This window comes from Scyliorhinus torazame, chromosome 10 (genome assembly GCF_047496885.1).
Source record: "Scyliorhinus torazame isolate Kashiwa2021f chromosome 10, sScyTor2.1, whole genome shotgun sequence".
Classification (NCBI taxonomy): Eukaryota; Metazoa; Chordata; class Chondrichthyes; order Carcharhiniformes; family Scyliorhinidae; genus Scyliorhinus; species Scyliorhinus torazame.
The window spans coordinates 34159484-34447841 of NC_092716.1; the positions used below are offsets into that span (position 1 = coordinate 34159484).

General features: G+C 46.6%; 1 protein-coding gene across 2 annotated transcripts; it reads right to left on the reverse strand.

Moving 5' to 3' along the window:
- Nucleotides 1-79490: 79490 nt before the first annotated feature.
- Nucleotides 79491-209782, reverse strand: vps9d1 (VPS9 domain containing 1). Of its 2 annotated transcripts, XM_072517939.1 has the most exons (16): nucleotides 209631-209782; nucleotides 194292-194375; nucleotides 191693-191765; nucleotides 191407-191499; nucleotides 187844-188003; nucleotides 181124-181235; nucleotides 176781-176843; nucleotides 175042-175094; nucleotides 169493-169580; nucleotides 168974-169059; nucleotides 157712-158298; nucleotides 143034-143163; nucleotides 131519-131724; nucleotides 127415-127499; nucleotides 105167-105271; nucleotides 79491-85878 (listed from the first exon to the last, which is right to left on the reverse strand). In XM_072517939.1, the coding sequence occupies exons 4-16, from the start codon at nucleotides 191492-191494 to the stop codon at nucleotides 85797-85799; spliced, it is 1845 nt and encodes a 614-aa protein (XP_072374040.1). In that variant the 5' UTR covers nucleotides 191495-191499; nucleotides 191693-191765; nucleotides 194292-194375; nucleotides 209631-209782; the 3' UTR covers nucleotides 79491-85796. The 2 variants fall into 2 exon arrangements, with proteins under 2 accessions (XP_072374040.1, XP_072374039.1); XM_072517938.1 differs by lacking the exon at nucleotides 194292-194375 and having other exon boundaries at nucleotides 209631-209775.
- Nucleotides 209783-288358: the final 78576 nt, after the last annotated feature.

Consider the following 288358-nt stretch of genomic DNA (forward strand, 5'->3'; position numbering starts at 1 on the left):
AGTGCAACCTCCAAAGTCTAACTTTCAAATTCGGCGGCCCTACTCTCCCTCTCACTGTCTGCAGCCTCGCGACCCTCAAGGTCGATCCGCCTTCCCTGTTTGCGAACCTCACCCCGGACTGCAAACCCGTCGCCACCAGGAGCAGACGGTCCAGTGCCCAGGATCGAATCTTTATTAGGTCAGAGGTCCAACGGCTACTGAGGGAAGGAGTCATTGAAGCTAGCAACAGTCCCTGGAGAGCTCACGTAGTGGTGGTAAAGACCGGGGAGAAGCATAGGATGGTCATCGGCTACAGTCAGACCATCAACACGTTTACGCAGCTGGACGCATGCCCTCTCCCCCGCATATCCGACCTGGTAAACAGGATCACGCATTACAAGGTCCTCTCCACGGTGGATCTTAAGTCTGCCTACCACCAGCTCCCCATCCGCACCAGTGACCGCAAGTACACTGCCTTCGAGGCAGATGGGTGGCTCTACCACTTCTTAAGGGTTCCCTTCGGTGTCACTAATGGGGTCTCGGTCTTCCAGTGCGAGATGGACCGAATGGTTGACCGGTACGGTTTACGGGCAACATTCCCGTATCTCGATAATGTCACCATCTGCGGCCACGACCAGCAGGACCACGACACCAACCTCCGAAAATTTCTCCAGACCGCAAAGATCCTTAACCTTACGTATAACAAGGATAAATGCTTGTTTAGCAATGACCACCTAGCCATCTTCGGCTACGTAGTGCGAAATGGAGTTATAGGCCCCGACCCTGAACGCATGCGCCCCCTTATGGAGTTCCCCCTCCCTCACTGCTCCAAGGCTCTGAAGCGCTGCCTCGGGTTTTTCTCTTACTATGCCCAGTGGGTCCCCAACTATGCGGACAAGGCCCGTCCCCTGATCCAATCCACAGTTTTCCCCCTGTCGATAGAGGCCCACCAGGCCTTCAGCCGCATCAAAGCAGACATTGCAAAGGCCACAATGCGCGCTGGTGTGTTGGGTGTTCTGGATCACACACAGGTCACCAACACTGGAAACAGTGCAACACTATTTTATTGAATGATTAACTATTTAAACATACTCAAACTGTGGCTTAATGCGATATTAGCTTTAACTAAAGATCTTTGCCTTGTCCTAACCAGTTGATGCACTCAGCACATGGTGAATGTCTGTGTTGCAGGCCGTGAGCTCTGTGCTCATAGCTGGCTGCTACTCAAATGAGCGGGAACTCTGATGCCCCCTGTCTTTATAGTGCGTGTGCTCTCACTGGTGATTGGCTGCGGTGTTGCGTATATTGATTGGTCCCACTGTGTGTCGATCAGTGTGTGTTTGCACCATGATATACTGGTGTATATTATGACACGCGCAATCGACGGGTCCCTCCCTTTCCAGGTCGAGAGCGACGCGTCTGACATAGCTCTGGCGGCCACCCTCAACCAAGCGGGCAGATCCGTGGCCTTCTTCTCACATACTACTCCTCAGTTGAAAAGGAGGCCCAGGCCATAGTAGAAGCTGTGCGACATTGGAGGCATTACCTGGCCGGCAGGAGATTCACTCTCCTCACTGACCAACGGTCGGTCGCCTTCATGTTCGATAATGCACAGTGGGGTAAGATAAAAAACGATAAGATCTTGCGGTGGAGGATCAAACTCTCCACCTATAACTACGAGATCTTGTATCGTCCCGGGAAGATAAACAAGCCTCGTGATGCCCTGTCCCGTGGCACATGTGCCAACGCACAAGTGGACTGCCTCAGAGGACCTCTGCCACCCAGGGGTCACTCGCTTCTTTCACCTTATCAAGACCCGCAACCTGCCCTACTCCATTGAGGAGGTCAGGACAGCCACCAGGAACTGCCAAATCTGCACGGAGTGCAAACCGCACTTCTACAGGCGGGAGAAAGCGCACCTGATAAAGGCTTCCCGTCCCTTTGAACGCCTCAGTATGGACTTCAAAGGCCCCCACCCCTCCACCGACCGCAACACGTACTTCCTGAACGTGATTGACGAGTACTCCCGGTTCCCATTCCCATCCCCTGCTCCGACATGACCGCAACCACCGTCATCAAGGCCTTCCATAGCATCTTTACACTGTTCGGGTTCCCCGCGTACATACATAGTGATAGGGGGTCCTCCTTTATGAGCGACGAACTGCGTCAATTCCTGCTCAGCAAGGGCATTGCCTCGAGCAGGACGACCAGTTACAACCCCCGGGGTAACGGACAGGTAGAGAGGGAGAACGGAATGGTCTGGAAGACCGTCCTACTGGCCCTACGGTCCAGGAATCTCCCAGTCTCCCGCTGGCAGGAAGTCCTCCCAGATGACCTCCACTCCATCTGGTCACTGCTTTGTACCACGACCTACCAAGCACCTCACGAATGTCTCCTTATCTTCCCCAGGAAATCCTCCTCTGGGACCTCGCTCCCGACCTGGCTGGCAACTCCCGGACCCATCCTGCTCCGAAAACACGTGCAGGCGCACAAGTCGGACCCGTTGGTCCACGCTAACCCCCAGTATGCCTACGTGGCGTACCCCGATGGCCGGCAAGATTCGGTCTCACTACGAGACCTGGCGCCCGCCGGATCCCCACGCACACCCCAGCCACTAGTCCCACCTTCCTTCCCACCGGTGTATCTTACAGCTGCCCCCTTCCCAGGAGGATCGGTTCTTCCGCCGGCCCCGTCTAGGCTCCCCGCTCACCGACGCACCCCACAGATGCTTCCTTCCCAGGTCAACCGGCTTCCCCATCAGCGCCGTCTAGGTGTGTTGAAGCTGCCACAGAGATCGAGGCCATGCTCCCGGAGTCACAGACGCCCGAGCCTCCACCGGCGTCACCACCAGAACTTCGACGATCACAGAGGACGACCAGGGTCCCCGATCGACTGATTGCTTCATTTTAAAGTGTATATAGTTAACTGTGAAATTGCAAATAGTTACGACAATAAGACAAAATACTGTACGGCGGTATTACGGTACCTTCATACTATAACTTCTACCACGTTACCATGTTGTAATATCAAGCCGCCACCCCACCGGACTCTTTTTTAACAGGGGGTGAATGTGGTAGTCTGTGTAGAGGTATTACGGTACCTGATAATGCTGGAACACCATTGGTAGATATTGTATGTTTCCTATTGGTCAAGCTGTATGGTAGCTCCGCCCTGCAAGGCGGGGTATCAGACCCCGTGCTGCCCCAGTAGCCTTCTTTCTGTACCTGAGCTGCTGGGGGAAACATCTAGCTTATTAAAACCTTCAGTTGGACTACAACCTTGCTTTAGTAGTCATTGATCGTGTATCACCGCCAAAACAGCATGTCGCACAATTAAGTTGTCACGTCAAATGTCTAGCCTGTCACCCCCCCTCCGCCCCAGCTCCCAGCTCCAGGGTGTTGCTAACTTTGCCTCAGTTTAATTGCTCTGTTTTATCACCTTTGCTCTTGAGTCGCCAGGTATCTCTATGATACCGCCACATGGTTCAAGTCCGAGTAATGATCAATAATCCAATACACCGCTTAGTAAGATTTAAATCAAAGCACATTTATTATACACAGTAATCACTACTCATGTACAAATTCTACATCTAAGCTACTTCTACAGCTAATAGGCCAATACTTAACTTGGAACTGGCCCACCAGGTCAGGGAAACAAATGGCCTTTCGTTCGGGTTCTGAGCCTGCGGGATTCGAAGTTGGTACAGATTGGTAGCTAGGAGCGCCTATCTCGTAGCGAGCGTTGAATTAAGACTTACAGTTTTGAGCGGCTGTTGAAGAGTTGGAGCTGAGGAAGAGCTGGAAGCGATTGAAGAGAGCTGGAAGAGAGCGCCTTGAACTTGGGGCTCAATTCTTATAGTCCCCAGGGGCTTCCCGCCTTTCAGGGCAGATGCTGTACCTGGTCCCAAGTGATTAGACTTTGTCCCAATCACTTGGTTCGATTTTCTCCAATGCTGGAGCGGTTCCCTGATCGATGGGTGGTCTTGAGGTGGTCGTTCACCTCCTTTTGTGTAGGCTTCTGCTGGCGCCAAAGAATCTGGTTTTGCTTTATGTGTCTAAATGTTGCCTATTGATCCCGGGGATTGCTCATTAGTATGCAGATGGTTGGTGTTTTGTTATGCTGATGGTTGCTGGTATCGATCTTGTTTGGCCTTTCCAGAGGTAAAGACACAGTCAACCTGCAGCTGCTCGTTTTTGTCCTGTTGGCTGACTTTCCCATCAGCCTTTGCCGTTCGCCATTTAAAATCGGGAGTTAGCCATTTTAAGGGGCTACAAGGGGCACTCCAAATAGCTGCAGGGCTACCTACTTTATACAAATGGCCTCATCTCTGGGGCTTGGAATCAGGTCACGCCCAGGACAGATGGCAGCGTACCATTTCTGTCCCATATTTTCACGGCAGGGTGCAACTTCAGGAGCTTTGGGCACAATAAATCCTGCATTCATTTTCACACTGGCAGCTTGATGGCAGCCTGAGTGTCCTTATGGATAGCTGGGAGGTTTACGCGCGCTATATTTTACATTCACATTTTTAGTTGTGGGTGTGCCGAGCTGGCAGGGGGAGACATTTTTAACTGAGAGATTGGCAACCTCTTGGGTTGCAGCTGAGAATATGGAAAGACCTCATGCTGATCAACTGGAACAGAATAGAAGGCAACAGATGGAACTTTGGTCCCCACTTTGTGGTATCCAGGAATTCATCTATTCTAAAAATTCATTTCATCGGGCCATTTTGTTAAATTTTAGGCCCCTTTTGTCAGTTGTCTGCTTCAATGCGTAATAATATACAGGAGGATCTCAGACTCAAATCAATGATCTGCATTTAGCAGTTATCCAAATCCATAAAACCCCTACAGTACAGAAGGAGGCCATTTGGTCCATCGAGTCTGCAGTGACCATCCAAAAGAGCACCCTACCTGGGTCCACTCCCCCGTCCATCCCAGTTATTCCGCACATTGATCACGGTCAATCCATCAAACCTGCACGGCTTTGGAACATTGCATCCAGTTAAACCCATGCAGACACGGGGAGAATGCACAAACTTCACCCAATCACCCAAGGCCAGAATCGCACCCGGGTCCTTGGCGCTGTGAGACAGTAGTGCTAACCACTGTGCCGCCGTGCCACACTATATTTCATTGACAATTACGAGGGAATTGCATACTCATTTCTGTACAGGTTGTTATTCTAAAAGGTAAACGTGCACAGAACAATTCAAAATCAACTACAGCTCTTCCAGATTTTTATTAACATTGCAGCACTAAAATTCTAAAGCTCGGAGCAAGGATTTGTTCAGAAATCCTACTTTTCCTGTTTTATTAACACAATCTGTCCAGTGGATTGTATACTGCAACTCTTCTTTTATCCCTTGAAAAACATTTTGAATACTTTCAATACTTTTAGTAGTGAAGGGAAAACTGAAGGTTTATTGATGCTGTATATGACCTAATCCTCAGCAGAGCAAACCTCTCTGATTATGTTTGCGTGCACACTAACAGGCTCACCCAACAGTGTAAATCTTTTGTGTTGAATTTCTTCCTGTATCTAAATTCTGTACAGTTGCCAGCACATCATTAAAACTGTTGCCACACTGCATGTTTCACAGCAATTATTTTACATGTGTTTCTGTGAGCAAACATGGATTGCTGAGTTCCATTCAGCAGCATTGCTCTCTAAATGTCACCACAGTCCCAGAGGACCATCGTCTGCTCCCTCCTTTGAGAGCTGACCGGTGGTGATTTAACCTGAGGGTCACCACACCTCAGGCGAGGGGCAAGGTTGGGAAGGTGGGGCCTTCATGAATGGTCTCAGCCTGTACGGGAATTAACCTGCACTGTTGGCGTCATTCCGCATCACAAATCAGCTGTCCAGCCAACTGAGCTAACTGACCTCCAAACATTGCTATACTTGAATTCAGATGCTTCTGCCGTTATCAAACAATCATGTGACATTGCCTTCAAAAACGTTCTGAAGACAAAACTTTAAAAAAATTAATTTATTGCCAATCCTTAGTTGCTCTTCAGAATGTGGTGGTGAGCTGCCTTCTTGAACCGCTGCAGTCCCTGAGGTGTTGGTACACCCACAGTGCTGTCAGGGAGGATTTTGACCCAACGACACTGATAGAACTGCGATATATTTCCAAGTCAGGTTGGTGAGTGACTTGGAAATTTCAGGTTGTGGTGACCCCAGGTATCTGCTGCCCTTGTCCTTCGAGATGGTTGTGCGTTTGGAAGGTGCTGCCGAAGGTACCTTGGCGAGTTCCTGCAGTGCATCTTGTAGATAGTACACACGGCTGCAACTGTGCTTCAGTGTGAAGGGATTGAATGTTTATGGAAGGAGGAGGAATCAAGCTGTTTTATCCTGTATGGTGTCAAACGTATTGGGTGTTGTTGGAGCTACACTCATCCAGCCATGTGGAGAGTGTTCCATTACACTCCTGACTTGTGCCTTTTAGCTGGTGGACAAACGTTAGGAAGTCAAGAGGTGAGTTACTCGCCACAGTATTCACAGCCTTTGACCTGCTCTAGTAGCCACAGTATTAATACGGCTAGTCCAGTACAGTTTCTGCTCAATGGTAACCCTCGGGATGTTGATTGTGGGGGACTCAGCGATGGTAATGCCATTTAATGTCAAGAGGCAATGGTTAGATCCTCTCTTGTAGGAGATGGTCATTGCCTGGCACTTGTGTGGTGCGAACGTAAGTTGCCATTTGTCAGCCCAAGCCTGGATACTGTCCAGGACTTGCTGCATTTGGACATGGACTGCTTCATTATCTGAGGAGTCGCGAATGGTGCTGAACATTGTGCAGTCATCCGCAAACATCCCCATTTCTGCCTTTAAGATGGAAGGAATGTCATTGTTGAAGTAGCTAAAGATGGTTAGGCCTAGGGTACTACTCTGAGGAACTCCTGCAGTGATGTCCAAGAGCAGAGATGATTTATCTGCAACCACCGCAACCATCTTCCTTTGTGCCAGGTATGACACCAGTGGAGAGTTTTGCCCTGATTCCCATTGACTCCAATTTTGCTTGGCCTCCTTGATGCCATACTCAGTTAAATGCTGCCTTGATGTTAAGGGCAGTCACTCTCACCTCACCTCTGGCATTCAGCTCTTTTGTCTACGTTTGAAGCAAAGTTGTAATGAGGTCAGGAGCTGAGTGACCCTGGCGGAACCAAACTGAGTGTCCGTGAACAGGTTATTGCTGAATAAGTATGGCTTGATAGCACTATTGATGACTCTTTCCATCACTTTACTGATGATTGAGAGTAGACTGATGGGGCGGTAATTGTCCTGTTTCTTGTGTGCAACACACACCTGGGCAATTTTCCACATTCCGGGTGGATGTCAGTTTTGTAGCTGTACTGAAGCAGCTTGGCTAGGGGTGCGACCAGTTCTGGAGCACAGGTCTTCAGCATTATTGCTGGAATATTGTCAGGGCCTATACCCTTTGCAGTATCCTGTGCCATCAGCCATTTCTTAATATTATGTGCAGTGAATTGCATTGTTTGAAGGCTGACATCTCTGAAGCTGGGGACCTCCAGAGGAGACCGAGATGGATCATCCACTCGGCACTTCTGCCTGAAGCTTGTTGTGAATGCTTCAGCCTTATCTTTTGCATTGATGTGCTGGGCTCCTCCATCATTGAGGACGGGGCATTTATGGAGCCTCCTCCTCCAGTGAGTTGTTTAATTGTCCACGGCTGGGTGAGGCAGGACTGCATAGCTTAGATCTGATCCATTGATTATGGAATTAGCTCAGTCTTGCTGCTTCTGCTGTTTGGCACGCAGGTAGTCCTGTGTTGTAGCTTCATCAGGTTGACACCTCATTTCTAGGCATGCCAGGTGCTTCTGGCATGCCCTCCTGCACTCAACCAGGGTTGATTCCCTGGCTTGGTGGCAATAGCAGAGTGGGGAACATGAGGTCACAGATTGTGACAGAGTGCAATTCTTCTGCTGATGATAGTCCAGAATGCCTCATGGATGCCCAGTCTTGAGTTGCTGGAATGTTTGAAATCTATCCCATTTAGCATTATGATAGTGCCACACAACACGATGAAGGGTATCCTCAATGTGGAGACAGGATCTGCACATCTTTTTGGACACTGAGGGGCAATTTAGCATGGCCAACTCACCTAAGCTGCACTTATTCTGCTCCTCATGACATCTGAATGGGTAGAATGCCTCATCAGGCTAGAGGGTGCTTAACTATTAAACTTCCTTTTTTCTTTTCTTATTCAACACAGAGTCTTCCCTGTAAGGTGTGAAAAGCAGTGAAAGCAATATAATTGAAGGGTAACATGGGCCTCAATAGAAGTAGACAGTTGTGTACTTGCTGCTATTAAAATGTTTAAAAAGAAAGTCAAATTAATTTAGGAGTCCAACGGAAATCTATTATCGATCAAGCTGTTGGAATACAATGATGAAGTCCAGTGCACAGAATATTGTGTCCCCTTATGGAGAGGTAGCACAAACAAACCTTCTGATCCAAATTAATTTCTTTCCTTTTGAGTATCAGAAAGATGATGGAACTTTAACCTCAGTGACAGGAGATTTCTGAGAGAAGGGATCAGATTCCATCTCCAGGTGAACATCCTGAAATAGCAATGCTGGAACTGAAAGATGAATGGAATGTGATTCACTTCACAGCTTTGGATGTTATTTGGAGCACGAAAACGGAAGGAACAACAGGCGAGTCACCAGCATTCCAAATTCTCCTCTGGAAGCTCCACCTTGCTGCTGCTGCTGAATATCCAGCTGGTAAAGAAGAAAACCTACCCAAACAGGTCTTCAATTCTCTGCAGTAATATACAGGTGAAAGTAGGTATCTGCAGTGATCGCAGTTTTGCCTCCGAGTCAGATTGTCTTGGGTTCAAACCTAATGCCTGGACCTCTTCCCCTTCTGAAGGTGCTGGCTCATGCTGCTATTCAGTTCCATGGACACTGGTAATACTCTGGTACCTTGCCCAACTGGCTAATCTTCATGTAAGCACTTGGCCAGTGAATGTCAGTGGGCCAGTTACCCGCGGAGACTACCACAGCCAATCCTCATGTGACATCCACATGCACACATCACTTACCAAGGATTACTGAGCAGTAACCAGGTGCAGAAAGTCAGTGGCGCAATGTCCAAACCTGTTACTCAATAGAACGAACACAGCACAGATGGAAGATTAGACCTAAGTTACAAGCATAAAAACGTACAAAATAAGAGCAGAAGTAGGTTATTTGGCCCCTCAAGCCTTCTTCCATGAATGACCAGCACTTCAGGAATTCTGTGGGTGCTGAAGGAGCGCCTTCACTTCTCAATGGTTGCTTTCAATGGGGTGGAGGCCATCCTCTGTATGTCCAGCAACTTCGCATGGGCTGATCTGGTTGTGTTTCAAGTTTTGCATTCACATCTATCCTTAATAACCGTTGTCTCCATTGCCTAACAAGAACTTATCTACCGTTGGCTTAAAATGATTCTGAGGCAGAGATTTCCAAAGTCGCGCAACCCTCGGGGAGAATAGAAATCTCCAGATCTCTGTCCAAAAAGGTCGACCCCTAATTTTAAAGTGGTGCTCCTTTGTTCTGGACTCACCCACAAGAGGAAACATCTTTTCCATGTCCACCTTATCAAGACCGTTCAGGATCTTATATACTTCAATCAAGTCAAGCTATTCCTAGTCTATATGATTCAACACCACACTGGGCCATGCACTGAGAGGGATAATAACCTATTTTTATTTCCATGTTTAGTTTTGTTGTCTATTGGATGTTGATGGTAGACGAGTTGTGACGGATGCATCCAGGTTTCGGCAGAGTTGGGAATGGGCTTGATGTATTAGAATTGCATAATGGCCGCTGCATTGCTTTTCTTTGAATGGAGTAAGATATTGTTAATCTGATAATCCTCACCCTTATGTGACTCTAATGTTAAACAGTATTAAGTATCATACAATCATTATTCCTGTTCGTTTATTGCAAATGTCCTACAGTATCAGTCAGTGTTTCTGAAACTGATGGGTTTCTTACACAAATTTGCTTTTGGCATTATAAGGTTGTTTTTCCCGCCCCACTCACGACGCAATTACCAATCCAGGCATAGGGCCAGGTTGAAGCGGCAACCTGCTGTGTAAGAGTGACTCACTCTCTTATTTTCCTTTAATTTCCATGTCCTTTAACTTGCACATGCCCCAATGGCACAGCCAAAAATTCACCATGTGCAGATTATCAAGGCCAAAACATATCAGAGCACCGTGTGGTTCGATGGATCGGAATGCCAAAATGTTGGCACCATGCTGTTCGCTTTTCCCAGTTAAACAGAAAATCAAGGCCACCATATAGCTGTAAGACCCATTCTGTACTTTGTAGCCCAGGTTCATGGCGCATTGTTCTTTGTTCTTTATTCATTGAATGCTCAAGCATTCCAGTTGCAATTGTAGAACAGAAACCCGAGCCAGATTTCAGTTTGAAGGGACAGGATTGGAACAAGCACCATTTCAATTGCAATAAATGTGTAAACAAGGTGCACCTCACCATTGAGATGCATTAACAATCTCAAAAATCTATGTGTAACATACAATTTTGCAATTCTTCAGCTTTTGACATGTGATATTCAATTCATATGGTATATATTATCCCCATTAATATCTTACCATCTGGCTGTTAATATTATAACTATTCTCTGAATGGCACTTTTATTGCAGGTATTTATGACACAGAAATTTATGAAATACCTACACACCATGGAGCTATTTACAGATTGGCTTTGTTGTTTCCAAGTGAATTTTATACAAGAGCATCCACAGAGATTCAGAACTGGTCAGAGTAGCTTCTATCTTGTCAGGAATTGGGTATTTCACAGGGAGGACCTAAAAGAGTGGAAAAGTAACAAAATGGGGATTTACAATGTGACTGTTGATTGGAAATTAGAAAGGATTTTGTTTTGATATGCCTATCTGCCATCTTGTGGAATCACGTCAGAGTTAAAATGTAGGACATTGGGAGCACAGGAAACCTGGGTCTAAAGAGCAAGTTGGAATGTAGCAAGGTCTGCAGATTTGGGGCAGGGTTAGGCCATTAAGGAATTTATAAGCAAAGGTGACAATTTATAAATTGATGCACTGAGGAACGGGGAGCAAATTTAGATCAATGTGGATAGACCTAATAGATGAGCAGCGTATAAGACAGATGTAGACCGAGTGGTCACGTGATGGTGCGGCTACTCAAATGGTCATGTGACAGGAGCGCAGGAGTACAAGCATGCAGTGCTGGATAAACTATTGCTGTTCTAAGTCCTTGATCACCAGTTATTGGAACCCGGCACTTCCGCAATAGGTGAGGATGTGAGTGCTAGAATTAAGGATGAGTTGGAGTCTGTGTGGGAATGTGCACCAAACACTGGCAAAGAAAGCACTGGAAGAAACTTGCCTTGAGTGGGCAGGCAGGGGGTTGTGGAGTGGTGGTGGTGGTGGGGGGGGGGGGGGGGGGCTGTGGTGAAATAGGGACCAAGGCAATCAATCTTCTGTAAAACCCAACACCCAGTGCTAAATGTACCTCCATCGTAACATTGTACAAAATAAACACTTGGTCAAGCATCAATGGTGCACAAAGGTGAAAATAAGTTTCCAATTTCTACTGATCATTGTGTCAGAAGATCTTTTTGATTTTGCTCCTGATTGGCCTCGCTCTAATTTTAAGATTATGTCCCCAGGTTCTCTTGATCCCCTCACCAGAAGAAACAGTTTCTCTGTTACTACCCCATCAAATCCGTCTGATATTCTAAACACTCCGATCAAATCACTCGGAGATCTTCTATATTCAATGCGAATTTATGAAACCTGTCCTCATAATTTAATCCTCCAATAATGATAATCGCTTATTGTCACAGGTCGGCTTCAGTGAAGTTACTGTGAAAAGCCCCGAGTCGCCACATTCCGTCGCCTGTTCGTGGAGGCCGGTAGGGAAATTGAACCCACGCTGCTGGCATTGTTCTGCATTACAAGCCAGCTGTATAGCCCACTGTGCCAAACCAGCCCCGATTCCAGCCAGCCAGTATCATTCTGGTAACTGTGGTCCGTCTAGGGCCAACACATCCTTACTGAAGTGCGCTTCACAAAACTGAACACACATCTCCAGGTGTGTTATTTTGTTGTATCTATTTTTAATAGCAAATGCAATTGTTCGCCTTCGTGTTCAAGATGTGTAACTTGAGTGGGCATATCATTCATACTAAAAAGCTTTGTTTTCCAGTGTCTCCTTAATCCTTTCTATGTGCTTTCAAAATTACAGAAATTTAGTTGCTATATCAATGTAAATGGAACGTTTCCGAGCTTTGTACTAGGTTTATTCGTATATGCGACAGAATATACTGTTCCTATTGAAAATTAAAAACTTGATCATAAAATCCCTTGGGCAATTAATTTCCTTATAGCTATAAGTTTTGATATGTGGTAGACTTCCTGTTGTTACCATCTTGTAAATGATCAATAGTCTCTTAATAAATTCAGTTGGATCCTCAGTCTTGCTCCCCCTCAGGGATCCCAAAAATCCTCAGATTATTTCAGCATCCCTGAATAACCAGGTCAGTCACAATCTGACAGCTGGACTTCATCCCTTCTTGTAGTATCAGCCATTTCCTCCTCCTTCAGCCACCTTCTTCACCGAGTCACAGAGAGTGCAGCATAAAATCAGCACATTCACCTACTTGACATTTGAAGTCTCGCCTGTCTACTGCTGCATGAGCTAAAAGTGTTTTGATATTAGCTTGTACAACTCCTGGACAAAACCTCCAGTTGAATCCAGTCAGATTGTTTTTTTGTCTCCTACTGTGCCCACTGATATTGCTGTGACTATGATTATATCATCATGCTTCAATTCATTTGTCCCTGTCCAGCCAGCTGTTTGTCTGCACAACGCTCCCAATCTTTATATTTTGTATATGTGACTGGAATCAATTTTATCTGACTTAACATGAGTGCGTATTCTCCCATTGTAAAAATCTGAGGATCCTTGTTTTGGGCAGAAATAATATGATTGTGATGGTTTCGCTCCTGCCCAGTAAGGTCTCCCAGCTGTAGGTTGAAAGGCTGTTGATTCAAGTGCATAAATTATGTCTGTACCTCTCTGTACTTTTAGAGGTGCCAACTTTCAGATTAAATGTTAACACCAAAGACCTCTCAGGTGAATGTGATCGATCCCACCACACTATTCGATATAGAGCAGCGGCATTCTCCTGTAATAAAAGCAAAACAGTGCCAACGCTGGAAATCTGAATAAAAATAGAAAATGCTGGCCACAACCAGCAGGTCTGATAGCAACTGTGTCGGGGGGGAAACAGACCGGCCCCGCTTGCCATGGGAATTCATTGCAGGCAATTTGACGGGCCATCTAAAGGTCTGTTGACCTCGGGTGGGAATTTGGGGTCGCGGGGTAGGCGTGACTGGAAAATCCCGCCCACTGTTAAGGTTTCTGTGGCCTTTCACCAGGATTGAGAAATGTTTGAAATGTAATGAGTTTTGGGCAAGTGAGGGCCAGCGATAGAATGTTCCATTGCCCAAAGCCAAAGAGAGCGGGAATTGGACAAGTGAAGACACATGAGTAGCATTCTCCTGGAGCCTGTGCCAATATTTATCAATCGACCAATATCAAAATCAAATGAGTTGACAATTTATTTAATTGCTGCTTGTCAGAGCTTGATGTGTGCAAATTGACTGCCACATTTCCAACATTACAACAGAGACAATGCTTCCAAAGGGAGTAGTTGACTGTAAAGCTGTGATGCCTCGATGATCTGAAAGGTGCTATGCAAATAGAGGTCTTTGTTTCTTGAAGGAGTCTGAGGCATTTCCAGTTTAGGGACTGCAATTACGCTCCCCTACACTGGCATTGCCCGAGTGTGCCATGTGCAAAAAGACCATGAAACCTTGCACCCATTTTAGATTGCGTTATCTTAGCTTTATTCTTTTCACGTAATTTGTAGATTTCAATTCAGTTGTCACATCGGAGCTGGATCCATGTTTTCCCAGGCATTATATTGCTTGAGGTCAGTTCTTTAAAAACTGGGATAAAGTACACTTCCTGGAGGTGCACCGCCCCCGTATGTACCCTTGTACGTATACAGCTTCTGTACACACTCCTGTCGGTGTGCAGCTTCTGTACACACTCCTAACGGTGTGCAGATTCTGTACACACTCCTGTCGGTGTGCAGCTTCTGTACACACTCCTGTCGGTGTGCAGCACCTGTACACACTCCTGTCGGTGTGCAGCACCTGTACACACTCCTGTCGCTGTGCAGCACCTGTACACACTCCTGTCGGTGTGCAGCTTCTGTACACACTCCTGTCGCTGTGCAGCACCTGTACACACTCCTGTCGGTGTGCAGCTTCTGTACACACTCCTGTCGGTGTGCAGCACCTGTACACACTCCTGTCGGTGTGCAGCACCTGTACACACTCCTGTCGGTGTGCAGCTCCTGTACAAGCTCGTGTCGGTGTGCAGCACCTGTACACACTCCTGTCGGTGTACAGCTTCTGTACACACTCCTGTCGGTGTGCAGCTTCTGTACACACTCCTGTCGGTGTGCAGCTTCTGTACACACTCCTGTCGGTGTGCAGCTTCTGTACACACTCCTGTCGGTGTACAGCTTCTGTACACACTCCTGTCGGTGTACAGCTCCTGTACACACTCCTGTCGGTGTACAGCTCCTGTACACTCTCCTGTCGGTGTGCAGCTTCTGTACACACTCCTGTCGGTGTGCAGCTTCTGTACACACTCCTGTCGGTGTGCAGCTTCTGTACACACTCCTGTCGGTGTGCAGCACCTGTACACACTCCTGTCGGTGTGCAGCTTCTGTACACACTCCTGTCGCTGTGCAGCTTCTGTACACACTCCTGTCGGTGTACAGCTTCTGTACACACTCCTGTCTGTGTGCAGCTTCTGTACACACTCCTGTCGGTGTACAGCTTCTGTACACACTCCTGTCTGTGTGCAGCTTCTGTACACACTCCTGTCTGTGTGCAGCTTCTGTATACACTCCTGTCGGTGTGCAGCTCCTGTACACACTCCTGTCGGTGTGCAGCACCTGTACACACTCCTGTCGGTGTGCAGCTCCTGTACACACTCCTGTCGGTGTGCAGCTTCTGTACACACTCCTGTCGGTGTGCAGCTTCTGTACACACTCCTGTCGGTGTGCAGCTTCTGTACACACTCCTGTCGGTGTGCAGCTTCTGTACACACTCCTGTCGGTGTGCAGCTTCTGTACACACTCCTGTCGGTGTGCAGCTTCTGTACACACTCCAGTCGGTGTGCAGCTTCTGTACACATTCCTGTCGGTGTGCAGCTTCTGTACACACTCCTGTCGGTGTGCAGCTTCTGTACACACTCCTGTCGGTGTGCAGCTTCTGTACACACTCCTGTCGGTGTGCAGCTTCTGTACACACTCCTGTCGGTGTGCAGCTTCTGTACACACTCCTGTCGGTGTGCAGCTTCTGTACACACTCCTGTCGGTGTGCAGCTTCTGTACACACTCCTGTCGGTGTGCAGCTTCTGTACACACTCCTGTCGGTGTGCAGCTTCTGTACACACTCCTGTCGGTGTGCAGCTTCTGTACACACTCCTGTCGGTGTGCAGCTTCTGTACACACTCCTGTCGGTGTGCAGCTTCTGTACACACTCCTGTCGGTGTGCAGCTTCTGTACACACTCCTGTCGGTGTGCAGCTTCTGTACACACTCCTGTCGGTGTGCAGCTTCTGTACACACTCCTGACGGTGTGCAGCTTCTGTACACACTCCTGTCGGTGTGCAGCTTCTGTACACACTCCTGTCGGTGTGCAGCTTCTGTACACACTCCTGACGGTGTGCAGAATCTGTACACACTCCTGTCGGTGTGCAGCTTCTGTACACACTCCTGTCGGTGTGCAGCTTCTGTACACACTCCTGTCGGTGTGCAGCTTCTGTACACACTCCTGTCGGTGTGCAGCTTCTGTACACACTCCTGTCGGTGTGCAGCTTCTGTACACACTCCTGTCGGTGTGCAGCTTCTGTATACACTCCTGTCGGTGTGCAGCACCTGTACACACTCCTGTCGGTGTGCAGCTTCTGTACACACTCCTGTCGGTGTGCAGCTTCTGTACACACTCCTGTCGGTGTGCAGCTTCTGTACACACTCCTGTCGGTGTGCAGCTTCTGTACACACTCCTGACGGTGTGCAGCTTCTGTACACACTCCTGTCGGTGTGCAGCTTCTGTACACACTCCTGTCGGTGTGCAGCACGTGTACACACTCCTGTCGGTGTGCAGCTTCTGTACACACTCCTGTCGGTGTGCAGCTTCTGTATACACTCCTGTCGGTGTACAGCTCCTGTACACACTCCAGTTGGTGTGCAGCACGTGTACACACTCCTGTCGGTGTGCAGCTTCTGTACACACTCCTGTCGGTGTGCAGCTTCTGTACACACTCCTGTCGGTGTGCAGCTTCTGTACACACTCCTGTCGCTGTGCAGCTTCTGTATACACTCCTGTCGGTGTGCAGCTTCTGTACACACTCCTGTCGGTGTGCAGCTTCTGTACACACTCGTGTCGGTGTGCAGCTTCTGTACACACTCCTGTCGGTGTGAAGCTTCTGTACACACTCCTGTCGGTGTGCAGCTTCTGTATACACTCCTGTCGGTGTACAGCTCCTGTACACACACCTGTCGGTGTGCAGCTTCTGTACACACTCCTGTCGGTGTGCAGCTTCTGTACACACTCCTGTCGGTGTGCAGCTTCTGTATACACTCCTGTCGGTGTGCAGCTTCTGTATACACTCCTGTCGGTGTGCAGCTCCTGTACACACTCGTGTCGGTGTGCAGCTTCTGTACACACTCCTGTCGGTGTGCAGCACCTGTACACACTCGTGTCGGTGTGCAGCTTCTGTACACACTCCTGTCGGTGTGCAGCTTCTGTACACACTCCTGTCGGTGTGCAGCTTCTGTACACACTCCTGTCGGTGTGCAGCACCTGTACACACTCCTGTCGGTGTGCAGCACCTGTACACACTCCTGTCGGTGTGCAGCTTCTGTACACACTCCTGTCGGTGTGCAGCTTCTGTACACACTCCTGTCGGTGTGCAGCTTCTGTACACACTCCTGTCGGTGTGCAGCTTCTGTACACACTCCTGTCGGTGTGCAGCACCTGTACAAGCTTGTGTCGGTGCGCAGCTTCTGTACACACTCCAGTCGGTGCGCAGCTTCTGTACACACTCCTGTCGGTGTGCAGCTTCTGTATACACTCCTGTCGGTGTGCAGCTTCTGTACACACTCCTGTCGGTGTGCAGCACCTGTACAAGCTTGTGTCGGTGCGCAGCTTCTGTACACACTCCAGTCGGTGCGCAGCTTCTGTACACACTCCTGTCGGTGTGCAGCTTCTGTATACACTCCTGTCGGTGTGCAGCTTCTGTACACACTCCTGTCGGTGTGCAGCTTCTGTATACACTCCTGTCGGTGTGCAGCACCTGTACACACTCCTGTCGGTGTGCAGCTTCTGTACACACTCGTGTCGGTGTGCAGCTTCTGTACACACTCCTGTCGGTGTGCAGCTTCTGTACACACTCCTGTCGGTGTGCAGCACCTGTATACACTCCTGTCGGTGTGCAGCTTCTGTACACACTCCTGTCGGTGTGCAGCTTCTGTACACACTCCTGTCGGTGTGCAGCTTCTGTATACACTCCTGTCGGTGTGCAGCTCCTGTACACACTCCTGTCGGTGTGCAGCTTCTGTACACACTCCTGTCGGTGTGCAGCTTCTGTACACACTCCTGTCGGTGTGCAGCACCTGTACACACTCGTGTCGGTGTGCAGCTTCTGTACACACTCCTGTCGGTGTGCAGCTTCTGTACACACTCCTGTCGGTGTGCAGCACCTGTACAAGCTCGTGTCGGTGTGCAGCTTCTGTACACACTCCTGTCGGTGTGCAGCTTCTGTACACACTCCTGTCGGTGTGCAGCTTCTGTACACACTCCTGTCGGTGTGCAGCTTCTGTACACACTCCTGTCGGTGTGCAGCTTCTGTACACACTCCTGTCGGTGTGCAGCTTCTGTATACACTCCTGTCGGTGTGCAGCTTCTGTATACACTCCTGTCGGTGTACAGCTCCTGTACACACTCCTGTCGGTGTGCAGCTTCTGTACACATTCCTGTCGGTGTGCAGCTTCTGTACACACTCCTGACGGTGTGCAGCACCTGTACACACTCGTGTCGGTGTGCAGCTTCTGTACACACACCTGTCGGTGTGCAGCTTCTGTACACACTCCTGTCGGTGTGCAGCACCTGTACAAGCTCGTGTCGGTGTGCAGCTTCTGTACACACCCCTGTCGGTGTGCAGCTTCTGTACACACTCCTGTCGGTGTGCAGCTTCTGTACACACTCCTGTCGGTGTGCAGCTTCTGTACACACTCCTGTCGGTGTGCAGCTTCTGTACACACTCCTGTCGGTGTGCAGCTTCTGTACACACTCCTGTCGGTGTGCAGCTTCTGTATACACTCCTGTCGGTGTGCAGCTTCTGTACACACTCCTGTCGGTGTGCAGCTTCTGTACACACTCCTGTCGGTGTGCAGCTTCTGTACACACTCCTGTCGGTGTGCAGCACCTGTACAATCTCGTGTCGGTGTGCAGCACCTGTACAAGCTCGTGTCGGTGTGCAGCTTCTGTACACACTCCTGTCGGTGTGCAGCTTCTGTACACACTCCTGTCGGTGTGCAGCACCTGTACACACTCCTGTCGGTGTGCAGCTTCTGTACACACTCCTGTCGGTGTGCAGCTTCTGTATACACTCCTGTCGGTGTGCAGCTCCTGTATACACTCCTGTCGGTGTGCAGCTTCTGTACACACTCCTGTCGGTGTGCAGCTTCTGTATACACTCCTGTCGGTGTGCAGCTCCTGTATACACTCCTGTCAGTGTGCAGCTTCTGTACACACTCCTGTCGGTGTGCAGCTTCTGTATACACTCCTGTCGGTGTGCAGCTCCTGTATACACTCCTGTCAGTGTGCAGCTTCTGTACACACTCCTGTCGGTGTGCAGCTTCTGTACACACTCCTGTCGGTGTGCAGCTTCTGTGCACACTCCTGTCGGTGTGCAGCTTCTGTACACACTCCTGTCGGTGTGCAGCTTCTGTACACACTCCTGTCGCTGTGCAGCTTCTGTACACACTCCTGTCGCTGTGCAGCTTCTGTACACACTCCTGTCGGTGTGCAGCTTCTGTATACACTCCTGTCGGTGTGCAGCTCCTGTATACACTCCTGTCGGTGTGCAGCTCCTGTACACACTCCTGTCGGTGTGCAGCTTCTGTACACACTCCTGTCGGTGTGCAGCTTCTGTACACACTCCTGTCGGTGTGCAGCTTCTGTACACACTCCTGTCGGTGTGCAGCACCTGTACACACTCCTGTCGGTGTGCAGCTTCTGTACACACTCCTGTCGGTGTGCAGCTTCTGTACACACTCCTGTCGGTGTGCAGCTTCTGTGCACACACTTGTCGGTGTGCAGCTTCTGTACACAATCCTGTCGGTGTGCAGCTTCTGTACACACTCCTGTCGGTGTGCAGCTTCTGTATACACTCCTGTCGGTGTGCAGTTTCTGTACACACTCCTGTCGGTGTGCAGCTTCTGTACACACTCCTGTCGGTGTGCAGCTTCTGTGCACACACTTGTCGGTGTGCAGCTTCTGTACACAATCCTGTCGGTGTGCAGCTTCTGTACACACTCCTGTCGGTGTGCAGCACCTGTACACACTCCTGTCGGTGTGCAGCTTCTGTACACACTCCTGTCGGTGTGCAGCTTCTGTATACACTCCTGTCGGTGTGCAGCTTCTGTGCACACTCCTGTCGGTGTGCAGCTTCTGTATACACTCCTGTCGGTGTGCAGCTTCTGTACACACTCCTGTCGGTGTGCAGCTTCTGTACACACTCCTGTCGGTGTGCAGCTTCTGTACACACTCCTGTCGGTGTGCAGCTTCTGTACACACTCCTGTCGGTGTGCAGTTTCTGTACACACTCCTGTCAGTGTGCAGCTTCTGTACACACTCCTGTCGGTGTGCAGCTTCTGTGCACACTATTGTCGGTGTGCAGCTTCTGTACACACTCCTGTCGGTGTGCAGCTTCTGTACACACTCCTGTCGGTGTGCAGCTTCTGTACACACTCCTGTCGGTGTGCAGCTTCTGTACACACTCCTGTCGCTGTGCAGCTTCTGTACACACTCCTGTCGGTGTGCAGCTTCTGTACACACTCCTGTCGGGGTGCAGCTTCTGTACACACTCCTGTCTGTGTGCAGCTTCTGTACACACTCCTGTCGGTGTGCAGGTTCTGTACACACTCCTGTCGGTGTGCAGCTTCTGTACACACTCCTGTCGGTGTGTAGCTTCTGTACACACTCCTGTCGCTGTGCAGCTTCTGTGCACACTCCTGTCGGTGTGCAGCTTCTGTGCACACACTTGTCGGTGTGCAGCTTCTGTACACACTTCTGTCGGTGTGCAGCTTCTGTACACACTCCTGTCGGTGTGCAGCTTCTGTACACACTCCTGTCAGTGTGCAGCACCTGTACACGCTCCTGTCGGTGTGCAGCACCTGTACACACTCCTGTCAGTGTACAGCTTCTGTACACACTCCTGTCGGTGTGCAGCTTCTGTACACACTCCTGTCGGTGTGCAGCACCTGTACACACTCCAGTCGGTGTGCAGCTTCTGTACACACTCCTGTCGGTGTGCAGCTTCTGTACACACTCCTGTCGGTGTGCAGCACCTGTACACACTCCTGTCGGTGTGCAGCACCTGTACACACTCCTGTCAGTGTACAGCTTCTGTACACACTCCTGTCGGTGTGCAGCTTCTGTATACACTCCTGTCGGTGTACAGCTCCTGTACACACTCCTGTCGGTGTGCAGCACCTGTACACACTCCTGTCAGTGTGCAGCTTCTGTACACACTCCTGTCGGTGTGCAGCTTCTGTACACACTCCTGTCGGTGTGCAGCTTCTGTATACACTCCTGTCGGTGTACAGCTCCTGTACACACTCCAGTCGGTGTGCAGCTTCTGTACACACTCCTGTCGGTGTGCAGCTTCTGTACACACTCCTGTCGGTGTGCAGCTTCTGTACACACTCCTGTCGCTGTGCAGCTTCTGTACACACTCCTGTCGGTGTGCAGCTTCTGTACACACTCCTGTCGGTGTGCAGCACCTGTACACACTCCTGTCGGTGTACAGCTTCTGTACACACTCCTGTCGGTGTGCAGCTTCTGTACACACTCCTGTCGGTGTGCAGCACCTGTACACACTCCTGTCGGTGTACAGCTTCAGTACACACTCCTGTCGGTGTACAGCTTCTGTACACACTCCTGTCGGTGTGCAGCTTCTGTATACACTCCTGTCGGTGTGCAGCTTCTGTACACACTCCTGTCGGTGTGCAGCTTCTGTACACACTCCTGTCGGTGTGCAGCTTCTGTACACACTCCTGTCGGTGTGCAGCACCTGTACACACTCCTGTCGGTGTGCAGCTTCTGTACACACTCCTGTCGGTGTGCAGCACCTGTACACACTCCTGTCGGTGTGCAGCACCTGTACACACTCCTGTCGGTGTGCAGCTTCTGTACACACTCCTGTCGGTGTGCAGCTTCTGTACACACTCCTGTCGGTGTGCAGCTTCTGTACACACTCCTGTCGGTGTGCAGCTTCTGTATACACTCCTGTCGGTGTACAGCTTCTGTACACACTCCTGTCGGTGTGCAGCACCTGTACACACTCCAGTCGGTGTGCAGCTTCTGTACACACTCCTGTCGGTGTGCAGCTTCTGTACACACTCCTGTCGGTGTGCAGCTCCTGTACACACTCCTGTCGGTGTGCAGCTCCTGTACACACTCCTGTCGGTGTGCAGCTTCTGTACACACTCCTGTCGCTGTGCAGCACCTGTACAAGCTCGTGTCGGTGTACAGCTTCTGTACACACTCCTGTCGGTGTGCAGCTTCTGTATACACTCCTGTCGCTGTGCAGCACCTGTACAAGCTCGTGTCGGTGTGCAGCTTCTGTACACACTCCTGTCGGTGTGCAGCTTCTGTACACACTCCTGTCGGTGTGCAGCTTCTGTATACACTCCTGTCCGTGTGCAGCTTCTGTACACACTCCTGTCGCTGTGCAGCTTCTGTACACACTCCTGTCAGTGTGCAGCACATGTACACACTCCTGTCGGTGTGCAGCTTTGTACACACTCCTGTCGGTGTGCAGCTTCTGTACACACTCCTGTCAGTGTGCAGCACATGTACACACTCCTGTCGGTGTGCAGCTTCTGTATACACTCCTGTCGGTGTGCAGCTTTGTACACACTCCTGTCGGTGTGCAGCTTCTGTACACACTCCTGTCGGCGTGCAGCACCTGTACACACTCCTGTCGGTGTGCAGCCTCTGTATACACTCCTGTCGGTGTGCAGCTTCTGTACACACTCCTGTCGGTGTACAGCCTCTGTATACACTCCTGTCGGTGTGCAGCCTCTGTACACACACCAGTCGGTGTGCAGCTTCTGTATACACACCTGTCGGTGTGCAGCCTCTGTATACACTCCTGTCGGTGTGCAGCTTCTGTATACACTCCTGTCGGTGTGCAGCTTCTGTACACACTCCTGTCGGTGTGCAGCTTCTGTACACACTCCTGTCGGTGTGCAGCTTCTGTACACACTCCTGTCGGTGTGCAGCTTCTGTACACACTCGTGTCGGTGTGCAGCTTCTGTACACACACCTGTCAGTGTGCAGCTTCTGTATACACTCCTGTCGGTGTGCAGCTTCTGTACACACTCCTGTCGGTGTGCAGCTTCTGTACACACTCCTGTCAGTGTACAGCTCCTGTACACACTCCTGTCGGTGTGCAGCTTCTGTATACACTCCTGTCGGTGTGCAGCTTCTGTACACACTCCTGTCGGTGTGCAGCTTCTGTACACACTCCTGTCGGTGTACAGCTCCTGTATACACTCCTGTCGGTGTACAGCTTCTGTATACACTCCTGTCGGTGTACAGCTTCTGTATACACTCCTGTCAGTGTACAGCTTCTGTACACACTCCTGTCGGTGTGCAGCTTCTGTACACACTCCTGTCGGTGTGCAGCTTCTGTACACACTCCTGTCGGTGTGCAGCTTCTGTACACACTCCTGTCGGTGTACAGCTCCTGTATACACTCCTGTCGGTGTGCAGCTTCTGTACACACTCCTGTCAGTGTGCAGCTTCTGTACACACTCCTGTCGGTGTGCAGCTTCTGTACACACTCCTGTCAGTGTGCAGCTTCTGTACACACTCCTGTCGGTGTGCAGCACCTGTACACACTCCTGTCGGTGTGCAGCTTCTGTACACACTCCTGTCGGTGTACAGCTTCTGTACACACTCCTGTCGGTGTGCAGCTTCTGTACACACTCCTGTCGGTGTGCAGCACCTGTACACACTCCTGTCGGTGTGCAGCTTCTGTACACACTCCTGTCGGTGTGCAGCTTCTGTATACACTCCTGTCGGTGTGCAGCTCCTGTATACACTCCTGTCGGTGTGCAGCTTCTGTACACACTCCTGTCGGTGTGCAGCTTCTGTATACACTCCTGTCGGTGTGCAGCTCCTGTATACACTCCTGTCAGTGTGCAGCTTCTGTACACACTCCTGTCGGTGTGCAGCTTCTGTATACACTCCTGTCGGTGTGCAGCTCCTGTATACACTCCTGTCAGTGTGCAGCTTCTGTACACACTCCTGTCGGTGTGCAGCTTCTGTACACACTCCTGTCGGTGTGCAGCTTCTGTGCACACTCCTGTCGGTGTGCAGCTTCTGTACACACTCCTGTCGGTGTGCAGCTTCTGTACACACTCCTGTCGCTGTGCAGCTTCTGTACACACTCCTGTCGCTGTGCAGCTTCTGTACACACTCCTGTCGGTGTGCAGCTTCTGTACACACTCCTGTCGGTGTGCAGCTCCTGTATACACTCCTGTCGGTGTGCAGCTCCTGTACACACTCCTGTCGGTGTGCAGCTTCTGTACACACTCCTGTCGGTGTGCAGCTTCTGTACACACTCCTGTCGGTGTGCAGCACCTGTACACACTCCTGTCGGTGTGCAGCTTCTGTACACACTCTTGTCGGTGTGCAGCTTCTGTACACACTCCTGTCGGTGTGCAGCTTCTGTGCACACACTTGTCGGTGTGCAGCTTCTGTACACAATCCTGTCGGTGTGCAGCTTCTGTACACACTCCTGTCGGTGTGCAGCTTCTGTATACACTCCTGTCGGTGTGCAGTTTCTGTACACACTCCTGTCGGTGTGCAGCTTCTGTACACACTCCTGTCGGTGTGCAGCTTCTGTGCACACACTTGTCGGTGTGCAGCTTCTGTACACAATCCTGTCGGTGTGCAGCTTCTGTACACACTCCTGTCGGTGTGCAGCACCTGTACACACTCCTGTCGGTGTGCAGCTTCTGTACACACTCCTGTCGGTGTGCAGCTTCTGTATACACTCCTGTCGGTGTGCAGCTTCTGTGCACACTCCTGTCGGTGTGCAGCTTCTGTATACACTCCTGTCGGTGTGCAGCTTCTGTACACACTCCTGTCGGTGTGCAGCTTCTGTACACACTCCTGTCGGTGTGCAGCTTCTGTACACACTCCTGTCGGTGTGCAGCTTCTGTACACACTCCTGTCGGTGTGCAGTTTCTGTACACACTCCTGTCAGTGTGCAGCTTCTGTACACACTCCTGTCGGTGTGCAGCTTCTGTGCACACTCCTGTCGGTGTGCAGCTTCTGTGCACACTATTGTCGGTGTGCAGCTTCTGTACACACTCCTGTCGGTGTGCAGCTTCTGTACACACTCCTGTCGGTGTGCAGCTTCTGTACACACTCCTGTCGGTGTGCAGCTTCTGTACACACTCCTGTCGCTGTGCAGCTTCTGTACACACTCCTGTCGGTGTGCAGCTTCTGTACACACTCCTGTCGGGGTGCAGCTTCTGTACACACTCCTGTCTGTGTGCAGCTTCTGTACACACTCCTGTCGGTGTGCAGGTTCTGTACACACTCCTGTCGGTGTGCAGCTTCTGTACACACTCCTGTCGGTGTGTAGCTTCTGTACACACTCCTGTCGCTGTGCAGCTTCTGTGCACACTCCTGTCGGTGTGCAGCTTCTGTGCACACACTTGTCGGTGTGCAGCTTCTGTACACACTCCTGTCGGTGTGCAGCTTCTGTACACACTCCTGTCGGTGTGCAGCTTCTGTACACACTCCTGTCAGTGTGCAGCACCTGTACACGCTCCTGTCGGTGTGCAGCACCTGTACACACTCCTGTCAGTGTACAGCTTCTGTACACACTCCTGTCGGTGTGCAGCTTCTGTACACACTCCTGTCGGTGTGCAGCACCTGTACACACTCCAGTCGGTGTGCAGCTTCTGTACACACTCCTGTCGGTGTGCAGCTTCTGTACACACTCCTGTCGGTGTGCAGCACCTGTACACACTCCTGTCGGTGTGCAGCACCTGTACACACTCCTGTCAGTGTACAGCTTCTGTACACACTCCTGTCGGTGTGCAGCTTCTGTATACACTCCTGTCGGTGTACAGCTCCTGTACACACTCCTGTCGGTGTGCAGCACCTGTACACACTCCTGTCAGTGTGCAGCTTCTGTACACACTCCTGTCGGTGTGCAGCTTCTGTACACACTCCTGTCGGTGTGCAGCTTCTGTATACACTCCTGTCGGTGTACAGCTCCTGTACACACTCCAGTCGGTGTGCAGCTTCTGTACACACTCCTGTCGGTGTGCAGCTTCTGTACACACTCCTGTCGGTGTGCAGCTTCTGTACACACTCCTGTCGCTGTGCAGCTTCTGTACACACTCCTGTCGGTGTGCAGCTTCTGTACACACTCCTGTCGGTGTGCAGCACCTGTACACACTCCTGTCGGTGTACAGCTTCTGTACACACTCCTGTCGGTGTGCAGCTTCTGTACACACTCCTGTCGGTGTGCAGCACCTGTACACACTCCTGTCGGTGTACAGCTTCTGTACACACTCCTGTCGGTGTGCAGCTTCTGTACACACTCCTGTCGGTGTGCAGCTTCTGTATACACTCCTGTCGGTGTGCAGCTTCTGTACACACTCCTGTCGGTGTGCAGCTTCTGTACACACTCCTGTCGGTGTGCAGCTTCTGTACACACTCCTGTCGGTGTGCAGCACCTGTACACACTCCTGTCGGTGTGCAGCTTCTGTACACACTCCTGTCGGTGTGCAGCACCTGTACACACTCCTGTCGGTGTGCAGCACCTGTACACACTCCTGTCGGTGTGCAGCTTCTGTACACACTCCTGTCGGTGTGCAGCTTCTGTACACACTCCTGTCGGTGTGCAGCTTCTGTACACACTCCTGTCGGTGTGCAGCTTCTGTATACACTCCTGTCGGTGTACAGCTTCTGTACACACTCCTGTCGGTGTGCAGCACCTGTACACACTCCAGTCGGTGTGCAGCTTCTGTACACACTCCTGTCGGTGTGCAGCTTCTGTACACACTCCTGTCGGTGTGCAGCTCCTGTACACACTCCTGTCGGTGTGCAGCTCCTGTACACACTCCTGTCGGTGTGCAGCTTCTGTACACACTCCTGTCGCTGTGCAGCACCTGTACAAGCTCGTGTCGGTGTACAGCTTCTGTACACACTCCTGTCGGTGTGCAGCTTCTGTATACACTCCTGTCGCTGTGCAGCACCTGTACAAGCTCGTGTCGGTGTGCAGCTTCTGTACACACTCCTGTCGGTGTGCAGCTTCTGTACACACTCCTGTCGGTGTGCAGCTTCTGTATACACTCCTGTCCGTGTGCAGCTTCTGTACACACTCCTGTCGCTGTGCAGCTTCTGTACACACTCCTGTCAGTGTGCAGCACATGTACACACTCCTGTCGGTGTGCAGCTTTGTACACACTCCTGTCGGTGTGCAGCTTCTGTACACACTCCTGTCAGTGTGCAGCACATGTACACACTCCTGTCGGTGTGCAGCTTCTGTATACACTCCTGTCGGTGTGCAGCTTTGTACACACTCCTGTCGGTGTGCAGCTTCTGTACACACTCCTGTCGGCGTGCAGCACCTGTACACACTCCTGTCGGTGTGCAGCCTCTGTATACACTCCTGTCGGTGTGCAGCTTCTGTACACACTCCTGTCGGTGTACAGCCTCTGTATACACTCCTGTCGGTGTGCAGCCTCTGTACACACACCAGTCGGTGTGCAGCTTCTGTATACACACCTGTCGGTGTGCAGCCTCTGTATACACTCCTGTCGGTGTGCAGCTTCTGTATACACTCCTGTCGGTGTGCAGCTTCTGTATACACTCCTGTCGGTGTGCAGCTTCTGTACACACTCCTGTCGGTGTACAGCTTCTGTATACACTCCTGTCGGTGTGCAGCCTCTGTATACACTCCTGTCGGTGTGCAGCTTCTGTATACACTCCTGTCGGTGTGCAGCACCTGTACACAATCCTGTCGGTGTGCAGCTTCTGTACACACTCCTGTCGGTGTGCAGCTTCTGTACACACTCCTGTCAGTGTGCAGCTTCTGTACACACTCCTGTCGGTGTGCAGCTTCTGTACACACTCCTGTCAGTGTGCAGCTTCTGTACACACTCCTGTCGGTGTGCAGCTTCTGTACACACTCCTGTCGGTGTGCAGCTTCTGTACACACTCCTGTCGGTGTGCAGCTTCTGTACACACTCGTGTCGGTGTGCAGCTTCTGTACACACTCCTGTCAGTGTGCAGCTTCTGTATACACTCCTGTCGGTGTGCAGCTTCTGTACACACTCCTGTCGGTGTGCAGCTTCTGTACACACTCCTGTCGGTGTGCAGCTTCTGTACACACTCCTGTCGGTTTACAGCTCCTGTACACACTCCTGTCGGTGTGCAGCTTCTGTATACACTCCTGTCGGTGTGCAGCTTCTGTACACACTCCTGTCGGTGTGCAGCTTCTGTACACACTCCTGTCGGTGTACAGCTCCTGTATACACTCCTGTCGGTGTACAGCTTCTGTATACACTCCTGTCGGTGTACAGCTTCTGTATACACTCCTGTCGGTGTACAGCTTCTGTACACACTCCTGTCGGTGTGCAGCTTCTGTACACACTCCTGTCGGTGTGCAGCTTCTGTACACACTCCTGTCGGTGTGCAGCTTCTGTACACACTCCTGTCGGTGTACAGCTCCTGTACACACTCCTGTCAGTGTGCAGCTTCTGTACACACTCCTGTCGGTGTGCAGCACCTGTACACACTCCTGTCGGTGTGCAGCTTCTGTACACACTCCTGTCGGTGTACAGCTTCTGTACACACTCCTGTCGGTGTGCAGCTTCTGTACACACTCCTGTCGGTGTGCAGCTTCTGTATACACTCCTGTCGGTGTGCAGCTTCTGTATACACTCCTGTCGGTGTGCAGCACCTGTACACACTCCTGTCGGTGTGCAGCTTCTGTACACACTCCTGTCGGTGTGCAGCTTCTGTACACACTCCTGTCGGTGTGCAGCACCTGTATACACTCCTGTCGGTGTGCAGCACCTGTACACACTCCTGTCGGTGTGCAGCTTCTGTACACATTCCTGTCGGTGTGCAGCACCTGTATACACTCCTGTCGGTGTGCAGCACCTGTAGACACTCCTGTCGGTGTGCAGCACCTGTACACACTCCTGTCGGTGTGCAGCTTCTGTACACATTCCTGTCGGTGTGCAGCACCTGTATACACTCCTGTCGGTGTGCAGCACCTGTATACACTCCTGTCGGTGTGCAGCTTCTGTACACACTCCTGTCGGTGTGCAGCTTCTGTATACACTCCTGTCGGTGTGCAGCTTCTGTATACACTCCTGTCGGTGTGCAGCTTCTGTACACACTCCTGTCGGTGTGCAGCTTCTGTATACACTCCTGTCGGTGTGCAGCTCCTGTACACACTCCTGTCGGTGTGCAGCTCCAGTACACAATCCTGTCGGTGTGCAGCACCTGTATACACTCCTGTCGGTGTGCAGCTTCTGTACACACTCCTGTCGGTGTGCAGCTTCTGTACACACTCCTGTCGGTGTGCAGCTTCTGTACACACTCCTGTCGGTGTGCAGCTTCTGTACACACTCCTGTCGGTGTGCAGCTTCTGTACACACTCCTGTCGGTGTGCAGCTTCTGTATACACTCCTGTCGGTGTGCAGCTTCTGTACACACTCCTGTCGCTGTGCAGCTTCTGTATACACTCCTGTCAGTGTGCAGCTTCTGTACACACTCCTGTCGGTGTGCAGCTTCTGTATACACTCCTGTCGGTGTGCAGCACCTGTACACACTCCTGTCGGTGTGCAGCACCTGTACACACTCCTGTCGGTGTGCAGCTTCTGTATACACTCCTGTCGGTGTGCAGCTTCTGTATACACTCCTGTCGGTGTGCAGCACCTGTACACACTCCTGTCGGTGTGCAGCTTCTGTATACACTCCTGTCGGTGTGCAGCACCTGTACACACTCCTGTCGGTGTGCAGCTTCTGTATACACTCCTGTCGGTGTGCAGCTTCTGTACACACTCCTGTCGGTGTGCAGCTTCTGTACACACTCCTGTCGGTGTGCAGCACCTGTACACACTCCTGTCGGTGTGCAGCTTCTGTATACACTCCTGTCGGTGTGCAGCTTCTGTACACACTCCTGTCGGTGTGCAGCTTCTGTACACACTCCTGTCGGTGTGCAGCTTCTGTACACACTCCTGTCGGTGTGCAGCACCTGTACACACTCCTGTCGGTGTGCAGCTTCTGTACACACTCCTGTCGGTGTGCAGCTTCTGTACACACTCCTGTCGGTGTGCAGCTTCTGTATACACTCCTGTCGGTGTGCAGCACCTGTACACACTCCTGTCGGTGTGCAGCTTCTGTACACACTCCTGTCGGTGTGCAGCACCTGTATACACTCCTGTCGGTGTGCAGCACCTGTACACACTCCTGTCGGTGTGCAGCTTCTGTACACATTCCTGTCGGTGTGCAGCAGCTGTTTACACTCCTGTCGGTGTGCAGCACCTGTATACACTCCTGTCGGTGTGCAGCACCTGTACACACTCCTGTCGGTGTGCAGCTTCTGTACACATTCCTGTCGGTGTGCAGCACCTGTATACACTCCTGTCGGTGTGCAGCACCTGTATACACTCCTGTCGGTGTGCAGCTTCTGCACACACTCCTGTCGGTGTGCAGCTTCTGTACACACTCCTGTCGGTGTGCAGCTTCTGTACACATTCCTGTCGGTGTGCAGCACCTGTACACACTCCTGTCAGTGTGCAGCTTCTGTACACACTCCTGTCGGTGTGCAGCTCCTGTATACACTCCTGTCGGTGTGCAGCTTCTGTATACACTCCTGTCGGTGTGCAGCACCTGTACACACTCCTGTCAGTGTGCAGCTCCTGTATACACTCCTGTCGGTGTGCAGCTTCTGTATACACTCCTGTCGGTGTGCAGCACCTGTACACACTCCTGTCGGTGTGCAGCTTCTGTACACACTCCTGTCGGTGTGCAGCTTCTGTACACACTCCTGTCGGTGTGCAGCACCTGTACACACTCCTGTCGATGTGCAGCTTCTGTACACACTCCTGTCGGTGTGCAGCTTCTGTACACACTCCTGTCGGTGTGCAGCACCTGTACACACTCCTGTCGGTGTGCAGCACCTGTACACACTCCTGTCGGTGTGCAGCACCTGTACACACTCCTGTCGCTGTGCAGCACCTGTACACACTCCTGTCGGTGTGCAGCTTCTGTACACATTCCTGTCGGTGTGCAGCTTCTGTACACACTCCTGTCGGTGTGCAGCACCTGTACACAATCCTGTCGGTGTGCAGCTTCTGTACACACTCCTGTCGGTGTGCAGCTTCTGTACACACCCCTGTCGGTGTGCAGCTTCTGTACACACTCCTGTCGGTGTACAGCTTCTGTACACACTCCTGTCGGTGTGCAGCTTCTGTACACACTCCTGTCGGTGTGCAGCACCTGTACACACTCCAGTCGGTGTGCAGCTTCTGTACACACTCCTGTCGGTGTGCAGCTTCTGTACACACTCCTGTCGGTGTGCAGCTTCTGTACACACTCCTGTCGGTGTGCAGCACCTGTACACACTCCTGTCGGTGTGCAGCTTCTGTACACAATCCTGTCGGTGTGCAGCTTCTGTACACACTCCTGTCGGTGTGCAGCTTCTGTACACACTCCTGTCGGTGTGCAGCTTCTGTACACACTCCTGTCGGTGTGCAGCTTCTGTACACACTCCTGTCGGTGTGCAGCTCCTGTACACACTCCTGTCGGTGTGCAGCTCCTGTACACACTCCTGTCGGTGTGCAGCTTCTGTACACACTCCTGTCGGTGTGCAGCTTCTGTACACACTCCTGTCGGTGTGCAGCTCCTGTACACACTCCTGTCGGTGTGCAGCTTCTGTACACACTCCTGTCGGTGTGCAGCACCTGTACACACTCCTGTCGGTGTGCAGCTTCTGTACACACTCCTGTCGGTGTGCAGCACCTGTACACACTCCTGTCGGTGTGCAGCTTCTGTACACACTCCTGTCGGTGTGCAGCTTCTGTACACACTCCTGTCGGTGTGCAGCTTCTGTACACACTCCTGTCGGTGTGCAGCTTCTGTACACACTCCTGTCGGTGTGCAGCTTCTGTATACACTCCTGTCGGTGTGCAGCACCTGTACACACTCCTGTCGGTGTGCAGCTTCTGTACACACTCCTGTCGGTGTGCAGCACCTGTATACACTCCTGTCGGTGTGCAGCACCTGTACACACTCCTGTCGGTGTGCAGCTTCTGTACACATTCCTGTCGGTGTGCAGCACCTGTACACAATCCTGTCGGTGTGCAGCTTCTGTACACACTCCTGTCGGTGTGCAGCTTCTGTACACACTCCTGTCGGTGTGCAGCTTCTGTACACACTCCTGTCGGTGTGCAGCTTCTGTATACACTCCTGTCGGTGTGCAGCTTCTGTACACACTCCTGTCGCTGTGCAGCTTCTGTACACACTCCTGTCGCTGTGCAGCACCTGTACACACTCCTGTCGGTGTGCAGCTTCTGTACACACTCCTGTCGGTGTGCAGCTTCTGTACACACTCCTGTCGGTGTGCAGCTTCTGTACACACTCCTGTCGCTGTGCAGCACCTGTACACACCCCTGTCGGTGTGCAGCTTCTGTACACACTCCTGTCGGTGTGCAGCTTCTGTATACACTCCTGTCGGTGTGCAGCTTCTGTACACAGTCCTGTCGGTGTGCAGCACCTGTACACACTCCTGTCGGTGTGCAGCTCCTGTACACACTCCTGTCGGTGTGCAGCTTCTGTACACACTCCTGTCGGTGTGCAGCACCTGTACACACTCGTGTCGGTGTGCAGCTTCTGTGCACACTCCTGTCGGTGTGCAGCTTCTGTGCACACTCCTGTCGGTGTGCAGCTTCTGTGCACACTCCTGTCGGTGTGCAGCTTCTGTACACACTCCTGTCGGTGTGCAGCTTCTGTACACACACCTGTCGGTGTGCAGCTTCTGTACACACTCCTGTCGGTGTGCAGCTTCTGTACACACTCCTGTCGGTGTGCAGCTTCTGTATACACTCCTGTCGGTGTGCAGCTTCTGTACACACTCCTGTCGGTGTGCAGCTTCTGTACACACTCCTGTCGGTGTGCAGCTTCTGTACACACTCCTGTCGGTGTGCAGCTTCTGTACACACTCCTGTCGGTGTGCAGCTTCTGTACACACTCCTGTCGGTGTGCAGCTTCTGTACACACTCCTGTCGGTGTGCAGCTTCTGTACACACTCCTGTCGGTGTGCAGCTTCTGTACACACTCCTGTCGGTGTGCAGCTTCTGTACACACTCCTGTCGGTGTGCAGCTTCTGTACACACTCCTGTCAGTGTGCAGCTTCTGTACACACTCCTGTCGGTGTGCAGCACCTGTACACACCCCTGTCGGTGTGCAGCTTCTGTACACACTCCTGTCGGTGTGCAGCTCCTGTACACACTCCTTTCGGTGTGCAGCTTCTGTACACACTCCTGTCGGTGTGCAGCTTCTGTACACACTCCTGTCGGTGTGCAGCTTCTGTACACACTCCTGTCGGTGTGCAGCTTCTGTACACACTCCTGTCGGTGTGCAGCTTCTGTACACACTCCTGTCGGTGTACAGCTTCTGTACACACTCCTGTCGGTGTGCAGCTCCTGTCCATACACCTGTCGGTATACAGCTTCTGTACGCATTCCTGGCGGTGTAAAGCTTCTGTACACACTCCTGTCATTGTTCAGCTCTTAGAACCGCTTTTCTAATTGCTTTTTGCCGCGATTGATAACCGCTCATTTTTTGCCTTTTTCCGGCATTGTTTTTTTGTGAGCTCATTGTTTGTGAGCTCAGGTTTTAGATTTTCCAGCCCTTTGACCTTGAATTTATGTTTTAATCCCTTATCATTGAAGGTAGATTGTGTAAAATAGTTAACAGTGGTTTTTGGAAAGCATTGACATTCTTTTGGGACTTGCCCTTTCCCTAAAGGGGAGAGCGGGAGAAGAAGGAGATGTGTCCTCTGCACATCTCTAAGAGGCCTTCGAGTGGTGGGCATATTTTAAAGGGTGAGTTCTGTAGAACCCGCAGAAGCAACAACGGGAACACACAGCAGGTTAGAAATAGACGGCAACAGGGACCGTGGGTGGACCTGGGCTGGTGTATCCGGAGTCTATTCTGGAGGCTCCCGTGTGCGGCGGCGAATGTGGTTCAGGTGGTGGCTGTCTTCATGTTCCTGTGGCTGCCATCATGGCATTCCTGATGCGACCATCAATTCACACGAAACCAGGAGTAGAAGTAAACTGTGGCTTTAATTAACTAGAACAGTGCCTGCCTGCGATTGGTCTGCTAGTGAGACCCGCCTACAGGACTACTGCTCTTTATACCTTCCCTCAAGGGGTGGAGCCCACAAAGCGCCAACATGATACATTACAGGTAATACCTTACAATGGTCCATAGGTGGAGCCCACATGGGCAACAACGTGATACAGTTATATACATGGTGAATGGTTACTGCAAAACGTTCACCACAATTCCATTTCGGGGGAATCCTCCCGGTTGTGCCTGGGTGTGCCATAGCGACAGCCTTGGGTCCTGCAGTTGCTCCCGCTTCTCAGAGGCTTGTGGTCGGTCGGTGGTCGCTCCGGGAGTTCAGGTCCGACAAGCCCTGCAACTCTTGGACGCTGTGCTCCGTGCTCTCCCGAAAAATGGCGATGTTCACCGCCCTCTGAAAATGAATGAAATGAATGAAAATCGCTTATTGTCACAAGTAGGCTTCAAATGAAGTTACTGTGAAAAGCACGTAGTCGCCACATTCCGGCGCCTGTTCGGGGAGGCTGTTACAGGAACCCTGTTACTGGAGGGTTAAGTCGGCCTCTGTAAGGTGTCTTCTTTGGGTATCGGCATCTCAGAGCCCACAGCCGAAATGGGTCCCTTAAGGATTCAGACAGAACTTTGTATCATCTGCAAACTTAGCAACAGTGGCTTCAGTTCCTAAAAGCACATGAGGTGGTGAGCTTCAAAAGTCGCCATTTGACTCTGCTTACGCCTGCGAGGCCGTGTGAAAACAGAACCAGTGGACCATTATCGGGGCTGCTGGTTCAGATATGCTTCAACAGGGTTACCAACGTGGCGAAAGACTTGGAATCCGGTCTCTCCGGGTGTGTAAGACTCTTGATTAGCGCATATGTGGGTCCCTGACTGCCACCAGCAGGATAATCGTCTGTCGTTCATCTCCAACGATTCCGTTTGACCAAAGAAAATATTGCACCCCCTCTACGTACTGGGTCCAGTCATTGATACCTGTGTCAAATTGGTCAAATTTCCCGATGTGTGGCATCTCACCTTTCGGAGTGGAGGCCTCAGTGGGCCTGAACGAAGCGGGTTAGAGTCATAGAATTTACACTGCAGAAGGAGGCCATTGGGCCCATCAAGTCTGCACCAGCCCTTGGAAAGAGCACTCTACTCAAGCCCATACCTCCACCCTATCCCCGAACCCAGTAACCCCACCCAACCTTTTTGGACACTAAGGGCAATTTAGAATGGCCAGTCCACCTAACCTGCACATCATTGGACTGTGGAAGGAAACTGGAGCACCCGGAGGAAACCCACGGAGACATGGGGAGAAAGTACAGACTCTGCACAGACAGTGACCCAAGCCAGGAATCGAAGCTGGGACCCTGGAGCTGTGAAAGAGAAAAGGGATGCACAAAGAAAGGAAAACGCCATTGGTGAGAGGGGTGCAGCACTCATTAAAGGAACTCGGTCAGGCTGGTGAACGTCTTTGTAACTTGGTCTCCTCAGCTCCATCCCTGGCTGCTCTCACTGAGAATACCTTCTCACCATCACCTCCACGAACAGAATCTGGAGACCATCTCAGAAAGCAGAGGTGTCCTCTCCCTCCACTATAAATCCTTTCAACACAATGCAGACAAGAAAAAGACGGATTGAATCATTTGACGTGAACGGGAAGTTAGGGGGGGGGGGGGGGGGGGGGGGGGGGGGATGGCATGGACATTGCTGCTCTAAGAACTTGTGGCTGCACATTTATGCTGCTGCCCAGGAGATTGCTTGCCAGTTTCAACCTACGTACAATGTGAAAAAATAGTCTCTATGAAAATCACGTGGTTTTAAAATTCATTTATGGGATGTGAGCATCACTTGTTGGGCCATTATTTGTTGCCCATTCCCACATGCCCTTGAACTGAGTGGCTTGCTGGATGACCAGTGTCGTCGGATTCAAGAGATGGAAACTACCAACTCAATTGTACAGAAACTTCAGGTGAGTTTTTAGGAGTTTCTGAAATGCCGAGAAGCAACACATGATTGTCAACCCAGTAAGCAAGGCATGATTATCAGCTTAGCCTTAAACATGTCAAGATCTCAAAAAATGTTGGTGCTCGGGCAAGCTCTGAACTTTGTCTCTTAAATGTGGGAAAACATTTTTTTTCAATTGTTAAGGTTAATTAAGGTTAATTCAAGAAAGGACAATGGGCAAGGTAAGGAGAGGCGGTGCGAAATTACGCAATGACAGAAGTGGAGCTGAGTTGGATGTATCAGCGAAAGGTGTCAACTCTGAGGCAAAGTACAGGAAATATCCTGTCAGAGGAACGTGAGGGACTCCGAGACAAAGCCCCTTGTAGACGGTCATGTATATTTATTGATGAACGAATCAAGTTATTGTCGTCAATCAAAACAGGTTTTACTTAGTATCGCACAATTAAGGCCAGGGCCAAAAAGGTGTAAAGGAAGAGCTTCTTCAACCCCACATCACCCACAGCTAGAGAGACTAACAAGCCTATAGTCAACTGGACAAAGTGAGAGGCAGTCGATTGGAACCCACGACTGATGTCCAATTGAACTGACTGCACGCCTGCCTTTGTTTTTTTTTATAAACGGTTTTTATTGGGTTTTTGAACAAAGTATATTTACTGTTATGTACACAGGATAAGAAACATATATATATATACACACATATATAGAAGAGAAGGGCACACCCAAACATACCAAAGAAAAGAAAATAGTAATTAATAAAAAAAATACAATAAAAAATAAAATAGAATAACTGGTAGGGTATTGTGCACCATCACACTTTGTATAAATCTGCTGGGCTTGTTTTCATCTCACCTGTGTCATAATATACAACAGTATATCATGGTGCAGACACACACACTGATGGACACACAGCAAGACCAATCAACACACACAACACCGCAGCCAATCACCAGTTAGAGCACACTCACTATAAAGACAGAGGGCATCAGAGTTCCCACTCATTCGGGATGCAGCCTCTCAGAAGGACAGAGCTTACAGCTTACAGCACAGATCTTCACCATGTGCTGAGTGCATAGACTGGTTAGGACAGGCATAGGTCTTTAGTTTAATCTAACATCGTGTTAACCCACAGTGAAAGTCTGTTCAATAGTTTCTAGCTTAATAAAATAGTGTTGTACTATTTTAAATGTTGGTGGCCTGTATGTGTTCCACGGATTCAGAGCACCCAACACATCATGGTACCAGTAGTTGAGGGATGTTAGAACTTCTTAGACCTATCTGCAAGTGATTTGCCTTCCACCAGCATACAGCCATCCTGCAAAATGGACAGCGTCCGCATCACCGGTAACCTAGGGGCCAACTGGAAGATATTCAAACAACGTTTCCAGCTCTACCCTGAAGCCACAGACCGGGAAGCTGCCTCAGACACCAGGAAGATCGCTCTCTTCCTATCCACGGCCGGGGAACATGTCATCCACATTTTCAATTCTCCCACCTTTGCTGATGAAGATAAATCAAAATTCAAGACAGTCCTCCTTAAGTTTGACAGTCACTGCGACATCGAGGTGAATGAAAATGTTGAGCGCTATGTATTCCAACAGCGTTTGCAGGGTAAGGATGAACCGTTCCAGTCCTTTCTCACCCACCTCCACATCCTTGCGCAGTCCTGTAATTACGGGCCCACCTCCGACTCCATGATATGCGACCAGATCGTTTTCGGTGTTCAGTCGGGCCCCCTACGCCTGCAGCTCCTCAAGGTAAACCAGCTCACCCTAGCGATTGCCATCGAGACCAGCGTGCTACATGAACACGCCACTAGTCGGTATTCCCACATCCAAGCGGCTGAAACGGCGCGGCAAGGTCCCTACGAGGCAGAACGGGTCCAAGCAATCGAGCAACTCCAGGGCCTCAGCCGGGATGAGGGCGGCCATTTCACTCGCTTTTCGCGGACTCCCGTCCTTGTGCGCACCGAACGAGGGGACGGCGACGTCGACGAACGTACTGCGCAGACGCGCACCACGTACGATCGCACCACGCATGTGCAGTGGCGCACCGAACTTACTGACGCTACAACGTGCGGCAACTGTGGCTCCGCCCACTTAAAGCGGCAATGTCCTGCCAAATCCCGACGATGCCTGCAATGTGGCAAACTTGGCCACTATGCTGCTTCATGCAGATCAGCTCAGCCAGCCCTGCAGGAATGTCTGGGCTATTCAACCCACGGTCACCGAGCCCGATTCGGACCTGCTACCCAACATTGACACCGAGGACCCGAAGGCGCCTTTTCAAGTCAGTATCATTACAAAAAAAACAGGGTGTCCCCGAAGCAAAGAATCCAGCCTCTATCCGGATGATGAGTGGTGTGCCACCCTTACGGTCAACCGGTCCCAAATACGATTCCGCCTGGACACCGGTGCCTCCGCCAATCTCATTGCGCGGTCTGACCTCCAAAGCCTTCGTGTCAAACCAGCCATCCTGCCATCAGCCTGCCAGCTATTAGATTATAATGGTAATGCCATTGCTGCCAGCGGCTCATGCCAACTTGAAGTGATGCACAGGTCATGCAAAGCCATCCTTCCCTTTGAAATCGTGGGCTCCTCGAAAGCCTCCCTGCTTGGCCCGCAGGCATGCAAGCTGTTGAACCTAGTTCGGAGAGTTCACTCTCTCTCTCCTGCTGACGCGTCTGCATTTCAGGACACCGACTTCAGGGCGCAGCTCGACGCCATTATCAACCAGTACCACAACGTCTTCGAGGGCATGGGCACGCTCCCGTAACCTACAAGATTTTATTAAAACCGAATGCCACGCCTGTGGTGCACGCACGTCGCAGGGTCCCAGCACCCTTTAAGGACTGCCTCAAGCAGCAGCTGCAGGACCTCCAGAACCAAGGAGTGATTTCCAAAGTCACGGAACCAACCGACTGGGTCAGTTCCATGGTACGTGTAAAAAAGCCTTCCGGCGAATTGAGAATTTGCATTGATCCCAAGGATCTAAATCGCAATATTATGAGGGAGCATTATCCAATTCCCAAGCGCAAAGAGCTCACATGTGAGATGGCTCATGCCGAGCTCGTCACCAAACTCGACGCCTCAAAAGGATTCTGGCAAATCCAGCTCGATAAATCCAGCAAGAAACTCTGCACATTTAACACCCACTTTGGAAGATATTGTTACAACAGGATGCCGTTTGGGATCATCTCTGCATCAAAAGTGTTCCATAGGATTATGGAACAAATGATGGAAGGTATTGAGGGTGTTCGCATCTATGTTAATGACATAATCATTTGGTCCACCACCCCGCAGAAGCATGTTAGTCGCCTCCAGCACGTATTCAGACATATACATGAACATGGCCTCCGCCTCCACAGGGCCAAATGCTCTTTTGGTCAGACAGAACTTAAGTTCCTCGGGGACAACATCTCTCAATTGGGTGTGCAGCCGGATGCGGACAAGGTAGCTGCCATCACAGCTATGAAAACACCAGAGGACAAGAAGGCGGTTGATGTGTTGGGTGTTTTGGATCACATGCAGGTCACCAACACTTGAAATAGTGCAACACTATTTTATTGAATGATTAACTATTTAAACATACTCAAACTGTGGGTTAATACGATACTAGCTTTAACTAAAGACTGTTGCCTTGTCCCAACCAGTCGATGCACTCACCACATGGTAATGTCTGAGTTGCAGGCTGTGAGCTCTGTGCTCCTAGCTAGCTGCTAGTCGAATGAGTGGGAACTCTGATGCCCCCTGTCTTTATAGTGCGTGTGCTCTCACTGGTGATTGACTCCGGTGTTGTGTGTGTTGATTGGTCCCACTGTGTGTCCATCAGTGTGTGGCTGCACCATGATATACTGGTGTACATTATGACATCCACCCTTTTATATAATAAAAATGTACCTGTGTGACAATAAATAGTGTGTGGTGAATGTTCCTGACTACGTGTGTGCGAAATATTTACAGGACTATGTATATAAAACTAAGCTATTTACATGGGAAGGTGCCTGGTGCAGCAAAACAGTGTGTCACAAGAATAGAGAGATGTACACAATATACAAACCGCTTGAACGATTAAACGGAAGAACAGAACAGACCAGAGAGTCCATTAGTCCACAAAGTTCACAAATTAAGTCTCTGAGGTGGGCGCGAATTCTGGTTGACCGCCTCAAGGGTGGGTCGGGAGCTGCCGGCTGAGGAACGGGCTGGACTGCGTCAGAGTGAGGAGGATGCAGAGTAACCGGAATCTCGGCACAGTCCAGGTCAGGGACAACAGGAGAGCGAGGCGAGAGTGGGGGATCACGTAGCGAGCGCGGAACGAGACGAAGGGCACGTCGATTGCGGCGCAGAATGGAGCCATCCGGTACTCGAACCAGGAACGAGCAGGGAGCCACCTGCTGAAGAACCACAGCGGTTGCAGACCAGCCACCATCTGGAAGATGGATGCGGACGTTGTCATCTGGAGCCAGAGCAGGGAGATCAGCTGAACGGGAGTCATGAGCCGCCTTGTGCTGTGCACGAGACAGTTGCATTTGTTGAAGGACCGGAACGTGGTCGAGGTCTGGGAGGTGAATGGACGGCACCGTCGTCCTCAGGGTGTGACCCATGAGCAGCTGGGCTGGCGACAGGCCAGTGGACAGTGGAGCCGAGCGATAGGCCAGCGGGGCGAGGTAGAAGTCGGATCCTGCATTGGCAGCCTTGCAGAGGAGCCGTTTGACTATGTGGACGCCACTATGCGGTCCAGTTTCAGGAGAACACCATCGACTACCGGCAGATCGTCTCTGATGTTGTAGAACTGCGGGCATTGGCCCTTGAGCAATGCCTCGCGGCAAATTTGGACTTGTAGATAGATGGGAGGCCACGAAGGACACATCGGCGTCAACCTGGCAGACGATTCCCGCTGGGTCACACGGGATGTTGACTGCCCTGGACAGAGCGTCGGCTATGATCAGGTCTTCACCCGGGGTGTATATGAGCTGGAAGTCGTATCGCCAGAGTTTGAGCAGAATGCGCTGGAGGCGAGGCATCATGTCGTTCAAGTCTTTCTGTGTTATATTGACCAGCGGGCGATGGTCGGTCTCGACGGTGAATTGGGGAAGGCCAAACACATAATCATGAAACTTGACGACACCGGTCAAAAGGCCCAGGCACTCCATTTCTATCTGCGCGTAGCGCTGTTCCGTGGGGGTCATGGCGCGTGAGGCATCTGCAACGGGGGCCCATGATGAGGCCTTATCGCATTGCAGGAACACTGCCCCAATGCCAGATTGGCTGGCATCGGTCGAAATTTTTGTCTCTTTCGCTGGATCATAAAAGGCCAATACCGGGGCCGTGGTGAGTTTGGTTTTGAGTTCTCGCCATTTGCGCTCGTGGGCAGGAAGCCATTGAAAGTCTGTCGTCTTCCTGACAAGGTTCCTGAGAGCCGTGGTATGAGAGGCGAGGTTAGGGATGAACTTCCCTAGGAAGTTGACCATGCCCAGAAATCAGAGGACCGCCTTCTTGTCCTCTGACTCTTTCATGACTGTGATAGCAGCCACCTTGTCCGCATCTGGCCGCACACCCAACTGGGAGATGTGGTCCCCTAGGAACTTGAGTTCCATCTGACCGAAGGAGCATTTGGCTCTGTTGAGGCATCGGCTCTGCTCCCGTATGCGTTTGAACACGTGCTGGAGGTGGCTGACATGCTCCTGCGGGGTGGTGGACCAAATGATTATGTCGTCGACATAGACACGAACGCCTTCCATCATTTGTTCCATGATCCTGTGGAACACTTCTGAAGCCGATATGATCCCAAACGGCATCCTGTTGTAACAATATCTGCCAAAATGGGTGTTAAAGGTACACAGTTTCCTGCTGGATCTGTCGAGCTGGATTTGCCAGAATCCTTTCGAGGCATCAAGTTTGGTGAAGAGCTTGGCGCGAGCCATCTCGCATGTGATCTCTTCGCGCTTGGGGATTGGATAATGCTCCCTCATTATATTGCGATTCAAATCCTTGGAATCAATGCAGATTCTGAGCTCGCCGGAAGTCTTTTTTACGCACACCATGGAACTGACCCAATCGGTTGGTTCCGTAACTCTGGAGATCACTCCTTGGTCTTGGAGGTCCTGGAGCTGCTGCTTGAGGCAGTCCTCTGCGAGGTGCATGCACCACAGGCATGGCGTTCTGTTTGAGTAGGATCTTGTAAGTGTATGGGAGTGTGCCCATACCTTCGAAGACCATACCTTTGAAAGCAGACCGAGGCAGGTCAGCAGCACGGTTCAATTCCCGTACCAGCCTCCCAGAACAGGCGCCGGAATGTGGCGACTAGGGGCTTTTCACAGTAACTTCATTTGAAGCCTACTTGTGATAATAAGCGATTTTTTTTTTCATGGTCACAGCACGACCAATCAACACACACAACACCGCAGCCAATCACCAGTTAGTGCACACTCACTATAAAGACAGAGGGCATCAGAGTTCCCGCTCATTGGGGATGCAGCCTCTCAGAAGGACAGAGCTTACAGCACAGATCTTCACCATGTGCTGAGTGCATAGGTCTTTAGTTTAATCTAACATCGTGTTAACCCACAGTGAAAGTATGTTCAACAGTTTCTAGCTTAATAAAATAGTGTTGTACTATTTTAAGTGTTGGTGGCCTGTATGTGTTCCACGGATCCAGAGCACCCTACACATCAACATGTACCCAGCATGGTCTATGGCTAGCCAGGAATGGGATTTCGGTTGGAAAGCTACATTGTCTCACAGATTTCTAGGAAGCGTGAGGTGAAAAGTGAGGTACGTGAGGTAAAAGTGAGGTACGTGAGGTAAAAGTGAATGCGTGAGGTAAACTTATTCCAACTGAACATAACTGCTTGTGCCACACTATGTTTTTCCAGTAATCTATTAAACAGCTCAGATGTGGGCTTATGACTAAACAATGAAACAATTTTTTCCTCTAGATTTATGCAAGAGTGCCTGGAAATTATGAATTTGTTGTTATTGAGGCAATGAATTGGCAATTTTACATAATTCTGAAAACCCAGTAGAACAGATGGCTACCTTCTTTTGTGTAACCCAAACCCTAAGTACAACATGCAGCGTTACTGTACATTGGTGTTGCATTTCCCATCATGAGATACCCTTGTTGTATTCGAGCAGTGTGTCAATACTTGGATTAGGTTCTGTGATGTCTAGTTGGCAATGCATGCAGTAAACATTAGTAACAACGTAGGTGGCACATCCAAGACCATTCATATGCTGCATATGCTACACTGCCTATTCCATACACGCACAGGAAATGTGACAACTATTTTAGCAACCACTACTGTCTGCAGTATTTTTACAGAATCATGAACATCAGTTTTAAAGTAACATCAATGTTCATGTAGCATTTTGGGCCAAGATACTTAAATCATGATCTTCAAGTCATTATAACGTTTCAATACAAACTCAATGACATTGTTCTATGAATAGGAATCATAGAAACTAATATTTGTCTTTAGAAATTGTGTGGCTGTATATCAAAGCACCAGTTCCACCAAAATATCATAAAAACCAGAGAAACAACGTTAAATATTTAAAATTGTTAAGTGAATTACATTTATTTTGAAACACCCACAAGTCTCCAGGGAACAGTTGTATTTTTGTATTTGTAAATAATGCAAATTTTACCACATGACTGGCAGATAGCATTGCAACAAATCCAATTTCTATGTCTGAATGTCAGATTTTCTGGTCAGGCGTCCACTCGAGAGGAAGTTGGGTGCAGTGGATAATACGTGCGCTGACCCCAGGTACATTTCCAGGCGGTGGAATTCTCCGTTTTGTTTTCTAAGTGCGCTGGCGAATGGTTTCATTGGCATCGTTCCCGCTGGTCGGATGGGATGGGATGGGATATGTGTATGTCACCTTCAGCATGCAAAACTCCTGGGATTGCAGGCTGGCCTAGAGTGGGAAACAGTAAGCATCTTTCCAGAAAACAAGAGGCTGGATTCTCCGCAGCCCCGCGTCAAAATCACGTTTGCCGCGGGGGCGGAGAATCCAATTTCACGCCGAAATTGGGTCCGGTGGGGGTCCAAAAATTCTCCTCGACCCCACAATCGGCGTGATCGCGGCCCATTGACAGAGGCCAGCCCAGCGATCCCCCACTCCTGACCAGCCGAGTTCCTGACGGCGTGGTTCTACCACCTATTGCCGGTCGGGATGCTCGTGTGATGGCTGCGGGCTCAGTCCGTGGCCTCCTTGTTGGGGGGGCGGGGGAACGGACACCGGGTGGGGGCCTTATAGGCGGTGGGGGGGACAGATCCGCGCTGTTGGATGCTTGGGGGCGCAGCCTATGGGGGGATCTACATTTTCGATCTGCCTCCGCGGACCGAGTCCGCCATGGCGCTTTGTGCGGCCGCTGGAGGTCACCGCATTGCGCATGTGCGGATTCAAAACTGTTAAGTGCGGGGGCCCGAATCCGCAGCTAAAGCTGCGTGAATCATTCTGGGTCCCTGCTAGCCGTCTGCAGGGCATTGAATCGGCTCCACTTTTTCCCAGGAATCTTCAGAGTAAAACCCCAGAGTTTACACGCCGGCGTGGGGACATAGTCCCATTTTGGGAGAATCCAGCCCCAGGTCGGTAAAGTGTTCCAGAGACTGGTAAATAGTCTGTCTCTCAGATAAGAGCCATGGAAATTCTCCTAAATAAATGGGGCATTGATCATCACAGGACTTGAATAGCAACCTTACTGTTTCCCAACCGATCCAAATGGCATCTCAGCGTAATTCGCTAAGAGCAACAAGAGGAGAATGCAGGACATGTCGCTAATGTACATGCCACGCCAAGATAGAAGAATGCACCTTCCGCTGTGTGGTGATGTATGTCACTTCTGATAATTCCCTCTTACATAAACAGTCATTAGACTTATTTTACCTGGATGTATTCCTTCACTCATCCTCACGTGAATTAACCTTCAATGAACCCTATTATCTAACGAGCTGAATTTTGCACGTAGGTATCATCACACCCCATAATGGTGACATGCTGACACTTGATATTACTGCATGTCATCTTGATAGAATCGCTTCATGCACTCTACTCCAATTTCAGAAAACAATAGTCGATAACAACAGTGATAGAATACAGACATGAGGAGGACCCACGAGCATCATCCTCTAATCTCACCTGAGGAAGAACCTCCACATATCATGGGAAAGGAGACTGGGAACAGCCATGAGTTGTGCCAGAGAAAGCTGAGCCAGATCCCCTTGCATCCAAGGATACCAGCACATCACAACACGCACCTTGACTTACCCAACAATCCGTGCGGATTCATTCATCGTGTGGGATTTAGACAATGAAGGAGTACATCGAGTGTGACACAAAATATTAATGATTCTACTAAGTGGTAATAGTAGGGAAGAAAGAAGATATACTATGTGGGCAGTTGTGCAGGTGCAAAAGCTAGGAAATCATTCGAATGGTGATCTAATTTACCTGGATTCAGACATAAAATGACCACCCCTACAGGAGCCCTTAGATGCCATTCGGATCGGTTGGGAAACAGTAAGGTTGCTATGAAGTTCTCAATTCCATTCTAACAGCTGGATGAAAGGGATTATTGCAATGAGCAACAAGCTCTTAAAATTAAAGTTCAGCGGTGTCATTGTCTCCAGGTGAATAGCACACAATACTATCTGCACAAATGATTGCAATTTCAGTGCATTAAAAATCAAACGTCAAAAATAACAATGTGGTCAGGTTCAAAGACGAATGTGGAATGCTACAACTGGTGGCACTAGTCTTTCCTCTGTAATGTAAATTGTCTCACTCTCTCCTGCTAACTATTACATGGATGAATCATAGATAAAATAAAATTACCAACATCTTTTTTTCAGCAACTCTATGTGCAATTATAGTTAGCAGGCCTGAGCAACGGTATGAACACAATTCTTACAGATTTCATGCACTGTAATTATTAACTGTTTCAGCTATAGGTTCTGGCCTAAACTACCGGTCCTGCCAGCAGTGGGAAGCGTGGCAGGTGGGTGAACCTAATTTGGGCAGAAGACTAAAAAGCCGGTTTCCCAACTTTATGAACTGTTATTCTCTTTTAAATGCCTCGACTAAATCTCTCGCCACCACACTCTTGGGCATGGAGAGAAGGCGGGTAAGTGGAGTTGATGATTATCATAAAAGATCAGTAATGATCTCATTGAATGGCTGAGCAGACTCGATGGGTCGAATAGCTTATTTCTGCTCGTATATCTTATGGTCAGTGCATCCCAGTTCCTAACAACTCACTGTGTCAAAAAGTTTTTACCCGTCATCATTCCTTCTTTTGCCAATCGCCAAATCAGTCTCCGCTGGTTCTCAATCCTTCCAACACAGGAACTGTTTTGTTCATCCCTCTCATATTTTTGAGCACCTTCATTAAATCTCCTCTTAATCTTCTGCTCTCCAAGGAGCAAATATTGGGTAAAAGATCCTTTTCAAAGATCCTGAGTGGCAATGTGGCAGAGTGACTTGTACACCTGGTATGGAACTCACCCGATTTCTATTGCAATGAGCGTAATAGAATTCTGACAGATTTCAACGAGGCAAGTGGGAAGGGTGGGCAGCAGGCAGTGGGTGTGGTAGGTGCAAAGGCCAGTGAAACTTTGGCTGGATCAACATGCTTTTTACCCAATTTAAGTGCTTTAGAAAATCACAATATGGGGTAAGGTGAAACAAAATGAAAAGTATGCATGGATATTGGGTAACAGCAAGGAAATGGGATTAGTGTAGATAACTACGACTGAAAACGTAATACCAGCAATGGGTTGACTGGCCTTCAATGCTGTAATTTTTATGTTTGTATGTTCTGTAAACACACTCCTCTCTGACTGCAATAATCAACTGGAATAATATTGACTTTGTTACCTTAAAAGCTGACTGTAACTGCAGCAATACAAGATTACATCCCAAGTTAATCCCGTCTTTCCATCAAACTCAACTCTCTCTCCCACACCAGGTCAATCTTCCAGCCTCCTTTAAAAATCACTCCACTCAGTCTGTGTGTTCCAGAACCAACCTCTACCATCAAAGCCCACCTCAGCGATTCCTTGTTCCTTAAATCACCAAGGGTCCTGTCAGTCCTGGACCTTTCCTTCTGAACAAAAAATCTACTTTTATAAGAATTCTGATTAGTTGTTAACACACAGGTCAGCCTACTCTACACAGTAGTAGCTCTTTTTGCCTTTCCATGTCTTTTTTTCTGTGTCAAAGTGTGAATACGATCATTTGATTGCGATAGGTTTTGGTCTGGGGGGTTTTCCTCATATGAACCAGATCACATGGGCCTGTCTCTGGGCAGAGGTTTAGTATAGCCACCACCCCCCTGTCCATAACCTTCTGTTTCACCTGAAATTAAAGGAGTAATTTTAAAACATAATCCTCTTGTGAAGTCCACCATTCATAACAAACTAGTATTGAAGGTAAATTTGTCCAAGACATTGGTTAGCACATACCTGCTGACTATTTGTGATTCATGTACGAGGACACTCAGATCCCTCTATATTGCAACAACTCACAGCTTTGATCTCCTGATAATATTTATCATATGTCTCCTTCTTACCAATTCACAAATAAATGCTCATTTTTTCAAAACTTTCAACATTTTGAAAACCTGTTAAGATTTTGCCTTAACTGATCTGGTCCTGTATAAAAAGTCCCAATTTTGCAGGTCTTTCTTAACAGCTGCAATTTTGAAATCTTGATATAAATCTTATAAACCTTCACTACTATATTTCTCTGGCTTGAATATTCTTGGGTGAAAACCAAAGCACCCTGAGGAAACCCATGGCTCACGGAGAAAGTGCAAACTCCACACAGACAGTCACCCAATGTCGGAATTGAACCCGGGCCCCTGGCGCTGTGAGGCACATTCTCCCCGTGTCTGCATGGGTTTCCCCCGGGTGCTCCGGTTTCCTCCCACAGTCCAAAGATGGACAGGTTAGGTGGATTGGCCATGCTAAATTGCCCATTAGTGTCCAAGAAATGTGTGGGTTAGGTGGGGTTATGGGATAGGGTGAGGGAGTGGGTCTGGATGGGATGCTCTTCCAGAGGGTCGGTACAGACTCAATGGGTCAAATAGCCTCCTTTTGCACCATAGGGATTTTATGATTCCATAATATAGTTCTATACTTTGAATTAAAATGCCCAATTTACCCAAATATATTAAAAGAGAGAAATTCTTTTCTGAATCATTTTATTGAACAGGGTATTGCGAATCATTGGAATCTTCCGTTGATTGAACCCTAGTGGTTTTGATAGCATTAGCTGTGCTGTGTTGTTTCCTTGGTACAAAAGAACAAAGGGAAAATATTTTGGATGAGATTCAGAAATGCTACTTAGGGGTGTGTTGGCTACTATTCGAACTTGATTGAGCTGTCGCCAAAAGAATGAGGAAGTTAGTATGGAACCTATTTAAGTTTTCACACACACACAGGAGTAGTCATGGGAGGCCGGTGAATGGCTAGACAGCATATAGCTCAGAAATCCAATTACACAGAGCTCAGGAATCAGGCAGGCCTGAATCAGGTCCATCCAGTCCTCAGACATAGTTGGTAAAATTGTGGCTAAAGCTATTTAAAATATATAAAGGTCAAAATAAACAAGCAGATGGATAAAAACTATTAATACATTTCTCTCAATAAAATATTGATCACACAATATTCTTCATTTATTAAAGGCCTAAAAATAAATCCTCAGCTGTAGACAATTATAATCGGGATGGGTGTCACGTAAATCTGCTGTCAGGGTTTGCCCAGAAAATAACTTGGAGAAACTGGTCTGGGGTGCTAATAGTCAACTCATAGATTTCCTTTAGTTTCGGGCATGCTTTAATGAGCTTGGCTCAGAAAGGTATTAAGGTATGCTTCTTTTCCAACTTAAATTACCTCTTTTACGCGGTGACCATTATTTATGCGATGGAAATGCCTCGGATTGCTTCCTTGCAATGGAGCTACTGTACAGGACCCCTAAAGTAGAACACACTGTATAGAATTCTTCTATGAACTCCATGACTGGCACGATTGAAATGTTAGGCACCTGACCTATTGCTGCTGGATTTGACAGACTAGGTGATTACTTGGATGTATCAATGATTGCATGAGATTGTATAGGTGCCACTCGCTAGTGCAAGATGGATATTAAACCTTGAGGACCCTTTAGTGTAAATTCATGAGGACAATGCCAGGGATAGGAAGATTATAGATATGAGGAAAGACTGGTGATACTGGGACCATTTCCATTGCAACAAAAATGCCCTTTATGAGCAGTCACAGGGCATCGCCAATTGGAGGGGGTGGGGGAGGAGGCGAGGGTTGGATGTATCAAACCCCCTCGGAACGAAACCCTGTGGGTGTACTTAGATCAATTGGACTGCAGTGGTTTAAAAAGGTAGCTCACCACCACTTTCTTAATTAGGGTTGTGCATTAAACGTTGCCATTGTCAGTGACGCCCGCATCTATAACCACATATATAAAGAGTATATGAAGTCTCAATATAGTTATACCGGGCTTTTCTGAGACCATACCTGGAGTTGTGTGTGTAATTTTAATTACCTTCCCCTTGGAAGGATAAACTTGCTTTCGGAATATGTGCTACAAAAATTCACAAGATTGATTCCTGGGGTGAATACATTGTCCTAATAGGAGTGGAATGGGTCTATAGTTATGGAGTTTAAATTAATGAGAGATGATCTGATTGAAACATATAAAATTCTTAGGTGACTTAACAGGGACAGCACGGTAGCACAGTGGTTAGCACTGTTGCTTCACAGTGCCAGGGTCCCAGGTTCAATTTCCGGCTTGGGTCACTGTCAGTGCGGAGTCTGCACGTTCTCCCTGTGTCTGCGTGGGTTTCCTCCGGATGCTCCGGATTCCTCCCACAAGTCCCGAAAGATGTGTTGTTAGGTAATTTGGACATTCTGAATTCTCCCTCCGTGTACCTGGACAGGTGCCGGAATGTGGCGACGAGGGGATTTTCACAGTAACTTCATTGTGGTGTTAATGTAAGCTTACTTGTGGCAATAAAGATTATTATTATCATTAAGTTAGGTGTTGAGAGGTTGTTTACCCCAGCTAGAAATTCTAGAACAAAGGGGTAACAGGTTGGCCATTTTGTACTGAGATGAGGAAATAATTCTTCATTTAGAGGGTTGTGAATTTTGGAATTCACCAGAGGACTGTGGATACTCAGTCAATAAAGAGAGTCAAGATAAACTAGGAGGGTAAACTAGCAAGTAATATAGAAACAAAACAGTAAGAATGTCTTTAAATATATAAAAAGAAAGAGAGAGGCCAAAGTGAACATAGACCCCTTACAGAATGAGACTGGGGAAACAATAATGGGGAACCAGAAAATAGTGGGGAAGATAAATAAAACATTATTCTGCAAGAGGCTCTCTGTTGGGTAGGATCAAAATTATGCCAAAATACAGAGTTATGCCAAAAATGTATCGGTAACACAACATTCTTGTCTCAGAAGTACACATTTACAAAAATCCCTGTTTCAGAAAGAGCACTGGAAAGTCCCACTCAACAACTAAATAGTAACCAATTGTTATCCAGCTTTGATGAAAAAAATGTCTCCCAAACTTCATAAGAATATAAATAGCAACAAGAGTAGCATAACCAGACCCTCAAACCTGCTCCACCATTCTGTAGGATCATGGTTGATCTTCAACTTTGACTCCACTTTCCCACCTGATCCTTATATCACTTCACTTCTTTAGTATCCAAAGGTTTATCAAGCTCTATCTCAATCACCCATCACCTAAAGTAGGCCATTCGGCCTATCGAATCTGCTCCGTCACTCAATGAGATCATGACTGATTCAATGTGATAATCCTCAACTCCACTTTCCTGCCTTATCCTCATAACCCTTGATTCCCTTACTGATTAAAAATCAGTCTATCTCAGCCTTGAACATACTTAACAACCCAGCCTCCACAACTCTCTGCAGCAAAGAATTTCACAGATTTACTATCCTCTGAGACTGTCTCTAATGCTAGTATATTTTTCCTTAAATAAGGGGACCGAAACTGTTCACAGTATTCCAGGTATGGTGTAGCTAGTGTCTTGTATAGTTTTAGCAAGGTTTCACTATTTTTATTCCCTTTGAAATAAAGGCTAACATTCAGGCCTTCATGAATAATCTCAGCCAGTACGGGAATTGAACCCGCGCTGCTGGCCTTGTTTTGGATCACAAACCAATACATTCCTTACAATAGACTCTAACATTTTTCTGAATGACAAATGTTAAGCTAACTGGCCTATAGTTATCTGTCTTTTGTCTTCCTCCCTTTTTGAGTGACGGCATCGGCAGTTTCCCAATCCTCTGGGAATTTTCCAGAATTTAAGGAATTTCGGAAGATTACTACCAGTGCATCCATGATCTCTGCAGCGACTTCCTTTAATATCCTGGGATGCAACCCATCAGACCCAAGGGACCTATCAGCTTTTAGCCCTATTAGTTTCCCTCGTACTTCTTTCCTAGTGATAGTTATTGCATTTATTTCGTCCCCTGTTTTTGCCCTTGATTATTTAGTATTTTTGGAATGTTGTTAGTGTCTTCTACCATGAAGACTGACACAAAGTATTTATTTACCTTCTCCGCTATTTCCAAGTCTGAACCTTCCTTTGTCAGAGCATACATCAAGGAAGCAGCTTGTGCTACATGAAGAAGCATAAAACAACACCCACATCCACCCTGAAGCACAGGGTTAGAATAGGGATTGTGAGTTGACCAATATTACAGCTCCTGAGTTTCACCAGAGGTGACCAGACCATTTAACGGGGTTTATTAAAGGGATTGGGTAAAGGAGTCTCTGGGAAATCTATGCCATCAAGACTGTCATGAACCTGGCTGAGGAGGTTCTGCAGGGGTGTGCTGTTCTGGTGATAACTGTCTACAGGCACCTCAGATACAATAGGGCTGCCGATAAACACAACTCATTGAGTGGTAAAGTAAGAGCTCCTATGTACCCGAGGCCGAGTTAGAGAACTTTGGAACTGCGCATGGTGCCACATGTTTGTCGGGAGTGATATGGCTACTTGTGGTTGTGCAAGATGTATCTTTCTTATATTGACCAATTAAAGTGAAATTTACCTTTTCATTTGAAGTATCGTATGCCCGTTAATTCATATTTAAATCTATTGATTCTGATTTTTGTTAGCATAAAATTACAAAGTGTTAGTAATTTCTTCATTTGGGAGTCAGTTAGTAAATTTGGTTAACGATTTCCCCCATTGGGGATCTTAACACTCTCAGTATCTACCTCGTCAAACTCCTTCTGAAACTTGAATGTTTCAATTGATTATCTCTCATTTTTGTAAACTCCAGAGGGTATAGATCCAATTTACTCAATCTGTCACCGTAGGACAACATTTGATTAAAAGAGAGATCAGGGGCTCCAGGGTGAAGACAGGAGAATGGGGATGAGAAACATGTCAGCCATGATTGAATGGCGGAGCAGACTCGATGGGCCAAATAGCCTAATACTGCTCTTATGTCTAATGGTCTCACCCTCTCCTCCCAGGAAGCAATATAGTGACCTTTTATTGCACCTTCAACGCAAGTTGGCACGATACCCTGGGCTAGTGCGTGGTCAATTCCAACCCCACTTGACCTGGAGTCGCAACACAGGTGAAATTAGATTTTATTTAAATCACCCGAGGTCCTTGGTTGAGCCCAATAAACTACAGTCACCAGGTTTGTAACTTTAGAATACAAGTGTGTGCAGCATGATGAATAAATGGACCAAAAATGTAGCTGATTATTTAATGGCCCTTTCCCAACCCCTGTTCCCAACTTTCCTCACTCTACACACACACAAACCACACAGGGTGGAAAGTGAAAGAAAATATTCATAAAAATAAAAGGATAAATATCTTTGATGCACTGGTTTGATTTCCAGTTAATGTCTTTCTGAAGATCAGGCTTTTCAAGCCGGGAATCGAACCTGGGACCCTGGAGCTGTGAAGCAATTGTACTAACCACCATGCTACCGTGATTTTTTGGTACTTCTTCCTTCCAGGCTTGAGAAGGGTTTTTGTGGCAAGGTTGTCTACCTTCTCTGCAGACACTAGGGAGGTGCCAGCCACTCACTCCCTTCAGAACAATAGAACAGTTCTGTCACTTCAGCAAGTAGGAGAGAGAGAGAGAGAGAGAGAGAGCACGCGCGCGCCTTTCACTTCCAAGGTCTAAACACTTCTGCCAAGTTCTCTGAGAAAGCATCACGCAGGAACCAATCAATGATCGTCATCAGGCAGAATAGTGTCGTTGGTCAACCCACCAGCTGCCATTTAACCAATCAAAGTGACTGACTCCAAAAACTGTCTCCTAAGAACTACTCGGTGCCGAAGAGTCTGGTTTCTCCTATCCGAAATACAAAACCTGGGAATGCGGTATCGTGACAAGCAGGCTGTTTCAACCTGGAGTCTTCTGCTTAAAGGCACATTCCAATTACGGGTCCACGGACCAAAATAATAAAAAGAAAAGAAAAGAAATGGGAACAAAGGAAATAAACAGGGAGGACTCTTACAAAGTACATTTTTCTTTAGATACACAGTATTCCAGGCATGGGGCAGAATCTTCCCATATATTTTTCAGAGTGTTGGTTTTGGTGACAAAACCGAATATTGAACCTCTTCAACAATTCCCCCCCCCCCCCCCCCCCCCCACATGACTCATGCCGTGCTCGTGACGGATTGTCTCGGATTGACTCGCCCCGGGAAAACGTAATCTCTGCAATCAGTGGGGAGTACCTTTAAACTCCGTCCCAGCTCTTGTTTCAAGTCCAGTCGGAAGAATGGCTGCCAGGGAGACAGCACCAAGATGCTCGGAGAGAGCCCTTTCGAAACCCGTGTTGTGTAGAGCAATGACATCCTCTACCTGCGTTCCCACATGTTTACATCAACCAAGGCCACCTGCCCCTGCCTGGGAGGCAGTGGCCGCAACAGTGAATGCCAGCTCGCTGCATAAGAGGACGTGGCAACAGTGCCGGAAGGAGATGGATGATTTCCGTGCAGCCAGGGTAAGTCTGTCTCCCGCTGCGCCCCTTAACACACTCTTCACACCTACACGGTGATCTCTCACCCAGCCGCCACACGGACCCGTCTCATGGTGCCCTCGCCCAACCCTCTCCCACTCCCCATGTTCTCCCCAGTAGATAATCTACTTCTCACATCCCCGCTCCCATTCACGTCCCATGCATGCCAGACTTTATCGCCAGCTGCCCTGGCAGGACTTCTGCCTACACTCTCCCCACCTGTCTCATTGCAGGACAAACCTAACACAACTGGTGTGGTGGGCACAGCCTGCCGGAGCCATGCCCAAGCTCAGATGCCTAATACCCTTTGAGGAGAGAGTCCTGGAGCTGGCAGGCAATGAACAGGACCGCACCTGTGCAGAGGACGAATTGGGGTAGTAGGAAAATGTGAGAGCTGTCCAGCCATACAGCCGTGGTACAAGCCTCACGTGAGTTAACTTTCTCCCATCAATCTGCCCATGATGCACTAATGCCATCTCACTTCCCTTACAGGTCAATCAGCCTGGACCATCTTCGCACCCTCTGGACATCACAGAACCGAGCAGCTCCGATGGAGACATGTTAGAGACAAGCAGAGAGGAGACGTCACAGCTGTCACCCACACCCTCCACCAGCACAGATACTCACACCTCGCTGGGATTAACTAGTAGGCAGGCTTCTGGGTCACTGACTGGGTGAGCAACTCACAGGTAAAGATCCACAGCAGGCAGAGGAAGGAATGTCCCAGGGATCTGGCACTTGGAGGGATGCCGGAGCCCAGGACTCACGTGAGCCCCTGACCAATGATGTGTCCTTAAGTCCGGTCGGTCCAGAGCTGCGGGAACTGCAAAGGAAGAGTCCCGAGCATCAGGAATGGATGACAACATCTCTCCTTGGACTGCAAGGCCAACTGGAGGAGCTCCATAACCTTCAGTCTGAGGAGATGGTGCCATCACTCCAACACAACGAGGCCAACACTGCGAGGGTGGCGTTCACAGTGGAGACCTTGGTGCAGGACTTGTACTCCATGGTGGGGGATGACCGCTCCATGGTTCAGCTCATGACCTCCGCCATGAGGGTATGAGCTCCATAGTGTGGGGCTCCAACTGCATGGTGCAGGCACTAGTGGGAATCCATGAATGTCAGTGCCAGAGGATGGCAGAGCTTCTGGATCTCATTCATGGTAGAACCCAGGGACCCCCGGGTACACAAAGGGAAGAAGATTGGCAGGAACACAGCCCAGGGCTGTGGTAGTACCAGGTATTGCGGTACCTGAGAGGTGGATGACCATTGGTTAGACCCAGGAGTCTACCATTGGCTGATGTACATAGCTCCGCCCTGAGAGGCGGAGTATAAGAACCGGTGCCGTCCCAGCAGCCTTCACTTTCTGTATCGAAGCTGCTGGGGAAGAGTTCTAGCAGATTAAAGCCTTCAGTTATGAATCACTTTGTCTTGAGAGTAATTGATTGCGCATCAATTTAATCTGCTACAACTTCAGTTGAAAGGATGTATCTCCGTATCAAACCGGAGTGCCTTCAGCTCAGCCCCCACGCGGACAATTCTGCTGCTATTTTCAAACATTGGCTGGCGTGCTTTAAGGGCTACCTCGACACGGCCGGCGACACCCCCACGGAAGGACTAAAGATGCATCTCCTACGCTCACGGGTCAGCCCTAGGATCTACCCTCTTATCGAGGAGGCGGCGAATTATGCTGCCGCGATCGAGCTGCTAGAAGACATTATATCCGCCCTGTGAACCAGGTCTACGCTTGTCACCTGCTGGCGACTAGGAGGCAAAGCCCCGAGGAAACGTTGGAAGACTTCTCCCGGGCGCTGCTGGTGCTGGGCCGAAACGGTGGATGCCCGCCAGTTTCGGGGAACGAGCACATGGACCTTTTGATCAGGTATGCTTTCGTGGCAGGTATGACCTCCCCCGATATCCGCCGAAGGCTCCTAGAAATGGACACTCTGGGACTTGCAGAGGCACGGGCCCTGGCAGGGTCCATGGATGTTGCCTATAAAAATGCGCTGTCCTTTGCTCCCGATCGCGCGGTGGCCCCCTGGGCTGCGTGGCACCCCGTAGCGGCAGCTCCTCAGATCTTCCCCCCGACCCCGCAAGACTGCGCGGTGAGTCGGCCCGCTAATGCCACCGGGCACCGCTGTTTCTTCTGCGGGCAGGCAAATCATCCCCGCCCGCGCTGCCCGGCCCGCACCACCACCTGCAAAGGGTGCGGCAAGAATTGCCACTATGTGGGGGTCTGCCAGGCCCGCGCCGTGGCCGCGGTCTCCAGCGACTATCGGCAAACCCCCTTTCAGGCCCTGACTGCCCAGCGCTCACTGCCACCCCCCTATCCTAAGGCCACGTGCGACCCCCGGACACCATCAACGGCCACGAGACGTCATGCCTGATTGACTCTGGGAGCACGGAAAGCTTTGTTCATCCTGACACGGTAAGGCGCTGTTCTCTTGTCACCCATCCTGTAAATCAAAGGATCTCCCTGGCCTCCGGGTCACACTTGGTGGAGATAAAGGGGTTCTGCCTCGCGAACCTCACTGTCCAAGGCAGGGAGTTCCACAATTACCGCCTGTACGTCCTGCCACAACTCTGCGCAGCCACCCTCCTTGGGCTGGATTTCCAGTGCCATCTGCAAAGCCTGACTTTTAAATTCGGCGGCCCTATACCCCCCCTTACTGTCTGCGGCCTCACGACCCTTAAGGTCGACCCGCCTTCCCTGTTTGGGAACCACACCCCGGATTGCAAACCCGTCGCCACCAGGAGCAGGTGGTACAGTGCCCAGGACCGGACCTTTATCAGGTCAGAAGTCCAGAGGCTGCTGAAGGAAGGGGTCATCGAAGTGAGCAACAGTCCCTGGACAGCTCAAGTAGTGGTGGTGAAGACCGGGGAGAAACATAGGATGGTCATTGACTACAGTCAGACCATCAACAGGTTTACGCAGCTGGATGCGTACCCTCTCCCCCGCATATCCGACCTGGTGAACAGGATCGCGCAATACAAGGCCTTCTCCACGGTGGATCTCAAGTCTGCCTACCACCAGCTACCCTTACGTAATGGTGACCGCAAGTACACTGCCTTCGAAGTAGATAGGCGGCTCTATCACTTTTTAAGAGTTCCCTTCGGTGTCACGAACGGGGTCTCGGTCTTCCAGCGAGAGATGGACCGAATGGTTGACCGGTACGGCTTATGCGCAACGTTCCCGTATCTGGATAACGTCACCATCTGCGGCCATGACTAGCAGGACCACGACACCAACCTCCGCAAATTTCTCCAGACCGCGAAAATCCTTAACCGGACATACAATAGGGATAAATGAGTGTTTAGCACCGACCGTCTAGCCATTCTAGGCTACGTAGTGCGAAGTGGAGTCATAGGCCCCGAGCCTGAGCGCATGCACCCCCTCATGGAGTTCCCCCTCCCTCACTGCCCCAAGGCCCTAAAGCGCTGCCTCGGGTTTTTCAGCTACTACGCCCAGTGGGTCCCCAATTACACAGACAAGGCTCGGCCCCTGATCCAGTCCACAACCTTCCCCCTGTCGACGGAGGCCCGCCAGACCTTCAGCCGCATCAAAGCAGACATTGCAAAAGCCACGATGGGCGCCCGCATCAAAGCAGACATTGCAAAAGCCACGATGGGCGCCATCGACGAGTCCCTCCCCTTCCAGGTCAAGAGCGATGCGTCCGACGTAGCTCTGGCGGCCACCCTCAACCAAGCGGGCAGACCTGTGGCCTTCTTCTCCCGTACCCTCCATGCTTCCGAAATCCGCCATTCCTCGGTCGAAAAGGAGGCCCAGGCCATAGTGGAAGCTGTGCGACACTGGAGGCATTACCTGGCCAGCAGGAGGTTCACTCGCCTCACGGACCAACGGTCGGTTGCCTTCATGTTCGATAATGCACAGCGGGGCAAGATTAAGAACGACAAGATCTTGCGGTGGAGGATAGACCTCTCCACCTACAATTACGAGATCTTGTACCATCCGGGGAAGCTGAACGAGCCTCCTGATGCCCTGTCCCGCGGCACTTATGCCACCGCACAAGTGGACCCCCTCCGATCCCTCCATGAGGACCTCTGCCACCCGGGGGTCACTCGTTTCTTTCATTTTATCAAGACCCGCAACCTGCCCTACTCCATCGAGGAGGTCAGGACCGTCACCAGTGACTGCCAAATCTGCGTGGAGTGCAAACCGCACTTCTACCGGCCAGAGAGGGTGCACCTGATAAAGGCTTCCCGTCCCTTTGAACGCCTCAGCATGGATTTCAAAGGCCCCTTCCCCTCCACCGACCGCAACACGTACTTCCTTAACATGATTGACGAGTACTCCCGGTTCCCATTCGCCATCCCCTGCCCAGACATGACCACAACCACCATCATCAAGGCCCTCCAGGGTATCTTTACACTGTTCGGTTTCCCCGCATACATACACAGTGATAGGGGGTCCTCCTTTATGAGTGACGAACTGCGTCAATTCCTGCTCAGCAAGGGCATCGCCTTAAGCAGGACAACAAGTTACAACGCCCAGGAAAACGGGCAGATAGAGAGAGAGAATGGAACGGTCTGGAAGACCGTCCTACTGGCCCTACAGTCCAGGAATCTCCCAGTCTCCCGCTGGCAGGAAGTCCTCCCGATGGCCCTCCACTCCATCCGGGCTCTGCTCTGTACAAGCACGAATCAGACACCTCACGAACGTCTCCTTGTTTTCCCCAGGAAGTCCTCCTCCGGGACCTCGCTCCCAACCTGGCTAGCGACACCCGGACCCATCCTGCTTCGGAAACATGTGAGGGTGCACAAGTCGGTCCCGTTGGTCGAGAGGGTCCACCTGCTGCACGCTAACCCCCAGTACGCCTACGTAGTGTTCCCTGACGGCCGCCAAGACACGGTCTCCCTTCGGGACCTGGCGCCCGCCGGAACACCACGCGCACCCGCACCATTGCCCCCACCCCCACCCTCCCCACAGCACCTAACTGGAGAGTCAGTACTCCCGCCGCACCTGCCTAGGCCCGAACTCACACCAACGTCCCCTACAGGCGCCTTCCCCCACTGTCCACCTTTTGCCCCAACAGCGTCGCCTAGGGGTGACGAAGCTGCCTGGGATGACGACATCACGCTCCCTGAGTCGCAACTGCCGGGACCCCCATCAGAATCACCGCCGAAGCCCAGACGCTCCAGAAGGACGACCAGGCCACCCGATCGACTGATTGCTGCACTATGAACACTTTTTGTTATTACCCTCGACATCACGGTGCCTCCATACCTGGTCATACCATGCGAAAGGCGACTATTAACGCTGGCCATCACCCCGTCGGGCTCTTTTTTAACAGGGGGTGAATGTGGTAGTACCAGGTATTGCGGTACCTGAGAGGTGGATGACCATTGGTTAGACCCAGGAGTCTACCATTGGCTGATGTACATAGCTCCGCCCTGAGAGGCGGAGTATAAGAACCGGTGCCATCCCAGCAGCCTTCACTTTCTGTATCGAAGCTGCTGGGGAAGAGTTCTAGCAGATTAAAGCCTTCAGTTATGAATCACTTTGTCTTGAGAGTAATTGATTGCGCATCAATGGCCTTCAACCCAGGAGACCCTGGGGGTTTCTAGCCCATCTGACACCTCCCCCTCCCTATGAGTGACACACCTCCAGCCCTGCAAACTGAGGAAGGCAGCACTGCAACACCCGTGCAGCCCAAAGGTATGCCTGGACCCTCTAGGTCCAGACCCCCAAGGGGACACTCACCAAGGTCATCTCAGATAACAGGGTGTGGAGGTTAGCCCACCGCCTCACCCTCAGCTGTGGATCCTGGGGATACAGCATGTGTAGCAGAAAGGTGAGGAAGAGTAAGAAACTATAGTGACGAAACAACCTGGTGGTTGCCTTTAGCCATATAGCAAGGGTGAACCTAGGCACTAGTAGAGGTAAGTCACCACTGTAATATCACTCTTGCATTAAACATTACCATGTTCACCTATATTCTGCTTTTCTTTTTTTTTAAACATCTGTTTATTGGAGTTTTTCAATTTTTACACAAATTCGCACAAAACAAGCAATAGCAGAACAGTTACAGGTGTCGAAAACAACAGCCATTACAATGTTAGGAACACAAAACCAGAGGAATCAAGGACAAAATCCCCAATCGGATCCCTCCCTGTACAAATGACGTGTCTGCACCAGGATACAGGCAACAATTTTGACCTACATCACGCCCATAGCTAAAAACAGAATGACAGAACAAGCAAACAATACCCAACAATCCCAATGCAAAGGGGACTTGGGCTAACTCTTACAGCACAATTTGAACTCTTTTCCAGACCCAGATTGGAATGGGCAGTAACCCTCACATGGCAAAAGACAAAGGCAGATTCAAGGAGACGACCAGGCATAGCCAGACCCAGGTTATCCATCCATGGTCGCCCACAGAGAAAGTAAAAAGAGAGCAAGAACAAGAGCTAAGAATGAAGAACTGAACCCCCACAACCCCATTTCTCGGCCCGAGGACAAAACAGATCACTGAACAACCAAAACCCAAACCGCCCCCAAAAGGGTGAAAAACAATCTTGGGGTCAAGACCCAAGACTCAAGAGGAATATAGTCCCGTCCCAGTCAGAGAGACTGGGGGAAACCCACAGCAGGATGGGAGGGCTGCCTGGGAGAGAGGGTCGCCCCTGCTGCCCCCAACCCCCCATCCTCAGATCATCAACACAAGGAAAGGATTCAGCCATCCAGAAACCAACAAAAATAGAGATGTTTGTCCATGCCACCAAGGCCCACCTTGCAACACTATAACCGCTAGCCCGCAAGGGCATCAAAGAGGTGTGTAGGTAACACTCCTAACAATTCACCAGGTCCGAAGGAAAATGGTGAAAAAGGGCAAGAATTGTCAGAACTACCACTCCGATGCACCATATTACGACAAATCAAAGACCAACCAACCAACCGCCATGTGTATCCGCCTATTTCTCAGGAGGAAGTAACCAAGGGTACAAACTGGGCCCTACCTTCAGACCTACACCCTCTCAACGTCTCTCCAAAATAAATTCCACCTGCCACCTTGTTGTCCATTCACTTAACTTGTCTCGTTCTCTTTGCAGTCTCTATGCATCCTCCGTGCAACTTACACAAGGGGATTTCCTTGTGCTTATAATGGTGATCGTGTAATTAATATCGATCATTATCTCAATGAATAGGGAAGTTTATGTAAATTCCTCATGTTCACAGCCCATAATTTGTTGCAGCCTCCATTCACCCCGAACTGTGGCCTTCTAGTGAATGGTATGGCCAGCCTTGATGTGGAAGAAAGGGTCGGAGTGTAATGATTCACTGGCTGACTGTGGCAAAGTGGTACGTTGGGGGGGGGGGGGGGGGGGGGGGGGAACGACACAAGGTTTTTAAATGAGTTCCCAGCAAGTGCATCATGGGTGGCACAGTAACACAGTGGTGGGCGGCACGGTAACACAGTGGTTAGCACTGTTGCTTTACAGCCGCCATTTCTCGGCAGATAATCCAGAACTTTGTGCAAAACAAAATGGAGGTATGACCTATGCCATCATGCTGGCATGTCGGGGCAGAGGAAAAAAAAAGCAACGTCATGAATCCCAAGATCTCCAATGAAAAACAGAGGAAGCCCCTCATAATGAACACAGAGAAAATCCCCCCCCCCTCCCCTCCCCACCCCCCCCTCCCCCCTCCCCCCTCCCCATCCCCATCCCCCCCCCCCATCCCCATCCCCCCCCCCCCCAATCCCCCCCCATCCCCCCCCCACCCCCACCCCCACCCCCCACCCGGACACAGAAACCAGAAACCTCTCCAGTGGAGCTCCCCAGACGGGCCTCCCAGTCAGTACCCAGTTCCAGGGATGAGGAATTTCAGTTATGGAGATAGGTTGGACAAGTTAGGACAGTTTTCCGTTGCAAAGGCTGGAGGTGATTTGATAGAGGTACAAAAGCATCATGTGGCGTCTGGACAGAGTAGATAGGGAGAAACTGTTCCCACTTGTGAAAGGATCGAAAAAAAGAGGGCACAATTTAAAGTAATTAGAAAAAAAAAATCAAACCGACATGAGGAAAAACTCTCTCACACAGCGAGGTTAAGTACTGGAGTGCACTGTCCGAGAGTGCGGTGGAGGCAGGCTCAACTGAAGCATTTAAAATGGAATTGGATGTTATCTGAAAAGGAAGAATGTACTGTGTTATGGGGGGTGGGGGGTGAAGACTGGAGAACAGTACGAAGTGAATGGCTCATTCAGAGAGCCTTCTTCTGTAACATTTCATAGAATCATAGAATTTACAGTGCAGAAGGAGGCTATTCAGCCCATCGAGTCTGTACCATCGAGATCCAGAGCAATAACAAAGGTAGTTCTGAGAATTAGAGGAGGCTAAGAGAGGGAGATGTATTCACTATTTTTTCAATCACGCGGTACCCAAGAACAGATGTGTACATAAGGCACACTTGCTTTGACATGTCAGAAGAGATGTGACTCAGCAGGATATGATTCATGATTAAAAAAATACAGTTTTTGGAGCCAGACCCTCAGCCCGGTGAAGGATTGATGACTAGGAGAAAAATGAAACATTGCATTTGTTAACATTTTTATCAGGTCCTTTATTTGCAATCTAACTGCACATATGGTTACATTGGTTACTGCCGGTTGATTTTACAAATGGCAGGAATATATATAAAGCCTGCGATACACAGTATCCCCCAGACACTTTCTAATTAGATTGCTCTTTGTAGTATATATAAATGATTTGGAGGAAAATGTAACTGGACTGATTAGTAAGTTTGCAGACGACACAAAGGTTGGTGGAATTGCGGATAGCGATGAGGAGTCGTCAGAGGATACAGCAGGATTTAGATTGTCTGGAGACTTGGGCGGAGAGATGGCAGATGGAGTTTAATCCGGACAAATGTGAGGTAATGCATTTTGGAAGGTCTAATGCAGGTAGGGAATATACAGTGAATGGTAGAACCCTCAAGAGTATTGAAAGTCAAAGAGATCTAGAAGTACAGGTCCACAGGTCATTGAAAGGGGTAACACAGGTGGAGAAGGTAGTCAAGAAGGCATACGGCATGCTTGCCTTCATTGGCCGGGGCATTGAGTATAAGAATTGGCAAGTCATGTTGCAGCTGTATAGAACCTTAGTTAGGCCACACTTGGAGTATAGTGTTCAATTCTGGTCGCCACACTACCAGAAGGATGTGGAGGCTTTAGAGAGGGTCCGAGAGTCCTAGAAAGGGGTACAAACGACCTCCAAGAGACATTACAGCTTTCGGACTCGTTAGAAGTGGCCTTCCACAACATGGATGCCTACACCTCCGACCACACGGCACCCTCGTGGACGTCGTGGGCGCTGCCATCACCCGACCTGGGGGTGCCGCAAGCCTGTGCCACGCAGCAACCCGCCAATTCCGGAGCCCCAAAGTGCTACTTCTGTGGCCAGGATAAGCACCCCAGACAATGCTGCCCAGCGAGGAGCGCGACCTGCAACAGGTGCGGAAAGAAGGGCCATTTCCCTGAAGTCTGCCAGGCCCGTCCTGTTTTTAAACCCAGCAGCACTGCGTGTAGCCTGTGGAGGCCGCCATCTTCACCGCCACTCGCCACCTGCGACCCCTGGTGGCCGCCATCTTTGAATCACCACCTCCCGGAACCCCTGCTCACCTGATCGTAAGCTGGCCTCCGCTACTCTCGATCAGCCCGCCCATCGTCTGCAGCTCGCCTCCATCACCCTCGACCAGTCTCGACCGCATAACCTCGCCAACTCGATGATGGCTGTCCGGATCAACTGCCACGAGACGACCTGCCTTTTTGACTCCAGGAGCAGAGAGAGTTTAGTTCATCCAGATACGGTACGGCGCTGCTCCCTCCCAATCTTACCCGCGACCCAGAAAATCTCCCTGGTTTCCGAATCGCATACCATGGAAGTCCGTGGGTACTGTGTTGCAACCCTTACAGTACGGGACATTGAGTACAAAAACTTCAAACTCTACGTCCTTCCACAGCTCTACGCTGCCGTGCTACTGGGGCTCGATTTCCAGTGCCATCTCAAAAGTGTTACCTTGGAGTTCAATGGACCCCTGCCCTCCCTCACCGTCTGTAGCCTCTCGACCCTTAAGGTCGCCCCACCCCCGCTCTTCGCTAACCTCACCCCGGACTGTAAGCCCGTCGCCACTAGGAGCAGACGATACAGTGCTCGCGACAAGGCCTTTATCTGGTCAGAGGTCCAGCGACTCCTGCGGGAAGGGATCATAGAGGCCAGTACTCGCCCCTAGAGAGCTCAAGTGGTGGTCGTCAAGACTGGGGATAAGCACCGGATGGTCATCGACTACAGTCAGACTACCAACCGATACATGCAGCTTGATGCGTACCCCCTCCCCCGCATATCTGACATGGTCAATCAGATTGCGCAGCACAGAGTCTTCTCCACCATCGATCTGAAGTCCGCGTACCACCAGCTCCCTATCCGCCTGGAAGACCGCCAATACACTGCTTTCGAGGCAGATGGCCGCCTCTACCACTTCCTCAGGATCCCCTTCGGCGTCACCAATGGGGTCTCGGTCTTCCAACGGGAGATGGACCAAATGGTTCACCAGTACGAGCTGCGGGCCACGTTCCCGTATATGGATAATGTCACCATCTGCGGCCATGGCCAGCAGGACCATGACACTAACCACCAAAAATTCCTCCACATCGTCAAGCTCCTCGACCTCACGTACAATAAGGAGAAATGCGTTTTCCGCACAACCCGCCTAGCCACCCTTGGTTACGTTGTGGAAAATGGAGTCCTAGAGCCCGGCCCCGACCGCATGTGCCCCCTTCTGGAACTTCCCCTTCCCCACTGCCTCAAGACCCTGAAGAGATGCCCGGGCTTCTATTCCTACTATGCCCGGTGGGTCCCCAAGGCCCGCCCACTCATTAAATCCACCCTTTTTCCCCTGACGGCTGAGGCCCGCCTGGCCTTCAACCGCATCAAGGCAGATATTGCCAAGGCCGCAATGCATGCAGTAGACAAGTCCATCCCATTCCAGGTGGAGAGCGATGCGTCCAACTTTGCTCTGGCCGCTACCCTCAACCAGGCAGGCAGGCCCGTGGCTTTCTTCTCCCGTACCCTCCAGAGCTCCGAAATTCACACTCCTCCGTCGAAAAGGAAGCCCAAGCCATTGTGGAAGCTGTGCGACATTGGAGGCATTACCTGGCCGACAGGCGATTCACTCGCCTCACTGACCGACGGTCGGTTGTATTCATGTTCAGTAACACACAGCGGGGCAAGATCAAGAATGACAAGATCCTAAGGTGGCGGATCGAACTCTCCACCTATAATTATGATACCTTGTATCGACCTGGGAAGCTCAATGAGCCCCCAGGTGCCCTATCCCGCGGTACATGTGCCAGTGCACAAGTAGACCGACTTCGGGCCCTCCACAATGACCTCTGTCACCCAGGGATCACCCGGTTTTTCCACTTTATCAAGGCCCGCAACCTGCCTTACTCCATCGAGGAGGTCAGGACCATAACCAGGGACTGCCAGGTCTGCGCGGACTGCAAACCGCACTTCTATCGGCTGGATAGAGCACAGCTGGTAAAGGCCTCCCGCCCCTTTGAACGCCTCAGCGTCGTTTTCAAAGAGCCCCTCCCTCCACTGACCATAACGTGTACACCCTCAACATAGTTGATGAGTACTCACATTTCCCTTTCGCCATCCCATGCCCTGACATGACCTCTGCCACAGTCATCAGGGCCCTGCACGGCCTCTTCACCTTATTCGGTTTCCCCAACTCCATCCATAGCGATCGGGGTTCCTCCTTCATGAGTGATGAGCTGCGTCAGTATCTGCTTACCAAGGGCTTCGCCTCAAGCAGGATTACCAGCTACAACCCCCGGGTGAATGGACAGGTAGAGAGGGAGAACGCGACGGTCTGGAAGGCCGTCCTTTTTGCCCTACGGTCTAGAAGTCTCTCTGTCTCCCACTGATAGGAGGTCCTTCCCGATCCGCTCCACTCCATCCCGTTGCTCCAGTGTACCGCCACCAATGTGACCCCTTGTGAGAAAGTGTTTGTCTTCCCCAGGGAGTCCACTTCAGGGGTCTCGCTCCCGTCCTGGCTGACGGCCTCAGGGCCCGTCCTCCTCCGGAAGCATGCGAGGAGTCATAAGTCGGATACCCTCATCGAAACGGTCCGTCTCCTCCGTGCTAACTCCCAATATGCCTACGTGGCACACCATGACGGGCGGGAGGACACAGTCTCCCTTCAGGATTTGGCACCTGCAGGTTCCCCAGCGACCATCACCACAACCCCCGACCCTACACCTTCTCCCTCCATTGCTACCCATGGTGCACCAGGGCCACGGCATACCCCGCTAGTCCCAGTGCATGGCACAACAGAGCCTCAGGGTCCATCGCCAGGCACTCATCTACTTGGTGATGCAGAAGACGACGCGCAGGCCTCAACACTTCATCCAACACCAGTATCCACATCGCAGCCGGGACTGCGGCGGTCACAGCAGAAATTCAAAGCCCCTGACAGACTCGATATATAATTCAACCCGCCCACTTCACCCCCGCCGGACTCCTTTTTTTAAAACAGGGGGTGAATGTGGTAAACCGCTGTATTGTATTTTACCTGCTGTATGTAACATGCCTGGGCTTGCCCCTGCTGGCTCCACCTGTGGCTCCTCCCCTCGGGCTCAGGTATAAAGGTGGCCAACCTCCGGCCCTGCCTTCAGTCTGGGGCCGGCTGCCAGCAGGTATCTTTAAGCTGATTAAAGCCACAGTTTCACTCTCAACTCGTCCTCTGTCGTTATTGATGGCACATCACAAATTACTTACAGGGCTCGACAAGATAGATGTAGGAAGGATATCTCACCTGGTTGGTTGGTGGGGTCTAGAACCAGGAGACAAAGGCCATTTAGGCACTGCACAGTCATTAACCCTAACCCTTACAGCACCAGGGACACAGGTTCAATTCCAGCCTCAGGTGACTGTGTGTGGGATTAGCACGTTCTCCCTGTGTCTGCGTGGGATTCCTCCAGTGCTCCGGTTTCTTTCCATAGCCCAAAGATGTGCCGTTTAGGTGGATTGGCTATGCTAAATTGCTCCTTGGTGTCCAAAGGTCAAATAGGGTTACAGGGGTAGAGCAGGGGATTGGGCCTAGGTAGGGTGCTTTTTCGGAGGGTGGGTGCAGGCTCAATGGGCGGAATGGCTTCCTTCTGCACTGTAGAGATTCTATGACTGAGGTGAAGAGGAATTTCTTCACTTTGAGGGGAATGAATCTTTAGAATCCTTTGCCCCAAAGGGTTGGGGAGGCTCGGTATGTTCCTGGCTGAGTTTGATAGATCTCTACATTATAAAAACATGGTGTTGAAATAGAAGGTCAGCCATGATCATATTAAATGGAAAGTGGGCTTGAAGTACTGAATTGCCTACTCCTGCTTCCATTTCCTATATCCTTATGTTCAAAGGGACTTAGAAGCATCAAAACTAGAGAGCGGGGTAGGCCACACAGCCTCTTGAGCCTGCCCTGTCATCCAATATGATCACAGCTAATCCTCCATCTCAACACCATACTCCCACTGCCTCCCATTGATAGCGATAAGTGAGTGGTTAAAAACTGTGGCAGATGGAGTTCAAGGTAAAGAACAAAAGAAAAAAGACCCTCATTTAGTGAGCATTTTTCACGAGCACCAGGTGTCTCAAAGCACTTCACAGCCAACAAAATATTTTTGAAGTGAAACTTCAAGAAACACAGCAATTAACTTGCAAATGGCAAACTCTCACAAATAGCAGTGTGATAATGGCCAGATAATTGATTTTTTGCGATATTGATTGGTGGATAAAATAAATGGCCAGAACACTGGGGACCCTGCTCTTCTTCGAAATAGTGACAGGGAATATTGTACATTCGTCTAAGCAGGCAGATGGGCCTTCAGTTTAACATCTCATCTGTGTTAGGAAAACAAAGGTAGTTTTAAGGGATTCATATTTATATTGGTAAACATTAGGGATAAGGTATATTTATGTTTAATTTAATATTTCTGTGCCTGGAAGGAGAAAACCTAGGGTTAGATTCATGCTGGACAAAGGTGTTTGTATGTGTGGGGTTTGGTTAAGTTCCAACTGTGTTTCTAGTATGCTTACAGAGGGCTGCGGCATGAAGAATAAATAGTAGTAGTAGGGGCATTGCTTAGCAACAGGAGGCCACCTTCCTTTGTTCTTTTAAAAAAAAACATTTTATTGTATTTTCGGTATAGTAACAACAACACAATAAACAATATACATGAAACCATAAACATAGTGCAAAAGCCATTTACCTCTCATACAGGTCCCACCCTTATTGACCCCCTACTCTATTCTAAACTACTCCCCCCCCCCCCACCCCCCATCTGCTGACGATTAATTTCCCGCAAAGAAGTCGATGAACGGTTGCCACCTCCGGGTGAACCCCAACAGTGACCCTCTCAAGGCGAACTTGATTTTCTCCAAACAGAGAAAGCTAGCCATGTCCAATAATCAGGTCTCCGACTTCGGGGGCTTTGAGTCCCTCCATGCTAATAGTATCCGTCTCCGGGCTACCAGGGAAGCAAAGGCCAGAACGTCTGTCTCTTTCTCCTCCTGGATTCTCGGGTCTTCTGCCACCCCGCAAATCGCCACCTCTGGACTCAGCGCCACCCTTGTTTTTAACACCGTGGACATGACGTCCGCAAACCCCTGCCAAAATCCCCTAAGCTTTGGACATGTCCAAAACATGTGGACATGGTTCGCTGGTCCTCTCGCACATTTTGCTCACCTGTCCTCAACCCCAAAGAATCTGCTCATTCGGGCCACTGTCATGTGAGCCCAGTGCACAACCTTTAGTTGTATCAGGCTGAGCCTGGCACATGTTGCGGACGTGCTGACTCTACTCAACGCGTCTGCCCATAAACCATCCTCTATCTCACTTCCCAGCTCCTCCTCCAACTTACGCCTCAGGTCCTCGGTCTGCATCTCCTCCGATCCCATAAGCTCCTTATAAATGTCCCGAGATGCTCCCTTCTGCTACCCACCCTCTGGAAACTACCCTGTCCTGAATCCCCCTTGGCGGTAGGAGCAGGAAGGTTGACCCCTGTTTACGAAGGAAGTCCCGCACCTGCAGATATCCGAGTTTGTTTCCCCTCGCCAACACAAACCTTTCCTCCACTGCCCTCAAACTCAGAAAGCTCCCCTCTATGAACATATCCCCCATCCTCTCAATCTCCGCTCTCCAGCATAACCGGAACCCCCCGTCCATACTCCCCGGGGAAAACCGGTGATTATCACAGATGGGGGCCCAAACATATGCTCCCACTGCTCCCACATGCCGCCTCCACTGGTCCCAAACTCTCAGGGTCGCCACCACCACTGGACTGGTGGAGTACGCATGCGCAGTGCTGTGCCGACCATGTAGGAGCAGCACGCAGCACTCCGGCGCCATTCTAGCCCCCGAAGAAGAGGAGAATTACTGGACCTGGAGGCCCGTTGACGCCGGCGTCACTCTCGCCGGTTTTGACGCCGGTGTCAACACTTGGCCTTGATATCGGTGAATCCTGGCCATGGTCTCTTGAGGTAGGGTTCTATTATGGGATCTTCCCATCCAATTATAAAATCAACTGATATTGTATCATCTGAAAGTCAGCACCTCTGACAATACAGCACTCCATTAGTATGGCACTGGAGTGTTAGCTTGATTTTTGTGCTCAAATCCTGGAAGAGGACTTGAACCTGCAAACATGGTGACACAGTGGTTAGCACTTCTGCCTCACAGTGCCAGGGACTGGGTTTCAATTCCGGAGAAATGTATGGGTCCACGTACTGAAATCACTAACAGTTAGGAGATAGGCGCATATAAAATTAGTTAAATTTTATTTAACCGGGTTATTTAACCGCATATAAAATTAGTTAAATTTTATTGCCCCGGGTAGCAACTGCTTGGCCCAAGATCGCAAGAAACTGTTGAGTGTGGTGAACTCAGCCCAAGGCATCACACAAACTTGCCACCCTCCCATTGATTCAGTTTACACCTCCCACTGCCTCAGGATAGCAGGCAGCATTGGCAGAGACCCCTCGCACTCAGGCAGCATTGGCAGAGACCTCTCGCACCCAGGCTTTGCCGTCTTCCAGACCCTTCCATCAGGCAGACGACACAGAAGTCTGAAGACCCGCACATCCAGACATAGGAACAGCTTCTTCCCCACAGCTGCTAGACACCCTCGGACCCATCTGTTCCCTGTAAGACAATATTCACCTCGCCCTATGCTGCTCTTGCTCATGCCATATTTGCTTTGTTTGACACTTGTTCCGCACTGTAGCCAATTACTTATTTGTCAATGTATTTGGCCGATTATTCTTTTTGTCTACTGTGTACGTTCTCCAGGCCGTAGAAAAATACTTTTCACTGTACTTCAGTACATGTGACAATAAATCAATCAATTGTGTTGGAGGTCTGGTTTGATCCATTCCGCCACGTGGTCAGTTCCAGATACCAAAGATGAGGAAGGATGCATTGGCCTTGGAAGGGTCGCAGTTCTAATTCACCATGTGATACTGGACCTAAACGGATTCAGCTATGTGGACTGATTTCATAGACTAGGCGGAGTATAATAATAATCGTTTATTGTCACAAGTAAGCTTCAACGAAGTTACTGTGAAAAGCCCCTCGTCGCCACATTCCGACACCTGTTCGGGGAGGCCGGTACGGGAATTGAACCCGCACTGCTGTCCTTGTTCTGCGTTACAAGTCAGCTGTTTAGCCCACTGTGCTAAACCAGCCCCTTATAGTAGAAAAGAATAAGGGAGGAATGTAAATAGCTGCGGTGTTTCAGATGACTAAAGCATGATCGGTAGATAAAAAGAAACCACTAATGGGAGCAAAATTTTAAATCATTAAAAAAAAAATTAGAGTTAGCGGTGACTGGATGTCAGAAAGCCCTTCTTCATAAAAAGGGTAATGGAAATTTGGAACTCTCCCCCGAACAGCCGTTGAAGCTGACCCAATAGAAAATGTCAAAGCTCAGATTAATAAGATTTATGTTCAGCATGGCTTTTAAGGGTTACAGATCCAAGACAAATAGATGGAGTTAAGATATAATCTACACACAATCACAACAGAAACATGTTTGAATTAAGATATAATCTGCACACAATCACAACAGAAACAAGTTTGAAAAGGTGAGCAGTAACTTCATGCAAAGTTTTATTGTCACGCATGAGCCAGGGGCAACTGAGGTTGTACAATATTACAAAAGTTCCTTCCAGAAAAGGGAAACATTTTATAACCCACAAGTGAAACACTGAAGAGAAGCAGATGGTTTTGTGGCTTGGGCAACACATCCGATGGCCATGATTCGTTTGTGCATCTACCACAAAAGACATTAAAAAGTAAAATAAACTGAACATCTCACCAGTCTCAGTGGTTTCGAAGAATCATTGTGGGATAAAATGTTATATAAGGTTACAGAAAAATATATCTACTGCTGAACCAGAATCATTCACTTTATAGTTTTGTTATACAAAGTAAGCCAGGTTTTGGATTCTGGCTCACTCTAAGTAGGCATGTACAATATTAATAATGATAGTGCTTTCTTATAATCAATGCTTTTGATCATTTTTGTTTCAAAAACTAACTTACTGAGTAACAATTTAAAATTCAGAAAAGCAAATTGCAATCCAGGTTACCAAGTTTAAGATGAAGCATAATAAAATAGATAATATAAAACACTGGATCAAGCTTCTGCAACACATATGTTAATATACATAAATATAAGCTGTACGTGGGCTTATCATCACCTTTGGACTATTGGTCAGGTTGAATCTTATGATGTTTTTCAAATGGCAAAATAAATATTTTAAATTTTGAAGATGATTAGGGTTCAATGTTGCCTGCATTTATATATAAATAATCTTGCTCAATTAGTCTGTCTCAGATCAAGGTATAAATAAAGTCTGAAGTGTCTATGTTAAGCTGTTTTATGCGAATGTTTTTTGATTACTCAGTCTTCTGTACATGATGTAGCGTGACATGTTTACTCCAATGTTGATGGCGTTTTGACAATCCAGCCGAATGCACTGTCTAGCTGCCTGTCACTTGCCATGTTTGCAATTATCAGGGGCACTACGTGCTTTCATAGCCATCAGATCTGGTCAGCATCTTGTACTAATAAAGTGCTTTTTTTAGGTTTTAGGCAGGACCCTCAAGTGAATCAAACTGTTAAGATAGTCTCAACTGTACTTTACGGTTACCCTTTAAGCACTTACTTCTTAATGCAATTTGCAGCACAAAGATTCTTTAAACATTAACTATAAACGCATAAATACCAATTCAGGTTCTTGCATGCACAGGAACATGTCTAAAATCGTTATGCATTAAGACAACCCCCACGCCAGCCCAGGCCAATCTCACTTCAAAAGCAGAGAAGGGAAGTGCTTTTCCAGCGCAAATAAACTGAATAATCACTAGTTACAAGACGGACAGTAATTATTATTGAGCAAAATAGCATGCCAACTGAATGTTTCCAACCATTTTGGAAATGCGTTTAGTTTGACAGTAGACAAATAAATGTTTAAAGCTGCACAAGGATATGTTTGGTAAAGGATTCATGAAAGTCATGGCATAACTAATAGCTTTCAAATCCATAGTTCAAACCTAAAACACATACCAATTCACTTTAACTGGAAAACAGTTTTCTACAAAAGCTTATTGAGCAGTCAGTTTTTCACAATAAAGGACTTGAAAATTCCTTGTTGGCACTATTTCTTCCAATTATACTTTCATTTTCAATTAATTGGTGTTGCTTGTTTTTCGATCCCAACAGCGTCGCTAATACTGTTGCTAATATTAATGATAATGTTGGTGAACCACAAGCTTTCCCTTATATCGATCAAATGACCACACAACCAGTTAGTTAGTTCAAAAGATGGTTTATTTACATACACAAGGGTTATCTCGACATGCAAACACAATATCTACTACGAGTTAAACTACACCTATCAGCAACAATAATCTATACTTGCACTGTGCAAATGGATAACGCCTTTATCTGGATTTCACTTGGCTGGTTCGAAGAAAGCGGCTCTGTCTCTGCTGGGCTCATCTGGCAGGTAGCAATCGTTGGTCTTGAACTTGGCTGGCTGTTCCTGCTACAGTTGGGTTGGCACAGGCCGGATCCAAAAGAGACAGAACGCATGGCTGTGCTCTCTTTTATCCCTCTGGGATTTTGCGCTCTTTGGAGCGGTCCTTAACCTTGGACCAGTTCAACAGGGCTCTGATCACACACATGTATATATATCACTGGGTGGCAAAAAAAATGTCTAATCTTCAAGTTAACCAATAACTTCGTGCTGCTTTCTGAAGCTTTTGGGCATTCTGAGGATCCTGTTGATAGTTGAACTATTTTCTTCCGAACCTGTTTTGTAACCTACCAAGCTTGTGCTAACCTACCAGGCTTGTGCATTAGGAAGTAAACAGGCGGAGATAACCAAGCAGCAGTGCAAATGAATCAAATTCTACACTACCAAACTACAAAGGCCAGAAGAAAGTTAAGATGGCATAAATGGGCAAAAAACCAACCATGCTGCCTTCTGCACATGATGTCCTCGGAGTTAAATGGTGATGGAATTGCTATGCACTCTTAACTTGTGAACCAGTGATGATTAGCTAATGAAAATGAGGCAGAAAATGGGCATCTAAGGTTAAATTGGGACAACATTTCCTACGGAGGCTATGGGACAACCTCAGCATGACTACCTTGTTGGAAGGTGAGTTGTGCAAGAAGCAAGTATAATTCTGGGAAAAAGTTAACAATAGCTGTATCTTCTTGTCCAGCAAGCTTGTGCTTCAAGGATATAGCTTTGCTGAATTTGCCCTTGTTACAGCATCAAAACCTCGAGACAAACTTCACATTAGAACTATTCTGGGGTTAAAATAGCATTGTGTTCAGAAGAGGCTTTTGGTAATTAAATTATCACACAAGCAACATACTGTTATCATTGTAGCATTGAGAGTTGCATTGGAAATGAAACAATATTTTTTGATAAATGCTGAAGAAGTTCAGGAGTTAAATTATTAAAATCAAAATAACCTCTTGACTGAATGTTTCCTCCTTCCAAACTAAGAAAGAAGAGAGGCAGTGGCGTAGTGGTATTGTTGCTGGACTAGTAACCCAGGAGCCCAGGGTAATGCTCTGGGGACCCAGGCGAGAATCCCACCACGGCAGATGGTGGAATTTAAACTCAATAAAATATCTGGAATTAAAAGTCTAATGATGACCATGAAACCATTGTCGATTGTGGTAAAAACCAATCTGGTTCACAAATGTCCTTTAGGGAAGGGAATTTGCAGCCCTTACCTGGTCTGGCCTACATGTGACCCCTGACCCATAGCAATGTGATTGACTCTTAAATGGCCTAGCAAGCCACTCAGTAGAATTCAACGAAAACACAAAAAAGGAATGAAACTGAACGGACTACCCAACATCGACCGAGGCACCGGAAACGACAACGGCAAATCCAGCCCGGTCGACCCTGCGAAGTTCTCCTTACTAAATTCTGGGCGTGTGCCAAAGTTGGGAGAGTTGTATCACAAGACAAGTCAAGCAACAGCCTGACATAGTCACACTCACGGAATTATATCTTATTTTTATAAAATATTTTATTGAAGCATTTATAATTTTAACAATTTTCAACATCAAAGGTCAACAAAAACAAAACAACCAACAAACCCTCAGCCAACATGGCTTACGCAAACAGTGCCACCTTCCCCAGCCACCCCTCTTTTGGTTCTCCTGCCCTTACTCGTGTCTCCCATGCCTCCCCTGGCCCTCCCTCCCCCCTGCTGACAGCTTAATTATTCTTAAAGAAGTCACAACAGCTGCCACCTCCGAGCAAACCCCCACAACGAACCCCTCAAGGCGAATTTAATTTTCTCAAGTCTGAGAAACCCCGCCACGTCGCTAACCCATGCCCCTGACTTCGGGGACTCCGGGTCCTTCCACCCTAGTAAGATCCGTCTCCGGGCCACAAGGGAGGCAATGGCCAGGATGTTGGCCTCTCTCACCCCCTGGGCTCCTGGGTCTTCCGACACACCAAAGATCACCATCTCTGTACTCGGCACCACCCTCACTTGTAAGACCTCTGACATGACGTCAGAAAATCCCTGCCAGAAACCCCTCTGCCTCGGACATGCCCAAAACACATGGACATGGTTCGCAGGACCCCCCGTACAGCACCCACATCTATCCTCCACCTCCACAAAGAACCTGCTCATCCAGTTCAGTCATGTGTGCCCTGTGGACCACCTTAAACTGTATCAGGCTAAGCCTGGCGCACGATGAGCATGCATTAACTTAGGGCCTCCTCCCATAACCCGGCCTCCAACTCCCCACCCAGCTCTTCTTCCCACTTTCTCTTTACCTCCCCCTATTGGGGCTCCCTCCCACTCCATCAGCTCCTTATAGATCTCGGAGACCTTCCCCTCTCCTACTCCTGTTCTCGACACCACCTTATCCTGTGTGGTAGTCACCACTGATGTATATATAGGATGTTGATATAGGTGCTTTACGGTAAGGCCCCTGTACTACAGGTACGGGGGTAGATCCCTGCCTGCTGGCTCTGCCCAGTAGGCGGAATATAAATGTGTGCACCCAGTACAGCAGCCATTTCGTCAGCTGCTGTAGGAGGCCACACATCTGTGTAATAAAGCCTTGATTACATCCTACTCTTGTCTTTGTGTAATTGATTGTGTATCAACCTGCAATCCCCAATGCAACAGGTGCGGGAAGGTCGAAACCTCCCTCCGCACAAAATCCCTCACCTGCAGATACCGGAACCCATTCCCATCTGGCAACTCAAACTCCTCCTCCAGCTCCTCTAAGCTCGGGAAACCCTGATCAATAAAGAGATCCCAAATCTCTCAATCCCTGCCACCTCCAAAGTCCCCCATCCAACCCCCCCCCCGGAGCGAACTGGTGATTATCACATCGGTGCCCACACCGTTGCACACGGAATCATATCTTACAGACACTGTCCCAGACACCACCATCACCATTCCTTGGTCTGTCCTGTTTCACCTGCCAGACAGACCCAGCAAAGGTGGCGGCACAGTGGTTGGAGAGATTTGTCCTGGGAGTCCTCAACATGGACTCTGGACCCCATGACCTCCAAAGCTCTTGCTGATTACCACGTACCGTCCACCATCAGCTGATGAATCAGTATTCCTCCAATTTGAATATCACTTGTGGCGGCTTGGTAATACCACCACAGACCGATTCCTAAAAGGACATAGCTGCTAGACTGGGACTGCAAGAGGTGGTGAGGGAACCAAGCGAGAAAAACATAATTGACCCCATCCTCACCAACCTGTCTGCTGCAGTTGCATTGTCCATGAAGTGACCACCGCCCAATCCTCGTGTAGACAAAGTCTCGTCTTCACATTGAGGAAATCCTCCATTGTGTTGTGTGTACTACCACCGTGCTAAGTGGGATAAACCTCAAACAGATCTATCAACTCAAGACTGAGCATTCATGAAGCGCTGTGGGCCATCAGCAGCAGCAGAATTCATAGAATTTACAATGCAGAAGGAGGCCATCGAGTTTGCGCCGGCCCTTGGAAAGAGCAACCCACCCAAGCCCACACCTCCACCCTATCCCCGTAACCCAGGAACCCCACCCAACCTTTTTGGACACTTAAGGGCAATTTAGCATGGCCAATCCACCTAACCTGCACATCTTGTGGGAGAAAACTGGAGCACTCGGAGGAAACAGACACGGGGAGAACATGCACTCCACAGTGTCCCAAGCCGGGAATCAAACCTGGGACCCTGGAGCTGTGAAGCAACTGTGCTAACCACTGTGCTGCCCTTAAATTGTACTCAACCACAATCTGCAATCTCATGGCCCAGCATATCCCCCACTCTGCCATTACCACCAAGCTAGAGGATCAACCCTGGTTCAATGAAGAGTGCACAAGGGCATGCCAGGAGCAACACCTAAAAATGAGGTATCAACCTGGTGAACCTACAGCTCAGGACTACCTGCGTGCCAAACAGCAAGCAATAGACAGAGCTAAGTGATTCCACAACGAAAGCATCAGATCTAAACTCTGCAGTCCTGCCACATCCACCCATGAATGATGGTGGACAATTAATCAACTCACTGGAGGAGGAGGCTCCACAAATATCCCCATCCTGAATGATGGATGAGCCCAGCACATCTGTGCAAAAGTCAAGGCTGAAGCAGTTGCAACAGTCTTCAGCCAGGAGTGCCGAGTGGATGATCCATCTCGGTCTCTTCCAGAGGTCCCCAGCATCACAGATGTCAGTCTTCAGCCAATATGACTAACTCCAAGTGATATCAAGAAACGACTGAAGACACTGAATACTGCAAAGACTATGGCCCCTAACAATATTCTGGCAATAGCACTGAAGACCTGTGCTCCAGAACTCGCCGCACCCCTAGCCAAGCTGTTCCAGTACAGCTACAATGCTGGCATATACCCGGCAATGCGGAAACTTGCCCAGGTGTATCCTGTACACAAGAAACAGGACAAATCCAACCCAGCTAATTCCTGCCCTATCAGTCTACGCTCCAACATCAGCAAAGTGATGGAAGGAGTCATCAACAGCTGCACTTACTCAGCAATAACTTGCTCACGGACACTCAAATTGGGTTCCGCCAGGTTCACTCAGCTCCTGATCTCATTGCAGCCTTGGTTCAAACATGGACTAAAGAGCTGAATGCCAGAGGTGAGGTATGAGTGACTGCCTTTGACATCAAAACAGCACTTGACCAAGCATGACATCAAGGTACCCTAGCAAAACTGGAGTCAATGGGAATCAGGGGGAAACTCTCTGCTGGTTGGAATCATACCTGGCACAAAGGAAGATGGTCACGGTGGTTGGAGGTCAATCATCTCAGCTCCAAGACATTACAAGACATCAATGACCTCACTTCCATCATAATGTCATTAGTGGGAATGTTCGCAGATGGTTGAACACCACGTCCAGCATAATTTGCCACTCCTCAATGAAGCAGTCCATGTCAAAATGCTGCAAGACCTGGACAATAGTCAAGCTTCGGCTGACAAGTGGCAAGTTACATTCGTATCAGGCAATCGCCATCTCCTACAAGAGAGGATCTAAGCATTGCCCCTTGACATTCAATGGCAATACCATTGCGGAATCCCCCATAATCAACATCCTGGGGGTTACCATTGATCAGAAACTGACTAGCCATATTAATACTGTAGCTACAAGAGCAGGTCAGAGGCTAGGATTCCTCTGGCGAGTAACTCAACGCTCACCCCCCCAAAGCCTGTCCACCATCTACAATGCACAAGTCAGGAGTGTAATGGAATAATATCCACTTACCTGGATGAATGCAGTTTGAAAAACACTCAAGAAGCTCAACACCATCCAGGACAAAGCAGCCCACTTGATTGTTACCCCTTCCACAAATATTCAATCCCCCCTTCCACAAACATTCAATCCCTCCACTGTCGACTAACAGTGCCAGCCATGTGTACCATCTAATGATAATAATAACCTTTTATTGTCACAAGTATGAAGTTACTGTGAAAAGCTCCGAGTCGCCACACTCTGGCGCCTGCTCGGGTAAGCTGGTACGGAAATTGAACACACGCTGCTGGCCTTGTTCTGCGTCACAAACCAGCTGTCTAGCCCACGGAGCTAAACCAGCCCTTCTACAAGATGCACTACAGTAACTTCCAAACCCATGACTTTAACCATCTACAAGGACAAGAGCAGCAGATACTTGGGAACCCCACCACCTGGAGGTTCCCCTCTAAGTCACTCACCACCGCGACTTTAAATATATCGCCGTTTCTTCACTGACGATGGGTCAAAATCCTGGAATCCTTCCCTAACAGCACCGTGGGTGCACCTACATCTCAGGGGTTGTAACGGTTAAAGAAGGCAACTCACCACCACCCTCTAAAAGGTATCTAGGGATGGTCAATAAATGCTGGCCTAACAGTGTTGTCCACATCCCGTGCATGAAAAAAAATGATTCAACTTTGCTAACCAAAGGCTAACTTATCAAAATGCAACTGTAATTAGCATTAATGAGGGTGCAATTCCACCTGTGAAAAAGCAGAGGGACAAGAGGGAATTAGTGGCCCATATATTGAAAAAGAAAATCAGACAGAGTGTAGAGCAGGTTATCACCTTATTTTTATTACTGCTCAAGACAAACCTCACCCAGAGAGAGGCTAGTCCAGAATATTTCTTAACTAAAACAATGATAAATTATGTGAGAAAAGTGGTAATAATTGTTCAAAGAAAAAGTAGTGCAGACCCATTTAATTCATTGCATCAAGTCACATTTCCAATTTCCCCTGCAGTAGGAAACGCCTGGAAGTGGTCAGCAGAGACCAAGCAACACAAAGCAAGTCAGAAATTACTATGTAGTAATTTACACTGCAGCTTAATATGCCAAACAATCACACACTTGAACACTGGACCAGGCAGCGGTCTGAAGTGGCATTTTGGCAGCTGATTGAATAGCACTACCCCCATTCAGGTTGGATTCCACTGATAATCTAATAACGTCAGACACAAATGTGAAAAAAGCTTGTACCGGGTTTTCCAAGATAACTGAATTCCAGAAAGAATATGCAGTTCAATATCTTGGGAGTGCTGTGACTTTTCAAAATCATACCACTAATTTAAAGAGATACTTTAGTCGGACAAGATTATAGCTAATATTGGATAGAATTATACCATGAAATTTTATTTGTCAGAAGTAGTTTTGATGTACAAATTTGTCATTATTGAAACAAAACTTAAAACTCAAAGACAAAAAATAGTCTTGTTTAAGGTGACATTTCAGCGATCAAGGGAGCTCAAAGCCAGGATCTTCCCCATACCATATCTTTATTTTGACCCTTCAAAAAAAAAAAAAGGAATTCACAATAATCGATAGATTCACGGTATCTATTAATACATTCATAAGATTACATTTAAACAATTGAATAAATATATAATTGGGGCAGAACATTCATGTTTCTTACATTGTTACAGAAGAATCAGCAACTTCATTTGTTTGTAAGCATAAGTTAGCAAATAAGCTTAAATGTCCTTTAAAAACCATTAAGGTTACATTGTAAACGTTACAGAAATTATGGCAGTTTTACCATAGAATTGCAGCACTATAAAGTAAATTAGTCCAACCGGCACAACTTCCCTGTGAAAACATCAGGGCTTTCTCACCACTGTAAGATCCATGGAAAACAGGGAAAGAAACACAAGCTAAAAAGAAAAGAGACAACACTTTGAACAAATGTTTGCAGTTCCATTGATCCAACACTTCACGTTTTCAAGTCTTTGTACAGTATCGCTATTGATTCAAAGACCCATTTGGAAATAGTGTTTCACGTTTTGTCAGATTATCAAAAAAAGATCTCTCCCTTTATGAACCGGAAACATCGAAACTGATTTTCAACCAGATCTCACATTATTAGCAGGTCACAGAGAAAGCAGATTTAAAAGCTGAATTGTGAAAAAGAAAATCGATACCATCTATTCTGGCTCCAATTTTGTGGTCAAGTCAGATCAGACGTAGATCAAAAAGGTTTTCACGTCAAAATTCACAGTAAGTTAATCATCTGTACACATTTATTCCTTTCAAATATAAATATTATACAAGAATCTAAAATTCAACTATTTTTATAAAAATCTCTTTCTAACAAACATAGCTACTTTGACTAACATGATAGGATTTCCACCTAACATCAACTGCCATGGGACTTAGCCCAGTTTCGTTCACGATCTCTGCAAGGCCCTTCAGTGTTTACTCACTTCCTGCCCCTTTCAATAACCCTAGTTGACAAGGTTTTATTATGACGGAAACGTCATTTTATATTTCCAAAAACTGTTTCATACATTCAAAAATCTCAGCCTCATATCACCCATCCACTTCCACCTAACATTCAGAAAGGAGAAATGTTTCAAAATGCACATTCATAAATGAAACATCAATATGCCAACAAAAGTATGAGACAATTCAACTCAAATAACCAAGACCAGTTCATAAAACAAAGTTATGCACACTCTGCAGAATACAAAAGCCCAAGGTAATTAGAGCACACCATTGTCTTAAGTGGGACTGGAGTGGGAACAGGGTGCTGGACTGCTCTTCAGAGGGATGCCATTGATCATTGCACTGGAGTTACTCAGCTGAAAAAGATTTTCCCCAACATCCTGTTGTAAGACATCTGGATTGAAATGAGAGTCAAAGGGGTTAGGCAAGAAAGTAGATTTGGGGCCACAGTCAGGTCAGCTATGATCTTATCAAAAAGCGGAGCCAACTCGAGGGACCAATATCTACTCCTGTTCTTAATTTGTATGGTTGTGTGTATGAAACTAAGATTGACATGAATTACTTGGCAACATTTTGGTTTGGCATCAGCATTGCCATCACTGGGCAGAAGAATGAAGGGTTCAAGGCCTCAACAGCCTGCTGAATTGAGACTGGAGTAGTCTTTAAATACTTGTTGATACCAAGTAAGGTACTCACATCCCCTTAGTGGACACTGGCTCAGTGGTAGCATCCTCAGTAGAGTCTAAAGGGTTGGGCTCAGGTCCTACAGACAGCCTCAGTGAGTGAAGACTGGAGCGCCAGAAGACATGCAGAAGGGATACCCGTTATCCGATGGGCGAAAGTGCCCAACCCCCATTGAAAAGGATAGGCAGGGCTCTTTAACTGTGGCTGCAGAACACGTGGGATAAAGTAATTTGAAGATTAAAAACTGCGAGGAAGACAATGGGAAACCAAAACAACTACTCTTCCTTAATAAGGCTCAAAAACCTTATGTGCAAATCTTGATTGAGGACCAGTCCTAGGGCAGAGCATAATAGATGGCTGGACTTCGCTGTACCGATCAATAAATTATATAATTGCAATTTTTTTATATCAACAATTAAATCTAGTGGGATTCAGAAGACAGGCAGTAGCATTCAGTTCCAAATGTCAGTTGGGTTTAATGTTTTTTAAATTACCACAAAAAAGGTCTCCGATGTCTGATGAAATCATTGAATCATTTCAATTCTTTTAAAATTCATTCTTAGGGCTATATCTGGACAATAGTCATTTATCAAATTATTGGCAGCGCATCACCGGATTCCTTAAAGTGGTCATAATGTCTAGAATATTTCATGGTAAATTCTTTATGTATTCAAATACTATTGCTTTGTTTCCTTGCAACTTTAACAGTGAATCATTAAAATAGCATTTTTAATGTTTGAAATGTGCACGATATATTTATCAATTAGCCCCCAGTTGACTGTAGATCTTGAGTTACAAGTTGCAATTTTACACAAATGACAACAAATGGAAAGTATTCCTTCCACTGAGTTTTTAAAACATGGCATCTTCAAAGAGGTTACAGTAAAATTAAGATGATGTCCCCTCTTCAACTTGCTTTCATGAGATTCACAACATTTTGCACAAACTTACTCTGGTAAGGCAATTTGTTACAGATTACTGTCGGGGCAACTCAATTTCAAAGAAATCATGTTTCTCCTTCAAACTGAAGAATACGGCTAACAAGGAGGGGGAATGCAACATAACACAAGAGGCCATTAGAAGGCTTGCAGACTGGTCAGTTGAGTGGCAAATGAACTTTAGGTACATAATGTGAGGGATGCACTTTGTAAGGAAAAGATTAAAACATCAACTGCACTTAGAAAATAAGAAATGGAATATTGAGTAGAAGAGCAGAGATACAAGGCGAACAAATAATTAGATGCAGCATCTCAGGTCATCAAAACAATGAAAAATGTGTAAAAAGGCTGTGGGATTTATTTCTAGGGGTTTAAAAGTAGCGAAGTTATGTGACACCTATAGTGTCCAGGTTAGGCTGCACTAGTCTGGTCTTCAGTGTTTAAAAAGGATGTAAACATGGTGGATGCAAAAATGATTGACAGGAGAGTGGCAGAACTGAACGATTACACCCATCAGGAAAGAATGATCAGGAAAACATGGCAAAGATCTTTAAATCTATGTATGGAAGGACAAGATGAGGTAGAATGAATGGAAGGTGACTGGTGCAGAACATAAACGCAAGCACAGACTGGTTGGGCCAAATGACCTCTTTCTGCGGTGTACATTCTATGCAAGTCTATGTAATTTCTCTGCTCCTGATTCTAAGATGTCACCTATTAGTGATGGACAATCTAAGAGATAGCCAGGTTTGGAGGCCAGTTTGCAAAACCCAAATTGGCAGGTAACTTTTTCAACTGTGTTCTTCTTTTCCAGAAAGCTGACACAGTTTGGAAGTTAGACTATTTCACTTTCATACTGAAACCAACTTGGGTATTATGGAATCTCAATAATCTACCTGTTTCATGTTCAATGACACCACTATGTATATAGTGATTCAAAGCAAAGAAAACTTTGATTCAAGACTGATTTTTCTCTGATCTTTACTGTACTGTGAACTAGTCATATAAAACATACATAATATTCAACAATTTAAAAATTACAGGAATCAATTATAAGGAGCCTTCTAACACAATCCAATCAGTAATATATATTGTTTGGGTAAATATTACTGAATCTGAATGTAAGCCAGTGGTGAGGTGTGAGGGAAGTGAAAAGAGCATTGGTAAAAGTAGTTTCTCCTGCATGTAGCCCGTGCTGCCTGGTTTTAATAGAAAAAGCATGCTGCCTTCCCTTTATGGATCTACTATGAACAATCCTTCTTTTCTCCTTTTCAATTTATTTCATTTTGATCTCCCCTGAAAGCCTATTGGAAAATGGTCAGTGGTTGAGTGGCTACTCCAAGCAGCCCATCATGTTATTTAAATAAAGTAATTCCAGATCATCACCACAGCACAAGCATGTGTGAGAAAATAGCTGACAATCGCCCAACAACTTCCATAGGATTCCCAGGGCAGCTTCTTCAGCTGATTCATCAGGTTCTAGTAGGAGCCCCTTAACTCCTGGTACGTTTAATTTTAGATCTGACATTGGACATATGCAGCAGAATGATATTTGACAATTACTTAATTCCCTACGCATTGGCATAGTAGTATTGTCGCTGGACTAATAATTCAGAGAACCAGGGTAATGCTCTGGCGACCCGGGTTGGAAGCCCACCATGGAATTGGAATTCAATAAAAAATCTGGAATTAAAAGACTAATGATGATCATGTAGCCATGGTCGATTGTCGCCTACATCCATCTGGTTCACGAACGTCCTTTAGAGAAGGAAATCTGTGCTCCTTACCTGGTCTGACCTATATGTGACAGCAATGTGGTTGACTCAGAAATGCCCTCAGGGATGGGCAGTAAATGCTGGCCCAGCCAGTGCCACCCACATCCCATGAATAAATTAAAAAATACATCCCTTGAAATGTTTATATAAATATATAAAACAAAGTGTAAAAGAAAAAAAAATATTTAGAAGTCACCAAGAGCATAAGGCAGGCATTATTCATAGGAACAGCATTAGAAATCTTTGTGATCTTGGTAAATGTCTTACGTTTTCTTAGGCGAGCGTGCACTCAAGGTTTTGCAAAGCAGCATTAGAAGATAGTGCTAGAAGTCTGATTTACAGTTCCTATTAAGAATGTTACATCCTTCTATTTTAAATAACTATAACATAGAAAATAAACAAATCTGCCAATTTAGAACTTAATATACTATTTAAAAATCACCTTCTAAACATATGGTTATATTACAATACATTGAATCAAAGAACAAAACCAACGTAGTGGATAATTCAGTACCTGCACTGGTGCAGGAGGGGGTGTGCAGTTCTCTAGCTCCACTGCCCACTAGTATGTAGTGATGTTCTCCAGCATTGGTATGCAATACTGAATTTTCTTGCTTTGTAATGCACATTATTACCCGCAAGCAATTGCAATGTTTTGTCCTAATAATCTCACAGACCGAGACAATGTTTTTAGTAAGATTATTTTGTGCAACATTGAAACGATTGCCACAAATAATGTAATGCTTCAACTTATTTTATATATTCATGAAGAACAGTGCCTTGAATCCAGTGAATTAAATATAGTCAGGAATGTGGGAAGTTAACGAGATTAACCGTGACCTTGAGATGAAAATGAAATAACGGAAAAATAACAAGATAAGTCAGTGTCTAGAGACATTGAGGTGCAAATGGCCATATTAGAAACATTGTTTACCCGAGATCAGTGGGGTTATACAAATGATAACTTCTAAAGGAAATTGAGCGAGGAGACAGCAGAATCTACAGAGGGGAATATCAAAGAGATTGAACTGTATAATTCCTAACACCCTCATTTGGAAACAGGCTAGTTTTCCATCCAACAGTCAGACAGGCCATTTCCATCTGTGATCCAAGCCAGAGAGGCCTGTTCCAGCTAACATTTTGAGCCACGGCAAATTGTAGATAGTCTCCTCTAAAAGACGCAGTTTTGTGCTTTCAGTGAACCAGGAAGAGACGTTTTTTCAGACTTGGTCACCTTAGCGGTATTGCATGGTAACTATTAACTGGATTTGACCTATAGAGTTACTAAAATTGAATATTGCTTGGGAAAAGGGGTGCCTTAGTTGGTTCAGGGAATGTGGGTATATTTTTGGATCAAGAGGTAACTTCAGATAACGTAGTGTGTTTAGTTATTCATATACATAGACTGGAGTGTCTTAGTTCAGGGAACGTGGGTAAAGTTTTGGATCAAGAGGTAACTTCAGATAAAGTAGTGTGTTTAGTTATTCATATACATAGACTTAAATGCCAGAGTGTATATTAGTCTTTTGCTATGTCTTCTTTTCTTTAATAAATATTCTTCATTAATTGTTTGCATGACGACTGGACTGGTTCCTCACTGGATTGTATATGGTTCCTCACATTATCCCAAACAAATATACACAATCATCAAGTTATCCTTCAAGATTTCGAGGCATTCTCGCAAGTAACTTCAGCGGATGTTCTTAACAATATAAAAATAAACCATTAGGAAGTGTAACAAAACTATTCTTGAAGATTCATCGTGAATGCAGGTTGTAACTTTCATCCTTTGGATAAAGATTCCACATAAGAGAGAGCACTCTGCATAGACGTTAGACAGTAGCCTTCTTCACCAATTAAATACCTAAAGAAAGAAAAAATGACATTTGTTATTCTTTATGATCATATATTCAAAAGCTGCATGAATCAGTGTAATTTTCCAGTGAGAAGGCATAGTTTGCTTTAAACCAAGATCCTTTTAAGTTTTCATTGTTCAATTGTTGCAAAAGGATGAGAAAGAAAAAGACACACCCAGATGTACAGACCATGGAGTACATTCTCCCAGTGCCTCACCAGGCCATGTGACTGAATATTACATTTTCTGCAGTACATGGAGATATTAAAAAAGATAATTAAAAATGCTTTAAACAAGTCAACGGAGCAAAGACAAATGAGTTATTAAAATATAGGAGTTTCCAAACCACAACAGTGAACCTTAACTAATCCATAGGCCCCAAGAGTATGACCTTTCCAATTAAAGCAACTAAGTTCAATTAGCACTTATATTTCTGACTTACTGGGTTGAGGTTCGTGAGCCTAGACAGCTAAAAAAAAACCCTCATTAAATGCTAAATCAGAACACCAGAATACACTGGGTTTTCGCAGTTCGAGATGTATTCAAACTTAATGGGATTATTGATTTAAACTTAAGTGCGTGGACCATGAGAAACCATAGTGTGCGCTCAAATGAGTTACAAAGACAAGAAAAACCTGGATACTCAATTGTTAATATAAGCAACAACATTCTATTTGCTTTGAGAAATGCATGGTACAGCGAGGTTTTACTTCAGCTGTAATTAAATAGGAAGCTCAGTCGGAACCAGGGAACGCTATGAAAAGATCCCTCTTCATCAGCCTGCCGAAGATATGCTTTTCTTCCAAAACTGACAGCGATTAAAATACTGGCTGTGTTGCAAGAACCGCTGGAGGATATGGACTCAAGTGGCAGACAGCTCCCCGGGGCAAACTGTGACCTACATTTTGTGGTGACTGTTAAATTTTAGCAAGTTACAACTGAGCATAGGAGCATTTCAGGAAAGTAACAATAAAATGTACAAAAGTCTTTATGGGAAAGTAGTAACCAGTGACAAGCTTTACAGAATTTCTTTTAGATGTTGAACACAACCAGCATTCAACTGTAGGTTTTTCTTTTCCGTAAAAAGTTCAAAGAAGATATACTATTATACGTCAGAATAATGTTTATCTTTGTTAAGATATGTTGCAGTTTAACCTCAAATGGAAGTAAGGAGTTATTCAATATTATCTTTGGAATCATAGACAATGGAGGCAATTTTTTTTTTTTTTTACAGAGACCTGATGAAGTGCACAAACATTTATGAGCATTAATAGACAATTATTTTGCAAAACATAGCCATTTATTTTGTTGGTTATTAATTTGCGCAAAATGATTTGGCTACCTATTTAAAACATGATTTCATTATCATGATTTGTCCTCACATTGTGAAGCAGACTTTGATTGAGAAACCTGGCTTCTGTAATGAAGCTAAATTAGTACTTTAGTATACCCCATTCAGCTCTCACAATTTGGGTGTAAAAAGGAGAAAAGGATTTTTAAAAAAAAGTGCACAATGCTCATAAATTTCTACCATATTTTCTAAAACCATGAAAATATGACACTCCACCTTCAGTTTCTACCACTCATGGGGCAAAAATGAATGAAGCATCAATCAGAACAAATGCTACCATAGACTGAAGGCTAGGGACATTTTTTGATGTATATACGGGCAGCACGGTAGCCTGGTGGATAGCACAATTGCTTCACAGCTCCAGGGTCCCAGGTTCGATTCCGGCTTGGGTCACTGTCTGTGCGGAGTCTTCACATCCTCCCCGTGTGTGCGTGGGTTTCCTCCGGGTGCCCCGGTTTCCTCCCACAGTCCAAAGATGTGCAGATTAGGTGGATTGGCCATGATAAATTGCCCTTAGTGTCCAAAATTGCCCTTAGTGTTGGGTGGGGTTATGGGGATAGGGTGGAGGTGTGGACCTTGGGTAGGGTGCTCTTTCCAAGAGCCGGTGCAGACTCGATGGGCCGAATGGCCTCCTTCTGCACTGTAAATTCTATGATATATATATTTCTGAAAGTCTTCAAACAGTTTAATTTTCATTCAATATATAATGCATTCCCCTCTTTTGCCAAACCTCTAGTCCAGGTTACCTGTGGTGGGCTAACTTCAAAATCTCCTTCTTGTCTTCATACCCCACCACCACTGTCCCTTTGGACTCTGCTGAGATCAACAATCGCTGTTTAGCTCTATATTTCCCTCCAGAACTCATGAACAGGCACTTGCCACCTATAGTCTTATTACATCAACTTGGCCAGATTCCTTCGTCAGCATCTTCCAAACCTACGCCCTTTACCACCAGGCTCACGGGAACACCACCCCGGCAGGTTCCCCTCCAAGCAACACACCATCCGGAATTGGAATTATATCGGCGTTTCTTTTTGGTCACTGGGTCAAAATCATAGAACTCCTTCTGCACCTACACTACATGCAGCAGTTCAAGATGAATGCTCACCACCAGCTTCTCATCAAGGGCAATTAATTTGTGATGGACAAGAAGTGTTCATTTTGACAGTGGCGCCCACATCTCAATGACAAATCAACCCCAAAATGGAGCATTCAACTGTAACCAGCTCATGCTGATATTTATGGTCCACTTGAGCCTTCTATTGGTGTTCCTTATCTAACTCGATTATAGCAGACTGTGCTGACTGCCACTGGGCAATGATATTCAGCCTTACTAACGACGCTTCACCTAATTGTACCTGAAAACATGTTGGTGGAGGGATCATTATTCTCACCAAATTACAACTTGATCTTTTCCCTACTTCTTCAAAATGTCCTCGTTATGCTTCACCCTCTGGCCTCTCCTTTAAGATCCTTGTTGTGTAGCGTCCACCAGCCCCATTCTGAGATTCCTGCAGTATATCCTCCCACATTCGCTTCAGGTCCTGTTCAACCGAACTGAGCTTCCAACTCCATATCCTCTGCACTACAAAACTTCACGCCTGCAACATCACCGACTTCCATGCCAGCTCAGCCCCTTTAATATGCTTTTGTCACTTTGATACAATAAGCCCACTGTTTTATTAATTCCCTAGATGAGAACTTCCAACTTCCACGATCTGTAATGCTCAGCTCATCTATGTCTCATCTGTCTATCACAGAATCACTACAGTGCAGAAGGAGCCCATTCGGCCCATCAAGTCTGCAATGACCCTCCGAAAGAGCACCCTACCTAGGCCCATGCCTCCAACCCATCCATGAAACCCAGTTAATGCCACTTAACCTTTTGGACGCCAAGGGACAATCTAGCATGGCCAAACACCTAACCTGTAAATGTTTGGACTGTGGGAGCAAACCGGAGCACCCGGAAGAAACCCACTTAGACATTGGGAGAATGAGCAAACTCTACACAAACACAGTCACTCAAGGCGGGAATTGAACTTGGGTCCCTGGTGCTGTGAGGCAACAGTGCTAACCACTGTGCCACCATGCCGCCCTAAATCCTACTTTGTATTAAGTCCACTTCATCTGAGCTACTGAGCTTCATTGAGCAATATTGGCTTTTCATTTCCTCGCATTCAATTTCACATTAGATGTTTAAATTCCTCCCTGCTATTTCTGTCACCTTCTCAAACTCTTAACCCACTGTCCTTATGACTCTGGGGCCTTGTACATCCTCTCACCCGATCAACCTAGGCTACTTGCCTGTCAACCCGACACCTCAGCTTTCTATCTTCCTTAAAACGCAACTTTGTGACCAATTATTTGCTCAATATCCTAACATCAGAATCAGCTTTTCTTTATGTCTCTGCATTTGCTATTAGATAACTTTTCTATGTTAAATATGCCACATATATGCAAACTGCGTCTGTTGATATTGATCAAAATGTTATTACAAAGGTGTCTCAACCTTTGTCTAAACCAATGACGGCTCTATTTACATCATCAGAATGGAAAGGGAGAGAGAACTATACAAGCAGAAAATAAACAGGGGAACAAAACCATACTTTGAGTCACTTGCCTGATTAAAAATAGAATCAATCTTGCAAAAGTGCTCAAAAGGATATCACAAATTAGACAGGATTCCATAGGAAATAAAATGGCACATAAACCAATTCAACTCATAAAAATGCATACTGCAAAGTCCTCGCAAAAAGAAAGGCAGGCAACAGCTTTATGTCTGACACCTGGAAATTTCTGAGTATTTCCTCCACACTCAGCATCGTTTTTCACTCTCTCACTCTTTCATCCAACAAGGTACAAAATTAATTGGTTGGAAAAATCCCTGGCTCAACTGCTTACCCTTTTACATTACAGCAAAATGGCGAACAATCCTTTGAAAAATCAAAGTTCAGTTTTTCTTTTTATAAAACTTTACAAGATATATGAAGGTCACCTTTAAGCTAAAAGAGAAGTTCAGACCTGCACAAATCTAATTTTGGATTAATCATATTGGATTACTCCTCGCTCTGTGTCTAAATTTTCTTCCGAGGGACTCCATGCAATGGCATTTTTATGCTTGCTTGCATTTGCGTGTTTTTGTGTATTTATAATGATTTTCCATTATCTACAGATAAATTCCCAGCAAAAGGATTTGGCTGCATTGCAGCTCTGTGCATTGGTGGAGCATAGTTGCACGAGGGCCCAGCTAAACAGAGTGCCTGCAACAAAGGCATACCAATGTGCGAGAAATTGGGATCAGCCAGCTGTCATCATAAAGAAAAAAAAATCAAATTCATGCACATTGAGAATAGAATATTTAAAGAGGAAGGGGAAATTATGAATGACTCCCACGTTAATTGTCCAATATGTTCAAACTTTGGCTGAGTGTGTGTAGAATATGTATTCAGTCATGTCTCAAAATGGGGAATTTAACAAAAGGTGGAAATCACAAGGAAAAATTAAATTCACACTAAAACAGACACAACCAAATGGATAAACATGCCCACTTGGAACAAGTGGCGAGTTTAGAAGAATCAACTTTTCTCCTTTTTCAGAGGTGAATGAACTACAGATGTGCTAGTCGTTGAACAGTTAGGGACCTTCTAACAAACATCATGACAAATGTGACTTGTAAACACTGGAAACTTTAACATTGCGTGAGTTTATGAAATAATTAATTCAAGATCCAAGGACATATTTTACTTTCTGCCAAGTACTGTCATTTGGTTTTTTAAATTACAAATTCTGTTTTGCTCATTTTCTTCACATCTCTTTGGCACATACACAAGTTTAGAAGGGAGTGGAGGACCAGACACCATGAGATTCAACAGCAATTGAGAAAATTATGTGGTTCAGTGGTTAGGTAACCTGAAGGCTTAAGTTCTATTTTATTTATGTAGCATGTGCCAATATTTTAAATTGGTTTTGGTGCCTAAAATCTATTTAATTAAGAAAAAGAAATTAAAACAATGCAATATTGAAAATTTCAATATTTTTTCTTTGTTTATCATATTGTTCTCGAAAGAATCAACAGTATTTGGGTAATTGTTACTCATCTACTTCCTTAAGAGAAAGAAATGACCATAAGGTAACTTTTCTTTGATATTTCATGGGCCATTTCTTGGAGATACTTTAGCTTCACTCAGTACAGGTTAGCATGTGTGGATTAAACTGCACCTTGGTGCTGGTGACATCTCAAGCACTGCACTTACAATAACAGTGTTCTTGGGAGACTATGGGTCTCCGGGATTCTTCGGGTTGGAGAATCGCTGGGGGGCGGCGTGAATCCCGCCCCCGCCGGCTGTCAAATTCTCCGGCGCCGGAGGTTTGGCGGGGGCGGAAATCGCGCTGCGCCGGTCAGCGGGCTCCCACCAGCGACTGGCCGAAGTCCCGCCCGTTCTATGCAGGTGCCGCCGGCGTAAATTGGAGTTGGTCCCTTACCGGCGGGACCTGGCGGCGTGGGCGGGCTCCGGGGTCCTCGGGGGGGGGGGGGGGGGGCTGCGGGGCGATCTGGCCCCGGGGGTGCCACCACAGTGGCCTGGCCCGCGATCGGGGGCCCACTGATCTGCGGGCGGGCCTGTGCCATGGGGGCACTCTATTCCTACCCGCCGGCCGTGTAAGCCTCCGCGATGGCCGGCGCAAAGGTGAACCCCCCCCGCACATGGATGACGTCAGCAGTCGCTGACGCTCCCGCGTATGCGCGGACCCGCGCCGGCCGATGGTCCCTTTGGCCCCGGCTGGCGCAGCGCCAAAGGCCTTCCACGCCGGCAGGAGGGGCGCAAACCACTCCACAAGTAACACGATCAGTTTAATTGTTTCATTCACTGACCAAAATGGCCAATTATCTACCTCCGGTACTGTACAGAATAAAATAAACTTTAACCAGGCTTCTTTCAATAAACTCAGAATGATTTATTAGAAAACAAAACGTATTTTTTAAGACAAGTTGCAAGAACTGGTAAACACACAGTGAACTTTGTGTTCACTTGGGAACAAACCACTTGGAAATTTGACTACAAGAAGCCTCTCAGCTTACTTAGAATCCTCTGCTTTACAAGCCCTTCACTTCAACTGAAGAATCAACTCATCGAAGAAACTAAATTCCTGCCATGAAAGAGTCAGACAATCATGTATTGTAATTGTACTGTTTTACTTTCATCTATACCTAATCTTTCTAGGTCTGATAATGTGTGAGACAAGTGAGTGAAATATCACATGTTAAACCTCTGAGGCAAGTGATAAGTGTGTGATAATAGATACCATTCTTTGGTTTTTCAAACTCTCAAAGAGCTTGCTGCTGGGTTATTTAAATTGGGACAATCATTCGGAGTGCAAGAAACACACACGTTACATACACACATACTGATCATGGGCAATTGAAAGGAACACACCAATTCTGTCACTGACAACATTCAGTTTAAAATCTATGTCCTCATCTTTAAATTCCTTCGTAGTCATGCCACATTGCATCTTTACATCTTCCCCCGACCTCAATACTCTATTCTTTTACTCTGTTCTTTTGTGCACCTCCATTGGAGACAGAACCTTCAGCCATCCGGGTCCATGACACATAGTTCCTGTGTTTTATGAAATTGCTTCCAATAACCATCTACTTGCTTGATCAATGCTTGTTCATCTTACCTACCCCCTCCTGACACAGTGTTCACTTTTATTTTTCCATGAGTCAGGATGTTATTTGCATTTAAATAAACTGTATGAATGTGTTATAACCCCCAGGAGCCCACCCCACGAACCCACGGGGAAACCATTGTTGATCTCCCATAGGACTCGTGGAGTACAAGCTTCCCTGTTAGGGGGCGGAGGCCACTCAGCTGGAGTTCCTTACAAACAAACAGATGACGGGAATCGCCTCAGTGAACTGTTGATGGGCCGGTGACTTAGAATCCGGTTGAGTCTCACGGCAGGAAACTGGAGTTACAGCAGGAGACACAGAAGAGGCACCACGACTTGAGGACACAAGGGTGACAATTTCACTCAGGCGATGAAGTCTATGTCTGCAATTTTGGTGCCGATGTTGCTCTTATTAGCCTTAGTTTTATTAGCTCTAATTCTGTCACCTTTGCTCACGAGTAGCCAGGTATCTTTCTGATACCGCCACGTGGTTCAAGCTCAAGTAATGATTAATAATGCAGCACACCGCTTAGTAAATGTTAAATCAACCATCATTTATTATATACAGCAATAAATACTTATACAATCATCCTACTTCTAGACTATTACCTACCACTAAAGGTCAATACTTAACTTTGGTGATGGCCCACCAGGTCAGGGAAACGAATGGTCTATCAAATTGGGTCTGGCCTGTGGGATTCAAAAAAAGCTGGTACGGGTCGATAGTCTGGAACACCTATCTGGTTGCGATCGCTGGTGTAAGACTTACTTGTTCTTTCGTTGAAGGGTCTCGAAGGTTGTGAGTAGGAGAAGAAGGGTCGATCTGAACTTGGCCCCTATTTTTATAGTCCCTAGGGGCTTCCTGCCTCTCGGGGCGGACCTTGACCCTGGTCCCGAGTGATTGGACTTGCTCCCAATCACTGGGTTCGATATGCTCCAATAATGGGGCGCTTCCTTGATCGGGGGGTGGTCGTCCACCTTTCTTTGTCTCAGCCACTGCTGGCGCCGACAGGTCTGGATCGGCTTTCAATTGCTAATTTGTAGCAATTGTTCCCGGAGATGGCCGATTAAAATGCAGATGGCTGGGTTGATGTGCTGTTAATGGTTGCAGGTATCGGTCTGGGCCGACCTCCCCAGAGCCAAATACACTGTTCTGCCTGCAGCTGACCTTTTGAGTCCTGTTGGCTGATTTTCCCATCAGCCTTTTTAGTTCACCATTTTAGATCGGGGTTTGACCAAATTAATCGGGAATCAGCCATTTTAGGTGGCTACACCAGGGCACTTTGGCTCCCAGGCGTTCTGCTGGAAAGAATGGGTCTGGTCTCATACAAAGGCCTGGTTCATGGGATAGTTCAGTGGAAGCACTTGGACCACCTGAAGACGTGAGAGCCTACACTTCACGACACTCAACCGGCAGTATTGCCGTCTCCTCCATGCCAGGAACCATCCTTCAGCCTGGGGACCCTGCCATCTGGAATACAGCATCTGGTCCAGCAGGAGGAGGATGACCCTGGACCACAGATGGACATGGAAGACCCATACCAGCGGATGACGTCGTGTCCGGGACCGACATCCTGGCAATCACTCTTCGGAGGTTGACCAGGAAATGGTGGTCAACAAACCGATACACTCCACTCGACCCAGAGCCATCACAGGCGGTAGAAGCGGCGCAAGAGGCCCCACCATTGGTGGCTGAAGGGGGTGGTGGGGTTAGACCCCCACGGGGACACCATTGTTTTTTTTAAATTATAAATTTTGAGTACCCAATTCATTTTTTCCAATTAAGTGTTTAGTGTGGCCAATCCACCTAGCCTGCACATCTTTTATGGGTTGTAGGCACAGGCTTGGAGGGCCGAAGGGTCTGTTCCTGTGCTGTACTTTTCTTTGTTCTTTGTGGGGGCGAAACCCACGCAAACACGGGGAGAATGTGCAAACTCCACGCGGACAGTGACCCAGAGCTGGGATCGAACCTGGGACCTCGGCGCCGAGAGGCAGCAGTGCTAACTACTGCATCACCGTGATGCCCAGGGACACTATTGTTGATCTCCCCGCAGGACTCGTGGAGCATGGGCTTCCCAGATAGGAGACAGAGCGGAGCTCATTACAAACAAACATAACAGTCGGTCCAAAGCAGGGCCTGGTGTGGTTAGTTCTCCCAGCAAGGACTCTGCTGGGAGCGAGCTGTTGCCTTGAGCAGAATATTATAAATAGTTAAATAAACCTGTTCTCTTACTGCTGGCTTCCTCAAATTACTAAAGCATGCAAATTGTGATTGTATTAAAGCACCAATCAACGCCATTGTAATGGGAGAAAATGCAAATTCACCACCATTTTGTGAAATTTTCATTCCAATAATTTGAGATAAAAGTCAATCATTCTAAAACTGCAAAGGGCAGCCTGCTCTCCAGGGCAATGCATTTTACAGGAGCTCCGCTTTCTTCAGATAGAATTCAAATTTTTATCAACTCTATTTATTTAATGAATGCTTGCTGTTTTCCCACAACTAATTTGCATTAGATGACCCTAGGCCAAACAAGCATCTTAATTGTTGCACATTGCATTAAAAAATCATTGATCTAATATTTCAGTTAGAAGATATGTGGCTACAGTAAAAGTACACGGTATTGTAGCATTAATAATACAACAATTCTCATGTACAACATCAGTTGTCTGCAAAATTCCATCAGGTTCAAGAAATTTAGACCATCCTATGGTATATACAATGGAACTTCAGAACTAAATGCAACTTGAATAAAATGACCCAGGCCCACATTTGTGCCCTCTCATTCTGAGCCAGATTTTAATTCAAACACATTCCTGACACAGTTGCAGTATGTTAAGTATTTGCATACAATATTTTGGAATTTCTTTGCCCACTTTTACATAGAAAATAATCTATTGCGCCAAATATATTAAACGATAAGCAATCAGTAATCACTAAACAACCTACACCACTGTGTTGGGGAAGTCTCTATTCTTGGATACTCAGCAGGGGTAGTCTGGGTTACGCTTTGTTTTTTATTACAACATGGGAGTTTATTTTTAAAAAGACATTCAGTCAGTAGGGTTTTTAAACAGAAATGTGGTTCAGAAAGAGCATGCAGATATGTGACCGTGAGTCATTTTATTTAAATAAAGCAAAAGGGTGTATGTAAAGAGAACTGTAACATAGTGTAGGAAGGCCTGGGTAGTGGAATTTTATTGTGACTTGACCATTTATAGACTATTTTCATCCTGTAGTAAGTTAACAAGGACACGACAACATTATGTACCAACACTGAGCTAAAGATGTCATTTTGTGTTCTGTAGTTAATAAACTCACATTAAGAATGATGTATAATTAGCAACCAGCCAGTAACAGTTGACTGACCAAGTATTATGTCTTGATTAAATTATAACTGATTAATTAGTAACTGCTTAAGTAGGTATTAAGGCTGGATTATACTCAAAAGTCTGAAAGTTTAAAAGAGATAGTTTGCTGCTGTAAGATTCTGCCTTTGGATGAGCATCAATTCAGATATTGTGGGCAGAATCTTCCATTCTGAAGTCTAAATCCGGTGGCAGGAGAGGTAAGTCAGAGCGATTTCTGCTGGGCGTTGGGATGGAATGAGTTCAAACCCAAGGTTCAAGATGGAGATTGGCCTGGACAGAATTAGAACAATTGAGTTTGGAGGTAATAAAAGAATGGGTGAGGGTTTTAGCAACAAACGGATCGAGATTGGGGCAAAGACAGGTGCCACACATTGTAGGTAGCTTCCATTGCCTGCAAACTTTGAACCTCCTGCCTGAATTACTACATTAAAAAATTGAAATGTTCTGCACAAACTGCAAATTATACCTGGCGATATATTTTATTGGCAAGGACAAAAATTAAACTGCAGATTTCTTCTACCCCAAGAAGAACGATTTTGGAAACAATCTGTGGATACCGGCACCCAAATCATTCTGCAAGTATAGATACTAAAACTAGCCCCTTCATCCTGGCTTGGTAATAATTCTTTCAATTGGTAAAAAATGTCTTCCGACTCCTATATCCAGGTTTCACATAGTATATTTTTTGCTACCTTCAAAACTTATACTTGCATAATGTATTTAAATGAGTAGAACCTCCTGAGATGTGCAAAAATACAGCTGAGCCCAGGCAAATAAAGATTTAAAGCAGCTGAAAAACGGAGTTGAAGAGGTTAGGTTTAAATTAGGTTTTTAAAGTCAGGCAGGTGGTGAAGAAAACTTGTAGCAAAGTGGGCTTAAATTTTAATTTAATAATCTTTATTGTCACAAGTAGGCTTACATTAACACTGCAATGAAGTTTCTGTGAAAAGCCCCTAGTCGCCACACTCTGGAGCCTGTTTGGGTACACAGAAGGAGGATTCAGGATGTCCATTTCCCCTAACAGCACGTCTTTGGGGACTTGTGGGAGGAAGCCGGAGCACCCGGAGGAAAACCACGCAGACGTGGGGAGAACGTGCAGACTCTGCACAAACAGTGACCCCAGCCAGGAATCGAACCTGGGATCCTGGCGCTGGGAAGCAACAGTGCTAACCACTGTGCTTCGAAGTTTTTGTCTTCCACTTTAAAAACTTGAACTACTCAATATTTTGTAGATATTCCTGTTCAATCAAATCATAGATATGTGCCAAGACTCTCTGGCCCTGATTGCGGCAGGTTTTCCCGCCACAGATGCGGCCATCCATTTACACCCCCACTAGCTTTGGCTGGACCGGAAGATCCCGCGAGCGGTAAGGGGCTGGAAAATCCCGCCCATGTTTAGATTCAGTGATCAGGCTGTGATCATTTGTGAAGCAAATATTGTAGGAACACTCCAAATATACAAACATGGACTGTAAGAACTTCCTACTCTCCATCTGACGAGCATTTCCACTCTTTACGGCCTCAGTTGGCGACATTTTGATGCATAAATGCCAATATGTCAGTGATGCGCCCTAGGTTTATATACACTGCCAATCTGACGGATGACTGCTTGTTTTCAATTCAGCTGTCACCCTTCAGTCGTCAATGGAATATTGTTGCCTTTGATCGTTGCCAGTTTCAAATTCAGTCTCCAAAGTGATTGATTTAAGTTTCCCTGACAGTTATGCCTCCTCTTCTTTAAAATAACATTTTCATGTGTCATAACACATAAATCCATCACGAAGATTAACACTTCCCAGCTGGGCCTGAGGATGCAGCTCAAATTAGCTAAACAATTGATCCCCTGCCTCAATTTTCACCTCTATTTTGGATTTTAAATCATATTTACATTCCAAAGTGTTAAATCGCAAATATTCTTCGAAGACTTTTTGGAAAAATCAAAACATAATTTTGGAAAAACAAACCATTCATAATCATGGGTCACTGGATCTTTAAAATTGGACATAGGTTTCAAAATAAATCCATAGAAATTTCAAAATAGTCTGTTCGTTAGGATTATGCTGAAATTCAGCACGCGACACTGCATTGTTCATAGATCATAGAATTTACAGTGCAGAAGGAGGCCATTCGGCCCATTGAGTCTGCACCGGCTCTTGGAAAGAGCACCCTACCCAAGCCCACACCTCCACCCTATCCCCATAACCCAGTAACCCCACCCAACACTCAGGGCAATTTTGGACACTAAGGGGAATTTAGCATGGCCAATCCACCTAACCTGCACATCTTTGGACTGCGGGAGGAAACTGGAGCATCCAGAGGAAACCCACGCACACACGGGGAGAACGTGCAGACTCCGCACAGAGTGACTCAAGCTGGGAATCGAACCTGGGACCGGTGAAGCAATTGTGCTAACCGCTATGCTACCGCGCTGCCCTTGTTCACTTTGAGAATTCAAAAACCTTTCCAGAATGCATTCTCAATAGTGAATCATAGAATGTACATCACAGGTGGAAGCTATTCGGTCCATCAAGTCGGTGCTGGTTGAAAATTCGTTATCCAGTCTAATTTCACTTTTCAACTCTTGGTCCATACTCCTGAAGGGTACGTCACTAAATGTGCACATCCAAGTGCTTTTTAAATGTGACGCGAGATTCTGCCCCTGCCACCCTAATAAAAGATCACCAATCTGAAACATGAACTGTTTCTCTCTGCACAGATGCTGCCTGACCTGCTGAGCATTTCCAGGATTTTCTGTTTTTATTACTCCACGTAGTCTATGCTCAACATCAGATTTCAAATAAACAAAATAAATTTCACAGTTGAGCTCATAAAAGGTACCCTTTCATAGTCTGTACAATTTCCTTTCCTGATTTATAACCTTATATTTACCAACATGAAAATCCACCTTTTTTCAGCTCAAACTTGATGACTTAGGCGAAGAACGTTACACACTATGTGCACACATAGCCGGTTGGGTTGGGCATGGCTGTGTTTCCCGGTTCCGCTCGAGATCCATGAAAGAGCACAGTATTATGCTGGCTAGTCATTTAAGTGCAGGCCAGCGTGAAACTCATCTGGATAGGGTCTGCAAGGCCAGCAGTGGGAGAGGCGTGGCGGGTGCCAGATCCAATGGTGACCTAGCAGGAAGTTTAAAGGTGGCTGCCAGAGATCGCTGAAGATATCCAAGGAGACAGATGGGAGGTCTGCATCATGGCGGCAGCAGCAGTCAGCAGACACTCCAGCCAGGAGGGCACTTCAGGTGAGTATAAATGCCTCTCCCCCGATTCTTGGGGGACTGTCCAGCGCTCCTGTGGAAGCGGTGACTGCCAAGAGGGACATCCTGATGTCACGGAATGGTAGGAGGAGGCCAACCCACCACACCAAGATGGCCTGAGCAGAGGTGGCAGCTTTGCTCAGCGGGCACAACCTGGTACAATGCACATGGCTGCAGTGCCAGCAAAGTTACAATGATCTTTCGCGCTTGGCAAGGGGGAGTTCTGAGATGGGGAATTGGGGAGTTCAGTGCGGGGAATTGAGGGAGGGTGCCTGTCCTTCGTTGCTCTCCGTGGCGTAGGAATGAGGGAGTCTCAGAACACACCGTGTGTTGAGGCTGGAGATAAGATCTGAAGCCCTGGGTCTATCAAAGGATCAGGTGTGCAAAGGGGTTGGGACGTCCACATGGCTCACGGGGATGAGGGACAGCTTGGAATGGTGCTGAAGGAGAGTTTAGTATTGAATGGGACTTTGCTTTATCAAGAGATACGTAGTCACAACAATGCAGAGAGATCCGCTACTGGTGGTGGTGTGGCGATACTGGCAATCCTCACCAGCCAAGAGATGGGAGCCCTGGAACTCAAATGCAAGTGAGGCGAAGAGCCTCAGGAGACTGGAATCTCTGAGGAAGGTAAGAGCCCAGCAGGCAGAAGCTGGGCGAAGAGTGAAAATAATGTAGGCTCGTCTCATTCCTCATAAGGACTTCTGAGAAACAGTAGACATCATTCGCATGAGTAGATGGTGGAGGCAGAGAGTGCTCAGGGCACCAGCAGTTGGAGGGCTGCTGGAGACCATGACTATGCAGAGTCCGAGGCAGATGATGAGGCTTTGGCGTTGCCACTCAGGCGGCAAATGTTGGATGTCCAGCGGGATGTGTGGGGAAATCAGATGGAGATCCCCAGGGTGTGCGCGCCATGGTCTCTATCATAAAAGACTCCATGTGGAGCTTGAGTGCTGCGTTTACCTTCAGCTATGACCGCACAGCCTCATCCATCGAGAGAGTGGTAATTCTCAAGAAAGCCAGCTCCAAGAACAAAATCAGGGGTTGCATTTGGACCTGCAACCCCTCACTTCAGGAGGTCACTACCAGTGTGGGAGATGGATGTGATACCCAATTTCGTAAGTGGGTGCCCATCCGATAGACATAACTCACAAAGGTGGACAAGCTGTCCGTCACCTCTGTGGGCTGCTTTCACAGCGTCCTGGAGGAGGGCAGCAGCTCATCTGCCTCTCTGCATGCATAATACCACAAGAAATAGGAACAGAAGTAGGCTGTTCGGCCCCTCGAGCCTGCACAGTCATTCAATAGGATCATGGTGGATCCGACTTTCCTCATGTCCACTTTCCTGCTCTTTCCCTGTAACCCCTTGATTCACTTACTAATTAAGAATCTATCTTTCTCAGCCTTAAATATACACAAGGGCTCTGTCCCCACAGCTCTCTGTGACAAGGAGTTCCAAAAACTCTCAACCCTCTGAGAAAATAATTTTTTCCTCATCACAGTCCTAAATTGGCACGGCTTTATCTGAGACTATGTCCTCTGGTGCTAGACTCTCTCCCATAAGGGGAAACATCCTCTCAGCATTTCCCCTGTCAAGCCCCTTAAGAATCTTCCATGTTTCAATGAGATTACCTCTCATTCTTCTAAATTCCAATGAGCAGAATCTCAATGTGTTTAACCTTTGCTCATAAGACAATGCCTCCATACCGGGGATCATCCGAGTGAACCTTCTCGAACCGCTTCCAATTAAATAATATCTTTCTATAAATAGGAGGACCAAAACTACTCATAGTACTTCAGATGTGGTTTCACCAGTGCCTTGTACAATTTCGGCAGGACTTCGCTATTCTTATACTCCAACCCCCTTGAAATGAGGGTCAACAAGCCTTCCTGATATTATTTAAGTGTAGAAAAACTGCAGAAAGCTGCAACACAATGGGACTTGGGGGTACTTGTGCACAAAACCCACGAAGCTAGCACACAGGGATTTTTTTTTGGTTTCACTTCAAAGTCATAAAGATAAATGACTACTTTTCTCACAAGCTCACAGCCTTCTGTATATTCAATGGGTTTTGGCGTCATCAGTGCCTGGTGAAAGACATTTGGGGCAGCAAACTTTATTACTGGGGCAGTGGTGCGACATTGCATTTGTGGCATGGTTGTAAAATGTTTATGCAGGAGGCAGTGCCCGTGGTCTCAGATGGAAGGAAGGCCTTGGCAGCCTGGCTGAAGGAACGCTGAATCAAGGCCTCCCGGTTGTCCCTGCCTCCCTGAGGGTTCCTCATTTCTCCCTCTTCATCCCCACCATTTGCCTGCCCAGGCTCCGCACCAGAGTCATCATTGCATTCCTCCAGGTGTATCTGCCTCTGTGTCCTCTTGGTCCAGTGATTCTCCCCTACAGAGAGCAAGATTATGCTGAGCACAGTAGGCAACGACAATGAGCGACACTTGCTCTGGTGGATATTACTGGAGCAGTCCAGGCACCTGAAGCTAATTTTTAAGCAGACTTACTGTCTTCACTACCACCGCCCTTGTGGAGACATGTCAGCGATTGTATCTTTCCTCCACCTCTGTTCCCTGGTGCCCGAGTGATGTCATCAGAAACCATTTGAAACCGCTCGTCACCCAACAAGCATCCCTTGAGGTGAGGAGATGCAGATAGCCTTGGCTGTCTAGTCTGTAGGAATCATGGGAGCTGCCAGGATACCTCACACAAACCTGCCGAATCTGGATCCTGCGGTCGTCAGCGATTTGAACATTCAAGGGGTGATAACCCTTCCTACTGATAAATGGCCACATGGATGCAATCAATGCCATCCTGGATGCGGGAGAACTCTACAATTGCTGAAAAGCCTCTGGCCCTCCTGAAATGGATGAATGTACTAACCCGCCTGAACAGGGCATCAGCCACCAGATTGACGCAGCTATGCACAGCTGACAGGGAGCTTCTGCACATATCACCCACTGATCCCTGGAAAGATCTGGAGGCAGAAAGGTTAAGGACTACAATGACCATGAGAACACAGGCATTGGGTGTCCACCCACCCAGCTGGAGGCAATCTCCGGTCCAACCATTTGGCAAATGGATGTGATGGCTTCCCTTGAAAGTCGGAGCCTCCTACCACATTGGACCTCGTCAAGTTTAGGTCGTTGGATTGCTGCCTTACACCCTGGCAGCTGGATAATGGCGTCTTCTTTGGGGCCTCCCTTTTTGCCGCCCCTGACCACGCAGTGCCTGCACCTCTCCTCTGTGGTGGCGCCTGTGACAACCTGGCCTCCTGGCCACGGTCTTCCTCCTCAGAAAGACGTTACAAGACTGAAATATCCAACCTAGACCCACAAACCTTAAAATGACGCAGTGAAAACGTTCACAATCTAGTCTAAGCCCACACGAAACACTCAATAACTCATACCAACTCAGCCTGCCTTTTCTACTGCCTCCATTTATTCCACCCTTGGGTGACAAAACGGCACAAATGGTTTGTCTGCCAGTCCCTGTTGCCCATGGGCCGACCTAACAAATCGTCCAGGCAACATAAAATCCAGATAAATTGGAATTTTAATTCTTTAAATTAGCTTCTTAATTATCAGTGGGCGGGCATCCGACTTGTGCGCCTAATGACCAAAATATTGCGCAAGAAATGTTCAATTATTTTAAAAAGGCACTCCCCTCCAAATCACATAAGAGATTAAACAAGAGCTGGAGCAGTCTACAGCAGCAGTCACCCCCAGAAGGAACCTGTTATTGCTAGATTCTGACTTGTGCTGCCAAACCAGTTTCAATTGAGCTGTATAATTCGCCACCATTTATGGTGGCCTGAAAATTCAAAACACATATGAACCATTACAACTACAATTCGAATTCGTTTCAGATCTTCAAAATTAGCTCAATCTAAAAATGGAAGCATTTTGGTTCGGAGTCATTTTGTTACAGGTTATCAAACCAACGTGATGAAGAAGTTCACAGAAGCCGACCCAGTATTTTATTCAGGTCAGTAGGCAGTGAAGTATTCAACCAGAGCTTGATCTTTACACACATTATAAACTTTTATTTACAGAGACACACATTACAAACATGCGTATCCAAAACCAAAATCCACAGTTTCAGTCTGCTTCTAAAAATAGAAGCACAGGGGAATCTCAGATAATGGTCACTTCCTGAATACAATTAAATACTGAATCAGTGTACAATTAAGTTCATATTTGTGAAATCTCATTCATTTGAACTGGCACTCTCTCATTTTGGTTTTAAAAAATGCCTAATTTAAGAATGTTTCTCACTTTGAACAGCAAATGCATCGGAGTGTAAATGGGCTTGCAATATCCAACTTTTCAGCATCAATTTCACTCCTGGGGCGGGATACTCCCCTACCCAGTGGGGTGGGGGATCCCAGCGGGATGGAGTGGCGTGAACCACTCCGGCGTCGGGCCGCCCCAAAGGTGCGGAGACAGGGCCAAGCCCTCACCTTTAGGGGCTAGGCCCGCGCCGGAGTGGTTGCCGTCCTGCCGGCTGGCATGGAAGGCCTTTGGCGCCATGCCAGCCGGGCCCGAAGGGACTCCGCCGGCCGGCGGAAGTCCGCGCATGCGCGGGAGCATCAGCGGCTGCTGACGTCATGCATGCGCATGCCCGGGGGGGGGGGGGGGGGGGGGTCTCTTACACGACGGCCATCGCGGAGGCTATGGCCGACGCAGAGGGAAAAGAGTGCCCTCACGGCACAGGCCCGCCTGCGGATCGGTGGGCTCCGATCGCGGGCCAGGCCACCGTGGGGCACCCCCCAGGGCCAGATCGCCCCGCGCCCCCCACCCCCCAGGACCCCGGAGCCCGCCCGCACCACCAGTCCCGCCGGTAAGGGAGGTGGTTTGATTCAAGCCGGCGGGACCGGCATTACAGCAGCTGGACTTCGGCCCATCGCGGGCCGGAGAATCGCCGGGGGGGGGGGGGGGGGGCGCTGACCGGCGCGGTGCAATTCCCGCCCCCGCCGAAACTCCGGTGCCGGAGAATTCGGCGGCCGGCGGGATTCACGTCCCTGATATTTACCTGACCTTGGTATGTTTCTAAATTTGCACTTAAAATAAAAAAATCAGCTAGCATGCACATTGCAAAATTTTCAGTTTAACTCTGGGTGAGACTATGTTCTATTTTACACGTAACCTTTTTAAAACCCAGAATATACAACACAACAGGCAAGGGAAAGCATCATAACAATGTCTGCTTCCTCTGTACATGGAAATTTTTAAAACAACAACAGCACTGTCTTCAGGAATCTGCTGTGCGTGCATAAGTCACGGATACTGGAATTTAAAGCAGGTTCCTAAATTTCATAGGCTTTCTATTTGAATTGCACCCAATTGCCCCCAAAAGTAAAAACTAGGCACCGCTGAGCTATATAGACCAGTGAAGTTCCAGGTTTGATCCTGAAGCACTCCTGTATTTGCTGCTCTTAGCCAGGCCAAATTTGAGGATGCTATAATTAGCTTCAATGTTTTTAAAATAGAGAAGGAAAATTGCCAAATTCCCTCTACGTTTGCAGACTTTGGGTTAGTTGAAACAACAATCAGAGTTACACATTTAAAAAAAAAAATACTGCCTTTTAAAAATTACTGCAGTTACTTAATGACAGTCTTACCCTTCATGAATAAATTCTTCCAAAGCTGCACACTCTGAGACGAGCTGTGTTAAGTTGCTCTTCAGCACCACATAAGATAAAATTGGTAGCAGATCATCGGCACCACTGCAACAGGTCACAAAACAGACTGAATGAATAATTGACACAAAACAAGGCAATAGAAGAAATTTTGCAAATATTAACCCTAGGAATGTGATATTTCTCTTGCTCATCTTTTAAATGAGTCCTTCCTACAATATTTCAAATTTTATTTCAGAGGAACCCAGCAGTAATCAAAGAACCCAGCAGTGGTCAACAATATTCGCTCCTCCCCCCCCCCACCCCACACACAATATATATGCACAAATAACTAATATCTTTGGCAGGTATGAAAAGGGTTGAGATTCTAGCTATAGCAGCTATTCGCCTGCTGTTGAAATCTCCAAAACATTCTGGTTCAGGAAGATATTCTGTTGTACAATTTTTGGGGGGATACGAGAAGATTTGAACTATTTCTATCATATCATTTGCAAGTGAACAGCAGGTGCCACAGTTTGCTGTGCATTAAGATTTACCAACACAGTTATGAAATGAACACACTTCCAAGGTTATTGTTGTGCTACTGATCATGGAGATTTAAAAAAAAAGTGCTGGCTTCCCGAATTGGAAGGCTAGTTGATCAAGAGATTAATAGAGACCAGGAAAATCTCTGGATACTTCCCTGGCTGTATCCAGCAAGCTACTGTCCTTCTCATGACCGATCCAACCATTTGGGGAGGGGGTAGTTGTTAGAGTGGCACTACCATTTGTAGATATTCCTCATGTAATGATAGATTGACCTGAACTCTGTACTAAGTTACCCGTTCTTAGACAAATATAGCTCACTTCAGAATACAACAGAGTAAAGCTCTGTCAATTTGTGGCCACACAATCGGCTATGAGGAAATGAATGAGACATTCAAATTAATGATAGTACAAACATAAGCTTGCACAATCTGTACAGATATCACATACTCCCCACCTCACCGTTTCAAAAACTCTTTTAAAAGGCTGTTTGCGTCAGACTGTTATCGTTTGGTGTTTTTACTATCAAATACTCGGTCACACTCTCCAATTTCAACCATATTGTATGTCCTGATATCTGTGGAAACGAAGTCTGCCAACAAAGAAATGTGAATGCTGCCAACCTCGGTGTTAATCTACCCCTTTATTCTTGATTAGAGAGGATGGTGCCAGTCCTTAAATGCAAAAGATGTTTTCTGAACTTGATTTTAGTTGCTATGTTTTTGAATTTAAATATATTTGGCATTGTTAATTCTTAACTGCATATAAATTGAGAATATTGCCTTAGTGACAATGTTTTCTTTTGGTAGAGTAGTTGAGACAAGTGTAAAAGAGTTAGAATTGCACTACTAACTGACTGCCACTCGTCCCCAATCACAAAACTGTTGGATTGGTTATCATGTTACGACTATCTGCTCTGGTCATAGGCATGCTCTTACTTGGTGGGAAACAAAATTACATTATTCTTTACCACATTTTCTATTCACACTGCATTTCTGAGTGAAGCCATAACTAATGCATAACTATAAATGGGGTGGATAACTATAAATATTGGACAGTACGAAGTCTTACAACACCAGGTTAAAGTCCAACAGGTTTGTTTCGATGTCACTAGCTTTCGGAGCGCTGCTCCTTCCTCAGGTGAATGAAGAGACCTCTTCATTCACCTGAGGAAGGAGCAGTGCTCCGAAAGCTAGTGACATCGAAACAAACCTGTTGGACTTTAACCTGGTGTTGTAAGACTTCGTACTGTGCTCACCCCAGTCCAACGCCGGCATCTCCACATTATAAATATTGGGATAAGAAGCAAAGTTACTTTGTTCAAATGGAACATAGGAGAGAATTGGGGTCACAATCTCCATAGGACTTGAACATTGTACAACCCCCTCATCTCTATTAACTTAAAAAAAATCAGCTGGATTTCCCCCCCCCCCCCCCCCCCCCACAAAAATCAGCTGGATTTCACCCCCACCAAATAAATGAGTTGTATTCCCCCCCCACCCTCAATACCACCACCACACAGTGGTGACAAATGAGGACAAAAGTCATGTCTGAGTAGAATTAGGGTGAGTGGGATAAAATGCAGTTTGTTGAGGTTGGTAAGTCAGATGTTGGGACAGGATAAATATGCAAGTAATTAATGCATCGAGGAGAACTTCAGTAAGCAGTTGGGGTCAGGTGCAAAACTGTCAATTGTTTTTTAAAGAAAGCATCAGCATTTAATAGCAACATTAAGATTTAATTGCTGTCTATCATTTATACATTCATTTTGTTAAAATATTAATTATTTCTTCATAACAACATGGTAACCTAGTATGATGGGTTTCATAGGATGGGAGTGGATTGGCACGGAAGAAGAAAGGGAATTGATCAATGCACCAATTGTGGACTCCAAAATGGTGAAAATATACCACGTACGTTAAAAGGAAGCTGAACATTTCAAGGGGATGGAGAGAAAAGTGTAGGAGCAGCATGCAAATAAATCTTATACTTTCATTAGCCATATTTGCTTTTATACATTTATCTCTAAGTTAAGGGAAGTAATTTGAAGATGAGAAAAGGTTAAATAAGAATAACTCTGCATTCCACCATACTTTCCGTGCACTATATTCAGACCCATTTTTTAATTGACAGCTTTTTCTGAAATTGATTTGGCTTTGAATCCCTACAATGCAGGAGACGATTCAGCCCATCAAGTCTGCACCGACCCTCTGAAAGAGTACTCCACTCAAATCCACTTTCCTGCCCTATCCCAATAACATTTTAACCTAACCTACACATCCTTAGTGTAGCCATCTGGGATGGCCATTTCCCAATTACAAAATGGATACTTTGCAAAGATTGCAGGGAAAATGGACAATGCTGAGAAAACAAGTAGGTTCAGAACTTGTCTGTATATTGGAGCCGCAGCTCCCAAACAAGACCAAAACTGTAGGTCTATTAGCATACTAATGGCCCATCTCCGAGAACAAAAGAGTAACATTTGAGTAACTGATACTAAGGCAGACACCCCGGCGCCAGAGGAGACCGAAACAAAGCAGGCCAACGGCCACCTAGGACACGCCCAGCCATCAGGGCACCCACCCCTTTATTGGACGAGATCAATATGAATGATCAAGAAACGGGCCAATTGATTGGGGCCAAGTTCAAGGCCCGCCCAAAAGAACACTAAGCCCCTTTGGGTATAAGAATCGTTCTCTTGGGCCCGGCTCTCACCGAGGAGAGACCTGTCCACCAGCTGCACCAAAAGCAAGTAAGTCCAAGGTCAACGCATGCTACCAGACAGACGACCTTAGCTGTTCCCCTTTACCAGTTCGACCCCAGCAGCCTCAGAACCGAACAACTGCCATTGTTCCTCTGACTGAGTGGGCACCTGAAACTAAGTATAGGCTTTAGCAGTAATGATAGTTTAGTCTGTAGAGTTCCATGCATGAGTATATTTAACTGTGTGTATAAATAATTAAGCATTGACTTTGAACTAACTAACTGGTGTATCGAGTCTTTGATCAGTACTCGGTTTTGAACCTTGTGGCGGAATCAAAAGATACCTGGCGACTCAAGAGCAAACGTAATTAGAATTAAGGAAGGCGACCATATTGACCGCCATATTCAGAGCCAACCAAAGAGAGCAACATTAGACACGAAGGGGCAATTTAGCATGGCCAGTCCATCTAACCTACACATCTTTAGACCGTGGGGGGAAACCGGAGCACACGGATGAAACCCAAGGTATACACGGGGAGTATGTGGAAACTCCACACTGTCACCCGAGGTCGACATCGAACCCAGGTCCCTGCCGCTGTGAGGCAGGGGTGCTAACCACTGTGCCCCCGTTCTTCGGAATGTTGGCCCTTGACAAAGCCCATCTGATCCTGATGGTGAGCGGTTGCTTGCTTTCTAGGTTGTGGTCTCTGCTAATTCTTGGGATACAGCAGCTTTTGAGTGTATGATTTCCGTACTCCCAAGGACATATCTACTACTGAAGGTACAGATTCTTGAATTAATGCTCTGCCCCTTTCAAATGTTAAGCAGTTTCATACTTAATTTTTTTTGTTAAATTTGACTGCTCATCAGATAAAGCAGGCATGATCATCCAAATAAAAACAAACATTCATATGTTGCCAAGGGATCAGATTTTTGTCAGAATCACTATGGTTTCCTTCTTCCAAACCTTTTGCACAACTCTTCGAATGAGAGAGAATGGAGAGAAATCAAATGTGAATAGTGTCACCCAGCAAAATTAGAAACCAATAGAGAGGAGATTTGTAGAAGACAACTTGGACTTTTGTCACACTGACACAATAACCAATACCAAGAAGATACAGACCTACCCTGCGTTTTGACTTGCACTGACTTCTTGAGAATTTATGGAAGCTTTATCAAGGACTGCTTAAGGTTAGATAGGATTCCCTTGGTGCAGGAGAACTGTGCCAAGTAATCTAATAACTGCAAACTACAATTAACACAGCAGCCAAAGCACTTCGACGTACAAGCACAATTGCATGATAAGCAAACATTGAGAAACAATGACAACAATAGCTATGCGTGACAGAGGGTGAATGTTTTACGTTTCTATTTTAAATCGTGGTTAGCTAGTTACTCACGCACATTCCCACTTTCATTGTACCATGCAAGCAGAGGTTTGTTTGTAGCCTGGAGCACGACCAAATTAAGTTTTATGCAGAGAGAAATCAATTGATACATCTCACTAAATGATTACCAGGGCTACATAGTTTGGGATGCATATACTTCGTGTAAGAATAGGAGAATCTTTCCCACGTATGCTATTTGGCTTATAATTCTCAGTTTCAGCAAGTTTTCCCACTAGCTATTTATAAGACTGATCTCCATGCCAAGTGAAGGCAATTTGCTACAACTACTGTTAGGGTCTGCAGAGGACAACTTAGATTGTATTATTACTAATGATCACTAAACTGCAATCCAACTGAAAAATGTGCACAGACATTGGGCGGAGACAAGATCAGGGCCAACTGTGGCACTTTCCATGATCAAATTGTCTTCTGGCATCGAATATCTAAATGCATGATCAATAACTGTAGTGCCAATAAAGGATGTGGTACAAGTGAGCACTTGCATTTCTGAAACTGTATTCCAGCATGATTCAATGCTGGGAGTAGACACAGCACGCAAACATTAATTTGAAATTTACATTTGATCTCAACTGCCTTCACTGGATTTGAAAAAAAAGGTTTACGAGGTCGGAAAATGAAAATAACTCGAGGTGTCAGCCACTTCTCAAAATTTACCTTCAGCAAATATGGTATTATGGAGAAGTAAACCCATAACAACATGTACTTAAACTTTCTCAAAATTCCACCCCCAACTTAATACTTCAAATAAAATTGTCCTGGTTCTGCCATGCAGCCTTGCTACTATCTATACTGCCAATAAATAATTGACACGCTGACATAGAATTGGAGTCATTTCTCCATCAGTCGCAGACACTCATCAGGATCAATTATATTCATTTCTCCAAATCTTTGCTAAGAGTGAGCTTATCAGAAGCTGGGTGTGAAGCTCAGTGGTCAAGTACCGGTAATAAGTGGCAAGGTAGCACAGTGGTTAGCACTGTTGCTTCACAGCGCCAGGGTCCAAGGTTTGATTCCCGGCTTGGATCACTGTCTGTGCGGGTCTGCACGTTCTCCCCGTGTCTGCGCGTTTCCCCTCCGGATGCTCCGGTTTCCTCCCACAAGTCCCGAAAGACGTGCTTTTTAGGTGAATTGGACATTCTGAATTCTCCCTCTGTGTACCCGAACAGGCGCTGGAATGTGGCGACTAGGGGCATTTCATAGTAACTTCATTGCAGTGTTAATGTAAGCCTACTTGTGACAATAAAGATTATTATTATAATTCTCCGTAGAGTGAGCATCCCATTTATATTTCAACTAATATGACATTCACCAGCAAATTGATATTCATACCACTGGCTAGCAAGTGAGCACTATCCCAATTCACAGAAATGTTTCTACTGCTGATGATAGTTCTGTTCTCTCCAAATGAAACATAAAGGACTAGTTTTTGCAAAGACCACAGGATGGCTGTTGCCAGAATGGTATGTTCAGCAATCCCATCCAGATTCACAGATTGTTGGATATAGAAATGTAGGTTGACTGACACTTGTACTTGGCAGCACTCTTATAGTTGAAGAAAGGGCAGGTGCACATTGACCACTCGATATCTCAAAGCCTTTTAAGATCAATGAAAACCTTGTATGTTTGTGCCATAGTGCCTGTTTTAATGTAGGAACCTCAGAAACAAAATTGCACACAGCAAACTCTCACAGAGTGCAATGTGTAAATGACCAGGCAATCTGATCTTATGACATTGATTGAGGGATTAACATTGGTCAGAACACCAGGGCTAATTCCCCTGCTGTTCTTCAAACTAGTGTTATGGGATTTTTCGTGACCACCTGGAGGGCAGCCTGGACTTTGGGTTAAATGTTCCACCAAAAATGGCACCTCCAATAGTGCAACACACCCTCAGTCCTGAAAGGTTAGTCCAGGTCAGGGTTTCCCAACTTTTCCAGCCACAGAACCCATTTGACTTCCCAAGAGTACTGATGGAATCCCTAAGAAACATTCTTATATTAAAGAATTCAACCGCAAAAAATTGATTATTGGGCAATAGGTACAAAACCAAACATTAAACAAAAATGTTTTAATTGGTTTTCAGAGCTTATGTTTCACATTTCAGTTTGACAGACAAGTTACAAGTTGCATAACCAAGCATAACACACAGGAAAGATTAAAATTACAAAAGAGAAAAAACAAAGAGAGAAAATGGAAACAGAAACAAACAAAGATCATTATCCATATTTACATACACTTATCTCCCCTCCCTCTGTGGCCGCCATCTGCCTCTACTGTGCTCCCCAGTGTGGCCCGAACGTATATTAACTGGTGTGTTCTTGATGTTCACTCTGGTTTCTTGCGTGCCCCCGCTGGCCCATCTCCTGTGGCTTTGCCCCCCCTCCCCCACCATCTCCCCTTCCTCCCCCCCACCATCTCCCCTTCCTCCCACCCTCCTTTCATTTTCCTTTATGTTCTGTGGCTCATCCGGGTCACCCTTCCCTCTCCCCCTCGGTCTACTGGCAATGAACAAGTCTTGAAATAAGTGAATGGCTTCCACGTCCTGTGGAAGGCCTCTTCCCACCCCGAGATGGCAAATTTTATCTTCTTCAATTGGAGGAATTACGCCAAGTCGCACAGCCAGTCTGCACTTTGGGTGGTGCTGCCGATTGCCAGCTGAGCAGGATTCTTTGGCGGGCAATTAGGGAAGCAAAGGCTAGGGCATCAATCCCCCCTCCCCATAAAGAGTTCTGGCTGCTCGGCCCCAAAGACCAGCACATTTGGTCATGGCTCCACCCTCACTCCCACAATCTTGGACATCGTCTCAAAGGTCTTCCAGAACCTGACATATCTGGGACAGGCCCAGAGCATGTGGGTGTGGTTGGCTGGGCCTCCCTGGCACTGTTGGCATTTGTCCTCCACCTCCAGGAAGAACCTGTTTATTCGGATTCTAGGTAGGTCCGCTTGGTGCACCACCTTTAGGCTCAGTCCTGCACATGTGGAGGTGGAGTTCGCCCTGTGTATGCTTCCATCCAGTGTTCTCCCCTAATTCTAGGTCTAGTTCTTCCTCCCATGTTTCCCTGGTCTCATCCAGGTGGGAGCGTACCTCTTCTAACAGTCTCCCATTGATCCCCACAGTTTCCCTTCCCCTCGGTCGCCCACATCCAACAGTTGCTCAATAGCGAATGTCCTGGTAACTGGGGGTACGTCGTCGTTTCCCTAAGGAAGATGTTTTTGACATATATGTGTCTCAGTTCGTTTCCTTTTGGTAGTTGGAACCTCTCCGTGAGTTCCTCCAGGATTGCTATACTGTCTTCTGTGTATATGTCCACTGTCAGTGTCCCTTTGTCCTGTCTCCACCTTTTGAAGGTGGTATCCATTGTTGCGGGCATAAACCTGTGGTTGTTGTAGTTGGAGCCATAGTGGACATTTTGGTCATCTGATACCATGTTGTCTCATCTGATACCATGTTCAGAGCTTGGCTACCACTACTTGGCTTCTGGAGTACTTGGTTGGACAGGATGGGAGTGCAGTTGTGACTTGGGCTTGGAGAGACGCCCCTATGCAGGAACTCTTCTCCATCCTCACTGATCCTGCTCCTGGTTCCTTCACCCACCCTCTCAATCTTTCTGCTGTGGATGCCAAGTGGTAGAACTGTAGGTTTGGGAGGGCCAGGACACCCATGCTACTTCTTCTTCGATGGACTCTTTTTTGGATCCTCAGGTTCCCCCCCCCCCCACCCCCCACCCACACAAATGCAAACTCTACAGCCACGTAGCCAAGGTTTTTGCCAGGATTTTTGCATCTACATTGAGTAGCGAGATGGATCTGCAGGACCGGTACTCAGTCGGATCTTTGTCCTTTTTGGGTATCAGCGATATTGAGGCTTGTGTTAGTGTTGGCGGCAGGGAGCCCCTTACCAGCGACTCTGCGAACATCTCCCACAAGTGCTGTCGCAGATTTGCAGAAGACCGCCGGGAATCCATCTGGCCCCGGCGCCTGTCCACCTGCATGGAGTTGATACTCTCCATGACCTCTCCCAGTTCCAATCGACCTTCCAAGCCCCATCTCCTATCTTCCCCCACACCTGGCATTTCCGGTCCGTCAAGGAACTGCTTTATCCCCGGGTCCCTCGTGGGGGTTCAGAGGTGTATAGCCGTTGGTAACCTGAGCTATTTACCTCGTGGCTGCCTGTTTTCTCAGCTAGTGAGCCAGCAGGAACCTTAAAAGGTCCAGTGTCTGGTGGAGCTGGTGCACTGCTTTCCTCGTGGAAAGCAGGTCAAAGTCCTCTCTGCCAGTAGCTCTACAGCCGGGATGCTTCCTAGCTGCGCTCTCTTTCCTATCCTTGCGCGGCTTGTACGCAATAATTTCTCCACTTATCTCCGCCTTCAGCACCTCCCAGAACGTGGAGGGTGAGACCTCCCCATTCTGGTTGTTGGTATCATACCCGTCCATGGCTTGTGATATCCATTTACAGAATGCCTTGTAGGCAAGGAACGCCTTATCCAGCCTCCATGGGGCGGGTGTTGGGGCTGGCCCGTCTCTCTCTCACATGCGTGCACACTCTTTCACACACTCAAACTCCTGCACCTGATCAATGTTTGCGCTGAGTAATAACACAGCAGATTAGGTAGTGCCAACCTCCTGATGGTCTATTCCTTTGCAAAAAAAGGTCCTACAAACCAGAAGGGTCTTACCCGCCCAAACAAAAGTAGGTATTAACTTATTGACCCTACCAAAAAAAGCCTCAGAAAAAAAGACTGGGAGACACTGGAACAAACACAAAAACCTTGGGAGAATATTCTTCACCATCTGGACTCTTTCCACCAAAGTCAGAGTCAGAACATCCCACCTCTTCAAATCAACATCACCCCCATCAACCTGACTGGCCAAGTTAAGTTTATGGAGCAAGGCCCAATCATCAGTCAACCGAATTCTCAGATACCGGAAACTAGTCCTGGCTGAACAAAATGGTAGCCTCAACAGGTCAGCTCCTCTCCCTGGGCGGGGTTCACTGGAAAAAAAAAATCACTCTGGCCCACGTTTAGTTTATACCCTGAAAAGGAACCAAAATTCCTGAGCACCTCCACTATCTCCCCTCATTGGAGAGAGGGGGTGAGATTCTCCGACCCCCCGCCGGGTCGGAGAATCGCCGGGGGCTGGCGTGAATCCCGCCCCCGCCGGTTGCCGAATTCTCCGGCACCGGAGATTCGGCGGGGGCGGGAATCGCGCCACGCCGGTTGGCGGCCGCCCCCCCCCCCCGCGTTTCTCCGGCCTGGATGGGCCGAAGTCCCGCTGCTAGAATGCCTGTCCCGCCGGCGTGGATTAAACCACCTCTCTTACCGGCGGGACACGGCGGCGCGGGTGGGCTCCGGGGTCCTGGGGGGGTTGGGGGCGATCTGGCCTCGGGGGGTGCCCCCATGGTGGCCTGACCCGCGATCGGGGCCCACCGATCCGCGGGCGGGCCTGTGCCGTGGGGGCACTCTTTTCCTTCCGCCTTCGCCACGGCCTCCACCATGGTGGAGGCGGAAGAGACTCCCTCCACAGCGCATGCGCGGGGATGCCGTGAGCGGCCGCTGACGCTCCCGCGCAAGCGCCGCCTGGCTATGTCAATTCCGTGCGAGCTGGCGGGGCACCAAAGGCCTATTCCGCCAGCTGGCAGGGCGGAAATCAGTCCAGCGCAGGCCTAGCCCCTCAAGGTTAGGGCTCGGCCCCCCAAGATGCGGAGGATTCCGAACATTTGGGGCAGCGTGATGCCGGACTGGTTTGCGCCGTTTTTAGCGCCGGTCGGTTGACATCGCGCCGATACCGGAGAATTTCGCCCTGGATCACTAATGTATAACAAATCGTCTGCCACAGGGTTGTGTTTTCTTTTAAATGGAATGACATATTATTCTTTACGTAACAATGGCAATGATCAGAAACAATAGCTTGCCTTTGTAGGTGGGGTGTTTTGTTATAGAGTCCCATGTATTTTGATATTAAAATAGAATTTATTCTAACATAACTCATTCTGAAAAAAAAAAACACGGTGACCGGAGAATCGGCGCCAATGGCGCTGTCGCGGCACCGGTCGCTCGACGCCCCCCCCAAGCGGTTCTCCCCGCACGATGGGCCGAGTGCCCACCGAGTCCTGTCGGCGTCGTTCTTGTGTGGTCCGATCCGGCGGGACCTCGGCTTTCATGCTGCGGGGGCGGCCTGGTGGGGGGAGGGGGGGATCCGACTCCGGGGGGGGGCGCTTCCACGGTGGCCTGGCCCGCGATCAGGGCCTACCGAGCGGCGGGCGGGCTTATCCCATGTTCCTCCGCGCCGGCGCGGCGACGGCAACCCACACGCATGCTCGAATTCGCTCCGGCCATGGCAACCTACAAAGGCTCACGCCCGTATCGGCAGCTGGGGCCCCGTGAGGCGCTCCAGTGCCGTGCTGGTCCCCTGTGCAGCGCAGGATCACTTATCTTAGGGGCCGGATGACGCCGACGTAAAACGCTCCGGCGTTTACGACGGCGTCAACACTTAGCCCCAGGATCAGAGAATCCCGCCCATCGTTCGGGACGCCAGTTTCAATTACTAAAACTCTCGCACCTGAAATTTGTTTAATATTGGCAGTACAGAAATATTAAAGGTATGAACTGGTTGATCTTTCAAGGGTTGGGACTAAAGGATCTGGTAATGTGAAATAATCCCGTAACAGCCTCCCCGAACAGGCGCCGGAATGTGGCGACTAGGGGCTTTTCACAGTAACTTCATTGAAGCCTACTTGTGACAATAAGCGATTTTCATTTCATTTCATTCATGAGACAGGATTAGTTAATTACCTCATAGTGAAGCTGTCCCCAAGGTACTAGTGATCATAATATGATTGAATTGAACAACACATGACAATTTGAAGCACTGAATGACTTAACATCTTCAAATTATGCCATAGTAATACTGCTACTTCTGTTTCGGTGAGATTAAGTTTTACAAGAAAGTTGTAGTGTAATTCAAGAGTCGGAAGTGCATTAAAGTCAACTTATGCAAGAACCTTCCAAGAAGACAGTCTCACAACCTTGGTGTTTGACCACATGTGGAAAATAATTCCACTCTGGTGCAACAGCCAGATGTTGACATGAGCAAAGGGAGTTTTGACTCTCTTGAATACTTTATAAAATTAATGTTCTGAGACTGTGGCCACTCCCAACTGCTATCATATTAAGAGGTAACCTGAGGGTATGCATCATGTACAGAATGAATCATAGAATCCCTACAATGCATAAGGAGGCCATTCAGCCCATCAAGTCTGCACCGACCCTTGGAAAGAGTAGCCTATCTAGGCCCAGGCCCCGATTCTATCCCCGTAACCTCACCTGACGTTTTGGACACTAAGGGGCAATTTAGCATGTCCAATTGACTGCACATCTTTTGACTGTGGGAGGAAACCGGAGCGCCTGGAGAAATCCCAACCAGACACGGGGAAGTGCAAATTCCACACAGCCAGTTATCCGAGACCAGAATTGAACCCGGGTCCCTGGTGCTGTGAGGCAGCAATGCTAACCACTGTGCCACCCAGGAGGTAGCTAGGTGTGGCATCATGTTACAATATGGTCTTGCTAATGCATTGCAGTTCACTCAAAAACTATCAGCCAACAGTATGTATCTGGACCATTCGGGGCAGATTATCTGAACAGCAATCTGGTGGAGTGGATCACTTGTCTGTTGTCAAAACAGTTGATTTCAATGGAATAATAACTATCTGGATTCCACAACAATGTGGTGGTGGTGGTGGTGGGGGGTCGTTATGTTCTGCTTCATCGGTTATTGGCCAGGTTGTGAAGATGCGGATTCCTTCGCTTTGTGTCTCCACAAGTTACTCAACCCAAAACATTAACAAATGATCCAACAGTGAATCTTCAGCCTGCGAGGGATTGACTTATCCACTCATGACTACCAACTTTCAGTGAAGATGGAAATCCCAGAAAATAGAGTATACATGGATTTCATGCCTGTGTTAACTCTTTGGCTGATTTATTCATTTTACTACAATTTTCCTGCTTTCTCATTTAATATTTTTCCTCTTGAAATACTTATCCAATTCAATTCATCTGTTTCAAGAATGGCATGTGTTAAAGTAGTGGGGCATCATTCACCGACCCCCCAGCGGGTCGGAGAATGGCCGTTGGCCGCCGTGAATCCCGCCCTCCGCCAGTTGCCGAAGTCTCCGGTACCGGATATTCGGCGGGGGCGGGAATCGGGCCCGCCGGTTGACAGGCCTCCCCGCTCAATTCTCCGGCCCGGATGGGCCGAAGTCCCGCCATGAAATTGCCTGTCCCGCCGGCGTAAATTAAAGTAGGTATTTACATGCGGGACAAGGCGGCGTGGGCGGGCTCCGGGGTCCTGGGGGGGGCGCGGGGCGATCTGACCCCGGGGGGGTGCCCGCGATTGGGGCCCACCGATCCGCGGGCGGGCCTGTGCCGTGGGGGCACTCTTTCCCTTCCGCCTCCGCAACGGCCTCCACCATGGCGGAGGCGGAAGAGACTCTCCCCACTGTGCATGCGCGGGAAACTGTCAGCGGCCGCTGACACTCCCGCGCATGCGCCGACTGGGGATGTCATTTCCGCGCCAGCTGGCGGGGCAACAAACGCCGTTTCCGCCAGCTGGCGGGGCGGAAATCCCTCCGGCACCGGCCTAGCCCCTCAATGTTGGGGCTCGGCCCCCAAAGATGCGGAGCATTCCGCACCTTTGGGGCGGCGCGATGCCCGTCTGATTGGCGCCGTTTTGGGCGCCAGTCGGCGGACATAGCGCCGTTGGGGGAGAATTTCGCCTGTGGTCTCCAACCTTTTTAAGCATAAGATCATTTTAAAAATTCAACTTTACTAAGAGCCCCCAAATATTTATGCTAGGCACAACACTCACCTATTCTCAATGTGGCATCTGTGCTTGCACACTACTTGTGATTGCTGTGAAGTCTGGTTGTAGTTTGAAATGTCCCATAGAGTCCATCAGATGGGCATCTGTGAGACGAGAGCGACACTTGGACTTGATGATTTTCATCTGGGAAAGTAATCTCACAGAGGTATGCGGAACCAAAGTAGGCCTTCACCTTGAATGCGCAGGATGTCAGAAGAGGGTAATTCTCTCTGTCTAAAAGTCCCCAAAAGTCTTTGTCCCTTGACCTAGCTTTCAGCTCTATGTCATTTTGCATGGCGATGATTTCCATGTCATGTCCACTACTTTGTTCAAACACCTGCTGAAATTGTGCTGTCAGTTCTCTAATGTCAACTTGAAGAAAAGGGTTTGAGACAAACAGTGCTTTGTTCCATCTTGTCTACCTCCGGAAATCGTCTTTTGAATTCCTTTTCCAATTTGGTCAGGTGGTCACAGAATTTGTTTGGATGGAACTCTTTCAGTTTGACCTTTGGTTGGATTTTCTCCAGATTTTGGAGGTGCTCAGTAATTTTGTTCTTTAACGGAGAGGATCACAAGCCCAGTTTCAACTTGAACGCATTCACTGCATTGATCATGTGAGACAAGTCTCTGTCCTGCCGTTGTGTTCGCGATTCAGCTCAGTAAGTTTTGCATTTATGTTGATAAGAAATACCAAGTCGAACAACCACGTATTATCTGACAGCTTGCTGTACACCTCATTCTTGATTAAAGAAAGGTGACAATTTCAGGGAGCAGATCTAAAAATCTCAGGAGGACATTTCCTCGACGTAACCACCTCACATATGCATGAAGGATTAGTTCACCGTAGGTGGCATCAAGCTCTTGGAGTAACGATTTGAGCAAGCAATGTTGCAGAGCTCTGGCATGAATTGAGATGCCGATCTTGACAACAGTCATCACATGAGAAAATTGAATAATCTTGCTCGCTAGCACTTGTTGGTGGCAATCACAGTGGTAATTGACAAAGGAGGAGAATTCAGGATCATGCAAAGTGCAACAAAGCCTGCATTGACGGTGCACCATTGGTTGTAATTGAAACCAGTTTTTGATCAGAATATTTTTCTCAGTCATGTACCTTTTGAATTTGTTGTAGACATCCTCGGCTCTTGTTCTCTCTTTGAGTGGCAAGAGAGGAGAAAGTCCTCCTTTATTGTTGAGTCTTTGAATGCCATACAAATGAAAATAATCAACTGGCCGTAACCATCATGTCTACTGAATCATCAAACTACAGTGAGAAATAGTCACAGCCAGATTGGTGCATTTACTGACACACATCTTCGGACAATTCCACCCTTCTAGCTACTGTTAAAGCACCAAGCAGTATGCTCTTGATGGCTATTATAATTTCATCTTTGTTTGTCAAGTCTTTAAACAAAGTGTCGGCAGCAACTACCATAGCCTCCTTGATAATCAGTGAATGGTTTCTTATGTTTCACCAGCAGATGGCTAATGCAAAGATACAGCTTTTCTAGCCTTGCCTTTAGTCACAGGCTTTGACAATAATGGCTGCTGAGGTTTCAAAATTCATTTTAACTCCCAACTTTCTTCATCCGAATCGTACTGTTTAAAGGGAAATTTTCTTGAAATTTTGTCTTGTGATGTTGTTGCAAATTACTCTTTTACTTAAGGCTACACTCTGTTCAAACAAAGAACAATAAAGAACAGGAACAGGCCCTTCGGCCCTCCAAGCCTGTACATAGAACATACAGTGCAGAAGGAGGCCATTCGGCGATCAAGTCTGCACTGACCCACATAAGCCCTCACTTCCACCCCATCCCCATAACCCAATAAGCCCTCCTAACCTTTTTGGTCACTAAGAGCAATTTATCATGGCCAATCGACCTAACCTGCACGTCTTTGGACTGTGGGAGGAAACCGGAGCACCCGGAGGAAACCCACGCAGACACGGGGAGAACGCGCAGACTCCGCACAGACAGTGACCCAGCGGTACCGGTCATGCTTGCCTTCATTGGCCGGGGCATTGAGTATAAGAATTGGCAAGTCATGTTGCAGCTGTATAGAACCTTAGTTAGGCCACACTTGGAGTATAGTGTTCAATTCTGGTCGCCACACTACCAGAAGGATGTGGAGGCTTTAGAGAGGGTGCAGAAGAGATTTACCAGAATGTTGCCTGGTATGGAGGGCATTAGCTATGAGGAGCGGTTGAATAAACTCGGTTTGTTCTCACTGGAACGAAGGAGGTTGAGGGGAGACCTGATAGAGGTCTACAAAATTATGAGGGGCATAGACAGAGTGGATAGTCAGAGGCTTTTCCCCAGGGTAGAGGGGTCAATTACTAGGGGGCATAGGTTTAAGGTGAGAGGGGCAAGGTTTAGAGTAGATGTACGAGGCAAGTTTTTTTACGCAGAGGGTAGTGGGTGCCTGGAACTCGCTACCGGAGGAGGTAGTGGAAGCAGGGACGATAGGGACATTTAAGGGGCATCTTGACAAATATATGAATAGGATGGGAATAGAAGGATACGGACCCAGGAAGTGTAGAAGATTGTAGTTTAGTCGGGCAGCATGGTCGGCACGGGCTTGGAGGGCCGAAGGGCCTGTTCCTGTGCTGTACTTTTCTTTGTTCTTTGTATGATACCAACTTTTGACAGTACCGGTCATGCTTCCAACCTTTGCCAAAACCCTCAGCACTTCCTTGTGCCGTATCCCTCTATACCCATCCTACCAATGAGTTTGTCAAGATGCCTTTTAAACGCCGTTAATGTATCTACTTCCACAACCTCCCCTGGCAACGCGTTCCAGGCACTCACCACCCTCTGCGGAAAAAACCTGTCTCGCACATTTCCTCTAAAGACAAATGGTCTTGCCTTTGACATTCATAAAAATAAATTTGTTTCCCTTTCCTGGTGGAAATGATAGATGTTTGCCGTCTTGGAGGTCCCTGGCTCCTCACTCATTATTTTGTCTTTAACCAGCTTATTCCAAGTTTTGGTGAGAATTCCCATTGCCCGAATCCCAGATATTCGGCGTTGTCCGCCAATGAGCTAATTCGCTCATCATTATGAGAAAACCGAGTTTTGTGCAATTTGGCGCGGTTCGGCAGGATTGTTCGAGACCTGTCGATCGTGATCGACTATTTGGAGACCACGGTGTTAAACCATTCCACGTTATAAGAACCCTCTATGCAAAAATCATTCATAATTCATAAACTCTTAAATCTCCCTTGACATTCTCAAATGCAATTAGTTCTATTTGTTTCTAATTGGGTATAGTATTACATTGCAATAGCAAAGAACAATCTTGGGGATTCCACAAAATACACTACTCTAAGGCTGTTATTAACTTTCTGCCTGGAGAGCAAGACTCCATGCCAACATTTCTTAGGTAAGTTGTGGTTTGCATTGTGTAATCCAAATACTTGTCTAAACGACCACGCTTTTACCTGATGCAATAATTGGTGTTTAATTAGAGATCAAGTTGAAGCCTTTAGTTCAACTTAATACCAGACCTTTGAAAACCAGAAATTTAATGCACAGCCCTTTTACTACTCTTTGTTTAAAAGAAACCGAGCTGCACACAAATGCCTGGATGTTTTCTGTAAAACTTTTTAAAAATTAGGTGCAAATAGGATCAAATTAAAAAACTTATCAACTGCTGTTTTTCGATTATGGTAACTTAAAAAAAAAAAACTTAAATATCACTGGCTTACCAAAATGCATTCACAGAATCACTGAATTAGTACAGCACAGGAGGAGACCATTTGGCCCACCCTGTCTGCACCAGCCCTCCGAATGGCCAACTCACCTAGTCCTATTCTCCGGTCTCCTCCTATAACCCTGCACACTCTTCCTTTTCAGGTAAAGTCTAATTTCCTTTTGAATGCTTCACTGGACCTGCCCCCACCACCACACTATCAGGATGTGCATTTCAAATCCTAACCATTTGCTGTGTAAAAAAAGTCTCGCCTTGTATCACTTTTACTTCCTTTGCGAACTTAAATTTGTGTCCTCTTGTTCTCGATCCTTTCACAGTTTCTTCTACCTACTTTGTCCAGACCTCTCACGATTTTGAATATTTCTGCCAAATCTCCTCTCGGTCTTCTTTTCTCCAAGGGAAACAGTCTCAACTATTCCATCTTCATAACTGAAGTCCCTGGAACCATTCTCGTGAATCTTTTCTGCACCCCTCTAATCTCTTCACAGCATTCTGAAATTGTGGCGCCCAGAACTTGGGCAATACTCTAGAGGATGCTGAACTAGTGATTTATATAAAGTCAGCATAACTCCTTGCTCTTGTACTCTATGACACTATTAATAAAGCCCAGGATACTGCATGCTTTATTAAGTGCTCTCTCAACCTGTCCTGCACCTTCAATGATTTATGCACACATATACCAGGTCCCTCGGCTCCTGCAGTCCCTTTAGAGTTAGAGTTATACTCTTTATTTTATTCCCATTATTTTAATTTTTAAATATACTATTTAACTTTATTAGCTATTAAACTTATAATTTTAGGAAATTCTCGGCTTCTTTGGTTGACCATTTATTTATTTTCAATGATATTTTCAGCTCACAGACACGAGAACAGATAGTCGTGGAGCCCCACAAGATGAGTTTTATTATTGGAAATAGCATAATTCTACAAAACACAACTCAACGTACATTTTACTGCACGCTCAGTATTCCCTTCCTCAATCCCTCTCCTTGGATTCTCTACTTTGATTTTACTGCCTCTCATTATAAGCAATTCTAATTTTTCCACATTCTATTTCTTTAAAAGATGACTTGCTAATAGTTTATTCAGCTGTTTATTCTACCACAAAGTGGGTCACAAAGTCAGTTTTGGAGCTGGTAACCGCAATTAAAATTGACCTCTGGTTGAAAGCGAACTATAAAAATTCAGCCAAATTAAGCAATTTTAAATCTTTCAAAAGTTTCACATTTCTGTGAATAGTATTCCTGTGTCACACAAAATCCCCACACTTCTATATCTCCCAGGAGCTCTGTTTATACATGTAAAAGGCTATTAATGGAGCAGGGTGATGGTGAGGACTGAGAGCTCCACTGGCTGTGGAACAGAAAACAGGAATGGAAATGTGTGAAAAGGAAAAAAAAGGATTGTATTATTGAAACAGGCGATATCTTTTCTGGACTTTAATTTTAAAGCCCCAACAGACATATTAGAATTAGGTTCCAGGCCACTTCCACCATCATACACCATGATAACATCTTATCACCAGTGTAATGAGCTCTGACAGGGTAGGTATTACAGTTTGCCCCAATGCCATTGCTTGAGAAGAGAGCAAAAAAAAAAAACAAGGTTGCCAATTCATATTGCTATTCAGCAACCTCTTGGAAAATCACAGAATCACAGAAAATAGAGTGCAGAAAAAGCCGTTCGGCCCATCGAGTCTGCACCGACACATTAAAAACACCAGACCTACCTACCTAATGCCATTTTCTAGCACTTGCCAGCTCTAGGCCCATAGCCTTGAATGTTATGATGTGCCAAGTGCTCATCCAGGTTATTTTTAAAGGGTTTAGCTCAGTGGGCTAGACAGCTGGTTTTAATGCAGAACAAGGCCAGCAGCGCTGGTTCAATTCCCGTACCAGCTGAGAATTCTGAATACCCGAACAGGTGCCGGAATGTGGCGACTAGGTACTTTTCAGAGTAACTTCATTGCAGTGTTAATGTAAGTCTACTTGTGACAAATAAAAGATTATTATGTGAGGCAACCTGCTTCAACCAATTTCCCAGGCAGTGCATTCCAGACCATCACCACCCCCCTCTGGGTAAAAGAGTATTTCCTCATACCTCCCCAAACCTCCTGTCCCTCACCTCTCGTGACTGACCCTTCAACTAAGCTGCTCTTGATCCACCCTGCCCATGCTCCTCAATCTCGTACACCTTGATCAGGCTGCCTCTCAAGTATTTTCTGCTCCAACAAAAACAACCAAAGCTTATCCAACCTATCTTCACAAATTAAATGTTCCATCCCTGGCAGCATCCTGGTGTATCTCCTCTGTACCCCCTTCAGCGCAATCACATCCTTTCTATAGCTGTGGCTTCACATAAGTTCTATACAACTCCAACATGATCTCCCTGCTTTTGTAATCTCTTGCCTTTTGCCTCAATTGATAAAGGCAAGTGTGTCGTATGCATTTTTCACCACCCTATTAACCTGCCCTTCCGCCTTCAGAGATCGATGGACAAACATGCCAAGATCCCTTTGTTCCCTGGAACTTCCAGTGTCATGCCTTTCATTGAATACTTCCTTGTCAAATTATTCCTTCCAAAGTGTATCACCTCACACTTTTCAGGGTTAAATTCCATCCACCAAAGGGCTGATATCAGGCAGGGACAGGAGAAAATTCTGCTGTCACAATTCTTAAAGCTGAAAGATCTGTTAATACTTGTGACATAGATGAAGCAGGGCAAGACAGAGGAGGGCGGCCAGCAGCTGTACTCCAGCAATAAACAAATGCCACCAGGAAAATAGTCAAGCAGCAACAGAAAGGGGAGGAGAATGAAAGGCAGCAAGAACAAAATGAACTCTAAATACAATCACATTATTCCAGCATTTTATTTATTAACATTGATCAAATTTGGAATAAAAACTTGTGTTTATATTTAGAACTCCACATGATCTGAAAGGAATACATGCGCTAACCAGTAATTATCTGAAATGGTTGGCTTTCCACATACCGAAAGAATGCTAACTTTGTGAGCAGTCAAAATACAAATCCTTCAACCAGTCATTAAAATATCTTTGTGGGACCAGGAAATGAATCCAATTCCATGCAAAAGAAAATCTAGGTATATCATTAAGAAAACAAGTATATCATTACTAAGAGTTCAGGCAAAAATTCTAGTATGGGGAATTCTGCGTGCATGGTACATGTTGGAAGAGATGTTATTCTACCCTACAGTGTACCCTACAAGCAGTGTACTGCACCAGACCATTGGCACGCGGTAGTACATAGTTGCAGCTGCTTGAATAAAAATTCCCAAATACTGTATGATTCCAAAAGATTTCCTATAACTTCTCAACCTCACAGTTGGAGGAGAGCAACCGGTGATCATAATGCATTGTAGTGGACAATTGCAAACCCTAGTATTGGTTCATTGGGCCCCGCTGCAGCAGTGTGATGTTTCAGCTGCTCTGCATTGGTCACTACTGTCTCTTTCTGATTACTCTAACCCTCAGGTCAATATGACTCCATTCAATGCTTAATTGACAGATTGCTATGCAGCTCCTGATTCACCATTGTAAAAATCTTTTCACTGCAAGAAGGAAACAAGTTCAGCCACCAAAAGCAAGACCATCACGTCAGTGACTGATAATGGCAGTATATATAATTTAAGAACTGAAATTAAACAATTATCAGATTCGAAGGAGAAAGCAAAGGTACTTTTCACATAAAGGGGCAGGAATAGAAAGCTGTACTGATAGGGTCCGATGAATTAAGGTAGGAGGAGGTTTGGGTGGAGCATAAACATCAGTATAAACCTGTTCAGCAAATGATCTGTCTCAGTGCTACAAAATTCTACATGGTAACCCAAATATATAAACATGTAACAGATGGATAAGCCATTTAAAAAAAAAAATTCCCTCCATATCTAATTGTTGAGAAAAATGCTGAATACAATTTTCAATTTAAGAACATACCTTCATTTATCTTACTGGATGAACCAATGGCAGAAGGAAGGTAGAGCTACTATAAGTGTACTCTATTTCATTGCAACCCCATCATTACTCAGAGGGTGCAATTAAAGTGCGACAAGCTTACATTTATATTTTTTCATTGTAAAATTGGATGCAGGTATTTCTAATTGAAACAATTGCCGAAAGGCGAATGATTTGGACTACCTTTAATGCGAATCTCCCATGGGCATTACAAAAGATCAACTTTAATCTTGGATGAAGCAAGGGTGCAGGGTAAAGTATAATTAGGATTTAAAATAATACATTGTCATTATTTTTAACATGTTCATTATATATTCCTATGTCTGTACTTACAATGGAAAAAGTTGCCATGAAAGCATGTCAAAAGTTTGTAGCATTATAAACAATAGTGCAGTATTTCAAAACTATTGTGGATTTTTCTTCTGTAGTGTATAAACATTTGAATGTGGAATGTGAACTATGTAATTGCAGTATGCTAATACAAATATAGGCCAACAGTTCCTGCAGTGATTTTAACAGAAGCATGAAATTCCATGTCTAACAGTCAAAGGGGTTGGGATGTTACACTGAAAAGTGAGGAAGCATGAAGTGGCGAGGTGGGGGTGTGGTGAAGAGGTAGGAGTGTCAAGTACTTGGGTTAAGGCAGGGATTGTTTGAAAAGTTTGCAAACAAAATTTAGAATCTTCTAGAGATTTTGGTGAGCATCAAAAGAGGTTAGTGCGACAAGTTCTGATCAATGTTAGTGGTAGTTAGGCTGGCTATAATCACTGGAATGGTGAGAAAAGAGATGTGGAGGAAAGGCACAAACAGTAACTATTGTAGAGGAGTGTACAGGCACCTTTCCAGGTTTGTGGACTGAGGACACGGATTAGAGCCTTCATCAAAATAAAATGTACAACACTGGTCAAACTAATCAACAACAAATTGTGCAACCACGAGCAGGTAAATTGTATTTCGAAGATTATCCAATAAGAAATTATTAGTAGATTACTGAGCAATGTGCTGCTTTATAAAAGTCCATGAAACTGCAAACACAATACTTACATTGCAGATGTAACATGCAGGGCACCAGCGTGCTTAGAATTGCAGTAATGTTCAGCACACTCGCAGATAAGACGCAACGTTCTTACTACAGCAATACAAAATAATATTATAAATTGTTACATTTAAATCATAAATAAAGTTTGTACTAGATGCGAGAGATACTAATGCAGCAACAACTTGCATTTATATAATGTTTTTAACATAGTAAAATGCCAAGTGGCTTCACAGGAGTTTTATCAAACAAAACTTGATAGCGGACCACATAAGCAAGCATTAGGGAAGATAAACAAAGACTGTAGGCAGGTTATAAAGGACACCATAAAGGAGGAGAAGAGAAGCGGAGAGATTCAGGGGGGGAATTTCAGAGCTTTAGGGCTTTGGTAGCTGAAGGCACTATTATCAATGACGAGTGATTAAGTTGGGGATTTTTCAAGAGACCACAGAGGAGAACAGAAATAGAGGTTTGAGTCTGGAGGAGATTACAGAAATAGTGAGCAGCAAGGCCAAGGAGACATGTAAAAACAAAGATAAGTATATTAAAATTGAGGTACTGCTTAATTAGAGCCAATATAGGTCAACGAGCACTTGTGCAATGGATGAATGGAAGATGATGCAGGTTAAGACACAGGCAGCAGAGCTTTGGACGATGTCAAGTTTACAGAAGATAAAGAAGATGTAAGGCATCAAGGGGTCTGTTGGAATAGTCAAGTCTATACGTAAGAAGTCATTGGGGAGGGTTTCAGCTCAGATGAGCTGGACAGGGGCAGAGTCAGGCATGTTAGAGAGGCAGAAATAAGCAGTCTTAGAGATGCAGTGGATGTAGTCAGGTCATCTCAGGGTCACTGTCCTACCCCAGGGGATGTAAGCATTTTGCCGATAGTGGAACAACCTCCTGCCACCAGGAAGACCACCAGCGTCATGAAGGCAGTCGCCCTGCAGCAGTCCAGGGTGACATTGGAGTTGGAGGCACAAACAGCAGTTCTCTGTAGCCCCAATGTTCTCCCTGGAAGGGTTTTCTCTTTGACCCATAGGGCCTTCAGTCGCCTAAATTTTAATTTTTACATAGCTGTCCAAGCGTGTTTCTATTTTGCGGCCTCTCAAGATGAAATACCTAGAACATAAAATTCCTACAGTGCGGAAGAAGGTCTTTGGCCCAATTGGGTCTGCACTGACCCTTCTGAAAGAGCACCCTGCCCAGGCTCACTGCCCTGCCCGAACCATGTAACCCCACCTAACCTGCACATATTTGAACACTAAGAGGCAATTTAACATGGCCAACCCACCTAACTTGCACATCTTTGGACTGTGGGAGGAAACCGGAGCACCAGGGGAAAATCAACACAGACACGGGGAGAACTTGCAAACTCCACACAGTCACCCAAGGTCGGAATTAAACCCAAGTCCTTGGCAGTTCTAACCACTGTGCCATGCTGCCCCCTGGCTCAGAAATGCCACCTCTCCCATTGGGCTGCTGATGTTTCAGAGCTGCCAGTTCTACAAATAAGCCCACAACATCAGGAGCCCGCTCACCATTTATAACTGGACGGTAGGCCTACATGTGGCCAATTGGGAAGGGACTTGCCGTAAAACCAGCAAGCCAGTCCCACTGCCGGAAAGTGGGGGCTCGGGGTCAGTTTTCCAGTTCGAAGCCCATGCCAAAATTTAGTCAATAACATTTTTTGCCTTCGCAGTATATGGAAATAAATTTCTACTTGGTGAGTACTGGGTGTCAGACAAGTACTCTGACACTTTAGAGAAAGTGAACATATTGAGAAAGGTGTTGAGGTAGAAATAAGGTGTGATCAGCATACATGTGGAAACTGATGCTGTATCTTTGGATGATGTTGCCAAGGGGCAGCATGTAGATAAGAAATAGGAAGGGGTCATATTCCATGGGGAAACCAGAGTTACTGGTGCAAGAGCAGGAAGAGAAGGCATTACAGCTGATTCTCTGGATACAACTGGATAGATAAGAATTGAATCCTGTGAGAGCAGTCCCACCCAGTTGATGAAGGTGGAGAGGCATTGGCGGATGATGGTGTGACCATACATGTTAAAGACCACGGACAGACCGAGAATGACAATGGATCCTTTGTCAGTCAACATCACAAACATGCTACCATCGATGCCTTTAGTTTACCCTGCAAGCGATGATTTAAAAAACTTGAAATTTGTAAATCAATGTTATGGCTTGTGGCAGGATTGTTTCTATTCGGTCTGCTAGTGTCTGGTGTTTTGAAAAACAGGCTAATATGTTTATCTATAATCAGATTTAGGAAAAGTTTTTGCCTTCATGGAACAACTGTGAAAGCAGTGAGGCTGTGCTTCAAGAATTGTTGCTGAGGGAGGGGAGGAAAGAAAATTGTCATTGGGTTGTCATGACCAACAAATGCCATTTTGCAGATGGAAAATTAAGTTTCACCATCTTGGGTCCATACCAGTGGCAAAAGTATGTTTAAAAAAAAATTAAGATATTACATCCAAGGCCAAAAGAACAAGCAGTCAGGAATTTACACATTGTCAGATTTATGATAGTTTACAATGTTACAAGTGAAACAGAAATTCTGGGAACGTCCAGAACGTCAAGCAGTATTAGTGGAGAGAACAAGTTAGAGAATGAGGAGTGGATGTGGGTTTCTGCTTTGAGGGGGGGGGGGGGGGGGGGGATTCATCCTTCCCCCCCATGCTTTCAAATTTGTGTACATCTTTGGTGTCCATCAAATTTCTCCTTCTAACAGGCTACTGGGATTTAGAATTCAGAGAGCCCAGTGGTGAAGGGGGGGGGGGGGAAGAGTTGGAGTGGTTCAGGGGGTAGCTTTCCTGCATGAATGGGTTCAAGTCCCTTTCCAGGACCAGCTGTCTACGAAAGAACTCAGCCACTGGTGCGGGCACCCCAGTGTGTATTGGTGCCAGACCCAGCCCAGATAAATGGGCAAGGTTAGGCAGCAGGAGGGGCCTTTGGCTGTAAAGCCACGTGCCAGATCCAAAAATGATTTTTGACAAACCGGCATTATGGTGAACATGTGCAGAAGGAGGCCATTTGGCCCATCGAGCCTGCACCGACCCATTTAATCCCTCACTTCCACCCTATCCCCATAACCCAATAACCCCTCCTAAACGTTTTGGTCACTAAGGGCAATTGATCATGGCCAATCCACCTAACCTGCACATCTTTGAACTGTGGGAGGAAACCGGAGCACCCCGAGGAAACCCACGCAGACACGGGGAGAACATGCAGACTCCGCACAGACAAGTGACCCAGCCGGGAATCGAACCTGGGACTCTGGCGCTGTGAAGCTACAGTGCTATCCACTTGTGCTACCGTGCTGCCCATGTAACATGCCCATGTGACCCCATGTAACATGGGGAAAGCTGAAAGAGGAACCAGCAATAGCCAGGTGGTGAAGGATAGAACTGTATCATAGTCTTTGTGCACTTTCAAGCTTCAATTTACAGAGCCACACATTGTTAAGCGTGCGTGTCCAACCCAACAACCACAGTTTCAGCCTGCTCCTAGATATGAGCACAAATGAATGTCCTAATTAATGTCCATTATTCAAATTAAACCTCCAGTTATATTAATACCAGACCCACTAGAGCTTGTTTTTTATGTTTCCACTTCACTTGTCTATGTCTCACGTCTTTGTTGACTTGTACGTCACATACTGTAAATGTCTTTCATTTCTCTTATTCAAGTCCCCAATTAATTATTTCACTTGTATCGTTTAACCATCTCTGATTTGCCACTTAAGTACTCTGCAGGTTATTCTATTTATTTTCCTTTGTGTGCACATGTTTTTCTGCGATCACCTTTCAGCTTATTCATCTGCAAGGCCTTTACATTCTTATGAAGCAAGAAATGTTAACTGGTTTTCTCCAGATACTACCTTATCTGCCGAGTGTTCCCAACACTTTGTACTTTTATTTGAAATTTCAAGCATCTGCTGTATTTTATTTTATAAGCAATTTCATTTCAAAGGATCAAACTGAAATTTTAGCTAATATAAATAGAACACAAATTCAATCTAATCCAATTATCTGGAAGCTAGCGATTCAATAAGATAAGTAGATTCCAGAACTTCAGTAAATATATTACATGCTTACCAATACATTCAAGCTTTTTTTGTGGACAATATTCTTTGGTTATTAACCTCAACTCTTGTACTGCTACTTCATAAGGGTAGGAATCAATTGAAGAAGCAGATTCCTTGGGGAAAAGCTTGGCTGCAACACCAATATCGGCTGGGCCAACGGTCTTGTATAATTTCATGCTCTTTTCGAGAGCTACTTCCCTCTGCACATTCACTTTTCTAAAAGAAAACAGAGTGAATGTTATACATATTTCACTGCATTGTGAATAGTGAGACTCATTTGTTTCTCATGTTGCTCTAGGAAGGCAATGCATTTGGAATCTACGCTCATTCTTACACAATGACCTGGGTGTGAACAGGAAATCCAGGTTTTCCTGCATGCTGTTGAGTTTTAACTTCACAGCGCGCAACTCTTTAGTTTGCCAGGATCCCTGCACAGAAGTCAGCATGATTGATGAGCTTGGCCTCTCGTCAGGCAGGGAGGAGCAGGCAGGTATTGTCCATGGCCTTGGGGACTTGTGGGGGAAAGAGGGGAGTAAAATTATAAAGGCACTTAACTTCCCCCAAACTGTCCTTACATCCTTTTTGTTTCCGGGTTTCCTAAAACATGGCTACCCACTGCGAAATCTGAAAAGTGGTCAATCAAATATTTAAATTGCCAAACTGGTTCCTTGTCCTGCCTCTGCTAAATCGGGAATGGAGTTGGGGCTGAGATATTTAAAGTTTTAACATCTGAGATTTAACAGGGAGTTAAAATTCACCTCAATGATTTTTTAGATATTTTCAGATTAGCTGTATTTAAGCAGATCATAATGTGGTGATATACATCACTCTAAGTACACAAAGGGTTAATGTACAAACACTACACCTAGCTAGATACTAGAGGGAGCACCAGAGACATGAGACACAGACAGTCAACCAATAGGTCAGTAAGTTAGGACACGACCAATGGGAATTCACAATACACACACACACACACACACACACACACAGAGGTGACACTACCACAGGAGGGCATTACACCAACCTATATAAAAGGACACATCACACATGCTCAATCTCTTTCCAGTGGAGACTCTCAGTGAGTACAACATAGGGTTGATCGAACATCACTCCCACCACATGGATTGTAGCAGACTGGTTAGAAGGATTAACAGTAGCGTCAAATCCAAGTAGGAGAATTGTTAACAGTAATAAACATGTTAAAGCTATCTCCAAGTCTGAATCTGCCTTTGTCAGAGTGCACATCAAGGAAGCAGCTTATGCTACGACAAGAGCATAACAAAACACATAACAGCAACCATGTTTGGTTCTATGTGACAAAAATACACCTGAATACCACACACAGAGATGGTCAATCATTCAACCTAGTTTGAGTCACAAGAAACGCCATATGGAATTTAAAGTAGAATTCAGTCCACCAGACACGTGCACAAAGTAACTCCACTAGACTGGCGGTCAACAAGCCTGAATATGTGCACGCGACAATGAAATCCTTTGGCTTTGAAGTAAGATCATAAATAGTTGAATGAGGCACGTGCTATCAGGCTCCAAAATGCCTAGCTGTCTTTCAAACCAGGGTTTTTAAAAACATAACTGCAGCAGTCATATACTAACCCAGGCGTTTAATCCTTACTGCCCCAAATCTTAAATTCCTACATTCATCACACTTCCTTAAATAAGAAGAACAATATTGTACACAATGCTCCAGATGTGGTCTCACCAGTTGTTTTGTTATGCTCTTGACGTGCATAAGCTGCTTCCTTGATATGCACTCTGACAAAGGAAGGTTCAACTTGGAGATAGCTTTAACACGTTTATTAAACTATTAACAATTCTCCTACTTGGAATCAACGCTACTGTTAATCCTGCTATAGCTACTCAAACTGACAAACCAGTCTGCTACAATCCACGTGGTGGGAGTGATGTTCAATCAACCGTGTGTCTGTACTCACTGAGTGTCTCCATTGGAAAGAGACTGAGCATTTGTGATGTGTCCTTTTATATGGGTTGGTGTAATGCCCTCCTGTGGTAGTGTCACCTCTGTGTGCATCATGACTGCCCATTGGTCGTATCCTATCTTACTGACCGATTGATTGACTGTCTATGTGTCAGGGCTCTGGTGTTCCCTCTAGTGTCTAGCTCGGTGTAGTATATGTATATTAACCCTTTGTGTACTTAGTGATGTATATCACCACATCCCCCCTTTTTTCGTGTTACATATTTTCTGTACAGTGCTAAAGAAAATTGAACAAACTAGGTAGAGGAGTGGTACTCTGTACAAGTAATGATAACAGTGATCATTAAACAATAAGTCCAAATCATATGCATGAGTCCAAAGTTCATTAATTATTATGGTCGAGTGGCTTTCTTGTTTGGTTGGTGAGTTGGTGATGTTGATGATGGCATTGCATTGTAAACGCCATCAGTGTCCCTGTGCTGAAGGAACCAAGAAGTGGACAAATCACTTCGTTGTCGGATTTGGACTCATTTTTTTTCTTTCGATGCTTGTGGTGGTAATTCTTGATGGCATCTGTCCTGAAAACCAGGTTGCCTGTTGGTAGTGCAGCAAACGTGAATTGGTAAGATGCATCATCCAATGGCATGGCATGTCATTGTACTGAGCTGAGCAGTAACAGTGTCCCTCATTTGCAGAGTTGTACCATGTCGTACCAGTCGTAGTTCTATTGGTGTTGTTTTTGTCTTGCTGTTGTCGACGTTGTTCCTTTGGTACGCTTCTTGCTATTGTCTTTGATGTTGTTGTGGTGGTTGGTTTTCTTGCCATGTTTGCTGCGCTCAAGGACCACACTCTGTGGATAATACGAGTCCTTCACACAGTTACTCGTGTCAGCGTCCTTTGTCAGCAAATTTAGCAACCATACCTTTGGTTTCTTCACTGAAGTCATTTATATAAGTTGTAAAATGTTGAGGCCCCAGCACCGATCCCTGTGGCACAACACTTGTTACATCTCGCCAATCAGAAAAAGACCCATTTATGGCTACTGTCAATGTCCTGTGCATTAGCCAATCTTCTATCCATGCCAATATGTTACCCCCCACACCATGAGCTTTTATTCTCCGCAATAGCCTTGGATGTGGCACCTTGTCAAATGTCTTCTGGAAATCTAAGTTGTGTACATCCACTGGCTCCTTTTTATCCACAGCACATGTGACTCCTTCAAAGAACTCAATAAATTGGTTCAACGTGATTTTCCTTTCAATAAACCATGTTGATTCTGTCCTATTGCCAACAGCTTCCAACATTTTCCCTATGACAGTTGTTAAGCTAACTGGCCTGTAGTTTCGCCGATTTCTGTCTCCCTCCCTTTTGAATAAAGGAGTTAAGCTTGCTATTTTCCAATCTAATAGCACCTTCCGCCAATCTGGGCAATTTTGAAAAATTAAAACCAACACATCAGCTTTCTCACTAGCCACTTCTTTTCAAACTCTGGGATGAAGTCCATCAGGACCTGGGGATTTGTTAGCCCGCAGCTCCAACAATTTGCTCGGTACCACTTCCCTGGTGATTGTCATTTTCTTAAGTTTCTCCTTCCCTTCCAATTCCTGATTTACAACTATTTCTGGGATGTTACTTGTATCCTCTCTAATGAAGACCAATGCAAAATACCTGTTCAGTACATCTGTCATCTCCTTATTCTCCATTATTAATTCCCCAAGCTCATTTTCTACAGGAACAATACTCACTTTGTTAACTTTTCTCTTATTTAAGCGTCTATAGCCACTCTTACTATGTTCCGGGGCTTGACTTTTGCTTCCAATTAAGTATTTAAAAATATTGCTTTGCATATCCTGCTACCCCCTTTTTAATCAATTCATTCTTCTCTGCTTCGTCAAGACAGGTTTTCTTGTGCTTCGTTAGAAAATATTGTTAAACCCTTGATGTGCAACTAACAACACTTTCACAACAGAAATTACAGACAGCATGGTACACCTTTTGTATAAATCAAAATGTGTCCGTCCAAGAAGGCCGAAATGAACGGAAATCTAACTTTGCCTTCTTAGGAACTGGCAAGTTGTCAGTTGTACCCCTCAATTTACAGTGAAAGAAAATCAGCGCAGACGGCACTCCCGTTAAATGCAATGCTCTGTTCCGCATTATGTGAAACGGATGTAAACGGCAAATTGGGTCATTAAAATATCCCAGTATTGAGAATTCCGGTGGCGACCATGGAGTGAGAGATTGTTCCTTGAGTGAGAGATTGCTCATTTGGTAGCTCCCGCTCATGGTGAACATTTCAGACCTTTTCCCCGACTTATGGGGGATTTGATCGGCAAACTTGGAGACTGGTGAGGTAGAGGAGAGGAATCCCCCACCAGTTTATGGAGTCGTGGACCAGAAGTGGTCTGCAAAGGAGAGATCATTGGGCAAAGAAGGGAGTGGAGTCTGCAGCACAGGAAAATATGGCGAAGGTTCAGGAACTGGGATTGCCAGCCCAGTGGTCAACTGAGCAGCTGGTGGAATTCCTTCAGGAGAGCATTGCCAAGCAAAGACAAGAGTACCTGGACCAGATAAAGACGGGGATTGACCGGGTGGAGCAAAGATTGGAAGCCCAAGGACAGGCGATCCAGAAGGTGCAAGAGGCGGTGGCTGAGCACGAGGAACAACTAACCGCGATGGTGGCGGAGATGGAGCTGATGAGGGACCACCAGAAAAGGCTGCAAGAGAAGGTGGAGGATCTGGAGAACAAATCGCGCAGGCAGAATTTGAGGATCGTTGGCCTCCCGGGGGGCATCGAGGGATAGGACGCAGGGGTTTATGTGGCGCATATGTTCGAGAAGCTGCTGGGGGAAGGTGCGTTTACTCAACCCTTGGGAGGTGGACAGGGCGCACAGAGCGCCGATCAGGGAGCCGCGGATGAATGAGCCGCCGAGGGCGATGGTGGTACGAATGCATCGGTTCCAGGACGAGGAACAGATCTTGAGGTGGGCCAGGCAGACGAGGAGCTGCAAATGGGAAGATAACGAGCTGCGCATTTACCAGAACTTGGGTGCAGAACTGGCCAAAAGAAGTGCGAGCTTCAACAAAGTTAAATCGGCCCTCTTTACGGGGGTGATGTTCGGCATGCTGTACACAGCTCGTTTGTAGGTCAAAACTTAATTTTGGATCGCCGGATCAGGCGATGAACTTTGTTAAGGACAGGGGACTGGCAGGTGATGGAGGACATTGAACTTGGGGGCGAGTAATTCTGTACCTGTGCTGCTAAATTTCTTTCTTTTTTGGGCTGTGTATGTAGTGTTTTTGAACCACATTTTGGGCCGTTGCTCAGTTTTGCATGCGGGTTAACTTTGTTCTTATTGCGGGATGGTGGGTGGAATTTTCTTCTTTGTGTTTCCTGGGGATTGTTATGTTTTGCATATGTATGTTCGAGCGGGGGGGGGGGGGGGGGAAATCAGTTGGTGGTAGGATGCTTGGTGACATGTGCGGGGGCTACCAGGCTAGCTGGCGGGCTAGCTCATGGAAGCACAGTGAGGGGCAAGCAGATGACCAGTTTGTTAAAGGGGGTTGGGATTGCTATTTTGTTCTGCGCTTTCTGGGCGGAAATTGTTCTGACAGGGGAGGGACTGGCGCTTGGAGACAAATTGGAGGCCGATAACGGTGGGCACCCGAGGGCCTGAGGAGGCGCAGGACGCGGGCTGGAGGCAGGCCTAAGAAGGGTGATGATTGATCGGCAGGGGCTGGGGTGCGGGGTGCCCCCTGACCAAGCTGATCACATGGAATGCGAGAGGGCTGAATGGGCCGGTCAAGAGGGCTCGCGTGTTCGCGCATTTTAAGAGGTTGAAGGCGGACGTGGCAATGCTACAGGAGACACACCCGAGTGTAGTGGATCAGACTAGGCTGAGGAACGGGTGGGTTGGGCAGATATTTCATTCGGGCTGGACTCTAAAACTAGGGGGGGTTGCGATTTTGATCAATAAGGGGGTGTCATTTGAGGTAGGGAATATGGTGGCGGACTCAGGGGGTAGGTATGTTATGGTGAGTGGGAAGCTGGAGGGGATGCCGGTGATATTAGTGAATATTTATGCACCAAATTAGGACGACGCGGAGTTTATGTGGCGGGTGTTGGGGAAGATTCCGGACCTGGACTCGCATAGGTTGACCATGGGAGGGGGGGGGGGGTAATCTTTAATACGAACATTGATCCGAGATTGGATCGGTCAAGTTCAAGGACAGGGAGAGTGCCAGCTGTGGCGAAGGAGCTAAAGGGGTTTATGGAACAGGCGGGGAGTGTGGTGGGGGGGTAGATCCGTGGAGGTTCGGACGGCCAGAAGCGAAGGAGTTTTCTTTTTTCTCCCATGTTCACAAAGTGTATTCCCGGATTGATTTTTTCGTTTTCATAGAATTTACAGTGCAGAAGGAGGCCATTCGGCCCATCGAGTCTGCACCGGCTCTTGGAAAGAGCACCCGACCCAAAGTCAACACCTCCACCCTATCCCCATAACCCAGTAACCCCACCCAACACTAAGGGCAATTTTGGACACTAAGGGCAATTTATCACAGCCAATCCACCTAACCTGCACATCTTTGGACTGTGGGAGGAAACCGGAGGAAACCCACGCACACACGGGGAGGACGTGCAGACTCCGCACAGACAGTGACCCAAGCCGGAATCGAACCTGGGACCCTGGAGCTGTGAAGCAATTGTGCTATCCACAATGCTACCGTGCTGCCCAAGTGTTTGCTGGCGGGAGTGGTTGATGCTGAATATTCGGCGATTTTTGTGTCGGACGATGCCCCACACTGGGTGGATTTACAGGTGAGCAACGCTGGGGGTCAGCGTCCGCAATGGAGATTGGTTGTAGGACCGTTAGCGGATGAGGACATGTGCGGGCAGGTGAGGGAGGCCATCTAGAATTATTTGGAGATAAATGACACGGGGGACGTTTTGGCAGCAACGGTATGGGAAGCGCTGAAGGCAGTAGTTAGGGGGGAGCTAATTTTGATATAGGCTCATGGGGAGAAGGTGGAGTGGGCAGAGATGGATAGGTTGGTTCGGGAGATACTCCAGGTGGTATTCTGAAGCTCCGAAGGCGGGGTTGTTGAAGGAGTGGCAGAAGCTGCAGATGGAGTTTGGTCGGCTATCCACAGGGAAGCGGTGGGGCAGTTGAGGAAGGCAAGGGGGCGGTATATGAGTATGGTGAGAAGGCCAGTAAGATACTAGCACGTCAGGTAAGGAAAGTGGAGGCAGCCAGTGAGATAGGAAGAGTGAAGGACAGAGGAGGGAACACGGTCCTGGACCCAGTGGGGGTGAATGGGGTGTTCAAGGAGTTTTACAGTCGGCTGTACGAGTCGGAGCCCCTCCCACTGGGGTGGAGGGGATGAGGCAGTTTTTAGAAGGGCTGAAGTTTCCGAGGGTGGAGGAAGAGTTGGTAGAGGGGTTGGGAGAGCCGATCGGGATTGTAGAAATAGTAGAGGAACTGGAGGCCATGCAGTTGGGCAAGGCCCCGGGACCGGACGGCTACCCGGTGGAATTTTACAAGACGTTTTCCGGGATGCTGGGTCTGCTGCTGGGGAGGGCATTTAATGAGGCAAGGGAGCGGGTGTTCCTCCCCCAACAATGACACAGGCTTCGATCTCATTGATCCTGTAGCGGGAGAAGGACCCAGAACGATGTGGGTCATACAGACCAATCTCCCTACTGAATGTTGATGCCTATTGGCTGGCTAAAATTCTGGCCTCGAGGATAGAGGATTGTGTTCCGGGGGTGATAGGGGAAGACCAGACGGAGTTTGTTAAAGGCAGGCAGCTAAAGGCCAATGTTAGAAGGCTCCTGAATGTGATAATGATGCCCTCCTAGGATGGAATGGAATTATTTGGGAAAAGTCCTGGGATGGTTTGGGTTTGGGCAAGGCTTTATTGGGTTCAGTTGCTGTACCAGGCACCGGTGGAGAATGTGCAGACGAACCGGGTGAGCTCGGGCTACTTTAGACTGCACCGGGGGACAAGGCAAGGATGTCCCCTCTCCCCATTGTTGTTTGCCTTGGCTATAGAGCCATTGGCAATGGCGCTGAGAGCGTCAAGTGAATGGAAGGGGCTGGTCCGGAGGGGGGGGGGGTGGAATACAGGGTCTCGTTACAGGCAGATGACCTACCCCTATATATTTATGACCCGTTAGGGGCGATGGGAGAGATTATGCGGATCTTAGGGGGATTTGGCCGGTTCTCGGGGTACAAATTGAATAAGGGTAAAAGCAAGGTTTTTGTGATCCAGGCGAGGGGACAGGAGAGGAGACTGAGGGATTGCTGTTTAAAGTGGTGGGAAGGAGTTTTCGCCATTTGGGTAGTCAGGTGGCACGGGATTCAGAGCAGCTACATAAATTAAATCTGGCCCATTTAGTTGAACAAATGGGCAGCACGGTAGCGTAGTGGTTAGCACAGTTGCTTCACAGCTGCAGGGTCCCAGGTTCGATTCCTAGCTGGGTCACTGTCTGTGCGGAGTCTGCACTTTCTCCCCTTGTCTGCGTGGGTTTCCTCCGGGTGCTCCGGTTTCCTCCCACTGTCCAAAGATGTGCGGGTTAGGTGGATTGGACATGCTAAATTGCTCTTAAGTGTCCAAAAAATGTTAAGTGGGGGTTACTGGGTTACGAGGATAGGGTACACATGTGGGCTTCAGTAGGGTGCTCTTTGTAAGGGCCAGTGCAGACTCGATGGGCCGAATGGCCTCCTTCTGCAATGTAAATTCTATAAACGAAGGAAGGCTTTCGGAGGTGGGACATGCTCCTGTAGTCACTGGCTGGGAGAGTACAGACCGTAAAGGTGATGGTTCTCCCGAGATTTCTGTTTGTTTTCCAGTGCCTCCCTATTTTTAGACAAAAGGCCTTTTTTAAGCGAGTGAATAGGGTAATATCTGGGTTTGTGTGGGTGGGTAAAACCCCGCAAGTAAGGAAAGTGAGAGAGAGAGAGAGAGAGAGAGAGAGAGAGAGCGAAGAGGGAGGGCTGGCACTGCCGAACTTTAGGAACTACTAATGGACGGCAAATATAGCAATGATTAGGAAGTGGGTAGTGGAGATGGGGTCGATGTGGGAGCGGGTGGTGGTGGTCACATGTAAGGGCACAAGTTTGGGGGCATTGGTAACGGCTCCTCTGCCATTCTCTCCGGCCCGGTACTCCACAAGCCTGGTGGTAGTGGCGGCCCTGAGCGTTTGGGGGCAGTGGCGGAAGCATATGGGAGTGGAGGGAGCGTCAGTGTGGGCTCCAATTTATGGTAATCACCGGTTTGTACCGGGAAGACGGATGGGGGGTTTCGGAGGTGGCAGAGAGTGGGTATTGAGTGGTTAGGGGATCTATTTATTGATGGGAGTTTGGTTTGGAGGATCTGGACGAGGAGTTTGAATTGCCGGGAGGGAATGGGTTTTGATATCTGCAGATAAGGGACTTTGTGGAAAGGCAGGTTTCAACCTTTCCGCTTCTACCGCCGCAGGGGATACAGGACAAGGTAGTTTCTAGAACAGGGTGCGGGAGAGGAAGGTATCGGAAATCTAAAAAGAACTTATGGAGTGGGAGGAACCCCAGATAGGTGAGATAAAACGGAAATAGGAAGAGGAGTTGGGAAAGGAATTAGAGGCGGGCTGTGGGAGGATGCTCTCTGAGCAGAGTCAACACGTCCTCATCATGTACCAGGCTCAGCCTGACACAATTCAAAGTGGTACACCAGGCACACATGACTGTGGCCCGGATGAGCAGGTTTTCTGGGGTAGAGGACAGGTGTGTGAGGTGTGCAGAAGAGCCCGCAAACCATACCCACATGTTTTGGGCACACCTGCAGTTTAGGGAATTCTGGCAGGGATTAGCGGATGGCTTGTCCATGGTACTAAAAACGAGGGTGGCGCCGAGTCCAGAGGTTGCGATTTTTGGAGGGTACACCAGGCACACATAAGAGTGGCCCGGATGAGAAGGTTTTTTGGGGTAGAGGACAGGTGTGTGAGGTGTGCAGAAGAGCCCACATACCATGTCCCACATGTTTTGTGCATTCCCGAAGTTTAGGGGATTCTGGCAGGGATTAGCGGATGTCTTGTCCACAGTACTAAAAAAAAGGTGATGCCGAGTCCAGAGGTTGCGATTTTTGGAGTGTCGGAACACCCAGGAGGATGCTGGAGAGGCTGACGTTTTGGCCTTTGCCTCCTTGGTAGCCCGGAGACGGACATTACTAACGTGGAGGGACTCAAAGCCACAAAATCAGGGGTATGGGTTAGCGACATGGCTGGGTTTCTCAGACTTGAGAAAATTAAGTTCGCCCTGAGGATCAATTTTAGGGTTCGTTCGGAGGTGGCAGCCATTTATCGACTTCTTCGGAGAAAACTAAACTGTCAGCAGATTCAATAAGATGATTTTCTGTCTAAATTGGGCTGGAACAGTGGGAGATGGAGGGGTGTGTTATGCACTACGTTTGTATTTGTATCTTTTATTGATGTAAAACCATAAATGCCTTAATAAAATGTTTATCTAAAAAAAAATCCTAGTAATGAATAAAACACAAGCATTCAGGATTTAAATTCCTTACACCTTTTACCAACAGGGTAAGTAAATTACATTTGTTTTTCTTTAGAACTTTTCATGCTGTTATTTGGAATAGCTGTGCAAGTGCCACTCAAAATCACTTTGTGGGTCACCACACGGCCGTAGGTTGCCAATCTCTGCATTGGGGTTTGCTCTTCAGGATCCTTGTGTAGCGACAGCCCAGCCTGCTGCTGGTTGAATACCAGTAACAGCAGGAAGAGACCCTTAAGAGAGCATTAATTGCTGGTGGAGTGGGAAGGCCATTCACGAGCCTTCTCCACCCCAGACCTAATCGGGACAGAGGTGGGAGGGCAGTGGGGTCCCCTCTTGGCACCCACCCACCCAATTAAACATCCCCTCCAAACTTGCCTTGGGGGAGGGTGTTAAATTCCATCCATGCTGCAGGAAATGCCATTGCCATGACTTATTGCTAAATAATCTTGTAATTATATGTATTCCTTCTTCTCGTTCTCATCATCTTGCATTTATAGTAGTGCCTTAATGTAGAAAAATGTTCCAAAGGTGCTTCATAGAGATGCAGAAAAAACAAACACAGGGCAAAAGTTAGGCAGGGCGACCAAAACTTGAGAATTAGGTCTTTAAATAGATGCCAAAGGAGGACAATGAGGTGGGGAGATTTCGGGAACGGATTCCATAGGGTGTAGCTGAGGCAGCTGATGCATGGGCACGAGTAAAAGGAGTTAACCGGGAACACACAGATTTTAAACTCAAGAGTTGAGACTACAAAATCCTGTATTTACTGTTACCATTTTGAAAATAGCGTATGTTACGTTTCTTTGTTGAAAAAAAGTCACATTCTTAGAACTTGCACATCTGATAATATATATAGTACACAGTATTTTACAAGAAAACAACTTTTACAACCACATTCAGCCCAACTTTACAATGACATTACAAAATTTGCTTTCTGCTGCTTTCAAAACTGTATTTTTCCCCCTCAAATTAAAAATTCTAATTTCCATTGATTTTAAGATTTACATGTAATACAATACCTAAACAGAGCCAATAGGAACATCCAGATAGGCCGGAACAAAGCCTCTTCAATGCTGGCCAAACACTGGTCTTTCCCAGTAGCGGTGTTGAGAGGTTCAAAAGCCAGAACACACAAGCACAGTAACCTGTCTGTGAAAAGTAAAACAGCAGACAAAATAGTTGAATAACAATGGCATTCAGCCAACCTGAAAAGGCAATATCCGGTTTACATGCAATTTCTACCATTCTAAGTTGCTTACTCATACCATTGCTACATGGGAGGAGCCACAAATCCAAATTTACTGAATGACCCCCAAATGAAGAAGTTACCATGTTATGGGTCCGGGTTTACAGAACCCTAAAGTGTTTCATGGAGTTCAACTGACACACAACTTTTAATAGATTGTGGTGTGGGGAGCACATGGTGTACTCTCCAGGTGTGATGCAGCAGAAATGGACAAGTGGTTTTTAAAACAAAACAATGTTTATTCTATGAACTCAAGTTAACCTTTTAAAACAAACATTGAATATCTTAACACCCATTACTTCAAAGATAACCCCAAAAGACTACAACACTAAATAATCCTTCAAACTGTTCCTTTAAACATCCAAAAGACTTCAAACCTTCAAAAATAGGAGCACATTAGGTTACATTCAATATATTTGTAGTCTTTGGATTGCAGAAATCAACAGACCAGCTCTATGTTTCTTCCTGCAGCTCACAGCAAAACACACAGACACTCAAAAAAACAGAAGTGAGCTCAGCTCCCCCACCCTCTGACATCACTTCAGTAATATGATCAGCTCCATTTCGTAAAGGTACATTGCTTAAACATCCATTTCTTAAAGGTACTCTCACATGACAACCATCAAATTTCAAGTTTCCTTTAACACAAATCAGAACCAACACAAATTAAATGTGAATTAAGAGGCAAATAATACTTCAAATAAAAAGATGCATTTCACTTCAAATAGTCAATACAACAAAGGTGCATCTTATACGACCATAAGAATTTGCATCAATCTCTGCAGACATGTAGCACTACACATAGCTACAACATTCCAGAATATGGTGTTCTTTATTCACACAAGGTAGGTAAGGATTCCAACGAAAACTTTCAACTCCAAGTTTGACGGGTACCATAACCGTTAGCAAGGCACACTTCCAAGACCCCACTCTCTCTTGGACCATTACAGTCCTGATTGTGTCGTTTTCAACATTTCCTTTTCAACCAATATACCCAGCCCATGGTTTGGCCACTTCTAGGAAAATACCCAGCCCATTAGAACCTCCAAGCTATTCATGCAGCTTTCCTGGTTTTAGACCTTTTTAGCCAGCTTACACAATACCTCCAAGAGCTCCTGTCTACTTTGCTGCCAAACAGAAAAACTGAACACTTCCTGAATGATTTTCTTCTTCTCCTCACAAGAATTCTATGTATTCCTCTGTCTTTGTCTGCATCTGTACACTAATTGCCTTCACCCTTCAATTCCTCTGCTTGTAGTTCTCCTTTGGATTACATTTCCACTGGATCTGCCATACACACAGGTTCTTAAAATGTCCTTCTTGTTGGCATGGTTTCCAGGCAACAGATGGTTTTTGGGTCCTACCCGAGTGGGATGATTGCCAGAGACCCAAGGAAAGCAGAGTTGGGTCCTGGATGCTCAAGGAACAAGGAGTTGTGTGTGCCGGCTCTCCCTCTCTCCTCTCGCCAGAAATGCTGCGAGCTGTTGTATATTTGAACCTACAGAGAACCTGAATGAATCTACGTTGAAAACCATTACACAGTGAAAACAGAGACCTCGACCGGAAAGCCTAATTTGATGGAAGTTGTGCTTAAAGAGAACCATCTGAATCAAAGACTCTTCATCCTTTTACTTCTTATTTTCACCCCTCTTCGGCTCTGTTGTCATGTGTGTGTGTGTATAAATATATATGTATTGTATATATTATATGTATGTGTGTGAGGGTGAAGGCAAATTAAAGTGGGGGATTAGGAATTAGATAATAGTTAGCCAGCTGTATTTCCTGCATATTTCATTACAGTTCTGGTTATAAATAAAAAGTAACTGTTTAAATTTGCAAACCTGCTGGCTGTAATTATTGGGCAGCCAAGTGCCAAAGGCTTAGGGTATTTTTCTAAGAATTATTGGTTATTCAATTGTGTTGCAAATCTGGGTCAAGGGGGGCTGGAATTGCCTGCGCCCTAGCTCAAGGTGTCGGAAAATAATTTGGTGGCTCATCCGGGATCTTTGGAATGATACACGGCGAAATTTGGGTTACAATGTAAATTAAAATGAGACACCAGGGGTAGGATTCTCCGATACCCCGCCGGGCCGGAGAATCGCCGGGGGAATCCGGATCCGCCACCCCGATGGCGGATTCTCCAGCGCCGGTTTTTCGGTGGGGGCGGGAATCGCGTCACGCCGGTCGAGCCCCCCGGTGATCCTCCACTCCGCGATGGGCCGAGTGGCCGCCCGTTTTTGGCCAGTCTCGCCAGCGTAAATCAAACTAGGTCCCTACCGGCAGGACCTGGCTCTGTGGGCGGCCTGCGGAGTCCTCAGGGGAGGGGGGGAATCTGGCCCCGGGTGGTGCCCCCACGGTGGCCTGGCCCGCGATCGGGGCCCACTGATCCGCGGGTGGGCCTGTGCCGTGGGGGCACTCTTTCCCTCTGTGCCGGCTGCTGTAAACGTCCGCCATGGCCGGTGCGGAGAAGAACCCCCTGCGCATGCGCTGGGATCACGCCAGCACATGCTGGCGCTCCCGCGCATGCACCAACTCGCGCCAGCCAGTGGAGGCCCTTCGGCGTCTGTTGGCACAGCGCCAACCCTGCCAGCGCCGGCCTAGCCCCTGAAGGTGCGGAGGATTCCGCACCTTCCAGGCAGCCCGATGCCGGAGTGGTTCACGCCACTCCTCGGCGCGGTACGGCCCGCCCTGCCGGTTAGGGGAGAATCCCGGCCCAGGTTTGTAGTGGTATAACAGGATGGCTTTGGAAGCTAAGATTTTTCTTTAGATGGAAGACTTGTTTTTGGTTTGTTTTAAGAGGGCTTCAAAAAGACAAGCTAATCGAATTGGTAGGTGAATTAAAAAGAGAGATACCAGCTAAAGCTGGGAAGGTAGAGATAACTGACGCGATTGCTCAGCATTTAAATTTTGAGAGAAATGCCAGAAACACAGCCTGGGTCATGGCATCAATCAGTAGAATAAACTAAAATCCAGTAACAAATTAAACAATTAGTGATGCATCAAAAAGAAAGAGAAATGGAAATGCAGCAAAAAGAAAAAGCTTTTCAAATGTGAATTGAAATGAAGTGGTTGGAATTGAGAGAGAGGCAAAAGCAAAAGGGTGAGAGGAAAAATACATTAGGGGGCGAAGAAAAAGCAAAAGAGAGAGCTCCAGCTGAAGGCACTGGAAATTAAAAGCGAGCTGCCAGGAGCTGGAGGGGAGCTTAATCCTAGACAGAACCCAGTGGAGATATTTTTTACATTTATACAAGCCCTCCCATAATTTGAAGAGAAGGAGGTAGGAACCATTTGTAGGGCATTTGAGAAAATAGCAACCCAAATGGAATGGCCAAAAGAAAAGCCCATGTGAAGTAAATTGACAGCCACAGGAAGTTTATGCTTCCCTGTCAGAGGGGGTGTCTAAGAATTATGACGAGGTAAAAAAGACTATTCTGGGTCCATATGCATTGGTTTCAGAGGCATATTGGCCAAAATTTCAGAATTTAAGGAGACAGCCGCATGCCGAATTTGAAAGAGTTAAGCAGAACAATTTTGATAGATGGGTACGAGAATTGGGAGTTGAAACTACCCATGAGACTCTTAGAAGAATTTAAGAATTCCCTACCTTCTATTATAAGAACCCATGTTGAAGACCAGAGAGGGACAACTGCTAGACAAGCAGCAATAATGACTGACAAATATGAGCTAATCCGTAAATTTAAACCTTTGCTTCATCACTCCCATAATTTTGAAAAGGATAGGAAGTGGCAGAGTGAAAGGAAGGCGGGTAGACACGGTAAAGAATGGCTAGCTGAAATGCTCAGAGATCTCTTCAGATCAGCAAGGAAGGTACGGCGGGCGTAGATGAGACTCAAAAGCCTTGGTGTTATCATTGTAATGAGGTAGGATACGCGTGCTCAGCATGTTGGAAGTTGCAAGGAAGGCCCATGGGACCTGTTGGTAGTTCAGAAGGATGATTGTGAAACGGGAACAAAAGAAGTGGAGAACACTACAGGGTAGACTGTAGCTTTAACTGGACTTAGAAGACCAGAGGTAAACACTGCTGTGGGAGCAGGTATGATTAATAAGGTAGATGAGAGATATGCAGAGTTTTTGTTTAAGGGGAAGGTTAACCATTTTCCTCAACTAAGGTAGCCAAACTATTTTAAGGGTGTTGCTAACTTTTGCCTTATGCCTTAGTTTAATTGCTCTGTTTTATCACCTTTGCTCTTGAGTCGCCAGGTATCTTTCTGATACCGCCACGTGGTTCAAGTCCGAGTAATGATCAATAATCCAATACACCACTTAGTAAGATTTAAATCAAAGCACATTTATTATACACAGTAATCACTACTCATGAATAAATTCTACGTCTAAGCTACTTCTACGACTAACAGGCCAATACTTAATTCGGAACTGGCCCACCAGGTCAGGGAAACGAATGGCCTTTTGTTCGGGTTCTGAGCCTGCGGGATTCGAAGTTGGTACAGATTGTTGCTAGGAACGCCCATCTCGTAGCGAGCGTTGAAGTAAGACTTACTCTATTTCAGCGATGGCTGGACCGGTCACTGTCAAGGGTTGGTTCGCGTTGCTGAGTGACCCGGTCAAGAAGAGAAGCAGAGGGCCGATTTGAACTTGGGCTTGATTCTTATAGTCCCCAGGGGCTTCCCGCCTTTCGGGGCGGACCCTGTACCTGGTTCCAAGTGATTGGGCTTTGTCCCAATCACTTGGTTCGATTCTCTCCAATGCTGGAGCGGTTCCCTGATCGATGGGCGGTCTTGAGGTGGTCGTTCACCTCCCTTTGTGTAGGCTTCTGCTGGCGCCGACGAGTCTGGGTTGGCTTTATGTATCTAAATGTTGCTCATTGTTCCCGGGGATTGCTCATTAATATGCAGATGGCTGGTATTTTGTTATGCTGATGGTTGCCGGTATCGATCTTGTCTGGCCTTTCCAGAGGTAAATACACACTCAACTCGCAGCTGCTGGTTTGTGTCCTGTTGGCTGACTTTCCCATCAGCCTTTGCCGTTCGCCATTTTAAATCGGGAGTTAGCCATTCTAAATCGGGAGTTAGCCATTTTAACTGGCTAAAAGGGACATAGGTGCTATACAAACTCTTACTGCAGAAGGATTTTGTTTTCTCTCCAGAGAATTCAATGAAAGCTAAGGTATTAGTGAAGGGAATAAGTGGAGATTATATCCTAGTTCTAATGCACAGAGTACAATTGCAGTATGATTTAGTGTCAGGTCCAATAGTAAGTGGTTAAGGGGTTACCAGTGGATGGAGTAGACGTACTTTTGGTGAATGATTTGGCAGGAGTAAAGGCTGCACCCATAATTACAGAGAATCTGAAAGAAGTACTGCAAATAGCACATGAGATACCAATGGAAGGACAAGTGGGGATTAGGAAAACTCATCGAGCATTAACTGACTCGAAGAGAGAAAGACATTAATCACATATCAACTGCCAATGGTAGCGAGTTTGATTCGGCTGATGCTGATGAAATTATCTCTATGAGAATGATTCCTCACAGCAGTTTGTCGATGATAAAATCTAGTAGAAAACTAGATTCTCAGAGGAGTCTGAATCCAATAGTAATAACAGCGATGAAGAATCCGATTTGGGCTCTGATGATGAAAAAATTATAAACAACTGAATAGACCTGTCACTAACTGATCTTGAACAGATGACAAGTAATTCTTGAAAAACTAGGAAAGAAGACCGCAAGTCGGAAGAAAAACGTGAATTGGACTTTCTTTAAAGAAATTTGTTACAGCCTCTTGCAGTGAAAGGCAATGGATTTACTGCAAGTACAAATATTTCCCAGAGCATGTCTCTTTTGAAGGAAAATATACATAATATATACATATAGCATCAGCTATTCAGGACGAGGACAGCAATGATTGTGGAGTGACACCAAGCAAAAGGCTAATTAACCCATATCCTTTAAAAGGCCCACAGTGCCTCTTCAAGGTAAAGGAAGCAAATAGCAAAGGAGATTAGTGATCAATTCCTTTAGAAAATGAAGGGGAATGAAGAACCATGCCATGATTCTGCAAACACAGCTGTTGATAAAAAACAGAAAGTTCATGGAACCAACAATCTGTTATCCTCTGATTCTGAAAGTAGAGAAGATAAGTTAAAATCTGGAAAGCACAAATTGTACAAGTCCGTATTATTAAATGGAGATAAAAGCTGTGATTACGAAAACGCTGATGAGAAGGTAAAAGGTGTCATACAAAGAATGGTGCATATAAAGCCAACAAACTCTGCAAAACCTCAGCTTTACTTGTCGCTGAAAGTAACCAAGTGAAAGAAAAGAGAGATTGTAAAGCAGGAGGGGTTGAAGAGTGTTCATGGATTAAAAATGAACCAAATATTTCCCTCAGCATTGACAATACTGCTTGTAATTTGGCTCTGTAGATCCTCAAAATTTGGATATACATTCATGGGACAATCAGGAAAGACAGGTGCAATACCCGAAAGACAGAAATGCAGAAGAAATTCATTTGGGCGTCCTCCCCAATTTGGACAGTCAAAAAACTGACAAAGGGAAGCACGTCGTCTTTGATTTTGAAAAGAGTGAAAATAAGGCACTGTTTGAAGATATCAAAGGGAGTTCTAAAACCAAAGATGCAAACCTATTACCAGAAGAAGAACAAAGAGCCAATAAAAGGTACTGGAAGAATACAGTCAGAGTTGTAGGTAAACCCCAAGGTGCACTCCATTAACTAGTCATGATACAGACGTAGGAAATTCTGAACCAATAAAGACACATCTGTTTTGACTAAAACCCACAATGTCTGGCTCAGTTAGAGGCTGAAATACAGTGCATGTTGTACATGTTGCGGAAACAAGGGAAAACGCTGTGGTCCACAGGCGGCAAGTAGAGTTTGAGAGACTGAAGGTAATTTTAGTGGGCGAAACAGTGCTGGCCGTCCCAGACCTTTCAGACCATTTAAAATGGCCATGGATGTCAGTGACCTGGGGGGTAGAGGCAGAGCTACAAGATGACGATGCAGGAATAGAGAGGCCAGTGGGATTTTTTTTTTTTTTTTAAACTAAGCCCGTGCGAAAGAAAGTATTCCACCATTGAAAAGGAAGCCTTAGCTTTGATACTAGCCCTTCAGCAATTTGAACTCCTGTCCGGCATGACAATAAACAAAGCTTAATTTATACGGACAAACATCCGCTTGTGTTTATAGAAAAGTTTAAAACCTGGAACACCAGATTATGCCATTGGGAGTTTATTATTACAACAGTTCAATGTTAAAATTGTACACACTCACGGAAAGGATACTGTGATTGCGGATGCTTGGTCATGGGTTTAAGGACTGACAAAGTTACCTAGGTAGCGACTGGAAAGGGAACTTGTGTAATGGGGATGGATAGATAGGTGTTTGCGATTTAGGTCTTGCATTCCTCATAATGAAACGTCCGTGTTCCGACGTTTCATTCCTTTTAGGTAGGGACATATGCAAGATCCTTCCTGATGATTCCCTTATTTTCCCTTCCTTTATATTTTTGCCGTCACAATTTTGATCCATGGATGCTTAATGGACATTATCTTTAAGTCAAGCAACAGCAGAAATAATGAGGAATTCAAAAAGTTGTAACATGCTATATATGGTGCTAGTTTTCAAGCAGCAGAACTCGGACTTTGTGGCACCCGAGAGACGGGGTGGGACTTATTTTGATTGTTTGGTTGCTGTATTCTGTCCAGTAACATGTGGTGATTGGGTCCTACTCGAGTGGGATGATTTCTATAGACCCAAGAAAATCAGAGCTGAGTCCTGGACATGCAAGGAAAAGGAGCCGAGTGCCTGCTCTCCCTCTTTTCTTTCTCCAGAAATGCTGTGAGCTGCTGCATTTCTAAACCTACAAAGAAGCTGAATAATTGAATGTACAGTGAAAACCATTACAGACTGAAAACAGAGACCTCAACATGAAAGCCCAATTTTGTTTTTATTCATTTATGGGATTTGGGCATCGCTGGTTAAGCCAGCATTTATTGCCCATCCTTAGTTGCCCTCGAGAAGATGGTGGTGAGCTGCCTTCTTGAACCACTGCAGGTGTACACCCACAGTGCCGTTAGGGAGGGAGTGCCAGGATTTTGACCCAGCGACAGTGAAGGAACAGCAATATATTTCCAAGTCAGGGTGGTGAGTGACTTGGAGGAGAACCTCCAGGTGGTGGGGTTCCCAGGTATCTGATGCTCTTATCCTTCTAGATGGTAGCTGCCGTGGGTTTGGAAGGTGCTGTCTAAGGAACCTTGTCAAGTTACTGCAGTGCATCTTGTAGAAGTAAGGTGTGCTTAAAGACAATCACCTGAAACAGACGGTTTATCCTTTTACTTATTATTTTCACCCCTCTCTGTGTTTGTTTTGCGTGTGTATATATATATTTATATGGAATTACACAGGAGTTAACCAATTGTATTTTCTACAGAAACTTAATGTTGCAAGTCATGAGTTATTAAATATGCTAACATTAATATGGGCCAATGTAATGTAATGCAATCAGAAGACTAAAACAGATAGCATAAATACTCTGTTGCCAAAGTAACTAAGGATTTAGCTGAAAGAAAAGTTCCTATCAAACTCCGTGCTCATAGGTCCAACCATAAAACAGAAAAGATGCTGAACTGTAGAGGCAAAACAGCATTGTGCAATGATATATTATGATCCCGAGTCTAGACCCAACAGTGGTGAGGACACCGGACAGAACCCCCATTATTTTATTTTAATTTTGTAAGACTGTGTGGAGAGGATACCTCGCTCCAGATACTTACAATTACCCCTTAAACAATACTATTCAATACAATGAATACAATACCCATAACTGCTATCTTTACTCCCAATCAAACGACAAGAAAAAAAACAATTCAGCTTTCATTCCACCATGAAATACCACTGCCATTCAAGAATACTTGCTTTACAGAAATGTTGTTTGAGAAAGAGAGATCTCTTGGCACTGCTTTAAAGAAAAGATCTGACTCCTGTCAGAACCATGTGGAAACTCTGGCTGTATTTCTTCAGTAGCTCTTTGAGCTGGTTTGTTCACCTTTCCAACCACACTGTTCTTCTGTCTGCAGATATATCCTTCAACTTAGAGCCAACTGTTTGACTTGTGTTCACAGCTTCAGCTACAACTCCACTGAGCTGCTTTGCTACAAAAAGCCTGATACCTTGGTTTCACCCAGTAATTACATATCTTACCAAGCTGAAATCTTGTTATTTCCACAGGGAGTCCCCCTAATTAAACCAAAATTTCATTAGTTCAAGTTTTTTCCGATACTTTGGTTGTCCCCCGGCTCCCAAACGTTTAGGATTTATTTTAAAATATGATTTCACGACTTCAGGTAACGGGGAAGTGCTGAGAAATCTCACATCAGGTGGCTCTCCTCACAAAAAACAAAATAGGCTCTTTTTGCCCGAAACCCCCCGCTACAACACCACAAAACATCCCCCCACCACTCCCAAATCACAGAAGGTACAAATGCCAAACAGCAGCCAGTCGAAAGGGCGAGGGGAGGCCAGGAGCGGAAAAAGCCTGGACAAGCAAACAACTGAAATGGCCGACTCACGAGGAAGCGAAACCCGGGCTTCGCCAGAGCAAGAGGGACCCGCCCGCTGCACGAGACGTCGGCCCACACCAGAGAATGGATGGAGGATGTTTCTCGAAAGATAATTGAGAGAGCATCGGGAGGAAACAAAATCGGACATCCAAGCTGCGGTGAAGGGTATGGTTGCCGAAGCTATGACAACCATGCAGGTGGCCCTGGACAAGGCAGAAAGGTAACTGGAAGCTCAGGAAGAAACAATCAAGGAGCTGAAAAGGGTAGCAACAGAGCAGAGTGACCAGATCATCGTCCTAGGAAAGGAGGTGGCAAGGCTGGTCGTGACTCAAAGAAACCTGAAGGGGAAAGTCGATGACCAGGCGAACCGGTTGAGACGGCAAAACCTACGAATTGTGAGCATGCCAAAGGGGATCGAAGGGAGGAACTCCACAGACTATGTGGCCCAAATGCTGGGCAACGTGGTGGAAAGGGATAGCTTTCCCAATCCACCAGAAATCGACCGAGTGCACCGGTCGCTTCGTCCAAAGCCCAAAACTGGGCACCAGCCTAGGGCGATAATTACCAAGATGCACCTATACCAGGACCGGGAACGAATCCTGCGCTGGGCCAGACTATCCAAAAACTGTAACTGGGAAGACCACCGGATTTGGATTTATCAGGAAATTGGAGCCGACCTGGCCAAGTGTTGGGCAGAATTTAATAAGGTGAACGCCCGCTGTACAGAAACGACTTAAGGTTCGGGATGCTGTACCCAGCCAAATTCTCACGTACCAAGGTAGACAGCACTTCTTCACGGCCCCTGCAGACACGGACAAGTTTGTCACGGAGAACGGACTGGAAAAGTGGCAGCAGGGGCAGCGTTGAAGAGCTCACAGGAAAAGACACTTAATACTTAGTGTTAATCTTTAAATTCTGTACAGCCAACTGTGAACCATCACCACAGTAAGAAAGGGGAGGGGGAAACTTGGAACTCAACCATGCCCAACAAAAGAAGCATGCGAAACAAGGGGAGGGGGAGGAAAAGAGAAGGGGGGGGGGGGGAGTGAGATGCAGGGGCAACAACCTGACCCAAAAAGGGGGAAAAAAAAGAAAATCGGTGCGGAATGAAACACAGGAACCACAAACATCACTGTAATGTGAAGAGAAAAAAAACTACGATGTATGTAAATAGTTGAAACCAACCGATGATTAAATATTTTTCTTTTTCCTCTGCCTCCTACTGTTTGCCTATATTTATCCTCGTTTTGTACACAACAAACTCAATAAATCCTCTTTAAAAAATTGATTTCAGCAGTCACATACATTAACCCAGGCTTTAAACCCTTACTGTACCAAATACCTATCATATAATATACCCGAAATTCCTGCATTCATCCCACATGCTCATACTGCATACCCTGCTTTTGCCAGACCACCATGCTTACCACGTCTAGTGCTGGTCACCAAATCAGATCCTTAATCCCTTGACATAGTTCAGAGAAGGGTTATGAGGCTGATCTCTAGGTCCAGGGACTAAGCTATGAGAAGAAACTGCAGAAACCTGGGAATGACAGCCTAGAAAGGCAACTGACAGGTGATTTTCGAGGGGTACTAAGATAGTAAACAATATTCAAAAGGAAAACATGTTTCAACCAATATTAAAGATAATTTTTCCACTCAAATTAGGAAACTCATCACATCAGAGTGATCAACGAAGAGTTCTAACGTGCAAGTGAAAATCCTGGAATCATATGAGAAACAACTGGATGAGGGAGTGGGAGAAAATTACCTATAAAGTATTTTTGGAAGAATGGGGTGCAGTGGTCAGAATAACCTTAGCTATTCAGGTCTATCTTGTGAATTCTAATTTTTGTCAGAATTTTATTCCAATCCTTATAGTTAAAAACATACTGACACCTAGTGGCTGGTTTTGTTTCCCATTCAAGTATTTTCCTCAGACACCACCCAACAGATCATCATCATCTTCAAGCTGAGCTTTTATTCACATCTTCACATCAAAAAATCTTCCTCCTTAAATCACAGTTCTTGTAAGTGAAAGAAAATGTTTACTTTTATGATAAAGAAAACACATTTCCATTATAACCTGTTTTAACGTAACACACAATATTCATGAAGAATTAAACTTGCAGCATAAAACCAAAGGTTAGAATAAATTTACATTGGGTTTGTCGAAAAAAACATTTTAATATTCTCACATTGCCCCATGCCATACTATATCCTCAATATGCATTTCCCCATAACATCAGAAAAATCAGAATCACTGACTGAAAAATCATATCTTCCTTATCTAATTTGCAGCAAACTTAGATCCATCGAAATTAGAAAAAATGTGCCTAATACCTTTAATACTGTGAGCCTGTAAAACATGAACCAATCTAATACCCAGAAACGTGCACAGGGAATTATGACTGAATTTACACCTTATATCTTCATTATCACCTGGGGAATAAAGAGAGAAGGATGTTCCAGCTCCAGGTAAATTCGGACTAATTCCCTTTTGAAGGTTAAAGTTGTGAATAATAAAGCATAACAAGTAGCAACTAAATCAGATGTAGAGGTGTACAGAAATTGAATGATTAACGTACCCAAAAGTGGAAAAATAATGAGAAAAAAAGAGAAAAGGAGAGAAGGAATGAGGATATTAAGTAATTAAATTACACTTAAAATGCACCTTTCAGGACCTCAGGATAGCACAAAATGCTTCACAGCCATAAAAAAAAGCACACTCAAAGTGAAGCCACTGGCATAGTGTAAATAAACTCCGCAAGCAACTTTCATGCAAGGTCTAACAACCGGAAATTAGATAAATGACCAGATAATGTTTTTATTGATTGATGAACAATAGAAGTTCCTTGCTCTTCTTTGAATAGTGCCATGGGGGGGGGGGGGGGAAAGAGAGATGAGGCATCACTTTTCTGATTTATTGTAAAAGTGGCATCTTCAACGACAGGTGGTGTGCTGTCAGCTCTTGATTGGAGTTTGAACCCATAAGAATGGTCCCTGACAATAAGTGGGAGGTGAGGGAGAGAGTGCAGGTGGTTAAGCCACTGGGCCAAAGTAGAAGGCACCGTGCACAGTGGGGATAGCTCGGTATAAAATCAGACTTGATGGGTCAAATGACCTCCTTCTGCACTGTAAGGATTCTACGGGTTCCATAGAACTATTGACTCATACAGCACAGAAGAGGCCCTTCGGCCCATCAAGCCTGCACCGACACAGAAAATCTACACTAATCCCACGTCCCAGCACTTGGCCCATATCCTTGAACGTTAATGTCATATTGTGAGGTTTCCTGCCTCAGCTACCCTCCGAGGCAGTGCATTCCCCTCGCAGGCAGTGCATTTCCCTCTGGGTGAAAATTGTTGTCTGCAGCTGCTTCTGCCTGGGGAAGTTAATAGTCAAGGACTTAGGTGTCGTATATTCCAGCTAGTTTGTAGATTGTGGTATAAACTTTGATTCACAATTCAGTGATGAAAATAGATTGGAAAAAAATTAGGAGTTTCCTTGTAGAAAAGGCTGAGATGAGATTTGACAGAGGTATTCAATATCATGAGGGGTCTGAAAACAATAGACAGTGAGAAACTGTTCCCACTCGTGAAAGGATCAAGAATGAGAGGCAAAGGGGCAGCACGGTGGCGCAGTGGTTAGCACTGGTGCCTCACGGCGCCAAGGTCCCAGGTTCGATCCCAGCTCTGGGTCACTGTCCGTGTGGAGTTTGCACATTCTCCACATGTTTGCGTGGGTTTCGCCCCCACAAACCAAAGATGTGCAGGGTGGATGGATTGGCCATGCTAAATTGTCCCTTAATTGGAAAAAGTAAATTGGGTACTCTCAATTTAAAAAAAAACAAATGAGAGGCACAGATTTAAAGTACTTGGTAAAAGAAGCAAAAGCAACATGAGGAAAGATTATTTAATGCAGCGAGTGGTTAAGATTTGTAATGCTCTGCTGAACAGTGTGGTAGAGGCAGGTTCAATTGAAGCATTCAAAATGGATTTAGACTCTTATCTGCAAAGGAAGATTGTGCAAAGTTAAAAGGCGGGAGGAGTAAGCAAATTGTTCATCCGGAGATCTGGTACAGACACAATGTGCCAAGTGGCCTCCTTTTGTGCTATAACACCACTAATGATTCAAAAGTCTGTGCTAGTGTTAGGAAATCATGACAAAAATGGAAAAATAAGGAATCCAATGTTTGGGAATGCGTTCTGGTAGTTGCATGGTTGAAGAACAACAAACTATTTTAAAATGGAAATTGTAGCAAGTCAGGTTGGTGGAACTAAGGATGCTGTTTGGGGAGGTTTAGCTCTGAGGTTAGGAACTGGGTAAATTGAAAGATTAGCCATTAATGTCATTATGTGTATTTCAGTTGATTTTCTTGTTATGTGTTTTATTGTGTAATAAACAATCAGCAGAATTCTCCGCAGGTGGGATCCCCCAGTCCGCCAGCAGCACACCAACGGGTTTGCCGATGGTGTGGGGTGGTTACAACGGGAACCCTATTGGCCGGCTGCGGGAAGGGAGAATCTAGCTGCCGCTGGGGGCTATGCCGCACCGGAAAACGCGGCTGGCGGACCGGAGAAACCCGCCCCTTTATTTTGCTTCAAGTCACAAAATCGTCTGGGACATCCTTCACTGATGTTCACATCATTCCTCACATTATACCAAAATTGAAAACTAAGAGTTGAGAGCAGGCATTCCAAGTTTCCCTTCTGGGATTTGGAATACCCTAGCATTCAACATCAGCTGTGCTCTTAACACTTGTATTACCCAATAGCAAATTTCAGAATAACTTTCCCCATTTTGACCAGAAAATCTCTTCTCCATGCAGTTATGTACTGGAACTATAGAATTGTTACATCGAGTTAAAGTTGAAGAGGGAATGAGTACATTACCTATTGAATTATGTACATCTGTTACAATATTCTTCAGGTGATTTTGCAATGGAATATCTTCCATTTGGTGAAGATGATCATCATTTGTCAACTGCATCAGGTTATCTGTAATGTTTCCTGGTTGTGGTGCAAACTTCATCACATAGTGTTCCAAATCTTCAAAAGGACTGGCTTTATCACCCACCAGATCTGGCATAGCAGTCGTCGAGATGATTTGATCAGTAACATTGTGTGCTAGTCCACTCTGCTCACCAATATCCAAATTTGCATTGCGATATTCAGTGAATGTCACTGAGCTAACAGAGGAACTATGTCTTAATCCACCAGTATTTATTTTGCTATGATCTTGAACAGACCCCAAACAACATGCACTTTTGGAAGACTTTAATCGGCTTCCCTTGTTGAGTGACGACGTCACGTCTGTCCTCAGCGAATACTGGGAGAGAGACGAGTAGAATGGTGTGCCTGCATCCAGTTCACTGACACTAGACAGGTCTGAAAAATGTTTATTCACAACAGGATAGAGCTTGCTGTAGATTCTGCATTGCAGTTTCTTCAGTAGTTGGGAGACTGGATATTCTGAACAGCTAGAGAATGAAACAATTGATCAAAAACAAAATTAATTCACAATGGATGAGGGGAGAAATATATACATGATCTAAGCTCAGAGTTTCACGGCATAATTCCCACATTACAAAATCCTGAACCCTGCGGATCATTATTCAGAAATAACATTTAAAATAGTCTTCCAATGAACAACCCTTTAAAATGTACGAGAAAAACAATCATAAAATCTTTGAATTGAATCACAGTTGACTTCATATGAATTACACTTGTGCCGAAAATAGAAATTAATTTTCAATCTCCATTTACTTAACTTCCAAAATCCATTTGCTCCCTAGTCATACATATTCAAGAAACACCGAGGTACAAAAGTTGTGGAGTACATAATTCCCCAATATGTCTAAAAGTTGATTAGATTTCCATGAGTTGCAAGTTTGTTGAAATAACCCAAGAGAGAGCGCGCAGAAGTAGTGAATTTGTTGGCATCGTCATAGTGATATTTTGAAATATGAAAATGAGTTTGCAATAATAAATCGGAATAGAATGTTCCCATATAAACAGTCACAAGTGAACAGGTGGGTAAAAGTGAGTCATCCCGAAACCTTACAAAAGAAATCCGTGTTTTCATCAACATCGAACAACATTCTTCTAAATGGCATGAGTGACAGAGTTTTCAAACAACTGATAATCTTTCTATGCTGAGCAGAATTAAACATTCTTGTGATAAGAAATGCCTTCCAGCAAGTAGGAGGTAGTTTCACACTTAAAAGTTAGTGACACCATGCAGTGTAACAAATTAAAAGTCAGTCCCTGGGGAGGGCATGTCCATGGCATTCTCTCAATAAAATTATAAGTTATTAACTACCATTTGTGAGTAAAGTAGCAAATAATTACACCGGGGTAGTGGGAAGATGGTGGCATTGCAGCAATGTCACTGGACTAGTGATCCAGAAGCTTGGGCTAATGAATCATAGAATCATAGAAGTTTACAGCATGGATACAGGCCCTTCGGCCCTACCAGTCCATGCCACCCAGTTTTTACCATTAAGCTAGTCCCAGTTGCCCGCACTTGGCCCATAACCCTCTATACCCATCTTACCCATGTAACTATCTAAATGCTTTTTAAAAGACACAATTGTACCCGCCTCTACTACTACCTCTGGCAGCACATTCCAGACACTCACTACCCTCTGAGTGAAGAAATTGCCCCTCTGGGCCCTTCTGAATCTCTCCCCTCTCACCTTAAACCTATGCCCTCTAGTTTTAGACTCCCCTACCTTTGGGAAAAGATGTTGACTATCTACCTTATCTATGCCCCTCATTATTTTATAGACCTCTATAAGATCACCCCTAAGCCTCCTACGCTCCAGGGAAAAAAGTCCCAGTCTATCCAGCCTCTCCTTATAACTCAAACCATCAAGTCCCGGTAACATCCTAGTAAATCTTTTCTGCACTCTTTCTAGTTTAATAATATCCTTTCTATAATAGGGTGACCAGAACTGCACACATTATTCCAAGTGTGGCCGTACCAATGTCTTGTACAACTTCAACAAGACGTCCCAACTCCTGTATTCAATGTTCTGACCAATGAAACCAAGCATGCCGAATGCCTTCTTCACCACCCTGTCCACCTGCGACTCCACCTTCAAGGAGCTATGAACCTGTACTCCTAGATCTCTTTGTTCTATAACTCTCCCCAACGCCATACCATTAACTGAGTAGGTCCTGGCCTGATTCGATCTGCCAAAATGCATCACCTCACATTTATCTAAATTAAACTCCATCTGCCATTCGTCGGCCCACTGGCCTAATTGATCAATATCCCGTTGCAATCCTAGATAACCTTCTTCACTATCCACTGTGCCACCAATCTTGGTGTCATCTGCAAACTTACGAACCATGCCTCCTAAATTCTCATCCAAATCATTAATATAAATCACAAATAACAGTGGACCCAGCACCGATCCCTGAGGCACACCACTGGTCACAGGTCTCCAGTTTGAAAAACAACCCTCTACAACCACCCTCTGTCTTCTGTCGTCCAGCCAATTTTGAATCCAATTGGCAACCTCACCCTGGATCCCGTGAGCTTTAACCTTCTGCAACAACCGATCATGCGGTACCTTGTCAAAGGCTTTGCTAAAGTCCATGTAGACAACGTCTACTGCACTGCCCTCATCTACCTTCTTGGTCACCCCCTCAAAAAACTCAATCAAATTTCTGAGACATGATGTTCCACGCACAAAGCCATGCTGACTGCCCCGAATCAGTCCTTGCCTCTCTAAATGCTTGTAGACCCTGTCTCTCAGAATACCTTCTAGCAACTTACCTACTAGACGTTAGGCTCACCGGTCTGTAGTTCCCAGGCTTTTCCCTGCTGCCCTTCTTAAACAAGGGCACAACATTCGCTACTCTCCAATCTTCAGGCACCTCACCTGTGGCTGCCGATGATTCAAATATCTCTTTTAGGGGACCCGCAATTTCCTCCCTAGCCTCCCACAACATCCTGGGATACATTTCATCAGGTCCCGGGGATTTATCTACCTTGATGCACTTTAAGACTTCCAGCACATCCTCCTCTGTAATATGCACACTTCTCAAGACATCACTATTTATTTCCCTTAGTTTCCTAACATCCATGCCTTTCTCCACCATGAATACCGATGAGAAATATTCATTCAGGATCTCACCCAACTCTTGTGGCTCTGCACATAGATGCCCTTGTTGATCCTTAAGAGGCCCTACTCTGTCCCTAGTTACTCTTTTTCCCTTTATGTATCTGTAGAAGCTCTTTGGATTCTCCTTTGCATTATTTGCCAAAGCAATTTCATGTCCCCTTTTTGCCCTCCTGATTTCCCTCTTAACTCTATTTCGACAATCTCTATACTCTTCAAGGGATCCACTTGATCCCAGTTGTTTATGTACGTCATATGCCTCCTTCTTCTTTTTGACCAGAGTCTCAATATCTCGAGTCATCCAGGGTTCCCTACTTCTACCAGCCTTGCCCTTCACTCTAAAGGGAATGTGCTTACCCTGAACCCTGGTTAACATTTTTAAAAGCCTCCCATTTACCAGCCGTCCCTTTGCCTGCCAACAGTCTCCCCCAATCTACCTCTGAAAGTTCCTGTCTGATACCATCAAAATTGGCCTTGCCCCAATTAAGAATTTTAACTCTTGGGCCAGACCTATCATTCTCCATAGCTATCTTAAAACTAATGGAGTTATGGTCACTTGTCCCAAAGTGATCCCTCACTAACACTTCTGTCACTTGCCCTTCCTTATTTCCCAAGACGAGGTCAAGTTTTGCCCCCTCTCTAGTCGGTCCATCCACATACTGAATGAGAAATTCCTCCTGAATACACTCAACAAATTTCCCTCCATCCAAGTAATGATCTGGGGACATGGGTTCAATTTCCACCCATGGCAGCTGGTCAAATTTAAATTTAATTAATGCAATCTGGAACTGAAAGCTACTCTCAGTAACGATGACCGTGAAACTATTAGTTGTCATAAAAACCTGGTTCACTAATGTCCTTTAGGGGAGGATATCTACTGTCCTACACTGTCTGGCCTACATGTGACTCCAGACCCACACTGGCCTCTGAAATGACCTACCAAGCCGCTCAGCTCAAGGGCAGTTAGGGATGGGTAACAAATGCTGGCCTTGTCAATGACAGCCATATCCCATGAAAGAATTTTTTTTTTTAAAACTTAAATGTTTGCACAAAGCAATAAAAAAGCCTGTAGACTGAAGCAATAAATCCCTCCACTCATTCTTTTCTAGCAGAGTATTTAGGGATTCTGTTTTGCAGTCTTTGTTCAGCAAATTAAGTAACACACGCCTAAGTCATCCAGTTTCTCAGTATTGCTTACAAATACATTTTAAAAGTAAATTTGTTTTAACCGATTACTGCTGGTGCTCGTGTGGTACTCAGACATGCTTAAGGATTAAAACCCTTGTTTACATTAAATTTGCAAATAAGTCTCAATGCCACTAGACTAGACAGGAGAAATTAAATTTGGCACCCTATTTCTGATCAGCATTGCGTGACTCTTATGAGGAAGCATGCATGAATTCGTGAGAGTTGAAGACAGGATCAGGCTTGCCTTTGATAGCACATAAGATTAATAGTTTGCTGACAATCCCCACCTTGGCTCACATGTTGAAGATGACCACTTGGGTGAAATATCAGAAACCACCAGCACCACATCAAGATCCAAAGGCAGGAGAGAAAATATTGGAAAAAAATGTTTTGGACTGAAGCCTAATTTATTATATACATCTGGAGATGTCTAAAATATTGCGAAAAGTTCCATTCAACATGATGGCTAAAATATTTATAGTACTGCAAAAAATGTGATTGCCGTTTGGGCCAGATCGTCCAGTGTCTGGGTGGTTGTATTCTGGAGATACCCTCAAAGATGAGCTGGAGGATCACTCAGATCACTCAGAAGTTCCAATGCAAGGACTCCTTTGAAATTGCCTGGAAACCTCTGATGGGCAATTACCCTCCATCTGGAACTCTCTGACATTCCGATTTAAAATGTGAGACTTTGGATGCTTCCAATTCAAGACACAGAATGGTTTCCCAGGAAAGGTTAGAAGAATTAGAACCAGTTCTAACTCCTGGATAGCTGTACCACTAATCTGCCTCCCAACCTCCTACTGGATCCCCTGGCTACCTCTGCCCTGACACCCCAACTACCCACATCCCCATCACCAACTATGACCCCCACACCCGGACCACCAATGACCACCCCCAAACCAGTTTGACAAGCCACACACTCGACTACCATCCCCAATCCCTGACTATCATCCTGAAACCCCCTCCCCCCAACATTCCCACCCTCTAAATATCCCTCCAAGCACTCAACTACCCCTATCCCCCTTACCACTCGACTATAAGCAAGTGGACAACCAATTTAAGATTGGTATTCGAGCTCGCAGTATGATGCATGTGTGTGTACCGGAACTTACATACATGAATACATAGGGCCCTGCACTTTGCAGACAAAAAGAAAATTTACACACATTGTGCCGGTTTCAGCTAAACAAAATAAGTGACTGCCATTCGCTGACTCATTCCTCAGGGCTGCCTGATTTAAATGTCAAATAATACTTGGCAGTTAACCGTCAGTCACCATCAACTGGTGCATCTCCATGACAATGCCTTTACCAATCAGATTTCATTTGCCAATCAATCAGCACTCTCTTCTCACACAATATTGAACTGTTGTTTTCCCCTTACATTGGTATTCTTGTGACGTGCCCTGCTGAGTGCAAGGTGAAAAGATTCTACATCTCTTTTTTTCAGCAATACTCAAGTTCTACCAAATAACTAGAGAAAATATATTTTGAAAAGCATTATGGGAAAAATGGATCAATATTCTGCTCTTTTCAAGTGGCAACATATTTCAAGTTTCTCTATTGCTGCTGAAAGCATTAATTCACATAAGGATACCCGAGGAGAAAGGATATTAAACCATTCTGCTTTTACATGGTTCCCAGTTGCTGCTGTGCTCAAATCTTTGAGTATCGAGCCACATTTTGGAATACTTCAATGGGTGGCGAGGAAGAAAAAGGAAAGAAGAGCGTACGGGAAAGAAAAGATAAAAAATTCTGAGACATCTTTAATTCACTTGACGGAAAGTTTGCAAGATCATCGTATGATATGAATTTCACATTCAGTTTGAGAGAGAAGAGCGGTTCCAAAACCAAGGGCAGAATCCACCCAACCCACCTGCAGTGGGCGGACACAGAGAATTTGGTGGGGGGCCAAAATGTCTGAAATCTGGTGTATAATTACGCTGCAATTCGCCCAATGGCGGGTTGGTCATCCCGTTGGCAGATGGTGCAAACGTCACCTGCATTAATTTGCATCTCATAAATGCTCTTTAAAGCAGCTGCCTGCGTCACGTCAGACCTTCTGATCCTGTCTCACGCCAGCGGGAAATCACGTTGACATTAAACCTAATTGTTAAAGAACGACGTGCACAAGGCGGTCCTCAGTTGACAAAAGACTTCAAGTTGAGTGCAATAAAGCTTTCTGCTATACTGCTGCGCTGCTCCTGATGTGCTGTGCACTACTTTGCCGGGACGTACGCGTTCCTGCCTACATCTGCATGCTGAACCTATCTTTGTGGACAGCACCGTGTGGCTGGACTCACCTGTGACACCGTCTCCTTTCCCCTGGTGCCACACACCAGTGTCTATCTGGATAATACGGTGCTGTGTGACTCATGCAGCCACCATAACAAACGGTCAACCGGGGTAGAAGTAAGGTGGGAGTGGGAGCCTGACTAAGACAATGGGACATTGTGGAAGGGGGGCTGTGCAAGAAGGGACAAGGGGTAGAGATGGCAGGTAGAGAGGTAATGAGGTGGATGAAAAAGACAGACAATGGAAGGCAGAGGGAAGAACGAGGGGAGGGAAGCTAGCTCTCAAAAAAACCTGCTTGAATTTGTACTCTAGGCTGCTAGCCTTTTCCTTCTGGGTTGCAGTAATATGATTGATTCTTAAATGCCCTCTGAAATAGCCGAGTAAACCACTCAATTCAAGGGCAATTAGGGTTGGGCAATAAATGCTACCACAGCCAGCAATCCCCACATCCCTTGAACGAATAAAAAAAATACTGCACAATCTGGTGAAAGACTGGAGAAAGTGATACGACTGTGCTGGACTGCTGGTATTTCAATATGGCACAGGGTCTTTCAAACCAGTCAGCCGAGGGTGGGCAAACTAGCTGCCGGTCCGCTAGAAGAGCCGTAGGGAAACTTGCCTATGCGTAATGAATGAGGTTTCAGGCACAGGATTCTGCCATTCTATTCGGCAAGCCAGGCACTGGCAGAGCCACCAAGCACGACACATGGTCGCAAAATGGGAGAATTCCATCCTATTATTTTAAATTTAAATAGGGGAGATTATGAGGTCAGGAAAGCAGAACTAGTTGACGTGAAATGGCAAATGAGGTTCAGGAATAGGTCAATAGAAATTTAATGGGATATTTCAGAATACTCCAAGTGAATACATTCCGAGAAAGAAAAATTCCACCATCTGTGGATTAATGAAAAACGTCAAAAGCGGTATCAATCTTCCATGAAAAAGCATATAATCGTGCAAGAATGGGAGGCAGGGAAGAAGACTGAACGGGATATAAAGACAAGCAAAGAAAGACTAAAAGATTAATTAGGAGGGAAAAATTAGAATATGAGAGAAAGCTAGCTATAAATATAAAAACAGGTGGCAAGAGTTTCTATAGATTTTTAAATAAGAAATATGAGTTGACAAGTTGAGCATTGGTCCTATAGAAAATGAACCTGAAAATAAGGAGCTAGCAGGTGAATTGAACCGGTATTTTGCATCAGTCTTCACTATAGAGGATATAAGTAACATCCCAGAATTAGCTGTAAATCAGGAATTGGGAGGAAGGGAGGAACTCAGGAAAATTACAAACACCAGAGAAGCGGTACTTAGGAAATTGTCGGAGCTGCGAGCTGACAAATCCACAGGTCCTGTTCAACTTCACCCTTGGGTCTTACAAGAAGTGAGATAATTGATGCATTAGTTTTAATTTACTAAAATTCCCTAGATTCTGGGAAGGTGCCATCAGATGGGAAAATAGCAAATGTAACGACTTCATGCAAAAAGGGAGACAGAAATCAGGAATCTACAAGCCAGTTAGCTTAATATCTGTAATAGGGAAAATGTTGGAAACCACTACTAAAAATGTTATGGCATTCAAGGCAATCAGGCAGAGTCGACATGGTTTTGTGAAAGGGAAATCATGTTTAACCAATTTATTGGAGTTCTTTGAAGAAGTTACATGTACTGTGGACAAAGTGGAATTGGTCCAGAGTTCCAGAAGGCAATTGATACGGTGACGGTGGCTCATCAAAGGTTATTGTGGAAAATAAAAGCTCATGGTGTGGGGAGAGGGGGAAAACATATTAGCATTGACAGAAGATTGCCTAGCTAACAGGAAACAGAAAGTAGCCATTAATGGGTCTTTTTCTAATTGGTGGAATGTAACAAGTGTTGTGCCACAAGAATCAGTGCTCCTCAACCTTTTACAATTTATATCAATGACTTCAATGAAGGGTCCAAAGATATGGGGTGAAATTCTCCCCCAACGGCGCGATGTCCGCCGACTGACGCCCAAAACGGCGCCAATCAGACGGGCATCGCGCCGGCCCAAAGGTGCGGAATGCTCTGCATCTTTGGGGGCCTAGCCCCAACATTGAGGGGCTAGGCTGGCGACGGAGGGATTTCCGCCCCGCCAGCTGGCGGAAATGGCGTTTGTTGCCCCGCCAGCTGGCGGAAATGACGTTTGGTGCCCCGCCAGCTGGCGCGGAAATGCGGCGCATGCGCGGGAGCGTTAGCGGCTGCCGACAGCTTCCCGCGCATGTGCAGTGGGAAGAGTCTCTTCCGCCTCCGCCATGGTGGAGGCCGTGGCGGAGGCGGAAGGGAAAGAGTGCCCCCACGGCACAGGCCCGCCCGCGGATCGGTGGGCCCCGATCCCGGGCCAGGCCACCGTGGGGGCACCCCCCGGGGTCAGATCGCCCCGCGCCCCCCCCAGGACCCCGGAGCCCGCCCACGCCGCCTGGTCCCGCCGGTAAATACCAGCTTTGATTTACGCCGGCGGGACAGGCAATTTCTGGGCGGGACTTCGGCCCATTCGGGCCGGGCAATTGAGCGGGGGGTCCCGCCAACCGGTGCGGCCAGATTCCCGCCCCCGCCCAATCTCCGGTACCGGAGACTTCGGCGGGGGTGGGATTCACGGCGGCCAACGGCCATTCTCCGACCCGGCGGGGGGGGGGGGTCGGAGAATGACGCCCCTGGTTGTGAAATTTGATGATGGCACAACAATTTTAAGGCAGTGGTAGAAAGATTTTTGATAAACAAGGGGGTGAAATGAAATGAAAATTACTTATTGTCACAAGTAGGCTTCAAATGAAGTTACTGTGAAAAGCCCCTCGTCGCCACATTCCGGTGCCTGTTCGGGGAGGCTGGTACAGGGTGAAATGTTATCGGAGGTAGTAGGCATGAGGTTAGAATCAGATTAACTATAGCTTATTGAATGACTCGTAATTCATGTGTGGACAGATGGACTTTGGGGAGTCAGGAAATGAGTTACTTGCCATAGAATTCCCTGCCTCGGACCTCCTCTTCTAGCCACTGTATTAATATGGCTGGTCCAGTTCAGTTTCTGGTCAATGGAAATGCCCTAGGATTTGATTAACCTCCAACAAACAAATAATAAGAAAGAGAAAACTAACTGGGAATCTGAAATAAGGATAAAAGTTCTGGAAATACTTAGCAGTCTGGCAGCATCTGTGGAGAGAGAGGCAGAGTTAATGTTTCAGGTCGGTGACCTTTCATCAAGGTTGAAGATGCTGACTCTTATTCGTCCTCGAAGGATGGTGCTTGAACTGCCAAGTATTTCAACATTTTCTGTTTTCATTTTATACGAGAAAGCTAATTCTACACCAGGTAACACCGATCGAAAGAATGATTTTCATAACGTTACCAGTAACTAATAATAATAATTAATAATAATTGCTTATTGTCACAAGTAAGCTTCAATTAAGTTACTGTGAAAAGCCCCTAGTCGCCACATTCCGGCGCCTGCTCGAGGAGGCTGGAACGGGAATTGAACCCGCGCTGCTGGTCTTGTTCTGCATTACAAGCCAGCTGTCTTAGCCCACTGTGCTAAACCAGCCCCTACTGGTCTGCACTGACACAAATGCCTGGCGGGATTCTCCGCTGAGTCCGCCGGATCCTCCGCTGTGAGTCCACCTTGCTGCCGCTGCCAGCGAGGATGGAGAACTTGGCGCTCAGAGAAATTTCCATTCACAGCAGCAGGAGGGAGAAACCTGCCCGCGTGAAGGAACAGAGAATGAAAGTCGCTATGTATTTTTAAAGTGTGGTCACTAACGTGATCTCATTGAAGTAGGGCAAACTGTAGGATTCAGTTCAACCCCTTTTGAAGCCATTGTCTCAGCTACGTTGTAACCACAACAGGTTCCAAAATTAATTTTCGAACCAAATGTTATTGGAATGTTCATACGTGGAATTCTCCTCCCAGAGGACTGTGGAGGCTCAGTCGTCGAGTATGTTCAAGACAGAGATCGATGGATTTCTAAATATTAAAAACATCCAAGGGATAGAGAGAGAGTACGGGAAAATGGTGTTGAAGTAGAAATTAGACATGATCTCATTGAATGGTGGAGTGGGCTCAACGGCCTACTCCTGCTTCTATTTCTTATGTTCTTATTTAATATTCCTGCTGTTTGCTGGCTCAGAATGTGTTCTGTAACACATCTGTGAAAGTCAGCTTGAAAATATTGTTACTAATTCTCCACGCAACAAAATAATTTTTCAAAGGCACTTTCAGAGGAGCAAACAGAGTTTATGTGGTGCTCCATCTAGTGGTCTGCCGGAGAACAGAACTACTTCAAAAACAAAATAGAAACTGGAATTGGCATATGGCATGGCCAACCAACTAGAGTTTCAAACTGCCCTGCTATATGAAGGCTGGGTGACTAAAGGTGTGAAATCATATTTAGAATTTGAAAGGCTGCCAAAGCCAAGATCAAGCATCAACACCAAGGTTGGGGATGGGGGGAATGACTAGCTGTAACATTTCCGATATCTTCAAGGGTACCTACCGTACGACTGGAAAATAATCAAATCTTTACCTCAGCATTTGGGATAAAAGGTCAGCCACCAGCACATGGTCATTAGGTTGTGATCTTAATTTCATTTTCCATTGTTTGGGCCACTCCTACAAAACAAAAGATTCAAAGTGCAAGTATCATTCGTTGTGGAGTAGTTTATTATAAGTACAGTTAATTTACAGTTAAGGTAAAAATATTTTTGCAACAAAATAATCCAACTCTTGACTGCTGAACTGTCCTAGCCTTGATCAAAATCAGGCGCTGGACTTACTTTTTAAAAAAAAGTCCACTATGCCTGCACATCCTATTTAGAATTGTGATTAGAAACACAATATTCACTTCACTTCAATGTTTATATAGTGATTTCCGAAGTTGAAAAATATGTATAAAGTTGTCTTCAGAAGGGACTTTGCGCAGCCAGGATTACTCTCAAGTCCTTGAAAACAAGATGTTCTATTTGGTCGGTCAAAGAAACACTATTATTGAAACATGAAACTCTTACAGCTGAACAGAATGAGGTGTTTTTCTTTTGATACTTACATGGTCTTGCTCAAACTCTAAAATGCTTGTGTATACATTTCTCTGTTCCTCCTCTTCAGGGGTCAGTGTGGCACTGTTTGAAAACCTCCTTGAAAAGGAATCAAAATCATGAGGGGCAATATCCCTCGCCTTACATTAAACAGTCATTTTGAAAAAAAGTTATATTCTCACCAACCATCGGTATGGGAAAAATCTAAAAACAGCAGACTTTTAAAAGATTTAAAGCTTCTGAAAACTTAATATTTTTTGTTCTTTGTAGCACTGGTTAATAAGTGACATTATTCCCTAAACAAAGAAGAGGAACACTCTGCCAAACACTTGCACATTCCTGCAGATTTTCTATGAGATTTTGCCTGGAACTTGCTGTAACTAGATAACTCTTCCAGCATGGCATCCTCTGTAAGGAATCTGGGACCTGTGAACAGGGCATAAAACTGTTCGTCTCCATAATCAATCAGACTGGAGAATCATTAATGAGCAGTACAGAGTCTGAATCAGGAAATGTGTGCTAGAATAACAAATTCAATGCCAAATCATGCATAGGAAGTGAAAAAGAGGGGAAGAAAGTAAAGATTAAGAGATAGAGGTAAAAGAGACTGAAGAAAAAAGATAAAAATACTTCTTATTAATCCCAAACATTTGTCTGAAGGAATAAATTTGTTAAAGTTAATATTCAACGTCAGAAGTTGACTGGCAAGGATTAAGGCTTATCACACCCTTAAATATTTACTTACATTGAATGAACAAGCTCTAACATATTTCATGAGTTTAGCGTACGTCAATCATGAAAGCACAACTTTGTGCATTCCATTTGTTTCAACGCAATGTCTCACTGCAAGGTACTGGCAGAGTGAAGCTTGTAGAAGAGCAGGGCAACGTAGCAACCTCTTGATGTTTGCATTTAACTGTGCATGTGCAAATTGAGGGGAGTTGCTGTCCAATTTACTTTGATAACAGTGAAAGCCGTTAGGTTCCATAAACTTGAGTTCATCCAAAACTCTGTTTCCCAAGCTCTAACTCACACCAAGTCCTGTTGATCCATTGCAATGGGGGTGGTGGGGAGGGCCGCAGAGAAAACAGAAAGGGTTTAACATCTGTAATGCATTAAACGTTTACCTCAAAGAATAGCACTTTTCAGCAAACTCCAATGGTTCCTTTTTTCCCCCAGATGGTGTACATGCAAACTTGATGGAATTTCAACTTGTTTTCGAATGGGGTGCATATCACAGCCATATTGGGAAGCCACCTAGACTAAGGAATTTTCCTTTAATAACAATCCATAGTGGGATCTGAAAGAGCAAGGATCCCATAAGGAAAGTCTGCGTTCTGCTACACGAGGGTCTCCATCCCTTTCCTCAACTGCAAGACTCTCAACTTCCCTGGATTAGATTACTACTGGACACATTTTCTCAGTCCCAGAAGACAGCCTCTGGACTCCCCCGATCTTCACTTCCCTGCAGTTGGTCAGCTACCAATTTCCAGTGAAACTGCTGCATATAGCAGTGGTATAATGGAGGATGAATTCTTAGAGCACAGCAATGTTATAGTGGCGGAGGAGTTCCTGGAGCCTGTCCATGATATTTTAGACCAATACGTTGAGGAACCAACGAAAGAACAGGCTGTTCTAGACTGGGTATGGTAAAATGAGAAATGATTGATTAAAAATCTTGTTGTGTGGGATTCCTTGTGGAAGAGCGGCCATGACATGATAGAATTTATTAAAGATGAAGAGCAAAGTAGTTGAATCCAAAACTAGGGTCTTGAATCTAAATAAAGGGAATGATGACAGTATGCTGCATGAATTGGCAAGGATATATTGGAGAACCTTCCAAAAGGGGTTGACGCTGGATAGGCAATGGTTTAAGTTTAAAGAACGTGTGCATGAATTACACCAATTATTCATTCCGGTCAGTCTGCAGCAAAAATAAAAGGAAAAGTGGCTCAAAATAAATCAGGGCTAATATTAACTCAAAAGAGGAGTAATATCAAACTGACAGAAAAAGCAGCAAGCCTGAGGATTGGGGGCGTTTTAGAATTCAGCAAAAGAGGACAAAAAATTTGAACAAGAGGTTGGCAAAGTGGTTAGCACTGCTGCCTCACAGCACCAGGGACTGGGGTTCAATTCTGACCTTGGACAACAGTGTGAAGTTTGCACATTCTCCCAGAGTCTGTGGGTCTCCTCTGGGTGCTCTGGTTTCCACCCACAGTCCACAAATGTGCAGGTTGGATGGATTGGCCATCAAGATTATGTGGGATTACTGAGATGGGGTGGTGGCATGGGCCTAGGTATGGTACTCTTTCTGAGGGTTGGTGCAGACTCGATGGGCAAAATGACCTCCTTCTGCACTGTAGTGATTCTATGATTTGAAAATAGAGTATGAGTAAAATTGCTGGGAACATAGAAAATGACTGCAGAATCTTCCATAAAAATGTGAAGAGAAAATGATTAATAAAGCCAAATGTAGGTCCCTACAATCAGAAGTCAGAGAAATTGTACTGTGGTACAAAGAAATGGCAGAAGAATTGAAAACATACTTTGATTCGGTCTTCACAAAAGATGGCACAAATAACCTCCCAGAAGTATTAAGGAAACAAGGGTCGAGTGAGATGTCTGAATTGAAGGAAATCAATATTAGTAAGAAAATGGGGCACAATTCTCCCATCGGGAGACGAAGTCCCGACGCCGGAGTGACCGGCATCGGAGCCTGCTCCCAGCCCCCTATTCTCCTGCCCCCGGGGGGCTAGGAGCGGCATTGCGTCATTTACGTTGGATGGATCTTGCGGGGCGGCGGAGGAAAGGTCCTCCTTCAGAGAGGCCGGCCCGCCGATCAGTGGGCACCGATCACGGGCCAGACCCCTTTTGAGGCCGCTCCCGGTGCAGGAACCACCCTTCCGGCACAGGCGTTCCCGCACTGTTCCCACCGGCAGCGACCAGGTGTGGACGGCGCCGGCGGGATGCCGTCGTGTTGGGCAGGCTGCTCGGCCCATCCGGGCCGGAGAATCGCCGCTCGCCCGTTACAAATGGCGAGCGGCGATTCTCCCAGCGGCCAGCCGTGATTCTCGCCGCGCCGGTTTGGGGGTAGGGGGTGGGAGAATCATGTGCGGGTGCCAGGGCAGCGTGGCAGGACTCGTGCGGCGCCCCGGTGATTCTCCTACCCAGCGTGGGGGGGGGGGAGGGGGGGGAATTCAGCCCCTGGTGCGAAGGAAATTAATGGGGTAAAAGGCAGATAAATCACGGTCTGATAATCTACATCCCAAAGTATTAAAGGAAGTGGATGCTTCAATGTGAATTGGACAAGTTGAGCGAGTGGACAAATACACGGCAGATGCAGTACAGCATGGCTCAATGTGAAGCTATGCACTTTGGTGTGAAAAGCAGAAAGGAAGAGCATTATCTAAATGCTGATATATTGGGAAGTGTGGATGTAGAGGGATCTGGATGTCCTTGTACACCAGTCAATGAAAGTGGAGAATGCAGCAAATAATTAGGCAAATAGTATGTTGCCTTCATTGCAAGAAGATTCTAGTTCAGAAGTAATGATGTCTTACTGCAGTTATACAGGGACAGGTGAGAAAACACCTGGAATATTGCGAACAGATTTGATCTCCCTACCCAAGAAAGGATATACTTGCCAAAGAGGGAGTGCAGCGGAGGTTCACGAGGCTATCACTGGAGTTGGGGGGAAACTGTCGTATGAGGAGTTTGGTTTGATTGGGCTTGTATTCACTCGAGTTTAGAAGGAAGGATGACAGAAGATCTGATTGAAATGTATAAAATTCTACCAGGGCTGGACAGACTAGATGCGGAGGGGGGATATTTTCCCTGGGTAGGGAATCTAGTACCAGGGGAAAAAGTCTCAAAATATAGGGTAGACCATTTAGGACTGAGATTAGGAAAGATTTCTTCACTCAAAAGGTAATGAACCTGTGGAATTCTCGATTGTAAGGACCCCTCCTGTTGATTCCCTTATTCCCATTTCTTTTATCATTTGTAACCCATTGATATTTAATGGGCATATACCTTTAAGTTAAACAGAGGAAGTGAGGAACTCAAAAGTTGCAAAATAGTACACTGTGCAATGAAGATTTAGATTTTGAACAGAAGAAGTCAGAATTTCTGGCACCTGAAAGATCGGAGGGATTCGGTTCAATTGGTGGGCTGGTGGCCAATCACATTTTGCCCGGTCACAGACAGTGACTGGGTTCTGCCCGGTGGGATGTTTTCAGAGGACCCAGGAAACAGAATGTGCCTGGCCGCTGAGAGGAGACGATGTGGAGATGCCGGCGTTGGACTGGGGTGAGCACAGTAAGAAGTCTTACACCAGGTTAAAGTCCAACAGGTTTGTTTCGATATCACTAGTTCTCCAAGGCGACCTTCAGGACACGCGACAACACAGATTCGCCGAGCAGAAACTTGTAGCCAAGTTCCGCACACACGAGTGCGGCCTCAACCGGGACCTGGGATTCATGTCGCATTACATTAATTCCCCACCATCTGGCCTGCGAAATCCTACCAACTGTCCTGTCTTGACACAATTCGCACCTCTTTAACCTGGGGTTACCCCATCTCTGAATCTGTAAAGATTTAATCACCTGCTAATGCTCGTATTCCAAGCATTGTCTGGCATCTTTGAATCTGTCTATCTGTGTGTTTCTGGAACATACCTCTTCATTCACCTGAGGAAGGAGCAGCGCTCCGAAAGCTAGTGACATCGAAACAAACCTGTTGGACTTTGACCTGGTGTTGTAAGACTTCTTGCTGAGTGAAGAAGCTGTGAGTCACTCTCTCTCCCTCTTTCTTTCTCCCAAAAATGCTTTCTGTCTGCTGTTTCAGAATCTGCAAAGAAGTCTTTAGATGCTGATAAGTCTACAGTGAAAACCATTACAGACTGAAAGCAACAAGCTCCAACTGAAGGCCTAGACTAAAAGATGTACTGGAAGATGACCATCTGAAACAGAGACTTTTGTCCTTTTTACTTTTCATCTTATTTTCCTTTACACCCCTCTTTCCCCTCTGTGTCGGTCTTCTCCCCTCTTTCCCCTCAGTTTGTCTGTCGTGTGTCTGTGTAGAGGGTGGGGCAAGTTAAAGAAGGGGGGTTAGGAATTGGATAATAGATAACCAGTTGTATTGGCTGCATATTTAATTAGTTATTGTTATTAATAAAATTGTTTAAAATTTACAAACCTGGCGTCTGTAGTTATCGGGCGACCAAAGACTTTGGGAATATTCTCAGAATGATTTGTTAATTTCAATTGTGTTGCGACTCAGAGTCAAGTGGGGCTGGAATTGACCGTGCACCAGCCCAGGGTTTTGTGACACTATCACAGAAGGTGTGGAGGCCAAGTCATTCAAATCAGGTCCAACAGTAAAAATCTACTGAGTCGCAATCAAAGATACATGGTGGCTGTCTGCCAAGAGTTTTGATAACATCTAAACCAATTTTCCAAACGAAGAAGATTCTTAAAATAGACAGAACAAGGAGTGTCGATGTTAGTTGAACAATTATGGGGTGTGGTGGAAATACCACACAAATGTAGAGCTTTCTCACCTGTTGGCTACTTCTTGAAGTCTCAGTCTCCGTTCTTCCATCTTTCTTTGTAGCTGTATAGTACATTGTTATGGATATTTGCTCACTCTCTATAACTTTACAACTACTGGGTTCCCAGAATATTTAAGGTATGCAGAAAGAAGAGGAATAAACATCAATTTAAATTGCACTATTATCTCTTTTCCTTAAATGCAAAAGCAAATAACCTAACCTCCCAGACCAGAGGTTAGGACCGTAAACATTACTGCTAGGGTTATTTGAAAGGCAGGAGTGCGGCGGAGAAATAAGTGGTTACGTTTACACATCTAATCAGGTTTCTTATCATAGGCCCTAAATCAACTGACTCTTTCCAAAGCAGGGTCAACCTCCCAGAACCAAGATAAAGCCACTATTTGCACATCGACATACTAAATAAAGAGACTCTTTACAAAGCAATTAAAGTATTTTAGTCACACACCTGTGAGACTTTTACATTTGAAAAAAGAATCACATGAAGTTAACAATCTTACCAACTTGGTGTGATTACTAGAGTTGAAAGAGAGATGCAGAACTAGACATGGGAAATGCCATGAAGTGATCTGAACATGAAGATAAGAATTTTGAAGGAGTTGTATACCAGAAGCAAATGTTAAATCCATGAACACAAGGGCAGCGGACAAACAGGACTTGCCATGGGTTACGGCAAAGGGAGTTTTGGGTGTTTAAAGTTTAAAGTCTAGAAGGCCAGCCAGAATTGGATTGGAATAGTCGAGTCTAGACACGACAAAGGCATGGGGCAAGATGGGGTGCAGCCGACTGATGTTACAAAGGTCGTCTTTGTAGTAGAGATGAAATGGAGCCAGAAGTTTAGCTGAGGATCAAATAGGATATTGAATTCTGGACTATTAACATCGACCTGTGACATAACAATGGAGGCTACGGAACATTTGGTGGGGGATGAGGACAAGAATTTAGCCATTCAAATGTTTAACTGGAAGGAATTTTGGCTCAACTAGGATAGGGTGTCAGACAAGCAGGCTGACAAATGAGAGTCAGCAAGGAGGCTGAGAGGGGCACTGGAATGGTAGAGCTGGGCAGTCTGTCTTCACTTGGAACATGTCACCGTATCTTTGATGGCACTGCCAAGTCAGCATGTAGATGTAGAATAGGAGAGGCCAAGGACAGATCTTTGCGGGATTTCAGAGGTAACGATGCAGGGTGGAATCAGAAGCCATTACTGAGGACACTCTTGATATGGGGAGATGGTGGGCAAGTGTCGAACCAAGAAAGGATTGCCCCTCTCAGTTGTACAATGAATGAATGCTGAAAGCAAAACAGAAGGATAAAGTTTTACTGGACTAAGATACATGAATTCTGCAGGTTCTTTAATGCAAGATGGGAATTATTGCTAGCATTTTGGCAATGCTTGCCGTAAGTAATTTCTTCAGTTTCATGCTAACCTGATGTTTTATATTTTGTTTGACACTACTTTTAGTTCAAATGCAGGAATCACTTTTGTAATTGTTTCTGTCCTTGTTTGAGCAGGACACAGGATTATGCTGTAAATTAACCTATGCCTGGGAGCATAAGTGTTATTACATTTACAATGAACACAAAATTCTAAAACTTAATCTACTGATGCACAATCACCATTTCTAGATACCAATTTGCCACAGGCAAGGTCAAAATAAAACCAGACCACCCCAAAATTCCTTCAGTAATTGTTTGCTCTGAAGAATGTCACTATAATGAAAGGATACTGCAGCCTGCCTTGCCTGTGCAATGATCAAATTCTCCATCATCTGCCGTTGGAGAGACAATGTCTGAAAGTAAAAACATGTTTTGACAAGAAACATTTAAAAATGTTTCTGCATTGCTTAGATTACTATTTTAACAAGGTCAGAAGTGAAATGTAACAAATCTATGATGGTGCAGTGAAGTGGCCGCACTTTTATCTTACTTGGTTTACAAGGTTCTGCTTCTTGAAACTTACATAGTTCATGTTCCATCTGAAAACAAATTATGGGAAGCAGTTTTTTTCAAGCTACTGCTCAAATTCATTTTAAAAAAGTAGTGTATCATCATTTATTTTTCTACCTCTTAGTAAATTCAAGCTTTGGAGTTCAGATGCAAATCCACCAAATCCACCTTTAAAGTTGGCATGACAGGAAGTGTAAGCATTTTGAAAGATGCAAATTAATCCAGTGCACCTTTTTTGGATTTTATAAAGGTCATTCATTATTTTTAATTCTCACTGAATAGTATTACTTTTCAAAACTACAGTGGCACAGTGGTTAGCACCGCTGCCTCACAGCGTCAGGGACAAGGGATCCATTCCAGCCTTAGGCAACTGTCTGTGTGCAGTTGATATGTTCTCCCTGTGTCTGCGTGGGTTTCCTCCGGGTGTTCCGGTTCCTTCCCACAGTCCAAAGATGCGCAGGTTAGGTGGATTGGCCATGCTAGATTGCCCCGTAATGTCCAAAGGTTGGGTGGGGTAGCGGGGAGAGGACAGGGGAGTGGGCCTGGGTGGGGTGCTCTTTCGGACGGGTTGGTGCTGACTCGATGGGCCAAATGGCCTCGTCTGGCACTGCAAGGATTCTATCCATTAGATTGAAATGAATTGAAAATGTCTAGTCATTTAATGAAGGAATAAGGGTGAGGGGGGGAACAGAATAACTCTAGCAATTCGAAACAATGTACTGAAGAGGCTGGAACTGGGCAATAATGCATAAGGTACAGACAATTTAATATCCTGCATATTATCTTCTACAGGATTTAGTGCAGCAAAGATTCATGCAGCTAATAAGGCAAAATAATTTTTCAAACATGGGCACAAGGCACTGCAACAAAGTCAAGAAAATATGTAGAAACAAACAAAGAACTTGCAATTATATAACACCTTTCACAACTAAAGACATCCTTAAACATTTCACAGCTAATGAAGTGTAATGACTGTTATAACTCCCTAACTGCACTGTGGGCGAGTACCTTATCACGTGGGTTGCAGTGGTTCAAGACAACTGCTCAGCGCCACCCTTGCAAGGGAAATGTGGGATTATCAATAAACCCTGGCCGAACTAGTGATGCCTATATCCTGTGAACAAATTTAAAAACCTCCAGTTCTTTATTATCTAAACGGGAGTGATTGTTTGCGATTAAATACCCCCATACAATGAAGAAGGGAACCCTGCAACAACTCACAACAGGTATCTTTATATGCTGCAGGATGGAAGGAACGCTCAATTGAGCAACATCATAGCACCCTAAAAGGAAACTTTTCCTTAGTGGCAACTAGTGGTCTAGTCTTGTGGTACATAAAGAATGCTTACTTTATATGAAGTAACTGTAAAGAATTCTGGAGTATAACAACCCCAATGTGCAATTACAATCCTCATCACAGTCTCTTAATTGTTTACTCGCTCCGCTTTTCCTTACCCACTCCCTCTTTTACTTGCCCAGAAATCAGCAACGGTCCTCCTATTTTTCTCCCATTGCTAATTTTAATTAATAATAATTAATGATTTAATTAGTACCAATACCGTTGTAATTGGACAATGCTTAAATATTTTCTTTTCCCAGGCATCTAATAAGAATATTGTGGCAAGGCTTCAAATTTCAAACATACCAAAATGTTAAGTGACACAAGTTAGCATAATGCAAACTGATAGCAAAAAAGTAGACGTAACAAACACACTGCCATTATCTACTGTACTGCCGACCTTAATACTGCGTCTGAAAGAATGTTTTCAGCCTCTCCCAACGATCACCAAAAGGAAAAGAGCAGAAACAGCCATTTAACTTTTGCACCACATATTAAACTAAGCTAAAGGTTTTCTGTCAGGTTGCAGCAAGTTTGATGATGAAGGTACTAAACGCTAGCTGGGAATTGCTGCAATGTAATGAGATCCCGCTTAGTCAACAAACAGCAGAGCGTGATTCTCTAATCCTTCAAAAAAAAAGCCACTTGGAATTTTTAATTGGTTGAGTGTGAATGGGGCCTTGCTCTAATTAGATGCTAATAGGTCACTTAAATGTACTAATGATCCGACAGCACGGAGTTAAATAATTACTGTATTAACCAAAAATGTCTATCAATTCATTCAATAGTCAAACAGATGGCTAATAATACATACAAAATTAATGTGATTTTTTATTTTGAAAATGAACACTAAAAAAAACTGCAGGCTAACACCATTAAGTTATAAAAAATTGAAATAATTTTTAACTCCTCTTGTTGCGAATGGTCAGTTATTCCATTGCCCTTTAGATTGTATACCAACACTTTACATGAGAAACTGATGAAAACAAATGGTTCAAATCACTTTTTTAAGAAAGGCAGTCTAAACATGTTGAACATAAAACAAAACAACATAACACTAACCAAGTATAAGGTCACATTTCAGGTCTCAATTTAGTGCTAGATAATATGAACAACTAAATTAAGGAGGCAACAAAAGTAAAGGAACAAAAAATGACCAGTTCTTGTTAACTTTAATCTTTTTAATTAGAAATAAATACTTCAAAAAGATCAAATATCAATGAGTTGGGTATGGGTGGGACTCAGTTGAACAGGATTTTTGGAGTGTGGGATGCTGTTTGCATGAAGTGGTTGAGGCAAAATCTCAGAGCGATTAGTTTGGAACTGCTGGAGAAAACAGCACAATCACAATGGATTAGTGGCTTCCTCACGTTCATTAATTTCTACCGTGCCAGGGGTGCATAGTGAACATTAATTTGCTTTTAAAAAAAAAGATTGTAATTTAACGGTAGCCTCCTGTTTGTCGTAACTGGCATGAGGCAAATCTACATAGGTTTTGAATAGTAAACCCAGGTCACAGCACCATCTGCAACACTCGACTGATTCAGAGTTTCCTGTTAATTCATCCTTGCACAAATGTTCAAAGGTTGTGGAAATAATTATAAAGATATAAATGCACTATTTGCTGACTGTAACACCTCTAATACCGCACTTTATTGACCAAAAGGGAATGTTGACAAAGAGTTCAAATTTGGTTACGCCTGTTATCCATTTTGCCAACTAAACAACATAAACTCCCAAATTCAAAACTGGCTCAGATCCAGACCAATCGTGAGATGCAAGGTGAAAAGGCGATGCAGACTCGGCACCCTTTCTCCCCACTCTTCTCTCCTTTCCATTGCACAGGACCTAGCTGAAGTATACAGGTAAATTAAAATGAGAAGAAAACAAATTACATGCTTCAGCATGTGAAGTGAAATTTATTTTTAACCTTCATTTTGTTTTCTCATTTGATCAGAAAGTGCTTTGGAAACAAGTAAACCATAATAACAGTTGGCTACAATCAAGCTACAGTGTCAGCAGCAACTATTTTCCCTTTACCTGCTGGATCATGGAATGTAGTTAACATATTGGCCCCCGTACTCTCCTACTCCTGCACTTCAAACAAAAGTTTAATTTGATTAAACGGAGCTAATGTATCAAGTCTGAATGACTGACTCTTCTTCAATGTATCTTTGTTTGACAGTTTCACAATGAAATTACTTAACTTCTGAATTTTCGTGAAATTTTAATCATTCAAGATGATCCTTTGGGTAAAATGAATTAACAGGGACATTTCTGTATGTTGTTAAACTTTACCCAAGGTGTGAGCCCGACAGTGAGTGAGGTGTCAAGTTCAACATCCAAGCCAAAATGAAAATACGACACTCCAGCTGAATAAACAGTGAATCACAAACCTTTTCAGGTATTCCATTGCTAAATATTATGCAAACTGGAATGGTTTTTGCTGCTCATACAACTGAGAGTTGGATAAAATAATTGTATATATAAAGGAACAGGAGTGGCAACCATGGACGGGAAAACTTTCAGATCTTTTTTCACTATATTTGAAAGCCTCATTTGGGATGCATTCTGTACTAGCAAGGGTATTCACTCTCCATAACACTCATTCGTAGCTCCATTTTTGTTTCTCCAAATTTATTATGCATACGATTTCACTCATGCACAGGTTTGATATGCCCAACATGCTATGGGCACAGATGTGACAAACATTTCCATTTCTTGGTTTCTCATGGCTCTATTTTTCTACCATCCTGCTAGAATAGACCAGAGAATTCCTCTCACCAGCGATGTTTTCTGCATGCCCTGCTTCGGATGTAGTCGTGCCATCCGTGCCTCATAAGCAGCCTTTAACTTCTGGTTCTGTCTCGATGCCTCTTCCAATGGAGTAAGTTCTCTAAATTGTTGTTTAAATAAATAAAAAATAGTTTTGTCACTAGCAGACTTACATTAACACTGCAATGAAGTTACTGTGAAAAGCCCCTAGTCGGCACATTCCGGCACCTGTTCGGGTACACAGAGGGAGAATTCAGAATTCTCAGCTGGTACGGGAACTGAACCCGCACTGCTGGCCTTGTTCTGCATTAAGACCAGCTGTGAGCTAAACCAGCCCTATTAGAAAACGTGTTTTAGTTGTCACAAATTAGGAAAACAATGAGGCAGCTTTGCAGCCTTTGAATTCTTAGGAGAAGAGGAGAATAATTTGAAAACCCACTTCTGTTATTGTTATAAAACTATTTCTCTTCTGATAATTGAAAACAAAGCGGGCAATTTAGTGAATTTAAAATATCGTAACCTAAAAAAAAGTCTTTATTTGGTTTTGTGGCTGTTAAGTTAAAAAGATCTGTTTAAAACAAGTTGTACACGATTAAAGTGACATATCCATTGGCCGGGATTCTCCCGGTCCAACCACTAGACGTGGGATTCGCGGTCAGCTGCAGAAGTGTGTTGAGTTGAAATCGGCATATGCGTCGGGGGGGCAGGCAGACCTGTTGCAAGTCTCTGTGCCTGCCCCGCTAGCCATAGCAGGTTTCCCATCCTCCCTGTCGACCTCCCCACCCGGACCCGATGGGAAGTCATTAGAGCTGTTTTACATCTCGTTGACACTCAGGAGGCCCGATTCACTAACCAGCTGGGATGCTCCAGCCCCCCAGCCGAGAGTTCCGCTGGCATTATTTGGTGCAAGTATTGAGGAACATGGGCCTTGCAGTCCAAGGGGTGGCAAGTACCCTCCCAGGTGCTGAAGGGGGTCCTTCATGGGAGGCGAAGGCTCATTTGGCTGCTCCCCCATCTGCAGCCTTTAAACCCTTTAAAGCCATGCAGTATCTGAGAAATACACATCCCTCATAATAAAGTGAAAGGGTTCTCATTTGTACCCCAAAACATTTGAAATGTGTCAGTATGCCAGGATTAAAGGTCTGTGAGGTGAAGGTAAAAATAATCCCTTTAAAGTGGTAGAAATCTTTGAAGTGGTTTTCACACACTCAATTTCATTGCCCCTTATAATATAGGTCTTTGTGTATGCCCAAAAGGTTGGAAGTTCATCTGCATTGTTTACATTCAATTTCATGCCCGTTCCCTGCCAAAAGCTTTCTTATTCACAGGTTGAGCAGTTTCAAAGGAGAGATCAGATTGTTTTTATTGTTCTGCAACGATTCATTAACTCAAGGTAACAGGTGTTTTCCTAACCGCAGTATTTTTATGAATCGGACTCTTTGTCCTCAAGCACTTCCTAGAAAAAGCAGATGTGGGGGCAGCCCTTGCTCTTTCTCCGAAGCACTTGGGAACAAGACCTTCTGAAAAAAACTGTGGTTATGAAAACATCTGCTCCCAAGTTAACGGATCCCTGCAGAGCTACATAAACAAACTGGATCTCCCCTTTGAAACTGCCTTGACCGGTCAATCAAAAAGCTTTTAGCAGACAATGGGGCATGAAATTCAGTATAAACAATGCAGTTCAAAGCTTTCAGCCTACAAATAGGCCTGTATACTTTAAAGGGCAATGAAACTGACTGTGTGAAAGTCATTTTAAAGGTTTCAATCACTTCAAAGGAATTGCTTTACCTTCATCTCAAAGACCTTTAAACTTAGCATACTGACAGACTTTTTAAAGGGTTCAGGGGTACAGGCTGGATTAATTTCACTTTATTATGAGCAAAGGTTGCAGGTGGGGAGTGCAGCCAAAACAAGCCCCATCCCAGTAAAGACCCCTGACCTGAGCCCTTCCAGTCCAGCACAAGCCTCCCATAAAGGACCCCTCTCGGAACCCTGACAGCAATTTTTACAAGGGTACTTACCACCTTGCCACCTCTTGGATAGCAAGGTGCCAGGCAAAGACAAGGGCTGAAGGGAGCACTTGGTGGTGGGAGGACTACTCTTTGAGATCGGAACGCCAATCTCAGGAAGTGCGGAACCTGTCAGAGAGATCAAGTCCCATTCTCCCAGTTACAGTGCAAACCCGGTGTGCCATAATGGAATGGAAAAGCGGATTCGGCTAACAAAAGTTTCCAAGTGCCGTAGCATGGCATGTCGAGGTCACTCCCGTGCCAATGGGAATCACTCTGGTTTTCCAGCTGACAGGAGCACCTAGTCTACAAATGGGAGAATCACACCCATAATGTTTAGACATGGTCGGATTTTTCAAACAATCTAGCTTCAAGTGTGGACAGTTGTTCATCTGCTTACAACTATATTAGCGTCTATCAGCCTTTCAGAATTTGCCATTATGTTTACCATCAGCTATATGACTTTAGTGAAGCTTTTAAGTATTTCCATGGAATATTTGGGCCCATAAAGATTCAGCTGATTGGTATAAAATCACAATTGTGCCAAGTTTGAAGCACAGTTGCCATGCATATCATATGTACTCATGTAAAAGTCTTTTTTAGGCAAGAGTATAAAAGTTAGCTTTTATATGGGTAATATTTTTAAGGCGGCATGGTTGGCACTCTTGCCTCTCAGCACCAGGAACCCGGAGTCAATTCCGGCTTTTGGTCTGTGTGGAGTTTGCACATTCTCCCCATATCTGCGCGGGTTCCCTCCGATGTTCCCAAAGATATGCACCTTAAGATGGATTGGTCATGCTAAATTGCCCTTTAGGGTTCAAGGCTATGGAAATGGGGCAAGTGAGTGGACCGAGGTAGGGTGCTCTTTCAGAGGGTCGGTGCAGACTAGATGGGCCGAGTGGCCTCCTTCTGCACTGTAGGGATTCCATGATTCGAAGGTGCTTACTTCAACTAAAACATACCTGCCTGGCACAGCGAACATGGCTCTCAAATTAATCCACAGGTAATAGTGGAAGTGACACATACACTAGTTGTGGATTGCCTCTCTTTCTCTGTTTTATTAAGGAACCTTCCCCAACTCCCACACCCCATTATCGGCTGAGTCTGCCATTTCAAAAGGTGCTTGGGCAAGGAAAGGGCCGTGCCGTTGGAAAATGTAATACTGAAGGCTCACAGCCCCTGACCCAGGCCTTGGTGCAGGGGGATTGCACCAGTCAGCATTCGAAAAGGCTAGGGTTGCCAACTCTAGCTGGTCATTCTGGGAGATGTTGGTGCAAGTGACGTCACTAGAGGATTTCCAAGTGAAATTGGGAATACTATAAAGCAAGAATTTGAAAAACATTTTTAGCCGATCATTGCAGGCTTGAGATTTTGTCTCATTTATTTTAATCACCTAATGATTCAGTGCCACTTTTCAAGCTGAAGCAGGAGGGTTCCAGACTTGGAGTCCTGCTGATCTCTCCTGGGATCATTAGTTCTATATCAGCAGCAGTGGGCTCGTGGCTCCCAGCCATGGAAATAGAGCGGGGATCACTCTTGGCTTCTGCGCAAGAATGGATGAGCTGGTGTCACCAGCACGCAGTATCATGGATCTGCCTTCCTCTCTGCTCTTCAATAACTTGTCGTCAGTACTGCTGGGCAGGGGTTGGGGCACTGGAGCTGCTGGGAGGGAGCCAACGACACCACTCCCATGTGGGACTCTGGCTCAACATCTGAGCTGGTCAAAATCCTGCTAGAAACCATCATGCTCCAGACGTGTCTGGTGGCGATTACAGATTTCCCATCAGTAACCCTTCTGCTCATTCCTTGTGCGTGTGTGTATATGTCGATAGGCAGGTACAAACTACCTTTGACTCACTGTCCCTTTCCCTCACTGCTGCACACAGCCAAGTTCATCACGGATTGCATGCAGCCCCAATTGATCCCGGTTGCATAAGTTGAGGAACACAGCACAGACTTCTCTCGACACTGTTACAGCACCCGCCCGGACCCCCAATTTAGGTTAGGAAACCAGATGAGAAACCCGAACAATTTTTCAATTTGTAAACTGTGAGGAAAGGATACTTCACCCCCAGGAGTGATGCCACTGACAAACAGTGATATTTTGTCTTGAAACAAACTTTATTATTAACGCAGGACTAACCTCATTAACACTCAAGGAAAAAACAGCTTTTCAATTAACACTTAAATAGTTCTTAATAAATAAAAGAAGGTCTTTGAGCTTACTTTCCCATCTGATCTAAAATTTCAATAAATCAACATCCAATCCAGGTCAAAAGCCATTTTTTAAATAAAGTTAACACCTAGTGGCTTGCAGCTTTATTCACAAAACTCTTGTGGAGGGAAGCTTTCTGAAGCCAGTCTGAGAAACACAATCTCCTTCCTCAGAACCCAGAGCAGAATAATACCAAATCACAATAATACCAGACACAGATATCACAGCCTGCCTACTGTTAACTCCTTAATCACAGCTTTATCAAACATAGAATCTGGATACCATAAGCCAAGTTATTTTAGTAACATTACTGCAACAGACCTATAACGCAATATATATATATATATATATATATATATATATATAAATAAACATTTCCTACATTCATCAATGTTAACAAATAATGAAGTTAATCAGACTTCTCCATTCCTTTTTGAGAGACCGTTATTTCCCTTTCAGTTTAGAATATTTCTTACCCGAGAATGCATGGTGGTGTCATGTGTGACCGAACAGACTTAAGTTCAAAGCAGGGCATCATACTTCATTGAAATTCAACACCCGCCCCCCCCCCCCATTAATCCCATTGCAGCCGCAAAATTCTCAGCCAATCTATGTCCTCATGGCCTTTTGGGCTGTGCGATGTTGGATACAACCGTGTCTCAGAAGTGAGAATGATGTGACTGTTTTGTTTAAAACAGTATTTTTAAAATCTCCTGGAATGCTTTCTTTGGCTATCAGGAGACTGATGTTGATTGAAGGAGATCCCCAGGAATTCTGAGAGGGTTGGCAACCCTAGCAAAGGTTCAATTGGCTAGGCCTGGCCTTCATTTATTTAAAACCCTGGACGTTGGTCCTTGCATCCTGTTTCCATATACACTGTTTATTACTCTTCAATCTGTCAACTCCTTCCCTCAAAAAACAAAATCATTCCACATTCTTCACACCTTAATTGACCAGCAGAAACTGGAGGAAAAGTGGAAAGGGTAATGAATAATGAACTGAGCTTTTTGATGTGATTGTGGAAATGATACTGTGGTTCTGAAATCATGTGGTCAACTTTTACACAAGTATATACTGCAATTATAAATGGGAGGAAGTCTCATCATATTTTGGAAGAAAAATTTTCAAATCCAAAATTAGAATTTGGATGAAATTGAAAAGCAATAATGGAAATCTTGAACTATCCTACCATTTTAACTGGACTCCACAAACTAGTATCCGGAAACATTTACGCTGTTCAAACTTGAAGCTGGCAAACAATAGTCGCAAGGAGCCAAGTTTATTGAGGAATCTCGAATGAATCCAAAGTCTGAATTCCTAGTTAAGACAGGAACATTCCCTTGGTAATTGGGCAATTTCAGTTGAGCCTAACTGGGCTGCACCAAGGGAGCAGTTGTAAAAGGGAATATTTTTACACCTTATATTGAAATTAGTTTTAAAAACTTTAGTTATCCCAGAATTGCTGAAGGGTTAAACATTTCTATATCCAGCTGTGTCACACAAGCTTTTAGCTGAAGTTGTGAGCTGTAAGGAAAGCATTCCAAGGGCATATCTTGCTGGTGATGGGGCTCAGGAAAGGGAATCTCAGATGGTCGTTATCAAAGGTAGCAATAGACAATGTGGGATATTTTCATCACTTGTTTTTGGTGTCAGGTTGAAGAAAGACATAATCATACAAAATTGTTATGGTAATTGGCATTTTCACCTTGGGAAAGGGATTATAAGTGAGAGGAGTTAGACAAGCAGGTAATTGATATCCACATTCTTGATAATGGGGAGCCGATGATAAATATTAGGAGACAGCATGCATGTGTCTTTGGATATAGGATAATTTTGCTTCAGAATCACTTTCAAGCGTTTCACCACAACTAGGAATGCCACTAGCTCGTGTTATAGCATTGTAATAAAAGCATAGTTTATAACTCCAAGAGTCTTTGTCTGGTTTCTCATGAGGTGAGAGAGTGAAATACACAAAAGTCGAAAAGCTGAACCTTTTCCCGCAATTCAGGGCTTGAAAATATTGGAGAGTTCCCTGATGGCTGCAGCACGAGCGCATTTGGACAGTTACTCCGTTAAAAACTAACATATTTTATTCCCACCAAGATTGGAAGGCACAGTAGAAATAGCCAATGATCATCCCCCTTCTGAAGCACACAGGATGAAAGACTATTTAATTGCCATAAATTAGATTAAGCATAGAATAATTTTATGGTGAAACGCTTGAAGTGATTCTGAAGAAAAATTATCCTATATCTAAATAATGTCTTGTATTTTCAATCAAAATATGAATGCAAGTCATGGGGTGATTTTGAGATCTTGCTCTGTCAGGAGGAACCACATATAGTGAGGGTTTGGGTTGCAGAATCAGAAGTTACTTGCAGGTGAGGTAGCGAAGAGTGGTGCCTGGAGTCATCTCCATTTAACATCCCTCAAAAGCTCAGGCACTGATCTACTTTGGGTGTGGAAATCTTGCAGAGTATTAAGTGGTTCCTTATTGGTTCTAACCTTTTGGTTAGTAGTGTTTCTGGACTCTGCATTTTTTTGAAGACTTCAGGAGGCAAAAATGATAGACTAGTGCCTCCCCCATCAGAGGCGACTCTCCGATGACTAGGTGTATGTGCAGGCTTGGTTTCTTGGCTTGCCGTAGGCATATTTCCCACTTTACCTATGAGACATACAACAAACAGCAATGAAACTGACACTGACTTCTGAAGTACATAGTTAACTAAATTACTTTTAACTTTACGTGTGGTATACATTTACTCTGATCACATACAATAACCATACAGAAATCAATGCAACATTCAAAAACGTTTGAAATATCAATATAACTGACAATTTGTGTATTATGTGATCAAAGGAAACATGTTAGTTTTTAAACTGAGTGTATTTCACTCTCTCACTCACGAGAAAAGATATCAATTGTTTGCAGCGTTTAAGTTGTGTCTTCGGTGATGGAGGCAGAATTCAGATGCTGTACTATGCATGGCAAAATGTTTGCTTTTCAAAAAATATACAATTTTGAAACAATTGCAGTCGATATTGCTTTGTCCAAAATTCAAAATGGCGACCACAGTTCATCTATCCCAGAGAATATAAGAATGTTATTTCACCCAGAGACAAATCTGGATGCAAAAATCGTGCTGCTTAACAAACTGTTAGCCTTTTGAATAATGGATACTATACATGTCACATCCGGTTCAACCCAATCGGACGCAGGAAAGGATTGAGGTGCTGACATGTCTGTAAACTTGCAGATAAACAAGTCACAAGGTTCACGACTTGAGCACAAAAATCAAGGCTACACTCCCTCGTGCTGAGGGAGTGCTGCATTGTCAGACGTAGCCTCAGATGAACTGTTAAACCGAGTCCCTGTCTGCCCTCTCAGATGGATGCAAAAGATCCCACGGCATTATTTTGAGCAGGTGAATTATTGTCCACGTTTTGTAAACACTACATTGGCTGCAATGCACTTTGACATGTTAGTGGTGAAAACCACTGCAGAAATGTGGTCTTTCTTTATATCCTACATGGCTGAATTATCAAGAGGGCTTTGCTCCAAGAGAAGCTCAGATTATACACTGTTTAAAAATATTGACATGTATAAAAAGACACGATGATTTGCTTTGATCTGATTCTGACTGCGTGCAGATGGGCTATGAAGCATATCGGGGCGTCACAGTGGTTAGCACTGCTGCCTCACAGCGCCAAGGATCCGGGTTCAATTCTGGCCTTGGGTGACTGTCTATGTGGAATTTGCATGTTCTCCCCGTGTCTGCATGGGTTTTCTCCGGGTGCTCCGGTTTCCACCCACAGTCCAAAGTTGTGCAGATTAGGTAGATTGGCCATGCTAAATTGCCTTTTATTGTCCAAAAATGTGCAGGTTAGGTAGGATTACGGGGTTTCAGGAATAAGGCGGGGAGTGGGCCGAAATGGATGATCCTTCAGAGGGTCAATGCAGACTCTATGAGAAAGAACCTGTCTTGACATCGAGAACTCGGTTTCATAATTTTCAACTAACTGCTTTGCATGGCCTATAGCACGCGAGGTAGTCAAGGGTGGTCCAGGGAGCTATCATCTACATAACATCCTTCAGAGACTTTGTCACAGGCTATAGGGAAACAACAGAAAATATTTGGTATCCTTTGTTTTGAAACAATTCATATAATGTGTAGATTTAGTATTATACATTTTGGTTGCTTGCTGTATTTAAAACACATCCGTTCATAATTTACTAGTAACAAATCTATTAGGTTCAACTTTACATTTTGGTCCGGTGCTATGGTTTTACTGGCTTTTTGATAGAAAGGAGGTATCCCTTATGCTCTCTGTTGTGATATGTTGTATTTCAGGATTATTTAGTAATTATGCAGCCTGGTTATTCCATTTCTGGCATCTATAAAGACGACAGGTTTTGGGTTCACAGGAAACTTGCACTGCTTTTGAAACCCCTTTAGCTGTTAAGGCAACTTAAAAGTAGAATAAAACCCAGAATATTATCACCGTTTTCACATTTTTCCCCTGCATTCAAACTGCAAAATTTATCCAATTTATTGAAACCAATTATAAAGCAGAGTTGTGTGTAGCCTTAAAATCAGTCTTTTCATTGTTTGTTATTTAATTTTTTTTTATCTTCACACTACTAAGTAAATAATATTTACAACTTTCAGTGGTGGTCCTGTACCTGGATGACTTGTGAAGGAAGAAAAATCAACTTTGCAGCTATTGTCTGGTTAGTAATTCTAATTAACCAGGTTTAACAGACGACAAGGTAAAGTTTGTTTTTGGCACAATGTTTCCTGTTATTTGTGCATTTCTACAATACATGAACACTGCAGAACAACTTCAATAATGCCTTTCTTTCATAAGGCCTACCTATTTCCACCTCTGTAATATCACCTGTCGTCATCACTCCCTCAGCCCCCCTCACTGAAACTCTTATCCTTGCCTTTGTTACTTCCAGACTCGAGTATTCCAATGCTACCCTGACTCGCCGCTAATCCTCCATCGTCTGTAACCCTTCAAATCATTGTACTGCCACATCATTCTTTATTCTATCCCACACTAATTTCCACTCACCCACCAACTCTACCATCACTGACCAACACCGTCTTCCAGTCTTCAATTACTCAACATTTTAATTACTCATCCTGGTGTTTAAATCCATTAATGGTTTTACCACTTCCTATCTCCATAACTTCCTTCTGCCCTTCAAACCTTTCTTTCAAACACTTTTTCCTCTTGTAGATTCCTCTTCATCCTACCATTGGCATCACGCTCCACAATTCCTTCCGTAAAGCGTCCCATCTCTCCAGTGCTCTAAACTCCATTACGATCCTCCTTCAAACCCACCTCTTCAAACGCACTTTTGATCACGCCTCCTACTATCTCCTTTTTTGTCTTGCCAATTATTCTTTTGCAGTACTCTGAAGTATCTTGGAATGTTTTTCTATGCTGAAATCACTATATTGTCATGTGAGTGTCCCTTTAAGAAAGGTTTGGTCTCTTATCATGTGACTTGTAGCACAGCTTCAATGATGTCATTTTGTGGGTGGAGCTGGTCTGTGGCTGTCAGGTGAGAGGGTTTATTTTTTGGTTTCAGTATTTGTTTGGTTGCTTTGGACTGCAGAAGGAAGAAGTGTTTTCCCTATTTCCATTTGGAAAGCTGTTCCAGCGAAAAGCACATTTTGGGTGAGACAAACTGCCTTAGTAATTTTAAAGATAATGGGGCTATCCGGATGGAGTTTGAAACTGGATCAGAAGCTCAGGCAAAGGACCAGTCCCATTCAAGTGAGAATACAGTGTGCTGGGCCACACCCTTGAAAGTGGTTTTGGTTTATTGGATTTTGAAGTCAGACCTGAAGTGAAGGCTTTTGTGCTCATCCTAGCTAAATTCAACATAAAGGTTATAGGTCAGGTGAACTTCATAATACACTTTGGGGTTTCTAAGCCCTGGTCCATAACAATATAGAAACAATTTGTTGTTGTTTTGAGACATTGTGGCGATGAAGTTGTCTTGTTCCTTAAAGATAAATAATCATCCATGAAATATAAAATATACAACCCACCAAGTTTAGCAGCTGTGGTTTTAATTCTTTCTAAGCACTGATCGGCCAACTTTAGCATCTTCTGCACTTCAGGTGTGATTAACTCCATCTCATCTGCAATACAAGATCAAATTTTAATTCCTCAGCAGTAGTTTTATTTGGGCGTTTTGTATTTACATAAAACAACAACTTGATGCTTTTATTTGGGCGTTTTGTATTTACATAAAACAACAACTTGATGCTGTCCTACCTTCCGATCAAAATTGTAAGAAAACGTATAATTTGCCAATCTGACAAGCATGTTTACCTTTTGTTTGGGCGTCCTCTATTAAAGCTTGCGAAATAAAGTTTATGCTCTTCAAGTACTCGCAATAAGCTTCCTGTTAACAACAAAAGAAAAGGAGTCAAGAATCCATGATTTTAGGATAATAGCTTAACTATAATTACAGGATAGCAAGAAAAGCTTTTCCAGATCAACCTGCATCTAATGCTATGCTGATTGCTATCAGGCAAAGCAGCAGGCATCAACTAGTTCAGTCACACACAAACTGGATAAACAAAGAGCATGACTGGGCATGGAATAATTCAGCAGACTATCTCAAATACTCTTGTTTAACACGTATCTTTTTTTTGCGTATGTATATGATAACAGATCTCCTGTAAGTGTTGCTCACAGTAAGTTGAAGGTCAGGGGCACTATGTCATGTAACGTTCTGCTGTTAGATTTATCTCGTTCACAGCGTGAGCAAGAACATTTCACTCACAAGATGAAGCTATACTGAGCTGGGATATCCTTTTAACGGCACAAGACTGAACCACAGTGAAAAGACGCTACTGAAATCAATTACAAGGAGGTTTTTTTTTCCCGTTATGGAACATAGATGGGTTCAATAGTCTACACAAGCATTTAATTCATGTATCTCATTGCTCTGCCCACTTATGCATTTTATTTTATTTATTCAGCGAGTTCGATGCCATCTCCTCCAATTACTGCTAGTTTGGTATCCTCAGTAAATTCCACCGAGCATCCAATTCCAAGTCACGTTGGCAAATTAGAAACCGGACCAAGCGTTGGGAGCCACACTCAGTATTTCCTCCTGTACTCCCAAATAACATCCCGAACAGAAAGGCATTATTGTTTACGGTAGGAGGATTAGGGGACACAGATTTAAAATTTTGGGCAAGAAATGCAGCAGTGATGTGAGAAATAACTTTATCTTTTTAACACAGGGAAGTGGTAGTAGCCGGAGGGTGCAGGAAGCAGAGATGATGAATGATTTCAAAAGGAAATTGAATGGGCAATTCAGAGAGATAAAGTTGGTGCTCTGTGGCTAGAGTACCAGAATGGTACTACAGGGAACCAACCTGGCGCTCAATGGGCCGAATGGTCTTCTGTGGCAAAACGACTATGACCCGAATCAGAAAAGTGGTCACCAGCAATAGAATTTAAATATGCTGTAGAATTAAATCCACTGTTTTGACTGTACTCAGAATATAACAGAGAAATATTTTTTTATTGCCCAAGAGACTTACTTCCCTTTTCTCCACACCAAAAACATTGCTGACGATAATGCCATGCGCAATACAGACATAAACATATTTTAAAAATTTAAAGCTGTATTTTAAAAAATGGACACAACAGTTTTTAAGATGGCCCTCAACACATAGAACTGTACAGCACAGTACAGGCCCTTCGGCCCACGATGTTGTGCTGTACTAGTCTGAAACGAAGATCAAATCAACCTACTCCCAATCATTCTAGTGCACTCCATGTGCCTATCCAATAACCGCTTGAAAGTTCCTAAAGTATCCGACTCCACTACCAAAGCTGGGAGTGTGTTCCATGCCCCAACCACTCTCTGATTAAAGAACCTACCTCTGACATCCCTCCTATATCTTCCACCATGAACCTTATAGTTATGCCCCCTTGTAACAGCTACATTCACCCGATGAAAAAGTCACTGAACGTCCACTCGATCATTCCCTCTCATCATCTTATACACCTCAATTAAGTCACCTCTCATCCTCCTTCACTCCAATGAGAAAAGCCCTAGCTCCCTCAACCTTTCCTCACAAGACCTACCCTCCAATCCAGGCAGCATCCTGGTAAATCTCCTTTGCACCCTTTCCAATGCTTCCACATCCTTCCTATAATGAGGTGACCAGAACTGCACACAATACTCCAAATGTGGTCTAACCAAGGTCTTGTACAGTCGCAGCATAACCTCACAGCTCTTAAACTCAATCTCCCTGTTAATAAATGCTAACACACTATAGGCTTTCTTCACAGCTCTATTCACTTGGGTGGCAACTTTCAGAGATCTATGGACATGAACCCCAAGATCTCTCTGCTCCTCTACATTCTTCAGAACCCTGCCGTTAACCCTGTAATCCGCATTCAAATTTGTCTTACCAAAATGAATCACCTCACACTTATCAGGGTTAAACTCCCATCTGCCACTTTTCAGCCCAGCTCGGCATCCTATCAATGTCTCTTTGTAGCCTACAACAGCCCTCCACATTATCCACTACTCCACCAATCTTGGTGTCATCAGCAGATTTACTAACCCAACCTTCAGCTCCATCATCCAAGTCGTTGATAAAAATCACAAATAGCAGAGGACCCAGCACTGATCCCTGTGGTACACCGCTGGTGACTGGGCTCCAGGATGAAAATTTACCATCTACCACCACCCTCTGTCTTCTACGTGATAGCCAGTTACTGATCCAATCGGCCAAATTTCCCTCTATGCCATGCCTCCTTACTTTCTGCATGAGCCGACCATGGGGCACCTTATCAAACGCCTTACTAAAATCCATGTAAACGACATCAACTGCTCTACCTTCATCTATGTACTTAGTTAAGTCCTCAAAGAATACAATCAAACTTGTGAGGCAAGACTTACCCCTCACAAATCCATGCTGACTATCCTGGATTAAGCTGTATCTTTCCATCATGTGACTTTGACAATAATGGCTTCAGACAAGACCTGAAACTCAAGCAAATACCTCATTAAAATAAAAACAATTCCAACCACTTGTAAAACTCACAAGTTTTTTGTTAAGGATGAACTGTAAACAAAGAGGAATATGATACCCGCTGATTCATCTTCCTGTCTCACCATGGACAATGGAGATGTTGAAACTCTGAGTGTTAGACAAATATAAATCTCATCAATCTTTCCTTGCATAGTGACGGTTCTTCATTTCAAACACAAACACCCTGGCTGTCTCAAAACACTCAGTTTGAAAGGCTACAACACTGGATGTATGTCAGCCCAACCTACTACTGCAGTGGTCCCCAACCTTTTCAGTAACACGGCACACACTTCAATGACACAAACAATTACACGGCACACCCACTTTTTTCAGCTGAATCGATTGCTCATAGACACCCCACAAAGTAGTAGCGAACCGACAGTAGCCAATCTCATACAAGGGGTTGGGCCACCCAGTATCCTGTCTCCATGGAGATGGAAGGTTAGCACTGCTAGACACACTGGTTGAAACCCACTACCTTAAACATTCAGTCCCTCCTCCACTGATGCACAGTGACAGTAGTGTGCATCATCTGTAAGATGCTTTGCAGGGTGGCATGGTGGTTAGCACTGCTGCCTCACAACGCCAGGGACCTGGATTTAATTCTGGCCTTGGGCGAATGTGTGGAGTTTGCACATTCTCCCCGTGTCTGTGTGGGTTTCCTCCGGGTGCTCTTGTTTCCTCCCACAGTCCAAAGACGTGTATGTTTTAGGTGGATTGGCTATGATAAATTGCCACTTAGTGTCTAGGGATCTACATGTTAGGTTATGGGGTTACAGGGATAGGGGGGAGTGGGCCGAATGGCCTCCTTCTGCACTGTAGGGATTCTATGATTCTATGAACTCACCTTGGAAGGCACCTTCCAAAGCCGTAACCTCCATCGCCCAGAAGGAAAAAGGGCAGCAGATATAGGAATACTGCCACCTTGAAGCTCCCCACCAAGTAATGTGCTATCCTGACTTGGATTTACATCACCATCCTTTGTGGTTGCTGGGTCAAATTCCTGTAACTCTTGTCTGAGTGGGATTGTGAGCACACCTGCACCACATGTATCACAGCAGTTCAAGAAACCAGCTCATACCCACCTTTCAGGCATAATATGCAATGGACAATAAATGCTGATTTTACCAACAATGCTCATTTCCCAAGAATAAATATTAGCAAAAGTAAAATCATATCTAACCACCAGTCATGTAGTCTCCATTTATTTATGAATGTCATGGTTCTCCCCTGAGTGCCTATCCATATTATGTTCAAAAAGGATCTAAGTCTTTAAAGTCTGGGAAGAGATACTTATGCTTAAAACTGTCAATAGCGATAACTGGGCAGTCTGCTGGTGTCTTCTGTGTATGTAGAAGAGGATGACGAAACTTGTCACAGTTGCCATGCAGGACGGCAACTGTACCTTTTGTGTGTGCTTTTTAGTGAGAGTGCTATGCCAAATACATCTGACAGTTACACACTCACCTCCTTGTTATATTAATAGTGAAGATTTACTTCTCTCTTACACACAGTTAGAACTCAATTGCTAACACCCCCATCTGCGTCAGAACAGACAAACCATGGGAATGGGCAGAGATAAAAAGCAGGAGTAAAAGTTGTGCTGGGGGAAAGCAAATTTTGCAGGAATGAGAAGGGACTCAGTTGAGGTAGACCGGCCAGCACTGCTAGAGGCTAAATCAGGGGAAAACCAGTGGGAAGCACTAAAAAGCGAGATCCTAAATGTACAAAGTTGACACATCCCCTCCAAAAATAAGAGTAGTATCGCCAAATTTAAATCCCCCTGGTTGTCTAAAGAAGCATAGGGGAAGATCAAACAGAAAAAGAATGCGTACGATAGGTACAAAGAACTAAGCACTTCAGAGTGCCTAGAAAAGTATAGGAAATGCAGGGACAAAATAAAAAAGGAAATAAGGAAATCAAAGAGAGGCATGAAAAAAGATAAGCAAGTAAAGTTAAAGAAAACCCAATGATGCTTTCCCAATATATTAATGGTAAAAACTTAGTTAAGGAAAAAGTGGGATCTACCAGAGATGAAGACGGGAACTTGTATATAGATGTAGAGGCTGTGGGAAGGGTTTTAAATGGGTATTTTGTCTCGGTGCTTACAAAGGGAAGGGATGATGCAGAAGTCCAGGAGGAATACTGAGATATTGGATGGGATAAAGAGAGAGGAAATACTCGAAGGGTTTGAATCCATGAAAGTTGATAAGTCTCCAGGGCCAGATGGATTGTTTCCGAGGCTACTGAAGGAGATACACTGAGGATGATTTTCTAATCCTCACTGGATGCAGGGGCGGTACCGGTGGATTGGAGAAATACAAACTAGTTCCATTGTTATAAATGAGATTGAAGGAAATGCCAAACAATTATAGGCCAGTTAGTCTTATGTCGGTGGTGGGAAAATTAGTAGAATCAATCCTGAGAGATAGGATTAACTGCAATGTAGAAAGGCATGTACTGGTCAGGGATGGTCAGCATGGGTTTGTTAAAGGAAGGTCTTGCCTCACAAATTTGATTGAACTCTTTGAGGAAGTGACAAGAAGGGTTCATGAAGGTAGTGCAGTGGATGTTGTATACGTGGATTTTAGCAAGACATTTGACAAAGTCCCACATGGCAGATTGGTCATAGAAAATAGAAGCAGGACGAGGCTATTCGGCCCTTCAAGCCTGCTCCGCCAGAGACTCGGTGATCCACAGCCCGCCCCCTTCCAATGCCCTGCCACCTCCTCAAAGCCCTAAGTGCCATTGCCAACGATTAAATCGCGAGGGCAAAGAGGAGAACGGACACCCCTACCTGGTTCCCAGTCGCAACCCATAATACTCCGAATTTACACAATTATTCCACATACTTGCCTTAGGAGCCCTAAACAACAATCTTACCCAGTCGACAAACCCCTGCCGAAACCCGGACCACCACAGAACCTCTAATAAATATGCACTCCACACGGTCAGACGCATTCCATGCGTCCATAGACACAGCCACCTCCACCTTCCTGCTGTTGAGGGCATCATTATTACATTCAATAGCCTCTAAACTTTGGCCGATTGCTGTCGCCCTTTCACGGACCCCATCTGCTCCTCCCCTATCTCCCCAAGCACGCAATTCTCTATCTGCACTGCCAGCACCTTCACCAGTAGCTTTGCATCCACATTTAACAACCATATCGGCGGTTTGACCCCCACTGCTCCAGGTCTTTGTCTTACTTTAAAGACGCCTGACACAGCATGGGGGCACGCTCGCCCCTCACCACCAACTCACAAGTTCAATACCATGATCCCACTTTCCCTCCATATCCCTTGATCTCTTTCGCCCCAAAAGCTATATATAATTCCTTCTTGAAATTACTCAAAGTTATGGCCTCAACTATTTTCTCTGGTAGCAAATTCCAGATTCACCACTCTCTGGGTGAAGAAATTTCTCCTCACCCCAGTCCCAAAAGGTTTACCCCTTATCCTCAAACTATGACCCCCAGTTGAGGACTTCCCCACCATCGTGTCTAATCCTGTTAGAATTTTATAAGTTTCTATGATATCCCCTCTCACTCTACGAAACTCCAATGAATATGAAATGAAAATCGCTTATTGTCACAAGTAGGCTTCAATGAAGGTACTGTGAAAAGTCCCCAGTCGCTACATTCCAGCGCCTGTTCGGTGAGGCTGTTACGGGAATTTAACTGTGCTGCTGGCCTGCCTTGGTATGCTTTTAAAGCCAGCGATTTAGCCCTGTGCTAAACAGCCCCTTAGGAATATAATCCTAATCAATTTAGTCTTTCCTCGTATGACAGTCCCGCCATTCCAGGAATCAGCCTGGTAAACCTTTGCTGCACTTCCTCCATAGCAAGAACATCCTTCCTCAGATAAGGACATTAAAACTGTACACAATACTCCAGGTGTGGCCTCACCAATGCCCTATACAACTGCAGTAAAACATCTCTATTCCTATACTCAAATCCTCTCACTATGAAGGCCAACATACTATTTGTCTTCTTTACTGCATGCTGTACCTGCGTACTTACTTACAGCGACTGATGCACGAGGGCACCAAGGTCTTGCTGAGCATCCACCTCTCCCAATTTACACCCATTCAAATAATAACTTGATTTCCCATTTTTGCTCCCAAAGCGGATATTTGCACATTTATCCATATTATACTGCATCTAATAATAATAATCTTTATTGTCACAAGAAGGATTACATTAACACTAACTGCAATAAAGTTACTGTGAAAATCCCCTAGTCGCCACATTCCAGCGCTTGTTTGGGTACACAGAGGGAGAGTTCAGAATGTCCAATTCACCTAACAGCACGTCTTTCGGGACTTGTGGGAGGAAACCAGAGAACCCTTGGCCCATCTCTCCAGGCATCTCCCCTCCCCAGGCCCACCCGCGTGCAGGTGATGGATGTGAGCGAACACTCAGCAGATAGACAGAGGTCAGATTATTGCATTGATTGAGGAGCGCCGGCGCTCCGTTCTCTGCTGATCATCACAACCCTCCACAGTCCCAGACCCTGGGGTGATGTTACGCATACCCAGAGTGGGTGGTTAATGGGCGGGGGGGGGTTGGGCAACATGGAGGTGCAGTGGATTAGCCCTGCTGCCGCACGGCGCCGAGGTCCCAGGTTCGATCCCGACTCTGGGTCACTGTCCGTGTGGGGTTTGCACATTCTCCCCGTGTTTGCGTGGGTTTCGCCCCCACAACCCAAAAGATGTGCAGGGTAGGTGGATTGAACATGCCAAGTTGCCCCTACATTGGAAAAAATTGAATTGGGTACACAAAATTTATAAAACAAAACAAAAAAGTTAATGGGCGGGGGGTAGATAGCAAAGACGGACCAAGCCACATCCTTTGTGAAGCGGGTGAGGAAGAGGGCCTCCCAGGCTCTCGGGGATTGCCAGACCCTCGCCTCTGCCGCCCGTCCTGCAGCCTCTGGCTGGTCCTCCGGTTCATCCTCGGGCTCGTACTCCAGTCCCTGCTGGTCTGGCGTCTCCACATCATCCTCGTCCACCTCCTCCTCAGTGGGAGCATGTGCCTCATCCCCAACATACAGCATGTCGCTCCGCTGCTGTGCCAGATTCTGGAAGATGCAGCAGACCACCATAAAGCGGGTGACCATCCGGGCGGTATACTGGACGGCACCACCGGAGTGGACGAGGCATCGGAACCCCATTTTGAGAAGTCCGATGCACTGACAACCCGGGTAGCCACACGGGCCTAGTTGTATCGGGTCTCCATTTCGGTCTCAGGCCTCCGCACTGGCATCATTAGCCAAGTCCTTAAGTGTGTACTCCTTAACCCCCAAGAGCCAGCCGCCCATCCTGGGGTGGTTCTCGAGGAGGCTGGGGATGTCGGACTGCCCCAGGATGTACCTGTCGTGCACACCACCTGGGAAGTGTGTACACACATGTATGATCTTCATGTGGTGGTCACACACGAGATGAATGTTCAGGGAATGCAACCCCTTCCTGTTAACATACAGCACTCCCAGATGGCCCTGTGAGTGCAAGGTGACATGTGTGCAGTCTATGAGCCCCTGCACCTGAAGCATCCCGGCAATGGCAGAGAATCCTGCTGCCCAAGCACCTTGTTGGGCTTGGTTCATGTCACATTTATATAGTTTTCTGCCCGGGCAAACAGGGCATCGGTCACCTGTCGGATGCATCTGTGGGCTGTGACCTGTGAAATGCCACACAAGTCCCCGCTCAAGCCCTGGAAGGAGAGGCGTAAACGTTCAGGGACGGGATTTGCCGTCGGTAGACGCCGGAATCGGGAAATGCGATTGGGCGGAAAATTCAGTTTTGACACCAAAATCGTGGCGGGTGCCGGTTTCATGCCAAATCGTAAATTCATGATGTTTCGCTAGTAGCGTCAATTATTCCACTCCGCACGTACAGTAAACAGCCTTGGCATATTAGCGTGCCTGACCCTGTATTCACAATTCTCCGAATCCATCACGGAGTCGTGCTGCTAGCCTCTGCCAGGGCCCGGTGGTGTAGCAGCCTCTGCCAGGGCCCGGTGGTGTAGCAGGGGGCGGACAGGCATGGAACGCCATTGCCGCGGTTTGCAAGACAGCCATGCAGCTGCACACGTTGCTGATTGCCCACTGCAGACTTAGGGCCATAGGCCGTATGGGTGTTCCCCCAGGCAAAACTTGTGCCGCGCCTGGACCGATTCAACAACCGTTCCCCCAGGCCAACTCCAAGGTGGCCTCTGGCCCTAGACGACCAATCAGTGCGATGGGCACGCTCCAGTGCAACCAGCACCATCTGCTGTATATATGCAGCTGCAGCTTGTCAGCCTCCTGAGTATCAGTCACAAATCTGGCAAACCCCACACCGTTTCTCATTGGAATCGATTGTATTCCATGTGGTGTCGGTATTAACCCCTCAACGGTTGTTGAATCGGTGCAGTCGCGGGCACGTTTTGCTGTTTTGGAAGTCCGTGAATCCTGCCCTGGCATCAACACTTAGTCTCAGGAACAGAGAATCCTGCCGCAGGGCTGTAGTGACCTGGACGACAAGGACATGGCACAGGTGCCGCACTGTCTCCTTGTTGAGGCAGAGCCTCCTGCGGCACCCGCTGTCTGTCATTTGTTAAGGACCAGCGACGCCATGAACACCTTGGGGCATCGAGGACCTCCTCCTCTGGGTCCGTCTCTGGCCTAATGGGCAGCCGGGTCCTCAGGGTGTGGGGCAGGTCCCTGCATGGGGGCTGTGTCACGTCCCGTGTGTTCGGACGTTGGATGCTGCGTATGTGGTGTTGCCATCCGCTGTGTTCAGGCATAGTGTACATGCATCACGGTCTCATTGGGATGCTAGGCAATGGCTCCCACATGCTACATGGCCTGCCCAGCCACAGGAATCCACTTGAGTTGTGTAAAGTGCTCAGACGCTATCAGAGGCCTCAGCAGTCGGTGGGGGTTATGGGTGTTCAGTGGGGCAGATAGGCAGAGGCTTGGGCTGCCCCCGGAATGGGCACACACGATCCAGGGGTTGGCATGGTGGAGCCGTGTGTGGTTATTCCCCCCCCCTACCACAGTGACCCACCCCTGCGGCTGGTGCCCTAACCCCTGTCAAGCACTGGGGTGGCCAGCCCAGCACCACCGAACTCTTTCCCTGAGAGCAAAGATGGCTACTCACCTCTTTGGCTCCCTGCAGAAGCACTTCCGCCAGGTTCACGTTTTTCAAAAAGAGTACTAATCGACGCCACTTGCTGGGGAGGCCACTGAATGACGGGAGGCCATTGGACATGGGGTGGCTCCCGTTAATTGTATGGAAATAGGGCTTAAGTGGTGATAATTAGTTTCTCGCTCCCGATTTTGCCTACGGGAGCAAACTGTTTGAATCATAGAATCAGAGAATTTACAGTGCAGAAGGAGGCCATTCGGCCCATCAAGTCTGCACCAGCTCTTGGAAAGAGCACCTTACGCAAGCCCACACCTCCACCCGATCCCCATAACCCAGTAACCCCACCCAACACCAAGGGCAATTTTGGACACTTGAGGGCAATTTAGCATGGCCAATCCACCTAACCTGCACATCTTTGGACTGTGGGAAGAAACTGGAGCACCCGGAGGAAACCCACGCAGACACGGGGAGAACGTGCAGACTCCGCACAGACAGTGACCCAAGCCGTGAATCGAACCTGGGACCCTGGAGCGGTGAAGCAATTGTGCTAGCCACTATGCTACCGTGCTACCATTTGGCGCCCAGCGCGGTTCTCGTTTTCGGCCTCTCCCGTGATTCTCCGGCCTCGTTGCACTCAAGTGAGAGTGCAACGAGGCTGGAGAATCGCGCCCATTGTATTCAAAAGTCTGGCTGAAAAGTGTGGTAAGAAACAATCTTGTCTAATTTTAAATTCACAAAGCCTGCTGCTGAAATCATCTGAATTGAGAAATCACTCTGAGGTAAGAAAATAAGCACACCCCTCACAGAAAGAAACACTTTGGTCGCAGACAACAGGAAAACACACAACCTCTGTCTGTCGGGGCAATAAGAAGTATTCCTAGTACAAACATACTTATTTGGAAGTCTTGTGCTATCACAATTACCATTCTATTTTGAAGACACAGCTTGACAAGAAAATATTTTATACAAAAATAGCAGAGATTGCAAAAGACGCGCGAGAAAGCTAAAATGTTGACAACCTGTTTGGAGCACAGGCTAGTTATTCAATATTTTATTTGAATAATTTACGACACTAAAGATAGGAGGAGATATTTTCCACTTGACTCAAATCTGGAAGATGTTGAAATTTTAGTATCTTTGTACTGATTTTGAACATTGCAGCATTATAAGTGGTTTTGACCATGGTCAGACAGATAAGAAGCTCCACTCTCAACTTCAGAAAAAAACAAGAAAAGTTGGAATGATAGAAGCCAACTTGGTCAATGAAGAATTCTGCTTATAGATGGCAACAATAACCATGATGCTCTTCTTTGAGCCACCCAATGTTCCTATTCTCTTCTAATCTACAGTTCAGACAGATGTATCAGAAAATGGCACAGAAGCTGGCCATTCAGCACATCAAGTCTGTTATGGTCATGTCCTGAAACATTAAATGCTCTTTCACAATAGCACTCAGTTCCCTATTTGGCATTTCTAAAATATTACTGGTACTCAGCTTTTACGTCACATCTCCATACTTTTAAATACATCAGTACCACTGTGATATTCTCCTGTGATGTTGCCTGGTATGGAGGGCATTAGCTAGGAGGAGCGGTTGAATAAACTCGGTTTGTTCTCACTGGAACGAAGGAGGTTGAGGGGCAACCTGATAGAGGTCTACAAAATTATGAGGGGCATAGACAGAGTGGATAGTCAGAGGCTTTTCCCCGGGGTAGAGGGGTCAATTACTAGGGGGCATAGGTTTAAGGTGAGAGGGGCAAGGTTTAGAGTAGATGTACGAGGCAAGTTTTTTTACGCAGAGGGTAGTGGGTGCCTGGAACTCGCTACCGGAGGAGGTGGTGGAAGCAGGGACGATAGTAACATTTAAGGGGCATCTTGACAAATACATGAATAGGATGGGAATAGAGGGATACGGACCCAGGAAGTGTAGAAGATTGTAGTTTAGTCGGGCAGCATGGTCGGCACGGGCTTGGAGGGCCGAAGGGCCTGTTCCTATGCTGTACATTTCTTTGTTCTTTGGACACCACGCTGATGAACAAACCCACCTCTTGCCATATTATAAATATATTTTAAGGATGACATTTACTCCGAATTCAAACTTTAAGGTTTGATAAAGTTTCCAAACTGCCAAACAAATATCCCTGGAGACAGCTGAAACTCAGCTCATGTAACAACATAGGAGTGTTGAAGGAGATGCCCTCCATTTATGATGAATTGTGTTAAACGATTCTAAGTCTCTTGCCTGAGGTTACCTGCTGCTAAGAAATAGTTATTTTTGTCTCAGACTTTTCTTGGACCATTTCCTTTTCCTGATTTACTTATCTGTGACTCACTCAGAATATTGTACTCGTCATTATTTTTAAAGCAAATCATTTGTCAACTGTTGCTGCCTGCTCCTGGCAAAACTCAATCTTGATACTTTCTCTTTTGCGGTGATATTTTGGCATTTAGGAACATGGATATTAAAACCAACCTTTTCCTTGGTCCCCATTTGGAAGGAACTGTACCCATGTAAACCTGTCAGGCCATAAATACAGCCACGGCAATCCTGCCCCTTTACTGATACCACAAACCCCCCTTCCTCCACCCCATGTGCCCCTCGTTGTCCTCCACTTCTCCCTGTACCCCCGCTTTGCGTGCCCCCCCCCCACCAACACACACACCCGTCCCCCACAAGATAACAATTCAGGTCGTTGACCTCGCACTGGAGCAGCTCTGATGCCTGGGCATGGACCTGAAGTGCTGACTCTGCCCCTTTCTCCCCACAGATGTTGACAGAACTGCTGAGTATTTTAAAAACATTTTCAGTTCTAGTTTTGCCTGACAAGTGCACCCTCCATGTGCAATGTCATGGGAACTGACCAGTTTGGCATGAAGTAGTCAAAACTATTGTCTTCTTTTGATCTACCTGATGATCCAATGCACTCATGCTGTGATCCTAAAGGATACAGGCCAGGAACCTCACATTCAAGTTCCCCATCCCCTGGGCAACAGGATTTGAACCCAGCCAACTGTGTAGGGCAGTTGAGTCAACGCTGGGAACTTGGGAATAGTATGGAAGGGGCTTAAATGGGAATTTGGAGACAGTGGGAATTTGTAGAAGGACCTAATATACAAAATATATATATATATAAACAACTGAGGATAATAGATAAGAGTTAAGTTACAGCTACAGGAGTTGAACCTGTGAGAAAGCAGTGGGGTGGAGCACAGCAGAGCAGTCCTGACACACTGGGTAGAATCATAGAATTTACAGTGCAGAAGGAGGCCATTCGGCCCATCGAGTCTGCACTGGCCCTTGGAAAGAGCACCCCATTTAAGTCCACACTTCCTATCCCCGTAACCCAGTAACCCCACCCAACCTTTTTGGACACCAAGGGCAATTTAGCATGGCCAATCATCCTAACCTGCACATCTTTGGACTGTGGGAGGAAACCGGAGCACCCGGAGGAAACCCACGCAGACACGGGGAGAACGTGCAGACTGCGCTCAGACAGTGACCCAAGCCGGGAATCGAACCCGAGACCCTGGAGCTGTGAAGTAACTGTGCTAACCACTGTGCTACCGTGTTGCCCTCAACATGGTAGGCAGTGGGTAAGTTGTTTTCTTCACTACATCAAGGCAAGATAAGAGTTCTAGCCGTTTTAAAAACAACTTAAATACATTTCTACTGGCCACAAGTATAAAGTAAGAGTCTTTTAATTTACGGCAGGGGAGCTCAGTCCTGTGTATTGCACTGCCTGCAACATGTGGGGATTCGGAGACACTCCTTGCAGACTGGATGACCACATATACAGGAGGTGTCACCGGATTGACCAACTTGAACTCCAGATTTCAGAGCTTGAGCGTTGGCTGGAGGCATTGAGATGCATCTGCGGGATTGAGTTAGGTGGATAGCATGTTTTAAACGTGGTTATTCCGCAAGGCTGACCACCAATCAGAAGAAGGGAGGTAGGCAGATAATCAGAAAAGCCCCAGAGCGCATCTCACTCAAGAACTGTTTTTCTGTGTTGGAAAACAGTGGGAGTGACTGTTCCTCTGGGGAGTGCAACCAGAGCCTAGTTCACAGCACTGTGGGTGATTCAGCTGCACTACAGGGGAGGAGAAAGAGTGGAAGAGCAATAGTGGTAGGAGACTCAATCGTGACGGGTGCAGACAGGCTTTTCTGCAGCTGCTGACATGACCCAGGATGGCGTGTTGCCTCCCTGGTGCCAGTGTCAGGGATGTCACTGAACAGCTGCAGGACATTCTGAAGGGGGAGAGCGAACAGACAGAGGTCATGGTTCACATTGGTACCAACGACAAAGGCAGAAAGAGGTCCTGTGAAAGGAATTTAGGGAGCTAGGTAGCAGATTGGAAAGCAAGACCTCAAAGGCTGTAACCTCTGGATTAGTCCCACTGCCACGTACCAGGGAGTATAGATATAGGAAGACAGAGCAGTGTGGCTGAAGAGATGGTGTAGGAGGGAGGACTTTAGATTCCTGGATCACTGAGTCCAGTTCTGGGGAAGGTGGGACCTGCACAAGTTGGACGGGTTGCACCTGAACCAGAACAGGATTAACATCCTTGCTGGGAGCTTTGCTAGTGCTGTTGGGGGTTTCAAACGAATTTGGCAGGGGGATGGGATTCGGAGTGGAGGGAGAGTAGGGGGTGATGCACAGACAAATTTAGAAGAAAAACCAAGTCAGTCTGGAAGTCTGAGTGATTATAGACAAGTTAAAGCACAAGGGACGTAGTATGGGACGGCTCGATGGTATTTGTTCTATTTTATTAAATCTATTTTAATGCAAGGAGTCTTGTGAGTAAGGCGGATGAGTTGAAGGTGTTGATTAACACATAGGAATATGATATTATTTCTATCACAGACACATGCTTGACGGAGGGACAGCTCAATATTCCGGGGGTATAGATTCTTCAGGTGAGACAGGAGGTGTGTAAACGAGAAGGTGGTGATCCAATATTGATCAAGCAGTCAATTACTGCAGTAAGGAGGGATGATATCTCAGAAGGTTCCTTAAATGAGGCTATATGGGTAGAATCTAGAAACAAAAATGGGGAAATCACATTGCTGGGAGTGTACTAAAGGGCCCCAAACAGTCACGGAGAGACAGGAGGGCAGATATGTTGGCAAAACTTTGAGAAATGCATGAATAACAGGACAATAATAGTATTGCGTTTCAACTTCCCCAATATTAGCTGTGAAACCGTGTGAAAGGCTTAGAGGGGTGGAATTCTTAAAGTGCATCCAGGAGAGTTTTTTATGCCAGTACGTAGAAAATCCTACAAGAGAGGGGCCTAGTTTTAAAGAATGAAGCTGGGCAAGTGGCAGAAGTTCCCATGGGGGAGCATTTTGGTGACAGTGATCATAACTCAGTAGGATTTAAGGTAGTTACGGAAAGTGACAAAGATAGACCAGAAATAGACAAAGATAGGTAAAGATACTAAAGAAATAAAGGTACTAAATTGAGGGAAGACCAACTTTAGTAGGATAAGGAGGGATCTGACGAATGTTGACTGGGAGCAGCTATTTGTAGGAAAATCTATATCAGAGCAATGGGATTCATTCAACAAGGAAATAGAGAGAGCATAGGGCCAAAATGTTCCTGTAAAAGTGAAGGGTGGGAGCAACAAGTCCAGAGGACCCTGGATGTCAAAGAATATCCAGGGTTGGATAAGGAAAAAAAAGGGAGACTTATGGTAGATACCGAGGGCTCAAAATAGCAGAAGCCCTGGAAGAGTATAGAGAGTCCAGGGTTATTTCAAAAAATAAACTAGGAGAGTGAAGAATGGGCATGAAAGAACACTGGCGGGTAAAAACAGGAAAATCCAAACGCGTTTTACAAATATTTTATGGGCAATAAGATGACAAGGGAAAGTGCAGGGACCAAAGTGGTAATGTGGAGCCAGAAGACATAGGCAGCACGGTAGTAAAGTGTTTAGCACTATTGCTTCACAGCACCACGGGTATGGGTTTGATTCCCGGCTTGGGTCACTGTCTGCGCGGAGTCTGCACGTTCTCCTCGTGTCTGCGTGGGTTTCCTCCGCGTGCTCCGGTTTCCCCCCACAAGTCCTAAAAGACGTGCTTGTTAGGCAAATTGGACATCCTGAATTCTTCCTCAGGTGAACCCGAACTAGCGCCGTAGTATAGTGACTAGGGGATTGTCACAGTAATTTCATTGAAGTATCACAGTAATTTCATTGAAGTGTTAATGTAAGCCTACTTGTGACACTAATAAAGATTATTATTAGGGTAGGTTTTAAATGAGTACTTTGCATCTGTGTTCACTATGGAGACGGACGATGTATGATCTGGATGTGAATGTAGAGGTATGATCTGTAACTTGGCAGATGACACAAATTAGTGATGTGGTAACTAGTGAGGAGGAAAGCCTTAGATTACAGGACGATATAGATGGGCTGGTTAGATGGACAGAGCAATGGCAAATGGAATTTAACCCTGAAGAGGGTGAGGTAATGCATTTTGGGAGGACTAACAAGGCAAGGGAATACAAAATGAATGGTAGGCCTTGGAAGTACAGAGGATCAGAGAGACCTTGGGGTGCATGTCGATAGATCCTTGAAGACAGCAGGACAAGTAGACAAGGTGGTTAAGAAGGCATATGGGTTACTTGCTGGGGCTGTTTTCTTTGGATCAAAGAAGACTGAGGGGGGACCAGATTGAGGGTCAACAGGATGGATAGGAAGGAACCTTTCCCCTGGCTGGGCTGGGAGAAGGATGCAGAGATCCTTCAGTGTCATTTGGACAAGTTGAGTGAGTGGGCAAATGAATGGCAGATGCAGTATAATTTCTATAAATGCGAGGTTATCCAGTTGGTCGCAAAACGAGAAGGCAGATTATCTGGCACCAAAAATTAGGTGAGGAAATGTGCAAAGGGAACTGGGTGTCCTCGTACCAGTCACGGAGGACAAGTATGCAGGTGTAGCAGGCGGTAAAGGAAGCAAATGGTATGCTGGCCTTCACTGCAAGAGGATTAGAGTACAGGAGCAGAGGTGTCTTGCTGCAATTGTACAGGGCCTTGGTGATGTGGCGCCTGGAATAGTGTGTGCAGTTTTGGTCTCCTTATCTGAGGAAGGATGTTCTTGCTCTCAAGAGATTGCAGCGAAGGTTTACCAGGCTGATTCCTGGGATGATGGGACTGACATATGAGGAGAGGCTGAATAGGTTAGGATAGTATTTGCTAGAGTTCATCAGAATGAAGGTGGGAATCTCATAAAAACCCATAAAATTCTAACAGGACAAGACAGAATAGATGCAGGAAGGATGTTCCTGATGGTGGGTGTATCCAGAACCAGGGGTCGACCATTTAGGGCAGAGATGAGGAGAAATGTTTTCAGCCAGAGAGTGGTGAGCCTGTGGAATTCATTACCACAGGAAACAATTGAGGCCAAAACATTATGTTTTCAAGAAGCAGTTCGATATAGCACTTAGGGCAAAGGGGATCAATGGATATGGGTGGGGTGGGAAGCGGGATTAGGCTATTGAGTTGGACGATCAACCATGAATGGCGAAGCAGGCTCGAAGGGCCAATTGGTCTCCTCCGGCCCCTATTTTCTCCGTTTTTATGAAGGGGCAGAGAATACAAGAGCAGGGTGGTTATGATGGAGCTGTATAAAATGCTGGTTAGGCCACAGCTGGGGTGCAGTGTGCCGTTCAAGTCGCCATACTGTAGGAAGGAACTGATTGCACTGGAGAGGGTGCAGAGGAAATCCAGCAGGATGTTGCCCGAGCTGGAGCGTTTCAGCTATGGAGAGAGAACGGATAGGCTGGGGCGGGTGGAGGTTTCGAGGAGGGCCGAAGGGCCTCATCTCGGGCTGCAAAAGCTCCACAGCTCTCACCTGTGACTGGTGTAAAGCTGATATGTCAGTTCACAATTTTAAAAAAAGGGGGTAAATCTTGTCTCGTTTATTTAAATATTAATTGCGGCGGGGGGGGCGGGGGGCAGACGTCAACTGTGGAGCCGAAAGGTTTTGATCGCCAATAGGGAGATGAAGGTGGGCCGCTGAATGGGCCCGACCCCCGGCGGCGGGGCCGGGGCTTTGTCCGTTTCTCTTTTACCTTCGGCCTGCTCTCCGTGTCCAGCTGGATCGCCGCCCGCGCCAACTTCATGGCGCTTTGCAGCGCGTTCGCCCCCGACTCGGTCAGCGCCATGTTCGCCGCGCTTGCGGAACCTTTGTTCGGGACGCGAGGAAACACCCGGAAGGTGTTGCGTGTGCCCCCCCCCCCCCCCCCGAGTGCGGGCGCGTTAAAGAGCGGACTGCTGCGGGGCACGGGGGCACGTCGCTGCGGGGCATGTCGTCGCGGGGCACAGGGGGGCGTGGCTGCGGGGCACGCATGGGGGATTCATTGGTGGCGGGAGCTGTCCCGGCTGCTGCCAGTCACCTCAGGCCAATGCCGGCAAAGAACTTCCAAGTCTCTCGTACCCACTCTCCCCCCCCCAAAAAAAATAAAACTCCAGCTGCCTATCAAGGGCGTGCATGCATTTACATTTTTCTTTTGCAAGCGGGAGTGTTGGGCTGAATTGAGCATCTTTTGAACCACCTGGCAGCTCTCACCTGTCCAGTTCATAAGCCAGTTCTGGGTTTTTCCTGCATTGGTCTCCTTGGGCGCGATTCGCCGGTTCCCTGTTTCTCGGCGGCGCGCTGTCCGCCGGTGACGGGATTCCATCTTCCCTCCGCTTGTCAATGGAATTTCCCATTGAAGCCGCCTCAAGCCGCCAGGAAACCAGTGGGCGGATGTTCGCTGCCGGCGGGGACAGAGATTCCCAATAGCTGGGGATGTAAATGCGTTAGGGCTACTTTGGAGAAGGTTTTACTAGACTGATGCCGGGAATGGGCAGCTTGTCTTTCGAGGAAAGATGGGAGAGGTTAGACTCGTACCCACTGGAGTTTAGAAGAGTAAAAGGCGACTTGATCAAAACCTTTACAATCCTGAGTGGGCTTGAGAGGATGGATGTGGAGAGGGTTTTTCCTCTTGTTGGAGAATCTAGAACAAGGGGTCACTGTTTAAAAATAAGGGGTCACCCATTTAAGACAGAGACAGGGAGAATTTCTTCCTCTGAGAGGGTTGTGAGTCGCTGGAACCCTTTTCCTCATAAGGAATTGTAAGCTTTGAATATTTTTAAGGCACAGATAGATTGATTCGTGATTAATGAGGGAGTGATAGATTATCAGTCGGCAGGAAGGTGTGGTTGAGATTACTATCAGATCAGCCGTAGCGAATGGCGGTGCAGCCTCCTCTCATTCACTTGTTTGTATGTTTTACTACATTTATCGTTATCTGACATCCTGATTTTTCATAAATTATCATGAAGGTGTTCAATTGGGTTCAATTGCCACGTGAGAGACAGTCCAATATTAAGGACCACAAATATAAGATAGTCACTAATAAGTCTGGTGAGGAATTTTCGTCAGTTAGAATATGAACCTTGCTGTATTGTGCAATATTTACAGGAAGGAGAAAGGAATGTAGAGTATGCTGATAGAGTTAGATGGAGTAGGTTGGGTGGGTGGAGGCACAATGTGGAGCATGGCTCAGAGCAGTTGGGCGGAAGTGGCTGCTTCTCTGATGTAGGTTCTATGTAATTCTATATAAGTAGCTGTTTTCCTGCTCACTGATCCTGTCGGTGTCACAATGGTTATGCAGAATTGGGTTTGGCTTCATGCTCAGTGAACTGGTATAATTTGCAGGCTAACCTGTAAATGAGCACTGTGTTCAGCCATCTGAAATAGGCAGGTGCACACTGAAAGGGGCAGCTGGAGGTTGGGTAGAGAAAAGTTTTCATATTTTTGAGCAGGAATGCCCTCCCTTGGTTCTCAAAAGTACCACTGCCTGTTGCCAGCATCGGGTGCCCCTTAGTACATAGAACATACAGTGCTGAAGGAGGCCATTCGGCCCATCAAGTCTGCACCGACCCACTGAAGCCCTCATTTGCACCCTATTCCCGTGATGTGCCATCAATGAACACAAGACAAGTAGTGAACGGAACTGAGGCTTTAATAAACTAAACAAAAAGCCTCCTGGCCTCTGATCCCGAACTGGGGCAGGGGCGGAGACCAGCCACCTTTATATTGAACCCGAGGGGAGGCGGAGCCATCAGGCAGTGGTTTACCACATTGCATGTAATACAGTAGCAGTTTACCACAATTCACATATACTACAGTGGTTTACCACATTCACCCCCTGTTTAAATAAAAGAGTCTAGCGGGGGTGAAGTGGACTTAAAGATCAAGTCTGTCGGGGGCCTTGAACTTCCGCCATGATTGCCTCAGTCCCGGCTGTGGTGTGGGCAGTGGTGTCAAGACCTGCGCGTCCGGGAGCATGTGTCCTCTTCTTCACCCGGTAGTTGAGTCGGTGGAGGGAGGGGTGGTGTATGGGCGGGGGTGGTGGTGATGGTCGCCGATGGGCCTGCGGGTGCCAGATCTTGAAATAGCTGGGTAGTGGTGGAGGGAGATGGTGTAGGGTCGGGGGTGGTGGTGATGGTCGCTGGGGAACCTGCAGGTGCCAAATCCCAGACGGAGACTGTGTCCTCCCGCCCGTCATGATGTGCCACGCAGACATATTATGGATTGGCATGGAGAAGCAGGACCTTCTCAACGAGGGGATCTGATTTATGACTCCTCGCATGCTTCCGGAGGAGGACGGACCCTGGTATTGTCAGCCAGGACGGGAGCGAGACCCCGGAGGTGGAATTCCTGGGGAAGGCAAACATACGTTCGTGAGGGGTCTCGTTGGTGGCAGTGCACAGGAGCGACTTGCTGGAGTGGAGCGCATCGGGGAGGACCTCCTGCCAGCGGGAGACTGGGAGACTTCTAGACCGTAGGACCAGGAGGACGGCCTTCCAGACCATCGCGTTCTCCCTCTCCACCTGTCCGTTGCCCCGGGGGTTGTAGCTCGTCGTCCTGCTGGAGGCGATGCCCTTGCTAAGCAGGAACTGACGCAACTCGTCGCTCATGAAGGAGGATCCCCGATCACTATGGATGTAGGCCTGGAACCCGAACAGAGTGAAAAGACTGTGCAGGGCCTTGATGACGGTGGCAGAGGTCATGTCAGGGCATGGTATGGCAAAGGGGAATCTTGAGTATTCGTCAACAACGTTGAGGAAGAACACGTTACGGTCAGTGGAGGGGAGGGGCCCTTTGAAGTCGATGCTGAGGCGCTCAAAGGGGCGAGAGGCCTTTACTAGGTACGCCCGGTCTGGCCGATAGAAGTGCGGTTTGCACTCCGCGCAGAGCTGGCAGTCCCTGGTCACGGTCCTGACCTCCTCGATGGAGTAAGGCAGGTTGCGAGCCTTGATAAAGTGAAAAAAACGGGTGACCCCCGGGTGACAGAGGTCATTGTGGAGGGCCCAAAATCGGTCTACTTGTGCGCTGGCACATGTACCGCGGGATAGGGCATCTGGGGGCTCATTGAGCTTCCCGGGTCGGTACAAGATCTCGTAGTTGTAGGTGGAGAGCTCGATCCTCCACCTCAGAATCTTGTCGTTCTTGATTTTGCCCCGCTGTGTATTGTTAAACATGAAGGCAACCGACCGTTGGTCAGTGAGGAGAGTGAATTGCCTGCCAGCCAGGTAATGCCTCCAATGTCGCACAGCTTCTACAATGGCTTGGGCTTCCTTTTCGACGGAGGAGTGTCAAATTTCGGAGGCATGGAGGGTACGGGAGAAGAAAGCTACGGAGCTGCCCGCCTGGTTGAGGGTAGCGGCCAGAGCAAAGTCCACCCGGAACAGAATGGACTCGTCCACAGCGTGCATCGCGGCTTTGGCAATATCTGCCTTGATGCGGTTGAAGGCCAGGCGGGCCTCAACTGTCGGGGGAAAAATGGTGGATTTATTAAGTGGACGGGCCTTGTCCGCATAATTGGGGACCCACTGGGCATAGTAAGAGAAGAACCCCAGGCATCTCTTCAGGGCCTTGGGGCAGTGGGGGAGGGGGAGTTCCAGTACCATGCGGTCGGGGTCGGGCCCTAGGACTCCGTTTTCCACAACGTAGCCAAGGATGGCTAGGCGGGTTGTGCGGAAAATGCATTTTTCCTTATTGTAGGTGAGGTTCAGGAGTTTAGCGGTGTGGAGGAAGTGCCAGAGGTTTTCGTCATGGTCCTGCTGGTCATGGCCGCAGATGGTGACATTACCTAAGTACGGGAACGTAGCCCGCAGCCCATACTGGTCAACCATTCGGTCCATTTCTCGTTGGAAGACTGAGACCCCATTGGTGACGTCGAAGGGAGCCCTGAGGAAGTGGTAGAGGCGGCCATCTGCCTCGAAGGCAGTGTATTGGCGGTCCTCCGGGTCGATAGGGAGCTGATGGTAAGCGGATTTCAAGTCAACTGTGGAGAAGACTTGATACTGCGCAATCTGTTTGACCATGTAAGATATGAAGGGAAGGGGGTATGCATCGAACTGCGTGTACCGATTGATGGTCTGACTGTAGTCAATGACCATCTCCCCAGTCTTGACGACCACCACTTGGGCTCTCCAGGGGCTGGTACTAGTCTCAATGATCCCCTCTCGTAGGAGTAGCTGGACCTCCGACCTGATAAAGGCCCTGCCCTGGGCACTGTATTGTCTGCTCCTAGTAGCGACAAACGTACAGTCCGGGGTGAGGTTAGCGAAGAGCGAGGGTGGGACGACCTTAAGGGTCGCGATGTTACAGCCAGTCCGGGGGGGGCAGGGGTCCACCAAACTTTACAGTAAGGCTTTGGAGGTGGCACTGGAAGTCGAGCCCCAGTAATAGGGCAGCGCAGAGATGGGGAAGGACGTAGAGCTTAAAGTTAGTGTACTCTACGCCTTGTACAGTAAGGGTTGCGACACAGTACCCCCAGATTTTTACTAAATGTGATCCGGAAGCCAGGGAGATTTTCTGGGTCGCGAGTAAAATTAGGAGGGAGCAGCGCCTTACTGTATCTGGGTGTATGAAGCTGTCTGTGCTCCCGGAGTCAAAAGGCAGGCCGTCTCGTGCCCGTTGATCCGGACGGTCATCGTAGATTTTGTGAAGTAATGAGGCCGGGACTGGTCGAGCGTGATGGAGGTGAGCTTCGGAAGGTGATGGGTAGGCCGATCGGAGGTAGCGGTGGCCAGCGTACGACCGGGTGAGCAGGGCTCCCAGGAAGCTGCGGAGTGGTCCCAAGATGGCGGCCCCCATGGGTTGCGCGTGGCGGGTGGCATCGGAGATGGCGTCAAAGATGGCGGCCCCCATGGGTCGTGCGTGGCGGGTGGAGTACAAGATGGCGTCAAAGATGGCGGCCCCCAAGGGTCACGCGTGGCGGGCGAAATCGAAGATGGCGGCGCCCACGGGTCGCACATGGCGGGTGGCGCGGCAGTTGGGGGGGCGGCCCCGACAGGCAGCAGGCAGCGCTGCTGGGCCTAGGAGGTTTAGGGAGAGATCGGGCCTGGCAGGCTTTCGCAAAGTGGCCCTTCCTCCCACACCCGTTGCAAGTCGAGTTCTGTGCAGGGCAGCGTTGTCTGGGATGCTTACCCTGGCCGCAAAAGTAGCACTTCGGGCTTCCGGCATTGGCGGTCTGCTGCGTGGCACAGGCTTGCGCCGCACTCGAGTCGGATGATGGCGCCCACGAGGTCCACGAGGGTGCCGCGTGGTCGGAGGTGTAGGCCTCCATGTTCTGAATGGCCAACTCCAGCGAGTTTGAGAGTTGCACTGTCTCTGGGAGGCTGAGTGTATTCCCTTCTAGCAATTGCTGGCTGATGTAGTTCGATTTAATGCCTGCGACATAGGCGTCCCTGATCAACAGCTCCGTGTGTTGGGTAGCCGATACTGCCTGGCAAGCACAGATCCGGCCTAATACCCACAAGGCTCGCAGGAATTCGGTTTGTGATTCCCCAGGGCGTTGTCACCTCGTGGCAAGAAGGCGCTGTAGCCATCTGGGATGGCCACTTCCCAATTACAAAATGGACACTTTGCAAAGATTGCAGAGAAAATGGACAATACTGAGAAAACAAGCAGGTTCAGGGTTTGTCTGTATATTGGAGGCACAGCTCCCAGACAAGACCAAAACTGCAGTCCCATTAGCATACTAATGGCCCATCACCAGAAACAAAAGAGTAACATTTAAGTAACCGATACTAAGGCAGACACCCCGGCACCAGAGGAGACCGAAACAAGCAGGCCAACGGCCACATAGGACACGCCCAGCCATCAGGGCACCCACCCCTTTATTGGATGGAATCGATAAGAATGATCAAGAAACGGCCCGATTGATTGGGGCCAAGTTCAAGGCCCGCTCAAAAGAGCGCAAAGCCCCTTTGGGTATAAGAAGGAGCCCCCAAGAGAGAATCGTTCTCTTGGACCCGGCTCTCACCAAGGAGAGACCTGTCCACCAGCTGCACCAGACGCAAATAAGTCCAAGGTCAACGCACGCCACCAGACAGACGACCTTAACAGTTCCCCCATACCAGTTCGACCCAAGCAGCCTCAGAACCGAACAACGGCCATTATTCCTATGACTGAGTGGGCGCCCGAAGCTAAGTATAGGCTTTAGCATTAATGATAGTTTAGTCTGTAGAGTTTCGTGCATGAGTATATTTAACTGTGTGTGTAAATAAATAAGTATTGACTTTGAACTAACTAACTGGTGTATCATAACATAACATAAGAACTAGGAGCAGGAGTAGGCCATCTGGCCCCTCGAACCTGCTCCGCCATGCAATGAGATCATGGCTGATCTTTTGTGGACTCAGCTCCACTTTCTGGCCCGAACACCATCACCCTTAATCCTTTATTCCTCAAAAACTATCTATCTTTATCTTAAAAACATTCAATGAAGGAGCCTCTACTGCTTCACTGGGCAAGGAATTCCATAGATTCACAACCCTTTGGGTGAAGACGTTCCTCCTAAACTCAGTCCTAAATCTACTTCCCCTTATTTTGAGGCTATGCCCCCTAGTTCTGCTTTCACCCCCCAGTGGAAACAACCTGCCCGCATCTATCCTACCTATTCCCTTCCTAATTTTATATGTTTCTATAAGATCCCCCCCCCCCCTCATCCTTCTAAATTCCAACGAGTACAGTCTCAGTCGACTCAACCTTTCCTCGTAATCCAACCCCTTCAGCTCTGGGATTAACCTAGTGAATCTCCTCTGCACACCCTCCAGTGCCAGTACGTCCTTTCTCAAGTAAGGAGACCAAAACTGAACACAGTACTCCAGGTGTGGCCTCACTAACACATTATACAATTGCAGCGTAACCTCCTTAGTCTTAAACTCCATCCCTCTAGCAATGAAGGACAAAATTCCATTTTCCTTCTTAATCACCTGTTGCACCTGTAAACCAACTTTTTGTGACTCATGCACTAGCACACCCAGGTCTCTCTGCACAGCAGCATGATTTAATATTTTATCATTTAAATAAAAATCCCTTTTGCTGTTATTCCTACCAAAATGGATAACCTCACATTTGTCAACATTGTGTTCCATCTGCCAGACCCTAGAATTTGCACATTCTCCCCATGTGTGTTTCGCCCCCACAACCCAAAGATGTGCAGGGTAGGTGGATTGGCCACGCTAAAATTGCCCCTTAATTGGAAAAAATGAATTGGTACTCTAAATTGTTTTTTTTTTTAAATGTTCAAATTGTATGAAACTATCAAGTGGTTAAAGATGGGAATAACATGTTAACTGGCCCAGATTGTTCTGTAACAGGGCACCGATAGCTCCAGTTAGATCCATCCATTCACTTCAGGTGTGAATTTATTTTTGCAAAGCAAGTTGTTGCACCTAATAACAAGCTGATAGTGGTGTAGTGAAGGAAACTGGACTGAACAGAGCAGGTCGCCGTGTATCTCCTTAACCAATAATTAATGGAATACAAAATAAACAGCGCAACGCTTGAGTAAGAAATTGGAACTTAAAGGGGGAGAATGCAATGTCAAATAGGATAGAGGGAAAGAAATATGCTTGGGTTTTCTGGCCCTGCACTGACAGGACCCACTGTGGAGCACGTAGTGACCAGTCAAAAAAGTGCATTGACTTTCAGCGGGACCAGGTCATCCCGAGGGTGGGCGGGGCTGGAAAATCCCATCCATGGAAAATAATAGATTAAGAAAGGAAAAGGAGACAAAGAAAAATAAAATAAAAGACATTAAAAAAGTTTCTAACTGTTTTTCTTGAAGGAATGAGACTCTACTTTGTGATAGTTACTTTTCAATGCCAGACAGCAAGAAAGTAGGAAAGCAAATGGCATGTTGGTCTTTATTTCGAGGAGTTGGAGTGCAGGAATAAAGAAGTCTTGCTACAATCATACAGGGTTTTAGTGAAGCCACAACTGCAATGATATGGGTGCAGTTTTGGTCTTCATTTTTGCAGAAGGACATTCGTGCATAGGAGGCTTTACAGGGAAGGTTCACTAGATTGGTCCCTGGGATGAGAGGGTTATGCAGTGATGAGTGCACGTCCTCATTAGACTACTCTTAGATTGACAACAAACATTAGGAGGTAACTGCTAATGTGGTAAAGAGTTTGCTGCTGCTGCCTAATTTTTAGTTTTGTAATAAATTCGTTCTCTCTTAAAACAATAGCAATTTCTCACCAATAGGCAGTAAAACTATCACCTTACAGCAATGCTCACAATCATTATCTGGCCAAAGTCAGCCTGGAAATGATGGACTTTGGTGAGAAGTTGGATTAAATCAATATCAAGCCTATGGCAGCAGTCAAAACCAATGGTGCTGGTGGTGATGCTGGGTCCTTTCATAGCTCTCGTAGCATGATTGTATCCCTCAGAAATCCATGGAGCAAATAGTTGTAACAGCTCCATCTAGTTGTAGGACATGAGAACTGCAGCATTAGTTTGCATTGTCCATGCTTGGACTTGTTACCTGAATATGGAGTCAGTTGGTGAATGGGTAGGTGATTGGATTAATTAAAATTTTCTCTTCACTTCTCAGCTGGAAGTTTGACAGTCATGCTGTGTATTTTTATTCAATGGGCTGAATTGTATGGCCCCATCACAGAGAGAGTTTGGAGCTGGAAAATGTGGCGAGCTATTCAAAAGTCCTACTGGCGGAAAATTCCACCTCATTGGGTGTAAAATTATTTGCAAATATTTTGGATTCTATTTCTCATATATGACAGACTGATCAGATGACATGAAAAATGTGAACTTGAAATGGTAACTCTGTCCACAGATCCTGCCTAACCTGCTGAATATTTCCAGTTACTCTTTATTTCAAGTTTCCAGCATCTGTATAGTGGTGATGCTTTTCTCTTGCACATAGTGGTTTCTGGGACTTCTTATAGTATGCTAGTTTCAGGAGGTTTTTAGTGTAGCGTCTATGAAGAAGCAAATCTGATAGAAATAAAAGTTTGTAAGTTAAGGTTCTATGGTTATATGTGTGTCACATATGTACAAGTGAATCTGCAATCAAGAGAGGTAATATTTTGGCCATGTGAGGGAGAGCAACCAGTATGAAAGATGAATTTATTCAGGAGCAAAAGATCCGGAAAAAAATGGACAGAACTTCTATGGACAGGGCTGCAAAGCACTGACGCCTCACAAGGCACCACCAATCTGTCAGAGGAAGGAGAGGCAAATAATACATATATCCCTGCCAATTCGTAAAGATGAAGTTACGAGATTGGAAACATTGCGAGCGACAAGCATAAAAACTTTAATCGATTCAATAGGCTATTTACTTCATGTCATTGACATGTCAGCTATTTAAAGAGTCCAAGCCTAAATTAATCTATCCAATTTTCTACTAATTTTACAGTGAACAATAGCCCTATTTTATCCTTAATAGCTTTGGTAAAGAGGTTACAGTCCTGAAAGACATGAAAGCATAGATGTAACTTGGAGCATTGTAGCAAACTGAAGGACTCAAACAACACATTTATTAAGTCACAAATTAGATTTAAATTACACTTTTCCTCCTGTAACAGAGTGAATGGGTGGACTCCCTCCGTATCCCCCCCCCCCGCAAAAGTGAGTGATTTCCGGCAGTGTAGGCAGCTCGTCATTGACCACTGACAGGAATCTTCCGATCCCGCTGGTGTCTACGGTGTTTCACGTGGCTCGCGTGCACTGCTACTGGGGACCCCACCATGGTGGGGGGAGGGGCTATGTCCTTCAGCAGGACTGGAAGATCGTGCTGGTGGGAGGGCTGGAAAATCCCACCCAATGTGTGGAATAGATGTCCTTGCAACATCACCATGTGCAAGCTGCTACCTCCATGTTAGAATTGAACAGATTTTGCTTTGCATCATATTGACCAACAAGTGCATGTTTTCTGAATTGCAAAGTGGCTGTTTTATAATATAACCCATCAGAAGTGAAGAAATTCCTCATTTTAAAGAAAAAAATAACTTTAATTTCCCTTAGTTTAAAGGCAATGGAAGCAGTTACAGAATCATAAGATTCAAGTAGCTTACTTCTTACGGCCAATTTTTTGTGTTGTTCCAACTTGATCCTAGTTATAGGAACATAAATTTACTGCAACAGGGTTCTATCATTACTTATGTAGACTTTCAGCAGTATTATTACAAACTTACCATTTTACTTTGCAAAATCATTGTGTTGTTCACATGACATTGCTTGTTTACAACGGTGGAACCTCTTGTAAACAGTAATATTAGTGCTTATGCAGACAGAATGTGATGACGTTCTTGCTACTTCGAATCATGGACCCACAGTTTTGGCCCTACGGGTGTCGTTTTGGTATCAAAATGGTATGTACACTGTGTTTGCATGCTTCCAGTATGGCCCACACTGGTCACTGTGCAACATTGTTTTGCCACTAGCACTCCAGCTTCAACCTCACTGCTCCAGCTAACATCTTCTCTTTTAGCTTGCACATCTGAACATGTATCGAATTGCTGAATCAAGTAAGAACCCATTCCCCTAATTCCCTACCAGCCCTATTTAAAGGCATCATTAGACTGTTACTGTTTTGCACCTTAGAGGTTGTCCATTGCCTGGACTTACAGATACAGCTGGAGGCTAGACTATTCATAAATCTGACCTCTTACTGCACATTCTATTAACTAGTTCATAAACTTGACCCTTTATTGCACGTTCTATTAACAAGGCTTAGCATGAGACTCTACATAGAACTATCTCTCAGCATACTCTGTTGTCATATGATCTTACATCACTGTTAATGGGTGGCACGGTAGCACAGTGCTTCACAGTGCTAGGCCTACATTAACACTGCAATGAGGTTACTGTATAAAATCCCCTAGTCGCCACACTCCGGCACCTGTTAGGGTACACGGAGGATTCAGAATGTCCAAATGACCTAACAGCACATCTTTCGGGACCTGAGGAAACCGGAGCACCCGGAGGAAACCCACGCAGACACGGGGAGAACGTGCAGACTCCGCACAGACAATGACCCGAGCCAGGAATCAAACCCGGGTCCCTGGCGTTGTGAAGCAACAGTGCTAAACACTGTGCTACCGTGCCGCCCATGATGGCTTTCTTCTTGATTGGGTGCCTGTTTCTTCTCACTTATTTTCACTGTCTACAAGGTAAGATCGAGGACCTTGTGTTTCTTCACAGTACTTGGCCTTCTCAATTTTGGTTACGAAATTTCACCTGGTTAGAGTTCTGGAAAATCATACACTTTATGACTTTGATGGTAGTTTAAGGTTTGATTTACACAATACTCATCATCCTTCATTCTTACTCGCTCCCTTCCACGTATGTGTATGCCATGTCTAAAAGCAGCTCATAATGAGAGAATAAGGGGGAAGGAGGATGAGTATTGTGGAAATCAAACCAGAAACTACAATCAAGTCTACCATCTGAGGTTCTGACAGAGCCTAACTCTTCTGAAGTGGTGTGGAATGATAGCTCAACAGTGCTAACTTGATATCATAATTTTCCTTCAACAAAGTTTATTCTTTTTTTTTCTTTATTCGTGTATGGGAAGTAGGCGTCGCTGGCCGGGCCAGCATTTATTGTCCATCCCTGAGGGCATTTAAGAGTCAACCACATTGCTGTGGATCTGGAGTCAAACATAGGCCAGGATAGGTAAGGATGACAGATTTCCTTCCCTAATGGATGAGTTTTTACAACAATCGACAAAGGTTTCATGGTCATCATTAGACTTTTAATTCCAGATTTTTTATTAAATTCAAATTCCACCATCAGCCCTGGTGGGATTTGAACCCATGTTCCCAGAGTATTACCCTGGGTTTCTGGATTACTAGTCCAGCGACAATATCACTACGCCAATGACTCCCCTTTGTACTCCTCTTTCAGCCTCTCCATTAGCTTCTGGGTACCTGAGTGAACTAGTTGGGTGGACAAATCCATAGCCCTTGTAAACATTTTGAACCATTCGTTTACGAACTGTGGGTTATTGTCTGGAATTACAAGATTGTGACAAAAATTTCTTTCAGAGGTTTAATGACTGCTTTGGAGATTTTTCCATGAAGTTGGTTAACCTTAATCCATTTGGAATAATAATCAATAGCTATGAGGAATGCCTTTCCCCTGAGCTCGAAAAGGTCAATTCTGAGGCATTCCTGTGGTCTCGATGGAAATGAGCATAACGTCAATGGTTCTCTTTGTTCTTGGAGATGCCGCTCAAGTACATTTCCTCTCATGCTTTTGAGATCCCGTGGACACCAAACTGAATTAAGCGCTCTACCATGACAGCTTGCAATGCCTAGGTTTCTGCGGTATATTCTCTGAAGTGCTTGGAAAATCTGAAGACTCTTGGAATGACAAACCTCTCATCATAAATAAGCAAGTCATCCACGACACTCATATGTGTTCACTTCTTCAAGCATTGTTTCAGGACGAGATTGTTTGGATCATATTCTGGCCATCTATTTGCACAGTATTCTCTAATTTTAGAACATTCTTCATCTGCATTTTGTGAGTGTTGAATTTCATTCATCCTCTATGTTATTGCTGGTATAAAAAAAAATGTGGTCAGTGAGATATATGATTCTACATCCTCAACAACATTTATGTCCCGCTGTTCAGGATTCTCAACAAGAATGTGGGACAATGCATCTGCTGCTGTTTGTTGTTTTCCTTGGTTAGCTTTGTCCAATTCCTTCACCTGCTGTCACTGGGAAGTCTCAAGGGAATCTCAAAGTTTTCCAATTTACTTATGCTGTAGATGAGTGGTCGATCTGTAAAAAAGTGAACATTCTGGTTGTGGATCGCAGGCAAATTTTCTGTGATTGTCTTCCTTTGTATTATAGTTTCGCCATCAATTGTCTCTTAACTTTCAGTTGAGTGACATGGAATCATATGGTCAATGGCTAGAGAAAGCCGTCTATGTCTGAAAGAATTGAAACTCCTGCTCCAGCGCCTAATTTGAAGTTTGGTTTGTATCTGTTGACCTTAATGTCTGCACTGAAATGGTTCCCACGTGATCCTATAATTTGTCCCAACAATGGCACTTCATTTTCTTTTTCATGTGAACATATGAATTGAGAGAAGTAGGCCCCTTGAGCTTGCTCCACCATTTGACAAAATCGTAGCTGACCTGTGTAATACAACGTTTCCATCCATCCACAATAACCTTGATTTCCTTGCTGAACAAGAATCTATCTACTTCCGCTGTTCAAATATTCAGTGACCCTGCTTCCACCATGTTCTGAGGCAGAACTCTCAGAGGAAAAAGAATTCTCCTCACCTCTGTCCTAAATCGGCGATCACAAATTTTAAAATCACGCCCCCTAATTCTGGACTCATCTACAAGAGAAAACATCGGGTGGGATTCTCCACTCCTGCGCCGAAGTGCCCACGCCATCGTGAATGCCGTTGAGGTTCACGACGGCGCGAAACGGCCCCGATCCCGACCGATTCAGGTCCCGACAATGGGCTAGGATCGGGGCCGTGTCACCTACACACGCCAGGCCTTGTCGCCGCGTAAAGGCGGTGCCGCATAGATGATGCGGACGGCGCCGCATAACTGACGTCACCCGCGCATGCGCAGGTTGGCCGGCGCCAACCCGCGCATGCGTGGTTGCCGTCCTCTCTGAGTCCGTCCCGCAAGAAGATGGCAGACGGATCTTGCGGGGCCGCGGAAGAAAGGAGGTCCTCCTTCAGAGAGGACGGCCCGACGATCGGTGGGCACCGATCGCGGGCCAGGCCACATTTGAGGTACCCCCCAGTGCAGGATCCTCCCTCACACCCCCCCCCCCCCGCAGGCCGCCCCCCCAGCGTTCCCGCGCTGTTCCCGATGGCAGCGACCAGGTTTGGACGGCGCCGGGGGGAACCCGCCATTTTGGCCTGGCCGCTCAGCCCATCCGGGCCTGAGAATAGCGGGGGTGCTGGAGAATCGCCATTTTCGGTGTCTCCGCCGATTCTCCGGCCTGCGGCTCGCGGAACTCGACGGGGCCGTTCCCGCCGCTTGGGAGAATTGCTGGAGGGCGTCGGACCGGCGGCCCGGGAAATTTTGGCGGCCCAGGCGATTCTCCCAACCGGCGCGGGAGTGGAGAATCTCGCCCATCCTGTCCAAGTCCACCTTGTCAAGAGCATTCTGGATCTTTAGGAAGACCCATGAGGCCCTTCATAGAATCCCTACAGTGCCATTTGGAGGCCATTTGGCACATTGAGTCTGCACCAACCCTTTGAAAGAGCACACTACCTAGGCCCAATCTCCCACCCTATCCCTATAACCCCACCTAACCGCTGGAAACTTAGGGGCATTTATCATTACCAATCCACTGACCTGCACATCTTTGGACTGTGGGAGGAAACTGCAGCACCCGGAGGAAATCCACACAGACAGGGGGAGAACGTGCAATCTCACATAGTCACCCGTGTTCGGAATCAGACCTGGATCCCTGGTGCTGTGAGGCAGCAGTGCTAACCACTGTGCCACCGTGCCGCCTTTGTAGGTGAATAAACGTGAGTTTATTGTAGACATAGAAAACGACTGCTAAGGCAGCGTACATACAATCAGTCCCCGTCGGCCCGACTTTTACATAGTCCGTTAACAAGCACCAGCTGGGTCGGCCTCCACCCAGTTGCAGGGAAACCCGTATTCCATGAGTCCCAGGGGAGATTGATTAATGTATCCCCTTGGGCCTCGTGAGCATTATGAACTTTGCCCATTGGCTCCCTTACTGAAAATTCAGTTTAACTGTGCACAGCTGTATGTGAGTTTTCATTGTGAAATTGTTAGGGAACCTAAGGGGGGAGGAATGTGATAGTGTGGCCCCATTAAGGGGCGATCTTTTACAGGCCACATGTAAACCTATTGGGACAGAGTGTGCAATGTGTCCTTCAAGTGCCAGGATGTGGGCCCGGATAGCAGGGACCATCAGAGTACGCCCTGGAGTCGGTGGGACTAGTCTTTTGTTGAACCCGACAGGCGCTGTAGTGTAGTGACTAGGGGATTTTCACAGTACTTCATTGCAGTGTTAATGTAAGCCTAATAAAGATTATTGTGACACTAATAAAGATTATTATTGTGGTAGGCTATATTAGGGGTATCGCGGTACCTAGGTGGGATGTACCTTATACTTGTAGCACCATCGATCACACACGAGGCGAGACGTAGAGAACTTCAATCGAGGCTTTATTGAGCAGACTAGTTCAGACTTGTTCCCCAGCAGCTCAGTCACAGAATGCAGCTGCGGGGAGTAAACCGGCTTCTTATACCCCGCCTATCTGGGTGGAGCCCAGTAGGCGGCAGATCCAATCGGGACCCAGCATCTGTCCTCCAATAGCTCCTCGGCATTCATGGTGTACCGTATTACCCCTAATACATACCACCACATTCTCCCCTTGTTAAAAAGGAACCTGGCGGGGTGGTGGGTGGTATGGTGGTAGGGGTTTACAGGGTCGGTGCCTTAACCATTGAACTATATACAACCATGCCGTTTTTACCGGGCCACTGAATTATTCACATTTTACCCGATTAGCAGCGTTAACTATTTACAACAATGCCGCTTTACTGGGCCACTGAATTATATACATCTTAAGTCGACTCGATGAGTTGAGATGGTGCTCTGGTCACCCTCTCCGATCGTCGCAGCCCGGATGGTGGTGGTGCTGGCTTGGGTCCGGTCGACTCTGGGAGCATCGCGCTGTCCCTCTCTGTTTCCTTACTCCTGGGCGGGCCTGGGAGGAGAACCGATCCCCCCGAGAAGGGGGTGGCTGTGGGGTGCACCGGCGGGAGTGAGGGGGTGGTGATTGGTGTTAGAGGGGTGTGGGGAGCTCCGACGGGCGCCAGGTCCCGCAGAGAGACCGTGTCCTGTCGGCCGTCTGGGAACGCCACGTAGGCGTACTGCGGGTTGGCGTGGAGTAGATGTACCTTTTCCACCAGTGGGTCTGATTTGTGCGCCCGCAAATGTTTCCGGAGCAGGATGGGTCCCGGGGCTGCCAGCCAGGTCGGAGGTGGCGTTCCAGAAGCAGACTTCCTAGGGAAGACAAGGAGGCGCTCGTGCGGCGTTTGGTTCGTGGTGGTGCACAGCAGGGACCGGATAGAATGAAGGGCATCCGGGAGGACTTCCTGCCAGCGGGAAGTTGGGAGATTCCTAGACCGTAGGGCCAGTAGGACGGTCTTCCAGACCGTTCCGTTCTCCTTCTCTACCTGCCCGTTCCCCCAGGGGTTGTAGCTGGTCGTCCTGCTCGAGGCGATGCCCTTGCTGAGCAGGAATTGACGCAGCTCATCACTCATGAAGGAGGACCCCCTATCGCTATGGATGTAGGCGGGGAAACCGAACAGGGTAAAGATGGTGCAGAGGGCTTTAATGACCGTGGCCGCGTCATGTCGGCAGGGGATGGCAAAGGGGAAACGGGAGTATTCGTCAACGACGTTAAGAAAGTACGTGTTGCGATCGGTGGAGGGGAGGGGGCCTTTGAAATCCAGACTGAGGCGTTCAAAGGGACGGGGAGCCTTTATCAGGTGCGCTCTATCTGGCCTGAAAAAATGCGGTTTGCATTCTGCGCAGATTTGGCAGTTCCTGGTGACTGTTCGGACCTCCTCGATGGAGTACGGGAGGTTGCGGGCCTTTATAAAGTGGTAGAAGCGAGTGACCCCTGTGTGGCAGAGGTCCTCATGGAGGGCTTGGAGGCGGTCCACTTATGCGTTGGCACATGTGCCGCGAGATAGGGCATCGGACGGCTCGTTCAGCTTTCCGGGATGGTACAAGATCTCATAGTTGTAGGTGGAGAGTTCGATCCTCCACCGCAGGATCTTGTCGTTCTTTATCTTGCCCCGCCCTTGCTTCGAACATGAAGGCTACCGACCGTTGGTCAGTGAGGAGAGTGAATCTCCTACCGGCCAGGTAATGCCTCCAATGTCGCACAGCTTCCACTATGGCTTGGGCCTCCTTTTCTACTGAGGAGTGGCGAATTTCTGAAGCGTGGAGGGTCCGGGAGAAAAAGGCCACGGGTCTGCCCGTTTGGTTGAGAGTGGCCGCCAGAGCTACGTCGCATGCGTCGCTCTTGACTTGGAAGGGGAGGGACTCGTCGATGGCGCGCATCGTGGCCTTTGCGATATCCGCTTTGATGCGGCTGAAGGCCTGGCGGGCCTCTGTCGACAGGGGAAAAGTAGTGGACTGGATTAGTGGGCGGGCCTTGTCTGCGTACTGGGGGACCCACTGGGCGTAATAAGAAAAGAAGCCCAGGCAGCGTTTCAGGGCTTTGGCACAGCGGGGAAGAGGGAACTCCATGAGGGGGCGCATGCGTTCAGGGTTGGGGCCTATCACTCCCTTACGCACTACGTAGCCCAAGATGGCTAGACGGTCGGTGCTAAACACGCATTTTTCCTCGTTGTAGGTGAGGTTGAGGGCGTTAGCGGTCTGGAGGAATTTGCGGAGGTTGGCGCCATGGTCCTGCTGGTCGTGGCCGCAGATGGTGACGTTGTCGAGGTACGGGAATGTGGCCCGTAAACCGTGCTGGTCAACCATTCGGTCCATCTCCCGTTGGAAGACCGAGACTCCGTTCGTGACGCCGAATGAAACCCTTAAGAAGTGGTATAGCCGCCCGTCTGCTTCGTAGGCAGTGTACTTGCGGTCACTGGGACGAATGGGGAGCTGGTGGTAGGCGGACTTAAGGTCCACGGTGGAGAAGACCTTGTACTGTGCAATCCGATTGACCATGTCAGATATGCAGGGAAGAGGGTACGCATCTAGCTGCGTGTACCTGTTGATGGTCTGACTGTAGTCTATGACCATCCTCTGCTTCTCCCCTGTCTTCACTACTACCACCTGAGCTCTCCAGGGACTATTGCTGGCCTGGATTATGCCTTCCTTCAGCAGCCGCTGGACTTCGGACCTGATAAACGTCCGGTCCTGGGTGCTGTACCGTCTGCTCCTAGTGGCGATGGGTTTGCAATCCGGGGTGAGGTTTGCAAACAAGGAGGGCGGTTCGACCTTGAGTGTCGCGAGGCCGCAGATAGTCAGTGGGGGTATAGGGCCGCCAAATTTAAATGTTAAGCTCTGGAGGTTGCATTGGAAGTCCAACCCCAGGAGAGTGGGAGTGCAGAGATGGGGGAGTACATACAGCCGGTAATTTTTGAACTTTCTCCCCTGCACCGTTAGGTTTGCGATGCAGAACCCTTTGATTTCAACGGAGTGGGACCCCGCCGCCAGGAAAACCTTTTGGGTGCTTGGCCGAATTACCAGGGAACAGCGTCTTACCATGTCCGGATGAATAAAACTCTCCGTGCTCCCCGAGTCGATCAAACACGGCATCTCGTGCCCGTTCACCAGCACCTTTGTCGTTGTCGTCTGGAGCGTCCGGGGCCATGACTGGTCGAGGGTCACCGATGCCAAATGTGGTTGGTGCATCAGATCGTTGTCTTCAGGCAGTGTGGAGCCGTCCACGCTGGGGTCCTTGCCTGTCAGCCAAGATGGCGGCGTCCATGGATCGCACGCTGCCGGGGATGGACAACATGGCTGCTCCCATGGGTCGCACGCGGCCGGGGGTGGACAAAATGGCCGCTCCCATGGATCGCACGCGACCCATGGGTAGGAAGATGGCGGCGCCCGTCCCCCCCTCGTGGCGTCCGGGGTCCAAAATGGTGGTGCCCGTTGGCCGCCCGTGGGTCGCTGGGGGGGTTGAGCCCGTGGTCCCGTTTGTTCCTTGGAGACAGCGGCGACCCCACGGGACTGGCACACCGCTGCGTAGTGCCCATTTTTGCTGCAGCTTTTTCAGGTGGCCGAGCGGGCCGGGCAGCGCTGGCGGGGGTGTTTCGGCTGCCCGCAAAAGTAGCAGCGGGGCCCCCCCGGGTGGTCTGGGATTCTGGCCGCACACGCTTGCGGAAGGGTGGGGGGTCGGTCGCGGTGGAGGTCCACGGAGCCCAAGGGGCTGTAGTGCGGTCGGGGGCATAGGCGCGGGCGTTTTGGGAGGCCACGTCGAGGGAGGCTGCAAGGGCCCGTACCTCTGTGAGTCCGAGAGAGTCTTTCTCTAAAAGTCTCTGGCGAATTTGCGACGATGTCAAACCTGCTACGTAAGTGTCTCTGATCAGGAGGTCCGTATGTTCATTCGCCGTTACCGCTGGGCAGTCGCAGTTTCTTCCCAGGATCGTCAGCGCATTGAAGAATTCATCCAACGATTCCCCGGGGATTTGTCGTCTCGTCGCGAGCTGGTAGCGTGCGTAGACCTGGTTGACGGGCCTAATGTAGATCTCCTTCAGCAAGTTGATCGCCGCTGGGAATTCTTCCGCGTCCTCGATGAGTGCGTAAATTTCGGGACTCACTCTGGAATGCAGGACCTGCATCTTCTGGTCTTCCGTTGCTCTGCCGGGGGCCGTTCGGAGGTACCCCTCAAAGCACGCCAGCCAATGTTTAAATGCCGATGTTGCGTTAGCTGCTTGGGGGCCGATTCGCAGGCACTCCGGGGCGATCCGAGCTCCATATTCCTTTTTAAGTCTGCTCAATAAATTGTAGCACCATCGATCACACACGAGGCGAGACGTAGAGAACTTCAATCGAGGCTTTATTGAGCAGACTTGTTCAGACTTGTTCCCCAGCAGCTCAGTCACAGAATGCAGCTGCGGGGAGTAAATCGGCTTCTTATACCCTGCCTATCTGGGTGGAGCCCAATAGGCGGCAGATCCAATCGGGACCCAGCATCTGTCCTCCAATAGCTCCTCAGCATTCAAGGTGTACCGTATTACCCCTAATACATACCACCACTATACTGTAGTATGAACGGTAGAACCTGCCTGCTGGTTCCGCCCAGCAGGCGGAGCATAAGAGTCTGTGTTTCACCCTCAGCAGTCATTCTGTACCGGAGCTGCTGGGGTAACTACTTGTTCATTAAAGCCTTTAATTGGACTACAATCTCGCTTCAGTAGTGATTGATTGTGCATCAATTTAATGAACAAGATTGAAGAATGGCTGTTCTCCACATCAAGCTAGAGTGTCTACAAATCAACCCCCACACTGCAAATGCAGCAGCAACTTTTAAGCATTGGCTGGCATGTTTCAACGGGTACATCAGGCCGGCCCCGACTACCACATGGAGGAATAGAAAATCAAAGTCCTCCACTCAAGGGTGAGTCCAGAAATGTACACGCTTATCGAAGACGCGGACGGTTTCGAGGACGCAATGACTTTGTTAAAAGAGGACTACGTTCACACTGTGAATCAGGTATACGCTCTTCATCTTTTAGCTACCAGACGGCAGATCCCAGGGGAATCACTGGACGATTTTTACCACGCATTGTTAGTGTTAGGTAGAAACTGTAACTGTCCACAAGTCTCAGCCAATGACCACACCGAACTCTTAATATGGGATGCTTTTGTTGCGGACATGCTGTCCTCTAAAATCTGCCAGCGACTGCTGGAAAACAACACACTGGGGCTTAAAGAGGCACGGAAACTTGCGCACTCCCTAGATGTAGCCTCTCGCAACGCCCAGGCCTATGTTCCCGACCGCGCAGTACCCGCATGGACAAGGTGGACCCCCCCCCACAGCCGATTCCAAAGCACCCCTAAATTCCCCACAAGCTTGTGCAGTGCGGCAGCCAGGAAACTCGGGGGGGGGGGGGGGCCGATGCTATTTTTGCGGGCAAAACAAACACCCCCGGCAACGCTGCCCAGCCCAATCCGCAATCTGCAAGGGCTGCGGGAAGAAGGGGCACCTCGTGGCAATATGCCAGGCCTGGTCGGCCGCTGCTGTCTCCACAGGCGAACCGGGCCCGCTGCTATTCCTCTCCTCACAGGCCATGTGCGATTCATGGGGGCAGCCATCTTGGATGGCATCTCAGGACCCCGACTCAGCTGGCCATGTATCGCCTGATGAGATCTCCCAGCCGGCCATGTGCGATTCATAGGGGGCAGCCATCTTGGATGACGTTTCAGGACCCTGACCCGGGTGGCCGTGTATCGCCCAACGAGATCTCTCAGCTTCTGCCACAACTTGCCTCAGTGACACTGGACCAGTCTCGGCCCCGAACGCTTTCAACCGCTACAACGTCGGTACACTCAACAGGCTCAAGACATCCTGCTTGATCGACTCTGGGAGCACGGAGAGCTTCATCCATCCCAATATGGTAAGACACTGCTCCCTCGCTGTACACCCGATTAAACAAAAGATCTCCCTGGCCTCTGGATCCCACTCTGTGGAGATCCGGGGGTACTGCATAGCCAACCTCACGGTCCAGGGCGTGGAATTCAATAACGTCCTCCCCAATCTCTGCGCTGCCACACTCCTGGGACTGGACTTCCAGTGTAACCTGCAAAGTTTAACGTCTAAATTCGGTGGCCCCATACCCCCCCTCACTGTCTGTGGCCTCGCGACCCTCAAGGTCGACCCGCCTTCCCTGTTTGTAAACCTTACCCCCGATTGCAAACCCGTTGCCACCAGGAGCAGACGGTACAGTGACCATGACCAGCAGGACCACGCCACCAACCTCCGCAAATTCCTCCATAACGCAAAAATCCTTAACTTAACCTATAACAAGGACAAATGCGTGTTTAGCACCGATCGCCTAGCCATACTTGATTACGTAGTGCGTGATGGAGTCATAGGCCCAGATCCCGAACGCATGCGCCCCCTCATGGAGTTTCCCCTCACCCACTGCCCCAAGGCCCTGAAACGTTGCCTGGGCTTCTTTTCTTATTAGGCCCAGTGGGTCCTCAATTATGCGGACAAGGCCCACCCACTAATCCAGTCCACGGTTTTTCCCCTATCGGCAGAGGCCCGCCAGGCTTTCAGTTGCATCAAAGCAGACATCGCCAGGGCGACGATGCACGCAATCGATGAGTTCCTCCCCTTACAGGTCGAGAGCAACGCATCAGACGTAGCTCTGGCTGCCACCCTCAATCAGGCGGGCAGACCCGTGGCCTTCTTTTCACGCACCCTCCAAACCATTCCTCCGTCGAGAAGGAGGCCCAAGCCATCATCAAAGCTGTGTGGCATTGGAGGCATTGCCTGGCCGGCAGGAGATTAACTCTCCTCACTGACCAGCCGTCGGTAGCCTTCATGTTTGACAATGCACAGCGGGGCAAAATTAAGAATGATAAGATCTTATGGTGGAGGATCGAGCTCGCCACCTATAATTACGAGATCTTGTATCGTCCCGGGAAGCTCAACGAGCCTCCTGATGCCCTGTCCCGCGGCACTTGTGCCAGTGAACAAATAGACCGACTCCGGACCCTCCATGACAACCTCTGCCACCCGGGGGTCACCCGGTTCTTCCACTTTGTTAAAACCCGCAATCTGCTCTACTCCATCGAGGAGGTCAGGGCCGTAACCAGAAACTGCCAAATTTGCGCGGAGTGCAAGCCACATTTCTACAGGCCAGAGAAAGCGCATCTGGTGAAGGCTTCCTGCCCCTTTGAATGCCTCAGCGTAGATTTCAAAGGGCCCCTTCCCTCCACCGACCGCAACACGTATTTCTTAAACGTGATTGATGAGTACTCCCGGTTCCCTTTCGCCATCCCCTGTCCTAACATGACGGCTGCCGTCATTAAAGCCCTCCACAGCATCTTTACCCTGTTCGGTTTCCCCGCCTACATCCATAGCGATAGGGGGTCCTCCTCCATGAGTGACGAGCTGCGTCAATTCCTGCTCAGCAAGGGCATTGCCTCCAGCAGGACGACCAGTTACAACCCCCGGGGAAACGGGCAGGTAGAGAGGGAGAATGGGATGTTCTGGAAGGCCGTCCTACTGGCCCTACGTCCAAGAATCTCCCAGTGTCCCGATGGCAGGAGGTCCTCCCCGATGCATTTCACTCCATCCGATCACTACTGTGCACTACTACCAACGAAACACCTCATGAACGTCTCCTTGCCTTCCCTGGGGAGTCCTCCTCGGGGACCTTGCTCCCAACATCGCTGGCAGTCCCCGGACCCGTCCTGCTCCGCAAACATGTACGGGCCCACAAGTCAGATCCACTGGTCGGGAGGTTACATCTCCTCCATGCTAACCCCCAGTACGCCTATGTGGCGCACCCCGACGGCCGACAAGACTCGGTCTCCCTCTGGGATCTGGCTCCTGCTGGATCCCCCCCCCCTCACCGCCCCCCCCCCCCCCCCCCCACCACCACCACCACCAACCCCAACCATTTTTTCACCGGCGCACACCACCGCAGCCCCCTTCCCAGGAGGATCCGTCCTCCCACTGGCCCCATCCGGATGTGATGAAGCTGAAGACGACACGCTCCCAGAGCCACGGATGCCCAACCCGACGCCAGCATCACCGCCGGGACTGCGACGATCGCAGACAACGACCAGGGCCCCCGACCGACTGATAGTTTCATTGTAAAATGAACTTGTAAATAATTGTCCGTAAATATGTGTATTTCATGTAAAGGCCACCACCCCCGCCTGACTCTTTTTTAAACAGGGGGTGAATGTTGTAGGCTATATTAGGGGTATCGCTGTACCTAGGTGGGATGTACCTTATACTGTAGTATGAGTGGTAGAACCTGCCTGCTGGTTCCGCCCAGCAGGCGGAGCATAAGAGTCTGTGTTTCACCCACAGCAGTCATTCTGTATCGGAGTTGCTGGGGTAACTATTTGTTCATTTAAGCCTTCAATTAGACTACAATCTCGCTTCAGTAGTGATTGATCATGCATCAATTATTATTAAGTTATGTTGTTTTGTATATATGAACTTCTTCCTTTGTTAATAAATCATTATTGTGATTTAACACTGCCTCGTCCTATTACCTCATGCTACAACAGTCAGTAAAAACAGTAAATGCCAATGATCCCAACACTTATCCTTTGGGACGCCATTGGCCACTTGTCTCCAATTAGCAAATCCAAATTTCTCGACCCCGACTTATTGCCAAATGGCGTTCAGTCAGCTCTCAATCCAATGCAATCGAATACCACTCCTACATAAGGCACCAAACTTGTAAAGAAGCCTCTTTTGTGGCACCGTATCAAACGCTTTTCTGGAGTCCAAAGGGGAAGAATTGACGCATCTCTATTACTTGAAATCCTTTCACTGCAGCCGTGATGGTGTAAGTGTAGAATTTGAATGGCCAATAAACATCTGATGGGTGAAGTGAGTGCATGAGGCGTAAGGAATTGTTAGTGATAACTGTAGAAAAACCATCAGTTCTAAAAGAATGAACAGATTTAAAAGTTGTTTAATCATCAAATCCCGTGGTTAACATGCAGAGTTTTGACATGATCTATAGGAAATCCTCCTTGCTCAGGCTAGGGAGTCCATTTACGAGGAATTATCAATTTAAATTCTCACTGGGAATGAGGAGAGTGATTAGAAGAAATTTCTCTATATAGAGTTATTGGAGCTTTGGGATGCTTTGCCATTGAGAATGATTGAGGGAAAAATAACTTTCTGCGTTAAGGGAAATTTTTGAAACAGCTAAAAAAAACAGGACTGCAGGGAGAGATCAGGACAGTAAGATTAATTTTGGATGGCTTTCACAAACAGCCAACATGGGCATAAATGGCCTTGTTCTGTGCTACAAGCATCCATGATTCTGCAAACTTACCAGGCTTGTTCATTTTATGGGCGTGATCCAATGGCCACGCCGCTCTGGAAAAGCAGCTCGCCGCAGCACAGCATGGCCGATAAAAGCCGCGAGACCCCGCTTCCAGGATCTACCCGGCTCGCAACGCCTCACAAAATCCAATGCAATCTCGCAAGACGTGGGCTGGATCACATTTTAGCATAACTGCATATTAGAGAGTGACAGCTAGTCTCAGTCTAATGTGCACATTCCTGAGGTACCTAAGGCTTTGCGATTCATCCCCTTAACCTCGGAGACATCAGGCGAGCGGCGTTCAACACAGGTCCCTCAGTGTTTTATGGGGTACAAGTTGCTTTTGCTGTTCCAATTCATTTGTGTAGTCTAAATGAAAGATATACATGAGGCTAGTGTTCACTAATATTCAAATCATGGCAGTTCTACCGAGTGCATTGGTTGATGGAGAAGGGCCCACCCTGTCAGATTCTTCACGTACACCCGAAGGCTCAGCGCCGTTGCACGCTTCCCTTGGAGTGGCTGTTTGGGAAATGAGACGGTTACCCACCTCCTTGTGGAATGTGCCTTTGCAAAGAACGTCTGGAGAGAGATGCAGTGGTATTTGTCAAGGTTCATCCCGAGCAGCTTTGTGACACAGGACTCTGTAAGGTCTTACCAGCAAATGTACACCGAGGGGCGGGTAACAGTGTAAACCCCCCTCGGCCTGGGTCATTAACACTCCAATGTATAAAAGAAACATGACAATGTAAATGTTTAAGAAGGAATTGTAACGTAAAGAGCGATATGTGTGTAATGTTATCAAAATTAAATGGAAGAAAGTCAAGGGAATGTGTAACTCTGATGGAAATGTACAGTCAAGACAATTCAAAATGTTCTGTAATGTTTATTTTTTTTTAAAAATATGTTTATTCAAGCTTCCCAACAAAACTTTTGACAAAACCCCCCCCCAATAACAGAAGATAAAAGAAACACAAACACAATTAAACATTGTACATTGTACAAAACATTTACATTGGGTTTCCCCATGTACAATAGCCCCCCCCCCCCATATTATCCACCCTTGGGTTGCTGCTGCTGCTGACCTCCTGCTAACATTCCGCGAGATAGTCTAGGAACGGTTGCCACCGCCTGAAGAACCCCTGCGCAGACCCTCTCAAGGCAAACTTTATCCTCTCCGGCTTAATGAACTCTGCCATATCATTTATCCAGGCTTCCACACTGGGGGGCTTCGCGTCCTTCCATAATAACAAGATCCTCCGCCGGGCTACCAGGGACGCAAAGGCCAGGATACCGGCCTCTTTCGCCTCCTGCACTCCCAAATATTGCCAAATATTGCCAACCCCCAACTCGGCTTGACCTGGACTTTCACCACCTTGGACATAGTCCTCGCAAGACCCCTCCAAAACCCGTCCATGTGCCGGGCACGACCAGAACATGTGGACGTTTTTTGCCGGACTCCCCGAGCACCTCCCACACCTGTCCTCCACCCCAAAGAACCTACTCATCCTCGCCCCTGTCATATGCGCTCTGTGAACAACCTTGAATTGTATTAGGCTAAGCCTGGCACAAGAGGAGGAAGAATTAACCCTACTCAGGGCATCAGCCCACAGACCCTCATCTATCTCCTCCCCAAGCTCTTCTATCCACCCTTAAAATCTCCCCCACCAACCTCTCCCTCTCCCTCACCTCTCTCTTCTCCCTATGGGCCCTAATGGAGATTAGCTCTCCCCTAACCACCGCCTTCAGCGCCTCCCAGACTACCCCCACCTGCACCTCCCCGTTGTCGTTGGCCTCCAAATATCTTTCAATACACCCCCGCACCCGCCCACACACCTCCTCATCCGCCAACAGTCCCACATCCAGGGGCCACAACGGGCGCTGGTCCCTCTCCTCCCCCAACTCCAGCTCCACCCAATGTGGGGCGTGGTCTGAGATGGCTATGGCCGAATACTCCGTTCCCTCCACTTCCGAGATTAGCGCCCTGCTCAGAACAAAAAATTCTATCTGGGAGTAGGCTCCATGGACGTGGGAAAAGAATGAAAATTCCCTGGCCTGGGGCCTGACAAACCTCCATGGGTCCACTCCTCCCATCTGGTCCATAAATCCCCTAAGCACCTTGGCCGCAGCCGGCCTCCTACCTGTCCTGGACCTAGAGCGATCCAATGCTGGGTCCAGCACCATGTTAAAATCCGCCCCCCCCCCATTATCAAGCTTCCTACCTCCAGGTCCGGAATCCGACCCAGCATGCGCTTCATAAATCCGGCATCATCCCAATTCGGAGCATATACATTTACCAGTACCACCCGCACCCCCTGCAGCCTACCGCTCACCATCACATATCGACCTCCACTATCCACTACAATATTCATTGCCTCAAACGACACCCGCTTCCCCACTAGTATTGCCACCCCTCTGTTCTTCTCATCCAGTCCCGAATGGAACACCTGTCCTACCCATCCCTTTCTCAGCCTAACCTGATCTGCCACCTTCAAATGAGTCTCCTGAAGCATAACCACGCCTGCCTTCAGTCCCTTTAAGTGCGCGAACACCCGGGCCCTCTTGACCGGCCCGTTCAGGCCCCTCACATTCCAAGTTATCAGCCGGATTGGGGGGCTGCCCCCCCCACCCCCCGCCGACTAGCCATCTCCTTTTCTAGGCTAGTCACGTGCCCGCGGCACCCGCACCTCCCGCACCCTCCAGTCCCCCAGACAGCGGACCCCCATCTAGCTCCAGAGGCCTTGGGAAGGCTCCCGCGCCCATCAGCGAATTGAGCATCGTGCTCACACATGCCCCGACATTGGGCCCCTCCCCTCCCACAGGGAGACCCAGAATCCGAAGATTCTTCCTCCTCGACCTATTCTCCAGGTCGTCAAATCTTTCCGCCCACCTCTTGTGCAGCGCCTCGTTCGCCTCCACCTTCACTTGCCAGGCCCAAGATCTCGTCCTCGTTCTCCAAGGTTTTATGCCGCACCTCTCGAATTGCCGCCCCTTGGGCCTTCTGGGTTTCCACTAGCTTCTCAATCGCCGCCTTCATTGGCGCCAGCATTTCGGTCTTCAACTCCTCAAAGCAGCGTCTAAGAAACCCCTGCTGCTCCTGTGACCACTGCACCCATGCTGCTTGGTCTCCACCCGCTGCCATCTTGTTTTTCCTCCCTCTCACTTTTCGCTGCTCCAAGATCGCTTTTTTCACCGCTCCACTCCTGGTCCAATCCATATACCACTGGTGGGGGACCTTGCTGTGACCTTCCCACACTGGAAGCCGTCGAACAATTGCCGTTGGGGCTCCTCTAGAGAGCCCAAAAGTCCGTTCTCGGCGGGAGCTGCCGAACATGCGACCTACCTAGGCAGAGCCGCAACCGGAAGTCTTCTGTAATGTTTATGATAGATTTTATGAATAAAGTATATTTTTTGGAAAAAAAAAAGGTCCCCACAATAGAGGACCAGGTGGAATGTCACTGGTGGAGGTCTCCCAGGGGATCGGAAGCCCCCAGTTGCATGCCCAAGCTGGCATTTTTGCATGTGCGTGATTGGGCTGGGGATGTCCTGTGTAAGTGTTGGGAGGGGCCGGGGGGGGGGGGGGGGCGGGTGCGGTGGCGGCGACTTTCCCATAGTGCGTTTGGGCTGGGGGGGTGGAGGTCAGGGAGCGCTTTGGGGGCCTTGGAGATGAGGACGCATTTCAAAATGGCGTCCTGATCGCTCACTACACTGGGGAGTTCCGGCGAGCGGAGCTCCCCAGTGTACAAAACGGGGCTATGTGCAGCCTCGGCTGCGCGTTCCCCGTTGAGGCCCCCTATACAATGCGAGTCGCCAGGAAACACGCGCTCGCTATGGGACTTTGTTCCCATTTGATTGAATCGAGCTCGTACATGTCCAACAAAATCTTTTGTGCAGTTACTAATGGTGTACAATGCAGGTGTACAAGATGGTTTCTGTTTGGCCATTTGTTGCAATGTTGAAATTATCAGAAAGGCCAAAAGTGAAAGCCACGTTATGTCGTCTGCTTCCATCAATTTCGGCACAGAGTGAACCAATTGCTGACGCAGGCATCAAACCTCAAAATGTTTTGGTGCAGAATTGCAATCTGCCAGAGCTTTCATGTGCAGAATGCTTCACAGAAATGAACTCAGATATTGAAACACAGCAGCCATCCTGAATTACTTTAGAGCTGTGGTGTGCAATGGGGTTGAAATGAAAAAAGAATGCAGGTTCACATCACAGTGTCCACAGTTGGTCTGTGTTGGAAATGTTGGGTGGATTCCATTTCAAATATGAGAACTACTACAGCCTGATTTTTCCAACGATTTGATTTTTGGCTAGTCTTTAATTATGAATTGTATCCAATTGAATGCAGTTGAGTACTTTTTTTTAAAGTTACATGATTTGATTGGAATCCCTACTCTCTTCTCTCCTTCCATTCCATGCAAAGTTAATTAAAGGTGATGTTTGCAGGAACCTTTTGTAAAGCATAAACAAATATTACGAGTCCCGTTAAGCCCAAATCCCTTAAGAGTGTAGAAAACCTCCGTTTCTTTAGAGACAGTGAGAAATGAGAAACAAAATTGCTTAAGACCCTCCACTAAAACCTACTTCAATATAAATGTTTCCCTAGGTAGCTGAAGAAACTCATTCATTTGCTGATGGATAATATTTGGTGGATGAGTAATTTCCCCCTTGTCCTTTCTCTTCATCTTGGCATCATCAAATATCATTACCATTAGAGGATGTCGTAGATACTTGCAAATAAATAATAGAATTCTCTAAATTACATCCAGTGAAATTAAATTAGGAAAGTTAATGCAGATGAGAGTTTTTTTTTACCTCTGTGCTGCTAATAATCTGGCTCCATTACTGAAGAACTAAAAAAAAAATGTTGGTCTCCTGATGGGATTTCTCAGAGAAGTGAACATTTGAAAATAATGTAGATTTATTGCAGTTTATACGATGTTGATATGGTGTATTACTTTAATATCTTTTCTTGCCTGCGCTGCATTTGATAATAATCATAAATCATATAATCTTTTATCCGTTGGCTACTTTACTCATAATACACCATTCGCATGGCAAGGCATGATAATGCAAAGTAATACTTTGGGTGCGATTCTCCCGTATGGGAGAATCGGCGTTCGCCTCATATTTTCCCGCGGCGTGGTCCAACGCTGGCGCCATATGCGCTGGTGACTTTGGCGCGGCCCTGGTCTCGGGCGGCTGTCTGCGGCCGGGCCGCCGATTCTCTGGCCTTGATGGGCGAGCGGCCATGCGGAAGTTCGCACCTGCTCGCAGCCGGCGGGAATTCTGCACGTAGGGTCAGGGGCGGCCTGTGAGGCATGGAAAAGTGCTCCTTCACCGGGGAGCGGGGGGGCTCCGATGGGATCTGGCCCGCGATCGGGGCCCACCGATCGGCGGGCCGGCCCCTCCAGCCCCGGCCCTATTTTATTGCGCAGCCGGCCCCTGAACCCCCACGCAATGTTGCGTTGGGGCCGGTGCACTGAGGAACTGCTCCGCGCATTCGCGGGTTGGCGCGGCCCAACTGCGCATGCGCGGGTTGACGCGGCCCAATTGCGCATGCACGGGTTGCCGCAGTGCCCATTTGGCGCCGGGAAGGGAGGCTGGAGCGGCATGAACAGCTCCAGTGCCGTGCTGGCCCCCTATGGGGGCCAGAATCAGTATTGCCCGCACCCATTTCATGCCATCGTGAAACGCGACGGCGTTCACGACGGCGCGAATACTCTGTCTCCATTTCGGAGAATTGCGCCCAATGGCTCTGAATCTGCTGGAGTGATGCATCTTGCAGTGAACCACGTATGTTGCGTTCAACTCCAGTTAATTCTCTGCGGCAAAATGCTGCCGACGCACTTGACAATGCCATGGCGGTTTCACTGGTGCATCTGGGACCTGGTGAATGAAGGAACGAACAGTCCATCTCCTTAACCAATGAAATTGAAGGACAGAAAAAGAAACACCAAATGACAGAATAGGGTCAATTAGAGTCAAACTGGACGTAGAAAGAGAAATAAAGCGACTGAAGGAAAGATTGGGTGAAGGGGGACCAAAAGCTTCTCGGAACAAATTACTGTCTGCAGGCATAAAAATCCACCTTTTTATATGTTCACTTTCTGGATCTTGACCATTGAGTGGCATAAAGGATCTCTTGAACCACCTGTTCTAACTCTCTGCTTCAATGTTAATTTGTATTTTCAGCTACCTATCCAGCATTTTCTCGAAATTTAAGATGAGGTCCCATAACAGGTGATGTGCACTGTCTTCTAATTTGTGGAAATTTACATCTGCTGGTATAGCTCGGCATTGCCACAATTTGCTGGATTTTCTATGCACGCATAGTGGCATGCACATTCAACTCACATAACTTTACCCTCCAATTCTGGCTCATTTTGGGAATTTTGCAGTTGCTGTAGGATTTTACTCATTTGAAATATTGCCTGCACATTTCATCTGTGGAAGATTTTTCAAATCCCTTCATGACCTTGATCCTTCCAAGTCTGTGATCTCCTATAGCCCTAAAACCCGTGAGCTATCCGCACTCTTCCAATTCTGACCTCTTGCTTATTCCTGTTTGCAATCACTACACTAGTTCTTACCATGAGGTTATTCATGAAGGCCCTGCCTTCTCAACCTTGCCCCTCGCCTGAGGTGCGGTGATCCTCAGGTTAAATCACCACCAACAGCTCTACCGCTCAATGGGGAAAACAGCCTCTGGTCATCAGGGACAATGGCGACTTTACCGTACCTGTTTCTTACCATGCCTTCCATAGGCCCTCAGCTCGGAAATTCCCTCCCTGAACCCCTGGCTCTCTACCTTGCTTTTCTCTTTAAGTCACCCATTAAGGCCTCTCTCTTTGACCAAGGTTGACCATGCCTGTTCACCTTGCATCAGTTGAGGGAAAACTCTTAAAATTCGTAACTTGAGGTAAACTTAGTCAGCATTTAGAAATGATCCAGGGATGGCCTTTACAAGTTATTTTAAAGGGATGTCATGTTTGGCAAATGGAAGAGTTTATTTTACACCCTAATTGATTAGATAAATAAAAGAAATGAAGTGGAATTAGTGGATTTTCAAATGGTATTTGGCAGTGTCTCAAGAGACTTTTCGAGAAACTGAGGCTTATGAGCTCATGTTAATAAATACAACCCACACAATAGAAACAGAGTGAGTTCATATGGTTCGGATCTTGTTCTCCAACCTGCCTGATTTTCACTCTCTTGACCTTGATGAAGAATAAAATTGTATGGGATCTGACCCAAGCATCTGAATCAAATGCTGACTATGAGGTTAATAACCACCCTGTGGTATCAAAGGAAATGCAGTAGTAAGGACAGAAAGTTGGGTCAACAGACATGAAACTGATTTTGGGTAAATGGATGTTGCTTTGTCTGATTTGTCGGGACTTGTGTATCTCAAGCCAGTGCTGGATCCACTTTTGTACTCTATGGAGAAATGATTTGAGCTAGGTAATTTGGACATTCTGAATTCTCCCTCTGTGTACCCGAACAGGCGCTGGAATGTGGTGACTAGGGGCTTTTCACAGTAACTTCATTGCAGTGTTAATGTAAGCCTACTTGTGACAACAATAAAGATTATTATTATTATTATTATTAACTTACAAATGGGAGGCATAAATTTGCTGATAACCTAAAGTAGGGGTTTAACAATTAATGTGAAGAAAATATGCCGGGAGACAATTGTTTATCAGAAAGGACAGACAAGTGATGCACACAGGTTTTTATTCATTCAGGGTATGCGGGCATTGCTGGCAAGGCCAACATATATTGCCCATTCCTAATTGCCCTTAAGAAAGCAGTGAGCCACCTTCTTGAACTTCTGTAATCTTTATGGTGAATGAACTGTTGCAGTGCTGTTACAGAGGGAATTCCAGAATTTTAACCAAGTGATATTGGAGAATGACAATACATTTACAAGTCAGTGGAAATTGCAGATGGTAGAACTCCTACGTGTCATTGGTGGGCTGTCCCAAACATGACCCATGGACTTTACACATATGAGAAACAGGTCAAAAGCTGCTGGAGTTATATGAAGAGATGGAGTGCCCTTTTGTGGAGGTTTAGTTACACCTTTTGGAGAATTGAATTTGCAAGAGGTCTAATTTTCTTTTAGGAGAGGTCATGTACCCTTTATGTGAGAATGTCTGCCCTTTGGGATTGTTAAAAGTAAACATAAATGTCCATACAAATGGGCTCAATGGAATTGTCAAGCTGCCAAGGCATTTAAATCCCCAAGCTCTTTAAATTTTTGAAAAAAACACTGTAGTTGAAAAAGAAAATCAATGCTTGAATTTTCACAGCTACCTGTAGACATAAGTCTGAGGGTTACCCTTATAGGATCAGTGCTGCATGACCGAGTCCACAACCTATAATTGTCACAGTGGGGGCTTGTAAGTTCACAGTTTGACAGATCCAAGTCTTTGATGTGGGGCTATGATTACATAATCTATGTTTCATATGGAATTATGCATTTGAATTAAAAGTTTTTTCATAAAGGATTCAATAATTAATGGAACTTAAATATATTAAATGGGTTTTCAATCAATGAAGGTGTATTTTTTAAACAACCACTCTGCAGTAGACACTTGGAACTTTATTTTTTTAAATCTTAGAATGGCTTCTGAGGTCTGCCCGTGATGGATACTGGATGAGTTGGCAATAGGGGTGGAAGGTCAAAGGGTGATTTGTTGGTGGGAATTGATTGATATGAATTGGCACAGGGGCTAAAAAGGGCAGGGGGGTGGGTCAAGGGGAATAAGATGGCATAAGGGTTTGATGGGCCATGGCTGGTGGGTGAGGGGCATGAGGTGGCATGATAAGCATGTTGGGGTGAGAGGGGTGTGAAACATGAGCCTAGAAGGGCTGTATTTGGTTTTACGAAGGCACAAAGTGTTGAAACACTGATTTAGGCCTTATGGCCAGCCCTCCTTGGCACTGGGCAGCCTCAGAACTCTTTCCAGCATCAGAGGGCCTGAGTCCTGTTAACACTTGCCTCCACACCCCCTCCCCTCCTCAACCCCCCTAAGAAAACAAAAATGTGAATGTTTGGGCCAATTTCTCCCAAATTGGGTTTGAATAGTCCAGAATTTTCCTGACTCTGTGCTCCTGAGTCAGGAACGAAAATTGGACCCTTTGTCATAATGCTGGACCATTTCAGAGTAAAGAGCTAAGCACATAGTTGTGGGTCTGGATTTACACATAGACCAGGTTGGGTATGGGCTTCCCTCAGTGACATTAGTGAGCCAACTGGGTTTTTACAACAAGTAGTTTTGTGGTCATTCCCAATGTTAGCTTTTTATTCCAAATGTATTTAATTAACTGAATTTGAATTCCTCAGCTATCATGGTGGGATTTGAACTCATGTCCCTTGATCATTAGTCCAGGCCTTTCGATTACTAATCCAGCAATGATACAGGATGCACAATGAATGGAAAATGCTGAATAACAGGACAAGGGGGTTATGGTTCTACAGGCTATTTTGTCTCACATTGTTTTTGTTCTAGGGCTGTTAAACTTCAGTGTTCGAAATAAACCAATTTACACAATGGAGTTTTTATTTACATTCGAATCATCGATCTCCTGAATTGCTATTTTCAGCTTCAGAAACTCTTAAACTACTCTGAGGAAAAGAACGTACATATTCTGTTTTGTATTAATATGGTTGGAGGGTATTCAGATGCACCAGAATTTCATTGATGTGAAAAAACCCACACATTTTACTTTAATGACTTTTTGTAATTATGATGAACCACGCAAGATGAATGTGACCAAAGTTTTCACCTTGAAATGCCATAATCATTTGTACTGTTCTTTGCAGGTTACTTGTCATACCATTCAAAGCATGTTGAAGTACCTGTGCTTTGATGACCTGCGACAACAGCATTAGAAATGGATTTTTGTTTTAAATCTGCGGAATGTGAAGGGTGGCATTAAAATTAAATTTGTTGCAACCTCCGTGCACAAGGCCTGGAATATATGAAGCAGATGTAGAAATCTCATTCAGCTTAATTTGAAATTCATCCCATGTAGACAACCCAAAAGGGGTAATGCAGTTTTAATTCAATTGCTATTCTTGGTTTAATTGAATTGATGTAAGCCCTGCAGTGTTAATCTCTATGGAGCTTCATCACATGGACAGGAGGACCACAGGTAAAAGCAGAAGCTGGGATGCAATTTTGCAGTGTTACGAACGTGAGTGTCAGTTGTTTTGTGGCTTGAATTTGTGAATTGGTCTTTTTAAGTGCTGCTGATAATCCATTGCAATTCTGGAACACATTTCTGGAACATAATGGCAATATTTTAAAAAGAAACAATGTGCAGCCTTTGCAAATGTTACACCATATAAATCAGCATTTAGATGTCTATGTAGTTTACCATCAATATCCATGAAAGAGCACCAAAATCGATAAATCCTCCATATAAAATAAGCACCGGGATTGTTATGGGTTGTGTTGAGTCTGCAAGGGAAGAGATACTACTGTTGTTTATGGCTTTCTTATTTGAAGCCTTTCTCTTTATTTTTTTGTTTTATTTTCCTCCAATGAAGTTGTATCACAACAGCAAATGCCTCCATTCTTCAGTTAGAAGATCATCGTTTCCAGGTCCACTGTAAAGACCTTTGAACACATAATTCAGGATGACACTTGATTTAAATTAATTTTGCAATGGATGTAACCTTCGCTGGCTAGGCCAGCATTTGTTGCCCATCCCTAACTACCCTTGAGAAAGTGGTAGTGAGCTGCCTTCTTGAAATGCTGCAGTTCATGTGGTATAGGTACACCCACAGTGCTGTTAGGGAGGGAGTTCCAGGATTTTGACCCAAAGACAGTGAAGGAACGGCAATACATTTCCAAGTCAAGGTGGTGAGTGACTTGGAGGAGAGCTTCCAAGTGGTGCTGTTCCTGTGGATCTGCTGCCCTTGTCCTTCTAGATGACAATGGTCGTGGGTTTGGAACGTGTTGCCTACAGAGCCTTGGTGAATTCCTGCAGTGCATCTTGTAGATGGTACACATGCTGAAACTATGCTTTGGTGGTGGAGGGAGTGAATGCTTGTGGAAAGGGTGCTAATCAAGTGGGCTGCTTGGCCTGAATGTTGTTGAGCTTCTTGAGTGTTGGTGGAGCTGCACTCATCCAGTATACCATCACAATCTTGACTTGTGCCTTTTAGATGGTGGACAGGCATTGGGAGTCAGGAAGTGAGTTACTTGCCACAGGATTCCTACCCTCTGACCTGCTCCTGGAGCCACATTATTTAAATGGCTTGTCCAGGTCAGTTTGTGGTCAGTGATAACTTCCAGGATGTTGATTATGGGAGATTGAGTGATGGTAATGCCATTGAATGTGAAAGAGAGATTGTTGATTCTCTCTTATTGGAGATGGTTGTTGCCTGGCACTTGTGTGGCGTGAATGTTACTTGGCACTTTTCAGCCCAAGCCTGGGTATTGTCCAGGTCTTGCTGCATTTGCACATGGGCTGCTTCACTCTGAGGAGTCGCAAATGGTGCTGAATATTGTGCAATCATCAACGAACATCCCCCCATCTGACCTTATGTTGAAAGGAAGATCACTGATGAAGTAGATGAAGATGTTTGCGCCTAGGACACTACCCTGAGGAACTCCGAATTCACTGAGTGCAGTACTGAGAGAATGCTGTACTTTTGGATCATTAACTTGTTGCTGTTTATGTACGATGTGCTTCATTGGATTTAAAATGGGTTGGGGCATCATGAGGTTGTGAAAGGTGCTATATAAAGACAATACTTTCATTCTTTGGCCACGGAATTGGTTAACGTAAGAAGGAGAGAACAGGAATCACGATGCACGGTTGAACCAAGTCCATTGTTTTCAGTGTTGGCAGCTTACAAACATCATAGAGTCTACTAATTTAAATTAGCTGCCTGAGCAAGGGTTCTGAGAGGCTAGCACACATTAAAGCTAGCCTGTTGTACTTAAAGTCAGCCTGTGCCTCTTAAACAGAAGGTGTGTTTGGCTGGAGCAGGTGTTGGGAGTCAGTGATCTTTACATGGGAAAGGCACAGGAATGGCATAACATGATCGAGAATTTCAGAGCTACACTGGAGGCCTTGGTGCAAGGCAAAGAGATTTCATTTAGTCACGAAGTGTCAGAGGCCCTCCTGAAAGATTTTGCAAACTCACTGGAACCAGATAAACATAATGTTCTGTGGTAGTATGTATTGGGGGTCATGTGGGACTGGAAGCCCTAATGTCATTGGCTGACAGATCCCGGGACCTGGTTGGCCGTTGACCTCAAGCTCCGCCCTGAAGGCGGAGTATAAGAAGCCGGAGTCTTCCCCCGCAGGCCAGTTTACTATCGAGCTGCGGGGGAACAGACACGCTTAATAAAGCCTCATCGACTTCACTCTATTCGTCTCACAGAGTCTTTGTGCGCTACAATTTATTAAGCGTGCCTAAAAAGGACTATGGAGCTCAGGATCATTCCGGAATGCCTGAGGATCAGCCCCCACGCAGTGAACGCGGCAGCAGCCTTCAAGCACTGGCAGACTTGCTTCGAGGCCTACCTCAGAACGACCACCGGCCGAGTCTCAGAAGACCAAAAACTGCAGGTCCTGCACTCGAGGGTGAGCACGGAGATTTTCTCCCTCATCGAAGACTCGGATGATTTCCAGACGGCCTTCGCATCACTGAAAAGTCTCTACGTTCGCCCAGTTAACCAAATCTACGCTCGCTACCAGCTCGCGACGAGACGGCAAGCTCCCGGAGAATCGATGGACGAGTTCTACGCCGCGCTGCTGATTTTGGGACGAGCCTGCAGCTGCCCGTCGGTAAACGCAAACGAACACACGGACATGTTAATGCGCGACGCTTTTGTGGCAGGTATGCAATCCTCCCAAAGCCGCCAAAGACTTCTAGAAAAAGAGTCGCTAGGACTCTCAGAGGCACGGGCCCTAGCAGCCTCCCTAGACGTGGCCGCGCGTAATACCCGCGCCTACGGCCCCGACCGCGCGGCAACCCATTGGGCCCCGTACGTACCCGCCGCGGCAAACCCCCTACCCCCCCACAGGCTTGCGCGGTCCAAACGCCGAGTCGCACCGGGGGCGCCCGCTGTTATTTCTGCGGCCAAGCGAAACACCCCCGGCAGCGCTGCCCGGCCCGCGCAGCAATCTGCAAAAGCTGCGGGAAAAAGGGCCATTATGCGGTTGTGTGCCGGTCCCGCGAGGTCGCCGCTGTCCCGGGAGCACAGGGAGACCTGCAAGCAGTTTACGCGCCCCAACCCCCCCCAGCACGCCATGTGCGACCCGCAGGCGCAGCCGCTCTGGGTCCCGACCCCCGCGGTCCTGGGAGAACTGGGAGCCCTGCACGCCGCCTACGCTCCCCAACCCCCCTCCCCGCAGCCCATGTATGACCCGCCGCCGGCGCTACCGCTTTGGGTCCCGGCCAACACTCTCCACGGAGAGGAGGGAGTTTTCCGCGTCCCTAACGCCACCCTAACCCCCACCCCGTGCCCCACGCCTGACCCGCCGGCGCCGCCGACTTGGGCCCCGACCACCGCTGTCCCCAGTGAGGGAGCTCCGCGCGGTCCTATCGCTCGCGGCCCCACGCCTGACCCGCCGGCGCCACCTACTTGGGCCCCGACCACCGCTGTCCCCGGTGAGGGAGCTCCGCGTGGCCCTATCGCTCGCGGCCCCACGCCTGACCCGCCGGCACCACCTACTTGGGCCCCGACCACCGCTGTCCCCGGTGAGGGAGCTCCGCGCGGCCCTATCGCTCGCGGCCCCACGCCTGACCCGCCGGCGCCGCCGACTTGGGCCCCGACCACCGCTGTCCCCGGTGAGGGAGCTCCGCGTGGTCCTAGCGCTCGCGGTCCTAGCGCTCGCGGTGAGGGAGCTCCGCGCGGTCCTAGCGCTCGCGGTCCTGCTGTCTTGCTCTGAAGATCGATGCATTATCCAAGAAGTTCAATAATCTTACACGAGTGATTAAGGTCAGTGTATTGATTTTCAAACGTTTGTATCTTTTTCCTGACGGAAGAAGGTGCAAGAGAGTATGTCCGGGGGCGTGAGGTCCTTAATTATGCTGGCTGCCTTTCCGAGGCAGCGGGAATTGTAGACAGAGTCAATGGATGGGAGGCTGGTTTGCATGATGGATTAGGCTACATTCACAACCTTTTGTAGTTTTCTGCGGTCTTGGGCAGAGCAGGATCCATACCAACCAGATACAAACAAAAAGAATGCTTTCTATGCTGCATCTGTAACAGTTGGTGAGAGTCGTAGCTGACATGCCAAATTTCCTTAGACTTCTGAGAAAATAGAGTCGTTGGTGGGCTTTCTTAACTATAGTGTCGGCATGGGAGGACCAGGACAGGTTGTTGGCGATCTGGACACCTAAAAACTTGATGCTCTCAACCCTTTCTACTTCATTCCCATTGATGTAGACAGGGGCATGTTCTCCACTTCCTGAAGTCAATGACAATCTCCTTCATTTGGTTGACATTGAGGGAGAGATTATTGTCGTTGCACCAGTTCACCAGATTATCTATCTCATTCCTGTACTCTGTCTCCTCATTGCTTGAGATCCGACCCACTACGGTGGTGTCATCAGCAAATTTGAAAATCGAGTTGGAGGGGAATTTGACCACACAGTCATAGGTGTATAAGGGGTATAGTAGGGGACTGAGGACACAGCCTTGTGGGGCACCGGTGTTGAGGATGATCGTGAAGGATGTGTTGTTGCCTATCCTTACTGATTGTGTGGCCTGTGGGTGAGGAAGTTCAGGATCCTGTCACAGAGGGAGGAGCTGAGACCCAGTCCACGGAGTTTGGAGATGAGTTTTGTAGGAATGATGGTGTTGAAGGTTGAGCTGTAGTCAATAAATAGAAATCTGACATAGGTATCTTTGTTATCTAGGTGTTCCAGGGTTGAGTGCAGGGCCAGGGAGATGACGTTTGCTGTGGCCCTGTTGCAGTGGTAGGTGAACTGTGGTGGATCAAGGCAATCCCAGAGGCTGGAATTGATTCGTGCCATGACTAACCTTTCGAAACACTTCATAATGATGGATATCAAAGCCACTGGATGATTGTCATTAAGGCACGCTGCTTGGCTTTTCTTTGGTACAGGGATGTTGGTGGTCTTCTTGAAGCAGAGAGGGACCTCAGATTGTTGTAAAGAGAGGTTGAAGATGTTTATGAATACCCCTGACTTGTATCTAACCTGATTTGTATCTGACTTGAAGAAAGCTACTTCAGAAAGAAACATGACAGACTCTTCAGTTAATCCTGCAGAGATAATCAGGCTATCTCTCCTTCTGGGACAAGCTAGAAAATGTCTCCAATACACTGCAAATCTACCAATGTCAGCTCTGCCAAAATCACCCATCTTAACAATCAGAACATATCACCATCTAGACCTCACGGAAAAGTTCCTCTGGGTTTTAGTAACTGATAAATTTACCCTTTCTTTGACTCAAGAGAGGCTGGTTAAACTGGCTCCCTGTAAAAAGTAAATACATTTGGATTGGGCAAATTGAAGATAATCCACAGGGAAAAGATTTTAAACAAATCTTTGTTGCCACCTACCACATAAGTTGGAAAAAAGGGGAGCCAGCTTATTCCTTCTCACCCGGTCATAACAGTCTCTCGTGAGTGTGGCTCTGGTCTTAACAGGGTTTTCACTTTTTAGAACTATCTGGTGACAGAGCAAGGAATATCTCTTTCCAAAGATTTCATCTGAAATTCCGTGTGCTGGTTAAAAGTGTTTCAACCTCTTGATAACTGAAGGATTTCTATAGTGATTTTGGCTTCTGGGATAACCAAGCTGAGGAGAGTGATTTAGATGCAAGACTCCATAGTTAAAGAATTCTAATGCTGCTTATCAACTGATGAAAACAGGCAAATTGAATACTCACTGTAAGTTTGATTTACTTTTATATCGCTAACTTTATTTAACTTGATTCTTAAACAGCTGCATAAGTTTCAAGACTCACGATTTGAACAAAATATTAATCCTGGATAGAGAGAACTTGGCCAGGTTTGCTCTGGAGGGTGTATGGCTGTATGCTTCCTGATCTTGCAAAGGTTGATCCCCAGGATTATCGCCCTTGAATCTCGGAAGTCCCTGCTATTTTATAAGGTTTGAATCAAAAAAATCCTTTAGTTTCTAGGCATCATTTGACCTTGAGAGCACCTTGTTCTCCTTGTTCCAAAACAAAGTGTTATCAGTGAAATGTCCAGTTGCAAGTAGTCTTTCTGTCTGTTCCATGGTATTCTTTCTGCAGAGAGTTGGCTTCTTTAATCATCATGCCTCAAGGCACAATGTTGACCATCTTTTCCACTCAGCACCAGAACCAAGCGAGTTCTGACCTGAGGTGGCTACGCTTAAGACGATAGCAATGCATATGTTGAACAAGGTATCTACAACCGTTGGATCTTTGGAGGAGATTTGAAGGGACAGCTTTGCTCAAAGACAGTGGAGGGCCCAAGAAATATCAGCCATTATATGAATTCTGGAAGCAGTACAAATGGCTCCAAGTTCTGATATGTATCTGACTTGAATTATTGATTTATGTAAGAAAGGTTGATTGAAGAAGTTAAAGTATAAATATTGTTTCTTCAATATCTTTAATGTAACTGACAATTTAAGATATAATATAGTTATCAATATTCATGTAGCAAGACCTGGACAATATCCAGGCAAGTGGCAAGTAACATTCAGGCAATGATCATCTCCAACAAGATGGAATCTAGCCATCACCTTTGACATTCATTGATGTGGAGATGCCGGCATTGGACTGGGGTGAGTACAGTAAGAAGTCTTACAACACCAGGTTAAAGTCCAACAGGTTTGTTTCGAATCACTAGCTTACGGATTCTGGTAAGCTAGAATCCTTCCTCAGGTTACTTAACATTCAATGGCATTACTATTGTTGAATCTACCACTATCAACATCCTGGGGGTTACCATTGACCAGAAACTTAACTGGACTAGCCACATTAGTACTGTGGCTACAAAAGAAGGTCAGAGGCTAGGAATCTTGTGGTGAGTAACTAATTTTGTGTCTCCCTAAAACTTGTTCCCCATTTACAAGTCACAAGTCAGGAATGTGATGGAACACTCTCCACTTGGCTGGATGAGTGCAGCTCCAACAACACTCAAGAAGCTTGACAATCAAGCCCGCTTGATTGGCACCCCATCCACAAACATCCTTCCATCACCAATGTGCAGTTGGAGCAATGTGTACCATCTACAAGAAAGGTTGACTTATGAAGTTTGGTTTTAAAATATAAGCATCTGGTTATTGTGCCTTCAATACCTTTAATGTAACTGACAATTTAAGATATAGTGTAGTTATCAATACTCACATAGCGAAGTACTCCCCAAGGCTTCTTAGACAGCACCTTCCAAACCCAAGACCACTACCATCTAGAAGGACAAGATCAGCCTTGGAATACCACCACCTGGACATTCCCCTCCTAGTGACTCACCATCCCAACTTGGAAATATATCACTGTTCCTTCACTGTTACTGGATCAAAATCCTGGAACTCCCTCCGTAACGGCACTGCGAGTGTACCTACGCCACATGGACTGCAGCAGTTCAAGAAAGCAGCCCACCACCACTTTCTCACAGGCAATTAGGGATGGACAATACATGTTGGCCTAGCCAGCGATGCCCACATCCCATAAATGAACTTAAAATTGTTCTTTGACTTTTGTGTTGTAAAATCTTTTTAATTTAAAAGTGAGCCTTGTGGCTTTATTCTTTTGGTAAATAACTAATTACCTGGGACTCTTAAAAAAAAAACACATTACTGGCTTCTACCAGTCTCATAACACGAGAAAGAAACAATTGAAGGTGACGGAATGCTCACACCTAATCCTGTTTCTTCCATCACCACTTCCTCCTGTTCCCAAAATCCCTTCTGATTTTCAAATTGCCGATGGAATAAACATGAACCCCTATCTTCCCCTCTTTGCCACTGCCCTGTACTGTGCCATTCTTCTTCCAGATAATGAAGATTTGCAACCATGCCAGACAGTGATGGGAGCACAGAAGACAGTGAGGATGAAGAAACCCTGTCACTTGCTCTCCATACTGACAATGCGCATACTAGAGGGTAATGGAATCGGCACATGGTGAGGCAATTGGCATGGATAGCCTGCAGCAAAGACAGGAGAATGAGGGCAGCCCAGGTGCTAACTCACCGGAGGGTGAGGCCACACATGGATTCTACTGTGCAAGATGCATTTGAGCACTTTGAAGGGGTGGCCCACAGAAATAGACTGTGATGGTTACAGACAATAAAATGCTTGGCGCATGGTTGCCAAATATCACCGAAAGCGCCAGTTGATTTGAACCAGAAATAAACCTGAAAGTAGTTGAACTTTTTAAATAGTATTCTTGAAGGGGATGGGGTCCTTCCTGTTTTTGAAAGCATTTTCATAGAATCCCCACAGTGCAGGAGGAGGCCATTCAGCCCATTGAGTCTGCACTGATCCCCTGAAAGAGCACCTTACCTAGGCCAATTTCTGCCCTAACCCCGCAACCCCACCTAACCTGCACATCTTTGGACTGTGGGAAGAAATCGGAGCACCCGGAGGAAACCCATGCAGACACGGGGAGAACATGCAAACTCCACACAGTCACCCAAGGCCGGAATTGAACCCGGGTCCCTGGTGCTGTGAGGCAGCAGTGCTAACCACTGTGTCACCTTACCGCCCAACTGTGTTTCAACTAAGGGATGGAATTATCTAGAACGTTGAGCTCCAAAATGGCACCACTGCTGTAAAAGCTGCATTACGTGTTAATCAATGTCGCAACTTATCTGCTTTGCAAACTTCCACCGGATGCTTTTTGTGTATGCACCACACACATCCTCGCCAAAATGATGACCAGCCCACCTAACACAAAAAGGGTGCGTACATGCTCTGGACATCATTTTTATGTCAAAATGGCACCTGCAGTGCTGAGAACTGGATTGATTCCAGAGATGAGGGGTTTGTCATATGAGGAGAGAGTAAGCAGTTTAGGCCGATACTCTCTAGAGTTTAGAAGAATGAGGGGAGAACTAATTGTGGCTTACAAGATGCTAAAAGGTATGGATAAAGTGTACATGGAGCTGATGCTTCCTCTTGTGGGGCATTCTAAAACGAGAGGACATAATCTTAGAAAAAGAGGCAGCAAATTAAAAACATATTTGAGGAAAAACTACTTACCCAAAGGGTTGTGAATCTGTGGAATTTGCTACCCCAGAGTGCGGTGAATGCAGGGACAGTGAGTAAATCTGAGGAGTTACACAGATTATTAATTGGTAATGGGTTGAAGGGTAATGGAGAATGGGCAGGATGGTGGAGTTGAGGCCAGGATGAGATCAGCCATGATCACATTGAGTGTGTTAGGGTCGGGAGGCTAAATTGCCTATTCCTCCTCCTAGGTCATGTGTTCCAGGGAAGTGATGCTCTGGCTGAATTAGCAATCCAGCTCTTTGCCTGTAACATTGTAGGTAGCAGATGAGGAAGATATCAGCCATGATAGAATGGTGGAGCAGACTCAATGGGCCAAATGGCCCAATTCTGCTCCTATATCTTATGAATTTATGAAGAACAATGGACACTAAGGAGCTAATTTACTTTTTCTTCCTCCTTTCACACCTTTTGCACAGCTATTTTTTGGATTCACGTGATATATGATGAGCTACACAGGGGAAAAAATCTACTGAACCTGTGCTTTGTGTAAGAGCAGGAGCATTGGATAGATGTTGGCCATCAAATTCCTAGGGGTACACATCTCCAGAAATCTGTTCTGGTCCACCCACGTCGGCACTACCACCAAGAAAACACAACAACGCCCATATTTCCTCAGGAAACTAAGGAAATTTGACATGTCCACATTAACTCTTACCAACTTTTACAGATGCACCATAGAAAGTATCCCATCTGGCTGCATCAAAACCTGGTATGGTAACTGCTCGGCCCAAGACCGCAAGAAACTTCAGAGAGTCGTGAACACTGCCCAGTCCATCACACAAACCTGCCTCCCATCCATTGACTCCATCTACACCTCCCGCTGCCTGGGGAAAGCGGGCAGCATAATCAAAGATCCCTCCCACCCGGCTTACTCACTCTTCCAACTTCTTCCATCGGGCAGGAGATACAAAAGACTGAGAACACGCATGAACAGATTCAAAAACAGCTTCTCCCATGCTGTTACCAGACTCCTAAACGACCCTCTTATGGACTGACCTCATGAACACTACACCCCTGTATGTTTCACCCGATGCCGCTGTTATGAAGTTACATTCTGTTCCTTGTGTTGCCCTATTATGTATTTTCTTTTATTTCCTTTTCTTTTCATGTACTTAATGAACTGTTGAGCTGCTCGCAGAAACATACTTTTCACTGTACCTCGGTACACGTGACAATAAACAAACTCCAAATCCAATCCAATTTCAGCTTGCTCTTCCACCTCCTCTCCCTACTCCCACATTCACAGGCTGCGGAGTACCAAATTGCATTTTGGTGACAGAAGCTGCTTCAAGCTGTCCTCTTGCCTTGCTCTTCTTCCCTGGGCACAGCGATGCCGATGCTGATTCAAACCTCAGCAAATCTATGGCTCATTTCAGATGGACAAATGGACCGCATGCAACTTTGGAAATGCCACTATGGCTGAGTTGGCAGTTTCGGCACTTCATTCCAGGATTTCATATCGAGGTGATGTTTAGTGCAGTACTGCGGGAAATCTGCACTGTTGGTGATGTTGTTGCCTTTCATGTAAAATTCATTAAACTGAATAATTTCTGCCTCCAGGTGGAGTTCACTGCATGATTTTAGAAAGAACAAGGAGTTATCCCACTGTCCGGCCCAATATTATTTCTTGCACTAACAATACTGAAAACGATCGCCTGGTCATTAATCACATGTTTGCGTGTGTGTGTATGTGTGTGTGTGTGTGTGGGGGGGGGGGGGGTGTATGTGTGTATGTGTGACTGTGTGTATGTGTGTGTTTGTGTGTGTTACATTTGCTGTGCACAACCTGACCGTCAAGTTTGCTTTTCTTCCAACAACTGCACTTCAAAAGCATTTTACTGGATTTGGATATCTGAAGAACCATATAAATGTAAGTTATTTTCTCTTTCTCGTCAATCTACTGTACATTTATGTCCAAAGCAGGCAACTTTGAACGATGAATTGTCAGGGCAAAGAAACTTCATCAATTTCCCCAAGGACGACGGCCAGCAGTGGCACTAGAGGGCAGTGCAGTTTTTCTGGAGTGCAGAATTTCCCAAAGTACAGGAGTCATTTATTATTATTGACAGCAGTGCTCTTTGTACTCTTTTACACAATTCCCTTATATCTAATGCGCAGCTTCTTTGTGATCGTTAGCAGAATTAGTATTATAAAAGTGAATGCTTCTTAGGAAATAAGTAACTTTCTTTCAGCATGTCCCACGAAGTGCAGAGAGATTGCTGGGTTCCACGGCTGAGGTCAAATCTGCCCTCCAGGCAGAATGTTCGTGTTTGCTCTCTGCTGCCATCACCTGTTTCTGCTCACTGGTGCTCTCGTCTCAGCTACTGCACTCTCCACCATCTTCTTCTGCAGGGGCGGGGGAGTCTGTCTACCTCTTTCCATGTATTAACGATTGTGAAATATGTACATAAATGCATATATATTTCAAGTTTAACAAAAAATGCCGTTCAATCTTAATGCATGGGGATGGTAACATAGAGCAATGATAATTGGCTTGTGCTCCAGAGACGTGAGTTCAAAAACCGCACATGGTGTCCGCCAGCAGGCCTGAGGCCTCATACAACTGGTGGCACCACACGGGCTGGGGTGCATTGTCTCTTCCCAAAACGTCATTTTAATTTGTTCAGTTTCTTTTAAGAGATTGATCACTTGTTTGCTCGCTCAGTTGGCTATTTTCACTGCAAAAGAGTGCAAAGAGTGACTTTCGGTAGATGTCCAGGTCGTTGCCAGAGCCATTCAGAGTCTAAAAAAACGTGGTACAAAAGCAGAGGATGCTGGATTAACTCAGCAGGTCTGGCAGCATCTATAGGGAAAGAAAACTGAGTGAATGTTTCGAGTCCATTTGGCTCTTTGTCAGAACTAAAAGAGAGGAAAAATGGACTGCACGTGAGAGGTGGAACAGCTGGAACAGGGCCGAGTGGGATCTGGGAGCGAATGCAGCAAAGATGTAGCAAATCTAAATGCAAGAGACAGAAGGCACGGAGGGAGGGGGTGCGTGTGGTGGGGGGAGGAGGGGGGGGGGGAGGGGGGAAGGTGTTTGTATTGAGACAGAAAATGAATGGGACATAAAATAAGGGATTAAGATGGAGGAGCAAGGTCACAGTCTAAAGCTGTTGAGCTCAATGTTGAGTCCTAAGAGCTGTAACGCACCTGGTCGGGAGATGAGATGCTGTTCATCCAGCTTACGTTTAGTTTTCCTGAAGCATTTCAGCAGAGCAAGGGTGGACATGTAGGCATGAGGACAAGTTGCTGAGTTAAAATGGCAAGAAACATAGTGCTTGGCCACAACTGCACGTGGAGTATTGAGGTGGTCCAAGCATGCAGGGCACCCCCATTTGAACTGAGGCCTCTATGGATGGAATTTCCCATTGGCTTCAGGTCCTGAAACCTCCCTCAGGAGCCTTAGCCACATAATTTTAGCCATCTCACGGAGATTCCCGTTGTGCCTCTCCATTATACACAGAGGGGTTCCCTGTACAGGCTGCTACTGCATGCCCTATGTTTCCTTGCCCCCATTGGCCATCCACATAGGCTGTCGCTTTCCATGCTGGAATCTGGAGGAGGCAGGGGCCCCCAATGGATGGTTCTCTACATGAGAGATCTCCCTTTTTCCATCAAGGATTTAGCACGGAAGGTGATGCACACAGCAGTCATGTTCAACTGTAGATTAAGTTAATTTACAGACTCCCAAGCTGCTTGTAATTTCTGTGGCTTTGAGGAGCCAGTCTTCCATGTTTATGCAGTTTGGGTGGTGCTGCAGCCCCTGTTTCAATATTGTTTTTTAAAAATATATTTATTCAAGATTTTTCAACAAATTTTCAGCAACCCCCCCCCCCCCCAACAAAAAGAAAGAAACAAGAACACAACAATCAGAAATTATACATTGGATTTCCCCCATATAAAATAACCCCCCATATAACATTTAAAAACACAAATAGGGAAAAAAAAACCACCTTCACCCAAACGCCATCCCAAGAGAAACCCCCCACCCTCCCTCCCCCCTCCCAGCCCTTGGGCTGCTGCTGCTGACCCCTCCTAACTCTCCGCGAGATAGTCTAGGAACGGTTGCCACCGCCTGAGGAACCCTTGTACAGACCCTCGCAAGGCAAACTTTACTGTTTCAATATTGTAGGGGCTGTTCCTCAGTTTCCAGCTGCACTTCAGTCTTATACTCTTGATCTTTGATCACTCTGTGTGGAGAGGGGCGGGCAGTTCGGAGGACCTCCTTGCTAGTCTGTTCCTGGGCCTGGCCAAGGTGGATGTTGACAGGTCCAGGCAGTGAGCAGTTCGACCTGACTACCTGTCCCTCTTCCATGGTTATGTCCATGCCCGGGTGTCCTTGCATAAGTAGCATATCATCCTAATGTCATTAAGCAAGCTAAGCAGTCAATCAATTTGGAGAACTCTCCCAGACAGCGAACCAGAAAGTTAATTTTACAGAAAACAAATTGAAGATTAAGATTAATGTAAAAGATGAAAAAGTTAAAAAAAATTTAAAGTTCATTATTTTAAAAATCATGGATTTTTTAATCATTAAATTGGAGAAAGTAAAATTAGTTTTCAGGGCCAGAGAGATTGTTCATAAGCAATTCTGATTTATTATGCTGTTCAGAAACTCATTTATATCTCATTGAACTAAACTTAACATTTTTAATGAGTTTTACAGTGAAAATTGTGAATAAAATGTTGAAGTTCGCATTAAATCTCTGATTCTGAGGTGATTACATCTGTGAAGACTGCAACAGTGCATACTGTAGAGGGGCAAGGTGTCACTCATCACAACTTCTCAATTTTCATGTTTAACTGCACACGTGCAGATTGCAGAAGTTGCTCTCAGCTTTTCACAGCAAGCGCTGACAGTTTTGTCGCCATTACAAGTGCAGGTTCCAGGCCATTATATTTGCGACTATAATTTAGCATTAGAATTCAACAAGATCTGTCAATATTGTGAAAAGTAGCATTCCACGTTCCAACAAAATAACTGAGCATTAACAATTTAGATTTTAACACTCTTTGCCATTTAGAATGTTAAATGCTGCATAAATTGTTATGCTTTCGGTCCCCCCTCGGGGTAATGTGATGCTAAACAGGAGCAATTATAAACCCACTTGAGACAAAGTACAAGCAGCACTGTCAACTGGAGGAAAAGGAAATGTCAACATTGTGACACTTGTATCCTGTTTTTTTCCCCCCCAAATGCTCAATTACATCATTAAGCTTTTCTATGTAGTGCAGTAATTTTAAAAATCCATCCTGTGTATTTTTGTAGCGTAATTGTTGCATGAGTTAAACTCTCAGAATTGATTTTCATGACATACTCCAGAAACTTATTCTTGGCATGCACCACATTCATAACTGTGTGTGTGTGTATGTGCATAATTACTGAATGTACCAATAAATATTCTTCAGGCTGCTTTAACCTCCTTGAAAACTGTAAAATATATTTGTAGTCTTTATGATCCCACAGCTGAGATTTGTGGTTAAGTGCAAGTGCACCATTTGAAACAAATGTTATCTCAAATCAGTTATAATTATACCGACATATGCCAGTGGCAAATAAGTTAACGTTTTCTTTTTGAAAAATTCATGAAATTTTTTAATGATTTATTAACAAGCTAAATAATAGTTTTTAATTTAAATTTAAATAAGTTGTTATTTTTTAATGCCTATTAAGAAGAAAACACATAAAAAGCTGGAAATGCTCAGCAGGTCAGACAGCATCTGTGGAGAGAGAAACATTTCTCCTATTTAGGTACAATGATTCAGAAACCACATGCTGAGGTCACAAATTGGGCATCATTGCATTGTTGTAATTGTAAGGTTATTAAAATCTTTTGAGGGAAGTTCTTGAATGAGATTCACAGATGCCCTACAGAAGGAGAATGGTATACCATCAGCACTTTGCTTGGACTGTGATATCTATGCCATTCCTCTCTCAAAATTGAATGGATTAGATGCTAATCATGAGAGCAAAGCTGTCTAGACTTAACACATCTAGTCAAAATAATGGTGGAGAGCAAGGTAACAAACTGAAACCCGTCAACGTTTCTATCCATAATCATGGCCAAACCCAACATGTGATAGAAGAAGTTGCAAGCAGTTTCAGACAAAAGTGCCAAATGTACGGGTTGGCACGGTGGCGCATTGGTTAGCACTGCTGCCTCACGGCACCGAGGACCTGGGTTCAATCTCGGCCCCGGGTCACAATCCGTGTGGAGTTTGCACGTTCTCCCCGTGTCTGTGTGGGTCACACCCCCACAACCCAAAGATATGCAGGGTTGGCCATGCTACATTGCCACTTAATTGGAAAACAAATTAATTGGATACTTACATTTATTTTTAAAAATTCCCGAATAGACTTTGTCAGAGATAACATTTTAATGGGTGTGATCAATGTGTGTATATGTAAAGGGTGTGTACATTTCTTACCATCAGAGTGATTGTCCAAATTAAATAATTGCAGCAGCAACCCTTTTATGAATTTTGTAGTAAAGGTTATTTATCAAACATTGTCATGGATGTTTAAAGCAGGATGCGCTCATTTGTATGTGTCCCCGGTGAGCGTGTTTCCTGTGGGGGCTCACGTAAAATGGCATGGGCGACTATCCCGCCATTTTCTACCCATCTGTGCGCTCACTGCCATAATGCAGGGGGTAAGCGGGTGTGGAAATCAGCTGCCTGCCCACCAAAATAAAGCTTGTTATCAAGCCGATGGATCCCAATAACACACTGCTCATGTATTATTATGTTTGGTGTGGGCAGCAAGATGGTAGCAGGAACCCTGATTTTTAATTTCAAATGGTTAAAAATGGGCAACACGGTGGCACAGTGGTTAGCACTGCTGCCTCACATCACCAGGGACAGGGGTGCGATTCCAGGCTAAACACCATCGAGCCAAAATGATGGTGAAGAACAAGGTGACAAACTGAAACCCGTCAACATTCCGATCCTTGATCATGGCCAAACTCAACATGTGATGGAAGAGGTTGCAAGCAATTTCAGACAAAAGTGCCAAATGTACAGGGGACTGCCTGTATGGAGTTTGTACGTTTCACCCCGTGTCTGCGTGGGTTTCCTCCAGGTGCTCCGGTTTCCCCCCACAGTCCAAAGATGTGCAGGTTAGGTGGATTGGCCATGCTAAATTTCCCCTTAGTGTCAATGGGTCGGGTGGGGTTACAGGAATAGGGTGGGGGAGTGGGCCTAGGTAGGGTGGTCTTTCGAAGGGTCGGTCTAGACTCGATGGGCCGAATGACCTCCTTCTGCACTGTGGGGCTTATGTTTCTATGTAAAGTGTGGGAAGGAATATGGGTTGCTGTTCTTCAGGGGCTGCTCTTTCCTACTGTGAGGTGCCGCTCCGTTAGAATGGACCCCCTTTTCCTTCCTACCCACTCCCTCTCTTAAACCCAACCTATACATTCCCAACCCAACACCATGGACCTATCTGCTCCAGGGATCCTAGGCCTTGGGCTCCGCTTTTCAGCTGCAGTCCCAGAAGATGACACGGACGCCATTTAGGTGTTGCCGTGACTGATGGAGCTGCTGCAACGGGATCAACTTTTACACCTTGAGAGTTTTAAGACCGCCAACACCTTGGCATTTGGATGACCCATTCACTTGATAATACCCTTTTAAATTTGTTTCATGAAAAGGCATTGAGTCAACATCAGTCTGGCATGTTCCTTTTTCTCCCCACTGAGACAGGGGAGGGATTTCAATCCACAAAATGAGTGGTGTGATCCTTGGGCAGCCAGCTTTTTGTAACCCTTTGTGATCAGTTTTAAAATATAAAAATTGGTTTGAAGTTCAGAATACACTGGGACATGACAACAGTAAAACCGTCACTTCTCAAAGTCTAATTCAGCTAATTGCACTGACATTGAGACATAACTGACTGCACGGAAGTCAGCAAAGGTGGGGCATTTTGAAACAGGTGGCTTAATTCCTCAGTCCTTGAAATCTCTCCACCATCCACAAGGTTCCGGTCAGCAGCATGGTGGAACATACTCACCAAGTGCATGAATGGATGAACAACCACAATGTTGTGTCGAAATAGTGCGTTTGATTAATGCCCCTGCCACTGGGCATCATATCCAATATTATCATACTGTGAAGGCAACATTTACTGTCTGCAGGATATACTGCGACAACTCACTAAGGTTACTTCACGAGCACTTCCCAGGATGGCAACCTACACTGCTGAGCGACAATATTCGGGGAACACCATCACCTCAAATTTCCCCTCCAAGTCACATACACAAACACACAACCCATTCCTATATTGTCATTAGGATAAAATATGGAATTGCCTACATACCATAAGTTCCTGAATGTCATTCAAGAACGGGCTTGCAGTACTTTATGGTAAAAGACCACCAGCATTTTACTTCAGGGCAACTAGGCATGGCCAAGATGTTTAGCCTCTACTGTGTCACCCACATCTGAGAGCAACTAAAATAATCGAAAAAAAGTGACACGTGAACTTGGGGTCATAACATTTCAAAGAGACCCCAAACCAAAGATTTTATGGTGTCACTGTCATGACAGCTAAATGAAAAATGTGGGATTCGAGGTGAACATAGAACATAGAACAATACAGCGCAGTACAGGCCCTTCGGCCCACGATGTTGCACCGAAACATGAAACGTGAAGATGGGTTGCTTAGTTTTCCGACATGTTGCACATCTGGTTAAAGGGCACTAGATCATGTGAATGGGCCCCACCAGAGTGGTGAAGTTTACAAACTACCAGGAACAGACAGGATGTGTGACCCTCTTAAACAAAGTGCTGCAGGTTGAGCATTAATACGTGAGAAAAACATTGCCAAAATATTGCAACATACACGTTATGTTCCAAAAATGGAATGATCTAATAATACATCTATTTGCTACATCGAAACCATAACAAAAAGAACGATGTTAACATCTCAAAAGTCTTAAGCCTGGGCTTGCCATAGAATGAGCATTTATCTCATGATTTTGTTCTTATTCGTCTAACATCTGTCATGATATGCACTCATGCACATAATGAGTTACAGATAGACAGTGACAGATACCCAATCAACACACAGGACAGAACAAAACCAATCACCAGGCAGAACACTAGAGGGGGGTTTCCCACTATAAAACACACGAGGCATCAGCACTCTGCCTCTTTCCACTGGTGACAACTGTAGTGACAGTCAGGGTGTATATATCAGTCAGCACCTTCTACACGTGGCTCAGAGCTAGTCTGGTCTAATTAGTTATAGTTAGCACACTTAGATTAGTAGAGTGTCAACCCACAGCAAGCTGTGTGCACTGCTCAAGAAGTTCAATAAAACGCATTGAACCAACATCAAGGTTTGGTGTCTACTTTACAGTACAACTGCATCCAGTTGCAACCCGCGTTACCCCAGGGTGAATAGCACGACATGGTACCAGTAGTCTACTTTATCTAATTGGTTTATCTCGAGTGATTCCGTGACGACCAGCAAGTGACTTCCAGCGGCATGGAGAACATCGAGGCCCCTCCCAGCAATCTCGGCGCGAACTGGCGGGTCTTCAAGCAGAGGTTCTCTACATTGAGGCCTCATGCCTCGAGGATGCGTCTGATGCCAGAAAAACCGCGCTGCTCCTATCAACTGCGGGGGACGAAGCCATCCAGATTTTCAACTCGCTTACTTTTGCCGACGGCGAGGACAAGACCAAATTCAAGACTGTTTTAGCAAAGTTCGACAATCACTGTGAAGTCGGAGCAAATGAGTGCTTTGAGCGCTATGTCTTCCAACAACGCCTTCAGGGTAAGGATGAACCTTTCCAATCCTTTATAACTCATCTCCGTATATTAGCGCAATCCTGCAATTATGGTGACACCGCTGATTCCATCATCAGGGATCAGATCGTGTTTGGGGTGCACTCCGATTCTTTGCGGGAGCAACTCCTCAAAATTAAAAACATGACCCTGCCAGTGGCAATCGAGACATATAAAGTGCATGAACAGGCGAGAAATCGGTACTCCCGTTTCAAATCGGCAGAACATGAACAACTTGCCTCCCACAAGGCAGAGAGTGTACAGGCCATCGCCCGGATGCGGCGCCTCAGTATCGATGAAGGTGGCCATTTTGCGCGCTTTTCCGGGGCCCCACGCATGCCCACCATGAACGGGAGAACGAAGCGGTCGAAGACCAAACTGCGCATGTGCGAACGTCGGCTGACCGCACTGCGCATGTGCGATGACGCACGGAGCGTAATGACGTCAACGTCATGATGTGCCCGAACTGCTGCACCGCCCACTTAAAGCGGCAATGCCCTGCAAGAGGCAGGTGATGTTTAAATTATGGGAAGCCTGGACATTATGCAGCCTTGTGCAGGTCTGCACCACCGGTCAAGGGCCAGCGATCCCATTTCCAACGCAAGCGCGTTCGATGTGTACAGCAAGGTCTACTGGATTCTGATCCTGGTAGCACTACGGATCCAGAGGACGACTGCCAGGAGTCCCCATATCGTGTGGGCATCATCACTAAATGTGAGTATGACTCCTCAAATTCAGCAAGAAGACTATCTATCCTCAATGTGGATTCTGCGGACGAATGGCGTGCTGTCATACACGTTAACCAATGCAGCATCCAGTTCAAGCTGGACACTGGTGCTTCAGCCAATCTCATCTCTCAAGCTGATTTTGACCGCATTAAAAAGCAACCCAAATTTCTTCCGCCAGCCTGCAAGCTCCTCGATTATAATGGCAATGCCATAACTGCACTAGGACCTTGTCATTTATTCGTCTCCAACAAGACCACGCTGCGATTCGAAATCATCAAGCCTGATAAGGCATCCCTGCTTGGTGCCCATGCATGCAAACTACTCAACCTTGTACAGGGAGTCCATGCCATGTTTTCTGCCAATGTGGATCTTCAGGCTGACATTGATGACATCCTGGCGCAATACCCGGATGTGTTTAGTGGAATGGGTACTCTGCCACACTGCTACAAGATCTTACTCAGGCCTGATGCCACGCCTGTAATCCATGCACCACGCTGGGTGCCGGCTCCTCTGAAGGAACGTTTAAAGGCACAGCTGCAGGAGCTCCAAGACCAGGGCATAATCACTAAAGTGACGGAATTGACTGACTGGGTCAGCTTGATGGTCTGTGTGAAGAAGCCCTCAGGAGAGTTGCGGATATGCATAGATCCCAACGATCTTAACCGGAACATAATGCGGGAACACTACCCGATCCCGAAGCGGGAGGAATTGACCATTGAGATGGCACACGCCAAATTCTTCACGAAGCTAGATGCATCGCGTGGTTTCTGGCAGATGCAACTGGACAAGTCCATCAGGAAGCTCTGCACGTTCAATACACCTTTCCGAAGGTACTGTTACAACCGCATGCCGTTCGGCATTGTTTCCGCCTCTGAAATCTTCCAGAGGATCATGGAGCAGATGGTGGAGGGGATTGAGGGTGTGCGGGTTTACGTAGATGATGTAATCATATGGTCCACGACCCCCGAGGAATATATATCTCGTTTCAAACAAGTCTTTCAACGTGTCCATGCAAACGGCCTCAAGTTGAACAAGGACAAGTGCTCCTTTGGCATGTCATCCATCAAGTTCTTGGGCGACCAGATATCCCAGCAGGGTGTGCAACCAGATTCGGACAAGGTCAAGGCCATTAACGCCATGAAGACCCCGGAAGACAATATAATAATAATAATCACTTATTGTCACAAGTAGGCTTCAATGAAGTTACTGTGAAAGGCCCTTAGTCGCCACACTCCGGCGCCTGTTCGGGGAGGCCGGTACGGGAATTGAACCCACGCTGCTGGCCTTGTTCTGCATTACAAGCCAGCGATTTAGCCCACTGTGCTAAACCAGCCCCAAAAAGGCTACGCTTCCTCGGTATGGTGAACTTCTTGGGAAAGTTCATTCCCGACCTGGCCTCACACACCACGGCTCTCAGGCATCTGGTGAAGAAGTCCACTGCATTCCAGTGGCTACCCACACATCAGCAGAGTGACTCGAGCTCAAGGTAAAGCTCACCACTGGTCTGGTACTAGCGTTTTTTGACCCGGGCTGGGAAACAAAAATCTCCACGGACGCAAGCCAGGATGGCATTGGTGCGGTGTTCCTCCAGAAGGATGACTCCTTGTCCTTGGCTCCAGTTGCTTATGTGTCAAGGGCCATGACTCTTACTGAACAGAGGTATGCCCAGATAGAAAATGAGTGCCTGGGCCTCCTAACCAGCATTATAAAGTTCCATGACTACGTCTACTGTCGACCAACCTTGACAGTGGAGACTGACCACAGACCCTTGGTCCATATCATTGAGAAGGACTTGAATGACATGACGCCCAGCCTTCAGCGCATTCTCCTTCGACTCCGAAGGTAAGATTTTGATTTCGTATACACACCAGGCAAGGAGCTGATAATTGCGGATGCCCTGTCACACTCCATCACCTCGCCCTGTGAACAGGTTGACGTCATCCGCTAAATTGAGGCACAGATGCAACTGTGTGCCAGCAACCTCCTGGTCTCAGATGAAAGAGTAATCAGCATTCGTGAAGAGACTGCCACGTACCCTCTTCTGCAGCGTGTGATGCACCACCTTGCAAATGGCTGGCAAAAAGGGCAATGCCCTCAGTTCTTGAATGCGAAGGACGACCTGACAGTCGTCGAGAGGATCCTCCTCAAGCTCGATTGTATCGCTATTCCTCGCAGCCTGCAGAACTTAGTGCTCAAACAAATCCACGAGGGACACCTAGGTGTCGAAACGTGTAGGCGCAGGGCCTGGCAGGCTGTCTATTGGCCTGGAATCAACCAGGACATATCCAACATGGTCCTCAATTGTGCAACCGACAAAAGAAACACTCCAGCAACACGAGATCATGACCTCTCCGTGGTCCATGGTGGGAATCAACCTTTTTCATGCCAATGGGCGTGACTATGTGCTCATCATGGATTACTTCTCAAATTACCCGGAAGTTATGAAGCTGTCAGACCTCACATCAAGGACAGTCAGCAAGGCCTGCAAGGAGACATTTGCCAGGCATGGTATTCCACTCACTGTCATGAGTGACAATGGTCCCTGCTTCCACAGCCAAGAGTGATCCAACTTCGCCAAGTCGTACCAATTCAACCACATTACCTCAAGCCCACACTACCCGCAGTCCAACGGGAAAGTCGAGAAAGGGGTCCATATAGTGAAGCAACTGCTCTGCAAGGCTACGACCTTTGCCTCTGACTTCAACCTTGCGCTGCTGGCGTACAGGGCAACCCCTCTGTCCACCGGTATGTCTCCGGCTCAACTCCTCACGAATAGAGACCTGAGGACGACTGTCCGGCCATACACTTACAAGACCTGGATCACCTCCCACTGCTGCAAAAGGTGCAGCAACTCAGGAACCGGCAAAAGCTGACGTATGATGCTCATGCTACCGATTTGCCTGTGCTATCTCCGGAAGATGCTGTTTGGATCAAGCTCCCTGATGGAGGCTGGTCAGTTCCAGCTGTTGTTGTTCGACAGGCTGCTCCCACATCATTTGTAGTTCTTATGGCTGATGGCTCCTTTGTCAGGCGCAACAGAAGGGCACTGCGCAAACTTGCCTGCCTACCACAGAATCTTACTTTTCCAGATGTTGTTATGCCTCCTCCGGACACCTTGCACCACAAGGCCACCAATCTGGCAGCAATCCCGCCTGTCAAAGCGCCGTCGTCCCCACCTCCACCTCTCAGGCGGTCGACAAGGATCTGATGTAAGCCCCAAAGATTGGACTTATAAACATATATCTTGTAAATATTGTTCTGTATCTGCACGCTAGACACCTCTCATGTATATATTTATCCACTCGCCATTTAATGTAAATAGTTATACATGTTTTTTGAAGAATAAAGGGATTAAGTGTTATGGTGTTCGGGCCGGAAAATGGAGCTGAGTCCACAAAAGATCAGCCATGATCTCATTGAATGGTGGAGCAGGCTCGAGGGGCCAGATGGCCTACTCCTGCTCCTAGTTCTTATGTTCTTATGTACATACAATCGCATATGCTCCAAGCAGCCGACACATTTTTTTTTGTTTAAAAAAGGGGGGATGTCATGATATGCACTCATGCACATATTTAGATACAGACAAGCAGTGACAGACACCCAGTACAGCCAATCAACACACAGGACAGAACACAACCAATCACCAGGCAGAACACCAGAGGGTGGTTTCCCACTATAAAACACACGAGGCATCAGCACTCTGCCTCTTTCCACTGGTAACAACTGTAGTGACAGTCAGGGTGTATATATCAGTCAGCATCTTCTACACGTGGCTCAGAGCTAGTCCGGTCTAGTTAGTTATAGTTAGCACACTTAGATTAGTAGAGTGTCAACCCACAGCAAGCTGTGTGCACTGCTCAAGAAGTTCAATAAAACGCATTGAACCAACATCAAGGTTTGGTGTCTACTTTACAGTACAGCTGCATCCAGTTGCAGTCTGTGTTACCCCAGGGTGAATAACACAACAACACCAAGCTTATGGTCAAGTTGAGGAAAGATGGGTGATGTGGTAGCCTGGCCCCTTCAAGGGGTGACACTTTGTGGGTCACTTGACAGGCCCTGAGCCCATGGAGACAGAGTGTGCGAACATTAGCCCGAAGAAGTAGAATTCCGAACGGACTACAGAAGATACAAAATGGATGCCGCCTGAAATAAAATGGACTCTGTCAATGTTCTTGACACTGTTATTATCAGTGTCTTCTGCTGAAGTAGTAAAGCTTTGTGCAAAACAAGTGATCCACATCCAGATGCATCCGGAGAGACAATGAGCCGTTGGCAACCTTTGCCCAATGTCTGTATTCTTAGCTGTTTGTAACTGACAAAGGGGCCTTAAATTAAGGAACTAGCAAGGAATGGGGAAGGACATGTTTCAACATGGCTGGACTATTGACCCCGGGACTTTATGTAACCGTTATCTATGTAATGAATTGATTGGGTAAGGCAAACTGCCAATTAGAGGCTATCGGAGCTAACTTGTAGCCGTTTATGGCATTGGAGATGCATGTTATGAATTGTGACGCGAACGGAATTGATTGGGTATATGTAAATGCGAATGCAAACTAATTCCGCTTTCCTTCTGTATATTAATCCAGTGCGACCTCAGCTCAGGCAAGATAAGGTGCTGCACAGACCGAGGGGGAGGTCAAAGGCCTTTTCTCCCAGAGCTCTGAAAATTAATAAATTGCTTCTTTACTCACTCAAAGGTTTATTCGTGAATATTTTCACCTACAAGCCGATCAGGCATTTAGGCGCAGATCTGGCTGTTGGTGTTTGGTCAGAGGTAGCCTGGGAATCGTGGGAACAAGATCTGTGTAGTAGTTGCACTGTTCTGTTTATATAGTTCTTAATAGTTAAATAAATCACTGTTGTGATTAAACACTGTCTTGTCACTTGCCTCACAATGCAACAGGTGACTTCAGTTATGAAACGACGGCCACAGTAGAAGAAAATGGGCCTTAATGTCCAGGCTCCCAGTATCGGAATGTGGGGGTTACTCCAAAGACATGCTGGGGAATCCCTCTTGGAACTTCATGAGTAAGCATTTGCATGGCAAGTACCCAGACGAGCAAATCTCCTCTGAACAATTGTTCTGCGCGGTGAACCACCTGGAAATGCAATTTAAATTACAAACTTTGGATGGTTCCAGCTGTGTTACACCAATGGTTACCAAGAAAAAATTAGAAGAATTAAAACTTCTGGGAGGTGAGTAGTTAGTTTAAAAAACCTTGCCTGGTCCCGTGTCTGTTCTTCTTTTCAGTTTTATTTGTTTTTATATAAGGCGGGAACCGGAAGTTCGACCTCTGGCAAGTCCCCCCCCCCCCCAATAAATTCTGGTGGAGAGGAAACCCGAGACACTATACGTGTAGTGTCTCCCACCCACCCTCCTCCTCTAACCTAATAATAAGACCCATTGGTGTAAGGTAAGTGCCATATTATATTATTACATTATTAGCATTGTGCAGGCCAAGGATTGGAGGTGGAGGAGCAGTCTCTGTCAGCGAGAGAACCTGAGAACATCTCAGAAGGTAAGCAAGTGATTTTTACTTTTATACCTTTTTTTCAAATTGTGTGTGTCGGGGGGAAACTGAAGTGACATCACAGAAAAGCTGTGACCTGAGTGGCTGGTTGGGATTCTAACCTAAATTTTTTTGAGTATTTGGGAACTAATTAAACATAATAACTTAATTATAATTTAGAGGATATCTAAGCCAGAGATCGGAGGATATTATAGTTAGCTATCGCATTTCTATTAGAAATCTAGTGCTAGGAAACAGATAGTTGACAGTAACTTTGTAATTTAAAAAAAGTATTTATAAAAAAAAAAGACAAATTTTAATTTTAATTAATTGACGCAATGTCAGTTAGAGGGGTGCTGTGCTCTGACTGTGAGATGTGGCAGGTCCGGGAGGCTTCCAGCGTCCCGGATGGCTTCATCTGCAGAAAGTGCACCCAACTGCAGCTCCTCACAGACCGCATGGTTCGGTTGGAGCAGCAATTGGATGCACTTAGGAGCATGCAGGTGGCGGAAAGCGTCATAGATCGCAGTTATGTAAGTGTGGTCACACCCAAGGTGCAGGCAGAGAAATGGGTGACCACCAGAAAGGGCAGGCAGTCAGTGCAGGAATCCCCTGTGGTTGTCCCCCTCTCGAACAGATATACCCCTTTGGATACTGTCGGGGGGGATAGCCTATCAGGGGAAAACAGCAGCAGCCAGAGCAGTGGCACCACGGCTGGCTCTGATGTTCAGAAGGGAGGGTCAAAGCGCAGAAGAGTAATAGTTATAGGGGACTCTATAGTCAGGGGAACAGATAGGCGCTTCTGTGGACGTGAAAGAGACTCCAGGATGGTATGTTGCCTCCCTGGTGCCAGGGTCCAGGATGTCTCCGAACGGGTAGAGGGAATCCTGAAGGGGGAGGGCAAACAGGTAGAGGTCGTTGTACATATTGGTACTAACGACATAGGCAGGAAGGGGCATGAGGTCCTGCAGCAGGAGTTCAGGGAGCTAGGCAGAAAGTTAAAAGACAGGACCTCGAGGGTTGTAATCTCGGGATTACTCCCTGTGCCACGTGCCAGTGAGGCTAGAAATAGGAAGATAGAGCAGACAAACACGTGGCTAAACAGCTGGTGTAGGAGGGAGGGTTTCTGTTATCTGGACCACTGGGAGCTCTTCCGGGGCAGGTGTGACCTGTATAAGATGGACGGGTTGCATCTAAACCGGAGAGGCATAAATATCCTGGCCGCGAGATTTGCTAGTGTCACACGGGAGGGTTTAAACTAGTATGGCAGGGGGGTGGGCACGGGAGCAATAGGTCAGAAGGTGAGAGCGTTGAGGGAGAACTAGGGAATAGGGACAGTGTGGCTCTGAGGCAGAGCAGACGGGGAGAAGTTGCTGAACACAGCGGGTCTGGTGGCCTGAAGTGCATATGTTTTAATGCAAGGAGCATTACGGGTAAGGCAGATGAACTTAGAGCTTGGATTACTACTTGGAACTATGATGTTGTTGCCATTACAGAGACCTGGTTGAGGGAAGGGCAGGATTGGCAGCTAAACGTTCCAGGATTTAGATGTTTCAGGCGGGATAGAGGGGGATGTAAAAGGGGAGGCGGAGTTGCGCTACTTGTTCAGGAGAGTATCACAGCTATACAGCGAGAGGACACCTCAGAGGGCAGTGAGGCTATATGGGTAGAGATCAGGAATAAGAAGGGTGCAGTCACAATGTTGGGGGTATACTACAGGCCTCCCAACAGCCAGCGGGAGATAGAGGAGCAGATAGGTAGACAGATTTTGGAAAAGAGTAAAAACAACAGGGTTGTGGTGATGGGAGACTTCAACTTCCCCAATATTGACTGGGACTCACTTAGTGCCAGGGGCTTAGACGGGGCAGAGTTTGTAAGGAGCATCCAGGAGGGCTTCTTAAAACAATATGTAAACAGTCCAACTAGGGAAAAGGCGGTACTGGACCTGGTATTGGGGAATGAGCCCGGCCAGGTGGTAGATGTTTCAGTAGGGGAGCATTTCGGTAACAGTGACCACAATTCAGTAAGTTTTAAAGTACTGGTGGACAAGGATAAGAGTGGTCCGAGGATGAATGTGCTAAATTGGGGGAAGGCTAATTATAACAATATTAGGCGGGAACTGAAGAACATAGATTGGGGGCGGATGTTTGAGGGCAAATCAACATCTGACATGTGGGAGGCTTTCAAGTGTCAGTTGATAGGAATACAGGACAGGCATGTTCCTGTGAGGAAGAAAGATAAATACGGCAATTTTCGGGAACCTTGGATGACGAATGATATTGTAGGCCTCGTCAAAAAGAAAAAGGAGGCATTTGTCAGGGCTAAAAGGCTGGGAACAGACGAAGCCTGTGTGGCATATAAGGAAAGTAGGAAGGAACTTAAGCAGGGAGTCAGGAGGGCTAGAAGGGGTCATGAAAAGTCATTGGCAAATAGGGTTAAGGAAAATCCCAAGGCTTTTTACACTTACATAAAAAGCAAGAGGGTAGCCAGGGAAAGGGTTGGCCCACTGAAGGATAGGCAAGGGAATCTATGTGTGGAGCCAGAGGAAATGGGCGAGGTACTAAATGAATACTTTGCATCAGTATTCACCAAAGAGAAGGAATTGGTAGATGTTGAGTCTGGAGAAGGGGGTGTAGATAGCCTGGGTCACATTGTGATCCAAAAAGACGAGGTGTTGGGTGTCTTAAAAAATATTAAGGTAGATAAGTCCCCAGGGCCGGATGGGATCTACCCCAGAATACTGAAGGAGGCTGGAGAGGAAATTGCTGAGGCCTTGACAGAAATCTTTGGATCCTCGCTGTCTTCAGGGGATGTCCCGGAGGACTGGAGAATAGCTAATGTTGTTCCTCTGTTTAAGAAGGGTGGCAGGGATAATCCCGGGAACTACAGGCCGGTGAGCCTTACTTCAGTGGTAGGGAAATTACTGGAGAGAATTCTTCGAGACAGGATCTACTCCCATTTGGAAGCAAATGGACGTATTAGTGAGAGGCAGCACGGTTTTGTGAAGGGGAGGTCGTGTCTCACTAACTTGATAGAGTTTTTCGAGGAGGTCACTAGGATGATTGATGCAGGTAGGGCAGTAGATGTTGTCTATATGGACTTCAGTAAGGCCTTTGACAAGGTCCGTCATGGTAGACTAGTACAAAAGGTGAAGTCACACGGGATCAGGGGTGAACTGGCAAGGTGGATACAGAACTGGCTAGGCCATAGAAGGCAGAGGGTAGCAATGGAGGGATGCTTTTCTAATTGGAGGGCTGTGACCAGTGGTGTTCCACAGGGATCAGTGCTGGGACCTTTGCTCTTTGTAGTATATATAAATGATTTGGAGGAAAATGTAACTGGTCTGATTAGTAAGTTTGCAGACGACACAAAGGTTGGTGGAATTGCGGATAGCGATGAGGACTGTCTGAGGATACAGCAGGATTTAGATTGTCTGGAGACTTGGGCGGAGAGATGGCAGATGGAGTTTAACCTGGACAAATGTGAGGTCATGCATTTTGGAAGGGCTAATGCAGGTAGGGAATATACAGTGAATGGTAGAACCCTCAAGAGTATTGAAAGTCAAAGAGATCTAGGAGTACAGGTCCACAGGTCATTGAAAGGGGCTACACAGGTGGAGAAGGTAGTCAAGAAGGCATACGGCATGCTTGCCTTCATTGGCCGGGGCATTGAGTATAAGAATTGGCAAGTCATGTTGCAGCTGTATAGAACCTTAGTTAGGCCACACTTGGAGTATAGTGTTCAATTCTGGTCGCCACACTACCAGAAGGATGTGGAGGCTTTAGAGAGGGTGCAGAAGAGATTTACCAGAATGTTGCCTGGTATGGAGGGCATAAGCTATGAGGAGCGATTGAATAAACTCGGTTTGTTCTCACTGGAACGAAGGAGGTTGAGGGGCGACCTGATAGAGGTATACAAAATTATGAGGGGCATAGACAGAGTGGATAGTCAGAGGCTTTTCCCCAGGGTAGAGGGGTCAATTACTAGGGGGCATAGGTTTAAGGTGAGAGGGGCAAAGTTTAGAGTAGATGTACGAGGCAAGTTTTTTACGCAGAGGGTAGTGGGTGCCTGGAACTCACTACCGGAGGAGGTAGTGGAGGCAGGGACGATAGGGACATTTAAGGGGCATCTTGACAAATATATGAATAGGATGGGAATAGAAGGATACGGACCCAGGAAGTGTAGAAGATTGTAGTTTAGTCGGGCAGTATGGTCGGCACGGGCTTGGAGGGCCGAAGGGCCTGTTCCTGTGCTGTACATTTCTTTGTTCTTTGTTGTTCTTTGTTATACCTTCTGGGTAACTATTGTAAAGTAACAGACTAACCCCCTCCACAGGATTTTCCCTGACACCCATGACCCCCCCCAAAGGACACCTCTGCCCCATGACTTAACACCCCCCCCCTTCAAGGTATACCCCAACTCCCCATGGGATTTCTTCAAATGCACGGGACTCCCTCCACCCACCATGTGCCCGAGTATTATCCACCACCTGCAACCAGACCCCCCACCAGCCCTGAGCCGACCCTCAACCCACCCCCTGATGTTACCCAACCTGCTGATTTGACTCAACCCACCCACCCCCGATGTCTGAGCCACAACCCCCATGATGTCTGACCACTACACCCCACCATTGCCTGACCCCTTCCACTTCCCAGAAATGCCAATGTCTAACCTCCCCCACCTCATCTGATGTCCGATCCCCAATGTCCAACCCCCCGATATCCGAACCCCCAGCCCCTCCAATGTTTGACGGCCCCCCCCCCCACAGTCTGACCCCCTAACCCCCAACATGTCCAACCACCCAACCAATGTGAGTGATACCCCCAACCGCTCCAAATACTAATCACTTCCTTTATACGCTTAACTTCTCCCTGGCCCATCAATTTCAATCGAACCTTTAAACGTATCTGCTTTATGGCAGCTGGTGCCTTGAAGTAGGGAGCAGATCCTCCTTCAATCTGATTCTGCTAGACTGTGATACTGGGCTTCAGAGAGAGTTGTGCTGTATGGATCTCACCTGGCCTGAGTCGGAAGGTTGGGCTAGACAGGCACATAAAGCATTTGGTGTGGGGAAATGGGCAGGAAATTATGGCCCATTGTCTTTTACATCTGGGAAACACTTTCACTTCATCTTGATGTGTTATATGTATTCTGTCAGAAAGATAAGTTTTAATAGTGTCAGCGATATGACCGCTTATGTTCGGCAACTGAGAATTAGGATTGACACAATCGTTCAAGGACCAACACCTTGATTGTAAATTCTAAACTGAAGAGGTTCAATGAAATCATATAGTTAGCCCTCAGGTGGTCAATCGGCACTGCCTGTTGGTCGCTTAGGAATGATCTTTGACTGAGATCGTCCTGTTTGCTTCACTGGGACTCTTCTCATCGATATGCATGTTCTCTCTTTTTTTTCTGAAGCACTCCTCTGTTGGGCTTTTTTTCAGGGGGTGACATCAGTCCGTGCTGATTTCAACCAGTTTGCTGTTTTAGTGGCCACAGAGGAGTCCAAACAAGAGGTGTAAAGAAAACTATTTATTGTAAAGTAAACTATATATATGGTACACTCCAGGTACCAGCCGGGACTATCCATACTCGGCTCTCATCAGGCCGGCTTTTATGCTGGAGCCCATTTACTCCGCTGATAGGCCACCCCCTCAGCGGGGAAGCTTGTATTCTACAAGGCTCACGGGGAGGCTAATTGGTCCATCCCTGTGGGTCTCATGTGGGTTATAACAGCTGTGATTACCAATTCAATTCAGCAGTATCACTGCAAGTAAAAAGTATTGATGCAATGAGAAATTATTGCAACCATCCAGTTTTCCCATAACAAATGCTACTCCGAACATATAGCCAATCTGTTAACCCTTTCTCTACAGGGCAATGATAGATGCTTCTTATAACTGAAGCTTCCAATCCTAACCAATGCAAGGGCTTCTCACCCTTTTGATATCAATAAACTATTATGCTACAGTCAAAGTTCATGATAATGAATGATCTCAGGACTGGCAGCTAAGGATTGTTATAGCAAAGTGTTTACTGTAGCAGAGTTCAGCGATTCGCTGCATCAGATAAATGAAACAATGACCAATTTAAATTGAATATCATTGTTAATTTTTTAAAGAAAACTAAACTACGTAGGTTATTTGTGCTCTTAGTCAGTGCATACTGCTTCTGCCTTGTTAACGATCTAAAAAAAGTATTGGTTCCAGGAATGGCTGCAAATCTTTAGGTCCTTGCACATAACTCATTGACCGACAAGAACTTTATTCTCCAGCTGTCCGAAAGCAACAGTAGGTGGCTTAATAAATAGCTTTATAAGTTACAGACACTGGATTGGCATTTTATCTTCAAGCGCAAACTTCATTTGTCCTCTGTTGACTCACATGGTTGTGTCATGTGCATCATCTTTGCTAAGTTGAACTCTTTTATGGTCTGAATCATCAATGATTTGAAGTTTTATTTTCAGAGACTGAGGTGATCCCTGATTTGCCACCTTCATGCATGTTCCCGAGCGTCCTTTTCCTCCTTGCTGTTGGCTTTCCATGTTTGTTTCATTGCAGTTTGTGTGCACCAATGGCAGGCCACCTTATCAGGCAGAAAATGTGTATATTATGTGGGATTCATGCAACGATATTTACATTCTGAATTCACCTCATGAAGGTGAATTCCATTTTATCTAAGTCTGTCCGGGTAAATCCTGCTTAGATGCTCATTGTTGTAGGGTTAACTTGCACTTTAAAAATCTGGGGTGGGATTCTCTGATCCTGAGGCTAAGTGTTGACGCCATTGAAACGCCGTCGCGGGCCAGGCCACAGCGGAGGCCCCCCCCCCGGAGGCCCCCCCCCCCCCCCCCCCCCCCCCCCGGGTCGGACGCCCCTCCCCCACACCAGGCCGCTTCTGGATCCATTCATGCTGAGGTACCGCCGGGTAAGACCAAGTGCGAGAATCGCTGGGGGGGGGGGGGACCGTAGAGCGGCCCCCGACCGGCGCCGCTCCGATCGTGCCGGCACCAATGGCACCAATTCTCCACTCTCTGGAGAATCGGCGGACTGGCGTCGGGGCGGCGTCACGTGATTCTCGCCCATCCCGGCGGTTCTCCAGCGTGGCCTGGGCTGAGAGAATCCCGCCCCTGGTCTTGCTGTTCACACTACTAAAACCAAGTGATTGTATGTCTTGTTATAGTGAAGCTATCCTATACTTCAAACATCTCAACAAGATAAATATCAAAGTAAGCAAGGCTGAATGAACCACTAAGTTTTTTCTGTCTTCCATTTTCTGTACGTTTATATATATTTTTTATCATGCAATCTAGCGGCACGATCGAATGGAAAAGTTTCTATCACTTCAGGCGGGTTTGGCTGGGAGTTTCCCCTCCCCCCCGTTCTGTTGGCAAGTTCCCCAACACACTCAGTTTTGTGGGCCCTGGGGATTTCCTCTCTGGGCGAGCCCACTCTTCAAATCACTTTCATCACTGGGGTGTTGACCTCGCTGGCCTGAAACGCTCCTCAGAGATCGGGCCACCATTTTGAAAGGGTGTTTTTGTTTTTGAAAGAGAATGCCGGAGAGGGGGATTGGGGGAAGGAAGGATTGGGGGGGGGATAAGAGGGATTGGGAGGAAGGAGGTATTGGGGAGGGGGAATTGGGTGGGGAAGAGGGGAAGCGGGGAGGGTGTATTGGGGGAAGGAGGGATGGGGGCGAAGCTAGCTGACAGACAAACCCTGTCCTATGAGACGTGGATGGGGGCCAACCTGGTCCTACGAGCATGCTGGTCCTACGAGCATGCTGGTCCCTATCCACCGCCTATCCTCCATCCTCCGGCTCCTTCAGCAGGTCCTCCCTGGATTCGTCCTCCATCCCCTCCTGGTCCTCCTCCTCCTCCTCTTCAGATGAGGCAGCATGTCCCTCCTCCCCATCCTCCAGCATGTCTCCCTGTTGATGTGCCAGTTTGTGGAGGGCACAGCAGACAACCACAAAGCAGGAGACCCTCTGGAGGGTACAATGCAGTGCACAACCAGAGGGGTCCAGGCAGAGGAACCACATTTTGAGTTGTCCGATGCACTGTTCAATGGCAGCATGGGTGGCAACATGGGCCATGTTGTATCGGGTCTCTGCAGCAGTCTCCAACCTCTGAACTGGTATCATCCAGGACCTCAGCAGGTAACCCTTATCCCCCAAGAGCGAACTCGTCATCCTGGGGTGGTGCCTGAAGATGCCGGGATCTCCAAATGTCTCAGGCTGCAGCTGTCATGCACTTACCCTGGAAAGCGTACACACACGTGCACGATCTGAGGTGGTGGTTGCCCACGACTTGAACATTCAAGATGCAGAACCCCTTCCTGTAAATGAAGGGCACTCCCTGATGCCTTAGTGTGTGCAAGGCAACATGTGTGCCATCAATTACCCCTTGGATATAGGACATCCAAGCGATGGTGGAAAATCCTGCTGCCCGTGCATCTTGGTGGGCCTGTTCCAGTTCAAAGTTGATAAAGTCTGATGCCTGGGCATACAGGGCATCCGTGGCCTCACAAATGCCCTTGTGGGTTGCAGCTTGGGAATTGCCGCACAAATCCTCCCTCGAGCCCTGAAATGAACCGGTTGCATAGAGGTTCGGGTTGCGGGTGTCCTCCCCCTCCATGGTGTGCCAGGTTTACCAGGATGTGGCACAGGTGCTGCACTGTCTCTTTGTTGAGATGAGATCTCCTGCGGCACTTGCTGTTTGTCATCTCCTCGAAAGACCAACTACGCCTATCACCTTGGGCCATTGCTGGCGTCCCCCTGTGGGTACCTCCTCAGTCTGATGGGCAGCCATGTCTTCAGGGTGTGCCATGGCCCCCTGCACAAGGGGCGCTACCCCCAACCTATGTCGACGCTGCTGCTACCTTCTCCGGTCTATGCCTGCCTCACCTGCCACCAGTACCGCGAGAGCATCGGAACCGACAGTTTAATACGCACACAGGAAGTCCACACCGAGTAGGAATAACAAACTTTGATTTATTTACAATTGTGTTATATACAACTCCCGGTCGATCCCTACCAGCTCTCTTCTCAGGCGGTGCTTTACTGGCCGATGTTTTACACAAAGTTGAATGGAGATCTCCTTCCCAAAGTGGGGGAGCTCGTACTCCATGAAAACCACTGGGAAGACAATCATTCCCACACTGTACGCCCCGTGCAGGATATTACAGACAGCACCAACCATATTGTTAAATCTGTCAGGAAATGGGGAAGGAGAGAGACCAGCAATCAGTTGGGGCATCCACCCCAGGACCCTCAAATCCCCCCAAATCTCCCACATCTTTATGTGTTCCGCCTTCTCTCAGAATTCCATCCATCGAGCCGGTTTTACTGGGAAACCTCGCTCTGCACACTCACCCCCAGCCACAGCAGGAGTCCCTATTCCCCAGATCCCTGCCGGGAACATTCGGGAGACCGTGCTCAGGTGCCCTGATCCACACACTTATCTATGATCATGAGGATATCCCCAGTTCTGAAGCCCAGCTCTTGAGTGTTTGATTGTTGGCTGTTGCCTCTATGGTGCTGATGCTTATAGAGTTCAGGCTTCAAAGTTTGATTGAAATGCGATGCAATAATCATTGTCTGGGACATGGCCCGTGTACCCACGAGAAACCATTTGAGAATATTTTGTTTATTAAACGGTCAACAGTAACAAAGATTCAAAAATCAACTACATAACATTTCACATATCACACTAGCCATTAAACAACAAGGAAACGTCACCGTTCCGAATTGGTACCACTGCAAAGCTATATCAGCTCATTTTCTAAAAGAAAACCTCACAATATCGCCCCTTGCAGGTTCCGCAACAGCAATGGAGGATAAGCCTGAGACGATGTTCTCCCGCCGAAGATGAATCACCTCTGATTTGCATTTGCACTTGGAGCAGGAATTCAGAGATGATTCACCATCCCTTGCCATCCAAATTTCTGCATGGCGGAGGGTGCGAGGGATTCCCTCACAAATCTTGCTATCAGGCCCGCCATTTTGCATGGACGGCCCATTAGCGAGGTCCGATGGCTGGTCCCCCTCACCACAATTCTGCCCCCCCACCACAGGAGTTGCTGGGTCACCCATCTCCCACAAGTGACACAACCCCCCCCCCCCATTGGACCTCACCGAAGACCCCCATTACAGAGACCCTCACCAGAGACCGCCCAAAAGAGAGACCCCCACCAGAAACCCCCATTACAGAGACCCCCACCCCCCATTGCAGAGATCCTGGCCTGGAAGCTAGAGAGCAGTCCAGACAGAGACAATGGAAAAACCATTACTTTAAAACTCACCTGTCCCCTACACCTGCTGGCTCAGGCAGTGAAAGTAGCACCTGTAAATTCCTAGCAAGCAAAAACCACACCAGCTGATTGTAAACCCCCTGAGATCTTTGATATCTTAGGCTTTAATTCACAACCATGTGAAATTGGTTTTACTAGGCTGTGATAGACAACTTGTATACAGCCAGTTGTCTGGATTGTTTAACTTCATTTCCCTTCATTCTTGAATGGATCTCAAGTAATCTGCTGTGAAACTAATGGCAATGTTTATAAACATCTAGCGATGATTGACAGCTCTTGGACCACACCAAAAGCAGTTAAGTGCTTTCTGCAGAGAAAATTTTGAAGTGAAAGCACTTAATGGTACTCCCCAGGATTTTGATAATGGGGGATTCAGTGATTGTAATAATGTCATTGAATGAGAGTTTTTCAAATTTTTTTTTAAATCACTGATAGTGGGAACCAGCAACTGGTTATATTTAAACTGCATCCTCTTCACAGAAAATCATATTCTGCGGAGGTTTGTCTAAAATGTACTATATTGTTGGAAAATCAGTATTAAAGTGTCAAAAATTGTTTCCAAAACAATGTGAGCTGTAAGGTTTGCAACATTTTGCATGCCTGATTATTGTTTCTTTATGAGACATATCTTAATGAATCTGAATCAGTGTACTGTAAGATCTAGGAGGATTCATTTAACTCAATGTAATTTACAAACCAATTAGATTAGGAAGCTCCAAATTCATTTCTTGGAGAAATCTTGCAACACAGATTGCTGTAAATAAATACATACATAAATTCCAATAAACTTCATTCTATGTTTGCATTTGCATCCAGGTCTCAGAAGTGAAAGGTCAGTTTCTAGCCCTTTACTTGACCACTTTTTAAGTAACTTAACTTTTGTTAATTTTCTTTTTAAAATAATGATTTAAATATCAAGCTGATACATGGTAAGCATGGTAAGCATGAACAAAGCCGTATAAAGATGATATCTTGAGTTATGGTTTTGTCATTTGTGCCAATGCAAATAAGGATGCAAGGCCCATGTGTGTTATACGCAGGAAGTACTGATAGGAGAAGTTTCAGATTTTGAAAGAGAAGTGACGGGTGAAAAATTCCATTTGAGGTCGAGACCCCAGACTCAGTTACTAACTGACAGCTAACTCCAAATTGAAAGGCTACACTGCTGTATCTAAACTGTGATACTGCATTAAAAACACGCCAAAAGCCCAAGATGCTGTCAGCATTCTGGAGTAGCATCTCCCAGGTGTACCCAGTGCTGAGTAAAACAAGCATTTTGTTTCTATTGCCCTTCACGATGACCGACATGTGCGAGGTTGGACTTTCCATTTTCACAATGAAATGGAGGTCTGTAACTAGTGGTGTTCTGCAGGGATCAGTACTGGGACCTGCATTGTTATATATATATAAATGACTTGGAAGAAAACGTAGCTGGTCTGATTGGCAAGTTTGCGGATGATACTAAGATTGCAGGAGTTGCGGATAGTGATGAAGATTGTCAGAGAATACTGCAAGATACAGAAAGGCTGCAAAATTGGGCGGAGAAATGGCAGATGGAATTTAACCTGGACAAATGCGAGTGGTGCATTTTGGTAGATCCAATTCAGGTGGGAGCTATAAAATAAATGGCAGAACCATCAGGAGCATAGACACACAGAGAGATCTGGGCGTGCACGTCCACAGATCCTTAAATGTGGCCGTACAGGTGGAAATGGTGGTAGAGAAAGCATATGGCATGCTTGCCTTCATCGACGGGGTATTGAGTATAAAAGCTCACAAATTAGGTTACAGTTGTATAGAATGTTAGTTAGGCCACATTTGGAATACCGTGTCCAATTCTGGTCACCACACTACCAGAAGGACGTGGCGGCTTTGGAGAGAGTACAGAAAAGGTTTACCAGGATGTTGCATGGTATGGAGGGTATTAGCTATGAGGAGCGATTGAATAAACTGGAATTGTTCTCCCTAGAGAGATGGAGGCTGAGGGGTGACCTGATAGAAGTTTGCAAAATTATGAGGTGTATAGATAGGGTGAACAGTTGTAGGCTTTTTCCCAGGGTGGAAATGACCAGGGGGCACAGGTTCAAGGTGAGGGGGGGGGAAGGTTCAGTGGAGATATGCGGGGGATGGTTTTTACACAGAGGGTGGTGGTGGCCTGGAATGCACTACCAAGTGAGCTGGTTGAGGGAGATACATTAACGACCTTTAAGTTGGCTGGCGTGGCTCCTGAAGGACGGCCGGCATGGGTTGCGACAGTCAGCCGGTAGGCAAAAGTGGATCCCAGGAAAAAAAGTTTAAATAACACTGTCACAAATAGCGATATTGGGTGAAATCTTCAGGCTGCTCAAGGCAATGGGGTCTTCTGGTCCTGCGAGTTTCCTGGTGGCGTGCGGTGGGAAATTCCATTGACAGCGGCTGGACCTCTTCCCACTATCAAGAAACACGCAGCTGGGAGGCCTAGAACATCTCACCCATTGTCTCTCCTGCGATTAATTCTTGCGGACAACAAAGTAAAGTTTGGGCTCAAGTGGTGTCTTCTACGTAACAGGTGAGCAAATGAATCATTTTCTTTCGTTATCCTTTATTTCTATTGTTTTAAAACTGGTCATTTATTTTGAGACCAGATGGATAGCGTCTCCAGCAATCTGCTGAGTTCATTCATGGATATTATTTAACTCCACCAATAATTAAATCAATATTGACAATATTTCTTTAAAGGTGAAGAAAGTGGTAGAAGTTACATCTTTTCTTATTTCTGGGATCTTGTTTCAAATCAAGCTCAAATTAAGGTAAAGGTCTTTTTTTTTTTTGCAGCCCATTTCTGGTCCAAAGTTAAATGAATCTGCGCACTTTTAATTACATTCTCAGAGAACTTGAGGCTGTAACACATAAATGGCCTCACAGTACACCATTTGTATTACTACTTAATGAATGGCCACGGATAGCTTGAGTTGCTTGATTTTGACTTTCACCTCTGGGGAAATAAGACAGAACAATGTTAATAAACTCTTGAATATACTTCTGGCAAAACTTGTATCTGCCCTTTCAATGCTTTCACTGACCTAATATACTAATAAACATATATATATAATTTTATATGTATAAATGTGTTCTGTTTTTTATGTCTGTTTGGTATAATTTGGCTGACGTAAGTAATAACTTCGCAAAGCACGATAACTTAAGTCAACCTGCGCTTGAAAACATTATTTGGTGCAAGTTGAAAAACAAGTTGGATACTCTGAAGGTTAAAGCACATGTGCAGAAGATTGTAAATCAAATAACAGATTATAAATTTGCATTAATGCTTCCAACATTTTTATATTGAGAAATGTCCAGCATGCTAATTATATGAGGTCATCATTTTAATCTGGAAGAAAGCAATCCCTTGCTGGATTTCTATATAGATGGACTATAGACTGGTGGTATGCTGCCAGTTATTGTACTGAAGCCTTGTTTGAATTAGTGTTTGCTAAATGAATGCACCCCACTGTGATGTAAAGACTCTGCTCCTAATGGTTTATACTATCTTTAGTGAAAGGCATATTTATATCTTCCAGACTGGTAATTAATCACTCAGTAGGTTTTAGGGTACGTGCATTCATAGATCGTTTTGTACTGCCAACAACCACAAGTATGGCCACAATTAAAATGCTGATTTAATTTATAGCATCAAGGCACGAAATGTGCATGTTTAAAATGATGCTGACTCAAAGAACCACCTCTGTTATAAATGGAAACAAATGCTGGAAGAAATTAAATAATTTTAATTGCACATTTTAATCCCTGGGAAAAACAGACATAAACAGATATCTGCAACTCAGTAATATATCTGGGTTGTCAAATTATTCTTTTCAGTCTGGAGATCTTAACTCTTTTGCTGACCTACAAAGGGTTGTTAATATTAAAACCTGCATTACGTCTATATTTAAATATACTTTCCTCTCTTTACTATTTGAAGGTTTTACAGTAAGTTCGTATAGTGGGGAACTAATCGAACATTCCAATAAGACATCCATTTTTATCCTTCAATTATAACTTCAGAACCAGATATTACGAACTTCATTAAGAATCTTAAATTCCCTTCAAAGTATTTCCATGCATCTAAAACAAACATTTACAGTACGGTGATTGAGAGAAAGCTGTGGGGGCCAGTTCATTGGGTATATTCAAGAGGGAGCTGGACGTGGCCCTTGCGGCTAAAGGGACCAAGGGATATGGAGAGAAAGCGGGAGTGTGATACTGAATTTGCATGATCAGCCATGATCACATTGAATGGTGGTGCAGGCTAGAAGGGAAGATTAGCCTATTCCTGCACCTATTTTCTATGTTTCTATGTTTAATGGAAAGAATCACAGGTCTGAGTTTCTTTAAAATGTTTGAGGCAACACATAACCTATTTTCGTTAGTTAAGAGAAAGAGAGGGAAAATGCTATGGTGTATACTTTTAATTTCTCCAAGAACAATTAAGTGACAAGTCTCCGACAAAAGCCCTTAAGGCTTCAGTGTAACATTTTTGATTTATATGTTTAAAGTAAATAATGGCTTTAGATTTGAAAGGTTTGAGTATTTTGAAAGCCAAGTGGATTGAGCAGACAGAGATTCTAGAGTACCATCTTATGCTATACCATGCAGCTGTAACATAACCCACCATTGGGTAAGTAACAGAGGTTAGTTTTCATTGCATTCTTTTTAGTGAGACAAGCATGCAGAGAGTTTGAGTGAATGCCCGGATTTCCCCTGCGGTTTTGGAGAGGGGAAAATGGTAATAACCAATGTGGATGCGTATTGGGATGCTAGTGAAGGAGCAATATAGGTCGTTGTTTGCCAACACGTCACCTTACAGCCCATGGTAGTTAAGCAGCATGATTCACAAAAATCAATACGGGGCAGCAAATGAAAAAAGGAAGAAAGATAAACTTATATTTATATCATGCTTTTCATGACCACTGGACATCTCACAGAGCTTTACAGCCAATTAAATACTTCTTGATGTCTAGTCACTGCTGGAATGTAGGAAACATGGCACCTTAGAGGGCACTTAGCCAGCTCTCACAAACAGCAACAAGATAATGATCAGGTAATCTATTTTTTGTGATGTTGATCAAGAGATAAATATTGGCCAGTGATGTGTTGGGTGCTCTGGATCCGTGGAACACATACAGGCCACCAACACTTAAAATAGTACAACACTATTTTATTAAGTTAGAAACTGTTGAACATACTTTCACTGTGGGTTAACACGATGTTAGATTAAACTAAAGACCTATGCCTGTCCTAACCAGTCTATGCACTCAACACATGGTGAAGATCTGTGCTGTAAGCTGTAAGCTCTGTCCTTCTGAGAGGCTGCATCTCGAATGAACGGGAACTCTGATGCCCTCTGTCTTTATAGTGAGTGTACTCTAACTGGTGATTGGCTGCGGTGTTGTGTGTGTTGATTGGTCTTGCTGTGTGTCCATCAGTGTGTGTGTCTGCACCATGATATACTGGTGTATATTATGACATCCCCCCTTTTATAAAAAAATGCATGTGTGTGGCAATAAATAATGTGTGGTGAGAATGATCCTAACTACGTGTGGGGTGCGAAGACATATTTACAGGACTACGTACATGAGAACTAAGCTATTTACATGGGAAGGTGCCTGGTGCAGAGAAGCAGTATGCAACAAGAGTAACGAGATCAACACTATATACAAACCAGGGAAACGATCAAACAAAACAACGAAACAATTCAGAGAGTCCATGAATTCGAAAAGTTCATAAATTTAGTCTCTGAGGTGGGCGACGAATTCTGGTTGATCGCCTCAAGGGTGGGTCGAGAGCCGCCGGTTCAGGAGTGGGCTGGACTGCGTCAAAGTCAGGGGGAGGCAGATTGTCAGGGAGCTCTGCATAGTCAGTGGCAGGGTCAGCAGGAGGGTGAGGCAACACTGGAGGATCACGTGGCGAGTGTGGAACGAGACGAAGGGCGCGTCGATTGCAGCGCAGAATAGAGCCATCCAGTAGACGAACCAAGAACGAGCGGGGGGCCACCTGCCGAAGGACAACAGCGGTTGCAGACCAGCCACTATCTGGAAGATGGACGCGGACGTTGTCATCTGGAGCCAGAGCAAGGAGATCAGCTGCACGGGGGTCATGAACCGCCTTGTGCTGTGCACGAAACAGCTGCATCCCGCGAAGGACCGGAACGTGGTTGAGGCCTGGGACATGGATGGACGGCACCGTCATCCTCAGGGTGCGACTCATGAGTAACTGGGGTGGCGACAGGCCAGTGGACAGTGGGGCGGAGCGATAGGCCAGCAAGGCAAGGTAGAAATCAGACCCAGCATCGGCAGCCTTGCATAGAAGCCGTTTGACGATATGTACTCCCTTCTCTGCTTTGCCGTTGGATTGGGGGTACAGGGGACTGGACGTCACATGGGCAAAATTTTACCGCCTGGCAAAGTTGGACCATTCTTGGCTGGCAAAGCAGGGGCCATTGTCCGACATAACCGTGAGCGGGATGCCGTGTCGAGCAAAGGTTTCTTTACATGCACGAATGACTGCAGACGAGGTGAGGTCATGCAACCGTATCACCTCCGGGTAATTCGAAAAGTAGTCCACGATCAGGACATAGTCTGTACCCAGCGCGTGGAACAGATCGATGCCCACCTTGGTCCATGGTGGCGTGACCAACTCATAGGGTCTCACGTGGTTGGGCCGGCTGGAAGCGCTGAGAAGTGGGGCAGTTGAGCACTGTGTTGGCTATGTCCTCATTAATGCCGGGCCAGTAAACTGCCTCTCGGGCCCGTCAGCGGCACTTTTCCACGCCAAGGTGGCCCTCGTGTAGTTGTTCCAGGCCAAGCTGGCGCATGCTATGCGGGATGACAATGCGGTCCAGTTTTAGAAGAACCCCATCTACTACCTATGTAATACTGCCAGATCATCTCTGACATTATAGAATTGAGGGCATTGGCCCTTGAGCCACCCGTCCGTTAGGTGGCGCATGACACGCTGTAGCAAGGGGTCAGCCGCCGTCTCGCGGCGGATTTGGACGAGGCGTTCATCCGAGGCAGGTAGATTGGAGATCGCGAATGCCATATGGGCGTCAATTTGGCAGACAAATCCCGCTGGGTCACATGGAGTGTTGACTGCCCTGGAGAGAGCGTCAGCAATGATGAGGTCCTTGCCTGGAGTGCATACCAGCTGGAAGTCGTATTGCCAGAGCTTGAGAAGAATACGCTGGAGGCAAGGCGTCATTTCGTTCAAGTCTTTCTGTATTGTATTGACCAGTGGGCGATGGTCGGTCTCGACGGTGAATTGAGGAAGTCCGTAGACATAATCGTGAATCTTAACAACACCGGTCAGAAGGACCAGGCACTCCTTTTCTATCTGCGCGTAGCGCTGTTCCGTGGGGGTCATCACACATGACGCATATGCAACGGGGGCCCATGATGAGGCCTCATCACGTTGAAGGAGCACTGCCCCAATGCCGGATTGACTGCATCGGTCGAAATTTTGGTCTCCTTTGCTGGATCAAAGAAAGCTCAGACCGGGGCTGTGGTCAGTTTTGTCTTGAGTTCTCTCCATTCGTGCTCATGGGCAGGGAGCCATTGGAAGTCTGTCGTCTTCCTGACAAGGTTCCTGAGAGCCGTGGTATGAGAGGCGAGGTTAGGGATGAATTTCCCTAAAGAATTGACCATGCCCAGAAATCAGAGGACTGCTTTCTTGTCCTCTGGTGTTTTCATAGCTGTGATGGCAGCTACCTTGTCCGCATCCAGCTGCACATCCAATTGGGAGATGTGGTCCCCGAGGAACTTGAGTTCTGTCTGACCAAAAGAGCATTTGGCCCTTTTGAGGTGGATGCCATGCTCATGTATACGTCTGAATATGCACTAGAGGCGACTAACATGCTCGTGCGGGATGGTGGACCAAATGATTATGTCATCGACATAGACGCAAACACTTTCAATACCTTCCATCATTTGTTCCATAATCCCATGGAACACTTATGATGCAGAGATGATCCCAAACGGCATCCTGTTGTAACAATATCTTCCAAAGTGGGTGTTAAATGTGCAGAGTTTCCTGCTGGATTTATCGAGCTGGATTTGCCAGAATCCTTTTGAGGCGTCGAGTTTGGTAAAGAGCTTGGCGCGAGCCATCTCACATGTGATCTCTTCACGCTTGGGAATTGGATAGTGCTCTCTCATAATATTGCGATTTAGATCCTTGGGATCAATGCAAATTCTCAATTCGCCGGAAGGCTTTTTTACACATACCATGGAACTGACCCAGTTGGTCGGTTCCGTGACTTTGGAAATCACTCCTTGGTTCTGGAGGTCCTGCAGCTGCTGCTTGAGGCGGTCCTTAAGGGGTGCTGGGACCCTG

What these genes read in the sequence shown, in the direction of transcription:
- vps9d1 (XM_072517938.1), bottom strand. Translation starts at nt 209,723, where the DNA reads ATGGCGCTGACCGAGTCGGGGGCGAACGCGCTGCAAAGCGCCATGAAG. An exon ending in AGATGTACATAATTCAATAG is followed by an intron (nt 143,164 to 157,711) that starts GTAATGTACTCA and finishes TACTTTTCACAG; the next exon opens with ACAGGTTACTGTGCTTGTGT. An exon ending in GAAGAATTTATTCATGAAGG is followed by an intron (nt 85,879 to 105,166) that starts GTAAGACTGTCA and finishes TTCTTTCTTTAG; the next exon opens with GTATTTAATTGGTGAAGAAG.